Source organism: Coregonus lavaretus (assembly GCF_964263955.1).
Source record: "Coregonus lavaretus genome assembly, chromosome: 39".
NCBI classification, from domain to species: domain Eukaryota; kingdom Metazoa; phylum Chordata; class Actinopteri; order Salmoniformes; family Salmonidae; genus Coregonus; species Coregonus lavaretus.
In genome coordinates, this window is record NC_140026.1 from 21,288,347 (window position 1) to 21,575,795 (window position 287,449).

At 43.8% G+C, this 287,449-nt stretch overlaps 13 protein-coding genes, 1 long non-coding RNA gene and 1 pseudogene across 27 annotated transcripts in view; 9 read left to right on the forward strand and 6 right to left on the reverse strand.

The window, feature by feature from the left end:
* Positions 1-11,450: 11,450 nt before the first annotated feature.
* Positions 11,451-25,338, reverse strand: LOC311113118 (PHD finger protein 23B-like). Its single transcript, XM_084156266.1, has 5 exons — positions 24,758-25,338; positions 23,601-23,632; positions 23,367-23,459; positions 14,033-14,660; positions 11,451-13,476 (listed from the first exon to the last, which is right to left on the reverse strand). The coding sequence occupies exons 1-5, from the start codon at positions 24,783-24,785 to the stop codon at positions 13,283-13,285; spliced, it is 975 nt and encodes a 324-aa protein (XP_084012392.1). The 5' UTR covers positions 24,786-25,338; the 3' UTR covers positions 11,451-13,282.
* Positions 25,339-46,976: 21,638 nt separating this feature from the next.
* On the forward strand, positions 46,977-54,705 carry LOC311112994 (elongator complex protein 5-like; annotated as a pseudogene). The gene is made up of 4 exons: positions 46,977-47,035; positions 53,883-54,070; positions 54,235-54,507; positions 54,599-54,705. The product of its transcript is annotated as an elongator complex protein 5-like (transcript).
* A 912-nt stretch (positions 54,706-55,617) lies between these two features.
* On the forward strand, positions 55,618-67,847 carry LOC311113212 (CTD nuclear envelope phosphatase 1A-like). Its single transcript, XM_084156408.1, has 8 exons — positions 55,618-56,411; positions 59,502-59,568; positions 61,709-61,827; positions 65,312-65,383; positions 65,533-65,649; positions 65,801-65,912; positions 66,393-66,477; positions 66,587-67,847. The coding sequence occupies exons 1-8, from the start codon at positions 56,307-56,309 to the stop codon at positions 66,645-66,647; spliced, it is 738 nt and encodes a 245-aa protein (XP_084012534.1). The 5' UTR covers positions 55,618-56,306; the 3' UTR covers positions 66,648-67,847.
* Positions 67,848-69,222: 1,375 nt separating this feature from the next.
* LOC311113099 (gamma-aminobutyric acid receptor-associated protein-like) lies at positions 69,223-72,237 on the forward strand. The gene is made up of 4 exons (XM_084156231.1): positions 69,223-69,684; positions 71,019-71,097; positions 71,189-71,307; positions 71,456-72,237. Exons 1-4 carry the CDS (start codon positions 69,595-69,597, stop codon positions 71,534-71,536), a joined length of 369 nt encoding a protein of 122 aa, XP_084012357.1. The 5' UTR covers positions 69,223-69,594; the 3' UTR covers positions 71,537-72,237.
* Positions 72,238-74,067: 1,830 nt separating this feature from the next.
* Positions 74,068-81,106, forward strand: LOC311113130 (G protein pathway suppressor 2-like). 2 transcript variants are annotated; one of them, XM_084156283.1, is made up of 10 exons: positions 74,068-74,156; positions 74,529-74,646; positions 74,791-74,900; positions 74,993-75,105; positions 75,525-75,604; positions 75,810-75,889; positions 76,198-76,402; positions 79,875-80,035; positions 80,194-80,289; positions 80,681-81,106. In XM_084156283.1, the coding sequence occupies exons 2-10, from the start codon at positions 74,553-74,555 to the stop codon at positions 80,771-80,773; spliced, it is 1,032 nt and encodes a 343-aa protein (XP_084012409.1). In that variant the 5' UTR covers positions 74,068-74,156; positions 74,529-74,552; the 3' UTR covers positions 80,774-81,106. The 2 variants fall into 2 exon arrangements, with proteins under 2 accessions (XP_084012409.1, XP_084012410.1); XM_084156284.1 differs by having other exon boundaries at positions 76,228-76,402; positions 80,681-81,105.
* LOC311113131 (eukaryotic translation initiation factor 5A-1-like) lies at positions 81,104-93,341 on the reverse strand. Of its 2 annotated transcripts, none has more exons than XM_084156285.1 (6): positions 93,115-93,341; positions 90,965-91,134; positions 90,701-90,805; positions 89,539-89,670; positions 88,012-88,084; positions 81,104-82,698 (listed from the first exon to the last, which is right to left on the reverse strand). In XM_084156285.1, exons 2-5 carry the CDS (start codon positions 91,130-91,132, stop codon positions 88,022-88,024), a joined length of 468 nt encoding a protein of 155 aa, XP_084012411.1. In that variant the 5' UTR covers positions 91,133-91,134; positions 93,115-93,341; the 3' UTR covers positions 81,104-82,698; positions 88,012-88,021. The 2 variants fall into 2 exon arrangements, with proteins under 2 accessions (XP_084012411.1, XP_084012412.1); XM_084156286.1 differs by lacking the exon at positions 81,104-82,698 and adding an exon at positions 87,787-87,870 and having other exon boundaries at positions 93,115-93,201.
* A 1,518-nt stretch (positions 93,342-94,859) lies between these two features.
* Positions 94,860-99,809, forward strand: LOC311113162 (uncharacterized protein). 8 transcript variants are annotated; one of them, XM_084156338.1, is made up of 10 exons: positions 94,860-95,048; positions 96,276-96,339; positions 96,528-96,561; positions 96,683-96,772; positions 97,093-97,326; positions 97,712-97,794; positions 97,997-98,204; positions 98,308-98,463; positions 98,648-98,723; positions 99,227-99,809. In XM_084156338.1, the coding sequence occupies exons 1-9, from the start codon at positions 94,970-94,972 to the stop codon at positions 98,681-98,683; spliced, it is 984 nt and encodes a 327-aa protein (XP_084012464.1). In that variant the 5' UTR covers positions 94,860-94,969; the 3' UTR covers positions 98,684-98,723; positions 99,227-99,809. The 8 variants fall into 8 exon arrangements, with proteins under 8 accessions (XP_084012464.1, XP_084012458.1, XP_084012461.1 ...); XM_084156332.1 differs by having other exon boundaries at positions 94,862-95,048; positions 96,683-96,784; positions 97,072-97,326; XM_084156335.1 differs by having other exon boundaries at positions 94,872-95,048; positions 97,072-97,326; positions 98,648-98,716.
* A 1,416-nt stretch (positions 99,810-101,225) lies between these two features.
* Positions 101,226-131,979, reverse strand: LOC311113211 (solute carrier family 2, facilitated glucose transporter member 4-like; the record flags this gene model as incomplete). Its single annotated transcript, XM_084156407.1, has 11 exons — positions 101,226-101,441; positions 101,661-101,864; positions 102,223-102,324; positions 103,302-103,406; positions 103,644-103,831; positions 104,038-104,200; positions 104,365-104,480; positions 104,675-104,799; positions 110,212-110,372; positions 122,172-122,267; positions 131,947-131,979. The coding sequence occupies 11 exons, from the start codon at positions 131,977-131,979 to the stop codon at positions 101,226-101,228; spliced, it is 1,509 nt and encodes a 502-aa protein (XP_084012533.1).
* A 16,842-nt stretch (positions 131,980-148,821) lies between these two features.
* On the forward strand, positions 148,822-153,271 carry LOC311112914. Of its 3 annotated transcripts, none has more exons than XR_014610935.1 (5): positions 148,822-149,032; positions 149,233-149,333; positions 149,506-149,555; positions 151,210-151,305; positions 152,223-153,271. It is a non-coding gene; the product is annotated as an uncharacterized lncRNA (long non-coding RNA). The 3 variants fall into 3 exon arrangements; XR_014610936.1 differs by having other exon boundaries at positions 148,831-149,032; positions 149,233-149,342; XR_014610937.1 differs by lacking the exons at positions 148,822-149,032; positions 149,233-149,333 and having other exon boundaries at positions 149,506-150,454.
* A 2,489-nt stretch (positions 153,272-155,760) lies between these two features.
* LOC311112743 (cellular tumor antigen p53-like) lies at positions 155,761-171,270 on the forward strand. Its single transcript, XM_084155872.1, has 11 exons — positions 155,761-155,914; positions 157,025-157,190; positions 157,912-157,978; positions 158,232-158,447; positions 162,892-163,078; positions 164,164-164,276; positions 166,041-166,150; positions 169,267-169,397; positions 169,475-169,572; positions 169,688-169,791; positions 169,968-171,270. The coding sequence occupies exons 2-11, from the start codon at positions 157,111-157,113 to the stop codon at positions 170,053-170,055; spliced, it is 1,194 nt and encodes a 397-aa protein (XP_084011998.1). The 5' UTR covers positions 155,761-155,914; positions 157,025-157,110; the 3' UTR covers positions 170,056-171,270.
* A 10,223-nt stretch (positions 171,271-181,493) lies between these two features.
* LOC311112995 (butyrophilin subfamily 3 member A1) lies at positions 181,494-193,745 on the reverse strand (the record flags this gene model as incomplete). The annotated part of the gene is made up of 8 exons (XM_084156118.1): positions 181,494-182,026; positions 182,292-182,397; positions 189,737-189,865; positions 190,141-190,275; positions 190,439-190,576; positions 191,501-191,599; positions 191,781-191,932; positions 193,739-193,745. 8 exons carry the CDS (start codon positions 193,743-193,745, stop codon positions 181,494-181,496), a joined length of 1,299 nt encoding a protein of 432 aa, XP_084012244.1.
* Positions 193,746-201,297: 7,552 nt separating this feature from the next.
* On the reverse strand, positions 201,298-215,230 carry LOC311113059 (macrophage-capping protein-like). Its single transcript, XM_084156192.1, has 9 exons — positions 214,956-215,230; positions 206,944-207,137; positions 205,532-205,686; positions 204,862-205,023; positions 204,467-204,616; positions 204,063-204,149; positions 203,697-203,829; positions 203,370-203,461; positions 201,298-203,023 (listed from the first exon to the last, which is right to left on the reverse strand). Exons 2-9 carry the CDS (start codon positions 207,134-207,136, stop codon positions 202,958-202,960), a joined length of 1,038 nt encoding a protein of 345 aa, XP_084012318.1. The 5' UTR covers position 207,137; positions 214,956-215,230; the 3' UTR covers positions 201,298-202,957.
* A 20,499-nt stretch (positions 215,231-235,729) lies between these two features.
* On the reverse strand, positions 235,730-250,682 carry polr2a (RNA polymerase II subunit A). The gene is made up of 28 exons (XM_084155915.1): positions 250,343-250,682; positions 249,360-249,492; positions 249,122-249,258; positions 248,467-248,643; positions 248,017-248,298; positions 247,677-247,838; positions 247,138-247,358; positions 246,906-247,038; positions 246,670-246,794; positions 246,118-246,328; positions 245,814-246,023; positions 245,330-245,498; positions 245,054-245,148; positions 244,672-244,875; positions 244,189-244,411; positions 243,580-243,763; positions 242,754-242,925; positions 241,724-241,829; positions 240,711-240,916; positions 240,189-240,452; positions 239,660-239,867; positions 239,341-239,546; positions 238,950-239,132; positions 238,305-238,508; positions 237,796-237,982; positions 237,333-237,446; positions 237,080-237,229; positions 235,730-236,981 (listed from the first exon to the last, which is right to left on the reverse strand). Exons 1-28 carry the CDS (start codon positions 250,427-250,429, stop codon positions 235,822-235,824), a joined length of 5,913 nt encoding a protein of 1,970 aa, XP_084012041.1. The 5' UTR covers positions 250,430-250,682; the 3' UTR covers positions 235,730-235,821.
* A 4,259-nt stretch (positions 250,683-254,941) lies between these two features.
* Positions 254,942-277,723, forward strand: LOC311113195 (uncharacterized protein). The gene is given in 4 exon segments (XM_084156392.1): positions 254,942-255,152; positions 258,066-258,187; positions 268,676-268,893; positions 268,896-277,723. Coding segments are annotated over 2 exon segments (5,697 nt in total). The 5' UTR covers positions 254,942-255,152; positions 258,066-258,187; positions 268,676-268,691; the 3' UTR covers positions 274,391-277,723.
* A 5,074-nt stretch (positions 277,724-282,797) lies between these two features.
* The window catches only part of shbg (sex hormone-binding globulin), a 6,354-nt gene continuing 1,702 nt past the window's right edge, over positions 282,798-287,449 (forward strand). The window contains exons 1-5 of one of the 2 annotated variants that reach the window (XM_084156394.1): positions 282,798-283,061; positions 283,655-283,752; positions 285,897-286,086; positions 286,411-286,572; positions 286,800-286,959. In XM_084156394.1, coding sequence (XP_084012520.1) covers positions 282,963-283,061; positions 283,655-283,752; positions 285,897-286,086; positions 286,411-286,572; positions 286,800-286,959 — 709 coding nt within the window. In that variant the 5' untranslated portion in view covers positions 282,798-282,962. Of the gene's footprint in view, positions 283,062-283,651; positions 283,753-285,896; positions 286,087-286,410; positions 286,573-286,799; positions 286,960-287,449 lie in introns of both variants that reach the window. The other variant, XM_084156393.1, reaches the window with a different exon arrangement.

A 287,449-nucleotide genomic window follows, 5' to 3' on the forward strand; every position in this document is an offset into this window, starting at 1 on the left:
ATGATAATTACACAGGTGCACCTTGAAAATGTGAAGTTTTGTCACACAACACTATGCCACAGATGTCAAACATTTTGAGGGAGCGTGCAATTGGCATGCTGACTGCAGGAATGTCTACCAGAGCTGTTGCCAGATAATGTTATGTTAATTTCTCTACTATAAGCCGCCTCCAATGTCATTTTAGAGAATTTGGCAGTACGTCCAACCGGCCTCACAACCGCAGACCACGTGTAACCACGCCAGCCCAGAACCTCCACATCTGGCTTTTTCACCTGCGGGATGGTCTGAGACGAGTCACCCGGACAGCTGATAAAACTGGGTTTGCACAACTGAAGAATTTCTGCACAAACTATCAGAAACCGTCTCAGGGAAGCTCATCTGCATGCTCGTCGTCCTCATCAGGGTCTTGACCTGACTACATTTTGGCATCGTAACCGACTTTAGTGGGCAAATTCTCACTTTCGATGGCCACTTTAGCATGCTGGAGAAGTGTGCTCTTCACGGATGAATCCCGGTTTCAACACTACCAGGCAGATGGCAGACAGCATGTATGGCGTCATGTGGGCGAGTGGTTTGCTGATGTCAACGTTGTTTGACAGTGCCCCATAGTGGCGGTGGGGTTATGGTATGGGCAGGCTTAAGCTACGGACAACAAACACAAATGCATTTGATCGATGGCAATTTAAATGCACAGAGATACCGTGACGAGATCCTGAGGCCCATTGTCGTGCCATTCATCCGCCGCCATCACCTCATGTTTCAGCATGATAATGCACAGCCAATGTCGCAAAGATCTGTACACAATTCCTAGAAGCTGAATATGTGCCCGCTCTTGCATGGCCTGCATACTCACCAGACATGTCACCCATTGAGTATGTTTGGAATACTCTGGATCGATGTGTACGTCAGCGTGTTCCAGTTCCCGACAATATCCAGCAACTTCGCACAGCCATTGAAGTGGAGTGGGACAACATTCCACAAGCCACAATCAGCAGCCTGATCAACTCTATGCAAAGGAGATGTGTCACGCTGCATGGGGCAAATGGTGGTCACACCAGATACTGACTGCACAGGGGGTTGGTGGTTCCTTAATTGGGAAGAACGGGCTTGTGTTAATGGCTGGAGCAGGATAAGTGTAATGGTATAAAATACATCAAACACATGTGTTTGATGCCATTCCATTGCTCTGATCCGGCCATTATTACAGATACCTTTTTTTAAGGTATCTGTGACCAACAGATGCATATCTGTATTCCCAGTCATGTGAAATCCATAGATTAGGGCCTCATTTATTTATTTAAATTGACTGATTTCCTTACATGAACTGTAACTCAGTAAAATCTATGAAAGTGTTGCATGTTGCATCTTTCTTCAGTGTAGTATCCTATAGTAGAGATACTACAGGTGTATAGGGCTCGCGAGTGGCGCAGTGGTCTAAGGCACTGCGTCTCAGTGCTTGAGGCGTCACTACAGACCTCCTGGTTCGATTCCAAGCTGTATCACAACCGGCTGGGATTGGGAGTCCGATAGGGTGGTGCACAATTGGCCCAGCGTCATCTGGGTTTGGCCAGTGTAGGCTGTCATTGTAAATAAGAATTTGTTCTTAACTTACTTGCCTAGTTAAATAAATATAGGAAAACACAAGAGCCTACAGTTGTTTAGAGTATTGTATCATATAAAGATGTATTTTCTAATTTTTTTCCTCTGTGAAATACTGTAGAAGATAAGATATAATAATGGACAGTGCATTCTGAAAGTATTCAGACCCCTTCCCTTTTTCCACATTTTGTTACGTTACAGCCTTATTTTAAAATGGATTAAAAAAAAAAAAATCTAAATAATATATGTGAGAAATTTGTTTTGATTTAGAATGGACCATTATCATGCACCTGTCTCGAAACAGGGGCAGTGGAAAAAAATACATGTAATCTATGCACTTAAATAGCAAATGGAGGACGCTTTTCCAGTGGTTCTATTTCATGCCAGCCAGGTAGGCTATACTCCTTTTGTAAAGATAAGCAAAGTGCTTAATATTAGGAAAGTTGAGAAATAAATATAGTAGGCCTGGCCTATAGAAAGCTGATGGGATCCTCCTCTTTTTAGTAGAGGCCATCACTCAGTTTTCTCGGAAATTGCATATCCTATAAAAAGGTTGAGCAACATGAGCTCTCATTAAGTGTTTTATTTTTTATAATTATTATGTTTAACTTTTTTACCCCTTTTTTCTCCACAATTTCGTGAAATCCAATTGGTAGTTACAGTCTTGTCCCATCGCTGCAACTCCCGTTCGGACTCGGGAGAGGCGAAGGTCGAGAGCCATGCGTCCTCCGAAACACGACCATGCCAAGCCGCACTGCTTCTTGACACACTGCTCACTTAACCCGGAAGCTAGCCACACCAATGTGTCGGAGGAAACACCGTACAACTGGCGACCGTGTCAGCGTGCATGCGCCCAGCCTGCCACAGGAGGCCCTAGAGTGCGATGGGACAATGACATCCCGGCCAGCCAAACCCTCCCCTAACCCGGATGACGCTGGGCCAATTGTGCGTCGCCTCATGGGTCTCCCGGTCGCGGCCGGCTGTGACACAGCCCGGGATCGAACCCAGATCTGTAGTGACGCCTCAAGCACTGCAGTGCCTTAGAGCCTTATTTTAAAATGGATTAAAAAAAAAAAATCTAAATAATATATGTGAGAAATTTGTTTTGATTTAGAATGGACCATTATCATGCACCTGTCTCGAAACAGGGGCAGTGGAAAAAAATACATGTAATCTATGCACTTAAATAGCAAATGGAGGACGCTTTTCCAGTGGTTCTATTTCATGCCAGCCAGGTAGGCTATACTCCTTTTGTAAAGATAAGCAAAGTGCTTAATATTAGGAAAGTTGAGAAATAAATATAGTAGGCCTGGCCTATAGAAAGCTGATGGGATCCTCCTCTTTTTAGTAGAGGCCATCACTCAGTTTTCTCGGAAATTGCATATCCTATAAAAAGGTTGAGCAACATGAGCTCTCATTAAGTGTTTTATTTTTTATAATTATTATGTTTTACTTTTTTACCCCTTTTTTCTCCACAATTTCGTGAAATCCAATTGGTAGTTACAGTCTTGTCCCATCGCTGCAACTCCCGTTCGGACTCGGGAGAGGCGAAGGTCGAGAGCCATGCGTCCTCCGAAACACGACCATGCCAAGCCGCACTGCTTCTTGACACACTGCTCACTTAACCCGGAAGCTAGCCACACCAATGTGTCGGAGGAAACACCGTACAACTGGCGACCGTGTCAGCGTGCATGCGCCCAGCCTGCCACAGGAGGCCCTAGAGTGCGATGGGACAATGACATCCCGGCCAGCCAAACCCTCCCCTAACCCGGATGACGCTGGGCCAATTGTGCGTCGCCTCATGGGTCTCCCGGTCGCGGCCGGCTGTGACACAGCCCGGGATCGAACCCAGATCTGTAGTGACGCCTCAAGCACTGCAGTGCCTTAGACCACTGCGCCACTCAGGAGGCCTCTAATGAAGTGTTTGATTAGATTTTCGATCACATTTGCATTGAGGTCAGAGTAATTAGAGGGACAATAGAGTGATAAGTACCAGGCATTTAGCAAGTTTGGTAGGCTACTAATGACCATCAGCAGCATCAGAGCTTGGAGAAGCCTAGTTACCATGACTAAACGGTCACGTGGAATTTGACTGCCGTCATGACTCGTGACCGCAGGTGTGTCGGTAATACGGTCACCGCAACAGCCCTAGACTCACATCTGGAGGAAACCTGGCACCATCCCTATGGTGAAGCATGGTGGTGGCAGCATCATGCTGTGGGGATGTTTTTCAGCGGCAGGGACTGGGAGACTAGTCAGGATCGAGGGAAAATTCTAAAAACCAGTTTTTGCTTTGTCATTATGGGGTATTGTGTGTAGATTGATGAGGGGGAAAAAACTATTTAATCCATTTCAAAATAAGGCTGTAACGTAACAAAATGTGGATAAAGTCAAGGGGTTTGAATATTTTCAGAATCCACTGTAGATAAGGTTGCCTTTATGATATCAAGAAAACAGGACATCTTTACCAATCTTATCTCCATAGGAACAAACGGATGAAAGCCAGTCTGAACCAAGCACATTGGGGTTGGTTCTCCCATTCTTCTCTGCAGATCCTCTCAAGCTCTGTCAGTTTGGATCGGGAGCATCGCTGCACAGCTATTTTCAGGTTTATCCAGAGATGTTCGATTGGTTTCAAGTCCGGGCTCTGGTTTCAACCCCAATGTGCAGTTTTAACCCCAGTTTCTACCCCACTGATTATGCCCTTATCATTAACAAATCTTTCTTCCTTAGTCCAGAGGAAGGTGGAGGGTGAGGGATGGTGGTGGTAGGGTGGTGTGTGTGTGTATGCATGTATGTGCAATTATCAAAAGTCCTGAACCGCCTAAAACATGACTGCCCAACCCTGTTCCTGGAGAGCTACCGTCCTGTAGGTTTTTGCTCCAACCCTAATCTAGCACACATGATTCTAATAATTAGCAGGTTGATAAGATGAATCAGGTTAGTAACACCTGGGGTTGGAGCGAAAACCTACAGGAGGGTAGCTCTCCAGGAACAGGGTTGGGCAAAAGCTTTGACCCCAAGTCCAGCCATGGAGAGGCTGAGCATGAGACATATGAGATACAGTTGTCACATCTGAAGTCCCATAGTCTCCAACACACACACCCTTAGCCTAACCCCCCTGCATCCTACTCCAATATAAACCCACCCCAATCCCATTCCTACAAATACCCTAAACACCAGCAGTTGGCAGAGGAGAAGTCAGGATCCAACAATCAAGAGGAACTACAGAATTTGTCAATTATCTTCACAGAAAGGATACGTCTTAAGGTGAGTACACCTTTGGTTGCCCTCTTTACATGTGTGTTTTTCACTAGTATGTTTTTGGATGATATCAGAATTTGAGCTATTTCAGTATTGTCACGGATACAGCCGAGGCTGCCCCTCCTCCTTGCTCGGCGTTCGTCGTCACCGGAGTACTAGCTGCCACCGATCAATGTTTCTGTGTCACACTAGTCCTGTCTTTATTATTCACACCTTTTACTCATTAGGCTTATTGGTTTCCCTATATTACCTCTGTTTTCACTCCTGGGTTTGTGCATGATTGTTCGTCGTTACGTCGTCTGTTGAGCTGTTGTTGTGCTCTTCCCCGCGTGGAGGGTTTGATATGGTTTACTTTGTGTTTAGTAAAGCCATACTTTTCTCAGTTCTGTGTCCTGTGCCTGATTCCGTTTCACCACTTCACCCAGACGCTGACAGAATCACGCACCAACTATGGAGTCTGCAGGCACGTCCGATCCCAGCGCCTCGGTGGAGGAACACATCCAACAGCACTCGACCATTCTGCAGAGACTAGGTTCGGCTATGGATCGAGTGATCAACACCATGGATCGATGCGAGAGAGTCTCCTGTCTGTCGGGCAGAGCGCTGGAATGGGACAACGCGGAGTGGGGTGGAATAGACGCTGAGTCCGTTCGTTATGAGGATTTTACCTGCCGTTTCCGGGCAGTATTCGATCATCCGCCAGAGGGGAGAGTGGCAGCCAGTGCAGGATGGAATGAGAGGGCCCTGATTGACCACTACCGATGCAGTCTACGGGAGGACGTTCATAGGGAGCTGGCCTGCAGGGACACTAATCTTAACCCGGACTAGCTGGTAGATTTATCGATCCGGCTGGATAACCTGTTGGCCACCCGCGGACGTCCAGATAAGGGTCCGTCCAGTCCATCCCCCAGCACTTCTGACTCCACACCTATGGAGCTTGGAGGTGCTGAGGTGGAGAGAATGAGCAAGTGGGTGGTCTCCTGCACTAACTGTGGCCGCAGAGGACACACTGCGGGCCGGTGCAGGAGAGGACCCTCATGGAACCGAGGCAGCAGGCAGGGTTCTGGTGGACCATCCCAAGTGAGTAGGCACCCAACTCACCCAGAGCTCCCTGTTGCTCACATGATGGTAAATGTTATTTTCCCTGAGTTTTCCACACATTCCCAGCATAGGGCGCTCGTAGATTCCGGCGCAGCTGGGAATTTCTTGGATAGGCTGGTTGCGCATAGATTAGGGATTCCTATATTGCCTTTAGATGTGCCCTTCCCCATATGTGCCCTAGATAGTCGCCCTTTAGGGTCGGGTATGGTTAGGGAGGTCACAGTTCCACTCCGGATGGAGACACAGGGGGGTCATGAGGAGAGAATTAGTCTCTTCCTTATTGATTCTCCTGCATTTCCCGTGGTGCTGGGGCTTCCCTGGCTAACCACCCATGACCCCAGTATTTCGTGGCAACAGAGGGCTCTTAAGGGATGGTCACCTCAGTGCTCGGGAAGGTGTCTAGGGGTTTCCGTAGGGGCAACCACGGTGGAGAGTCCAAACCATGTCTTCACAATGCATATTCACTCCGAATATGCCGATTTGGCTCTCGCCTTCTGTAAAAGAAAGGCGACTCCATTACCACCCCATCGACGAGGGGATTGTGCGATAGAACTCCGTGAGGGCGCTGCACTTCCCAGGAGTCACGTGTATCCTCTGTCACAGGAGGAGACGGTGGCTATGGAGACATATGTCACCGAATCTCTGGGACAGGGATACATTTGGCCCTCCACTTCCCCTGCCTCCTCGAGTTTCTTTTTTGTGAAGAAGAAGGATGGAGGTTTACGCCCGTGCATTGACTATCGAGGTCTAAATCAGATAACCGTAAAACACAGCTATCCTCTTCCTCTCTTAGCTAGTATGACAGAGTCATTGCACGGGGCGTGCTTCTTCACAAAATTGGATCTCAGGAGCGCGTACAATCTGATCCGTATCCGGGAGGGGGATGAGTGGAAGACGGCATTTAGTACCACCTCTGGTCACTATGAGTACCTCGTCATGCCGTACAGTTTGATGAATGCTCCCTCAGTCTTTCAATCCTTTGTCGATGAGATTTTCAGGGATCTGCACGGACAGGGTGTAGTGGTGTATATAGATGATATTCTCATCTACTCCGCTACACGCGATGAGCATGTGTCCCTGGTGCGCAAGGTGCTTGGTAGACTGTTGGAGCATGACTTCTACGTTAAGGCTGAGAAATGTATGTTCTTCAAACAGTCCATCTCTTTCTTAGGATACCGCTTGTCAGAGTCAGGGGTTGAGATGGAGTGTGACCGCATTTCAGCCATGCGTAATTGGCCGACTCCTACCACGGTAAAAGAGGTGCAGCGATTTTTGGGTTTTGCCAACTACTACCAGAGATTTATCCGGGGCTTTGGCCAGGTAGCAGCTCCCATCACCTCTTTGCTAAAGGGCGGAACGGTGCGCCTGCAGTGGTCAGCTGAGGCGAACAGGGCTTTTGGTCAGCTGAAGGCGCTGTTCACCTCGGCTCCCGTGCTGGCTCATCCGGATCCTTCCTTGCAATTCACAGTCGAGGTGGACGCGTCTGAGGCTGGGATGGGAGCTGTACTGTCTCAGCGCTCGGGTACGCCTCCCAAACTCCGCCCCTGTGCATTCTTTTCGAAGAAGCTCAGCACGGCGGAGCAAAACTATGACGTGGGGGATCGGGAGCTGTTAGCTGTTGTGAAAGCTCTTAAGGTGTGGAGACATTGGCTTGAGGAGGCTAAACACCCTTTTCTCATTTTGACTGACCACCGCAATCTGGAGTACATACGGGCAACGAGGAGACTGAATCCTCGTCAGGCAAGGTGGGCCATGTTTTTCACGCGTTTTGTGTTCACCCTATCATATAGACCAGGTTCCCAGAATGCTAAGGCAGATGCTCTATCCCGACTGTATGACTCAGAGGAGCGGACCAGGGAGCCCACTCCCATACTTCTGGCTTCTTGTCTGGTGGCCCCGGTGGTGTGGGAGGTTAACGTGGACATCGAGCGGGCGTTACGCACGGAGCCCACTCCCTCCCAGTGTCCAGTGGGTCGTGTGTACGTTCCGTCTGAGGTTCGCGATCGTTTGATCTATTGGGCTCACACGTCACCCTCTTCTGGCCATCCTGGCATCGGTCAGACAGTGCGCTGTCTTAGTGGGAAGTACTGGTGGCCTACCTTAGCTCAGGACGTGAGGGTTTATGTTTCTTCCTGTTCGGTGTGCACCCAGTGCAAGGCACCTAGACACCTGCCCAGAGGTAAATTACAACCTCTCCCCGTTCCACAACGGCCGTGGTCACACCTATCGGTGGACTTTGTTACAGATCTTCCTCCGTCACAAGGTAACACCACGATCCTGGTCGTTGTGGATCGGTTTTCTAAGTCCTGTCGTCTCATTCCTTTGCCCGGTCTCCCTACTGCCCTACAGACCGCAGAGGCCCTGTTTACACACGTCTTCCGGCACTACAGGGTACCTGAGGATATAGCGTCTGATCGGGGTCCCCAGTTTACATCGAGGGTCTGGAAGGCATTTATGGACCATCTCGGTCAGCCTGACCTCAGGGTTTCACCCCGAGAGTAATGGGCAGGTGGAGAGAGTAAACCAAGATGTGGGTAGGTTTCTGAGGTCGTATTGCCAGGACCGGCAGGGGGATTGGTCAGTTTACATCCCCTGGGCAGAGATGGCACAAAATTCCCTCCGCCACTCCTCCACTGACCTGTCTCCCTTTCAGTGTGTACTAGGTTACCAGCCGGTCCTGGCACCGTGGCATCAGAGCCAGATCGAGGCACCTGCGGTGGATGAATGGTTTCGGCGCTCGGAGGAGACATGGAACGCTGCCCATGTACGCCTGCAAAGGGCTATTAGGAGACAGAAGGCGAGTGCCGACTGCCACCGCAGTGAGGCTCCGGTGTATGCACCGGGGGACCGGGTCTGGCTCTCGAACCGAAACCTGCCCCTTCGCCTGCCCTGCCGGAAGCTGGGTCGGCGGTTTGTGGGGCCCTTTAAAGTCCTGAGGAGGTTGAACAAGGTTTGTTATAGGTTACAGCTTCCCCCTGATTACCGTATTAACCCCTCGTTCCATGTGTCTCTCCTCAGGCCGGTGGTAGCTGGTCCGCTCCAGGAGTCTGAGGTGCTGGAGGTTCCTCCGCCCCCATTGGACATTGAGGGGGCACCGGCGTACTCGGTCCGTTCCATCCTAGATTCGAGGCGTTGGGTTAGAGGCCTGCAGTATCTCGTGGAGTGGGAGGGGTACGGTCCAGAGGAACGGAGCTGGGTTCCCAGGAGGGACATCCTCGATCCCTCCTTGTTAAGGGAGTTCCATCGCCATCCGACTCGCCCTGCTCCGCGTCCTCCTGGCCATCTCCGAGGCCGGTGTCGACGCACGGCTGGAGCCGCGTGTCGGGGGGGGGGGGGGGGGCTACTGTCACGGATACAGCCGAGGCTGCCCCTCCTCCTTGCTCGGGCAGGCTTCGGCGTTCGTCGTCACCGGAGTACTAGCTGCCACCGATCAATGTTTCTGTGTCACACTAGTCCTGTCTTTATTATTCACACCTGTTACTCATTAGGCTTATTGGTTTCCCTATATTACCTCTGTTTTCCCTCCTGGGTTTGTGCGTGATTGTTCGTCGTTACGTCATCTGTTGAGCTGTTGTTTTGCTCTTCCCTGCGTGGAGGGTGTGATATGGTTTACTTTGTGTTTAGTAAAGCCATACTTTTCTCAGTTCTGTGTCCTGCGCCTGATTCCGTTTCACCCAGACGCTGACAAGTATATTTTGATTGTGTTACTTGTTCAGCAACTCATCAAGTCAACAATAGAATGAAACTCATCCTCTATAAGAAGTTGATCAATGGCTAAATATAATATTTCCTGTCTGCCATACAGACGCTTTAGTCAAGGTGTGCATTACCTGTCCTGGAGCTTTACCTGATGCTGGGAGACTTGTCTGCTTTCCTGCTGCCTGACAGGCTGAGACAGAAAAGGGTAAGAAACACACTCATTACGCACACTCTGTGGCTTTTCTTAGAAAAAGTTTGAACATGGATAGTGGCAGCCAAAATCCTTCAGACACTGCATCTTGGAACTATCTTGGTGCCGTTCTTATACTGCTTTCATGGATGTTTGCCATTTGTTTGTGTGGGACTGTGCATCTACTTTAATGAAGATAAATGATTTCAAATAAATATACACTGAGTGTAAAAAAACATTAGGACCACCTTTTGGCCTCAGAACATCCTCAATTCGTCGGGGCATGGACTCTACAAGGTGTTGAAAGCATTCCACAGGGATGCTGGCCCATGTCGACTCCAATGCTTCCCACAGTTGTGTCAAGTTGGCTGGATGTCCTTTGGGTGGTGGACCATTCTTGATACACACGGGAAACTGTTGAGTAGGAAAAACCCAGCAGCGTTGCAGTTCTTGACACACTCAAACCGGTTCGCCTAGCACCTACTACCATACCCCGTTCAAAGGCACTTAAACCTTACCCATTCATCCTGTGAATGGCACACATAAACAATCCATGTCTCAGTTGTGACAATGCTTAAAAACCCTTCATTTACACTGATTGTAGTGGATTGTTCCTAATGTTTTGTACACTCAGTGTAGATCAATAATATTATATGAACTGTATTGTTATTGCATGCTGTATGATTGAACATGTCCTCCCTCTGTCTCCTCAGGATGTGAATTGGCTGGACCAAAAGTTCTTCCCACACCTGTCTGAGCTCTCTGACCTCACCTACCTTTCCCCACTGGGAGACAACCCGGGATTGGGAAGACCGCCATCCCAAGTCTGCCATCTTTCTCGCCCCTCTGTAACACATCCCTAACCCCATGGAACATATCTCCGTCCATCATCACAACCACCACCGCCCCAAACCCAAGGACAAGAGGTGAGACAATCGAGGAGTGGGCGATGATGTAACATTGTGACAAGGAGTAGCCACTGATGTAAGTGTAACAGCCTTGCAGTGCTGTGAAATGTGCATCACTTTAACTACCAAACAAGTCCAGTCTGAATTATTTAATATCCTGTCATTCCAGGAGGAAGGCAACAATTCCTCTCGATTCTATTGGAAGCGCCTTTATGTCCAACCAGCAGAGCGGAAAGGTGAGAGTACAGAACAGGGAGGGGGAGGACTGACCATCCTTTACTGGTGAACTGATTTATAGATGTGTATCTATTTGTGTTGCAGGATGAACCAGAAGACTACTGGGAATATTTAACTGAATGAAGAAGCAACACTAACTGGTTCCAACTCCTTCAACCTCATCCAATGCTAACTTTACTGTCCAAATCAGAATTCAATGTAAAGGTTAGTTGGTTGTTTTGTAAAGATGAATTCCCACAAACATGTTTGACGGCATATGTTCATATTTCTATTTAAGATGCTGTACTAGTGTACTAACCTGCTTAGATGTTAGGGACTGATCACCCTCTAGTGGTTGTGTAAGTATGTACAATGACAAACATCCTGTGTGCCTAACTTAAATATAATGCATTCCTTATAATATATTTACCTACTTCACAAACATTGAAAGAACAGTAGACAACACAGGTGCTCCCCAAAAAAGAAGACGTTTTAATTTTTCAAGCTACAGTTAAAGAAAAACAATACCAGATGCCGAAAATATAACATTTGCTTGGCTTTTTTTCCTCTCTTTTCACTTTCACATATGTACAGTTATCGAAGAACATGGTATTTACAGAGAATCAAAGGGAAGGGTGGTGGCAAGAGTGCATTTGCTTTTTGGGGACTAAACATGACTCTTCCACCAACAAAAAAAGCAAGGTAAAACCAACCAACATAAAAGGACCTGCCACGACTCTGGTGATATCAACTTATTTTTCTGTACAATACAAACAGTCAACTTCGTTTCACGAATGAGAATCATGAGGGGGCGGGATTTGTATGTTATTCTCTGATTCGGAAGCAAATCTCAACTAGCGTTTTCAGAAAAGTTTTAAACCCCCAAAAAAGAATGATAATACAAAGTATATTTTACAACCATTCATGCAAAAAGATGTTCAAGCCACTTCTACAAGGTGAAGCAACTCTCCAACTTTTTCCGTCACGACAGTTAACAACAATTACATCATTCTCCCAAACCAGAAGTCTCTCGATAATGAAAAACAAAACGCACACAAAATGTGAATAAAAACGAAAAACCACGGAACAAGAATTGTAGAGGAATTTGAAGTCTGTCGCCGTGTCAAACCGCAACCAACAGGTAGTCATAGGATTCCATTGTCATGCGGAGGAAACTCAAAGTGATCAAGTGGTGATGTAGCAAATGTTGACCCACTCCTCAAAGTTTATACAGCATCAGTTGACAAAAAATAAAAAAAGGGCGAATAAAGCAAAAAATATTTAATGGTTATGGGCTGCATCAAAAAACTTTACAGCACATCCCTTAGTTTAAAAGTTACAGGCTATTAGCAATTGGCAAAACTGTAAAGGAATTAACTTTCCAATGAAAAATAACGACAAATGTGTGTTTGGTTTGGGCTCAACTTTTTTTTTTTTTTTAAGTGCACTGTTGTAGCTCAATAGTCTGTGCATATTTCAGATTTGGTCTAGTATTTGTTTGAATCAGAAAACATCCAATGAGCGAGATCTCAGTGGCTTAACACTGTGGTAAGCGGGTACTGAGTGTAATAGACAGAAACTAATTAACAAATCCCAAATCAAAAGCTTACATGAGAAATTTCAACATAACAAAAAATCTCAACACGAGAGACGCCCTCTTAGACCTAAAAAGAGAAACTTACGGACAAAAATAAACATGAGTATCCGTTTTCTTTTCAGATAATGAAAAGGGTTGTGCCTGTGCCATGGTGTGGCAGTCGCATTGAACACTGGTTACAGAGGGTCTGACAAATGTTGATGTACCATTATAAAATACAAGCTTTTTTCTTTGAACGTTGACAGACGGAAAAGCAGCCCATCAATGTCCTAAATAAATAATTCTCTATACCTTGTCATGCACCTTATGCTATGACCTTATTAATAGGAAAGCCAGGAGATGGATATCTGTATGGTTGCCTTAACATTTCAATAAAAAAAGTAAGCCAGTCTCAATTTAGTAAGACTACGGAGCAAGAGTGTCTATTTGTATGTTACAGATAATAAAGAGATCTCGTCCCAATATCTTCCTGTTTTAGTACAGTTTTCACAGAGGCAGAACGTGACAAAGAACCTACATGAATAAGTGAGGATGGTGATTGTCAAAAAAGAAAACCTAGAAAACGAACGATACAGTTGCCGTCCAGGTGAGGGTTAACAATCAGCTGTAGGCATTGCAGAAAAGAACTTGGTTGTAGTAGTACACAGAAAAAAGGGTAGATTGAAAAGGGATATAGGAGGGATACAGTCCCTCCCACCCCCTCTCTCTTTAGGGGTCTTTCTTTTGCCCAGACCGTCGAGTGTCCCTGCACTTGTGGCAGTAAAATATGTCAGGGACGTTGGACTTCTTGATCTTGGCGCATGACAGATGGACCCACACTCCGCACTGGTTGCACTCGATCATGGGTCTCCCCGCAAATGGCTTGCCGCAGTAACAGGTGATCAAGTCCCAAGAGTCGTCACCTGTGCGGTGAAGGAGGGAGAAGAGAGAGGTAAGAGGGGGCATCTCATAGTGGGACAAGCAGGGATGGGTTCAGTGGGCACCTTACAGGGGCAAAGGTTTTCAAAAAGAAGAGGCTCTTCAACTGTTTGTTTTGTTTGCGGAGGTTTTATTTATATGGCCCCCTAATTACTTGGTGTTTACTAAGGAACTACATGGAAACACCAGAATTACATAATTATTACCCATTAATTATTCCCCAGTGACTCGTAACGAATGCAATAAAGTACCTATTGTTACCAAGCAGATTCAAATTAAATACCACATTTTCCCTTATTTATGCCCAAGGAAAGCAAACCTGCTATGAGCCTCTGGTTTAGACCTCAGGGAACAGGTCAGTGCACTAATATCGATCCATTGTAAGCCAAGCAGCAAAGCATATTACCAGGAAACAGCAGCCGTACACTTAGAAAAGCTGAAGTGATGCAACTTTTATTTGTGGAAATAACAGGGCACCCACATTTACAGCAAAAAAAATTGCTTTCTTGTCCACAGTGTGGTCAGTATGAAATCGCTTACCTGACTCCACCATGATGTCCTCGTCGGCTATCCATGTCTCGCCTTCACTCGAACTCATCTCTGCCTCACGGTTGGACACCATTCCTGCCTGCATCTTGGCCAGCCCCTGCATTCCTGGGGAGGAGACACTGTGCCCTGTCAGGTCCTCTCGGACCGAGCGCTCCCCGGGGTGGGCGTGACCGGTCTCAGAGTCTGTCTCGCTTTGAGTGGCCGAGCTCTTAAGCTTCTTGAGGGCTTTGGGCTGCTTGGGGTTTTTGCTGCGCTTGATGCGGGCCCTCTTCTCACCGCCACTGCTCCCGCTGTCGGCCGCACCGACAATAGCGGAACCCATCGACAACTTTTTGAGCTTTTTGTCCTTCTTGCGCTCTGCCTTGCTGGCAGTCTGGCTGTCGTACAAAGAGTCTTTCAGACGCATCTTGTCCAGCAGGGAGCTGTCCGAGTGCATGCGGCGCATGCTCTTGCCCTTGTTGGCGCGGGCCTTGTGGACAAACGTGTGGATGGTGTGCAGGTCATTGCCGCCGTCTCCCCAGCTGGCCCCCAAAGAGCTGCCGCCACCTCCACCGCCACTTTCCCCCGATGCCCCTGAGCTGTGTGGGGAGCTGGAGGACGCTGGCGACCACGGACCTTCCTACACAGCCACAGGTGTAGAGAAAGAACAATGAGGAAAAAAACGTATAGGACAATCAATACTTGATGCATAGGGTCGTAAATGTCATTTAAACCCCTAGAGTTGATTGATGCACCGGTGCGTCAATCTATGTTACGTAAAAAAAAGATGTCTGTTTAAGCTAGAGTTTTTTTTGCATGGGATTAGTCTCAATCCACCGCATCTGCCAGTGTCACACTTCTGCATCTGCGGTGAAAGGTGGCAGAGCTAGAGCTGTGTTCGTCAGACCATGAGAGATCCCAAAAATCGGTCATCTCACATAAACGTCTGTAGCGTTATTACTATTAATCTATGGAAAGGGGAGACTCTCACGAACACGATGGTGTTCTCCGTTTTGCTCTACGACCCCCACAAGTGTCAGGAGACTTGTCTGAAGTCGGTACCATCAATGTGTAAACTTCTGTTGAATGTGTTTTCAATGTGTTTCGATGGGCTTTAGCAGTAAAGGCCAAAATCTATATTTTATAGTTAAAGGGGTCCTAATATTCAAAATCAAATTGCTAAATGATCCATAGTATGACCATCTTAAAACAATTCCATATGTCAGTTTAGCACCCCCCTTCCCCCAACATCTTACTCTGAAGAATAAAGAATGTACCTTCAGAAAGTATTCACACCCCTTGACTTTTTCCACATTTTGTTGTGTTACAGCCTGAATTTAAAATGGATTAAATTGAGATTTTTTGGTCACTGGCCTACACACAACAACCCATAATGCCAAAGTGTAATTATGTTATTGGAATTTTTTTTACAAATTAATTTAAAATGAAAATCTGAAACGCCATGAGTCAATAAGTATTTTAACCCCTTTGTTTTGGCAAGCCTAAATAAGTTCAGGAGTAAACATTTGCTTAACAAGTCACAAGTTGTTTAACATCATTTTTTAATGACTACCTCATCTCTGTACCCCACATATACAATTATCTGTAAGGTCCCTCAGTCGAGCAGTGAATTTCAAAATGGATTAAACTACGAGACGAGGGCCTCGCAAAGGTAGATGGGTTAAAAAATACAAATAAAAAAGCTGACATTGAATATCCCTTTGAGCATGGTGACGTTATTAATTACAGTTTGGATGGTGTATCAATACACCCAGTCCCTACAAAGATACAGGCGTCCTTCCTAACTCAGTTGCCTGAGAGGAAAGAAACCGCTCAGGAATTTTACCATAAGGCCAATGGTGACTTTAAAACAGCGACATAGTTTAATGGCTGCCAAGAGTGTGCAAAGCTGTCAAGGCAAAGGGTGGCTATTTGAAGAATCTCAAATATAAAATATATTTTGATTTGTTTAACACTTTTTTGGTTACTTCATGATTCCATACAGTGGGGAGAACAAGTATTTGATACACTGCCGATTTTGCAGGTTTTCCTACTTACAAAGCATGTAGAGGTCTGTAATTTTTATCATAGGTACACTTCAACTGTGCGAGACGGAATCTAAAACAAAAATCCAGAAAATCACATTGTATGATTTTTAAGTAATTAATTTGCATTTTATTGCATGACATAAGTATTTGATACATCAGAAAAGCAGAACTTAATATTTGGTACAGAAACCTTTGTTTGCAATTACAGAGATCATACGTTTCCTGTAGGTCTTGACCAGGTTTGCACACGCTGCAGCAGGGATTTTGGCCCACTCCTCCATACAGACCTTCTCCAGATCCTTCAGGTTTCGGGGCTGTCGCTGGGCAATACGGACTTTCAGCTCCCTCCAAAGATGTTCTATTGGGTACAGGTCTGGAGACTGGCTAGGCCACTCCAGGACCTTGAAATGCTTCTTACGGAGCCACTCCTTAGTTGCCCTGGCTGTGTGTTTCGGGTCGTTGTCATGCTGGAAGACCCAGCCACGACCCATCTTCAATGCTCTTACTGATGGAAGGAGGTTGTTGGCCAAGATCTCGCGATACATGGCCCCATCCATCCTCCCCTCAATACGCTGCAGTCGTCTTGTCCCCTTTGCAGAAAAGCATCCCCAAAGAATTTTGTTTCCACCTCCATGCTTCACGGTTGGGATGGTGTTCTTGGGGATGTACTCATCCTTCTTCCTCCAAACACGGCGAGTGGAGTTTAGACCAAAAAGCTCATCAGACCACATGACCTTCTCCCATTCCTCCTCTGGATCATCCAGATGGTCATTGGCAAACTTCAGACGGGCCTGGACATGCGCTGGCTTGAGCAGGGGGACCTTTTTATTTTTTTTATTTTTTGGGGGGGGTGGGGTAAGGGGGGGTTAGAATGATTACTTTATCCTATCCCAGGTGTTCCTTAAAGAGGTGGAGTTTCAAATGTCTCCGGAAGGTGGTGAGTGACTCCGCTGTCCTGGCGTCGTGAGGGAGCTTGTTCCACCATTGGGGTGCCAGAGCAGCGAACAGTTTTGACTGGGCTGAGCGGGAACTGTGCTTCAGCAGAGGTAGGGGAGCCAGCAGGCCAGAGGTGGATGAACGCAATGCCCTCGTTTGGGTGTAGGGACTGATCAGAGCCTGAAGGTACGGAGGTGCCGTTCCCCGCACAGCTCCGTAGGCAAGCACCATGGTCTTGTAGCAGATGCGAGCCTCAACTGGAAGCCAGTGTAGTGTGCGGAGGAGCGGGGTGACGTGAGAGAACTTGGGAAGGTTGAACACCAGACGGGATGCGGCATTCTGGATGAGTTGTAGGGGTTTAATGGCACAGGCAGGGAGCCCAGCCAACAGCGAGTTGCAGTAATCCAGACGGGAGATGACAAGTGCCTGGATTAGGACCTGTGCCGCTTCCTGTGTAAGGCAGGGTCGTACTCTCCGAATGTTGTAGAGCATGAACCTACAGGATCGGGTCACCGCCTTGATGTTAGCGGAGAACGACAGGGTGTTGTCCAGGGTCACGCCAAGGCTCTTCGCACTCTGGGAGGAGGACACAACGGAGTTGTCAACCGTGATGGCGAGATCATGGAACGGGCAGTCCTTCCCCGGGAGGAAGAGCAGCTCCGTCTTGCCAAGGTTCAGCTTGAGGTGGTGATCCGTCATCCATACTGATATGTCTGCCAGACATGCAGAGATGCGATTCGCCACCTGGTTATCAGAAGGGGGAAAGGAGAAGATTAGTTGTGTGTCGTCTGCGTAGCAATGATAGGAGAGGCCATGTGAGGATATGACAGAGCCAAGTGACTTGGTGTATAGCGAGAATAGGAGAGGGCCTAGAACTGAGCCCTGGGGGACACCAGTGGTGAGAGCACGTGGTGCGGAGACAGCTTCTCGCCACGCCACTTGGTAGGAACGACCGGTCAGGTAGGACGCAATCCAAGAGTGAGCCGGGCCGGAGATGCCCAGCTCGGAGAGGGTGGTGAGGAGGATCTGATGGTTCACAGTATCAAAGGCAGCTGACAGGTCTAGAAGGACAAGAGCAGAGGAGAGAGTTAGCTTTAGCAGTGCGGAGAGCCTCCGTGACACAGAGAAGAGCAGTCTCAGTTGAATGACCAGTCTTGAAACCTGACTGGTTTGGATCAAGAACGTCATTCTGAGAGAGATAGCAAGAGAGTTGGCTAAAGACGGCACGCTCAATAGTTTGAGAGAAAAGAAAGAAGGGATACTGGTCTGTAGTTGTTGACATCAGAGGGATCGAGTGTTGGTTTTTTGAGAAGGGGTGCAACTCTCGCTCTCTTGAAGACGGAAGGGACATAGCCAGCGGTCAAGGATGAGTTGATCAGCGAGGTGAGGTAAGGGAGGAGGTCACCGGAGATGGTCTGGAGAAGAGAGGGGGGGATAGGGTCAAGCGGGCAGGTTGTTGGGCGGCCGGCCGTCACAAGTCGCAAGATTTTATCTGGAGAGAGAGGGGAGAAAGAAGTCAAAGCATAGGGTAGGGCAGTGTGAGCAGGACCAGAAGTGTCATTTGACTTAACAAACGAGGATCGGATGTCGTCAACCTTCTTTTCAAAATGGTTGACGAAGTCATCCACAGAGAGGGAGGAGGGGGAGGAGGATTCAGCAGGGAGGAGAAGGTGGCAAAGAGCTTCCTAGGGTTAGAGGCAGATGCTTGGAATTTAGAGTGGTAGAAAGTGGCCTTAGCAGCAGAAACAGATGAAGAAAATGTAGAGAGGAGGGAGTGAAAAGATGCCAGGTCCACAGGGAGTCCGCTCGGCTGCCCGGAGCCCTGTTCTGTGAGCTCGCAATGAGTCATCAAGCCACAGAGCTGGAGGGGAGGACCGAGCCGGCCGGGAGGATAGGGGACATAGAGTCAAAGGATGCAGAAAGGGAGGAGAGGAGGGTTGAGGAGGCAGAATCAGGAGATTGGAGGGAGAAGGATTGAGCAGACGGAAGAGATGATAGGATGGAAGAGGAGAGAGTAGCGGGAGAGAGAGAGCGAAGGTTGCGACGGTGCATTACCATCTGAGTAGGGGCAGAGTGAGTAGTGTTGGAGGAAAGCGAGAGAGAAAAGGATACAAAGTAGTGGTCGGAGACATGGAGGGGAGTTGCAGTGAGATTAGTAGAAGAACAGCATCTAGTAAAGATGAGGTCAAGCGTATTGCCTGCCTTGTGAGTAGGGGGGGATGGTGAGAGGGTGAGGTCAAAAGAGGAGAGGAGTGGAAAGAAGGAGGCAGAGAGAAATGAGTCAAGGGTAGACGTAGGGAGGTTGAAGTCCCCCAGAACTGTGAGGGGTGAGCCATCCTCAGGAAAGGAACTTATCAAGGCGTCAAGCTCATTGATGAACTCTCCAAGGGAACCTGGAGGGCGATAGATGACAAGGATATTAAGCTTAAATGGGCTAGTGACTGTGATGGAATTCAAATGAGGAGATAGACAGATGGGTCAGGGGAAAAATAGAGAATGTCCATTTGGGAGAGATGAGGATTCCTGTGCCACCACCCCGCTGACCAGATGCTCTCGGGGTATGCGAGAACACATGGTCAGACGAGGAGAGAGCAGTAGGAGTAGCAGTGTTTTCAGTGGTAATCCATGTTTCCGTCAGCGCCAAGAAGTCGAGGGACTGGAGGGTAGCATAGGCTGAGATGAACTCTGCCTTGTTGGCAGCAGAACGGCAGTTCCAGAGGCTGCCTGAGACCTGGAAGTCCACGTGGGTGGTGCGTGCAGGGACCACCAGGTTAGAGAGGCAGCAGCCACGCGGTGTGAGGCGTTTGTATAGCCTGTGCTGAGAGGAGAGAACAGGGATAGGCAGAGGCATAGTTGACAGGCTGCAGAAAATGGCTACAATAATGCAAAGGAGATCGGAATGAAATGAACTAAACATCTGGGAAAGGAGAGAGCGGGACCTCCCTCACCACAACACCCAAATATAACTCTCCCAACTTCCACCTCAGAAACTATAATTGTTGTAAACTACAGCGGTTCAATGTTTTCTAGGAATAGACTAACTTAGTTTATTCAGCTAGCTAACTAGGTACAGTATTCTTCCGTGAAAATCGTCCAGGGCACCTAGTCATAAGACGCCACAGTCAGCTAGCATGCCGGACTCCAACAACATGGTTTAGCACCAATACTCGGCCACAACAAACCACCAGTGTGTCAACACACCAAGCAGATCGTTCGTGTCCGTGTCTAACGTTGTGTGTTAGTCCCGACAGCTTGAGCGAGTCCGTCGTCAACTTATTCAGCCAGTTAGTTAGCTAGAATAGTTAGCATACTAGCTATCCATTGCTTTCAGACAAAGAAGAAACCCCTCCTTTCACGGCACGAACACACAGAGAGAGCAAAACTAACGTTAACTAGTCACCCATGTCCCGAATTCCTTGAACGACTCTAGCTACCAATATGTAAAAATAAAACACAAATGTAGGTTATGTATTTCTGGACTGATCCTTCACCTTCCTCATGATCATTGATGCCCAACGAGGTGAGATCTTGCATGGAGCCCCAGACCGAGGGTGATTGACCGTCATCTTGAACTTCTTCCATTTTCTAATAATTGCGCCAACAGTTGTTGTCTTCTCACCAAGCTGCTTGCCTATTGTCCTGTAGCCCATCCCAGCCTTGTGCAGGGCTACAATTGTATCCTTTATGTCCTTCCACAGCTCTCTGGTCTTGGCCATTGTGGAGAGGTTGGAGTCTGTTTGATTGAGTGTATGGACAGGTGTCTTTTATACAGGTAACGAGTTCAAACAGGTGCAGTTAATACAGGTAATGAGTGGAGAACAGGAGGGCTTCTTAAAGAAAAACTAACAGGTCTGTGAGAGCTGGAATTCTTACTGGTTGGTAGGTGATCAAATACTTATGTCATGCAATAAAATGCAAATTAATTACTTAAAAATCATACAATGTGATTTTCTGGATTTTTTAGATTCCGTCTCTCACAGTTGAAGTGTACCTATGATAAAAAGTACAGACCTCTACATGCTTTGTAAGTAGGAAAACCTGCAAAATCGGCAATGTATCAAATACTTGTTCTCCCCACTGTATGTGTTATTTCATAGTTTTGATGTCTTCACTATTATTCTACAATGTAGAAAATAGTAAAAATAAAGAAAAACCCTTGAATGAGTAGGTGTGTCCAAACTTTTGACTGGTACTGTATGTAAATTAGACATTTCTGACTTACATTTTCAATACATTTGCAAACATTTCTAAAAACATGCATTCACTGTCATTATGGGGTATTGTGTGTAGATGGTTGAGATTTGTTTAATTTAATCAATTTTGAATTCAGGCTGTAACAACAAAATGTGGAATAAGTTAAGGGGTATGAATACTTTGAAGTTCTCATCTAACCAACCATGTATTAGGTTATTCCAAGTTTCCGTGTGGCCTTTGAATAGTTAGTTTAAAACAGCGCTACACACCAAATGTTTGCCCCGTTCTATTGATTTCAGCGCGATAGATGGAAGTGATTAACAAAAAGTGTTGCATTACACTTACCGCGTTGGCGACCCACTTGAATAAAAATGCAACACTTTAAAATGTAGCTAGCGGTCTTCTACAAATTGTCCTCTAACCAGTGATTCCACTAGGTTTTTTTAGCAGTTTTAGTTTTAACAGAATTGATTTCAACGTGATAATCAATGAGTGATTGACAAAACAGTGTTGCTTTTCTCTTTCGGTTTTGGTGACCCTTGTATCAAAATGCAACATTCCAAAATGTAGTTGACTGTTCTGCAGGTGGTCAGTTACGTAAAAATTTTTGTTTCCATGTGGTTTTTGAGTAGTGGTAGTTTCAACAATGCATATCCCCCCCCTCCTAATCGATGAGTGATTTATTGCCACTTGTCAAAACAGGGTTTTTGGTGCATGTGCAGTTTACAAGGTGTTTGTTTAAAAAAAACAAGTGATATGTTGTTGCACATTTACATTTAAGTCATTTAGCAGACGCTCTTATCCAGAGCGACTTACAGTTAGCACATACATTATTTTATCGAACCCACAACCCTGGCGTTGCAAACGCCATGCTCTACCAACTGAGCTACATCCCCTGCCGGCAATTCCCTCCCCTACCCTGGACGACGCTGGGCCAATTGTGCGCCGCCCCATGGGTCTCCTGGTCGCGGCCGGCTACGACAGAGCCGTAGACAGTACATTTTATGTTTAGGTTTTCATTACATCAAACTGTTACTGCATATTGGTTATTGATTTGGACACAGTACATTTTATATTTAGGTTTTCATTACATCAAACTGTTACTGCATATTGGTTATTGATTTGGACACTTAAACTGTATTTTGACATTGGGCTATTTATCAATATGCATTGTCAACAGGAAGCAGCGACAGCATCATTTTCAACGTATGTTTTAGGAATATAAATGGAACTTTCAACATTAATTTCCAATGGTATTGTACTTAAATCAGGTAAAAACTGCTGAATGAGTCCAAAAATGTGCTGATATACCATAAAAAACACCAAAACAGGTTTGCCCATGCTACTCTATAGCCCCGTTTTTATTGGCACTTTGAAGTCAACCCGGGTTGGGCTTGCCTTGGTGGGCTAGCTCGAATTGAGTTTCCACTGCCTCCAGAAATGAGAAATGTCATATTCCTAGGTAGCCAATATGTGACTGTGCAGCTGGCTTCACTAATGTTGCTAGCTAGCAAGATGTTGAAGAATTTAATTCACCCTCACCATGCTGTAACTTAGGTTACCCCATACTCCTGCCAGTGCCAGCCAGACTCAGAGCCATGTATTTAGCTTTCTAACGTTTGCTAGCATAACAGGCTAGCTAGCTATATTCTTACTTTGTTTGCCATGGCATTGGCTATTAGCTAGCTAACCAAGCAAACCGGACGACAGGTTTGATAGCTAGCTTTCAATAAGACCTGGCCAGTTAAAATTCCTGCTAACTCACGTTAGCTAGCTTGTTTCCACTGATTGGCTAGCCAATGTTAGGTATCTAGCATTCGAGGGCTGACTGTTGTCGTAAAAGTTTATTGTGTAGTGCAAAAGTGAATGAAGGATCCAGCTATGGTGGTAATTCGTGTCATGTCTGACTACTGCAGTACTGCTTGTCCATATGCTAGCTAACAGCAACAAGCTCAGACGAACTAGCTAAACGTGGTGTCAGCATCCACCAGTGATCAGCTGGTGGTTGCATAGTAATGGCGTCACCAGCCCGAATTCTAATCGAGCTGGCACCAGTTGTGAAACTGGGCTGTTCTGGCCCGGGTTTCTCTCGAGCCAGCTTGAATTTGGCCCTAATTTTAAGTGCCAGTCGAAACGGGCTTATGTCATTGTGTGCCTAGTTAACCTACCTCTTTAGGATTGGGGATATAGCCTGCATATGCCAAGACAAAGTTGCAGAACTTGTTAAAGTCTTCGACGGTCCTCTTTCTCCTCTCTGGAGGCTAAAGAGATAAAACAAACAAACACATTAATGAGATCCACACATAGATGAACCAAGCTAATTACTCACACAGACAACACAAAAAAGAGTGAACAGGTTTAGGGTGAGGTGAAATTGAACATCACACCGGAAGTCTACTTACCAGAGTCTCCGTTTTGCACTTCAATAACGAATCTGTGTAGGAAAAAACAATTACTATACTAGCTATAATCTGTTTAAAATTTCTACACAAAGTCATTTGGATAAAAAAATTAAACATTACTGCAAAGTACAATTGTCAGGTTATAATAACCTCATTCTCTCCACTGTGTCTATTTGTGTTCGGCCTAGCGATGTATCGAGAGAATATGAAGAATATAGGAATAACTAGTTAACGTTAGCTTGCTAATGCAATGAAAAACTGAACCAGGCAAAGGTGCTGCAATGCCAGTCGTTATGGATAACGTACTGCCTGTATAGATGTTAGCTAGTTGTCTTAAACGAGTGAATGCCTGCCCTGCTCGCCAGTAACGCCGTTAGTCAGCCTTGTCTTTATATGTTCACAACGGGTCAATAACTGTTAACTGGGGATGCAAAGACAAAGTTAAGACTGGTGCTTGGTGGTGAAAATGTTGAGTTGTAACTAGCTGTCTGGCTACAGTATGTTAGATAACGTTAGCGAACAAACTTGAACCATGCCATCCATGCATTGTGAGCCAGCGTTAGCAGCTCACCGCCCGGCTGGGCTGGCGTGAGGAGCCGGCTCAACCCCGAATTTTGAACTTGGCTAGCAACAGCTAGCTAAGTAGTTAGCTTACTAACGTTAACTTACTAGTTACTGTAGCAATCTAACTAACAAACAAACACTGGTAGTTAGCTGTTGAATGCAGGTTAGTTGACTGGCAAAGCAACCGTCATTATGCCCCATTTTGTTAGAACTAATGTTAGGCTTGCTAGCTAGTTACCGTTAGCTTGCCAGCGGTTATTTTACATTAGCCACATCAATGGCATGGTTAACAAGCAAACGTTAGCTAGCTACGCTATCTAGCTAGTTGTCGTTACTGCATAAAATCGCAAAGTTTATCACTCTGCAAGCTAATTTGCGTTGTCGACTGTTTGATGCAGATTAAGTCAATCTAGCTAGCTGCCAGTTGATGTTAGTTAACCATAGCGAAGTATTAGCTAACGTTAGCCAACTAACATTGCGAATGAACAACCAACAGTTGCTTTACTGTGGGAGGCTTAAACAAAACCGACAATGTCCGCTATCTAGAAAGCAACTCTAGATCAATTTACTATGTGAACTGACACTTAACGTACCTTGGTGTTCAGACATTATTTCAAGCATTGTCGCCTCAGCAACAAGGCCCGTTGTGGTGGTAGCTACCAGGCAGGTAGCGAGCAGCGGCAGTGCTTTACTCCCGGCTTGACTGTAAACTGTCTGTGTGTGGGACACCCAGCCGAGAACGGAGGAGTCAACAACTCTTCGACGACAAGCGACTTTCCTTGACTTTTTGGATTGTGGTCCCCAGTTCTGGATAGTTTATCCGGCTAGGTACGAGCTAGCCAACAAAAATTGCAAAAATAATTCCTTATTAGCCCGTTACCTAGCTAACAAGAACCAAGGTTAGCTAGCTAACGTTACTAGCTAGCTAATTTCTTCGTCACAGCAGCTATATTGCATAAATAATCCTGGCAATCAAACTCGTTTTTTAAACTATCGAGCTAAGCCACCGTTGAAAAACTGCAGCAGGTGAATCCATTGTAAAGGACAAAAGCATTCAGGTAACACATTTCTTAGATGAAGTTTAAGTTTTTCCATAACACGAGCAAAATCGACGATACTTGTGACTAGAATATGTCTACTTGGTGTCGTCCCTTGCGCGCCTCACTCCAGCCAGGCATCTTCTTCTCTGGTATAATGGCGTTTGCAACAATTGGATGTGCATTCCGCCACCTACTGTGCAGGTGGATAACAAAGACTCCAAAATGAAATTATGCGGGGTAAAAATATTCATACAAACCATCAAAAAGAGAGTTAAACTAGGCTAAATCAACATGCTTTTCAGTTAAAATCCAAAATTCGAATCAGGTCCCTACACAGGCTCAGAAGGATCCTGTGAGGGTGGGACATTTTCTGACGACAGTATAGTGCTTCTGCCGTGAAGTCTTGGAGCCCCAAAAACGTTTCGGCTGCAGATACAATGATGTACAGTACAAATAATAACTCTGGCTATAAATGCTACAAAATTCACCTTCACAGTGAGTGTATCCAGATCTCTTGATTGACGTAAAAACATTTGCAACTGGTTGTGGTGCATCCACCACCATATCTTCTTCAGCACAATGGCCTCTTGCCCCTTTGTCTCTCTTCACCGCCACCACATAGGAGATCTGCTGTACAACCCAGATCCTTGACACCTTGACCTCTTTCACCCTAAAAGGGCACTCAAGGAAGTCCGGAGTACGATCCCCACCACAGTTGCAACATTTTCCCTTCACAGATTTTTCAATAACATACTTGTCCCGTCTGCCAACAATTGACACGTGGCCACTGTAGGGGTTTGGACACAAATGCTCTCTCCGCATACCTCACATATCCAAGCTTCACATGCGCAGGTACAGTCTCCTCAAACAAGAATAATATCCATAGGCTTTTCTCCTTCTTTCCATTTACAATATGGGTCAGGCGATGTGCACTGACCACTCCTGGGATTTTCTGAATAAGGTAGGCCTACTCGTCATCTACAGTACCAGTCAAAAGTTTGGACACACCTACTTATTCAAGGATTTTTATTTATTTTTACTATTTTTTACATTGTAGAATAATAGTGAAGACATCAAAACTATGAAATAACATATATGGAACCATGTATTAACCAAAAAGCGTTCAACAAATCAAAATATATTTTATATTTTAGATTCTTCAAATAGCCACCCTTTGTCTTGATGACAGCTTTGCACACTCTTGGCATTCTCTCAACCAGCTTCACCTGGAATGCTATTCCAACAGTCTTGAAGGAGTTCCCACATATGCTAAGCACTTGTTGGCTGCTTTTCCTTCACTCTGCCGTCCGACTCATCCCAAACCATCTCAATTGGGTTGAGGTCGGGGGATTGTGGAGGCCAGGTCATCTGATGCAGCACTCCATCACTCTCCTTCTTGGTAAAATAGCCCTTACACAGCCTGGAGGTGTGTTGGCTACCACTAAGCCCAAACCAGATGGGATGGTGTATCGCTGCAGAATGCTGTGGTAGCCATGCTGGTTAAGTGTGCCTTGAATTCTAAATAAATCACAGACAGTGTCACCAGCAAAGCACCCCCACACCATAACACCTCCTCCTCCATGCTTTACGGTGGGATCTACACATGCGGAGATCATCCGTTCACCCACACCGCATCTCACAAAGACACAGCGGTTGGAACCAAAAATCGCCCATTTGGACTCCAGACCAAAGGACACATTTCGTGTGTCTTGGCCCATTTCGTGTGTCCTTTAGTAGTGGTTTCTTTGCAGCAATTCGACCATGAAGGCCTGATTCACACAGTCCCCTCTGAACAGTTGATGTTGAGATGTGTTTATTACTTGAACTCTGTAAAGCATTTATTTGGGCTGCAATTTCTGAGGCTGGTAACTCTAATGAACTTATCCTCTGCAGCAGAGGTAACTCTGGGTCTTCGTTTCCTGTGGTGGTCCTCTTGGGAGCCAGTTTCATCATAGCGCTTGATGGTTCTTGCGACTGCACTTGAAGAAATTTTCAAAGTTCTTGAAAATGTTCCGTATTAACTGACCTTCATGTCTTAAAGTAATGATTCTTGCCATAATATGGACTTGGTCTTTTACCAAATAGGGCTATATTCTGTATACCCCCCCTACCTTGTCACAAAACAACTGATTGGCTCAAACGCATTAAGAAGGAAATAAATTATACAAATTAACTTCTAAGAAGGCACACCTGTTAATTGAAATGGATTCAGGTGACTACCTCATGAAGCTGGTTGAGAGAATGCCAAGAGTGTGCAAAGCTGTCATCAAGGCAAAGGGTGGCTATTTGAAGAATCTCAAATATAAAATATATTTTGATTTGTTGAACACTTTTTTCGTTACTACATGATTCCATATGTGTTATTTCATAGTTTTGATGTCTTCACTATTATTCTACAATGTAAAACATTTCAAAAAGAAAGAAAAACCCTTGAATGAGTAGGTGTATCCAAACTTTTTACTGGTACTGTATATCTAACGAGACTCCAGATATAACTCTTTTAGCAGGTACCCTGCTCTGAATATCAATGAAGGTCAGTTCCGACGTGGGGAATTTTGCCAGATCCAGTGCACGCTTCTTCTGTTCTTCATTTACACAATTAACCAAAACAAGGCCGCTTCTAGTCACCTTGATTTAATCCACCTTTCCCATTGCTCTCTTCACAGTCCTCAACAGTAAAAAAGGATCTCCCAAATGAACCTCCTTGTCCAAAAAACATTGGGTTACGGATGTAACCTTGGTTCTCTGAGTAGAGTAACGGGTCGCCAAACAACCTATGGGAACTCCTTCCCCTTCACGCGATGTGATTGAGATGTTTAATATCAAAGATGTTTACAATCACGCCACACCTTTACTGTACCCACGTGACCTGTCACTATATATAAAAGGTGGTGTGTTGTGACAATGTCTATTACTTCACTTGAACCCCAAAGAGGTGGAGGAACGACATGAAAGCTTGGCGACCCGTTACTCTACTCAGAGAACCAAAGTTACATCCATAACCCAACGTTCTCTTTTGTTTTTGTAACGGGTGGGAGAGGCTGTGGGAGAGGATGTACCAAAGATGTTGTTCGGACAACAAATTGGGATAACTCACCAGACGTACTTGTATGCAACAGAATATAATTACCCAACATGGTAACACAGATTTTCAACTGTGGTATACAACCGTATACACAAGCAAGCTGAAAGCTAGAACGTACAACATGAGGCTTCAATTGGGTGCAACAGCACCAAGAGTGGAAGGCCTCTGTATAGAACATCCATCTCACTGATGGTTGATAAGTAAGTATGTACAAGGTTCACAGTATGCTCACTTATCTGGGTTGAGAGAGCATGCCGTGTCCAGAACCACAGACCCCACTGATGGTGTGGACATAACATTAAGTCTGTAGAACCTTATCAAAGTCATGGGTGTTGCCCAACTTGCAGCAACACAGATACAGTCCAGGGAGGCCCCTCTGAACAGGGCCCATGAAGTGGCCATACCCCTGGTGGAATGTGCTACCACGTGGTCTGGTGTTGGTCTACCTGCTGCAGCGTATGATTTTGACACTGCATTGGTAATCCAATGTGCCAGTCTCTGCTTCAAGACCTTTGATGTTTACACTCCCCATAACACACACAAAGCTGTTCTGTTTGACGAACAGTTCTTGTTGCAGCAAGATAGGCACTCAACGCCCTAACCGGTCAAAGTGTATGCAACTCACGACTCTCCTGTGAGCAGTGGGGAGGCGGGTGAAATGTCCCTATGATTAAGGGCTGGTTAGCATGTGGTGATGAAAGCACCTTAGGTAAGAATGCTGGATTTGGCTGAAGCACTGCCTTAAATCAATTTTCTGCTAGTCTTGCTCTTCATTGTAATCAGACGGCTGAAATAAATACTATGCATGCCAGCTCTTGGCTAAGAGTCGAGGAGAGACTGACTGCATCACTTCTTCTTTTTATAAGAAATATTAATGTGTTGAAAATCCCAAATTGTTTGCATAGTCAACTTTAACACAGCTCTGACACACACACTTACCCCACCAGACATAACCACCAGGGGTCTTTTCACAGTCCCCAAATCCAGAACAAATTCATGAAAGTGTTCAGTATTATATAGAGCCATCATAGCATGGAATACAGTGTTGCCAACGATTTCCCAACCAGGTCTAACTGTAGATAGTTCTTTCATGGTCTCAGCATCATAGTTTGCGGAGTGGCGTGCCTGCAGCTCCTTTTGATAGAAGGCCAGTATTGCTGCTGAATTGCTACGCCTAGCGGCTGAAGAGGTGCTGTCATATGTCCTGCGTAGGAAGCAATCAGATACCCTGCATCGTTTGTTAGGCAGCTCTTGGTCTGAACTGTGACGGAGAAAAGCAGGTAGAACAAGCAAAGCAAATTATTTGTCCATACGGGGGAAATGGCCAAAACCATCTTCATCTGCACCATGAACTGTAGCTAAGCAAGTGCATATGCTTGGCATGGCGGGGGTTCTGTCATTTGGTGTGCTCCAAGTGCATTGGAGCTCACGCATGAAGTCTGAATGACGGGATGGGTGTCTCAGTCTTTGAAGAATTGAATTCATCAAACTTGGATGTTGATGCCATGGCAGTAGGTGCATTCTCCACATTGAGGTTTCTGCTTGCCCTCTCAAAGATTTCAGACAAGGATATTTTCTGGTCGACCGTCACTGGGACTGGACGATGCTAGAGCTGTGGTACACAGCATCATAATCATCATCAGAGTGCTCATAGTCTGTGTCATAAGAATGGGAGGCTCTTGTGGACAATAAGTCAGTGTCAACTGATTCAACAACCACGCTCCGTTCAGAGGTAGGGGTAGGGTTTGGTACTGGCGGGGGAAGCCTGGCCAGGATGTGCTCGAGGGCAGACTCAATAGTTGCCATACAACTGTCCAGTGACTTAATCTCCTTGCGCATCTCAGTGCGTCACAATTTATTACCAGTCAAGGATTTATTATCACGAGGGGAGTGAGACGCGTCATTAGACCTGGAGCGTTTAGAATGATCATTGATCAGTGAGGCAGACACATCTTATGAGAATGTGTCTGCCTCACAAGTCGAGATTTCAATGCTCTCGGTTTGAATTTCTGACAGTAAGTGCAAGTGCTACTACCCTGTGTAGTTGCTTGAGCATGTTCAGCTCCCAAGCAAAGAACGCAAAGTTTGTGATCATCCGAGGCTGGGAGTTGTTTTTCACACTTGACATGGGTGGAATGACATCCTGTGTACAGCACTGAATCAGTGTGCAAAGAACGAGATGTGTGTTCCAAGAAAAAGGTAACAAAAAATTGCATCTCGGTGTTTCAAATCAAATCCAATTTTATTTGCCACATGCACCGAATACAACAGGTGTAGACATTTGTTACGTGAATTATTTAACAAACTATTTCAGTGTCTCTGTGCGTCTCCCAAAAGGTTGTAAGTCTTTTGGATTTAAGAAACGGACAGAGTCCCGGTCTGCATAGTCAGAGATGTTTATTCATTGAGAATTCTGCCATCACAATTTCAGAGTCCATCTTTTATACTCACACGTCATACAAAAATCCCTCCCCTCTTTAGGCAGGCTGTAGTTTTCCACTTTATAATTGCTCTCCTGACCATCAGTTCACACACACACTTTCTTATCATAGCCTACTCCCTGCATTCCTCAGTTATCGCCGTTCTCACAATATTCTGCACCATGTGTCATACTCCTTAAAAAGCCTAACAGTTTCTCTCCTCCCTAAATTGGGAGGCCTCTTTATCTTGGTTTCTCAGTTGTCTGTAGACAGTTCTCCTTGTCCTTTGTTGTCTGGTCTAACTCTTACTCACATTGCTAAATATAGCTCAATGTCATAGTCTTTACTGGTCCTACACTCACACATTCTAACACATTTCACACAGTTTCAGGGTGTAATAATTAGTCATTAATAATTATTCTATCAATCCACCCTTTGACTAGAAATTACACACATACTCACAAAATATATGTTGTTATAGAAATGAATCACACACATTGAAGCATATAAGTTGATTTGCATATAAAAACATAAAAATTTGTCTCATTCAATACATGTTCGTCAGGGTTACCCCATGATTAAAAGCATAACGCTACTCTTTAGCAATGGTACCTAACCTGTTTACCCACTATCTGGAAACAACAGTCTAAGCCTATAGTGAAGAACATTTGCTTCATCACATCCTGCAACATCAGTTAACTAGTACATCATACTTAAAACAAGACTTTAATCCACAAAAGATCATTACAATAACTTTTAAACTAGAGATTTATAGTTCTAGGAAAACATCCAGTCTCAAACTATCTGAATCGTCGTCGTCCTCCACCAAGCCTGGTGGGTCATATTCTTCATTCCTTAGGTCGGAGTCCGGGATTGGGCCGTATCTCACCATCTGTTGGGAAACTGCATTCTCCAACGCCTTGCTCACCAACCCTCGGACACAGGGAATAAGACAACATCCACAAAGAACAAGCATACCCATAGACGCGATTGCCGCGCCTAAAATAGTTACAACAATAGTTTTCCATTTACCAAACATGTTATCAAATCAACCAGTCATTGATGTATTCACCCCCCAGTTCTCAGCCCATTGTTTACTTAATGCAGTGAGACCTGCCAGTGCTCTAGTTACTGTACCATCTGGGGCTGTATTGTTGGGGATAAACATACAACAATGACCTCCCACCATCTTGTAAATCCGCCCTTCTCTGCTAAAAGTATTTTGAGAACCAAACTATTCTGCAGGTCATGAGTGAGGTGGCGGATAGTTGGCCTGAGATTCTCTTCACTGCATCCCTTGTCTAATTAACAAACATTTGCAGATCTAATTAATCCAGTCAACATTTTTATCAATTGTAACCCACCAGTAAAACCTTCTCCAATTTTATCTGTGATTCGCATTACTTTGGTGTCTATAACATTGATAATCTCCGGGGTTCATGGTGAATTGGGGTGCCTTAGTATTATCCTTTTTAAGAGTGGTTATTTTAATATCAGAACAATTAGATGAGGTTTGGTTTGATCCCAGATCTATCACACAAGAGAACATGTTCTGAGGCATAGGTGCAGTTACAAGGGTTGGCCTACCTGTTGAACAGGCATAACAATTAGTTTGACCCAACGCCCTAGCTGTGTAGTTCATCCACCTTACCCAGAAGTTCTCATTTGAAATTCCTTCTACTTCTCCTTGGTTCATTTCCTGCAAGAGGAAATATTCTACCCTTGGTGGTTTAGTGCTATTTAGGATTCCTTCTGAGGGCCTTCCAAGGGGTATTAGACTATTTGTTGATACCTCTGGTGATAACATTGGATCTACCTGCTGATCTGTCTCGGAGGTGGAAGATTAATTTCTCTCCTGAAAAATGAACCTCAAACATATATCTTCCCCGAAATCATCAACACAGGCCCAATAGTTCCTTGCTATGTCATCTTGCATAATTGACTTTACCGTTATCACCAGTTCCGTTTTTGTTTAATTCCCCATCGGTGTACTGCGTCCATTCCATTCTCATAGTATGTTCCCCAGGTATGTTTAAACACCCTTGCCCAAGGACATGAGCGTTCCCCAGTGCAAATGTATTTACCATACCTTCTAGGACCTAACTTTCTTGTACACGCCCCCTTCTTAGCAAAGCCTCTAAAACCTCCTATCTCTTCATGTGTCACGATGTCGGTGTATGCGGTAGACTGAAGTCAGGCGCAGGACACAGAACTCAAGGGAAAAACGTAACTTTACTAAAGCTCGTAAAGAAACAAGAAGCCTCCACGCAGGGAGGAATAAATCCACTCACCAATGACATACGAGTACAAGCAACAAACACGCACAGAACACAATGGGAGCCACAGGGTTAAATAGGGGCGGAGTAATCACAAGATGGGCAACAGGTGTGAAACAATCTGACACAACAGGTAGAACATAGAAACATAGAACATAGATCGGCAGCAGCTAGTACTCCGGTGACGACGAACGCCGAAACCTGCTCGAGCAAGGAGGAGGGGCAGCCTCGGCAGAATCCGTGACATCATGGGAGAAGTCAAATGGTATCTTGAATCCCCCATCTTGTGGTAAACTGACTTTAACTATTAAAATAATCATTGCCCCAATAGTCTTTCTTGGTTTCAGTATTTCTACGAGATCGAATCAGTGCATCATTTCCCTGTTTAGGTTGACCTGGATTAATCCATAATATGGTTAACATGATGATGCAGCTCAGAGTCCCCCAAAATCCCCAAAACCGCCATCCCAATCCTGTCCTTGACCCACCTGCCTGGTACTTCCCCATACCCACACCTCTATAAACACCCCACAGTGATGAAAGGTCGGGGTAGGGTTTCTTCGTTAACAGAGTTTACCCCGAACCCTAGTGGTTCAGTTCTTCTCTTTAACTCTGTGTGTGTTCAACGGTGTTGGTATGTGGGCCTACCTTTTTGCAGTGGGTAACGTGGACCCAAGTGGCTCTCTCAGCTATTCTTATAGCGAAGGCAGTTACCAATAGGACTTGGTATGGTCCCTCCCAGCGTGACTGCTTTCAATCCTTTTTCCTCAACGATTGGATCCACACCCAGTCTCCAGGTTATATACTATGAATCACCTTCTCCTTTAATTCTCCTGTAGGACACAAATTCTTAGACATACGGGTATGGTTAACGAACAATTTTCTCATGTGTTCTGCTAGTGTATTCTCTAGTTCTATGTCTGCCTGTTCTGGTCCTGCCAACTGTGGCATTATGTAAGGTCTTCCAAACACTTAAAAAAAAAAAATATATATATATATATTAGTAATTCGTTATACCATAGGCCACAAAGTGTTTCCTAACCTGCTCTACCATCCATCCCTCCCGTTGACACATGGCTCTGCCCGTGTGTCAATATTGCAGCATATCTAAACAGTAATTTCGGGAGAATTGGTAAGCTGTCTTTGACCCATATTCCTTCCTTATTTACTGCGCCTTGCTTCACCCATCTGTGAACTTCCTTAATTGGGGCCCTACTGTAGCTCTCTATAAGTAGATCTCTATCTATCGAAACTTCCTCTTTTGACAGCTGACTGGGACCAGAAAAGTGTTTTAACCCTGCTGACAACATTTGATAATACCTCAACTTACATCTGTCCCATAAAAGTAATCCAAGATTAGTGCAATTGACTAGCAACATGTATCCCTCATTCAGGGAAAGCTCTCTCTCTCTCTTCTGTTATTTTATGGTTCGAATCATATATATTATTACCGAATTATACATTTCTTCACACTTTTCACAGTACTATAAATTACCCTCAACTTGGTAAAATAAACTATCTTAAAGTCCTCCTCTCATGCCTTTAGAATTTACCAGTGTGGATGATCAATTAACACCAGAAAGTCAAAACAGAGTTCAGAGGCCATTGAAATCATTCAACGAACTGTTCCATCCCATAGTATACTAAACATTACCATCATCCTAAATATTTCATAAATTTTACTTATCCCAAGTGTTCATTGAGTCCTCATGACATTTATTCTCATAAGAAATCATATATACCCTAAACTCAGTCAAAACAGAAAAACTCAATAAAATTCACTGTGTGTGCTCCTTTAAGACTTCACCTTTGACCTGTTGAAAACCCCCTAAAATTGAAATAACAACCCTTCATAAACATCATACTAGGTGTGTTGTTTTTTATTTGAAAAACCCAATTGAAAAACAACAACCAAAAATAGCCAGGCCCGACTTAATTTGGTAGCTCACTTTTACGACCTAAATACTGCCTAACTTCACTAAACTGCTCCCCCTATCCCTGGGCAACATTCCAATGAGATAAGCGAATCTCTTTCTCCTGGAAGATAAATTATTCTTTTTGTTAACCTTCAATTACCATCAGTAATCTAAAGATGGTAAGTACACACAAAACATGATACAGATATCCCCAGTCCTAACTCATCAATAATCGTTTGTATCAATCTAATTCCTCATAACTAATCCATAAAACCACTCAAAATTCCTTGAGTATACAATGATTATGTTTAATTGATTACCCTTCAGATCATATCCTCTTTAAATCTCACAATGATTATTGAACCCCTAAATCTGCTCCATGGGATCTCATCTCAAATGATCCATTATCAATTATTTGATCAACACCATAGGAAAATCTGTCTCCCCTTCTATTGTTCCTGTCGCCCCTGTAAATGTCATATTTCATTCATTAGCCAATACAATCCCATACTCCGTGTAAGTAAGACATTATATTTTATCCCAGGCATCCCCTTAACATAATGCTATAGGAGACTTCCATCAATCCTGGAAGACATTATATAATACCACGTTTCATTAAGTTCACTACACCTTCTAATATAAACCTATAACCCCTTTCTATTAATTTAATCATCGCAACCTGTTGCATTGATGTTTTTAAAATATAAACCTATTGTTTAATAAATCCACTGTTTGCATTAAACACATCTCTCAGTCTCTCTAGGTATTGACTAATAGTCTCACAGTCTCCCTGCTTACACTCGTGGACTTTGGAGAAGTCGGCATGTCTGTGACAATATTCTCTCAGATTATCACAGAGTTGTGCCAATTTATCTCCATAAGCCCCTCCTTCTGCCCACTCTAGAACCGGCGCATTCCCATCTCCGGGAACCCAGTTTCCTCTCACTGCCGCCCAGTCCTTTAACACTATCTGTCTGACTGCCCTCTCTAGTTCCCCTGTATTCAGCTTAAAGCTGGCGGTCAGCGCTTCCATATCTCTTCTGAACTGGTGTACCCCCGTCTTAGGGTGGGGTATCCCTTCCACTGCTCTCACTACATCTCTCTGCTTTGTTTACTAAATCCTGGCATTAGTAAATTCTATCCACACACCACCAAAAACGAATAACATATTTGCATACACATAACTAGAAAGCATGAATTTAATGCCATTCTTGCTTAAACAATGCAATTCAACATTTCTCATCACCCAATTTCTGTTACTTTTTTCACACAGGAAACCCTGTAGAATCTCTATCCTCTATTGCTGACTTTCCATCTAACATTACTTTTCAACATTTCTCAAATCTAATTACCTCTGTTATCAACTAAAATTATAGCCACCTCTTATGAAACCCCCAATCTGTCATTGTTTAGAATACAGCAGATATAGGTAACTGTCCTTTCTAAGTAGGCTACAAATAACACCAAACACATGCCGTAGTTGACCAGCATATATTGAATTTATCTCCATAGTATTAATATCCAATGTAGGGATTGACGTTCCTTAATGGAAACTCTAAATTGGCTTTGTACAATATTATATTAATTATGTCTCACCCATGACGTATGTCTACGTTTGGGTGAGCAAGTTAATATATAATTATTATTCCAATTATTATTTTATGAAGTCTCTAGCCTCTCATTCAACACAAATCCCCATCATCAAATATACTCCCAGCAGAACGGAAAAAAACACAAAAAACAGACTGTGATTTCCAGGACACTGCCCCTTTGTTTCTGGCCTCACTATCTCCCAGAGAGTTGGCACTCCCTTAAGGTCTCTCTTACTCCTCTTTTTCTCTCCCAATCTGCGCTTGGTAAACTGCATACTTTTTAAACCTCAATCAGTGTTGCTGTGCCGTTCTCCACCCTATCAAAGTATTTTTAATGGTCCTGCTTATCTCTGGTCTCATTCCACTGAGGAACGCTATATTTTTAATTGGTGATGGTAGGGCGTATCATTCCCCTGTCTCTGGTCTGGCTCGGGTATGCCACTGTTTGCGTTAAACACATCTTTAACCCTCTCTAAGTACTGGCTGACAGTCTCACTATTGTCACACCCTGGCTCGGGGACTCATTATGTTGAGCCAGGGTGTGTTCATTCTATGTTTTCCGTTTCTTTGGTGGGTGTTCTAGGTTGTCTATTTTCTATGTTTGCCGGTGTGACTCCCAATCAGAGGCAACGAGTGTCAGCTGTCGGCTGGTTGTCTCTGATTGGGAGCCATATTTAATCTGTCTGTTTTTCTTTCGGGTTGTGGGATTTTGTTTGTGTGTGTTCGTGTTGTACCATAGACGTCACGCATTCGTTGTTTATTTGTTTTGGTTCGTGTGATCATTTAAATAAATAGAATATGTTTGCTTGCAACGCTGCGCCTTGGTCTACTCAATCCTACGACGAGCGTGACAGAAAATCCCACCTAAACCAGACCAAGCAGCGTGAAGAGGAGAGAGGAAGGACCTTGGATCAGGGGAGTAGGAGTTTCGGCTGGGCCACGCTAAGTGAAGAGGAGAGAGGCTGGTCTATGAAGCAATGGATCGAGAGTCTGGCGAGAGCAAGGGAGGCCTGGTCCACGGGGAGGAGAGAACCCCAGAACATTTTTAGGGGGGGGCTCACGACGTGGACGACGGGGCAGCAGGAGGCCGCGATGGAGCGGTCCAGCGGGTGTGAAGAGGAGGCCGCCAGGTTAAGGGGGCCACTGGTCACAGAGGAGAGGGAAAGTGTGGAGGCACGGCGAGAGGTACTGGGGTGTGTTACCAGTCCGGTCCGGCCCGTTCCTGATCCCTGCGTAGGGCCAGTGGTGTGTGTCCCCAGTACGGTCCGGCCTGTTCCTGTTCCTCGCATCGAGCCTGTGGTGCGTGTCGTCAGCCCGGCCTGTTCCTGCTACCCGCATCGAGTCTGTGGTGCGCGTCGCCAGCCCGGCCCGGCCTGTTCCTTCTCCCCGCACCAAGTCTGTGGTGCGTCTCGTCAGCCCTGTCCGGCTCGTTCCTGCTCCCCGCACCAAACCTGTGGTGCGCGTCGCCAGCCCGGCCCGGCCCGTTCCTGCTCTCCGCACCAAGTCTGTGGTGTGCGTCGTCAGTCCGGCACGGCCCGTGCCTGTTCCCCGCACCAGGTCAGGGGTGCGCTTCGACGGCCCGGCTCGGCCCGCTCCTGCTTCCCACACCAAGCCAGTGGTGTGCCTCATCAGTCCGGCACGGCCCGTGCCTGTTCCCCGCACCAGGTCGGGAGTGTGCTTCGACGGCCCGGCTCGGCCCGCTCCTGCTCCCCACACCAAGCCAGTGGTGTGCGTCGTCAGTCCGGCACGGCCCGTGCCTGTTCCACCGGTGGCTGGTCCGGCACCGGTCAGAGGCTTCACGTCGGAGCTAGAGCAATCCGCTCCACCAGTGTTCAGTCCAGCTCCGGCCAGCAGGGCCAGACCGGACCAGGGGTACTTTGGGGGGTTCGAGAAGGAGTGGGGGTCAAGCCCGGAGCCGGAGCCGCCGCCGAGGAGGAATGCCCACCCAGCCCTCCCCTGTTTTTGCTCTTATTTAGGCGCGGTCGCAGTCCGCGCCTTTAGGGGGGGGTACTGTCACACCCTGGCTCGGGGACTCATTATGTTGAGCCAGGGTGTGTTCATTCTATGTTTTCCGTTTCTTTGGTGGGTGTTCTAGGTTGTCTATTTTCTATGTTTGCCGGTGTGACTCCCAATCAGAGGCAACGAGTGTCAGCTGTCGGCTGGTTGTCTCTGATTGGGAGCCATATTTAATCTGTCTGTTTTTCTTTCGGGTTGTGGGATTTTGTTCGTGTGTGTTCGTGTTGTACCATAGACGTCACGCATTCGTTGTTTATTTGTTTTGGTTCGTGTGATCATTTAAATAAATAGAATATGTTCACTCGCAACGCTGCGCCTTGGTCTCCCTCATTAGACGATCGTGACAACCAGGGGCGGTGTGTTCAATAGGGCGATATGGGCGACGCACTGCCAAACGGGAAAAGGAAGGGATTTTTTTTCTAATCAATTATATCACGGCAACAGTAGTTATCAGTGTTCTAATCTGATCTGACTGCCACTAAATGTCAAATCAGGCTAAAGTCGTGCTTCAAATGGCCCCGCCCGTTTTTGGGGCGATTTCAGTCATGTTGAAAATCGCCCAGAAGTCTGTCATAGACTCCCATGTAAAATCTATTTTTTTCAAATTTCGAAGCTTTCAATACAATCTCTATGGGTGTCTGTGGGCTTGCACTTACGCGCTTTCGTCATACGTGACGTAACCATGAACGTAACTAAGAAAATAGCGGCTAGCAGCGTCTCTGTTGCGACCTGCAGTGTGGCGTTATCTTATGTTTTTAATTTGTACACTTAGTGGCGTTATTTTATGTTTTTAATTTGTACACTTAGTTTACAAACATTCTGCCAACCATGGATTTCCAGTGGTGGGTTTTGGACTGATCTTGTTGATCGTGTACATACCCGCTACGAACGGACTAAATAATGAAAACGCTGCTGGCAGCGGAATCCAATACAGCTGGGAGACTTGGCTGGATGACAGAGTCCCGGACAGAGAAGTGGAGCCGGCCGGCTTCACCCTGGTCAGAGCGGACCGCGATCTGACACAGTCACAGGGAAAATCGATCCTGGTAAGAGAGCGACTCTGTACCCCCGACATTGAACTGCTTTCTGTGTCACTGCGACCTTACTATCTGCCCCGTGAGTTCCCCCAATTGTTTGTTACCGTTGTGTACTGTTGATAATCACAAGTTTACTGGAGAACTGAGACCAAGTAGAGACTTTGGACAGGGTGGATATGGTATAATAAAGGCAGTTTATTCAGAGGTAAAGATATCTGGAATCGCGTGCACGGACTCGTTCGTCAAACTCTTAGGGAGCTATCTGAAGAGAGCCCCGAAAACATTGTGTGCAGACATTTTATACAATAAATGATGTAGGTTGAATCTAGTAGTTCTGATCTTCTGATTGGTCCTGATGAGTTGGGCGAGGTCCCCTCCACTGTTGCATTGGCTCTGAGTCGGGTTCTCTGTCTTCAAATGTTCAGCCTAAAGAGAGGGGATTTTTGTGTGTGTGTGTGTGTGTGTGTTTAACAGTGATGATGTGTGTGTGTGTGTGTGTTATCAGTGATGATGTGTGTGTGTGTGTGTGTGTGTGTGTCCTCAGAGCAAGAACTCGTGAGTTGGAAGAACTGAGAGACCTATGGTGTGGGTGTTGTCCTTGGCCACCTGCTGACAAGGCTGACAAGATAGGACTCTTTTGTCCATTGTTATAGGATAGGAACAGCATTGATTGAAAACAAACGCCCAACACAAAATGGGTCATGCACAAGATTTTAGTCAGACCAAGCTATAACATTATATATTTACTACGACAGTACATTCAACCAAAAGCTAATATAACAAAGGCATCAGAGATTATTTATAATCTGTCACAGAAACTGGAATCCATCTCCCCAGATCAGTCAATAAATGCTTCTGGTATTGACTTATATGCTGCCCCTGTCTTCATGTTGTTGCTGGACATATCTTTTTTTAAATGTGTGTAGGTCACCTAAATCATCAGAAAAATTGCCCCTCCTGAGAATTTTTTCAGGAGCCGCCACTGGTGACAACTATCCTCTTGTTTACACTCATGTACTTTAGAGAAGTCTGCATGACGATGGTAATGTTCTCTGAGGCTATTACACAATTCAGTTATTTTCCCAACATACTCTCCGTGATCAGCCCATGGCAAAAGTGCCCTCTGGGCATCCCCTGAAACCCGCTGCCCTCTAATGGCAGCCCAAACCTTACTATTCCTGTTTTGGGGTACGTCATTCCTTCTACCGCTCTGGCCACGTCCTCTGTGTTCATGGCCTGTCTGCTAAATGGCATATTATTATTATTATTACTGTATACATCTAAGGTTGCTGGGGCCCCTTCATTCCCTGCCAATAGATTAGGTAAGGCTATCAGTGGGTACTGGCCCCCTCCTACTCTCTCATCTCCTGACTCATACTGACTCTCTCCTGAGCTTAGCTCTGAATCCTCCTGTTCCTCTCTTTTCTGTTTCTTTAGATCATTACCACAATTTACATGCATTTGTTTAATCATGGACTCTAGTTTAATTACTCTCTTTTCTGTTTAATTTAGATCAGTACCACAATTTACATGCATTTGTTTAATCATGGATTCCAGTTTAATTACATCAAGTCGCCCAGTAAAGCAAAAACATTTTTCTCCAATTAGGTCCATAATACACATTTCGTTTGTCTCCAATTTCCATGTATTTCTCGTCCCCAGTAAATTCTGGGACCTCTTGTGAGGATTTGCCTCCCATGGTTGGTACTGTTAAAAATCCCTTAGCCACCTCTTCTATATAACAAGTTTTTCAAAACAGTTTCACACCACACCTGGAATCACCCCTTCCTGTATAGGTACAACAGGTTGACTAGTCCCCCAGAATGATCTCCTACTCTACGGAGGAATTTATCCCCACAATGTAATCTTGATAATTCCTGACAGTCCCATACAACAGGTGACTAGTCCCCCAGAATTATCTCCTACTCTACGGAGGAATTTATCCCCACAATGTAATCTTGATAATTCCTGACAGTCCCATACAACAGGAATGGGTTCTCCCTCTCCTGGTGATCTTAACCGTCTAAATTTACTCAATTATATCCTCTCATTTACTTTTTGCATTTGTTTAACCCGGATTATTTGTTGACTGTTCTATAATCTCTTACAGGTTACATCCCTTAGGTGTAGTTTTAATAGTTCCTTCTATTTCAACACCAGGTAGTGTCTTTTGGTAATGGCCTATTACCATGAATCGTTACGGACCCACCAACATTTCACTTAAAATGGCTACGCATTGATCAATTTGCTACTTTTCAATATTTTAGCAAGTTCTCAAATCAATTTCACCAAGTAATGAATAAAGACTACTGACCTTATCCTTGCAGCCGAGATTCAATGTAGGTTTGGATTCCGTCACCGTCTCTATCATTAATCAGGTGTCCTCTGGTCTGTCTTAACCCTTAATGTCAAAGGGCAGGACTTTCTATTTGCGAATGTATCATTCACCCGTCAACGGTTTTCAGAGTTACCTGGAATGACAGAGGCAGGTATTGGATTCCGGCTCAGAAGAACCAAGCTGTTACGTGAATTATTTAACAAACTATTTCAGTGTCTCTGTGCGTCTCCCAAAAGGTTGTAAGTCTTTTGGATTTAAGAAACGGACAGAGTCCCGGTCTGCATAGTCAGAGATGTTTATTCATTGAGAATTCTGCCATCACAATTTCAGAGTCCATCTTTTATACTCACACGTCATACAAAAATCCCTCCCCTCTTTAGGCAGGCTGTAGTTTTCCACTTTATAATTGCTCTCCTGACCATCAGTTCACACACACACTTTCTTATCATAGCCTACTCCCTGCATTCCTCAGTTATCGCCGTTCTCACAATAGTCTGCATCATGTTTCATACTCCTTAAAAAGCCTAACAGTTTCTCTCCTCCCTAAATTGGGAGGCCTCTTTATCTTGGTTTCTCAGTTGTCTGTAGACAGTTCTCCTTGTCCTTTGTTGTCTGGTCTAACTCTTACTCACATTTCTAAATAGTAGCTCAATGTCATAGTCTTCACTGGTCCTACACTCACACATTCTAACACATTTCACACAGTTTCAGGGTGTAATAATTAGTCATTAATAATTATTCCATCAACGTTACAGTTAAATGCTTACTTACAAGCCCTTAACCAACAATGCAAATAGCCCGGGTAGCCATGATTAGCTGTTCAGGATTCTTATGGCTTGGGGGTAGAAGCTGTTAAGAAGCCTTTTGGACCTAGACTTGGCGCTCCCGTACCGCTTGCCGTGCAGTAGCAGAGAGAACAGTCTATGACTAGGGTGGCTGGAGTCTTTGATAATTTTTAGGGCCTTCCTCTGACACCGTCTTGTATAGAGGTCCTGGATGGCAGGAAGCTTGGCCCCAGTGATGTAATGGGCCGTACGCACTACCCTCTGTAGTGCCTTGCGGTCAGAGGCCGAGCAGTTGCCATACCAGGCGGTGATGCAACCAGTCAGGATGCTCTCGATTGTGCAGCTGTAGAACCTTTTGAGGATCTGAGGACCCATGCCAAATCTTTTCAGTCTCCTGAGGGGGAATAGGCTTTGCCGTGCCCTCTTCACGACTGTCTTGGTGTGTTTGAACCATGATCATTTTTTGGTGATGTGGACACCAAGGAACTTGAAGCTCTCAACCTGTTCCACTACAGCCCTGTCGATGAGAATGGGGGCATGCTCAGTCCTCTTTTTTTTCCTGTAGTCCACAATCATCTCCTTTGTCTTGATCACGTTGAGGGAGATGTTGTTATCCTGGCACCACACGGCCAGGTCTCTGACCTCCTCCCTATAGGCTGTCTCATCGTTGTCGGTGATCAGGCCTACCACTGTTGTGTCGTTGGCAAACTTAATGATGGTGTTGGAGTCGTGCCTGGCCATGCAGTCATGGGTGAACAGGGAGTACAGGAGGGGACTGAGCACGCACCCCTGAGGGGCCCCCGTGTTGAGGATCAGCGTGGCAGATGTGTTGTTACCTACCCTTACCACCTGGGGGCAGCCAGTCAGGAAGTCCAGGATCCAGTTGCAAAGGGAGGTGTTTAGTCCCAGGGTCCTTAGCTTAGTGAAGAGCTTTGAGGGCACTATGGTGTTGAACGCTGAGCTGTAGTCAATGAATAGCATTCTCACGTAGGTGTTCCTCTTGTCCAGGTGGGAAAGGGCAGTGTGGAGTGCAATAGAGATTGCATCATCTGTGGATCTGTTGGGGCGGTATGCAAATTGGAGTGGGTCTAGGGTTTCTGGGATAATGGTGTTGATGTGAGCCTTGACCAGCCTTTCAAAGCACTTCATGGCTACAGACGTGAGCGCTACGGGTCGGTAGTCATTAAGACAGGTTATCTTAGTATTCTTGGGCACAGGAACTATGGTGGTCTGCTTGAAACATGTTGGTATTACAGACTCAGTCAGGGACATGTTGAAAATGTCAGAAAAGACACTTGCCAGTTGGTCAGAGCATGTTCGGAGTACACGTCCTGGTAATCCGTCTGGCCCTGCTGCCTTGTGAATGTTGACCTGCTTAAAAGTCTTACTCACATCGGCTACAGAGAGCGTGATCACATAGTCATCCGGAACAACTGATGCTCTCATGCATGCATAAGTGTTGCTTGCCTCGAAGCGAGCATAGAAGTGATTTAGCTCGTCTGGTAGGCTTGTGTCACTGGGCAGCTCGCGGCTCTGCTTCCCTTTGTAGTCTGTAATAGTTTTCAAGCCCTGCCACATCCGACGAGCGTCAGAGCCGGTGTAGTATGGTTCAATCTTAGTCCTGTATTGACTCTGTGCCTGTTTGATGGTTCGTCGGAGGGCATAGCGGGATTTCTTATAAGCGTCCGGGTTAGAGTCCCACTCCTTGAAAGCGGCAGCTCTACCCTTTAGCTCAGTGCGGATGTTGCCTGTAATCCATGTCTTCTGGTTGGGCTATGTACACTACCATTCAAAAGTTTGGGGTCACTTAGAAATGTCCTTGTTTTCAAAAGAAAATAAAAAAAGTGTCCATTAAAATAACATCAAATTGATCAGAAATACAGTGTAGACATTGTTAATGTTGTAAATGGCTATTGTAGCTGGAAACTGCTGATTTTTAATGGAATATCTACATAGGCGTACAGAGGCCCATTATCAGCAACCATCAGTCCTGTGTTCCAATGGCACGTTATGTTTGCTAATCCAAGTTTATAATTTTAAATGGCTAATTTATCATTAGAAAACCCTTTTGCAATTGTGTTAGCACAGCTGAAAACTGTTGTGCTGATTAAAGAAGCAATAAAACTGGCCTTCTTGAGACTAGTTGAGTATCTGGAGCATCAGCAATTGTGGGTTCGATTACAGGCTCAAAATGGCCAGAAACAAATAACTTTCTTCTGAAAATCATCAGTCTATTCTTGTTCTGAGAAATGAAGGCTATTCCATGCGAGAAATTGGCAAGAAACTGAAGATCTCGTACAACATTATGTACTACTCCCTTCACAGAACAGCGCAAACGGGCTCTAACCAGAATAGAAAGAGGAGTGGGAGGCCCCGGTGCACAACTGAGCAAGAGGACAAATAAATTAGAGTGTCTAGTTTGAGAAACAGACGCCTCACAAGTCCTCAACTGGCAGCTTCATTAAATAGTACCCGCAAAACACCAGTCTCAACGTCAACAGTGAAGAAGCGACTCTGGGATGCTGACCTTCTAGGCAGAGTTGCAAAGAAAAAGCCATATCTTAGACTGCCCATCTTAATCTTTTCCTTTTATTGGCCAGTCTGAGAAATTGCTTTTTCTCTGCAACTCTGCCTAGAAGGTCAGCATCCCGGAGTCACCTCTTCACTGTTGATGTTGAGACTGGTGTTCTGCAGGTACTATTTAATGAAGCTGCCAGGAAAATTTCTATGTGACCCCAAACTTTTGAACTGTAGTGTACGTACGGTCACTGTGGGGACGACGTCATCGATGCACTTATTGATGAAGCCAGTGACTGATGTGGTGTACTCCTCAATGCTATCGGAAGAATCCCGGAACATATTCCAGTCTGTGCTAGCAAAACAGTCCTGTAGCTTAGCATCTGCGTCATCTGACCACTTCCTTATTAACCGAGTCACTGGTGCTTCCTGCTTTAGTTTTTGCTTATAAGCAGGAATCAGGAGGATAGAGTTATGGTCAAATTTGCCAAATGGAGGGCGAGGGAGAGCTTTGTATGTGTCTCTGTGTGTGGAGTAAAGGTGGTCTAGAGTTTATTCCCCTCTGGTTGCATATTTAACATGCTGGTAGAAATGAGGTAGAACGGATTTAAGTTTCCCTGCATTAAAGTCCACAGCCACTAGGAGCGCTGCCTCTGGATGGGCGTTTTCCTGTTTACTAATGGCCTTATACAGCTCATTGAGTGCAATCTTAGTGCCAGCATCAGTTTGTGGTGGTAAATAGACAGCTATGAAAAATATAGATGAAAACTCTCTTGGTAAATAGTGTGGTCTTCAGCTTATCATGAGATACTCTACCTCGGGCAAGCAAAACCTTAAGACTTCCTTAGTATTAGATTTTATGCACCAGCTGTTGTTTACAAATATACACAGACTGTCACCCCTTGTCTTACCGGAGTCAGACGTTCTATCCTGCTGATGTAGCGCATATCCTGCCAGCTGTATGTTATCCATGTCGTCGTTCAGCCACGACTCGGTGAAACATAATATATTACAGTTTTTAATGTCCCGTTGGTAGGATAACCTTAATCTTAGGTCATCCAATTTATTTTCAAATGATTGAACATTGGCTAATAGGATTGATGGAAGAGGCAGTTTACTCGCTCGCCGTCGGATCCGTACAAGGCACCCCGACCTACGTCCACGATACCTCTGTCTCTTTCTAATGCAAATGACGGGGATTTGGGCCTTGTCGGGTGTCTGTAGGATATCCTTCGCGTCCGACTCGTTGAAGAAAAAATATTTGTCCAATACGAGGTGAGTAATTGCTGTCCTGATATCCAGAAGCTATTTTTGGTCATAAGAGACGGTGGCAGAAACATTATGTACAGAATAAATGACAAATTACGAAAAAACACACATAAAAGTACAATTGGTTAGAGGACTGCAAAACGGCAGCCATCTTCTCCCAGTTGCCCTCACCATAGCGGGAAACCCCAGCTTCCACCCACTCCTTGGGGGTCCACATCCTCTTCTTTCCAGGTTTACTCTTCCTAGTGCTGCTGCTATCTTCAAAGGCATCTTTATGAGGAGAGTCTGATAAAGATTCCTCATCACTCCACATTTCCCTTGCAACATTGCCCTTCTGGTGGGTGGAGTTAGGATGCACACCCCCATGAGGAGCAGGTTCCAGGCTCACCCAGCTGCAGGCACCCGCTCTTGGGAGGCAGTGGATTTCTGCCCCGCTCACCTGGCTGTTGGGATCCATAGCTAGCCTGGCCACTGTGCTCCACCTGCCCCTCCTCTGTGGGGCTGTCTCCGGATGGAGGACCATGTCTGCCCCTCAGGCCACATCTGCTGGGGAGGCTTCCATGGGGCTGCTGCCTGAAAGGTGCAGGGGGGACCTCTGAGGCCGCAACTTCTGCATTCTCCTGTTGCACTTCTCTCGCCAACTCCTCCTCTAACAGGCAAAGGTAATCTGCTGGTCAATCTGACCAGTGTACACGGCAATCAGCTGGGTGAGTTTAAACTGAACATCAGGGGGGTCACTGGCAGAAAGAGGGAGCACAGCAGATTACACTTGGTCTACATGCATGCACATTGTAGTGTAGCCCAATGACCTGTCAAGAATGGTATGAGTGTCTACCTTGGTTTGGGTGTGGATGCTTTCTGCTATGGAACAAGGAGCATTGCTGGCACAATGTGCTCCTTTGGTTGAGGCTGTGAGGGGGAATCTTGCACCACGTCCTGTTTGAATTGTCTTGCAGACAGTTGTTGATACAAGCACACACAAACAGTGTGATTGGAGACACAGCACTCTCAATGATCCGTGAACCGTACATGATACAGACAACACCTTGTCATTATACTCCTAATAGTGTGCTCTAAAATATAGAGTATAGCTACATTCTGATATAAAATTGTACAGATTAATTTATTCAACATTAAAACGATTAATATGAATATCTCAAAAGTACCCTTTATGATTTTGTTGATTTTTAGACATATTGTTTTAAACAAATGTCCAGAGTATGCTCTGGGTAGTCACAGAATAACAGGCTTTATTCCGCAAATACAGAGTTATGCAGAATTGCGTCAAAACCACTTCAGTGCGCAAAACAGGCACACTGGAAAATACAAGGCATACAGGGAAATATCCCGGCGATACACAATACACGGAGCTCCACTGAGCTTCACTATCCTCCACAATAAACAATCACACACAAAGACAAGGGGGAAGAGGGAACACTTATACAGGTACTGATGAGGGGATATGAACCAGGTGTGTGTAATAAACAAGACAAAAATAAATGGAATGATGAGATGAGGAGCGGCAGTGGCTAGAAGACCGGTGATGACGAACACCAAAGCCTGCCCGAACAAGGAGAGGAGGCAGTCTCGGAGGAAGTCGTGACAGTACAGGAGGGCTGTGATTGGTTAATGACCTATAATGTCAATTTCTATAGACGGGTTGGCTGACAACGTCCCCCCCACCCCTGTACGCGCAGCTCCAGCAGCACGCCAACACCGGCCTCGGGGACGACCAGGAGGACGCAGAGCAGGGCGAGCCAGATGGCGACTGTGGAAATCCCGCAACAGGGAGGGATCGAGGATATCCCTCACCAGGACCCAGCACTGCTCCTCCGGACCGTACCCCTCCCACCTCACGAGGTACTGAAGGCCTCCAACCCGACGCCTCGAATCCAGGATGAAATGGACAGAGTACGCTGGGGCCCCATCGATGTCCAGAGGGGGCGGAGGGACCTCCCGCACCTCAGACTCCTGGAGTGGACCAACCACCACTGGCCTGAGGAGAGACACATGGAACGAGGGGTTAATGCGGTAATCTGGATGGAGTAGTAACCTATAAGTAACCTCGTTTATTCTCCTCAGGACTTTGAACGGCCCCACAAACCACGGGCTCAGCTTCCGGCAGGGCAGGTGGAGGGGCAGATTCCGGGTCGAGAGCCAGACCCGATCACCCGGTACAAAGACCGGGGCCTCACTGCGGTGGCGGTCAGCGTTGGCCTTCTGGTGACGCACGGCACGTTGGAGGTGGACGTGAGCACCGTGGCTCTGATGCCATGGTGCCAGAACCGGCTGATAACCTAAAACACATTGAAATTGCGTTAGGTTAGTGGAGGAGTGGCGGAGAGAGTTCTGGGCATATTCTGCCCATGGCAAGAACACCGAACACTCCCCGGCCGGTCCTGGCAGTGGGACCGCAGGAACCTACCCACATCCTGATTCACCCGTTCCACCTGCCCATTAGACTCGGGTCAGGCTGACCGAGACCCCCAGACGTTCCATGAACGACTAAAAGACCCTGGATGTGAACTGGGGACCCCGGTCAGACACTATGTCCTCTGGCACCCCGTAGTGCCGGAAGACGTGTGTAAACAGGGCCTCCGCATTCTGCAGGGCCGTGGGGAGACCGGGCAGAGGAAGGAGGCGGCAGGCTTTGGAAAAGCGGTCCACAACGAACAGGATAGTGGTGTTACCTTGAGAGAGGGGAAGCTCAGTTAGGAAGTCAATACACAAGTGGGACCATGGCCATTGTGGAACTGGTAAGGGCTGTAACTTACCCGCTGGGAGGTGCCTAGGTGCCTTACTCTGGGCGCACACCGAGCAGGAGGAGACATACACCCTCACGTCCTTAGCCAAGGTAGGCCACCAGTACTTTCCGGTCAGGCAGCGCACTGTACGACCGATACCTGGGTGACCAGAGGAGGGGGATGTGTGTGCCCAATAGATCAGACGATCACGGATAAGAGCAGGCATGTACTGCAGCCCAGCTGGACACTGAGGTGGAGATGGATCTGTGCGTAACGCCGCTCTATATCCGCGTCCATCGCCCATACTACCGGCGCCACAATGCAGAAGGCCGGGAGTATGGGGGTGTTGTCTATGGGCCTCTCCTCTGGGTCGTACAGCCGTGACAGTGCGTCTGCCTTCACATTCTTCATACCTGGGATGTAAGATAGGGTAAAATCAAACCGGGTGAAGAATAGGGCCAAGCTGGCCTGGCGAGGGTTCAGCCTCCTCGCTGCCCGGATTTACTCCAGGTTACGGTGGTCCATCCAGACGAGGAAAGGGTGTTTCGCCCCTTCAAGACAGTGCCTCCACACGGTCAGGGCTTGGACAACAGCCACAGCTCCCGATCACCAACGTCGTGGTTCTGCTCCGCTGGGCTGAGCTTCTTTGAGAAGAAAGCACAGGGGCGGAGCTTGGGTGGCGTGCCCGAGCGTTGCGATAGGACAGCGCCTATTCCTACCTTGTACGCATCCACCTCCACTACGAACGGTAGTGATGGATCGGGATGGGCTAGTACCGGGGCTGAGGTGAACAGAACCCTCAGGTTACTGACGGCCCTGTAAGCCTCAGCAGACCAGCGGAGCCGGGACAGCCCACCCTTCAACAGTGATGTGATGGGAGCTGCGACCTTGCCAAAGCCCCGGATAAACCTCCGATACTAGTTGGCAAAGCCAATAAAGCGCTGCACCTCCTTAACCGTGGTTGGATTCGGCCAATTACGCACGGCTGAAATGCGATCTCCCTCCATCTCCACACCTGAGGTGGTAATGCGGTGTCTGAGGAAAGAGACAGACTGTTGGAAAAACAGACACTTTTCTGCCTTGGCATAAAGGTCATGTTCCAACAGTCGGGCCAGCACTTTGCGAACCAGGGACACATGCTTGGCGCGCGTAGCGGAATACACCAGAATGTCATTGATATAGACCACTACACCGTGACCAAGCATGTCCCAAAACACCTCGTTCACAAAGGACTGGAAGACGGATGGAGCATTCATCAAACCTTAAGGCATCACCAGGTAATCGTAATGCCCCGTGGTTGTGCTGAATGCTGTCTACCACTCGCCCCCCTATCGGATACGCACCAGGTTGTACGCACTCAGGAGATCTAATTTTGTGAAGAAGCGCGCCCCATGCACGGGCAGGCCCCTTCCAGGACGTCCTCTAGAAGCCAGCAGCTTGTCCAACCGGATGGCCATGTCCACCAATTGATCGAAAGACAACGTGGTGTCCCGGCAGGCTAGCTCCCTTCGGACGTCCTCTCGTAGACGGCACTGGAAGTGGTCGATGAGGGCCCGCTCATTCCACCCGGACCCAGCCGCTAGAGTACGAAACTCCGGGGCGAAGTCCTGCGGTCCTCGTCCCCTGCCTCAGGTGGACCAGCCGCTCGTACGCCTCTCTACCTTCGGGCGGGTGATCGAAGACGGCCCGAAAGAGGTGAGCGAACTCCCCATAGTTGTCCAACGTGGCTCCTCCTTCACTCCAGACCGCATTGGCCCACTCCAGGACTTTCCCCGAGAGACAGGAGACGAGGGCGGACACCTTCTCCCGCTCCGGTGGAGCCGGGCTGATGGTCGAAAAGTATAATTCCATTTGTCAGAGGAATCCCTGGCAAATGGCAGCTGTCCCGTCAAAATCCTGTGGTCGAGATATGTGAATCCCTCTGGGTGGTGGGGTGTGGGTGGCTGGATCCGGTCACTCAGCTGGTCACACACAAAGACAAGGGGGCAGAGGGAACACTTATACAGGTACTGATCTAGGGATATGAACATTTACATTTACATTACATTTTAGTCATTTAGCAGACGCTCTTATCCAGAGCGACTTACAGTTAGTGATTACATAAAAAAATTTATACTGGCCCCCCGTGGGAATCAAACCCACAACCCTGGCGTTGCAAACGCCATACTCTATCAACTGAGCTACAGCCCTGCCGGCCATTCCCTCCCCTACCCTGGACGACGCTGGGCCAATTGTGCGCCGCCCATGAATGAATGAACCAGGTGTGTGTAATAAACAAGACAAAAACAAATGGAATGATGAGATAAGGAGCGGCAGTGGCTAGAAGGCCAGTGACGACGAACGCCGAAGCCTGCCCGAAAAAGGAGAGGAGGCAGCCTCTGAGGAAGTCGTGACACTACAGGAGGGCTGTGATTGGTTCATGACCTATAATGTCAATTTCTATAGACGGGTTGGCTGACAACGTCACGAAAATGGGGATCGGAAGTGTCCGGTGCGAGAGAGGCAGGTTGAAGTGGCCAGAGTCAGAGTAGTGCAGAGGGTGTTGTATGCGGAGGCAGTGAAGAAAGTGGAGGAGGATGGGTAAAGGGTGAGGTTCCTGAGAGGATCCCAGTGAGTAGTAGATTTGTGCCAGCACAGAGGGATAGGGCAATGAGTGAGTTATGCTTCAGTAAGGTTGGCTTCTTAGCATTCATAGCAATGGTTATCAATTGTACCGCAGGAATGGAACGTAAATCACAGAGAATAGATGTTGTGGTGGCAGCTGCAGAGAAGTATTTGGTTATACGCACCCCCTGAAAAATCAGAATAAAAAATAAAAAATATTAATAAAAATATATGTATTTTTGGATTTAAAACTAATATTTCACAAAAGTAGGGCACTGAGCCTTTACTAGTATTAGCAGACCTATATAGACATATGTAGCGTAGGCAAACACATTTTTTCAGCATTTCTGCTTTGGCAAAAAAAGTAGTTGCCCATAACTTTGCACCTTTTGATGTAAATGTTTGAGGACAGGGTTTGGTTCTTTCTGGATTCCAGAATGACAATCACAGAGATAGTGACAGGGCAACAACTCTTACAATTCCAACAAATGAATCCTGCGATATTAATGATTGATCAAATAACCTGGGGAAAAAACACTTTTTGTGCAGTATTAATTTACCATCCTTACAAACCACTTAATGTAAATGTAGGTTTGTACCTGTAGACTTTCCATCACCATGTAGAAAAACAATGCACAACACAGTAATTGAGTACATTGAGACATCAAGTGGTTTGTGATGATGTGCTGAGATGATGTGGCTCAGTTGGTAGAGCATGGTGCTTGCAATGCTAGGGTTGTGGGTTCGATTCCCACAGTGGAACAGTATGAAAATGTATGTACTTACTACTGTAAGTTGCTCTGGATAACAGCACCTACTGAAAAGGAATGAATAGACCATTTCAGTTTTCACATTGAAATAAGTTGCAAAGTATTTTAAAAAACTGGAAAACATATACCAAGCAAGTACTTTTACATTCCACAAGTATTATCAGATTAACAGTTTTGTACAGATGATTATCAGACTCAAGTTACAAATTCTGGTAAACACTAAAATACATTTAGTTTAAATTGTTTCACAAAAGTAGTGCATCACTACTTCCCGTGGAAATGGGTATAGGAGATAGGTGGCAGTGTAGGTGGCAGATGCAGAGAAGTACCTGGGTGTACGGGATTTTACTGAAGAAGAGTTAATGGTGTGATGATTTTTATTTGTATTAAATAGTGGTATATAGATATAGGGTTATATATATAGATATAGGCAATTGTTTCCTTTTGGGAAGAGGAATAATTAAGATAATTGAATGTAGGTAGGCCGTGACTGGCTTCACATTTTAGTACAGTAGGTGGCGGTGTATGCACCTTTAAATTGGATGCGATCCACCAACCCAATCCCAATCCCCGGAGTGGCCGGTTAGGGTAAATGAGTATGAAGTGGCAAGGGTCACGGCTATACAGGAGGTCTCCTACACCGAGGCACGTAAAATAGTTGAAGGCACGAGGGGAGCTGAAGATATGGCGTTGGGTGCTCCGCAGTCTGTGCAGATTCAGAGTGTTGTTCAACAGTTGAGGGAAACTGATACGCTGATTGTGAAGATAGTGGATTTTGTGGTGTTTATCGCGCATGGGATTCATTGTACTGCACAACTAACAAAAAGTCCAAGAGACTGGACATAATAGTATCTGCGGCTGTAAGGTTTCTGGGTCTCCAGGACTTCACTGCCGAAACATCGTAAAGAATACTGTCCAAAGATGCTCTTCCTTCTCAGGCCCCAGAGCCTGTAGGGATGGGAGTTGGCAGCTGAATCTGAATAAAGGAGTACATTGCGTTTTGTTGTTGTTTATTTTTATTTTGTTATTTATTTGGGCTGATATAGAGCCAGGGCAGTTGTCGTGGCATTTCTTTGCGAACAGACATAGTATCAAAGAAGAAGACCCCGTACAGTAGGTGGCGGCAATACACCAATAGGTGTAGGCTGCCATAAAACTTTAAAGAAGAAGAACGTCACGAAAACGATGTAAGGCAGAAGGCAGTGTGGTGTTATGATTCTGGACCACTGACGTACCACGCTCCTACGCAGTCCGAGCTATAAAACTGCAAAAAAAAAATTGCCCCATGGCTAAATGAATACAATTGTAGAAAGTTAGCTGTTTTGAGGGGAAACTCACAATTTCCTGTCCATCAGTTCACCCTAGAGGACATCAGCACTCTTCTCAAACAAACACCTCAGGCCAAAGCAGTGACACTCGTCATTGACTCTCTCTCATGGATTTTGTGGCATCACGACCCTGCTGTCATATGCCAGAGACTTTAGACTCTCAAGAAAGGTTTGTCATGGTATTTATAATCAGTGTCTTTCTAGTCTCCAGCACTCACCCAAGTTTTGGTTCTGGGTTGCCACGATTGATATCTTTTATGTCATGTTGTGAAATTGTCATTTGAAGTCAGTGAATTTGTGAGAATTCAGTTGTCTTTCTTCCCTTATCATTAGGGGGAGCTGTGAGAGCAGTAGTTGGCCTGCTGCACTCCGACCTGCATCAGCGAGGCACTGTGGGAAGCATACGACACATGACTAGCTCAGTTATCACCGTGGCCCCAGTGACCAGAGGACTGGGAGCTAAACTGTCTTAGCCATTTTATGCAGATAGTGTTGTGTGTCTGTTACCAGGAGGAGATCTTCAGCATCAATTAGGACCTGACAGTTACAATACAGAGCAAACTCAGTCATCCTGGACACACACAGATGAATACAGACGAATCTGAGCTAGCACACTTGTATTATTCCTGACATGCACAATATGAGAAGGAATAAGCCAACACTAATGGTGTTGTATGATTCTCTCATCTTTCCCCAGGCAGATCCAACAGCCAACCTGACCTTTAACCTCCGCCTGTCCGATACAGAGTGAGAGAGGCCAAAGAAAAACTGGCGTTTCCATTTGTCTTCAGTAAAGAGAAGTGAGATTAGCCATGAAAAGCAGTGTCCTGCCCCTTACAGTTAATGCCACTTCAGACATTTACATGCCGGAAGCCATAATAATAGCCTGGGTTCCTGCCTGAGATATTTATTTTACTTTCTCAGAGGAGATTTAAATGAAAGTCTAACAGAATACCAGGCTTACCGAATGCTAGTTTTTGCAGTGGAGGAATGTGGTTAAGGTGGTTTCCGTGTAAGTAGACAAGAGATATACTGCTTTTTACAGCAATCAATTCAGGAATATTTCAGCAGAAGACTGATTGATGCAGAGAACAGATGCCTACAGTAGACCTATGACAGGTATCTGTTTAAATCTAGCTTCAAATAAAGGGTACTGTTTTCAGGTTGTCTGTGTTATGTATATTTTTCTGACTAGAAAATGTTATTCTGTTGCAATATACCATTTTGTAATGAAAATCCCTATACTAGCACATTTGGAGTGCCTCAAACTGACACCTTTTTGTACAGTATGCTTGCACTTGTGTAGTTTCTACCACTAACCACTGGAGTGTGAGCTTGAGTCTGTTCTGGCCCCTAGTGTTTTACTCATCTCGAGTCAGACCCAACTCACCTTAATACAAGCCACATGAAATCACATAGACTTATGAATAAACATAAAATAGTTTATTGTAGAGTTTGTTGCTATTTTTATGCCATAAAGGAGCAACTGAATTCCCAAAAACCTTCAAGATCATTGCCAGGAAATAGTCAGTAATGACTATACATTATTACAATTTAAACAGCTTGATTTGACTTTGCATCATATTTCACCACTTCAATGTTTGTTCAGGGTAATAAAACAAATGTATTAGCTTTAGAAATTGGGGAAAACCCACACACCTACCAAATAAAATAGACAGGTTTGACAATTCTGTGCACCTACTCGCACGGGGACGTGCTGCGCGCAACCGTAAGGTTCGAATCGGGTTGAGAAGACTTCTCCCCGCGGAAGTGACGGCGATGGCGGCTCGCAGTTCGATTCCGGATTTGCTGTGAACTGCAAGCAGTTTTCATGGCGACTGTTTGACTTTTGTTAGTTTTCAACCATTCTTTTTTCTTCAAATACCACGGATAAAAGAAGCGTATTAATTACTGTTTTCAAATTGCGAAGGCCGAAAGTTTTTAGTTATTTTTCTCCAGGGTTCAAGGTGGTCACCCTACCGAGCTAGCTGCTAGCTTAGCTTGTCACCGAGAAGAGCTGCGTGGTATATTCTGACTGTAGCTAGCTAGTCGGTAGCCCACTGTCACTGACCAGATTGCCTTTGGATAGAATACGTCTTGCAATAGTCTACTTTTGTTTTAACTCTTGTTTTTATAGTGAAATTATTCTGCTAAACAATGTCAATCCATTCCAATCTATGAGAGTTGTGCAGCAAGCGTGCAGAGGCACTCACACGTTTGCTCGATCTAGTCTTGGTAATTTGGACGCGTTTGGTTCGTTTTTGAGAGGTTGTAGCGAAAGGGTCGGATTCCGATTAGACTATTTGGACCCTCGGCCGAACCACATTGGGCAACTTAGCTGAGCGGGTTGACTTGTAGTCCCTTCGACCTCTTGTTCCTGTGTGGGTCCTCGTGTGGTCGCCGACATGCTGAAGACCCGCCAGTGTCTACTTGGCATCCGCACTTTCCTAGGTGTAACGTCCAGAATATGGGGCTTCATTTTGTACATTCTCAGGAAGCACCTACGCACGGTGAGTATATCTTTTTGAAAACTAGCTAAACCAACTGCTCTTGTTTGTTCGCACATTTGTTTGCATTGTCTGGGGTGGGTCGTGTGTGTGTGTGTGTCTGGGACAGACATGACATTCAAATGTATTGGTTACTGCTGTGATGGCCCTGTCACAAACTCAAACAAAATCAACCTCCAATCAGAAGCAATCATCTCACAAAGTGTACAAACATGCTTCCACTTCCCAATGGCCACCCTTATCAGAGCCATAGATAAGAATGACCCTTGGTGGAAATTCTTGACACGGAATGTGCTTCAGGTGGGGCTGTAGGATTCCATTGAAATAAACAGACAAAACCTTTTGCAATGGACTCACACAAATCCTTTTGATTCTGACATTTGTAAATCAAATGCCTCCGCTCACATGTTTCTGGGTTACTTTTGTAGCCCCCTACTGTAGTGTGATGTGAGTGTTAGGATGACAAAGGAAGGCTCTTGTTGGACTGGGAAGTTTTGCATGCCATTGATATATGGACAGGACCCACAAGACTCTGGTCACGTTTACTGGTTCGCTGATGCCCCTATTATAAACTTGACCTTTGAGGTGTCAAAGTAATGCACACAGTCAGGTTGGATGGGACATATGGTTTGTTTATTGTTATATACTCTGTCTGTGGTCTGTAAACTTGATCCCACATTATCAAAAGATTTTGTTTCTAACTTTGATTCACAGCAACAGAGAGAGAGGGGGGGCTGGTATTACATCTAAGCATGTTGTAGTTTAGTCAAGCTCAAGTGTTTATCACTTGTACTGTATTACCTAACAGTGATACATCTTCACTCAGGGCCTAGTCAGTGGGATGCAGACAGTGTTTGGAACATTTCAAGTCAATACTGTATATGAATAAAATCATAATTTGTTTCACAATGTAGCAACCTATTTCTTCCTGAACAATTGGTAATGTTGTGAGCCCAGAATATACTGGAAAAAGACTGCCTAGGCTTGGAATTCCGAGTTTGGGAAATCTCTGGAGTATATTACAGGTGCACTGGAGGTTTTCCCACTCCCAGCTACCAATGTGATGATGTAAACAGAGCCTAGGTGTCTAGCTAAACCAGGTTGCCCATTCATACAATAGAGACCCTGGTATGCTGTAACTATATAGGCTAGCCCTTCGCTCTCAGACCCTGTTCCTTGAGAGCTACCCTTCGGTAGGATTTCGCTCCAACCCCAGTTTTAACTAACCCGATACAGCTTATCAACAAGTTTATCAACCAAACACATGCACACATAGACACACAAATTTTTTGTTGTTGTTGTATTGTTTTTATTTTTTTATTGTTTGTATCTTGTATTTAACATTTGTGACTGTCCTTGTCTATCAGTGTTTTGTTACTTGTCATGTTTTGTAGGCCCCCGGAAGAGAAGCTGATGCTTCTGGAAAAGCTAATGGGGATCCATATAAATTTATAAGCTAATTATTAGAATTGGGTGCGCTAAATTAGGGTTACAGTGAAAACCTACAGGACGGTAGCTCTCCAGGAACAGGGTTGGAGAGCCCTGGCCTAGACTATGTATAGACACAAATTACCAAAATGACTTGTTGCTTCATACACCTGTCATCACTACAATTGGATTATGGAGTATAAACACATGCATATGCTACCAGTCCTTAATCTGATGTGTGCTAGACATATGATAAGCCAGTTGCATCATAATCTTGAAGACAGACAACACTATGACATAAATGCATCTTCAAGAGGAGTGGAGGGCTGGAGAGGGTTTCTGGGAGGGTTATATCCAGACAACACCCTAGGGCAGTGGTATTTAAACTTTTCAGCAGGGACCCCATTTTTTTGGGCTACCCCAAATCTAATGAGACAATGTTAAAATCTGTAAATTTAGATTTTCACATCAACAAATAATCTTCAGTTCATTACATTTTCATCTCTGAGAACCAATAATACATTTACTCAATAAAATTGTATTAAAGAAATCAAATAAAAAAATCTCAATAACGTTTGTATGTTGGCCCATAAAATAACCTGTACTCTTAATTTTTGGTTCCACCAAAAAAGATCAAATGCAATTCCCCCATGACCCCGACTTTGAATACCACTGCCCTAGGGGGTACAGAAAGTGCTGTGGGTTCCCCCATGGCTTCCACCAGCTGTTCATGAACAGGCTAAACCTAGGCCCGGCAAGCCATGCCAAGCGCCACAGGGCATGGAACAGGGACCTGGCAGGGGGGGTCGTCTAAGGGTTTCGGACAAAACAACCTGGCAGCCGCCGACAGTCTCCCTTTTCACTTGGCCCCCTATTCCAGTGACACTGACGGACAGCTGGGGGGGCTAAATATAGCTCTTATGGAGAACAGGGCCCTAGGGCCAGAGAGGCAGAAAACTGTCCACTCTGTCGATGGGGGGAAAAAAGTAGGGAACCAAGAGTGAATGGAGTGGGGAAAATCGGTGCGTCTCAATCTAGGTCGCAGTTGTAAATGAGAACTTGTTCTCAACTGGCTTACCTGGTTAAGTAAAGGTGAAATAAAATAAATAATGTGGCTCCCTCTACTCGGATCCTTACCAACAGGTCTGTCTGTCATGTGCCCTGACAGGTGTAAGCAAATTCCCAGTAGGCATCCACTGTACTAATTAGTGCTGACACCTAAATGAAGCAGAGGAACGCACTGTAAACTTTTGAAATGCACCCAAGGATAGCAGTAGTCGTGGAGGCCTAGGTCTAGTCTGACCCTGCGCTTTCGTTTGTGGTCATGGGAATAATGTTGCCAAGGCTACGTAGAGACATAGGCCTACATTTTCCAAGACCACACTTTTTCCTCAATTAGGCTTTCCCAGGTAGGGAGCAGACAATGGAATAACGAGTGTTTTAATAAATCGGCTTGTAATAAATGTATCATGAAGCTTGGATTTTTTTTTATTTCATTACAATTTTATTTTTGTGCCAAGACAGAAGTAACTAAACTTTGCCCACTGTTCTGCCTTCAAATTCTTGCAATTTATGCTCACAAATGTACTAGTGTCTGTTAATGACTCTGTCTTTGGCTGAGTTTAACAAGTATGTTTAATCTTTCTATCTCTCTTTCTGTTTCAGGTAATCCAGTACCAGACGGTGCGGTATGACACTTTACCGCTGTCCCCCATCTCCAGAAACAGACTCAGTGAGTACTGCTGACCCTCTGTCATCTTTTCTGACCCTCTCTGCCATTCCTCGATCCCAGGAAACCGTACTTTGCCCAGTAGATCATTATCTATAAACCATAGAAATAGAATGGTATAAACACACTGACATGACCTCATAATGCCTCTGCCCAATGCCATAACTTCCTCAACTGTCATTCTAGTTTCAGCTGGTCTACTGTATCTACACATCAATTGCCAGAGAGTCCAGTTGTCTTTATTTAGTAAACCGTCCTTGTTCAGTAATGTCTTTAGACCGGCCTTCAAAGAAAGAGCTTTGTGTTACTTTTTCAGTTCTTCTTTTTTGTTTTATTGATAACAATGATAAAGACAAACGGCGAAAAAATATGATCACAAACACACAGACAAAATGAAATTAAATAGCAACAGATACAATCTGTACAAAGCAGCTAGTACAGCAAAGTGGTGGGCATATAATTGTATACATCTTCAAAGACAACATACTTTATGTGCATGAAACACAGGTGCTCGCTGGGACCTAGGAGTTCCGACTACTACTGTTTAAGAGCTTGTCTCAATAAAGGACAACGGGGGACCATACTTTCACAAATGTGAATCCGCCGTTCTGTAAATCCATTGTTAAAGGAGCAATATGCAGAAATCGCTCCACCGTTTCCTGGTTGCTAAAATTAGAATAGTTAGCCTAATTTCAATTTGTGACAAAACAAGCAATTGTAGAGAATCATTATACCATCTAAAACACTGTGAAATATATTTTCAGTAACCCAAAATATAGTATGTTCTTCTGTTGGAAACTGGTTTACAAAACCGAAAGTAAAAGACGCAAAAACTAAACTTAAGAACAGGAAGCCTAGAAATAGCGGACATAGAATAGATCTACCGCTTCTTAGACTTGCTTTCAATGAGGACAGATCTATAACTCACATTTCTATGTGAATTTTGTCAAGTCGCCCAAAAAGTTACCGTATTTTCCGCACTATAAGGCGCACCGGATTATAAGGCGCACCTTCAATGAATGGCCTATTTTAGAACTGTTTTCATATATAGGGCGCACCGGATTATAAGGCGCATAGAATAGAAGATACTGCAGTCAAACGTTTGACTGGGGTTGCGTTATGCATCCACTAGATGGAGCTGTGCTAAAGGGAATGTCAACAAAACAGTCAGATAAAGTCAAACTTTATTAAGCGTTCTGACAAATTTTGGGGTCTTTATACACACACAAGTGGTGTGGGACTGTGAGTAAGCACAGTACCGGTGTTTACTGACTACGGTAGCCGTAATGCTGCAAGCGGTGCGGCTTTGTAGTTTACCAGTCGTACTGAAACATTTCATTATTATTAAATTGTTTTTATTGGTTTTTCATACTGAAACATTTTGACAGAGCGCCTTGAGCGCCGTGTACAACCAGTATGGATCAACCAATTAACCAATTGATCCATATATAAGGCGCTCCGGATTATAAGGCGCACTGTAGTTTTTTGAGAAAATTAAAGGCTTTTAAGTGCGCCTTATAGTGCGGAAAATACGGTACATATTGCAGCTTTAATTTCAGTTCTTCTAAGGCTGAAGAGTATGAACGCAACCCCAGTCTCTTCAAAGGGCTTTTCCATAGCACAGACCTGCTCTACTATCTCTTATCACATAAATTGATACCTTTTGTTGAAGTATGTGTGGGCGCTTCAAACAGCTAGCTTAGTGCAAAACAAGTATGTGAATGCATTGTCGCAATCAAACCTTTTTGTCACTTGTGTAAGATGGTAAAATCATCGGTATTACTGACCATCTGTCATGTTCTTTATGGTGTTATAGGTTAGATATAGCAAGGTGTGTATTAAGTAAGCCTTGTCCGAGCCAGAGGGGCCCATATGCTTGTTCCCTATCTCCTGTTTCTGTACCGTGAGGCATCTTGATGTATAAGTACACCTCCTGGAAAGGATGCTAGACTGTCGCAAGGCCTTACCCCGAATCCATCTCCTTATTGTTGAGTGCCAAGCAGAGAGGCATCCGGTCCCATTTTTTTAGTCTTTGGTATGACTCGACCAGGAGCGAACCCCACACTAGCCACAAGGCCACTGTTGGTGAGGTGTGTATATTGAACAGGTAATAAGCAGGTGTATGTGTTTGTTTGGTCTTCAGATGCAGTGAAGAGGAAGATTCTGGTGCTGGATCTAGATGAGACGCTGATCCACTCTCACCACGACGGGGTCCTCAGACCCACAGTGAGACCCGGCACACCACCAGACTTCATCCTCAAGGTAAACACACACAAGCACACATAGTGAATTTGGGGGGTAATCATATCAGGACTTGAACCTACGACCCTCTGGTCCAGAGACAAGCATGCTACACATTAGGGATTTAACGATTCACCGATGTGCATTGGTACCCGGTTCACATTTTTAAGATGTGAGTGCATCGGTCCACGGGACCCCAAATGTAGCATGCATCGGTCAGAAAATCGATTCAAATGTTACGAATCATCGGCTCACTAACAGGTTTTGCTCATATTACTTTTTTCGACCTTCCGAAAATACCTACTCTTTTGTGACAACTGATGCGTCCTCTCCTTCAGCGTCGAACTAGGCATGTAAGTACGTTGACAGTTATTGATCTACAAATCATTTTGTATGCCGAACAACCCCTTGGCAATGTCAGTAGCCTAGTCAAACTGTGCTCTGTGCAGCTTTGCGCACTGACCAAAGGCCTATTCCTGATATTAAGCTTTATTAGTTGAGTGACAATGTAATTTGCTAGGTTATTGTTATCAAATGCACTGTTGAAAATTGTGTTTTAGTGGAATAAAAGTAAGCTACCGGACACAAATCTAATCTGGCTATATGCTACCTGCCGATCGGGGTTTAGCCTATGGTAGATTTTAATTTGATTGTTCAGGTTCACCATCAGCAATAGTTTTGGTAGTTTTGCGTTAAACAATCACCTCCCTGACCAAGGCCCTTCTCCCCCGATTGCTCAGTTTGACTGGGCAGCCAGCTCTAGGAAGAGTCTTGGTGCTTCCAAATGTCTTCCATTTAAAGAATGATGGAGGCCACTGTATTCTTGGACCTTCAATGCTGCAGACATGTTTTGGTACCCTATCCCAGATCAGTGCCTCGACACAATCCTTCTCGGAGCGCTACGGACAATTCCTTCGACCTCATGGCTTGGTTTTTGCGCTTACATTCACTGTCAACTGTGGGACCTTATATAGACAGGTGTGTGCCTTTCCAAATCCTGTCCTATCAATTGAATTTACCACAGGTGGACTCCAATCAAGTTGTAGAAACATCTCAAGGATGATCAATGGAAACAGGATCCACCTGAGCTCCATTTCAAGTCTCATAGCAAAGGGTCTGAATACTTATGTAAATAAGATATTTCTGTTTTTGCTTTGTCATTATGGGGTATTTTGTGTGGATAGAATATTTTTATTGATTTAATCTATTTTAGAATTAGGCTGTAACTTAACAAAATGTGGAAAAGGGGAAGGGGTCTGGGGGGGGCATACATTGTGGGGTGGTAGATGCCCAGTCTCACACCTGCTTATTACCTGTTCAATATACACAACTCAAATCATTTTGCATGCCGAACAACCCCAGGCAATATCAGTAGCCTAGTCAAACTGCGCTGTATGCCCAGTCTCCCTTATGGCTCAGCTCATTTACATTTTAGCAGACGCTCTTATCCAGAGCGACTTACAGTTAGTGAGTGCATACATTATTTTATTTTTCAAACCCGGCCCCCCGTGGGAATCGAACCCACAACCCTGGCGTTGCAAACGCCATGCTCTACCAACTCATGAGCTCCATCAACAGCAGATTTTAATTAAGAATGGAAAATGAATGTGTTTATGCAACAAATGTTAGTGTATCGCATTGAACAATTCCTCTAATCAAACCGAATCGCTTCAAACTAAAACGTATCCAGTGTTTCCTCTGGAAAAATTGTAGTAGTTGGGGGAAAAGGTCGCGGGGGACCCAGATAATTTTTGTAGGAGGACTGAGAAGCTCAGTTCTGCTCACTTTTTAAAAGGACATTCTACTCCTAAATGAATAAAACAATGTATTATGCTGACACCATCTAAAATATAATTTCCACCTCCAGAAATTAGCCCAATAACATATTGGTACAATTATTTGTTAAAAGTATTTTAACATATTGGACCATGCATATAGCCTATGTCGGCTTATTGATTACTAATTTTGTTTGCAGAGGAATAGTAAATGTGGACTGTTCTATGGTCCATATTATCAGGTATGCTATTAGCAATAAGCATTATCACCTGTAGCCCAAATGATGCAGCATAGTGGCTATAAATAAATGGCTGAAACATTGGCTTGCATATCTGCATTTACCCTATTTGGCTAATCATTAGCCAGATCCCAAATGTGCTCTTTTACCTAGTTAGTATCATATTCTCTTTAACTCTACCCACATGTACATATTACCTCAATCACCTCGACCCACTGGTGCCCCTGCATATTGACTCTGTACCGGTACTCCCTGTATATAGTCTCCCGAGTGGCGCAGTGGTCTAAGGCACTGAATCGCAGTGCTAGCTGTGCCACTAGAGATCCTGGTTTGAGTCCAGGCTCTGTCGTAGCCGGCCGCGACCAGAAGACCCATGGGGTGGCGCACAATTGGCCCAGCGTCGTCCAGGGTAGGGAATGGCCGGCAGGGATGTAGCTCAGTTGGTAGAGCATGGCGTTTGCAACGCCAGGGTTGTGGGTTCGATTCCCACGGGGGGCCAGTATGAAAAATATAAAAAAGAATGTATGCACTCACTAACTGTAATTCGCTCTGGATAAGAGCCTCGGCTAAATGACTAAAATGTAAAAATGTAAATGTATATAGCCTCCCTACTGTTATTTTATTTTACTGCTGCTCTTTATTTTTTTGAAAATTTTTTTTACTTATCTATTTTTTACTTAACACTTATTTTTCTAAAAACTGCATTGTTGATTAAGGGCTTGTAAGTAAGCATTTCACTGTAAGTCTACACCTGTTGTATTCGGCGCATGTGGCAAATAAAATGTGATTTGATTCATTTTGTTTCCTAAAAAAACTTGCATAAAAGCAGTGAATATAATGTTGGCCTACCTGTTAGGGTAACTTGGGGTAACCCACCACCCAGGGTAACATGCCCCCTGCCTTTACTTCTCACAAAACACTTAATGTCACATTTTCTTTCCCCCAACACTTTCCCTGGTTGCCACTACTCTTGCGCAACCAAAAATGTAATCTGTCTCATCACAACTTAAGTCACTCCAAAAAAAAAGGATTTTGAGGTAGGTTTGGCGTGTTACTCTACAATTGACCAGTGTAGCCCCACTCTCCCATATGCACTCACAGCAAATTGCAGCGCATAGTGCTGTTTTCCCAGCTATTGCAAGAATTGTTGTGCATTGACTGCTTGTCAGCATGCATGTTTCCCTCCCTATGGCACTCGTAACTTGAATGTACTTTGAGAGGAATATTTATCTTGCATAGAACCCACAACAACAAGCCGACTAGGTAAATACATAAACTATTCTACTATGGGGTTGTCTGATTTTTCTATTGATTACTCATTTTGTTTGCAGAGGAAAAGTAAATGTGGACTGTTCTAGCATCTTCATGTTCCTTATTGTGGCAGCCCACACCTAAATTACTGCAGCGAAAACACTTATCGTTCATGTATCATATTGGAGCCCATGCATCTAGATACGTATCGCATCTGTTTCCCCTCTCTCTCTCTCGCAGGTAGTCATTGACAAGCACCCTGTCAGATTCTTTGTACATAAAAGGCCGCACGTTGACTTCTTTTTAGAAGTGGTAAGTAAAAGTTTTGTTCTTGTGAACTCTTGAGTTCTATTTTGTACGTCATTGTCAACAATGCTCTGCTCTGTTTGATCAGTTCTTTGACTGTAAATGATGGCGTGAGCCTAACATAGCCCCTGCTGTGTGTGACCCCCTCTCTCCAGGTCAGTCAGTGGTATGAGCTGGTAGTGTTCACGGCCAGTATGGAGATCTACGGCTCGGCAGTGGCAGACAAGCTAGACAACAATAGGAACATCCTGAAACGCAGATACTACAGACAGGTATCACTCTCCCCTCTCATATGAACACAACTGATTTTATGTCCATCCACATCTTTGTGAAAACAGTATACAGTATTAGTGACCTAATTTCCTTTCTCTCATGTATTTGCGATCTGCTTACGTCTTCCATGTCTTCTCCCTGTGTCGGCAGCATTGTACGTTGGATCTAGGTAGTTATATTAAAGACCTGTCTGTCGTACACAAAGACCTGTCTAGTATCGTCATCCTGGACAACTCGCCTGGAGCTTACCGGAGTCATCCAGGTGAGGCTATGCACATATGCATTCACACAGAGACACACGTTCACACAACACAGATGTATGCATACATTGTGATGAGATATGTTTATGTATATCATTCTAGGTGATATCCGTCTAGGTGAGCTTGTAGTGATTGTTTTAAATGTCAAGATGTTGTCAAACCAGTTGCTGTCAGCTTGGTGGGTGTGAGTGGAAGGTTGCCAAGCAGCTCTTGCATGTTTTAAGCGAACAAACCACACCAATTCAAACATTGCCATTTTCTATAGAAACCGTGATTAGCCTTGTGACAGGCTAGTGAGAATCAGGGTAAGTTGGCAGCTACCAAGGAGCAACCACCCGTACCCTATTAATACAAGGAATGTTTTGTAGATTTTTCCACAGCATATCATTTTGTACTCGCCTGATTTTACACAACAATTATTAGGTTTCACAACTCTCCTACTATCCTTCTTTTGGTTTTGAATCTCTGTATTTGCCTTCCAGACAATGCAATACCTATCAAGTCTTGGTTCAGTGACCCTAGTGACACAGCACTCCTTAACCTGCTGCCTATGCTAGATGCACTTAGGTGAGTATTTCAGGTATTCAGATGGATGGATGAGGATCCTGCACTGTAGCAGTGTTTTTCAATTACCTGGTAGCATGAGAAATGCATAACCCTTACAACTCTCTGCTAGGTTCACCGCTGACATCCGGTCCGTCCTCAGTCGAAACCTCCACCAGCACCGGCTCTGGTGATTGGCTAATTCTGCGGGGAGGGTCTCGCTGATTGGCTCTTTTTAAACCCCTTCCCCCTGCCTGCTCCCATCGCTCCTCCGTTCCCACGCAGTTGACCTTTCACCCCTCTCAAAAAAGGACAGAGGAGAGAAGGGTCACAGCAGAACATCAAACAAGGAATGAAAGGAGCGAGATTTGGAGAGCCAGCAAATGACTGGGGAGGGGGAAGCCAGCTTTTTTCTTTTTCTTTATTTGTATGATTTTTGAAAAAACAAAATGGAGTCTCTCTGCCTTACAGTTCCTAATACTGACTCCGTGTAAGTACACATGGGGCTGAGTTTTTTGTACATGAGTTGGGAGAATGCTCACGTTCGTTCGTCATGCTAAACTTTTGACTATACAAAAATAATAGGGACAGCAAGGCAATGAACAAGACATGTTTCCATCCTGTCATTAGTCTGGACTCTGCACCTCTAACGACAGGCAACAGCCTGTCATTGTACTCTTTCTCAACTTGGTACTGGACTTTACTTCTGTTAAGATGGCCAAGAGTAACTGGACGACAGGAGAAGATGGAGGATGATTAGGTTTGAATGGGGGTATTGGGGGAATATAGGCCCTGTCAATCAATCAGGGTAATTCATGTTTCAGGGGTACCAATAATTGAGTTATGACAGGTAATTTTACGCAATGAAGATTTGCTACATAACACACCTCTAGATGAATTATAAAACAGTCAGATTTAAAAAATAAAATGACCGTTGGTTAGACATGATCATTTATCTCAAACTCATTCCTCCAAAACCCCTTGTAGGATACAATGAGATGTAAAGATGGACTGAAGAAGTCATGAAAGAAAATAATGGTTCAAAAAAAGACTTATTTGGATGACGGAACCTCTTTCAATTTCTCATCTTTCAGTTACCATGATGTATAGAATGACCTGGACATCTCCATTATTGAACATCTTATGCATCATCATTTAAATTTGAGATTTGCACTTAATTTCTGGATTTTTACTTTTTGTTGTTTTTTTATTTGAAGGAGAATGAGCAGCCCTTTCGATTTTTACCTGTTCCCCTGACCGTATTGGTTCCATTTTCTGCTCCTGTCTTTTCAATGCCATTTGAACAATTTCAGTCTTGTCAAGACTGCTTCTTTTTGGCTCAGTCCCCAGGTCTGTGTTACTAATAAAACACTTGTCAGTATTGACAACTTTTACCTGGCTCTCCTTTGTAACTTCAAACAGAATCAAGGTGCTCTCAAAAAGCATCACAGTTGTGGTGTGTTTTGTCTGTGTGTATTTTGTGGGAATGTATGACATATAAAATGATCAGGAAAGGGGCACCAGGGGACCAGTTTTAAATTGAGGCTGAGAAATGTCAAATGTACATTGCATTTTTGTTATAGGACCACTAATAATGGTGATATTCTGTTTTTCAATAAGATCCACTGCCAAATCTTCTGACACTTGGCTGCCCTCAAGTGGTAAGATGAGTAACTGCATCATCTCCATTCTTCATCGTTGTCACCGCTGCTTGACAAGGGGGCTACCTGTTGACATAGCAGGGCAGGTATATTCATATCCAGCCAGGCTACCACACTGGTTCCCATGCTATCTTTTAATCAGAGACTGATTTGAACCTTAGTAACCAGTCAGGGAGTGAACTCTCTAGCCGATCCATGACATAGGCTAATCAATTAACTGCCAGGGAGAAAAGAACCAGCAGTGCTGGGAGCCTGGAATTTGTGATGTAGGGCGTATTAAGTACAGGTAACTTTTTAAAAAACTGGTCATAAACAGCTCATATTGGATTATGGAACCGGTATACCCTTTATATATATCTTACCTTTTCAAATGCTTTGACTATACTACTTGTAAGGATATTGTGACCATGGACACTTCATGGCCCCGTGTAGCGCAGTTGGTAGAGCATGGCGCTTGCAACGCCAGGGTTGTGGGTTCGGTTCCCACGAGGGGCCAGTATGAAAAAAACAAATGTATGCACTCACTAACTGTAAGTCGCTCTGGATAAGAGTGTCTGCTAAATTACTAAAATGTAAATATCAGCAGCAGCCACCTCAGCTGACCTATGACTCACAAGCATGTGACCACTTCTGCAACTGCCCACTCAAACTGATACCCACCTTGAAGCTGAAGTGTGATTAGACACAATGGTAGCATAGGGAGGAAATATTACAGCCCCACAACTATTATTTCCAGCTCTGCACTATTTCCACATTAATAATTAAATCCAGCCATCGATTTAGTAGTCTCTGTTGAATTTGCTGCTGGCTACACTCAACAACACGCCACGGAAACTGCAGTGATGGGTCATATGACAACTGCCTCATCACAACCGGTTGGTCAAAATAAAGTAGTTCCGTTGGAAATACGGTTTTTATAACAAATATTTAGCAACAACTATTAAAACAAAATGACTGCTCATTTGTTAAAGAATCCTTACAGTTCGATTAATTGCTGAATATGACTAAATATTTAATTCGGCGTTCAAACTTCCACAATGCATTTCAATGAGGCCGCGCGACTGATGCGGCGTTCAAAACAACTGGGAACTCGGAAATCTCTGACTTCGGACTTCAGTGTGTTCAAGACAACTGGGAACAGGAAAATCAGTAGGTCCGACTCTGTAAAATCGTTTTGAACTCCGGCTTCTTTCTAGCGCTTCGACTTTCCAACATAAATATCACTGACGTCATGATTTGACATCGTTTTTTTCAGAGTTCCCAGTTGTCTTGAAAGCACCATGAGTTTAGCCTAAACTCTTTGCGAATTCGATTTACAGACCTCTCTTTCGCGTCATATGTTGTTATTGTATCCTTCCGCTGCAGTCGTACTAGGAAAGAATCCGAGCAAAACAGCTGTCTTGACCCGTGTGCCATCGAATTGTTACTTGAGGAATCCCGGTCGGATATCTCAGATCCACACCCTGTCATTCGTTTGACAATGAAGTTCCAATACAAAGAGGAGCATCCATTTGAGAAGAGACGGTCCGAGGGCGAGAAAATAAGGAAGAAGTATCCGGACAGGGTGCCTGTAAGTAGCTAGCTAGGCTAACATAGCCTAACTGTGTTTTTCTACTCAATAGGGAAGCATTTGGATATAAAAAATAGTATTGAGATTAGTCATCCCAATTAGATAACGGTAACGTGATACCTGCTCAAGCCAGGTCATGTTTGGTTTTGGTGAATTTTCATCACGACGCCAAAGCAGGGCAGCTGTATTAGTTTACTAGCTAGCTATCGCGTTAGCTTTTGTATTTGGGTTGGCAACAACAAATGGCTTCTTATGGGCCTACCTTGTTCGTCGCAGTTTAGTAGACCAGTCATAATTCTATTCAACATTGAATGGGATTTAATTTTTTACTAGCAAGCAATCTGTCAACATGTTTGATGTTAATCCATTGAGACAGACACAGTATTTAATAAGACATAGGTAACTAGTTTAACATCCTTATAAAACAATCGGAGATAGTAGCTAACTAACAACCAAGTTTATGTGAAACATTTACAGCTTAAGGGTGTTCCAAGTAGTTTGTGTTGAAAGAAGTGTACCCTAAATAGCCTAGAGCTGGTGTCAATAAGCAGTCCTTCGCATTTGGCCCCTCTGTAGGTAGATTGTTTACAGTCTACACCGTGTCCTCTCGTTCTGAAGCCCCCCCCCCCCCCTTTACTTGTTAGAATGTTTAGGGCAGAAATGTCATTAGATTCCTCACTTCATTCTCAAGGATTGCGTAAGTACGATTTGTTCTGTCAACAAACTTGATGTTGTTCAGAACTTTGTTCTGATAATCCTCCCAGAACGAAATATATTTTCCTCATTTGTAAGGCCTAACTATCCAAATTAAAGATGGTGTAAACGATCTGTAAAAATACTTGGTGCAGGTTTTATGCACTGGCCTTAGAGCACAGGGAAGTATTCTTTCTCTGTGAGATTTGGTTTCATTTCAATTCCCCACTCAAGAATTCTGTCCTGTAGGTACTTGCTACTGGGCAGTGTAGAAAAACCAACTTGTCCACTAGACATCAGCTTGACATAGCAGTGTAATCAAAATGGAGAAGTAAGAAATGAGCCCAAGCCAATGGACCATGGTTTCTGAAAATCACCTCGCACCGTGAGGTATTGCAGGTCTCAAATAAAGTGAATTTTCTCAGATCCCCTTTAATTGAAATGTGAAACAAAGAAGCTTGAATAGTGCAAGCGTACGTGACCAAGTTAATGTACCAGTGAATACGATTATGAATGTAAGAGTTATTCATGTAAAAAAGTAAGGCAATTTTTTTTACACTGTCAACAAACTTCACATTGTTGGATACATAGCCACACAATATTTAGGCCTATACTGAATGCTTTTCTTCTTTTTATTTCAGGTAATTGTGGAAAAAGCCCCCAAAGCAAGGATAGGAGATTTGGACAAGAAGAAATACCTTGTGCCCTCCGACCTCACAGGTAACTTGAACTGTTATAACAGTGCCACCCATGTATCACAAACGCATACCATTCTTTTCAGAACTGTAATAGTTAAATTCCTCTACTACAGTGGGCCAGTTCTACTTCCTCATCCGAAAACGAATCCACCTGCGGGCCGAGGACGCCCTATTCTTCTTTGTAAACAACGTCATTCCCCCCACCTCAGCCACAATGGGCCTGCTATACCAAGTATTATATATTTTTTTACACTCCCCTCTCTCTCACTTTTCTGCTGCTTGTTCCTATGGGGATTGGGATGCAATTCAGGGAAGCCTCCCCCTCCCTCTGTTTTGTCAACTCATACCAACACCTCTTTATCTCTCTCGCTCTCTTTCAGGAGCACCATGAAGAGGACTTTTTCCTCTACATTGCCTACAGTGATGAGAGTGTCTATGGAGACAACCAAACAGAAATCTGAACCTCCTCCTTTCCTCATCCAAGTCCTCTTCCCCAAACCTCACCCTATATCTATTGGAATGCTATATCCAGCTCAGCAGCCTAGAGTTCCCAGAGCAAAGACGTCACTCCCCCTCGTGTTATCCCTCCGTTTTTACAGCTTTAGTACTATTCCTACAGTGTGAATTTTATTTGCCTCCAGGTCTTCGAGATAGGGATTTCGGTTGAATGGTCCTGTAAGTCAGTTTTTGTAGTGCTTTGATCATGCTGAAACAGATAGAGAAGAGATGCCATTTTGAAATTACTGATAAAATTAGGCCATGTTACCAGTTATTCTAAAGATACGGGGAAAAGAAAAGAGGTAGCCTTTGGATCTACCGTGATAGGTTAAATTCTGCTCCATTTGGCAATTAAAAAATGTGATGTGTTTTATTAATGTAGTAGTGCTGGTAAGATACTTTAAAGACTTAGTGTATTTGACATCTGACTGGAGTAGAATAGAATTCAAACTGAACAATCATCCTCCCTCTGCTTTCAGTGGTTAAAAAAATATTATTTTGATTGATTTGTTATTATTGTACCTACTTTTTTGATTTCTGAAAGGTATTGTAAAGCTAATTTTTTTATGTTTTCTTTTTTAAAAGTTGGAACTCGTTATACAGCTGCGTTACTGGCATTCTCTCCACTCATGATCATACATGATAAAATGTGATAAAAACCCAACTCTGTTTCCTGTCTTATCTTAACTGTCTGTCTTTTGCCTTAATTTTCCTGCATATTTTTACTGTATGTGAACATATGGAAATGTTTTCCGCAACCATAGTCTTGAGAGAATACACAATGAGTGGAGAAAACATACATTTCTATCTTTATTCAGGCTATTCTTCCGTTCACACCTGAGCTTTCAAATTATTATTAGCTTTCAAACTGGAATCCTTTTGATCGCTACATTGACCACACCACAGACTGCACTCACTGTGGAGACAACCAATCCCACCATCACATAGCTCAGTGTGAGCTGTAGGGAGGAAAAAGACAAGAGGTTGCGTTCCCCTGCTCAGATGTTACATGCATCAACCAATGATTGCGTACCATGTCATCGACTGACAGATTGCTATAACATATGTGGTTAGCTGATATGTAAAATACCTGTTCAGGAGTTGTAAGATCTGGCAGGCGTCAGGAACACCTGGGCAGAGGAATGTGCCCAGAAATTAGCATGCATATTGCTATTCAGCCTAGATGGAGTTCTGAGGAGGTAGTTTCCTCACCGTTACTGTCAGATTGGTTTAGTTTGGGGTCAGTCAGGACATGGCCCCTGTGATAACCACTGCAGTCTGCCTGGTCCACTCCTGAAAGGTGGCTGGAGAGCCTCCTGAGGGAAAGGAAATGATGCATTATCAAAGGAAATGGTACTATGAACAACACATACACATGATTCAAATAAAGCACTTTAAAGGGTTATTCACCATAAGTCTAAATCACCTATAAATAAAATGTTATTTGTCACATGCGCCGAATACAACAGGTGTAAACTTTACAGTGAAATGCTTACTTACGAGCCCTTTCCCAACAATGCAGAAATAAAAAGTAAGACATTTGCTAGAAAATAATGAGGACTGGGGTAAAGTCATTTTCTCAGATGAATCCCCTTCCCGATTGTTTGGGGCATCCGGAAAAAAGCTTGTCCGGAGAAGACAAGGTGAGCGCTACCATCAGTCCTGTGTCATGCCAACCGTAAAGCATCCTGAGACCATTTATGTGTGGGGTTGCTTCTCAGCCAAGGGAGTGGGCTCACTCACAATTTTGCCTAAGAACACAGCCATGAATAAAGAATGGTACCAACACATCCTCAGAGAGCAACTTCTCCCAACCATCCAAGAACAGTTTGGTGACGAACAATGCATTTTCCAGCATGATGGAGCACCTTGCCATAAGGCAAAAGTGATAACTAAGTGGCACGGGGAACAAAACATCGACATTTTGGGTCCATGGCCAGGAAACTCCCCAGACCTTAATCCCATTGAGAACTTGTGGTCAATCCTCAAGAGGCGGGTGGACAAACAAAAACCCACAAATTCTGACAAACTCCAAGCATTGATTATGCAACAATGGGCTGCCATCAGTCAGGATGTGGCCCAGAAGTTAATTGACAGCATGCCAGGGCGGATTGCAGAGGTCTTGAAAAAGAAGGGTCAACGCTGCAAATATTGACTGTTTGCATAAACTTAATGTAATTGTCAATATAAGCCTTTGACACTTATGGAATGCTTGTAATTATACTTCAGTATACCATAGTAACATCTGACAAAAATATCTTAAAACACTGAAGCAGCAAACTTTGTGAAGACCAATACTTGTGTCAATCTCAAAACTTTTGACCACGACTGTACAGCACTAGTCAACCCGCCGCCTAATCCTGCATAATGAGCGGGCCGGCTGTGAACTTCAGTCATTCCAAATAATATCCTCTGTTCAAGGTCTGGGCCGCGTGCTGAATAGAAACCACAACTCCCACGGTTCCCCTGAAGTCAAAACAGGAAGCTCCCTTTCACACCGGAAGTGTATTGGTTCGGGTTCACCATTATTTAATTTTAAAAAATTCATAACAGACAAAAAGTCCGCGTTTTTCACAAAAAACGGTAATTTCCCGCTTTATAATCCTGCTAAACAACCAAACTAACCAAACTCCAAGCGGAGATGAACGTTTTCATATTGAAAGACTCATAAAGCAACGGAAGTTGGTTTACAATTTAACGCCTACTTGCCCTTCTTCATCGAGCTAGCAATGCTAGCTACCTACTAGCATAGCCAGATGAAATGCAACTTTAGCTAGCTGGTGGTGAATTTATGCAATTAACTATGGCTATGATTATGCATTTCTATTATCAACAAAGTAAATGTTTGAAGAAACAAAAGTGTCAGTTCCTAGCTGGTAATTATTGTCACCGTTTGTTATTGTTGCATGTAGCTAGCTACTATTCAACATATTTTCTCCATTCTGCTGCATTCAGCTGGCCCCTCCACTGCCTGTCACCATGCCTGCTCTGCTGGACAGACCGAAGCTGTCCAACGCTATGGCCAGAGCCCTCCACAAACACATAATGAGAGAAAGGGAGCGTAAAAGACAAGGTGAGATATCACAAGGCATGGCTTGACTACAGCATTCCTCATCAACCGTAACTGGAAGCCTGATTTGGTTCTACAATTATCTAGTTGGAATTGGTGCACATTAATCGTCGTTCTCAAGGTGATCTCTTTTCTTCCTAATCTCAGAGGAGGAAGAAGTGGACAAGATGATGGAGCAGAAGATGAAAGAGGAAGAAGAGAGAAAGAGAACAAAAGAGATAGAGGAGAGGATGTCCTTGGAGGAGACCAAAGAACAGGTCAGAGAGTCATGCCAACATACAAACAGATGGAGATCAATCAGATAAATAACTTGATCACCTTAACCCTCTCTCCCTCTTCCTCCTCACAGGTGATGAAGATGGGGGAGAAACTGCAGGGACTTCAGGAGGAGAAGCATCAGCTCTTCCTCCAGCTGAAGAAGGTCCTGCACGAGGAGGAGAAGAGACGCAGGAAGGAGCAGAGGTGAGAGGAAAGGAGCCTCAATGACTCCTCGGGTGCATCTCAATAGTCTAAGTGGCTTCCTCTCCTTGTCTTCTTTCCTTAATATTTACAGATATGGAAACAGTTTAGGTGAAAGCAGTTTGGATGCCTGGATGTGTCTAGAAATGTGCTTTCACCGGTCAAGCTTCCTTAACGTACAATGTCCTTTTTTTTTTTTTAAGGCACATTAAATCCCATATATTACTATTGTTGTTATTATTATAGCGTTAGTGTAGGTGTAGAAAAGGAGTCAAGGTCAAGGATCCACTTTAGATTATTGAAATGCAACCCTCCCAGTTTGGATTTGGTATGTGATTGTAGTAAGGCCATAGATATCAGGATTTGCTGATTTTTTTAAATTCTCCTGTCAGATATCTCACCTGTTTTTACCTCCCCTGCAGTGACATCACAACACTGACGTCCGCCAGCTACCAGCCCAGTCTAACCATGCACACAGGACAGCATCTCCTTAACATTCAAGGTAAGGCTACACCTGTTCATAAGTACAATCTCCTTATCAATTACATAATAATCATCATAATATGGTCATCTACCAGACCTTTTGATTTTCAATATATGTGGCACATTGTTTCTCTCCACAAATGTCTTCAGTGACTTCACTGACACCTGTCACTTCACTATACTCCTCCCTCATCCCTTTTTTTGTTCTCTCTTCCCTCTGTCAGGCAGTCCAGTCAGTCACAACAGGGCCGGGGGTCTGATGTCGGAGCGCAGTAAGCAGTTGTTTCCAACACCGGTCATCCCGGTGAGTGGCAACTGTCGGGCCCTCTGCATGTGTAATACCTTATCTAACCACTGGAGATCTTTCTATGAAGCACACTTTTCATTTACATTTACGTCATTTAGCAGACGCTCTTATCCAGAGCGACTTACAAATTGTGTCTGAGCAGAAATATGGTCAATAAAGGGAGTTCCAGACATCACTATTCGGCCCAAGCTGGAATCAAATCCTTAACTCTGTAGTTCCAAACACCACGCCCCAACCCACTGAGCCATAGAAAATGTAAATGATGCCAACAGACGCATAACCCATGCTCTGTGTGATTTGCTTAGAGTGACCGTTTCACTCTCCTCGCTCCACAGGGCCGTCACTACCAGAACCAGGCTGGGTTCAGTGCGGGCCCGGCGGAGCACGGACAGTTTGGGGGCAGTCAGTCGGTCCACGAGAGCTACGGCGTGGCCCAGACACAACACCCCTCCACCTACGCCCCCGGCCCCTCTGTACCTGTCAGCTTCGCCAGCAGCTCCCAGATCAGAGGTAGGATGTGTGTTGAGTGCGCCAAAGTGAATATAGTTTTCTATTTCTATTAGTGTGAGATTTTTATTTGAAATTCAGTTTAGTTTCATTTCATTTTCAGACCTGATTTGCTAGTTTTTATTTAGTTTTAGTTGTATAAAATATTTAGTTTTTATTTTAGTGTTATGGAGAAGGCATATTATTGGGAGGCTAGGAGCCATTTGTGTTGAATAGTTTGTACAAATATTGCCACTGGGGGGTTGTAATACTTAAGGTGATGGGTCAGGTCATAGGTTAGGTTTGAATTATAAAGTCAATCTCGATGTGACTTGGTTTTAAAAGGAATAGCACTGTGATTGGTGCAAAAAATATGGTGGCAATATTTTAGATTTCGGAGTCAAATATAATAATTTCAGTATAGTTTTTCAAATGGGTTTGTTAATTTATTTATTTCAGTTTACTAAATAGTTTTTTCATGATTAGATTTAGTTTACTATAATAACCTTGGTTTACTGTTTCCTTAAACTATTAATGTCCATAACAGCCATTTTTAAATGCCCTTAGGTAGGGGAGAGTGGGATAGGTTCAGCCATTTTTTACATTCGTCATCACTCCGTCATGGGAAATATAGTATTCTTTCTAACAAAGATATCTATACTGAACAAAAATATAAATGCAACAATTTCAAAGATTTTACTGAGTTACAGTTCATATGAGGAAATCAGCCAAATTGGAATAAATTCATTAGGCCCTAATTTATGGATTTCACATGACTGGGAATACAGATATGCAGCTGTTCGTCACAGATACCTTTAAAAAAATGTGGCCTCACAATGGGCCTCAGGATCTCGTCACAGTATTTTTTTGCATTCAAATTGCCATTGATAAAATGCAATTGTGTTCGTTGTCTGTAGCTTATGCCTGCCCATACCATAACCCCACCGCCACCATGGGGCACTCTGTTCACAACGATTACATCAGCAAACCGCTCGCCCACACAACGCCATACACAACGCCATACACATGGTCTGCGGTTGTGAGGCCGGTTTGATATAGTGCCAAATTCTCTAAAACGACGTTGGAGGCAGCTTATGGTAGAGAAATTAACATTCAATTCTCTGGCAACAAATCTGGTGGACATTCCTACAGTCAGCATGCCAATTGCACACTCCCTCAAAACTTGAGACATCTGTGGCATAGTGTTGTGTGACAAAGCCGAACATTTTAGAGTGGCCTTTTATTGTCCCCAGCACAAGGTGCACCTGTGTAATGCTCACTAACAGGGATGTAAACAAATTTGTGCACAACATTTGAGAGAAATACGCTTTTTGTGCATATGGAAAATGTCTAGGATATTTTATTTCAGCTCATGAAACATGGGACCAACACTTTACATGTGTTTCATATTTTTGTTCAGTATACATGTATTTCAGGATGTTGTGTATTTCAGGATGTTGTGTATCCCTGGAAATAATCAGAATTCATGTAAACATTACAGTTTTGTAAACATAGCTTTAAGTCGCTCTGGATAAGAGCGTCTGCTAAATGACTAAAATGTAAATAGCTTGTCCAAAATAAGTGGTCTCTTGGCTCAACTTACCCCGGGTATGGGGTAAATTGAATCGTAGGACAGGGTAAGTTAAGCCACCTACACATTTCTGTACTGAATGAAATATTACAACTACCTTTTTAAAACCATGTCTATCTTTATATACAGTGTAGTACAGTGCATTCAGAAAGTATTCATACCTCTTGACTTATTCCACATTTTGTTGTGTTACAGCCTGAATTCAAAATGTATAAAAAACATGTTTAGAAATATGTTATTTACATAAGTATTCGCACCCCTGTGTCAATACTTTGTAGAAGCACGTTTGGCAATGATTACAGCTGTGAGTCATTCTGGGTAAGTCTCTAAGAGCTTTCCCCACATGGATTGTGCAATATTTTCCCATTATTCTTTTCAAAATTCTTCAAGCGCTGTCAAATTGGTTGCTAGACAATCATTTTCAGGTCTTGCCATAGATTTTCAAGTAGATTTAAGTCAAAACTGTAGCTCGGCAACTCAGGAACATCCACGGTCTTCTTGGTAAGCAACTCCAGTGTAGATTTGGCCTTGTGTTTTAGGTTATTGTCCTGCTGAAAGGTGAATTAATCTCCCAGTGTCTGGTGGAAAGTAGACTGAACCAGGTTTTCCTCTAGGATTTTGCCTGTGCTTAGCTCCATTCTGTTTCTTTTTTATCCTGAAAAACTCCACAGTCCTTAATGATTACAAGCATAGCCATAACATGATGCAGCTACCACTATGCTTGAAATTATGGAGAGTGGTAATTAGTAATGTGTTGTATTTTCAGGACTAAAAGGGTATTGCTTTGCCACTTTTTTTTTGCAGTATTACTTTAGTGCCTTGATGCAAACAGGATGCATGTTTTGGAGTATTTGTATTCTGTACAGGATTCCTTCTTTTCACGCTGTCAATTAGGTTAGTATTTTGGAGTAACTACAATGTTGTTGATCCATCCTCAGTTTTCTCCTATCACAGCCATTAAACTCTGTTTTAGTCACCATTGGCCTCATAATGAAATCCCTGAGAGTTTTCCTTCCTCTTCGGCAACTGAGTTAGGAAGGATGCCTGTATCTTTGTAGTGACTAGGTGTATTGATACACCATCCAAAGTGTAATTAATAACTTTACCATTCTCAAAGGGATATTCAATGTCTACTTTTAATTTTATTTTTACCAATCTACCAATAGGTGCCCTTCTTTGCGAGGCATTGGAAAACCTCCCTGGTCTTTGTGGTTGAATCAGTGTTTGAAATTCACTGCTCGACTGAGGGACCTTAAAGAGATAATTGTTTGTGTGGGGTACAGAGATGAGGTAGACATTAAAAAATAATGTTAAACATTATTATTGCACACAGTGAGTCCATGCAGCTTGTTATGTGACTTAAGCACATTTTTACTCCTGAACATATTTAGGCTTGCCATAACAAAGGGGTTGAATACTTATTAACTCAAGACATTTCAGCTTTTCATTTGTAATTCATTAGTTTAAAACAATTCTGAAAACATAATTCCTCTTTGACATTACGGGGTTTTGTGTGTAGGCCAGTTACAAAAAAATCTCAATTTAAGCTATAACACAGCAAAATATGGAAAAAGTAAATGGTTGTGAATACTTGCTGAAGGCACTGTATATGTTTTTAAACAATTTAATTCTGAAATGTATTTTTTTTTTAATACATATGCTGTCCATTTGAATTATTTTTTCAAATGTTCTCAATCATAACTTTGACACTGGAGGTATGAAAGATAATGACAATCTTAAAATGTCAATGTGGCCTGTCTCGACACTTGTACTAACTATGTTGACACAATTTCATGAGTTTACACCAAACAGAATTTGTTCTGTGGCACATTGATATTGTACTAAATATAGTAAAGGATGTGAATGGGTTAATACCCAATCGGATTGTTTCTGTCTCCTGTCTAGGTGTGTCTGCATTCCAGGCAATGCAGTACCTCCCTCATCAGCAGCCAGGCTATGCTGTTCACAGCCACTTCACCTCCCAGCCTGGATTCATCCCTGGTGCTGGAATACCCCTTCAGAAGCAGTTGGAACATGCCAACCAACAGTCTGGCTTCACTGACGCGGTAAGACCACTGCTCAGACAGATAGGGGGAAGACTTAGTTGTGAATATGTTTGAATGTTTAAGTGCTTAGTGCACAAATGTAAATTCAAATCTGAGTTGTCCATTATACTCACTCTTACCTCTTGTCCTTTCCCTAAATTCCTCTTGTGTTCTTCCAGGGTGCTCTGAGACCCATGCACCCCCAAGCCCTCCATGCGTCCGCTGCTGGCCCACTCCCCACCCCCTCCATGGCTGTCCAGATCCCCACTCCCAAGGTACACCTCATACCCCCTCCCTATCCCACATCATACTGTTACTGCCCACTGTTGATCCATCACCCCCATCAGAAATATGAGTGCCTCTGAAAGAGGTTGTGAAAAAGTTGGTTATTGCTTTACGCATGCTCTATATTGAAGCATAGATTGAAAAGTGATTGTATTTTTGTTTTCTTGCACAATTTGTCCAAGCTCTCATAGCCAAAGCCAGAGGAAAACCAGTGTGAATCTTGAGTATGAAATAATCTTAACAGTGAACGCAAACATCTTTGTGTCAACTGTAATATTCAATTTCAATTATTACTTGGTCATTTGAAATATGCATGGTTTAGCTTCAAGTTCTTAACACTGTTGCTTGATAACATTTCATTGGCGTTGTTCCGTCCACCAGGCCCCTTTCCAGAGCTCTCTCCAAGCGGCTCCCCGCCACGCTTTCCTCCCCCACGCCCAGAGCGGACAGAGGTTCTATCACCACAGCAAGTAACCGTGGTTACCTGCCCAAACTACCTTTACCAGGAGTTCTTATCGTTGAGATTTCAAAGGCTTCTAGAAGACTGGAATTATGGGACAGTAAACTTGGTTTTTGATGGTTGATTGTAAAGCCCAAACCTACAGGCTTGACTTTGTAGTAATATTTATTGTATCGTTTATTTTGTTAGTGCTGTATTACTTTAGTTTTAGTGGCCTAGATGTTCTAGGAAACTATTTTCTCCACTGTGAATAGTATAGTGTTATACTTTCTCCATTTTATTGTGTGTTTGGATGTATTACCTCAAACTATGTCCTCAAAATAAATAAAAAGCACACACCATTTCTAACAATTTGTGTCGTCTTTAATTTGTTTGGGGGCGGGAGACATTCTGCACAGTTTGGACTTCTTTGTGAATACAATCAAGCAAAAACCAAATGCCATAACTTTTTCTCATGAGTTTGTACAAAGTAATAATGGGTCAAATACTTGGTGCTTCTCTCTATAGGTGACCCAGTGTGTCGACAAGCTAGCTACCTGCTCTGTTGGCAGCCTCTGTCGAAAGGTCTTTGCCCAGGCGTTGAGGGTAATGGAAGATAAGGGGCCGATTTGCGCAAAGAAAGGACTTAGTCTTGTGCGCGGTCTCGATCAGATATCTGAAAGACTGAACTGAAACACTGGAATTGGCGTGCGAGTTTAGTTTCTTCTAAATGCTACTGTGTGACACTTGTTCAACTCCTACTCCGAAAGAACTGGGCCCAGATTCACAAAACACTTCTTACGCAAAAACTTAAGAGTAAGAGCAATTCCTCAACAATATCTTAAGATTTAATGATTTTCCTACAAATGTTTGTTGCTAGGCAACCAATTTAGCTATCTAGCTAGCAATGGCAATCATGTTAGCATATTTCCTACTGAGATTACTGTTCTAAAACATGTTCTTGGGTTTAAAATAATCAATACTAAAACTTTCAGATGAAGTTTGTGTGAATGTGCAATTCCTTTCATGAGCTTATTCTCTCACTGCCCTGAGTTTAAGACAAGGGTTTAACTATCTTGGAATTAGGAACAAGTCCAAAAACGTTATTTTCAAGAATCTAATTTCTTAACTTTTTGCTTAAGGAGAAACATAAGAAATAGCGCATTAACATTTCCAATAACCTTTTTGAGGAATAGCAACTGTGCTTAACTTCCATCATAAGTCTATAGTTAAGGAAAAAATGGTAGTTAAGAAGAAATTTCTTAAAGTTTTGTTAATCTGGGCCCTGATCCTGGCATGTAAATCATGACACTTTTTTTAACAGACAGATTTAGGTGATATATGTTACACAAAATATTGAACAAGACTGTGGAGTCTCATTCAGAAGGGCGTATCGCTTGGAAAATCAGATAGAAATGTAACGTATAGAGCTGACACAATCTCCATGTTATAGAACTGGCACCATTTTCAATTATGTATGTTATATTTCTATTGTAACATACCGAGCACAGTGCTACCGCTGAATGAGCTCCTAAACAGAACAGCATCACTCATAAATCTAGAGTTGAAGAAGCCCTTGATGAATCGGGAGAATTTACAAAACAGACGTGACATTTTCATCACCTCTCCCTTGACTAGTTACAGTAGCTACTTACGCCCTGCCTTCACAGGCGGCAATTTGTTTGTGAGAAAACACATCTTTCTCCATTCTACCTTCTCTCTCAGTTTCATCTGTACAGGTGCTGACCTGTATGCTGTGTGTGTGTGTGGGGAGAATGTTTCGACCGTTTGCCATTTCCAATTATTAATTGAATTGAGTTCCTAATTTAACCCAGAGAAGGGCGAGAAAGTACAGAGGGAGGGATAGAGATCACGAAAAAAAAGAAATAGAAAGTAGGAGAATAGCATTGACGTGGCCTTATTCCGTCCCTTTTCCAGGTCCAGTGCATCTTGTTAACCCCTGAAAGAGAGTGGGGAGGACAAGGAAAGTACAGGGGTAGGATAGGTAGAAAAGGGGAAAAAGGAGAGGGAAGATGAAGTGATTGAGGAAGAGACATGTAGGGATAGGAAGGAGAGACAGGAAGAAAGAAAAAAAGCGGACAGTATAATTTAGTGTGCATCAATACAAAACAGTTCACAAGTGCTTTGAGGTATAGACAGTACAAACTCTGAACATTCGACAAATACAAAGATCCTTTCACACACCATCAATATACAGTAACCCACTGCACATTTAACAACCTTGAACTCATATAGTGCACATTTCATATACAGTGAGTTCCAAAACTATTGGGACAGTGACACATTTGTTGTTGTTTCGACTCTGTACTCCAGCACTTTGGATTTGAATTGATATAATTACTATGAGGTTAAAGTTTAGACTGTCAGCTTTTATTTGAGGGTATTTTCATCCATATTGGGTGAACCGTTTAGAAATTACAGCACTTTCTGTACATAGTCCCCCAATTTTAGTATTGGGACAAAATGTGTTTTACAGTAGTCAAAAGTTTAGTATTTGGTCCCATATTCCTAGCATGCAATGATTAATTACATCAAGCTTGTGACTACAAACTTGTTGGATGCATTTGCTGTTTGTTTTGGTTGTATTTCAGATTATTTTGTGCTCAATAGAAATTAATGGTAAATAATGTATTGTGTCACTTTTATTGTAACTAAGAAAATAATGTTTCTAAACACTTCTACATTAATGTGGATGCTACCATGATTACGGATAATCCTGAATGAATCGTGAATAATGATGAGTGAGAAAGTTAGAGGCATAAAAATGCTAATCCCCTCCCCTGTTATTGTAATGGTGTGAGGTTAGCATGTATTGGGGGTATGATATTTGTGCATCTAACTTTCTCACTCATCATTATGCATTCAACAAGTATGTAGAGTCACAAGCTTGATGTAATCATTGTGCGCTAAGAATATGGAACCAAATACTAAACTTTTGACTACTTTAATACACATAAGTGAATTTGTCCCAATACCTTTGATCCCCTCAAATGGAGGGGGGGACTATACACAACAAGTGCTGTAATTTCTAAACGGTTCACCCGATATCAATGAAAATACCCTCCAATTAAAGATGACAGTCTGCACTTTAACCTCATTGTCATTGTTTCATTTCAGAGCCAAAACAACCAAAAATGTGTCACTGTCCCAATACTTTTGGAGTTCACTGTAAATACACCATTACACTCACACAAATACACCAAGCATGGGAATCTATATAAAAACAACTCTTTATACAAGATATATATACATGTGCTCGTACATAAATACTGTACATAAATAACATATGTAAGCAAGCAATAAGTGCATAAGGGGTAGGCAAGTCCATTCCTGTAACAGAACGGTACCTTTCATAGATTTAATTCGGAAGGTATTCAGACCCTTGACTTTTTCCACATTTTGTTACGTTATAGCCTTATTCTAAAATTGTTTAAATTGTTTTCCCCCCCTCAATCTACACACAATACCCCATAATGACAAAGCAAAAACAGGTTTTTAGACATTTTAGCAAATGTATAAATAAATAAAAATGAAATACCTTATTTACATAAGTATTCAGACCATTTGCTATGAGACTCAAAATTGATCTCAGGTGCATCCTGTTTCCATTGATCATCCTTGAGATGTTTCTACAACTTGATTGGAGTCCACCTGTGGTAAATTCTATTGATTGGACATGATTTGGAAAGGCACACATCTGTCTATATAAAGTCCCACAGTTGACAGTGCATGTCAGAGCAACAACCAAGCCACGAGGTCGAAGGAATTGTCCGTAGAGCTCCGAGACAGGATTGTGTCGAGGCACAGATCTGGGGAAGGGTACTAAAACATGTCTGCAGCATTGAAGGTCCCCATGAACACAGTGGCCTCCATCATTCTTAATGGAAGAAGTGTGGAACCAACAAGACTCTTCCTAGAGCTGGCCGCCCGGCCAAACTGAGCAATCGGGGGAGAAGGTCCTTGGTCAGGGAGGTGACCAAGAACCTGACGGTCACTCAGAAAGAGCTCCAGAGTTTCTCTGTGGAGATGGGAGAACCTTCCAGAGAGACAACTATCTCTGCAGCACTCCACCAATCAGGACTTTATGGTAGAGTGGCCAGATGGAAGCCACTCCTCAGTAAAAGGTACATGACAGCCCGCTTGGAGTTTGCCAAAAGGCACCTAAAGGACTCTCAGACCATGAGAAACAAGATTTTCTGGTCTGATGAAACTCTTTGGCCTGAATACCAAGCGTGACGTCTGGATGAAACCTGGCACCATCCCTACGGTGAAGCATGGTGGTGGCAGCATCATGCTGTGGGGATGTTTTTCAGCGGCAGGGACTGAGAGACTAGTCAGGGTCGAGGGAAAGATGAACGGAGCAAAGTACAGAGAGATCCTTGATGAAAACCTGCTCCGGAGCGCTCAGGACCTCAGAATGGGGCGAAGGTTAACCTTCCAACAGGACAACGACCGTAAGCACACAGCCAAGACAACGCAGGAGTGGCTTCGGGACAAGTCTCTGAATGTCCTTGAGTGGCCCAGCCAGAGCCTGGCCTTGAACCCGATCGAACATCTCTGGAGAGACCTGAAAATAGCTGTGCAGCGACGCTCCCAATCCACCTGACAGAGCTTGAGAGGATCTGCAGAGAAGAATGGGAGAAACTCCCCAAATACAGGTGTGCCAAGCTTGTAGCGTCATTACTAAGAAGACTTGAGGCCGTAATCGCTGCCAAAGGTGCGTCAACAAAGTAAATGTGACATTTCAGTTTTATAAAATAAAAAAAATGCAACAATTTCTAAAAACCTGTTTTTGCTTTGTCATTATGGGGTACTGTGTAGATTGATGAGGGGAGAAAACAATTTAATCAATTTCAGAATAAGGCTGTAACGTAACAAAATGTGGAAAAAGTCAAGGGGTCTGAATACTTTCCGAATGCACTGTACATGGAAAAACAAGACATCCCCAGTATATTGTACAGTACTCTTAAACAATTCCCTTGTTTCAACATATTTTTCAAAACAGACATATACTGTAGTCCCAATGAAGACTACAACCAGGTAAACCAACACTAACATTTCAAACACAGGAGGCTGCTGATGGGAGGACAGTTCATAATAATGGCACATGGTCCATGTGTTCGATGGCATTCCATTCGCTCCGTTCCAGCCATTATTATGTATTTGATACCATTCCACTCATTCCTCTCCAGCCTTTACCACGAGCCCGTCCTCCACCAATTAAGATGCCACCAACCTCCTGTGATTTAAAACAAAGTAAATAAGTAGCCTGGGCACCAGCCAAAGTGTTTCAGTACGTCCTTAGGCAAAGTAAAACATGTACCGTGAGGGAAAAAAGTATTTGATCCCCTGCTGATTTTGTAAGTTTGCCCACTGACAAAGAAATGATCAGTCTATAATTTTAATAGTAGGTTTATTTGAACAGTGAGAGACAGAATAACAACAAAAAAATCCAGAAAAACGCATGTCAAAAATGTTATAAATTGATTTGCATTTTAATGAGGGAAATAAGTATTTGACCCCTCTGCAAAACATGACTTAGTACTTGGTGGCAAAACCCTTGTTGGCAATCACAGAGGTCAGACGTTTCTTGTAGTTGGCCACCAGGTTTGCACACATCTCAGGAGGGATTTTGTCCCACTCCTCTTTGCAGATCTTCTCCAAGTCATTAAGGTTTTGAGGCTGACATTTGGCAACTCGAACCTTCAGCTCCCTCCACAGATTTTCTATGGGATTAAGGTCTGGAGACTGGCTAGGCCACTCCAGGACCTTAATGTGCCTCTTCTTGAGCCACTCCTTTGTTGCCTTGGGTCATTGTCATGCTGGAATACCCATCCACGACCCATTTTCAATGCCCTGGCTGAGGGAAGGAGGTTCTCAACCAAGATTTGACGGTACATGGCCCCGTCCATCGTCCCTTTGATGCGGTGAAGTTGTCCTGTCCCCTTAGCAGAAAAACACCCCCAAAGCATAATGTTTCCACCTCCATGTTTGACGGTGGGGATGGTGTTCTTGGGGTCATAGGCAGCATTCCTCCTCCTCCAAACAAGGCGAGTTGAGTTGATGCCAAAGAGCTCGATTTTGGTCTCATCTGACCACAACACTTTCACCCAGTTCTCCTCTGAATCATTCAGATGTTCATTGACAAACTTCAGAAGGGCCTGTATATGTGCTTTCTTGAGCAGGGGGACCTTGCGGGCACTGCAGGATTTCAGTCCTTCACGGCGTAGTGTGTTACCAATTGTTTTCTTGGTGACTATGGTCCCAGCTGCCTTGAGATCATTGACAAGATCCTCCTGTGTAGTTCTGGGCTGATTCCTCACCGTTCTCATGATCATTGCAACTCCACGAGGTGAGATCTTGCATGGAGACCCAGGCCGAGGGAGATTGACAGTTATTTTGTGTTTCTTCCATTTGCGAATAATCGCACCAACTGTTGTCACCTTCTCACCAAGCTGCTTGGCGATGGTCTTGTAGCCCATTCCAGCCTTGTGTAGGTCTACAATCTTGTCCCTGACATCCTTGGAGAGCTCTTTGGTCTTGGCCATGGTGGAGAGTTTGGAATCTGATTGATTGATTGCTTCTGTGGACAGGTGTCTTTTATACAGGTAACAAGCTGAGATTAGGAGCACTCCCTTTAAGAGTGTGCTCCTAATCTCAGCTCGTTACCTATATAAAAGACACCTGGGAGCCAGAAATCTTTCTGATTGAGAGGGGGTCAAATACTTATTTCCCTCATTAAAATGCAAATCAATTTATAACATTTTTGACATGCGTTTTTCTGGATTTTGTTGTTGTTATTCTGTCTCTCACTGTTCAAATAAACCTACTATTAAAATTATAGACTGATCATTTCTTTGTCTGTGGGCAAACGTACAAAATCAGCAGGGGATCAAATACTTTTTTCCCTCACTGTACCTAACCTTGGCTGATAAAAAAACATACAAATAAATAAGATACATTTAAAAAGACCTTGATCAACATTAACCATAACTCCTGTTGTGCCAACATCTCCGTAGTTCAAGGTCTTGAATTGAGATGTTCTCCAAAAAGCAGTCTTGGAGTTGCCTTCCCCTTGGTCCATAGACATACAGTTTTATGTACGTATAACCTGGCAATGCACGTGCATGTTAAAAAGTGTCGTGTGGCATTACACACACACATACCTCACATTTCCAGACACTTTTGTCACAGATAGTGTGTATGTGGTGAAAGATAGGTCGGTTGGGATACAGAAAGCTTCTGCATTTACCTGCAGTGTCTTATTTAGCCATGGCCTTGATGGCAACTGCAGCCTCCTCATTCATCGCAGACAGAACAGTGATCTGGGAAACAAACAAAAATGAATTTATTTTAATTATAAGAACAACTTTACTGGTGTAGTGGAAGTAAACTTGGTGTGGCTATCTTAGGCTGTGACATCATCCCTTTCCCTGAGACTTCAAGTAATTGTTCCCCCAAACCAGTGGAGGCTGCTGAGGGGAGGATGGCTCATAATAATGGCTGGAACAGAGCAAATGGAATGGCATGTTTTTGATACCATTCCACCTATTCCGCTCCAGCCATTACCATGAGCCCGTCCTCCCCAATTAAGGTGCCACCAACCTCTTGCGCCCCAAACCATAACACTTTGCAGTGCTGCTGAGAGCATGGTATCAATTCCCCGTAGGGATTGGTATGTGCTCCATACAGTCTTACTCCCAAATTCCATGTATCCCTAGTCCTGCCAGTCTTCATTGATAAGTGAGGGTATTTGTGTGCTCTGCTTGGCCAGTGCGTGCTCTGCTAGTTTTAACTGTTTGTGACAGGAACATTCAATTCCCGGAAGTACTGTAAGTATACGGGTTCAATGTGACTATAGCAGCTATAATACATATGGAATCAGTGGTGGAAAAAGTACTCAACTGTCATACTTTAGTAAAAGTAAAGATACCTTAATGGAAAATGACTGAAGTAAAAGTGAAAGTCACCCAGTAAAATACTACTTTAGTAAAAGTCTTAAAGTATTTGGTTTTAAATATACTTAAGTATCAAAAGTAAATGTAATTTCTCAAATATACTTAAGTATCAAAAGTAAAAGTTTAAAATATATATATATATATATATATATATATATATATATATATATATTTCAAATTCCTTATATTAAGCAAACCAGAAGACACAATTTTTCGTGTTTTTAAATTTACGGATAGCCAGGGACACTCAAACACTAATTTACAAACGAAGCATTTGTGTTTAGTGAGTCCGCCAGATCAGAGGCAGTAGAGATGACCAGGGATGTTCTCTTGATAAGTGTGTGAATTGGACCATTTTCCTGTCCTACTAAGCATTCAAAATGTAACAAGTACTTTTGGGTGTCAAGGAAAATGTGTGGAGTAAAAAGTACATTATTCAATTTAGGAATGTAGGAAAATAAAAGTTGTCAAAAATATAAATAGTAAAGTAAAGTACGGAGCGCCCCCAAAAATACTTAAGTAGTACTTTAAAGTATTTTTACTTAAGTACTTTACCCCATTGTATGGAATTTCCACCAAACACACACTGGGTAAATGGATCAGAAGAGGAGAGGAAAACAGGAATCAGATATGTCTACACAACTGCTTATGTAGAGGAGGTATAAAGGACTGAATAAGGATGATAAAATCTCTGGAAATAAGGAAAAGTGCTACTCCCATGCAACACTGTGTCTTACAAAACCGTAACGCTTAATAGCAACGTAGGCAATATCTTGTCAAGGGAGAATCATAGAAGAAGAAGAATGAGGGACACCACTGACCAGAATCTCCTCTCCAGCGTCGTACTTGGTTTCGATCTCTTTGCCCATGTCTCCCTCTGGCATCTTCAGGTCCTCTCTCACTTCACCGCTGTCCTGGAGCAGAGACAGGTAACCATCCGTGATCCCAATCAACTGCAGGGGGGAGGGAGGGAAAGGAGGATGACAGAGACAATGTGTGAAAAAGGATCTCTTTTAGTTTCTGCCCCTTTTGTGATTGCCCTGTCAATCAATCAATCAATTAGAGCTCCTGTGTGCCCTCCAATCAACTGACTGTCACGTCCACCCACAGTGCCAGTCTCCCGCCCGAAAGAGGGTAAAAATGAACACAGGAGAAAAAACAGCTACCTACTTGAGGTTCCCTATCTGGCTCTAAGGATCATGAAAAAGTTTGGAACTTGTGCTGGTGTAGGTTAAAGGCATTCCATCCCAGAGTTTTACTAGACACACCACTGTGATATAATTACCTCCACCTACAAACTCCACTATGTGTTCCTCTACCCTCATTTACTTTTCCTCATGGCTTAAACAGCACTGGATTGGTACAGGAAAAATGCTGATGTCTCCACAGCCTGTTAATAGGCTAAAGCAGAGTTCCACAACTGGCGGCTCACAGGCCGAATATGGCCCGTGGGTGCTTTTATTTTGCCCCCCAAGTTTTCAGAGCAAAAACATTTAAAAACATGCCATTTCGAATTTTCATTGTTGGACATAAAAGACTGTAAAAACACCAGGAAATCAGCTCCAATTGAATTACATTTTTGGAAATCTGTTCATAAGTATTCCCACGCAGGCAAGTTGCAGTCTACAAATGATTGGTATTTACGTTCCGGCCCCCCGACCATCCGCTCAAGAAAGAAGTTGATGATCCCTGGGTTATACGGAGGTTCCACCATCCTGCTGACACCTAGTCAATCCTCACTGATCTTCCAGTGTGAATCAACAAGGGCAGAGGCAGGGGATTGAGTCAGGGAATTAGAAATAGGGAATCAGAATGCACAAGGGACATCTATTACCAGTGACGTGGCCATTCAGTTAAAGAGTGAGTGTTACCTAATTGGCCATCTCACTCAAACCGGCAATACCTCTTTCTCTCTACTTCTCCCTCTCTCCCTCCGTCCTTTCTGTCCTCCTCACTTCTTTGGCCATTCCCATGTCCTCTCACCTGGTAGTCTAGTCTCTTGATGTTGGGTACGTCCATGTTGTGGGTGGAGGGACAGATATCCTCATACTTCTTTCCGTTGAAGATGTCAATACCAACCATGTGGACCTGCCCATAAAGAAAAGAAAACAAACAATTCAGGGAGTTGTAGACACAACACATACAGACTCAGAGACAAGGGCAAGATAGTGTGATGTCAGCCTCTTTCATGTCCGCACACCAGCCATGGCTATAAAAATGGTTACAGTCAGATTGGGCACCACTGACCTTAGCGTGGCCGTGTTTGCCGGTCTTGGACGTGGACATCTCCACGATTTTGCAGGGTCGTCCCTTCAGCACCACGAAGCCGTTCTTGCGCAGGGCCGAGCACTGCTGGGGGAAGGTGGCGGATGCCCCAGCATCACCTGTCTGGAAGACAACGTCTGCGTCTGCCATACCTGCTTCCGAGGCCATGATGTCACAGGGGGGAGGGGGAATATGGAAAGAGGTTAAAAAAAAAGAAGGAAAAAGATTGCCTTTCGTGACATAACACTCGCACTTGACTTTTCCCTCCCCCTACTAGCACTGACTTTGCTGATAGCTACTTTATTGAGGAAAAATGTTCTTACTATGACTGACATATGTGGTTGTCTTAAGATGAATGCACTAACTGTAAGTCTGGATAAGAGCGTCTGTTAAATGACTGAATGTAAATGTAAAATGTTAACGAGGAAAAAGAACTGGTTAATGACACTGCTGGTAATGACATCACTGGTAATGACACCACTCAGATACTGAGGAGTCCTGGGGTTGGGGAGGGGGATTCAGGGCAGAGGCCAATTACTCCAAGTGGCCTCCTTACCTCTAACTCCATTCTAATTGGTTATGGCTTATTGTTGATACATTTTACAATAGATGTTTAAAAGGTATTGCTAAAGAATAAATACAAAGGGAGTGTACTCCTGCAAACCTCCTATTTCTAGGAATAAACACATTATTAAGCAATAGAAAAATTATGGCATACTGCACTTGGTATGATGTTACACTATTTTCAATAATAATTGTAAATGTGTCCAAACTTCAGTGGAGTACTTGCATATTTTACTTAATAACTTTAAGAAATGCAACATTATTAATTGAATACAAAATGAATAAAGAGCTGGTTCACTGACATTAGGAGAGAGAAAAAGAGAATACCGAGCCAAATAAAGTAACGAGATATGGCACCTGTTAACTGGACCAGTCAGCCATAGCCTACTCACCATGACCAAAAGGATATAACAGTTTTCTCAATAATGTATAGGCTTTATCTATGTTACCTTTGTGGAATTGACACAAAAATAGGAACATTTTCAAATAATGGACTATGGAAACAAGTCTATTATTTGCTGAGTATGTGTGTGACTATATCGCGGCGGAGGAGTGCACGCGATTCAAGGAAAGGCCCCATGTCTAGCCAAAAGCAGTGCACGCATGCGTCAGCCTTGGTTATAATGTCAAGAATATTATAACGGTCAACTTGCTGTTAGAATAATGGCAAAGATATATGTGCAAAGTTATCTCCATTCAACAGAAAGAGCTACAAAAGTATTGCATCATATAGCATATTCCAATGAATCTACTGTGATTTAATTCGGTCTGCAGCCATAGCCTAGGCCTTCTGGTAAACGACACTGATTATACTGGTAGAGCCTTAACCACGGCGCTTGACACACACAAGGCCAATTTGAGACTATCGGTTGCACGTAAACACACATTAATAATAAGGATATGTTAATTTAACATATTAGTAACAGACAAACTGTCCCTGCCACATTTCTATAACACGCGTGTCTTCTCCGCAGTGTTGGAGCCGAGTGCGGCCTAGTGAGCACAAAACGTGTACAGGCTTTCAGTGACGGCGTCGCTGCATGCATGCGCACTGCTAGGGGGCTGAGGCCCACTAACTAATATGGGGTCTCCGCTCCGGTCGAGAGGCAAGTGCAACATTGTTGCATTAGCGCGTGGCCACATTGTTACATGAACCACATATGGAGAAATCTTGGTTTTGATACACTGAATAGGCTACGTTGCACGTTGCTGATAGGAATATAGGCTACTAGCGTAAAATGACTAAGCTAATGCGCATGATAAGGCTACGGCGAGCATAGCGGTAGGTTGAGTTTCGGTCCAAGTTATTTTGGTCAATTTCTATGTGTAAAATCGTCCCACCGAAGATATGGATGACATTATACATTTGGTGGGCTGATAGGTAACGGAAACTTTATCAGTGAGCATTGAGCAAGGGCCAATTTAACAGCCTATTGTTTTATTGGTAGGCTCTCATCTCATAATGCTCACAAGTGACCAGCTATGAGGAGACATGTGCATAAGCAATGTTATTCTCACGCAAAATCACACCCGTTATATTCACGTTATGATAAGTAGGCTTAACTTACCCGGTGAACTAACGTTTCCACAATTTGGTTACTCTGTTCGCTTTACACAACTGTCAAACCGTCCCCCTTTTTATGTCTTCCTTTTTCTCTCTTCTTCTACGGTTGTCTGGTTGGTGTCTACCGCCGCGATGCCTCTGTCTGTCGTACCTTATCTCCTAAATCAGCACTCTTCTTCTCTCATTCCCGTCGCTTCCACTATCCTCCCTATTTTGTCCTGCGGCTCGGTCGAAATCGTTCTCGTTGGGGGGTGGCGTTTGGGGGTGGGGTGTGTGGGTGGGTGGGGGGGGGGGGGGGGGGGGCACACGCTTGGGTCAGCCGCCAGCTTAAAAAGAGTGGGAACCTTAAACCCACACTGTCCGTAGCCTAGCACTCTCCACCTTTCGCTCACTCCCTCACCCAGCCTTTCCAAATACCCATGAAATGAACCTAGGCAAAAATTGTGGTCAGTGCGCAGGCGTGGTCACCCTCAATTCTCAGATTCTAGAACAGGGAGGGGGGCGCAATCACCGGAACATTGTGAGACATCGAATGGAACCTCTCATTCACTATGCATGGGGCCCCTCTCATTCATTCTAAGGACCGTTATTTTGGGATTAAGAATATGGGCGCTTTTACGCAGCACGTAAGGACACTCGGATATAATGACCGAAGCATCAATAGAAATTGAACTCTTATCCTTCACCATATTTCACTTTCAAGGGAATATTAGGCGTAAGAATTAAAAAAAAAAACATTTTTTAAAGTGGATTGTGCTTTTAGGGGGTTCTGGTTTTAATGCTCAACACATGTTGCGGATGTAGGCCTAATAACAGCGTCTCATTATTGGCAAAAGTATTTTCTCTCTCTTTGTAATAGGCTACCCATGGTGGTATTGCCCCCATGGTGGTATTGACATGGTGGCAGGCAGTCAAAGTCAGTGCCCAGTGATTGGCAGTTCGCGGAGCCGTTGGTTTAAATTTAGCCCAGTGAAACATGAATCAGATGACCTATGTGTGGAGGGCCAGATGGGAGCTGAGATAAAATGGAGGGATGGGGAGGGTTGGGAGACTGGGAGGCATGCGAGTCAGGGCATGGGTCGGAGGAAAGACTGAGGACGGGGGCCGGGGCCTTTTTATCAACGTGTCAGCTGGGGTGTTTGTGCTGATGGATTTGGTGCAGGACCAACCATGTGTCTAATTTATCACTGATGGCGGCACGAGCTGAAATACCGCAACAGAGAGACAGGTGCACACAGGGGAGTGGGCCTGTAGTAGGTAATGTAGCAACAGACGAGACAAGCAGGATATGGGGGCTATTTAGCCTTATTGACTGACCAAGTAGGCATTAGGCTAGCCGACTTTGTACATTATAGTTGCATTTAAACAAATCTAAGCCATTTACTCACAGGAGAGGGTAACACCTGGTAGACCTAGTAACCCATTATGATAGACCAACACACCTGAATTACACTTTTGACAATGGCATGTTTCTTAGGCTATTGACTATTTCAGAATAATTTATTAATCATATAGGCTATGCCCTCTGGTCCACACAGTCACGAGAGGCTGCATGCGTAACACCTCATTCAGGTTATCACCGGTCTAGTCTCATTACAATCTGGGTGCTCCGCTCTGCGCGCTATCACCTGTCCTGCTCTACCTGCTTTAATTTTAAACCTGTCTTTTTTGTGGCCTACGCCCTTCCAAATTCCTTCCGTGCTGAGCTAATGAGGCTCCTGGATTGGCTACTATGAAACCAATGAGGGCGCGGTTAACGTCGTAGAGCCCGGTAGGTTGCCGGGATAAAAAGTTTGCGGTGGCGGCCAGAGCAAAGTTTGGAGAGGGGGACATTATTGTGAACGTGTATCCGTGAGAGTATGACCGACGCAGAAGCGCAGAGCGCCCCACCGTCGGCTCCGGTGGAAGAACAGCCACAGCCAGATAGAAAAATTATAGGTAGGAAAAGTATAATTACTAGTGGCAAAAATATCTTGCTTGACAAATGTTTTAAGAACTTGTGAGTTATAAGTTTGTGGATTTACCCTTGCGTCATGGCCACGCACTAAAGGCAGAAACCTGGATGTGCCTCAAATCAATAGGCTACTTAAACTATGTCAGTAGGGCTACAGATTGGGTAGTTGGAAAGTGCGTATGTTTCAGTGACTCGTTGGTTTTGTAGCTCTTGGATGTTAATCTATGGCAGTAGTGCACATTGTACACCCAGGTCAAGTTGTGCTGATCCTAAGCAGTTTTTGGAGTTTCGTTTCGAGTTCCACATGCCTCATGTTTTACGCACGGACTTGGATGAATATCATTTTATTAAATACCTGCTCCATTATAAGACTGACATCAATGCTGATACAAATATATGGTTCAACAAGCGCATATATTTTCATTTGGAGACAAAGTAGGACATACGTTTGCGCAACTGACCCCACGTGGGTTTGTGCGGTTGGTAATGTGCCGGCCTGTTTAGACGCACACGGTTTTTATCAGCTTTAATTATTCAAACCGACATTTTGAGTTGTTGAGTATGAACGTGGTTGAATGTAGGCTAATGGTGTCACAATATGACCCTAATTTCACCTCATCAGATGTCACGTGTTCAAAGGGGGAGGGAGTTTGTTCACAGGTGTACGTCATCTTGATCAAAGATTGACGTCTGATTTCCCCTTGAGACAGTCCTTTAGATCAAAATGATCACTTGTCAATTATTGATTGCCACGTTAACTGGGCTTTCATTAAATGTTCAGTGAGCATTGGTGCAAATTATTTGTTAAGTTTCTGTTGAACATTCCAATTGAGGTGCCAATTGCCTTTGATTTTGGGTACATCAACAAAGATACTAGGTATGTTAATGTATGCAGTTATTCATGAACACTCCACAATGTTAAAACGGTAACGACAAAACTATTCACAGGAAGCACAACTTGTCCCTCTTGACATAGTACGTTTCTAGTCAAGTATTGTGATTGGCACAATCACAGCATATCCTGTAGCCTAGCTTGAACCGTTTTGGTGGATAAAAGTTGAGATAAGGGAGAAATGTACTAGGGAATATAATAGACGTTCCCTTTCAAGACCTCAAACGCAGCTTCACATTAATTGATTCTTTCTTTTGACTTGAGGGTTTGATTTGAGTTTGATGTTTGTGGTACAGTATTTATCAAACTCTTGTTGCAGCCACCGCAGTCCAAGGCACCGTGAAATGGTTCAACGTGCGCAATGGATATGGCTTTATCAACAGGTACCCTGTTATGTGCTAGAATGTGGTTTTGTGTAATGTGGCTGACCGATGTGAAATTAAACAGTACACTCATGGGCATTTAATTTGACACAATACATGTGCTCAGTAGTACAGGTATCTGACACATTAACATGGATATGGTTTGATCATTTTGGATTTGTCATAATTTATCATTGTTTTCTTCTCAGAAATGACACCAAAGAGGATGTCTTTGTTCATCAGGTAAACCCAGCAAGATTAAGTCATACCACTGGGTTGCATTCATTAGTGCACAGTATGTTTTCTTCTGTTTGGTGCCTAGTGAATACAACCCTGTATCACATCATCCAATCCATCTGTTTAGACTGCCATCAAGAAGAACAACCCCAGGAAGTTCCTTCGCAGTGTTGGGGATGGGGAGGTGGTAGAGTTTGACGTGGTCGAGGCCGCCAAGGTAGGCAAACCTGTAAGGACGATCTTTTTTACATTTCACCCTCTATTATTAACAAGCCTAATGGATAGTACAGCCCAAAATCAAACTTTGAAATACCTCTTTGTGCTTTTGACTTAGTCCTACCCCAATTTCAGTTTCATGCCATAAATTGTGTAGCTGCTGCTTTAGGCGTTTGGATACATTTAAAATTAATGGGAAATATTATATTTTTGTAGTGAACTATCTCTTTAATTTGAATGTCACTCAAACTGTTTGAATTGCACATCATTGTTCATTGTTTTAAATATCTCTCCTACAAGCTCTCTCTCTCCCTCTCTCAGGGCTCGGAGGCAGCCAACGTGACAGGGCCCGGCGGCGTTCCCGTCAAAGGCAGTCGCTACGCGCCCAACAAACGCCGCTTCCGCCGCCGCTTGTCCCCTCGCAGCCCCAGGCCAGGTGACGAGAAGGGCGACGGCACCTCAGGCCCCACCTCAGAGGGAGGAAGGGAGCACGATGGAGAACGGCCTGCACCGCGACGGCGCAGGCCCCGCCGACCCAGACAGGAAGGGCAAGAGGTGAGAAGTAGATGGATAAAAAGCTGCATCCCCACAGTTTAAAGTCCCTTCCCCTCCATGTCGACTTATTTGAAGAGGAAAAATAGACCAACTGAAAGTAATATGGTGAATGGAATTTACTGCCACTACTTCCAGGAAATTGCTTCCTCCTGTCCAGTTCCTAAGTGAATGTCCCCACCCTACCCTTACCCTCCCCATAATTCTTACCTTAACCTTTTTAAAATGTAAACTTCAATGGGGCGAAGTCAGTTGGGACGTCCCAAGGGTCCCGTTTTAGACTTTTCCGTTCCTAAATGTCTGCAAATGGAGGAAATTGGACCTCCACCTGTGCATATCAGTTGTGTAATCCATTTTCCCTCATGAAGTGTTGTACGTCTCTCCCCAGGGCGAGGCAGGGGAACAGGAGGGAGGAGCAGAAGGTGACCAGCAGAGGCCTCCACCGCGCAGGTTTAGGCCCCAGTACCGCAGGTGAGACCCATGACATGGCATTTTTATGTGTATGCTTTTATGTATTTTGGGATGTTCACATGTCAACAGATTTTAGCAGTTTGTGGATTACTTTTTAGCCCATAGGCTAGTATTCCAAGAGTTCATGATGGAATAGATTTGGCCTATTTGGCTGTAAATTTCACTTGCAGTGTATTTGTCCCATGCCATCTAACCTTCTCAGGCCATTCCGTCCTCGACCACCTCCCGGGGAGATTCAGGCGGGTGCTGCCCCCTCAGAGGGCCAGGCAGCAGACGGGCAGGAGGTGGTGAAGGAGGCCCAGGAGGGCCAGCAGACAAACGGGGAGCAGGCCAACGAAGACGGCCAGAAGCCCAGCCGACAGTTCAGCCGCCGCAGGCAGAGGAACTCCGAGTCTAACTCTGTCTCTAAAGTGAGCAGCTCAGTGCTTCCTATGTAATGTCGCTTTTGCCCCTGTACAAAATAATACAATGACAATATTACATTGCTGAGTTTCCCCTCTGTTCATATCTTAGGATGGGGTAGAGAAGCCCGACAAGCCAGATAAGCCAGCCTCGGAGCCTAGCACGCCCCCTCAGACCTCCAAGCCAGCTGACCTCAAGGCCTCCCCCAAGGCCTCTCCTAAAGGCTCACCCAAAATGTCCCCCAAAACCGCTCCCAAATCACCAGAGGTAAGAGGCACCCCAAAGTCTCTTCAATACTCCCTCTTGCTTTTACTAACTGTTGTAACTGGTCTTAACTTGGCGACCGTTTTACTGTAGTCTTACTGTAGGTATTCATGTATGTAGGAAATATTTTAATATTGACTCTTAGTTATGTTCCAACTAAGTAAAAAAAAAAATCTTAATTTTTCAGGCACCTGCCACAACAGTTCCCGTGGCCACAGAATGACACCCATGATGGGACCGTATAACGTGACCCCAGGCAAGAGGTGGGACCTCACTATAAACTGGCGCAGCCTTTGAGGGGTGGGGTGGAGGAGGGTGGAGGGTTGTGCTTCTTGCATTACTACTACAAAATTGCGACGTCGGCATCTCGTAGCTGATGTCACTAGTATGTGACCGCTTAGTTACTTTTTCAACGTATGGGTTTTCAGAGGAAAACAGTCTTCTGAAGGATGGTCAGCACCTGTGGTCCCAGTGGGTAACCTGGTGTTAAAGATGCTTTTCCTAATGACTAATTTTGGGACATTCTGGCATTCAATGAAAGCCCACCTATATTGCAGGCATAATTTGGTTGCCAATTGAAGGCTCAAACCCTGTGGGACCCACTGCCTGTTGTCAGGTTGGAAGTTTTAAGTCTTGGCATTAATTGTTCTATTATTTTAAGCGTTAATGTCTGTTGTTTCTCCCCCTTGTCCTCTCTGTCGGTCTTTTCCCCCTGTCTCTTTTCACCTGCCCGTCTGTCTCTCTCCCCCTGTCGCTCTCTCTTTAGGTCCTAGAGAGGGTTAGCTGGGGGACCGAGCCCATCTCACCACCCCCACCACTGTGTGCTCTACACCCCCCTCCCCCCGCAACCCACCTTACCCGACCCCCTTCCCCCACTCCCGACTTGTCTTGTCTAGCTAGACACTGCATATGGGGGGGGGGGGGGGGGTAGGATGGGAGGGAGTTGCGTGTCTATTCAGAAATGTGAAAATACACCTACTAGAGAAAAAAAGTATAAAAACCTGCTTGGATGCCCAGTTATTCCATAATTCCCCAGCTAGTTTACTTTAATTGACTGAGAATGGGCACGAGCAGTAGAGGACCCAGCCGCTATTTAAGTTCGATAATGAGGGGAAAACGAAGCATGTGTGTGAGGGTAGTGGTTCAGGAGTTGCGATGAGAACCTTGCCACCCCCCTAGTTTCTAAAACATGCTGCAGCCCACACCCTATTTGGAAAATCAAGGCCGGGGGCTGGTTTAAAAAAAGCATTTTTGTTATACTTATTTTTGTATGCGCTTTTCTTTTGGAGGGGATTATGTGCAATTTCAGTATCTAAAATGTTGATTAAAAATGTTTGCAGAAACTACAATGCAGTCATGTCTTTAATGTCCATGATACACACTCCTTGAAATGTAAAATATGTCTGACTTGAATCCTATTTTAGTGGGAAAAAACCATAGTATAAGTGATTGAATTTCTTCAATTCAAACTCCAGCAGAATCTGAAACTGGTGCCTCAGACACATTTGATATAATCTATAACATTAAATTGCAGTATATTTGATATAGCTTATTTGTATGCAATTTGACCAATTTCTGGGGATGGTAACTAAAATGATTCGCTGAAATGTTGGGGCATCAACATGCTCATGTTTGAAATGAGGACATTTGTCACACAAACCACGGCAGAATACTTCATCAGTATTCACACTTTATATAAATTACAGATCCTCTTTGTACAATTGTTCAATACAAATCTTCAAAGACAACCAGTACAGAATGGACAGCAAACTGCATACATGCGTAGTAGTTCAGGGACAGATTCCTGATGCAGTAGCAATCAAACCAAGGCCTGTTGCCATATCAACTAATATTGCTCACTACCCCATATAAAAAAAAAAAAAAAAAAACAGACCTACTCCTATTGGCGTGGGTAAAGTTTGAGTATTTGTAGACCCTTGTCACATTTCGTTTTTTTCAATCAAACCAGCACACTATATACATTAAGTCTAAATACATGATTTGCTCTCGTTAAAAGTAACATCACTGTAGGCTGTGCAATGAGTCATGTTAAAGCTGTCCACCATCTTGTGAAATTAAATTTAGGGACACTTCCAAAGGGGAAGTGGGTTGCTAGCGGTGGACTGGTTAACCCGTACTTCACTCAATGCCACACACCATAGCTTTGCTCACTGTAAAAATGTACATGGGTTTTTACACTGGCTGTTTTCCTATTGTAACCAGCTTCTATCCATCTCTGAAAACCGCTGACATTTTTGTATAAAGTGCAGGAATACCTCCAAGTCTCTTTCTCTCCATAGAACAACTGTGCACATTCTCACTGAAGCAAATCGCCACCCCATCAGCATAAGTACACCCGGGGTGGGGGGGGTTAATGCCTCAAGGTTCAGAAACCTTATTCTTGTTCCTGATCATCCCCTCTATATGCTCTGGTAATAAAAATCTCCCACCTCACTCACCCTCCACCCTTTCTGGGGTATGTTCAATTGGTGCAATGCTTTGTAATGTTGCACAACCTTTTCCTCGAGCAACCCCTGTTCCTGCCAACATCTCTCCCTCAAGCTCCATTTCCCAACTGCAGCCGGGCCCGGTTCCAAATCCATTCCACCTCCCTATCCCTTGACCCACACCCCCACTCTCCTTCCTCGATATGCCTAGACACAACCCCAGTACCCATTTGTAGCTCTCCTCCGAGCATCCCTGCCTACCCAAGAGTTTGTCTGGCCTCCTCAGCCTGCCCTCCCCAGTTCCCCCATGGGACCCCCTTAGTCAAGGCTCCCCCCCCCCAGGTAGTCCAGCTCTGTGCTCGGCTTGCTCAGCTCCATGTCCAGGTCCATCATGGCGGGCGGGTGCTGGCTGAAGGAGGCGGAGATCTGGTCGAACGTCTTGCCCCGTGTCTCCGGCACCCGGAAGAAGGTGAAGATGAGGAAGAAGAGAAGGAGCGCGGCGAAGATGAGGAAGACATACGGCCCACAAAGCTCCTGTGGAGCGGGAGGAAGGAGAGAGATAGAGGGGGAGAGAAAGGGAGGCGTATATTCATTAGTGTATCATTGAGAAGATATTTACTCATCAGTCCATGTCTGTCAGACACCATCCAATCCAGAGTAGGTCAGCTTCACCTATCATTAAAACCAATACTAAAGTCCCAAATGAAGGTTCCTGGTAAAAAAAAGAACCAAAACCACAAAGTGACCACTTACAGCGAGATACTGGAAGCCAAAGCCGATAATGAAGTTGGCTGTCCAGTTGGAGAATCCGGCCACAGCCATCGCAGCGGGCCTGGGGCCCTGGGAGAAGAGCTCAGCCACAAAGAACCAGGGGATGGGGCCAGGGCCCACCTCGAAGAAGGCCACGAAGCCAAAGATGGCCAGCATGCTGATGTAGCTCATCCAGGGAACGCTGTCCTGCCAACGGAAAGGCGGTGATGGTTCAGCCAGAGGTACATGAATAGAAATAGCCATTCCACCCATTTTGGCCTCATTATAATATAATATAATATGCCATTTAGCAGACGCTTTTATCCAAAGCGACATACAGTCGTGCGTGCATACATTTTTGTGTATGGGTGGTCCCGGGGATCGAACCCACTACATTGGCGTTACAAGCGCCGTGCTCTACCAGCTGAGCTACATCATTGACTTGAATGGGGCGCCCCTTCTAGTATTTTATTTCTATGGGTACATGATTCCAGTCAACCAAGGTCGAAGTTATGATCATATGTGAATGGGCTAATGAGTTCATTGGTATTCATATGGGACTGACCAATAAGGCCAGAGCTATCGTCATGACAATGGCACAGCCACACATTCCGGACAGCCCCAGCATGTGTAGCGTCCGGCGGCCCGTCCTCTCCACCAGGAACAGCTGTTGATTGGACGAGAGCAGGGTGACAAACAGATCAGTAACATCAGGCCTGGATCATGCTCACTCATTTCTAATTGAGACAACACTTTGCAGATGATTCTGACTGATTTTTTCCAACTGCCGTTTGTCTCAAACCTCTCCCCGGGGTCCCCCAGCCATTCCATGTTTTTGTATCTATTCCAGAGCTTGCACACCTGATTCAATTTGTTAACTCATCACCCAGCCCTTGAATAGGTCAATAAGATGAGCTAGTTCAGGGCTACAACAAAATTGTGAAATGTCTGGGGGTCCCCGAGGACAGGTTTACGAACCACTGGCCTAAGGCATTCTCCAGTCTGGTTTGGTCATAGATAAAGACTATTGTAAGTGGGAGCTTTCTCTACAGAATGCAAACACAAAAGTGAAGCTGATAACTTAAAGAGGTCTTTTCATTTTAAAATCAAAGCTCAACCCTCAACCCAGCCAACACAATCAATAACATTAAAAAAACAAATCTTGCCTTTTTGGATGAAGGCAGAAAGACTAAAGGCTCTATTCAATCTGAAGCGTTACAGATTGTGCAATATACATTTGAAGATAATTTCCGATTGAGACGACATATGCAGCGTTTACCGTGAATGCAGTCTCCGCTAACGTGGGAACATTGCCTTTAAATTTCAATGACGTTGTAACGGTGAACTTCCGCGATACAGATTGAATAGAGGTGCACAAGACACATACAGGGAAGGGTTAGGGTGAAGGTGTTCTGGTAGATGATTAATTGGTAGATTAAGTTGGGAGTTTCTCCCGTTCTTTCTGTATTGGCTCAGGAAGGCCAAGTTTGAAACGTTGGTCCACCAGACTCTGCGCATGTGGGCGAAGTGTGTGGCAACAAGATTAAGGTTGGGTCGACCCACTACGTTATCTTGTTTGTTCAGTGATAAAGGTGTAGAGTTAACAGTAATGGAGGTGCCTAGAAACAAGGCCTGCTTGTGTACCGAGACCACGGTGAAGGCACAGTTGACCACGCCGGCTCCTATAGTGGCGTAGACGGGGCTCTGGACCCCTGCCTTCTGGAAGATACTGGTGGAGTAGTAGAAGATCTGGAGAGGAGATAGAGGACGGTTGGTCATGGAATGGGGTCAAGCTTGAAGCAATACAGATGTGACTAATGCCAACCCTTATTGTAATATGATCCCAATGTAATTGTATTTCTTTGTCATTCTGTCATTGTTTGATGAAATCTAAGGACTCCAGATATAGAATGTATTTGAAAATACTCATCATCAGGTGATACACACACACCTACTGCACTCCCCTCCCCACCCTCTAGTACTCACAGCGTTGACCCCAGAGAGCTGTTGTGAGAGCTGCAGTAGGATGGCGATGATGATGGGCTGCCGGTACATGGGGGAGCGGAAGAGCTCTGCGATGGACACCTTCCTCTCCATGTCCATCCTCCTCTTCTCCTCCTTCATCTCCGCCAGCATATCCCCCACCTCCTGCCTCCCGGTCAGCCTCCTCAAGCCTGGCAAAGAGTGGGAATGAGAATCACGCTGAGCGGAGAACTTCAGATGGGTTTCAGTGTGTGTTTGTAATTCAAACCCTGCCCCTGATCTACTTGTAGTCCTCTCCAATCAATCATGAAGAAAAAGAGGCAAGGAAAGGAGATAAGGGAGGAAAGGAGGCCACTAGAAAGTGTTGGGACGTGGCAGGTCGTGACGTGATCCTCACCGCTCTTGGCGTGGTGCTCCTGGCAGCGGATGATGTAGAGAAAGCGGGGGCTCTCAGGGCAGAAGGGCAGCAGCACCATCTGTAGGACAGTGGGCAGAATGGTCACACCCACCAGCACTGGCCACAACTCCTCGCTGCCCAGCAAAGACTCCAGGCCCAGGACCTAGGGATGAGGGGGGAAAGAAAGGGGGAAAGGGAGAAAGGAAAGAGAAGAGAAGAGAATAGCGAGATGAAGATAGGAGAGAGTGAATGAGAGAGAAAACTTGAATGCAGGTTCAAGATTCTCTGTCATGTTGTTAAATACATTGTGCAAGCTCAGCTCTGTACCTGTGCTATGAGAATCCCTGTAACAATAGCCAACTGGTGGAGCGTGCCCAATGCCCCTCGCAGACTGGTAGGGGCTATCTCACCCACATACATGGGCACTAGCCCCGATGCCAACCCTGAGGGAAAGAAAATTAGGCTAAGGTTCAGAAACTGGTATGCCAAGGTCTGGAAACAAAAATGAGCAGCGATAGTGATTTCTATTAACTATTTCACCGGTTATTGGAATTTCAGTACTATTCATAGAAAATAATATAGGCTATCTACTACACCACTGAAAAGTACCATTTAAATCTACAGGATGAGTGCTCACCACAGAATGCACCTATGAAGAAGCGTCCCAGGATCATCATCTCAAAGGACTGGCTGATCTTGGCCATGCCCATCAAACCTCCTCCGATGAAGGCAAACAAGTTGTTTATGAGCATGGCTTTCCTCCTGACAGAGTACAAAGGAATAAATACGTTTTAATATTATTAGTAGTCATAGTTTACAGAAACCCTTTATAATTGTGGTAATAGGCTTTTGACAGTTCCACTATGTGTCCTCTAGATGGCAGACTTACACCACAAAACAGACACTGTTACAACGTGTCATAAGGAAAATGTTTTGGTTACAAAAGGAACAGCTATTTTTAATCCTTAAAAGTCACCCGTGCGTCAATCTAAGTAACATAATAAAAAATCCGTCAATTTAAGCTAGAGATATCTGATTTTTTTGCATGGACTGCGTCTCAATCCCCATCATCTGCCCATGTCGATCTTCCACGTCTGTGGTGGAAAGTGGCTGTCAAACTATGATGAGACATCCCGAAAATCGGTCATCTCACGAAGGGTTTTGCATACAAACTAATATGAGACTCTCACGAACACGATAGTGAACCATGTTGGATTTAACTGACTGACACTATCTACAGGGAACCATGTTGGATCTAACTGACAGACACTACATATAGGGACCCATGTTGGATCTAACTGACTGACACCATCTATAGGGAACCATGTTGGATCTGGAAGAGGAGAGGGATACCCTGATTATACAGTATATCGGTCCGGGTCTGTGAATTAGGTATCAACCATTCAGAATGATGTTTTATGGCCCACCATGCTTTTAATAGCATCATCTGAGATGGAATTTCAGGTTCAAGTTTTGAAGGGTTAAGGTTATGAGGGTAAAGGTAAAAGTGCCAACATTGAATATTCATATGGCTATGTATATAGATGCAGGTGGATTTGTACTGAGTGTCTGTAAATGAGAACATCCATCTATCATGTGAACATGGGAATGTACATAACATGTGTATGTGTTGCAGTGCTAACAAGCATGCATTTTGTGGGTATGTCATTGTGTGTAGGTCTAAGTGTGTCCAAACTAGCCCAGCAAGTAAGCATGAGATATGCATGGGAAAAGTTTAAACTGTATCCTTGGGATCAAATCAAATCACATTTTATTTGTCACATTCTCCGAATACAACAGGTGTAGACCTTACCGTGAAATGCTTACATTACGAGCCCTTAACCAACAATGCAGTTCAAGAAAGAGTTAAGAAAATATTTACTAAATAAACTAAGGTAAAAAATAATAAAAAGTAACACAATAAAATAACAATAACGAGGCTATATACAGGGGTTACCGGTACCGAGTCAATGTGCAGGGGTACAGGTTAGTCGAGGTAATTTGTACATGTACAGTTGAAGTCGGAAGTTTACATACACCTTAGCCAAATACATTTAAACTCAGTTTTTCACAATTCCTGATATTTAATCCTAGTAAAAATTCCCTGTCTTAGGTCAGTTAGGATCACCACTTTATTTTAAGACTGTGAAATGTCAGAATAATAGTAGAGAGAATGATTTATTTCAGCTTCTATTTCTTTCATCACATTCCCAGTGGGTCAGAAGTTGACATACACTCAATTAGTATTTGGTAGCATTTCCTTTAAATTGTTTAACTTGGGTCAAACGTTTCGGGTAGCCTTCCACAAGATTCTCACAATAAGTTGGGTGAATTTTGGCCCATTCCTCCGGACAGAGCTGGTGTAACTGAGTCAGGTTTGTAGGCCTCCTTGCTCGCACACGCTTTTTCAGTTCTGCCCACACATTTTCTATAGGATTGAGGTCAGGGCTTTGTGATGGCCACTCCAATACTTTGACTTTGTTGTCCTTAAGCCATTTTGGAAGTATGCTTGGGGTCATTGTCCATTTGGAAGACCCATTTGCAACCAAGCTTTAACTTCCTGACTGATTTCTTGAGATGTTGCTTCAATATATCCACATAATTTTCCTTCCTCATGATGTCATCTATTTTGTGAAGTGCACCAGTCCCTCCTGCAGCAAAGCACCCACACAGCATGATGCTGCCACCCCCGTGCTTCACGGTTGGGATGGTGTTCTTCGGCTTGCAAGCAACCCCCTTTTTCCTCCAAACCCTCCAAACATAACAATGGTCATTATGGCCAAACAGTTCTATTTTTGTTTCATCAGACCAGAGGACATTTCTCCAAAAAGTAAGATCTTTGTCCCCATGTGCAGTTGCAAACCGTAGTCTGGCTTTTTTATTGCGGTTTTGGAGCAGTGGCTTCTTCCTTGCTGAGCGGCCTTTCAGGTTATGTCGATATAGGACTCGTTTTACTGTGGATATAGATTATTTTGTACCTGTTTCCTCCAGCATCTTCACAAGGTCCTGTGCTGTTGTTCTGGGATTGATTTGCACTTTTCGCACCAAAGTACGTTCTTCTCTAGGAGACAGAATGTGTCTCCTTCCTGAGCGGTATGACGGCTGCGTGGTCCCATGGTGTTTATACTTGCGTACTATTGTTTGTACAGATGAACGTGGTACCTTCAGGCGTTTGGAAATTGCTCCCAAGGATGAACCAGACTTCTGGAGGTCTACCATTTTTTTTTCTGATGTCTTGGCTGATTTATTTTGATCTTCCCATGATGTCAAGCAAAGAGGCACTGTGTTTGAAGGTAGGCCTTGAAATACATCCACAGGTACACCTCCAATTGACTCAAATGATGTCAATTAGCCTATCAGAAGCTTCTAAAGCCATGACATCATTTTCTGGAATTTCCCAAGCTGTTTAAAGGCACAGTCAAGTTAGTGTATGTAAACTTCTGACCCACTGGAATTGTGATACAGTGAAATATAAGTGAAATAATCTGTCTGTAAACAATTGTTGGAAAAATGACTTGTGTCATGCACAAAGTAGATGTCCTAACCGACTTGCCAAAACTATAGTTTGTTAACAAGACATTTGTGGAGTGGTTGAAAAAGGAGTTTTAATGACTCCAACCTAAGTGTATGTAAACTTCCGACTTCAACTGTACACGTTTTGCTTTTATGTTGACTAAACACACCCTATATGGGTACTCAACACTGCAAGGTCATCATGTCACAGCAACACAGACAGACACACCTCCGACACAAACTCAACCAGGTGTAGGATTCAGAAGCTGTTAAGGACCCTTTTGGTCCTAGACTTGGCTCTCCGGTACCGCTTGCCGTGCGGTAGCAGAGAGAACAGTCTATGACTTGGGTGACTGGAGTCTTTGACAATTTTTTGGGCCTTCCTCTGACACCACCTAGTATATAGGTCCTGGATGGCAGGAAGCTTGGCCCCAGTGATGTACTGGGCCGTACGCACTACCCTCTGTAGCGCCTTACGGTCAGATGCCGAGCAGTTGCCATACCAGGCGGTGATGCAACCGGTCAGGATGCTCTCGATGGTGCAGCTGTAGAACTTTTTGAGGATCTGGGGACCCATGCCAAATCTTTTCAGTCTCCTGTGGAGAAAAGGTGTTGTTGTGCCCTCTTCACGACTGTCTTGGTGTGTTTGGACCATGATAGATTGTTGGTGATGTGGACACCAAGGAACTTGAAACTCTCGACCTGCTCCACTACAGCCCCGTCTATGTTAACGGGGGCCTGTTCAGCCCGCCTTTTCCTGTAATCCACGATCAGCTCCTTTGTCTTGCTCACATTGAGGGAGAGGTTGTTGTCCTGGCACCACACTGCCAGGTCTCTGACCTCCTCCCTATAGACTCATCGTTGTCGGTGATCAGGCCTACCACTGTTGTGTCGTGAGCAAACTTAATGATTGTCGTGAGCAAACTTAATGATGGTGTTGGAGTCGTGTTTGGCCACGCAGTCGTGGGTGAACAGGGAGTACAGGAGGGGACTAACCACGCACCCCTGAGGGGCCCCAGTGTTGAGGATCAGCGTGGCAGATGTGTTGTTGCCTACCCTTACCACCTGGGGTCGGCCCGTCAGGAATCCAGGATCCAATTGCAGAGGGAGGTGTTTAGTCCCAGGGTCCTTAGCTTAGTGATGAGCTTCGTGGGCACTATGGTGTTGAACGCTGAGCTGTAGTCAATGCGGGATGTCCCAACTCTGACGTCACCCCATTGAAGTTGACATTTAAAACGGTTAAGGTAAGGGTTAGGGTAGGGGTTAGGGTTTATGGTATGGATGTCCCAAGGATTCCGGATTGCACTAACCGATATGCATGCCTACATCTATGCTTATGTATATACTGTGTGTGTGCTAGGGTGACCACATGTCCCGGATTGTGCGGGACAGTCCCGCATTTTGACCCTTTGTCCCGCAACCAAACAATCATGTCCCGCATTTCATCAACAAATTCAAACACCACCAATTTAGAAAAAAAAATGGTTGATTTGTCCCGTATTTAAATCAAACATTCCAACCTGTCTCTTGTAGTCACGTTGCGCTTATGAAAAGATAGGCCTATATATCATAAGGATGTGGTAGCCTAAGCTTAATGGTGATGTTAAACACTTCTCCAATCGTTGTTGAGATCTGATATTCTGCGCAGCGCAAAACGAGACGTAGGCCAACGTCATATAGGCCTATCGTCAACCAATATTTCTCAAATCCTTTCGGACAAAATTCTGGCTAAACTTCGAGAGGACAGTTAGGCCTCCTAACTACTTACAAAAGGCGTGCTTCTGATGAAGACCTACAGAAGTAAGTAAATAGCCATATTAGACTGAAAGATATAAGGTAATTTCGTCAAACGTGTGAGGCTCTTCATGCCCATTAGTTGCTCATTTAACATATTTGTTGTTACTTTATTCAATCTCAGCCTAACTGTTTTACATTCCCTGAGTCCAACCAAAAAGGTTTTCCATTACCAAATATTCCCAGATTTTCATAAAACAGCCACACATGTGGGTCCTGTGTATCTCAGTTGGTAGAGCATGGCGCTTGCAACGCCAGTGTTGTGGGTTCGATTCCCACGGGGGGCCAGTATGAAAAAAAGTGCATGCACTCACTAACTGTAAATCGCTCTGGATAAGAGCGTCTGCTAAATGACTAAAATGTAAAATGTCTCTTGTTTCTGCATCACCAAATTTTGTGCAAGGGAAAATAGTTGGCTATTCTTCAATTGCTTGTTCGGTGCTGCGGACTGCAGGGGTGTAGCAAATATTTATATCTGTGGGTGTAGTGCTGCCAGAGCACACCGGAGCATTGCTCCGCCACTTCTCACAATGGTGCTCGTTTAGTAAAGTTAGATAAAAGCTGAATTAATTAACTCAACAGCGCGCACCGCTTGGCAGAATGTGCTTTGACTGAAACAAAATACAGGAAGGCTATGTAGTTAAGACCATCTGCTCTAATTTGCTCACGAAACAGTAATTAAAGAAGATCTAAATGCATATGCAAATGCTACCAAATGTTTTTATTCATGTAGGCTACACTGTCCAGCGAATCATCCTGTTGTCCCACATTTGGGTGTTTTAAATATGGTCACCCTAGTGTGTGCATGCATACATATGCGTGTCTGTGCGTCCGCTCTCGCATGTGTGAGCGTATCATCTCCCCTACCTGCCCAGCCACTCTGAGATGACGCCCACACAGAAGGAAGAGATCATGCCTCCTATAGAGAAGATGGCTACCGACAGGGACCACAGTGTAGTGAGTGTACCGGTGGGAATGGGCTCTCCATACCGGTGCACCCATGTAGCATTGTAGTCCGCCTCAATGATCTGGAAAGGCAGGAGAAGAGAGATGATATGAGACCATGACAAGACAATGATGAGAGATTTTTCCTTAGTTATAGCAGGAAGACTGTAGCCTGCTCCCAGATCTGTTTGTGCTGTCCCAGCATGACAGTGATCATAGGAGTTGGTAAGACAGCACAAACAGATCTGGGACCAGGCCAGGAAGACAACAATGTCAAAATTGCTTTATGAGCTTTGTTCAAATTGGTTCAGCTAGTTGGAGTGTTGTGCATCCTTCCAACACCAGAGTTCTTGGTTTGATTCCCGCATGGCATGGGCCACATATACTGAATCTAGCTAGATAAGTGTATACAAAAGTGTTACTTCCTTGAGATAAATGCTTTGGCAATGGAACAGAGAGAGATGTGCTTTGTGTGAATACTATGACAAACTGTTCTGTGAAGGCCGGGTATAACCACCACTCAAAACTCTGTGCTTCTTGCCAATATGGTCTATAAAAATGGCTAACTTCCCAATCATTAATCCCTTACCTAGAATTTAACACAAATAGATTGTCTTTCAATGGATTGTCTTTCAATGGATTGACTTTCACAGAGTAGCACAGTTGAGTCAAGAGGTTATTTTGGGCCTGAAGGTTTCACATGGTTAATAGATGGCACAGGGTTCAAGGTTTTGGCTCATGTGTAAAGAGGGTCAAGGGACCAAGACTCATGACCATAGAGTACATACCAGCGGGGGCACATCGGTTGTAAGGCCCCTCTCGTAACACAACTCACCTGACTGACTCCAAGTCTGTTCCTCTGTCTGACTCACTCCCTGTCTGTATCTAAATACAGATACTATCAGATTCCTAAGTATCTGCCTGAATATACACTGAACAAAAATATAAACGCAACATGTAAAGTGTTGGTCCCATGTTTCATGAGCTGAAGTAAAAGATCCCAGAAATGTTCCATACGCACAAAAAGCTTATTTCTCTCAAAACGCACAAATTTGTTTACATCCCTGTTAGTGAGCATTTCTCCATTGCCAAGATAATCCATCCACCTGACAGGTGTGGCATATCAAGACGCTGATTAAATGTATGCACGCATGACTGTAAGTCGCTTTGGATAAAAGCATCTGCTAAATGGCATATTAATTAATTAATTATTAAACAGCATGATCATTACACAGGTGCACCTTGTGCTGGGGACAGTAAAGGCCACTCTAAAATGTGCCGTTTTTTCACACAACACAATGCCACAGATGTCTCAAGTTTTGAGGGAGCGTGTAATAGATGCTGACTGCAGGAATAGCCACCAGAGCTGTTGCCAGAGAATTTATTGTTCATTTCTCTACCATAAGCCGCAGTACTTCGAACCGGCCTCACAACTGCAGACCATGTGTATTGCGTTGTGTGCTGATGTCAATGTTGTGAACAGAGTGCCCCATGGTGGTGGTGGGGTTATGGTATGGGCAGGCAGGCAGGCATAAGCTATGGACAACGAACACAATTGCATTTTTATCAATGGCAATTTGAATGCACAGAAATACCGTGATGAGATCCTGAGGCGCATTGTGAGGACCATTATTTCTAATGTATCTTTGACCAACAGATGCATATTTGTATTCCCAGTCATGTGAAATCCTTAGATTAGGGCCTAATGGATTTATTTCAATTTACAGATTTCCTCATTGAACTGTAACTCAGCAAAATCTTTGAAATGGTTGCATGTTGCGTTTATATTTTTGTTCAGTATAGATTTGTTAACTTGTCAGATGAGGAGTTGAATGATACTGCTGTCTACCCAAAATGCAATATATGCAGCATGAAACTGATTCTACATTTGATATCATATGCTGTTGATATATGTACCTATGTTATGTATAATAGCTGATATACAGTACCCAGCTAGCACATAACGTTCTGAGAACCATATGTTTCTTAGAGATTGGTGAGAGTGTGGTTGTCCTATGGTTATTTTGCAAACAACCATCCCACAATTTTCTGGGAATGGTGCAGGATAATTGCTTGCCTTTGGAACATTCTCAGCACATTTAAAAAACATTATTTTATTGATATTTCATTACTTCAACAGAACATTTGATTAAAAGTTCAAACATGGTTACATTTCATTTCAATTTTGGTAACGTTCTAGGAACTTTCTCCAACTGGTTTGATATTGGGAATGTTGTCAAATTGTTCCAAGAATGTTAAGAAACAAAAATTTTCTGTGGAAATGTTAGTACTTCAGCATAACGTTTCCTACAGGTTTCCTCATGTTTCTATTTAAAGTCATGTTCTCAAATTGTTCTGAGAACATTAAGACAATAAAAACCACAAGAACACTTTAGTAACGTTCAGAGAACGCTCTAAGAATGGTATTTAAAAACATACATTCCATTCTCAGCATCAACAAAACTCTCTCTATCCTCCATCTTGTTAAGTGTGTTCAGGTGTGTTGGCCATGCTCAATAATTGGCCACCCCTGATCTTAATGAGTGCTTGTTTCCTTTGAAATGGTCTCTGTTTTAATATACTAAAATGAACAGTTTTTAATGCCTAAAAAACATGGCATGCTAGCCCCATCGTGGTAGCATGGGTACCAGTCTCTTTAGCTAATCCACTTACTGTACTCCATGTCATGAGCCAAAGAGACTGGCCTTTCTGCTATCTTCAAATATGAACATTCTATCATTAATGAGATCAAGGAGAACAGAGGATTTGATCCTGATTCGATCTCCCTCACATCTATCCTCCAATCACAACGATTATGCAAATATTGAAACTCTATCACTTTTTTTCTCCACAGAACACATTGGTATCTGGTTGCTAAGCAACCATTTTTTGTTTGTTGCTAGCTCAAGTCTAAATTCTCAAAGTAAATACATACTGCAATTCCAACCACAACATTTCTTAGTTTTGATTTTAGGCCTCAAAATACAACATTTTACATTTACATTTTAGTCATTTAGCAGACGCTCTTAACCAGAGCGACTTACAGGAGCAGACAACTTGCCTAGCTAACAGCCGAATGTTTGTTTTTGACTTTCTTATAAATTCTAATTCTATTTTCCAGGCTCCACATGTTGTAATGGAAAATTTTATTTCCAACAACCAATGAGCAAGTCCGGCGTAAATCCAGCATATATTGAACATTTTAGATTGCCAAAAGGCCAGTCTCTTTGGCAATGACAAGGAGTGGAATGTTAGCTAAAGACACTGGTACTCAGACTACCATCCTGGTGGCTCAGTGGACTAATTCCATGGATAGACAACATTAGATTACATTTACATTTACATTTAAGTCATTTAGCAGACGCTCTTATCCAGAGTGACTTACAAATTGGATTATAGGTTCAAATTGCACTTATACTGTGCCACAATAAAAAAGAAATGTGTTTGCATGATTAATGCCTAAGGAAATACATTTCCATGTGTCCTATCTGTGCTTGGAGTTCAAAAAAGCTAACCCAAAATAAGCTAGCAGTGTTATTAAAAGTCTTATTGAAACATTCAATGATTATTTATTTTTTTACTCCAAATAACCTAGAATTTCGTTCTCAGATCGTTAATAAAACCTCATAGGAAAACTTTCAAGGAACCAGAGTAAAACATTCTCAGAACCTCCCTGTTACCTAAAAATAAATGTTCCCAGAACAGGATACATTTTCACTTCTGTTCTCAGAACGTTTAAAAAAACATTCAGTTTAACCGGTCAGGAAACAACCAATGTGAAACCAAAAACATACGTTCTCACAACTTCCAAGAAACCAAATGTGTTAGCTGGGTATGTTCCAATATATTTTATGTATGATAGCTGACATATGTTCCAATGTATTTGATGTATGTTATCTGATGTATGTTCCAATATATTTGATGAATGATTGCTGATGTATGTTCCAATATATTTGATGTATGCTAGCTGATATATGTTCAAATATATTTGATGTATGTTAGCTGATATATGATCTGCTATATTTTATGTATTAATAATCAGCCGATATATGTTCTGATATATGCCACTGCCACATCAGAACCCCATGACCACCCAACCACGACTAACACTTTTTTATGAGAAGGGGGCTTTACGATAGTGAATCTAAGAGATTGTCTAGATTGCAGCTAGAGCATCTAACTATATATTGTTCAGGGAGGCTGTACGTGCTCTATGGTGTGTTTCTCTCTGAACGCGACACCACCCACCCGTCTGTGTCACAGCGTGAACCCTCAACAAACCTTTTGAGTGTCGCCCTAAAAAAATCCCAAAATAGCCCCTCTTTCCCATGACACCAGAATCGCTGCCTTAAACCCCTCTGCCTCCGATTTCACCCTTGGCTGTGAAGGATATATAAGATGTGGGGGGATGAAGTGTAGGAATGGGGGTAGATAGATGTGTGAACTGTGCAGGCTTGCGGGTGGGTGAGGAGGGCGAGGTGAAGGGTGAGGTTGGGGGGTATTATTTGGCAAAGCTGTGTGGCTCGTGTTTACATTTGTACATTTTTGTCATTTAGCAGACGCTCTTATCCAGAGCGACTTACAGTTAGTGAGTGCATACATTTATTTTTATTTTTTTCATACTGTTGACATTACTCCCCTGGCCACTCTCTCTTCTGCTCTTTCCCTCTCTTGCCTCCAATCTATTTCTTCCTCCCTCTCTCTTTATCCATCTCCTATTCTGTAATAGTACATCCTCACAGTCTCTCGATCTCCCTCTCTCTTCTATATTCCTACATGTCTTATTTCTTCTATCCCCCCAATTTCATTTAGTTTGAATCCTTAATTGTTTGCACTGACATTAATGTGTTGTTTCTAAAACATATAGACTGTACTTCATTGTGAAAGGGACAAACCTGGTCCTTTGAAAAAAAAAGACAATAGCCTGTTTTAGGAAAGGTCATAATAATAATAATACTTTATTCAACTTTTATAGTGCTATTCATTACATAAAGAATCTCAAAGCGCTTTAAAGCAACACAAAAAAGACAAGCAATTTAGAAATCAACAACAATTCATGAGATGGTAGGTCATGAGAGGGTTGGAAAGTTCATGGCTTGAGTGACCATTGGGAGGGAGGTGGTGAAAGGGGATGATCAATCAAAAAAATTGTATATTCAGCTGCTAGACGAACTTAGAAATCTTAAACATTTTAGCTGACATGGGCTAATTGACTGACTATCGGTGAAAGGGGATTCCTAGTCAGTTGCACAACTAAATGCATTCAACCGAAATGTGTCTTCTGCATTTAACCCAACCCCTCTGAATTAGTGGAGACATTTTTTATATTTTAGAAAAATGTTGTGCAATTCTACACATTTTTCCATGGGGTGTAGAGGAAATGCTGTAGTTTTAAAGCAAGTTTGCTGCAATTCAGATGGCATTCACCACCAGGCTCAAGGCCATTTACAGTGGTGCTCTCATTGAAAACAATGACATCCGGTTTGCCGTCTACCTCGTACCATCTAAACGCAGAATAATCCAAGAGTAGCCTTGTAATTTAGTCCTCATCACCGCACACCTCAACCGTCTTGCTTTCAGGCTTCTCGCCATCCTCAACCTTCGGATACATGGCCGGCATTTGAATCAAAACAATTGCCAGCTAGCCAGCTGACATTAGCAAGCTACCCAAACAAACAAATGACTTGCAAGCTTCAGTCTTGAAACTCTGTGGTGGATTCTGATGACATTAGTTATATTAATTAAAAAGCTTGGAGGGAAAAAATGTCATAAAAATGTATTAATTATACAAATATTTACGAAATGTACAGAAGCTATCTGCCCAGGGCTGGCGCTAGAACGAATCTTCTTCTTTGGTTGGCGGATCGCATCCACTTATTAGGTGCATACACCGCCACCTACTGTACTGGAGTGTTTGGCCAGTCACGGCCTACCTACATTAAATTCTCTTCATTAGTCCTGTTCCTCTAAGAAAGTGAAATATAGCCCTAGACACCACCACCTACACTCATTAAAAACCCACTACCCCATTCCAATACTTTGACCCTATCTGCTCCTGCACCATGCCAACAGCGTGGGAAGATGGGACACCATCCCTCAACACACCCTGTAACTGTTCTGAAGTAAAATCTCGTAAACCCAAATGCATATCTGCAGCTGCCGCCACAACATCTGTTTTCTGTGATTTACATTCCATTTCTGTGGTACAGTTGATAACCATTGCTATGAACGGCTAAGAAGCCAACCTTACTGAAGCATAAATCACTCATTGCCCTATCCCTCTGTGCTGGCACAAACTACTACTCAATGGAATCCTCTCAGGATCCTCACCCTTGACCCATCTTCCTCCACTTTCTTCACTGCCTCCGCATACGACACCTTCTGCACTACTCTGACTCTGGCCACTTCAACCTGCCTCTCTCGCACCGGACACTTCCGATCCCCAGCAACATGGTCACCCCTACAGTTAACACACACAACTTTATCCACCGAAACTACACAATCATCTGTCCCTTGCCCTCCTGCACACTTCCCACATCTTGGAATCTCCTTCCTACACACTGACATGACCATCAACGTTGCACCTGAAACAACACAGTGGATTTGGCACAAAAGCACTAACAGGATAACTGATATATCCTAACATAACTTTAATTAATCAGTTGGATGGGCAATTGATTTCTATAGGCGGGGAGTTTTTTTTCACGGGACCTCCTGTTGTAGCAAACCGCTCACCCACAGGATGCCATACACGCTGTCTGCAATCTGCCCGGTACAGTTGAAACCGGAATTCACTTCTCCAGCGTGCCACTGGCCATCGAAAGTGAGTATTTGCCCACTGAAGTCAGTTACGACGCCAAACTGCAGTCAGGTCAAGACCCTGGTGAGGACAACCCCACAGTTTCATCAGCTGTCCGGGTGGCTGGTCTCAGACGATCCCGCAGATGAAGAAGCCGGATGTGGAGGTCCTGGGCTGGCGTGGTTACACGTGGTCTGCAGTTGTGAGGCCGGTTGGACGTACTGCCAAATTCTCTAAAACGACATTGGACGCAGCTTATGGTAAAGAAATGAACATTCAATTATCTGGCAACAGCTCTGGTGGACATTCCTGCAGTCAGCATGCCAATTGCATTCTCCCTCAAAACTTGAGAGATCTGTGGCATTGTGTTGTGTGACAAAACTGCACATTTTAGAGTGGCCTTTTATTGTCCCCAGCACAAAGTGCACCTGTGTAATGATCATGCTGTTTAATCAGCTTCTTGATATGCCACACCTGTCAGGAGGATGTACAGTGCCTTGCAAAAGTATTCATCCCCCTTGGCGTTTTTCCTATTTTGTTGCATTACAACCTGTAATTTAAATTGATTTTTATTTGGATTTCATGCAATGGACACATACAAAATAGTCCAAATTGGTGAAGTGAAAATAAATAAATAACTTGTCTAAAAAAATTCTAAAAAATTAATAACGGAAAAGTGGTGTGTGCATATGTATTCACCCCCTTTGCTATGAAGCCCCTAAATAAGATCTGGTGCAACCAATTACCTTCATAAGCCACATAATTAGTTAAATAAAGTCCACCTGTGTGCAATCTAAGTGTCACATGATCTGTCACATGATCTCAGTATATATACACCTGTTCTGAAAGGCCCCAGAGTCTGCAACACCACTAAGCAAGGGGCACCACCAAGCAAGCGGCACCATGAAGACCAAGGAGCTCTCCAAACAGGTCAGGGAGAAAGTTGTGGAGAAGTACAGATCAGGGTTGGGTTATAAAAAAATATCAGAAACATCCCAAGGTGCACCATTAAATCCATGCACGCTCAAGTTTTCTGTTTTTTTGTCTTATTTCTTGTTTGTTTCACAATAACAAATATTTTGCATCTTCAGTGGTAGGCATGTTGTGTACATCAAATGATACAACCCCCCAAATTCCAGGTTGTAAGGCAACAAAATAGGACAAATGCCAAGGGGGGTGAATAATTTTGCAAGCCACTGTATTATCTTGGCAAAGGAGAAATGCTCACTAACAGGGATGTAAACAAATTTGTGCCTACATTTTTTGAAAAATATGCTTTTCGTGCATATGGAACATTTCTGGGATATTTTATTTCAGCTCATGAAACATGGGACCAACACTTTACATGTTGCGTTTATATTTTTGTTCAGTGTAATTCTTAAGTGGCTGAAACCAGAGATCTGTATATAATGACGAGATGCTCAGGTCTCCGTCCTAACAATACGAGTCGTTGTCCCAAACGCACCTTAGGCAGTGATTACAGCCTCGAGTCTTCTTGGGTATGACGCTACAAGCTTGGCACACCTGTATTTGGGGCGTTTCTCCCATTCTTCTCTGCAGCTCCTCTCAAGCTCTGTCAGGTTGGATGGGGAGCGTCGCTACACAGCTGTTTTCAGGTCTCTCCAAAGATGTTCGATCGGGTTCAAGTCTGGGCTCTGGCTGGGCCAATCAAAGACATTCAGTGACTTGTCTCGAAGCCACTCCTGCGTTGTCTTGGGTTTGTGCTTAGGGTCATTGTGCTGTTGGAAGGTGAACCTTCAGCCTAGTCTGAGGTCCTGAGCGCTTTGGAGCAGGTTTTCATCAAGGATCTCTCTGTACTTTGCTCCGTTCATCTTTCCCTCGATCCTGACTAGTCTCCCAGTCCCTGCCGCTGAAAAACATCCCCACAGCACCACCATGCTTCACCGTAGGGATGGTGCCAGGTTTCATCCAGAAGTGACGCTTGGCATTCAGGCCAAAGAGTTCAAGCTTGGTTTCATAAGACCAGAGAATCTTGTTTCTCATGGTCTGAGAGTCCTTTAGGTGCCTTTTGGCAAACGCCTAGCGGGCTGTCGTGCCATTTACTGAGGAGTGGCTTCAGTCTGGCCACTCTACCATAAAGGCCTGATTGGTGGAGTGCTGCAGAGATGTTTGTCCTTCTGGAAGGTTCTCCCATCTCCACAGAGGAACTCTGGAGCTCTGTCAGTGTGACCATCGGGTTTTTGGTCACCTCCCTGACCAAGGCCCTTCTCCCCCGATTGCTCAGTTTGGCCGGGCGTCCAGCTCTAGGAAGAGTCTTGGTGGTTCCAAACTTCTTCCATTTAAGAATGATGGAGGCCACTGTGTTCATGGGGACCTTCAATGCTGCAGACATTTTTTGGTACCCTTTCCCAGATCTGTGCCTCGACACAATCCTGTCTCGGAGCTCTACGGACAATTCCTTCGACCTCATGGCTTGGTTTTTGCTCTGACATGCACTGTCAACTGTGGGATCTTAATAGACAGGTGTGTGTGCCTTTCCAAATCATGTCCATCCAATTGAATTTACCACAGGTGGACTCCAATCAAGTTGTAGAAACATCAAGAATGATCAATGGAGACAGGATGCGCCTGAGCTCAAGTTTGAGTTTCTTAGCAAAGGATATGAATACTTACATAAATAAGGTATTTCAGTTTTTAAAAAAAAATACATTTCTAAAAACATGTTTTCGCTTTCTCATTATCGGGTATTGTGTGTAGAGTGATGATTGAAAAAACAAAACAATTTTAGAATAAGGCTGTAACGTAACAAAATGTGGAAAAAGGAAAGGGGTCTGAATACTTTCCGAATGCACTGTTTGTAGACCATGTATCTGATGCTGTCTGGCCAGAAAAAGTATGACATGCCAAACTCCTTTTTCTCCAGACAGCATCAGATACATGGTCTACACATACTGAGACAGAGGGGCGCTGTTTCGCTCGCTCTGATTCTTTATCTGAGATTGATGCTTCTTTCTGTCGGCGAGGGTCTCGGTCAAATAAATGAACAATATTTCAATATTTTGACCTCATGGCGCCATGGCAACAGTAGGCATGTTTTAGTCATCCTAAAGGTATTAATTCCCAGATCAGCTCTTAAATGCCTTCTCTATGTGATAACTCACTTAGAGTGCACAGAGAGCTGTTCTCAGACCAGGCACTGCCCTTTATCAGATGAAACAATGAGACCAGGCTTAGCAGGGTGGAATTCAGGGGACATCTGTGTAAATGTCAACTCACTTTATTCCTTCACGTGCCCCTCTCAGACTCTACATCGCTAAAATCCTTCAAATACTTAAAACCTGCCACAGGTATATTTACAGCCATCAGCATGTTCAACTAAACGTGAGATGGAACATTGAAATGTTGTTGAGACGCTTAACCTTCTCACCTGGTTTTGAAATGTGTAACAATTAGGTCAGCTATTGGTTGAGGGCCATGGTTCTGGCTCATTCATTTAAAGTAACTAGCTACATTTCAGGTAACATTACTCAGCTAGCACATTTGGTTAGTTGGAAGTTGAGTAACGTATGTTTTTTGGTTTCACATTGGTTGTGGTAACGAAGCCATATGTTTCCTGACCGGTAAAATTGAACATTTTTTAAACGTTCTGAGAACAGAAATTAACATTTAGCCTGTTCTGGGAACATTTATTTTTAGGTTGCAGGGAGGATCTGAAAACGTTTTACTCTGGTTCCTTAAGTCTTCCTGTGAGGTTTTATTAACGCTCTGAGAATGGAAATGATAAGCTATTTGGAGGTTTTTGAATAACTTCCTTAACTTTCACTGAATGTTTCAATAAGACCTGTAATAACATTGCTAGCTTATTTTGGGTTAACCATTTTGAACTCCAAGCACAGACAGGACACATGGAAATGTATTTCCTTAGGCATTAAATCATGCAAACACATTTCTTTTTTACTGTGACATGGCATCAATGAGATTCAAATTTATAATCTTCTGTTCTCTAGCCATAGAATTAGTCCACTGCGCCACCAGGATGGACCTAGCATAGCATGTTTTTGTACACATACAAAGCTGTTCATTTTAGTCTATTAAAACAGAGACCATTTCATAGGAAACAAGCACTCATTAAGATCAGGTTTTGCCAATTAGTGGGTGTGGCCAACACACCTGAACACACTTAACAAGATAGAGGACAACAAGAGTTTTGTTGATGCTGAGAACGGAATGTATATGATTTTAAATAACATTCTTAGAACGTTCTCTCAACGTTACTGAAGTTTTCTTGTGGTTTTGATTGAACATATTCTTATTGTTCTTGGAACAATTTGAGAACATGACATTAAATAGAACCATGAGGAAACCTGTAGGAAACGCTATTCTGAAGTACTGAAATTCTCACAGAAGAATGTTGTTTCTTAACGTTCTTGGAACAATTTGAGAACATGACTTTAAATAGAACTATGAGGAAACTTGTAGGAAACATTATGCTGAAGTACTGAAATTCCCACAGAAGAACGTTGTTTCTTAACGTTCTCTGAACTATTTGAGAACATTCCCAATGTCAAACCAGTTGGAGAACATTTCTAGAACATTACCAAAATTGAAATTAAATATAACCATGTTTGAACTTTTAGGAAACATTCTGTTAAAGTAATGAAATACCAAAAAAGTAAGTTTTTTTTGTTAAGTTCCTTAAATGTGCTGAGAATGTTCCAAAGCCAAGCGACTATCATGCACCATTCCCAGAAAGTTGAAGGAAGGTTGTATTCAAAAACACCATAGGACAACCAAGCTCTAAGAAATATATGGTTCTCAGAACATTATGTTCTAGCTGGGTAGTTCATGCAGGAGCCACAGACTCCAGTAGAAAGAGCTTAGCCAACTGTCTTCCATGTTGACACCAAACATATCCCCTGACAACATTCTAATTGGGATTCTATTAGAATTGAATGGTCTTGAATGTACTGTAACTTTTGGTGTCAAAGTGGGCCTGAGTTTGCCAGAATCTGTATATCTATGGCACTGGTTAAAGGGAAAACTAGTATGGTGCTGGAGATAATAAATATGAGGATAAAAAGTGGTGGAATTCCCCTTTAATGCAATTGCAAGTTGGTCTTACCTTCTGAGGTGCATTGATGACGCCAATATTGTATCCAAACTGAAAGGAGCCCAATACAGCAGTGAACACTGAGAGAGCAAGGGTTCCAGTCACTGTCTGTAGTGGACACACACAAGAGGAAGACAACACCTCTGTTATCATGGTGAAATTGTGTGGTTGTTTGCAGAGCCATATATTTAGATTTAAATATATGTCTCTGGTTGTTCGTAAAGAGAAACAAGAACTGTGGGATTGTGCCCATTAGAGAGGGATATAGAGAGGATGGACAACCTAGAAAGGCATGGTTTGTTGCAAAAACAAACTAATGTCATGTCCATATACACAAACAATGACGAAACTCCTGTTGTAAGATGACCATGGTGTGTAGACTTTTAATAAGCTTCTATATTTTGGGACTCTCCTGTCTTAGCAAAGGCCACGACTACACGCAAACACACACAAAGACCCCTAACCCCCCCAGACACACACGCAACAGCCTCTCTAATATCCACTATTTATAACTGTGATACTAATGAGAAAGGATCTTTCTAGCTGTGTCCAGGACTTAACTGTGATACTAATGAGAAAGGATCTTTCTAGCTGTGTCCAGGCAAAGCTCCCTGCCATCCAGGACCTCTATACCAGGCGGTGTCAGAGGAAGGCGCTCAAAATTGTCAAAGACTCCAGCCACCCTAGTCATAGACTGTTCTCTCTGCTGCCGCACGGCAAGCGGTACCGGAGTGCCAAGTCTAGGTCCAAAAGACTTCTCAACAGCTTCTACCCCCAAGCCATAAGACTCCTGAACAGCTAATCATGGCTACCCAGACTATTTGCACTGCCCCCCCACCCCATCCTTTTTACGCTGCTGCTACTCTGTTAAGTACTTATGCATAGTCACTTTAACTCTACCCACATGTACATATTACCTCAACTACCTCAACTAGCCGGTGCCCCCGCACATTGACTCTGCAACGGTACCCCCCTGTATATATAGCCTCCCTACTGTCACTTTATTTTACTGTATATATAGCCTCCCTACTGTCACTTTATTTTACTTCTGCTCTTTTTTTCTCAACACTTTGTTTTGTTGTTGTTTTATTCTTACTTTTTTTGTTTAAAATAAATGCACTGTTGGTTAAGGGCTGTAAGTAAGCATTTCACTGTAATGTCTGCACCTGTTGTATTCGGCGCATGTGACCAATAAAATTTGATTTGATTTGATTTGATACTAATGAGAAAGGATCTTTCTAGCTGTGTCCAGGACTTAACTGTGTATCGTGTGATTGGGTGACTGGATGCTGAGTTCCATCCTAGTTCCCGTCTAGGTTGAAGATGACAATATACATATATACAGTGGGGGAAAAAAGTATTTAGTCAGCCACCAATTGTGCAAGTTCTCCCACTTAAAAAGATGAGAGAGGCCTGTAATTTTCATCATAGGTACACGTCAACTATGACAGACAAATTGAGAAGAAAAAAATCCAGAAAATCACATTGTAGGATTTTTAATGAATTTATTTGCAAATTATGGTGGAAAATAAGTATTTGGTCACCTACAAACAAGCAAGATTTCTGGCTCTCACAGACCTGTAACTTCTTCTTTAAGAGGCTCCTCTGTCCTCCACTCGTTACCTGTATTAATGGCACCTGTTTGAACTTGTTATCAGTATAAAAGACACCTGTCCACAACCTCAAACAGTCACACTCCAAACTCCACTATGGCCAAGACCAAAGAGCTGTCAAAGGACACCAGAAACAAAATTGTAGACCTGCACTAGGCTGGGAAGACTGAATCTGCAATAGGTAAGCAGCTTGGTTTGAAGAAATCAACTGTGGGAGCAATTATTAGGAAATGGAAGACATACAAGACCACTGATAATCTCCCTCGATCTGGGGCTCCACGCAAGATCTCACCCTGTGGGGTCAAAATGATCACAAGAACGGTGAGCAAAAATCCCAGAACCACACGGGGGGACCTAGTGAATGACCTGCAGAGAGCTGGGACCAAAGTAACAAAGCCTACCATCAGTAACACACTACGCCGCCAGGGACTCAAATCCTGCAGTGCCAGACGTGTCCCCTTGCTTAAGCCAGTACATGTACATGGTCTAAGGCACTGCATCGCAGTGCTAGCTGTGCCACTAGAGATCCTGGTTCGAATCCAGGCTCTGTCGTAGCCGGCCGCAACCGGGAGACCCATGGGGCGGCGCACAATTGGCCCAGCGTCGTCCAGGGTAGGGGAGGGAATGGCCGGCAGGGGATGTAGCTCAGTTGGTAGAGCATGGCGTTTGCAACGCCAGGGTTGTGGGTTCGATAAAATAATGTATGTGCTAACTGTAAGTCGCTCTGGATAAGAGCGTCTGCTAAATGACTAAAATGTAAATGTAAATGTAAAAAAATGTCCAGGCCCGTCTGAAGTTTGCTAGAGTGCATTTGGATGATCCAGAAGAGGATTGGGAGAATGTCATATGGTCAGATGAAACCAAAATAGAACTTTTTGGTAAAAACTCAACTCGTCGTGTTTGGAGGACAAAGAATGCTGAGTTGCATCCAAAGAACACCATACCTACTGTGAAGCATGGGGGTGGAAACATCATGCTTTGGGGCTGTTTTTCTGCAAAGGGACCAGGACGACTGATCCGTGTAAAGGAAAGAATGAATGGGGCCATGTATCGTGAGATTTTGAGTGAAAACCTCCTTCCATCAGCAAGGGCATTGAAGATGAAACGTGGCTGGGTCTTTCAGCATGACAATGATCCCAAACACACCGCCCGGGCAACGAAGGAGTGGCTTCGTAAGAAGCATTTCAAGGTCCTGGAGTGGCCTAGCCAGTCTCCAGATCTCAACCCCATAGAAAATCTTTGGAGGGAGTTGAAAGTCTGTGTTGCCCAGCGATAGCCCCAAAACATCACTGCTCTAGAGCAGAACTGCATGGAGGAATGGGCCAAAATACCAGCAACAGTGTGTGAAAACCTTGTGAAGACTTACAGAAAACGTTTGACCTGTGTCATTGCCAACAACGTGTATATACCAAAGTATTGAGAAACTTTTGTTATTGACCAAATACTTATTTTCCACCATAATTTGCAAATAAATTCATTAAAAATCCTACAATGTGATTTTCTGGATGTTTTTTCCTCATTTTGTCTGTCATAGTTGATGTGTACCTATGATGGAAATTACAGGCCTCTCTCATCTTTTTAAGTGGGAGAACTTGCACAATTGGTGGCTGACTAAATACTTTTTTCCCCCACTGTATACTATATATATATATATATATATATATATATATATATATATATATATATATATATATATATATATATATATATATATATATATAGTATATTTTCGTTTTAACTTCCCATCAGCCCACAGGCACCTGTTGCCATGGTGACTGACAGCTAGGGGTTCTGGGAGAGACTGACCAGGCTTTTCTACTGCTTACATCTGTTTACCTTCAATACAGGACTGGCTCCAGCAGCCTTCACAACATACCACTGAGTTCACAATAGTTAAACATGGGCTGTAATGCACCGTTACTTAATTCTTATCCAATAATAACTAGATAGGGTTGACAGTTTTCTTCTCCAAATTTTTTATCAATATGTTATGTTATTAATAAAAACATATACATGGTGTTCACTGTTATGTTTTATTTAAACTATACAAGACTGTGCAAAGCATTTCCCCTCGGAGGACATAATTATATTCTACAATATTCTATTCTATGCTATTCTGAAACATGGTATAATGGTTCATTAATAAATATCCCAATGTGTGTGCATATTACATAAGAATCCTACACCTGGTTGAGTTTGTGTCGGAGGTGTGTCTGTCTGTGTTGCTGTGACATGATGACCTTGCAGTGTTGAGTACCCATATAGGGTGTGTTTAGTCAACATAAAAGCAAAACAGTTGAAGTCGGAAGTTTACATACACTTAGGTTGGAGTCATTAAAACTCATTTTTCAACCACTCCACAAATGTCTTGTTAACAAACTATAGTTTTGGCAAGTCGGTTAGGACATCTACTTTGTGCATGACACAAGTCATTTTTCCAACAATTGTTTACAGACAGATTATTTCACTTATAATTCACTGTATCACAATTCCAGTGGGTCAGAAGTTTACATACACTAACTTGACTGTGCCTTTAAACAGCTTGGAAAATTCCAGAAAATGATGTAATGGCTTTAGAAGCTTCTGATAGGCTAATTGACATCATTTGAGTCAATTGGAGGTGTACCTATGGATGTATTTCAAGGCCTAACTTCAAACTCTGTGCCTCTTTGCTTGACATCATGGGAAAATCCAAAGAAATCAGCCAAGACCTCAGAAAAGAAATTGTAGACCTCCACAAGTCTGGTTCATCCTTGGGAGCAATTTCCAAACGCCTGAAGGTACCATGTTCATCTGTACAAACAATAGTATGCAAGTATAAACACCATGGGACCACGCAGCCGTCATACCGCTCAGGAAGGAGACGCGTTCTGTCTCCTAGAGATTAACATACTTTGGTGCGAAAAGTGCAAATCAATCCCAGAACAACAGCACAGGACCTTGTGAAGATGCTGGAGGAAACAGGTACAAAAGTATCTATATCCACAGTAAAACGAGTCCTATATCGACATAAAGCCACTGCCAGACTACGGTTTGCAACTGCACATGTCCTCTGGTCTGATGAAACAAAAATATAACTGTTTGGCCATAATGACCATCATTATGTTTGGAGGAAAAAGGGGGTGCCTTGCAAGCCGAAGAACACCATCCCAACAGTGAAGCACGGGGGTGGCAGCATCATGCTGTGGGGGTGCTTTGCTGCAGGAGGGACTGGTGCACTTCACAAAATAGATGGCATCATGAGGAAGGAAAATTATGTGGATATATTGAAGCAACATCTCAAGACATCAGTCAGGAAGTTAAAGCTTGGTCGCAAATGGGTCTTCCAATGACCCCAAGCATACTTCCAAAGTTGTGGCAAAATGGCTTAAGGACAACAAAGTCAAGGTATTGGCGTGGCCATCACAAAGCCCTGACCTCAATCCTATAGAAAATTTGTGGGCAGAACTGAAAAAGCGTGTGCGAGCAAGGAGGCCTACAAACCTGATTCGGTTACATCAGCTCTGTCAGGAGGAATGGGCCAAAATTCACCAACTTATTGTGGGAAGCTTGTGGAAAGCTACCCAAAACGTTTGACCCAAGTTAAACAATTTAAAGGCAATGCTACCAAATACTAATTGAGTGTATGTAAACTTCTGACCCACTGGGAATGTGATGAAAGAAATAAAAGCTTAAATAAATCATTCGCTCTACTATTATTCTGACATTTAACATTCTTAAAATAAAGTTGTGATCCTAACTGACCTAAGACAGGGAAGTTTTACTAGGATTAAATGTCAGGAATTGTGAAAAACTGAGTTTAAATGTATTTGGCTAAGGTGTATGTAAACTTCCGACTTCAACTCTATGTGAGTGTGCCCAGTGGTGTAAAGTAACTAAGTAAAAATACTTAAGTACTATTTAAGTAGTTTTTTGATGTATCTGTACTTTACTTTACTTCTTATATTTTTGACAACTTTTACTTTTACTCCACTACATTCCTAAAGAAAATATGTACTTTTTACTCCAATATATTTTCCCTGACACCCTAAAGTACTTGTTACATTTCAAATGCTTAGCAGGACAGGAAAATGGTACAATTCACACACTTATCAAGAGAGAAAATGTGGTCATCCCTACTGCCTCTGATCTGGCGGACTCTCACAACACAAATGCTTAGTTTGTAAATTATGTCTGAGTGTTGGAGTGTGGCCCTGCCTATCCGTAAATAAAATAAAACAAGGAAATTATGCCGTCTAGTTTGCTTAATATAAGGAATTTGAAATGATTCATACTTAAGTATGTTTTAGCAATTCCATTTACTTTTGATACTTAAGTACATTTAAAACCAAATACTTTTAGACTTTTACTCAAGTAGTATTTTACTGGGTAACTTTTGATTTTTACTTGAGTCATTTTCTATTAAGGTATCTTTACTTTTACTCAAGTATGACAATTGGGTACTTTTTCCGCAACTGTGTGTGTTTGTGTGTTTGTGTTTGTGTGTGTGTGTTAAAAAGGCCCTTACAGACCATGATTGACCTGCCAACGAACCAATCGCTTCTCCCGTGTGTCCTCTAATTACCTTGCTGGTGCCCGCATACTGGGCGTGGCTAATCTGATAAAGCGAGGGAAATGGACACATGGGAGCAAAGCTAGCAATAGGTCAGACGGAAAAAAGATGGTGGAAGTTTCTGAATCTAATGGTGGTAGAATCAAGAGGAATTAGAATATTGTCCAAAAGAATGGAAAATGAAGCACAGTAGAGTACAGCGATGAGAATGTCACTTCGTATCTTGTAGGAGTACGGTTTGTAAATGAGGAGCAGCTGATCTAATTACCTATCTTGAGGAATCCATTTGAGATATCCAAACTGGTGGAGAGAGTGCTGGGTAGAAGGCTGTGAGGATCATGAGAGGCGGGCTGGTTTGGATTTGTTGTGCTTCTGAGGATCAGAAGAAACGTGTGTTGCGTCTCACCCGATGTGATAAGTTTGAAGTGTCGTGTGTGTCTCTTAGGAACAGGGCACCCCTCAAGGGGGTTATATCTGGAGTCTGGTGGGAAGTAGATGTTGAAGAGTTAAAAATATTCCTGGAGTGATTGATGCACGCCGGATGAATCGTGTGGTGAATAAAGAAAAAGTGAAGTCTATCTGTTCTTTTGTTTTTTGATATGGAGTCTCTCCCTACTCAAGTGCAGTTAGGGTATATTAACTACAGAGTCAGAGCATTTATCCCAAGAACTATGCAGTGTGATCATTGTAAAGCTTTTGGTCATGTTTCAAGTGTTTGCAGAAGGGAGAAGCCGAGATGTCCAAGTTGTGGAAAATATCATTATGTGTTACAAAAGTGATGGAAATGTGACATGTTGCAATTGTGGTGGGAAGCATGAAGCCACGTCATTCGAATGCCCCACAAGGGTGAAAGAGAATGAGGTGGCCAAAGTCAGGGCTATCCAGAGCATATCATATGCAGCAGCTGTTAAAAGGGTTGAGGGTTTGAATGGGGCACTTGAAGAGTCCATGGTGGTGGATAGGCCTTCACTGCAGGCTGCAGGGGTTGCCTTTCGCCAGCAGGATCCTGACATATTAAAAGTTAAGAAGGTGGACATTGTGGCCTTTATAGCTATGGTAAAAATGGCACTGCCAAGGTGGAGAGAAGGTCCAGGAAGATATTAATCATTGTGGAAGCGATGGAGCGGTTCCTGGGGCTGAAAGATTTCTCGGCGAAGGAGTTACATGGAATATTGTCACAAGCCGTACCACCCTTTCAGGCCCTAGAGCCTGAGAAGGGAGATATTGAGAATTGAAAGAAGGAAGAAGGGGGAGTTTTGTTTTGTCAATGTACTATTTTTATTTGGTGGATTAAGGTTGTTTCCCTATCACGTATGGACTTTCTTTTTACCTTGTTTTGGTTTCAACCTGTCCAGTTGATGGCGGCAATACACCTTTTTGGGTTGTAGTCCACCATAAAACCCACAGAAGAAGAAGGAAAGCTAGCAATAAATAAGTGTTTGCTGTGTAAAATAATGTAAGTAGCCATATTTGAGAGTTGATAGTAAAGTCTGTTTGCAGGGATTGATGTTTGGACTCATTTATGTGCCTTTGTTTGCTAGGCTATTCATTTGTTAGCATGAACTGCTTAGCCTGCTAAATGTTTGTTAGCATGACCTGCCTAGCCTGCTAAATGTTTGTTAACATGACCTGCGTAGCCTGACCTGCCTAGCCTACTAAATGTTTGTTAGCGTGACCAGCCTAGCCTGCTAAATGTTTGTTAGCATGACCTGCCTACCCTGCTAAATGTTTGTAACCCACCGCAAATCATAATGATATGACTACATGGGGGCTGTTCAGTCTCATGCCTTTGTCTCACATTTAGGCCCTTATTGTGCAGATTTAGTGCATATTTTACTGGTATAATTGTATGCTACAATGACAGTGCCTTTCCCACATGTCGGTCATTTCCAGGCCCAGTGCTTGATCCTAGTCTTATAGCATACCTGGCTAATGCTAGTTTGAGGCCCTACCTGGGCCTGCTTACTATTTAACCATAATGTTTATTATGTGATTCAGGCACTGCAATATTATGCATGTTTTATCTTTATAGTGTGCAATTGAGAACATTATTTAGTTTAACTTGTGTGATACAGTAGTGTGCAATTATTTATATATGCCTAATTTCCTTGTGTTGAACTTTTCATGGTTAATTTAGATGTCCATTTCCCTATCCTCCTAGAAACCACACACCCTGTTGTAGAAGTACCAAAGTGAAATGGAGTGCCACACAGGTGACAATAAAACCGCTTTGTCCACACCTTTTGGCTCTGTTGCCTGACATCCCTGTGGCGCTTCACACATCCCTGAATCTAGTGTTTAGTAGAGGTCATCCAGACCCTTTCCGTTTTTTGTGTGTGATCGAGAGACCCACATTGTACAAAAAAAAGAACCTAAGTGTCACACTACATTTCACTTCACAGAATGGGCTTTACAACATTTCAACTGTAGCCTACATATGTAGAACATATTGGGAAAGAAAAATGGGCTGATGTTAAGTCATTGTCTTCAATTCTCCGAAGGGCATTTTCTTGATGTTCATCTTTTCTATTTTGACACCAACTATGACCAGGAAGAAAAATACAAAGATGCTGCAGTTATCTGATTCATATTATTTTTGAATATATGTACTAGTTTAATAGTGTTGTTTTTAGTATGATCTGTGGTATGGAACACGAACTGGGTGACCTACCAACCCATGTTAATCTCATCCCTGACCTGTAAGGAGGTCTCTGCTGGTCAAGGTCACTATAGGACAAATAAGGGCTCACATGTCCAAAATAAGGGTTGACATTATGTTTTGATGATCTTCCTGAAAGTAGAATGTTAGAGGGTTAGGCCAACTTTTAGAATGTGATATTCTAATTTGAGACATTCAGTTACATAGCATTATTTAAATATTCCCCATGTAATATTTATGGGGAGCTAACATGGCTGCTATAGAATGTTGTAGTGTCATTTAAATGCTCATAATGGAGAAACCGCATTGGCCCAACTCTACATTGCTCTGTAATAGCAGTTCTCTGTATGACTAGCAATTGTTATAATTATTGTAATAGCACAACGTCATTTAATTTCATTCGGGAAAGAAATACACAATTTAATATTTAATATTTCACTGGCAAACAGTTGCTATGTCTGTGTTTTGATCATATCACATCAACATTCCACAGCTGCAAAGTGGTAATAGGCTAGTCGCCATTTGCTCAGATGACATCAATTTTTCAAAGGCGTTCATATGAACCAGTCATTTCGTCAGATGTGGAAGAGACATCCCTCACCTGAGATAAGAAAGTGAAAGGAGGATGAGAACGAATAGATATATAAAGAGGCTACTTTTAGCTGGGTGGATATCAATTAGCCTATGGTAAAAGTTCATAATGGATCTCTAAAACGTGGATTATAAAATGTAAACAATTTATGTATTGAATTGATTTTTATACTTTTATAGAAACACGTTTTAAACAACAAAATATTAATTTTCAATCATACATGCAGAGACATGGGCTAGGCTACTGAAAATCGGTGTCAATAGGCTATAACCTGTGCGTAAATTCTACTCCATGCATCATAGGCTACTCATTGTTAGTGCGCATGAAAACATTTCATATCTTCTTATAAAAACGAGTAATGTTGACAATACCTCCCCTCCAAGTTGCTGAAACCCAGGCGGCATGCCTTTGACCGCGCGAGACACCAATTACAGTCCGTGACAGTTGTTCCGCTCCCGCACTCCCAAGTGGACACCACGTGAAAAACCTCACTTGGAATATGGACAATAAGCCTGGCACTTGTATTAAATGTTGACCGGTAAAGTCAAATCCAAGACAAGAACGGAAACACAAGCGAAATGCGACGAAATTGCAATAGTTCTAAAGTTTTAACTCGGCGTGTCCTCGCTTTGAAGTTTGTGGTGCGTCGGGGATCACCTTGGATAGAATGCATTGGCGCACATCTCCTGCTATTTTCTAAATGAGAGAGGGAGGGTGTGACGGGAAGGAGTTTCAGCCGTCCCCTACTCTTGGAGGCCTGTCACAGAGGTCGTCTTTTGCGGCGAGATGAAAGCAGAAAGCTGTCTTGACCTTATTCACCATTGGCTGAAGTTAAGAGGAGTGTTATCTGTACACAGAACGGCCACTGTTACTCCTAGGTTTGCACTGTGGCCCTTTCAGATTCCATAAGTGTCCTTAAACATTGGACATATGTAAGCATGTGAAAAAGGACCAATCGTGATGGATCATGCAATTGTTAAAAGCACTATAAAAAGTGCAATAAGCTAGTTGGTCTACTTTTTAAGTATTCCCTAACTCTTCTTCAACCTTATCATGTGACTTTTTGCACCACCAAAAATAATGGTTACAATTGGATGACATGCAATTGAAGAGGATATTTAATTTTATTGATTAGACTGATATCTGGCTACAGTGGCTGAAAAATGTCAATCTATAGAAAGGAACTGCCCAGATTTGTAGGCCATTGCTCTGCAGGGAATGACCTGCAAAGGCTGAACGCCTGTACCTTTGGAGATATCATGGAACTCAAGCCAATGTCCACCACCACCAATCTGGACCTATGACTCAACACTTCTTCTGGACAGCCTGGGGCTTGTCTGCATTGCACTGGCTCCCATTGTCTGTCTTTTCTGCGGTCATAAATTCCTTTGCTATTTTAGAACACATGCCAAAGGGATCATGCTCGCCACCAGTACACTGCAGCTAGCTCACCCCATCCACTACAAACCCTCCCCTATTCCACAAAAAAAAAAATATTCCCAAGGCAACAGGTGGGCCCTAAATTCGGAACATACCACTTGGGTCGGTGACTTAGGAGTAGCCGGGGAATTGGGGACAGCAAGCAGGTGTGGATTAGGAGGTGTGTCTCAGTAGGGGTGGTGAGGGGCAATGTAGGACCTGCCAAAAACACAATGGAAAAATGTCTGGTCTAGATCTCTCAATCCAACTTGCTCTCTCCCTCACCCCCTGTGAACACATCCCCATCTCATGCCACTCTCCCTTCCTCCCCTCCTCACCCCTCCCCTCCCTCCATTCATCCCTCCTTCTCTCCCTTTATCTACTCTGATCTAAGGCACAGATTGAGAAAGAGGGGCTGAACCTGACACCACCTTCCAAAGCCAGGGCCCCAGGCCAGTGAGTCATGTGTATGACCCACACTAAATGAGGAAGAAACTCTATACCAGGAGAACAGTGGCTTAAGGCCTCCAAAGCACCAGATCACACAGCATGGGGCTATAGGCAGGGACAGACACACCAATATATAATACACAGTGATCCCTGTTAAAACCAGCTGAACTAGCCCAAACAAAGAGAAAGTTGTGAGTGTCGAAAATATATACAATAGTTTTTTTTAATTTTTTATTTTTTATTACATTTTAGTCATTTTAGCAGACGCTCTTATCCAGAGTGACTTACAGTTAGTGAGTGCATACATTTTCATACATATAGGGGGAGTATGCAGACACATACACACATCAGTGCAAAATGTGTAAATCGGGAGGTGCCGGAAACAAAAAGTGAGCGTGAGAGGGGGGTGACCTGGGGCGCTCTGAGGTACAGGAAAATCACCTTCATTCTAAAGCATTGTATGCATTACATCGCATTTGCGTAGTGGTCTAGACTAGAGCAGTAGAGTAGATGCGCTTGCATACATTTTTTTGGGCCTTTTATGAACGCATTTCATGCAATTCTATGTAATTTTACATGACTGGAGACTTTAGCAGAATATTTTTTAATACCGCACAAATTATTTAAATGTCAGGCTATTTTGACACTGACAAACTGAGAATGTGAGATCATTAAAAACGACCTCGTCTTGAATCCATCAATAGCCTAGGCCTAGGTGTGTGGCTGAAACACACATATTGTACAATATGAGGAGGAAATTATAGTCCTAAAATTAATCAATGACTAACCCAATGGTGCACAGCTCACTCACCGGCGATGGCCGATGTGCTCGTGCCAAAAGCCTATCTCTCTCGGTTTAGTTTGTAAAAAGAATGCTGTTCACTCAATAGGCCTAATTGGAAGTTGATAAAATATTTTCGTAACCTACAGAGAAGTCTTTCTGTTTCAGCAGGAGCCATTTGCTTTCCAACCTGTGCTATCCCATGATTGTTTTTGAAATATTGCGAAAGGCCTGTTTTGGCTGTATGCTGTTCACTGACAGATTTGCCACATGGTCCAGACTGTAGGCCAGGGTTCTTCAATTCTGGTCCTGGAGGGCCGAAACATTTCTGTTTTTTATTTCTACCTGGTAGTTAATTGCACTCACCTGGTGTCCCAGGTCTGAATTAGCCCCTGATTAGAAGGAGAGGATGAAAAACAGAAGTGTTTCGGCCCTCCAGGACCGGAATTGAAGAACCCTGCTGTAGGCAATGCCTTGTGATTGGGCTACACACAATCCAAGCTATGCTATAAAAAAAAAAGCTATTGATCCTCGGTGGCTAAATTACAGTGGGGGAAAAAAGTATTTAGTCAGCCACCAATTGTGCAAGTTTTCCCACTTAAAAAGATGAGAGAGGCCTGTAATTTTCATCATAGGTACACGTCAACTATGACAGACAAATTGAGAGAAAAAAAATCAAGAAAATCACATTGTAGGATTTGTAATGAATTTATTTGCAAATTATGGTGGAAAATAAGTATTTGGTCACCTACAAACAAGCAAGATTTCTGGCTCTCACAGACCTGTAACTTATTCTTTAAGAGGCTCCTCTGTCCTCCACTCGTTACCTGTATTAATGGCACCTGTTTGAACTTGTTATCAGTATAAAATACACCTGTCCACAACCTCAAACAGTCACACTCCAAACTCCACTATGACCAAGACCAAAGAGCTGTCAAAGGACACCAGAAACAAAATTGTAGACCTGCACCAGGCTGGGAAGACTGAATCTGCAATAGGTAAGCAGCTTGGTTTGAATAAATCAACTGTGGGAGCAATTATTAGGAAATGGAAGACATACAAGACCACTGATAATCTCCCTCGATATGGGGCTCCACGCAAGATCTCACCCGTGGGGTCAAAATGATCACAAGAACAGTGAGTATACATCCCAGAACCACACGGGGGGACCTAGTGAATGACCTGCAGAGAGCTGGGACCAAAGTAACAAAGCCTACCATCAGTAACACACTACGCCGCCAGGGACTCAAATCCTGCAGTGCCAGACGTGTCCCCATGCTTAAGCCAGTACATGTCCAGGCCCGTCTGAAGTTTGCTAGAGTGCATTTGGATGATCCAGAAGAAGATTGGGAGAATGTCATATGGTCAGATTAAACCAAAATAGAATTTTTTGGTAAAAACTCAACTCGTCGTGTTTGGAGGACAAAGAATGCTGAGTTGCATCCAAAGAACACCATACCTACTGTGAAGCATGGGGGTGGAAACATCATGCTTTGGGGCTGTTTTTCTGCAAAGGGACCAGGACGACTGATCCGTGTACAGGAAAGAATGAATGCGGCCATGTATCGTGAGATTTTGAGTGAAAACCTCCTTCCAGCAGCAAGGGCATTGAAGATGAAACGTGGCTGGGTCTTTCAGCATGACAATGATCCCAAACACACCGCCCGGGCAACGAAGGAGTGGCTTCGTAAGAAGCATTTCAAGGTCCTGGAGTGGCCTAGCCAGTCTCCAGATCTCAACCCCATAGAAAATCTTTGGAGGGAGTTGAAAGTCCGTGTTGCCCAGCGACAGCCCCAAAACATCACTGCTCTAGAGGAGATCTGCATGGAGGAATGGGCCAAAATACCAGCAACAGTGTGTGAAAACCTTGTGAAGACTTACATAAAACGTTTGACCTGTGTCATTGCCAACAAAGGGTATATAACAAAGTATTGTGAAACTTTTGTTATTGACCAAATACTTATTTTCCACCATAATTTGCAAATAAATTCATTAAAAATCCTACAATGTGATTTTCTGGGAAAAAAATTCTTCTCATTTTGTCTGTCATAGTTGACGTGTACCTATGATGAAAATTACAGGCCTCTCATCTTTTTAAGTGGGAGAACTTGCACAATTGGTGGCTGACTAAATACTTTTTTCCCCACTGTATAGGCCTATTCCTGGTGTAGTATTCTGAATTATTTAATTTATTTCTGAACATATGGCAGTAATTCTATAACTTTGGCAAATGTATTTCAATTTATCAGGGGTGCTGCAGCACCACCAGCACCCTTCCCATGGTTATGATTCTATAAGAAATAAAAGATGAAGTACAACTCTGGAGAGATGGTAGTTGCAGGCTCATGTCTATCAGAGCAGAGAGAGGGAAAGAGATAATAGAAAGTGATTCTGGTTCTGAGAGAGATACAGGCACGCTTCTCTCTCGCACCACATCAACTGCCACAAGTTGGTCTCTAGGCTACAATGTTGCGCAAATCATAAACCCGGGCTGGCCCAAGCCCAATCAATTCTTAGAATATCAGGCGGGGGCTGAAAACCTACGTTTTCACATTAGGCTACGTTTTTTTAGGGGGCAGGAGAATTACAGAGGCGGCCACTCAAATTAACTATGATCGCTTTTGTTCAAATGTTCCCATTGCAAACAGTGAAAATTATGTTTCATGCCACGAGAGGTACCGGATCCAGGCAAATAAACTACCGGTCAAAAGTTTTAGAACATCTACACATTCAAGGGTTTCTATTGATTTTGTACTATTTTCAACATTGTAGAATAATAGTGAAGACATCAAAACTATGAAAGAACACATATGGAATCATGTAGTAATCAAAAAAGTGTTAAACAAATCTAAATATATTTTATATTTGAGAATCTTCAAATAGCCACCCTTTGCCTTGATGACAGCTTTGCACACTCTTGGCATTCTCTCAACCAGCTTCACCTGGAATGTTTTTCCAACAGTCTTGAAGGAGTTCCCACATATGCTGAGCACTTGTTGGCTGCTTTTCCTTCACTCTGTCATCCGACTCATCCTAAACCATCTCAATTGGGTTGAAGTCGGGGGATTGTGGAGGCCAGGTCATCTGATGCAACACTCCATCAAACCAAATCAAATGTTATTTGTCACATGCGCCGAATACAACAGGTGTATTCTGGGTATCAATTTGATTAGATGTTCAGGAGTCTTATGGCTTGGGGGTAGAAGCTGTTTAGAAGCCTCTTGGACCTAGACTTGGTGCTCTGGTACCGCATGCCGTGCGGTAGCAGAGACAACAGTCTATGACTAGGCTGGCTGGAGTATTTGACAATTTTTAGGGCCTTCCTCTGACACCGCCTGGTATAGAGGTCCTGGATGGCAGGAAGCTTGGCCCCAGTGATGTACTGGGCCGTACGCACTACCATCTGTAGTGCCTTGCGGTCGGAGGCCGAGCAGTTGCCATACCAGGCAGTGATGCAACCAGTCAGGATGCTCTCGATGGTGCATTTTGAGGATCTGAGGACCCATGCCAAATCTTTTCAGTCTCCTTAGGGGGTTTTGTCGTGCTCTCTTCACGACTGTCTTGGTGTGCTTGGACCATGTTAGTTTGTTGGTGATGTGGACACCAAGGAACTTGAAGCTCTCAACCTGCTCCACTACAGCCCCGTCGATGAGAATGGGGCCGTGCTCGGTCCACTTCCTTTTCCTGTAGTCCACAATCATCTCCTTTGTCTTGATCACGTTGAGGGAGAGGTTGTTGTCCTGGCACCAGACGGCCAGGTCTCTGACCTCCTCCCTATAGGCTGTCTCGTCGTTGTTGGTGATCAGGCCTACCACTGTTGTGTCATCGGCAAACTTAATGATGGTGTTGGAGTTGTGCCTGGCCATGCAGTCATGAGTGAACAGGGAGTACAGGAGGGGACTGAACATGCACCCCAGAGGGGCCCCCGTGTTGAGGATCAGCGTGGCGGATGTGTTGTTACCTACCCTTACCACCTGGGGGCGGCCCGTCAGGAAGTCCAGGCTCCAGTTGTAGAGGGAGGTGTTTAGTCCCAGGGTCCTTAGCTTAGTGATGAGCTTTGAGGGCACTATGGTGTTGAACACTGAACTGTAGTCAATGAATAGCATTCTCACATACGTGTTCCTTTTGTCCAGGTGTGAAAGGGCAGTGTGGAGCACAATAGAGATTGCATCATCTGTGGATCTGTTGGGGCGGTATGCAAATTGGAGTGGGTCTAGGGTTCTGGGATAATGGTGTTGATGTGAGCCATGACCAGCCTTTCAAAGCACTTCATGGCTACAGACGTGAGTGCTACGGGTCGGTAGTCATTTTGGCAGGTTACCTTAGTGTTCTTGGGCACAGGGACTATGGTGGTCTGCTTGAAACATGTTGGTATTACAGACTCAGACAGGGAGAGGTTGAAAATGTCAGTGAAGACACTTGCCAGTTGGTCAGCGCATGCTCATAGAATGTTGACCTGTTTAAAGGTCTTACTCACATCGGCTATGGAGAGCGTGATCACACAGTCGTCCGGAACAGCTGATGCTCTCTTGCATGTTTCAGTGTTACTTGCCTCGAAGCGATCATAGAAGTAATTTAGCTCATCTGGTAGGCTCGTGCACTGGGCAGCTCGCGGCTGTGCTTCCCTTTGTAGTCTGTAATAGTTTGCAAGCCCTGCCACGTCCGACGAGCGTCGGAGCTGGTGTAGTATGATTCGATCTTAGTCTGGTATTGACGCTTTGCCTGTTTGATGGTTAGTCGGAGGGCATATCGTGATTTCTTATAAGCTTCCGGGTCAGAATCCCGCTCCTTGAAAACGACAGCTCTACCCTTTAGCTCAGTGCGGATGTTGCCTGTAATCCATGGCTTCTGGTTGGGGTATGTACAGTCACTGTGGGGACGATGTCATCGATGCACTTATTGATGAAGCCAGTGACTGATGTGGTGTACTCCTCAATGGCATCGGAAGAATCCCGGAACATATTCCAGTCTGTGCTAGCAAAACAGTCCTGTAGCTTAGCATCTGCTTCATCTGACCACTTTTTTATTGACCGAGTCACTGGTGCTTCCTGCTATAGTTTTTGCTTGTAAGCAGGAATCAGGAGTATAGAATGATGGTCAGATTTGCCAAATGGAGGGCGAGGGAGCACTTTGTACACGTCTCTGTGTGTGGAGTAAAGGTGGTCTAGAGTTTTTTTCCCTCTGGTTGCACATTTAGAAAATGAGGTAAACGGCCACTAGGAGCGCCACCTCTGGATGAGTGTTTTCCTGTTTGCTTATGGCCATATACAGCTCATTCAGTGCGGTCTTAGTGCCAGCATCGGTTTGTGGTGGTAAATAGACAGCTATGAAGAATATAGATGAAAACTCTCTTGGTAGATAGTGTGGTCTACAGCTTATCATGAGAAACTCTACCTCAGGCGAGCAAAACCTCGAGACTTCCTTAGATATCGTGCACCAGCTGTTGTTTTCAAATATACATAGACCGCCAGCCATTGTCTTACCAGAGGCTGCTGTTCTATCCTGATGATACAGTGTATAACACGCCAGCTGTATGTTTTTCATGTCATCGCTCAGCCACGACTCGGTGAAACATAAGATATTACAGTTTTTAATGTCCCGTTGGTAGGATATAAACGTGCTTGTAGTTCGTCCACTTTATTATCAAGTGATTGTACATTGGCCAATAGTACCGATGGCAAAGGCAGATTAGCCACTCGTCGCCGGCTCCTTACCAGGCACCCCGATCTCCTTCCGCGATATCTTTGTCTCTTTCTACTGCGAATTACGGGGATGAGGGCCCTGTTGGGTGTCTGGAGCAAATCCCTCTCGTCCGACTCATTAAAGAACAATTATTTGTCCAGTTCAAGGTGAGTAATCGCTGTTCTGATGTCCAGAAGCTCTTTTCGATCATAAGAGACAGTAGCAGCAACATTATGTACAAAATAAGTTACAAACAATGCGAAAAACAAACAAAATATCACGGTTGGTTAAGAACCCATAAAATGGCAGCCGTCCCCTCCGGCGCCATTATACACACTCTGTAGGCACACTCTCTTCTTGGTAAAATAGCCCTTACACAGCCTGGAGGTTTGTTGGGTCATTGTCCTGTTGAAAAACAAATGATAGTCCCACTAAGCCTAAACCAGATGGGATGGTGTATTGCTGCAGAATGCTGTGGGAGCCATGCTGGTTAAGTGTGCCTTGAATTCTAAATAAATCACAGACAGTGTCAACAGCAAAGCACCCCCACACCATAACACCTCCTCCTCCATGCTTTACGGTGGGAAATGCACATGTTGAGATCATCCGTTCACCCACACCGCGTCTCACAAAGACACGGCAGTTGGAACCAAAAATCTCAAATTTGGACTCATCAGACCAAAGGGCACATTTCCACTGGTCTAATGTCCATTGCTCGTGTTTCTTGGCCCAAGCAAGTCTCTTCTTCTTATTGGCGTCCTTTAGTAGTGGTTTCTGTGCAGCAATTCGACCATGAAGGCCTGATTCACACAGTCTCCTCTGAACAGTTGATGTTGAGATGTGTCTGTTACTTGAACTCTGTGAAGCATTTATTTGGGCTGCAATTTCTGAGGCTGGTAACGCTAATGAACTTATCCTCTGCAGCAGAGGTAACTCTGGGTCTTCCATTCCTGTGGCGGTCCTCATGAGAGCTAGTTTCATCATATAGCTTGATGGTTTTTGTGACTGCACTTGAAGAATCTTTCAAAGTTCTTGAAATTGTCCGTATTGACTGACCTTCATGTCTTAAAGTAATGCTGGACTGTCGTTTCTCTTTGCATATTTGAGCTGTTCTTGCCATAATATGGACTTGGTCTTTTACCAAATAGGGCTATCTTCTGTATAGCCCCCCTACCTTGTCACAACACAATTGATTGGCTCAAACGCATTAAGAAGGAATGAAAGTCCACAAATTAACTTTTAAGAAGGCACACCTGGTAATTGAAATGCATTCCAGGTGACTACCTCATGAAGCTGGTTGAGAGAATGCCAAGAGTGTGCAAAGCTGTCATCAAAGCAAAGGGTGGTTATTTGAAGAATCTCAAATATAAAATATATTTTGATTTGTTTAACACTTTTTTGGTTACTGCATGATTCCATATGTGTTATTTCATAGTTTTGATGTCTTCACTATTATTCTACAATGTAGAAAATAGTAAAAAATAAAGAAAAACACTTGAATGAGTAGGTGTTCTAAAACATTGGACCGGTAGTGTAGGTTCCGGAACTAAACAGTCCAAAACTGAGAGGTGCCGGATCCTGTTCCGGCAGGATCCGTTTCAAATTAAGCACTGACACATATACAATTTGTGGGTTGTCACTGCACATATCCGTTGTGTTGTCCCAAAACTGGAAGTGCCACCAATCAGAGAGCGTTATCTGAGGTTAGGTTGCACTGCCACACCGACACACATAAACCATGTGACTGACTCACCATCAGTCAACCAGGTGATCTGCTGTGAGTCAGGTGATGTAAATACCATTCCTCAGTAATGACTCCCACTGTGTGTGTGTGTGTGTGGGTGTATTAGCAAAGGGGGGCTGCCAAAGTGCTAGTTCATAATCATGCTACAGTAATGTGATGTGTGTGACAGAAAACAGGTGTTGCATTATAGCCTCTCATGCATTCGACAAGTCTCAAGACTTTGAAAGCAATGGTGTCTAAATGGAAGACTCTGGTTATAGGTAGTTAGACTTGCGTAGTCAACTACCTTAAGACCTGTAGCCCTTAGAGAAGTCATTGAGCAAACACACTTCTTCCTCTATCGTGCCATAAAGGCCTAGACCCCTTAGCAGAGACATGGTAGGTTAAAGCTGACAATTGGGGAGAAAATACTAGTGTGAAGACTAACCTGAATCGCTAAATCAGTTACTAACAATGGAATATTTGGTAGCACTTTATAATAACTCCATTATATGTTCTACTATGCTAAAATATGGAATTGTTTTAAGATGATCATATAGTACCATGGATCATTTAGCTATTTGATTTGGAATTTTAGGACCCCTGTAGGTATAAAAAATATATATACAGTACCAGTCAAAAGTTTGGACAAACCTACTCATTCAAGGGTTTTTCTTTATTTTTACTATTTTCTACATTGTAGAATAATAGTGAAGACATCAAAACTATGACATAACACATATGGAATCATGTAGTAACCAAAAAAGTGTTTAGGGAAGGCCCTTTCCTGTTTCAGCACGACAATGCCCCCGTGCACAAAGCGAGATCCATACAGAAATGGTTTGTCGAGATCGGTGTGGAAGAACTTGACTGGCCTGCATGGAGCCGTGACCTTAACCCCATCAAACACCTTTGGGATGAATTGGAACTACGGCTAATTTACAGTCACGTCAAAAAGTGCATCCAGAATAACAGCAAAGTAGCTGCATTTGCATTTGTTTAAGGTGTTTTCTAGTGACATTTATTTGGAGACATCCATAACAATGAGCTAATGAGGTGCGATTTTGCCCGGCATAGAAAATGTGCTCACTCGTCAGGACACTGTTGTTCAGAGGAGCTAGCCAACAACACAGCTAACACAATCACTTCAAACTGAAGCTGGAAAGACTGCAAACTAGCTGCACTTAGTTTAGTTTTATATATCCATAAAAATGATGCCAGCAAAGAGAAACGACAGTCCATCATTACTTTAAGACATGAAGGTCAGTCAATCTGGAAAATGTCAAGAACTTTGAAAGTTTCTTCAAGTTCAGTCACAAAAATAATCAAGGGCTATGATGAAACTGGCTCTCATGAGGACCACAGGAAAGGAAGACCCAGAGATACCTCTGCTGCAGAGGATAAGTTCATTAGAGTTACCAGCCTCAGAAATTGCAGCCCAAATAAATGCTTCACAGAGTTCAAGTAACAGACACATCTCAACATCAACTGTTCAGAGGAGACTGCGTGAATCAGGCCTTCATGGTCGAATTGCTGCAAAGAAACCACTACTAAAGGACACCAATAATAAGAAGAGACTTTTGGTTCCAATCGCTGTGTCTTTGTGAGACGCAAAATAGGTGAACGGATGATTTCCGCATGTGTGGTTCCCACCGTGAAGCATGGAGGTGTGATTGTGTGGGGGTGCTTTGCTGGTGACACTGTTGGTGAATTATTTAGAATTCAAAGAACACTTAACCAGCATGGCTACCACAGCATTCTACAGCTATACGCCATCCCATCTGGTTTGGGCTTAGTGGGACTATCTTTTTTTTTTTCAACAGGACAATGACCCAACACACCTCCAGGCTGTGTAAGGGCTATTTGACCAAGAAGGAGAGTGATGGAGTGCTGCATCAGATGACCTGGCCTCCACAATCACCCGAACTCAACCCAATTGAGATGGTTTGTGATGAGTTGGACCGCAGAGTCAAGGAAAAGCAGCCAACAAGCGCTCAGCATATGTGGGAACTCCTTCAAGACTGTTGGAAAAGCTTTCCTGGTGAAGCTGGTTGAGAGAATGCCAAGAGTGTGCAAAGCTGTCATCAAAGCAAAGGGTGGCTACTTTGAAGAATCTCAAACATAACATATATTTAGATTTGTTTAACACTTTTTTGGTTACTACATGATTCCATATGTGTTATTTCATAGTTTTGATGTCTTCACTACTATTCTACAATGTAGAAAATAGCAAAAATATATAGAACCCTTGAATGAGTAGATGTGTCCAAACTTTTGACTGGTGAAAAAATTAGGGGTTCAACTAGGGTTCTTCTAAGATCCTCAAAGTTCCTTGAAGAACCTTAGCCCCCAAAAGGTTATTCCAAGAACCCTGTAGGAGGTGGGGTACATCGAGGAACCGCTTTAGTTCTTGGGGCTTCTTTCAGGAATCTAACAGCCCAACTGAAATATTTTGATTTGAATTTAAGATGACAGTAGGTGCATGCACTTAACTGAAAGATCTCAATTTAATGTTTCTCCCTTTATGATCTAAATTGATATTGTTTTATGATACTGTACCTTCTATCTTTTCATATTGGTGCAAATGAATGTGTTATTTGACTTTTCTCCCCAATTTTGTGATATCCAATTACGATCTTGTCTCATCGCTGCAACTCCCCAACGGGCTCGGGAGAAGCGAAGGTTGAGTCATGCGTCCTCCGAAACATGACCTGCCAAACCGCGCTTCTTAACACCCGCCCCACCCGAAAGCCAGCCGCACCAATGTGTCAGAGGGAACACCGTCCAACTGACAACCGAAGTCAGCCTGCAAGTGCCCGGCCCGCCACAAAGGGTTGCTAGAGCGCGATGAACCAAGTAAAGGCCCCCCCGGCCAAACCCCGCCCTATGGGCCTCCCGGTCACGGCCGGTTGTGACACAGCCTGGGATCGAACCCCGGTCTGTAGTGATGCCTCAAGCACTGTGATGCAGTGCCTTAGACCGCTGCACCACTCGGGAGGCCCTTTCTTTTTTTGTTAAACAGAAAATGGATGCAATTCAATGGATATGAATCAACAAAGAGTTAAGAATATGTTAAAGGCAATAGCTGCATTGGGCGCAGATAAATGACTGAACTGCTCACTTATTTGTGTGTGTTTGTGTCTGCAGGTATAGTGATGAGGAGGCACACAAAGGTATGTACAATTGGTATTGGTTTGTCTCTTAATGTTATGCAGATCACATGTATCATCTACAATTAAAAATCATCTACATCTACAATTAAGATCCCAGAGTCCTCAACATTATGGACCAGGTATATGTAGGAACACGTTGTCAAAACTGACGTTTTTTTCATTCACATAATTGTTTCCCACATACAGTATGAATACTGTCGTATGCACGTTTTGTTAATCATCTGTATATATTTTTTTTGTATTCAGACTTCACCCTCCCTACATCTCTGAATATATTTTCATTCACATATTTTTTTCCACAAAAAACAACATACGAATACTGTCGCGTGCCCGTTTTGTTAATTATCTGTATATTTTGTTTTTTTGTATTCAGACATCACCCTCCCTACACCTCTGAATATAACAGGAAACCTGTTCGATCACCATGCACTGCAAAATCATTCTGTCTACGGATAGCCTACAGAGGACATCAACATCAACACGCTAGAGGATTTAGCCTACCTATTGGACTTGGGCCTGGGAGTGTATCTCATATTTAGATTTTTTTATTCTGCTTTGCTACTAAAATCATAATTAACACCGACAACTAAAAGATTGTTATTGTTTTTTTAAATTGCTATTTAAAAAAGGAACCCCAAAAGGTTATTTGTGGAACAATTAGTGGGGGTTCTTCGAAGAACTCAGGGGCGCAACTTTCACTGGGGACGGGGAGGGACATACATTCTGAAATTGCATGTTTGTCCCCCCCTCAGTTTTATAATTAGAAAGTGATACAAGATAGGCGAAGGTGTGCTTTAGGACCATGCGGACGCCTCCGAGCGGTCAGGTAGGCTGTTTGGAGTGTTCATCTGACTGGATTTAGGACACCACAGAGCAGGCTGACAGGCTGTGCAAAGGCAAAGATTTTGATCATATTTCATTGTAGGCGTTGCGCTCTTTCACCAATTTGTAAAAGGAACAGAAACTGGCTACTCTAGTTGACTGATGTAGCTGGCAATGTAACTGCTGTTTAACTTAACAGAAAAAAAACGAAAGTAGTATTTATTCACAGTGCTGAGCTAGTATTTTAACTGACATGTAACATTAGCTAATGTTTCATCCCCTCTGGACTGAGGTGAATGAGGTGAATGAATAAGCTACGCTAGTGAGTAGCTACCACAGCTAGGTCAGCTCTAGCCTCTAGTTATCTGGCAGATAATAATAATAGCCACCTCATATCGCTATCTACCAGCAGTTGTTTGTATGGACATGTTTTGTAGCCTTTGTTTTGTCATGTTTCAGAAGTAAATGAACTTGGCAAGCTTTCGCCAGTTGATGTACTGTTAGAGAGAGAGAGAGCTGTCCAAAAGTTGGCTTACATTAGCTATTATTTTTGCCTCAATCAAACTAGACCTGAATCAAAAGATGAAACCATCGGCCAAACGATTGAAGGTTGATATTCTGACGTTTTTTTAGTGCAACGTGAGTTGTATTAGTCAGTATGTCAATGTAACGTTATTGATCTGTCAGTTTCCCTAGCTAATTCCCTACTTTTCACAGACACAGCAATAAACAGATCTAAAGTTACAGGCGTCACTGTCATAGTGCACAGTAGAGGTCTGCGGGACTGATTTCTTCATCCCGCTCCCGCCCGCATACGCTGGCATTCTGTCCGACTCCAACACGTTACAGCAAGAACTCGTCCCAAACCCAACCGCAGTCCCGCAATGTTATTTTAGGCGTATGTGACGCAGCTCACTTGCCAGCAATTTTGCGCCCTATTGGCAATATCAAATGCGCAAAAATAACTTAAGAAAATTTTTAAATTACCTGATATTCTCACATGGTCCTTATATTACTGGGCTATATCAGCCAATTTGCTCGGCCCGTGTAGCTCAGTTGGTAGAGCTTGCAACGCCAGGGTTGTGGGTTCGTTTCCCACGGGGGGCCAGTATGAAAATGTATGCAATCACTAACTGTAAGTTGCTCTGGGTAAGAGCGTCTGCTAAAATGACTCAAATGTAAAATGTAATGCTAGATGTAGTTTGAAGAAAGCAGAATTGGAGAGACTTGCACTTTCTCTTGAGCTATTTGTATAGCCTACCTTTTAGGAGTGGGAAGCTTTTCAGACGGAGAAATATGGGTGATCAATATTTAGGCCTATTTCTAGGCAATGTAGTAAACTATAGCCTAATCATTTAATTGAGACCACACGCGCAGCTGATCTCGCAGGTATGGCTACTGAATTTGAGGCATCAAGAATTATGACAGCGACACTTGCTACGTTTTGCATAGTCCTATAGGATATAGCCTACCTTTTAGGAGGACGATTTGCAGGCAGAGACAAATAAATGGGTAATCCATACTTATTGAAAATGAAAAGATTCAAAGCTCGCTCACCATAGTAGCCTAACCTATGTGTGCGTCGTGCATTTTCCTTTTCAATCATGTGGTCCTCTGTAGCTCAATTGGTAGAGCATGGCGCTTGTAACGCCAGGGTAGTGGGTTCGATCCCCGGGACCACCCATACGTAAAAATGTATGCGCACATGATTGTAAGTCGCTTTGGATAAAAGCGTCTGCTAAATGGCATATTATTATGATTGCGCTTCGACTCACGTTGGTTGAGCGCCCTCCACTTATTTTCATTATATCAATATTTATTTACAGACACTGTAGTAAACTAAAGTCTAATCATATTTTAGTTAATTTCATATTCAAGTTAACTGCCACGTGATTCTCCGCAATTCAGTCCCAGCAGCAGCCGGACAAGTGGAAAGAGACGATAGATATGGGTACTCTTTCATTCCAACAGCCATTAGGCTGTATAATAGTCTGTTGGTCCCTCGAGTATACAGCATATTGCACTTTCACTTAAATTGTGTAGCTATAGCACTTTGAATGAATTATTTTGTGTAGTTTCTGTGTTTTCATGTTTTATGTACTGTCTTTTTAAGCACATGACCAAATGAATTTCCCCCTGGTGGGATAATAAAGTTGATCTGAATCTGAAGTTGAAGCAGAGAATTCTGAGTGTGTGAATAATGCGAAAAATATGTGCTTTTAATACAATCGGTAGGCTAACGCATACAAAGCAGAAAGAGGACCGTTTTAAAATAATCTGTGGGAAAACACAAATATTTTCATCATAAAGTAGTCTGTCTGACCGCCCGCTCCCGGCTGCAGCATGACAAATGCCGACCGCGACGCAATTATCTCTGTCGGGATCCGCAGGTCCCGCAGTCATCCCGGGGAACTGCAGCCCTCTAGTGCAGTCAGTACACACCACTATGCTCATCATGTTTTAGCAGGATCAGATTGTGACAGGGGTCCCAGCAGGGTCAGACAGCCAGGGAAGACCCGTCTACGGAGGTCAGGTGAATTTTGCAGTATATTTAGTGAATGATACAAAGTTCCATCTTGAATTGATGGGTAGACCCACTGTAGCTACAGAACAGCACCTTAAGCTTAAAGCTATTGATGATGATGAATGGATACAGATATGTTAGAATGCCCAGTCATGTTCATATAATCTCAGACATAAATTACTGCAGTTTAAGACCATCCATAGAACGTACTATATGCCAGTGAAACTGAATATCATGCACTCAGAAATTATATTATTCTGCTGGAGGTGAAAATCACAAAAGGGGACCTATGTTGTGGTCTTTTGAAGGCTGGCTGAATTCTGGCAAAGAGTATGTTCTTTTATCTCAGAATGTCTACAGATTCTCTCTTCTCCCTGTTTTTGTTTGCTTGGAAATGTTGATACTGGAGACTGTTATCAGAAGACTCTGTGTAACCTACACTGTATTCCCAAACAGTTGTACTAGCTCATAAGTAATAAGGTCATAACAGTCAAATGTCGTTATGCAGTTGACCAAACTATAAAGTTTTGAGCTCTGTTGAGATTTATGCCACTTTAATTGAAGAGGGCTCAATATTTTATAGGTAATTTGTGTGGAACGCTCAAAAAGTTTAGGTAGTGTCATGACGTTATCGACGTCATGACGTTCTGGTGGGTGGGTCATCTCTCTCTCAGGAAAGCTGAGTCAGCCATCTTGAATTTAGCCGAGATGCGGGGATGTTTTGGCCGCCCGTGTGGATGTGGAACACAGTTTAATTTGTTTTAATTTGTTTGCAATGCGCACTTTTATGCTGCCCGCTTGAAACCACCACCACCTCCGTTTTTATCATTAGTCTTATTGCCCTCGTTTTCTTAAGCGCCATCTTATCATCACCTCTGATTTGGTAAGTAACTCTGTTTTTTTTTTTTTTCAATTGAATTTCGATAGTCTTAAATGTGGAACTGGGAATACATTTGTACAATGTGCACAGTGAATATTCGTTGTAAATAGTGTAAAAATCCAAGTAATTGTAACTTTAGAAGTTGTTAAATATGTGATAAATACGTTACGTTACTTCATCTTACAACGGTATAACGTTATCAGCAGGTTTCCTGGATGAACTACATTTCCCATAATGCATGTTTGCCCGGGATATTGACGGTGGAGCAAGGTCCATGAGTTTTCGCTGTTCGCCGGTAATGCAAGTGCGTACTGTGAGTATCCTTATTTCAATAAGTGTCTGCCTTACACAGTAAATATTTTACGTTATCGAGCTGTGTGTACGTGTGTGCTAGCGTGAAACGAACAATGCTAAACAACATAATGTGAGTGTGTTATCATGATGCTAACCAGGCCTGTGTTTGTATTTCTTCCTAGGCTCAAGTGTGTGGTTGTGAGATCATCTCGAAATCCTTTTAACAGTTCAGGTAGGATGTATTATGAAATAGTGTTACTAATGTAATACATTCCTAAAACCAAGTATAGAGTGTATTTGTTATAATTCATTGGTATTAGATTTAAAAGGTGATCGAATAGCTCCTGATTTGTAATGTCATTAATGCATTTCTTTTGAAGCAATGTTTTAAATTTTTTTTACAAGTGAATAGGTTGGTTTACTTTTAAGTTTAAATTTCCCACGTATCTCGTTAAAGTTTTGACCAATGAGCTAACTTGTTAAGTTGTGGCCAATGGGAGAGTGGACTGGTTGCCGGGAAAGAAAAGGGAGGGAAAAGTTGAAAGAAGGGAGAGGAGAGACGTTAGTGGGGTTGGTGAAGGAAAAACGACCAAAGGAAACGATAAAGAGAGAACAAAACCATACCTACAGAGTTTTTTTTAAGGGAAATCCTGATTTTATTTCTATAAGAGAGTGTTTATTATTTAGTTAAGAAAGACCAAGTGGAGACTGAAGCTGCCGTCGCATTGTGGAGACATTCGACATCCTAGAGCAGGGGTGTCAAACTCATTCCATGGAGGGCCTAGTGTCTGCAGGTTTTTGGTTTTTCCTTTCAATTAAGCCCTAGACAACCAGGTGTGGGGAGTTCCTTACTAATTAGTGACCTTAATTCATCAATCAAGGACAAGGGAGGAGCGAAAACCAGCAGCCACTCGGCCCTCCGTGGAATGAGTTTGACACATGTGTCCTAGAGGTTAGCCTAGCATCGTGCAAGACTCGGAGAGAATTGCTTGTGACGATCAGTTCGGGTTTCCAACGGATGTCTGTTTCTGCTACGGAGTACTGGCTGCATTGATAGCTGTGTTCGCGGTGGATCTTGTGAGGACACCTGCACGGAACTACTATATTTTGCTGAGGCATTATCTACAAGTAGTGAGTAACTACAAATGTGGGGTGGACTTCGGGACTTTATGTATGTCGTCATTTTTTTTATGAGCTCCAACGCGCGCCCAGGGTTTAAGCAAGCTTGCAAATAATTTGGACATGGGGTTGTGGAAAAATCATTGGGGTTTATAATTTGTATTTCTTTTGATGTGATACATTGAACATTTGATTAATATAGATATTGAACCTTATGTCTGTTGTATTGGTGGAGTCATTTACTGTTTCAGTTTCATTTAATGCATGGGAAAGCATATCCTTATAACAATAACCAAGTCTATAATCATTCTATCTGAAGTTAATACCCTATTTGTCATTCACCCTAGCAAGTTTACAATAGGGATTCTTATTGGAGATGTCCTTCTCACCTAATATCCCATGCTGTTCAGATATTCTAAATAAGGTAATATCGTGAGAGTCAAATTCGAGCCTGGTGAGAGGGTTACACTAATAATTGGTTTTATTTTATGTGTTTCCACAGTCATTCTTTTGCTATTTCTCTAAATGTTTTTATCTCAACTGTGGGGTCAACAGTTGATCACTTGAACCCTTTATTAATACTTTGTTAAATACAAAGAACAACAACAGAAATAGCAGATCTATAAGCACACAACTTTGATGCTTTGCTTGTTAATAACTAACTTGCTTATCTTTTAACATTTTCATTTTTACTATAATTAGTGTACAATGAATGTTTTTGATATTTGTGTAATTATTATTGTAATGGATATTTTTTGTCCATGTAGGAACAACGTGATGTAAATATGAGACGGGCCCTCGTCCTTCGTGCACTTCCTGTGTACCTGCGTGAAGATGCCTCCAAGTTTTTCAGGACCTGTAATGTAAGTGTACTGGCCTCACTATCAATCCCTTTGCTTAGCTATTCAGTCAGCTTAAACATGACATCACTCAAAGAACTATAGGAGAACCAGAGGGGCATTCCAGAAAGCAGGTTATGTGAAAACCATCAGTATAGCCAATTGTATTTTTTCCAACAACGTAATTTCAAAGTCCGTGTTTCTAGTTTGTCGCCGCATTGAGTATGAGATAAAATGTTTTTATATTTCATTTTCAGCCGATTTTAAATAAAACAAAATAGCCTAAAATAAAACATTGAACAACATTCAACCACTTCCTTAAAGGCTAATATAAAATAAAGTGATGTTAAATTCAAAATGAAAAGACGACTGCATCTGAAACTCTGTCAGTGATTTATATAACAGCCGCAGCCAGAAAATGTCTGCTTCCTGTTTTCTCCCGTTGCCATGGTGAATAACCGTATCGGAGCTCCATTGATGATGGCTTTTTACTAGTCGTCAGGCACAAGCTCAACTCCGAGTTAACGTACTCTGAGTCAACTTACCTAACTCAGATCAGCTGTTCTGTAACTGAAAACTCAGTTTCACTTCACAGGGTAAGTCAACTCTGAGTTCAGGGTTAGGCTCAGTTTGTTGAACCTCCTTTCTGGAATAGCCCCCAGAACCTGTTTATGAAGTTTCCTTGAGTTGTTATTCTGCAAACTGACATGTAGAAATTACATAAATGAAAAGGTAAGTATAAAGAATTCCACTAAACAAAAAGTATGCTTACAGGTAGGTGTGAAACTAACATAAAATAATAAGCATGTGTAAAGAAAATAGTTTAAACATGTAGCTTAGCTGCAGTCTAAGTGCAAAGTGACCGTAATGTCTAGACATCATTAGCATGATTTGTATCCTTGAGGGGCTGAACTCATTTTTGTATTATTTGTGTTTTATAGTCAGCAGATGGTCCAGACCTCACTGACACTCCGGTGGCTCTCCTGACAGTTGTCACTGATGATACTACTGATGCGGCCCTCTTCAGCCCTGAGAGCATCTGTATTGTCGTGGAAGATGAAATACTTGTGAGTGGTCCCACAAACCTGGCTGACTCATTTATCCTGCTCTTTGGGTATGTCTATGCACTAGACCTACAGTACCCAAAGAATCTCGAGCTTACATTCACATTTATCCAAAAAGTTGTGATGTGTCTTGAGGACAACAAACCACTGAAAGGGCGTTTACTGACACTGAAGAATGATTTGTTCAATGAGTGAATCACTCAGAATGGACTATTTGTTGAGCTGAGTATTGAGGATGTTTTTTGTTTTTTTCCCCTCTTTACAAATGTAATAATTTGCCTCTTCTACCTCATGTTTAATATGTTACACTGTTTGCCTCTACTACCTCAGATTTAATACATTGATTGTTAATAGATAAATATCACAACATTGACGTATTGCCAAGCCCAAGTTTTTGCACTGTAGTTGTGGGAAACGACTGTTGAATTCATGCACTATACATGTTTAATGTTGTGTGACCTAATGCTTACCTTGATGTTGCCAGTTGAAGTACGGCACAGTAGAAACCAGTACTTTTATTTGAATGTTTTATTTTAAAAAAGTTAGTTGCAGCCTTCAAGGTACAGTAAGTGCCAAAACGTTTTAAATGGCTCCACATTCTAATAGTTGTTATTGCTGTTGAGGATGGATTATAATTAGAATCTTATTGAATTTTAACATGAAGCCTTTGTGAGTTTTTATCATAATGTTTTCTGAATAATGTGATATGGAGACCGAAAATACTGAATCTACCCTCTGTAGCAATGACCACTATCAGAATATGGAACTATTAACACTTAATGTACTTTAAAACACATTTTGTTTTTATGGAGTCATTTCCTTTTTTGTTTTAATTTATGACAAGCACTTTGTTTTGACTGAGCTCCTTTTGATTCGTGCCTTTTTAAAAGCACATTGTGTTGAATAAAAAAAAAGTTAAATTGTCACTGTGGTGTCACTTTCATGTTTTCTAACATTATTCGCTGATTATAATTGTGTAATGGACCGACATCAGTATTTCAGTTTAGAATTAATTTTGATTGCATGTCCCACATTATGAGTTGAAGAATATTGAAAATTGAGTGTATTTCACACATTATATGAGTTGAAGAATATTTAATATTTTGAGTGTATTTCCCACATTTATGAGTTGAAGAATATTGAAAGTTTTGAGTGTATTTCCCACATTATATGAGTTGAAAAATATTGAAAATTTTGAGTGTATTTCCCACATTATATGAGTTGAAAAATATTGAAAATTTTGAGTGTATTTCCCACATTATATGAGTTGAAAAATATTGAAAATTTTAAGTGAATTAATCCATAATTATAAGTTGAGGAATATCAATATTTATAATATAACATTGAGATAATTTAAGGCAACTGTAAATATAATTTTTATTTTATGTAAACTTAAAACATTTAAAAACATCACTAAAATATTTTTGTGTAATCTGTTACAAAATAATTTTTGAGTTATGTGAACTTATTAGGGTTTACAGTGTAGCATTTATAGTGGCTAATAAATGCATTGCTATTAATTGGAAGTTTGGTTATCCTCCCACAATGTATGGAAGAAATGTCAAGTTATGTACAGTATCACTAGATTTGTTTTAAGATTAAGGGTGTACTGTGCAACTTTCATATGCCTTATATGGAATACTGTACGACAAAAGGAGTCTGTGTGTTAATGTTTAGGTGTATGTGTGTTTTCATTCAACTTTTGTTTTCCAAACATAAAAAAAAAGATGGGAAGGAAGTTGTGTTGGGGAGAGATTTGAGTTATTGACTAGACCGGTGGGGGTCGGGCGTGTAAGCCCTCGGGTTGGCTGGGCAGTCTGGCTGAAATTTGATATAGAGGATGTCTTAAAGACAGTCAGAAGTTGTCTTTGTACTTTATTTGTAAGAGTTGTTCATTTGTTAAGCTATTGGTTAAAGGTGCAACACAATATTGATTATTTAATTATCATGGATCTAGTTCAGTCTTATCAATCACTTAAACATATTTAATAATCTCTTTCCTAGCTTGATGACTGTGGGCATTTTTGCATACTTTTTGTTCTAAATAGAGACGGCTAGAAGGGCCATGGGTCATATTAGATTGTGTAGAAATGCAGGAAATTAGCTTTAGATGCCCCCAAAAATGGGAGGGCCCCCAGACCCGCTGCCAAGTTATGTCCCCCTCTGCAAATAGCACTGCTGGGGGATTTAAAAAGTTATAGCCAATCGATCAATAATATAATAATACTCTTAGCAAATATGTTTATTTTTAATTTACAATTTACAAACGTTTTGTAAAATCACAGCACAGTTGAAAAATATATATATATGGCAAAACTGGATGCTGTTCAGAGATAGATGGGAGGGGTTGAGTGGAGCTGAAGGATGGGACTAAAAACAAACAAAAGATAACTATTGTAACATATACTGTGTCTGTAAAATGTATATATTATGTATAAGCTGGAAGTAGAAGCCTAAGTGTTGTTGTCCATGAGTTTACTCCAATTAGGGGAGGGATGGTAGGGTTAGGGGAAAATAATAAAGGAAAATATATTTAAAAAAAAAATATATATATATATATATATATATATATATTTACAAAAATATATATGGAGGATTGGAAATGATGCAGACAATTACATTGATGGAAGCCACAATCTATCTGCAATATTAAAGCTGATCTACCCCCTAAAAATATATATATATTATGTCCCCCACACTTCTAAAACCAAAGTTGCGCCCCTGTAGAACTTATAGGGGTTCCCCCACAGTTTAATTTTGAAGAACACCTAGCAGGGGTATTCAACTCTTACCTTAGGAGGTCCGGAGCCTGCTGGTTTTCTGTTCTACCTGATAATTAATTGCACACACCTGGTGTCCCAGGTCTAAATCAGTCCCTGATTAGAGGGGAACAATGAAAAAATGCAGTGGAACTAGCTTTGAGGTCCAGAGATGAGTTTGAGGGCCCTAAAGGATCCTTTTATTTTTAGAGTGAGTTGAAAATGGGATGGAAACCCATTTAACTTGTCTTTTTTATCCAGTACATGGGAATGTAATAACCGCAAAATGTATTTTTATGTGCGCTTTGTCATCACTCATAGCCCTTTATCTGCAACAAGTCCATTTGATGGAAACATCCTGGTGAGAAAATGCGCATATTGTTTTTAATGCAGATTTTAGAATATTCGCATGAAAATCTGAAGCCAATTGGATGGAAACCTAGCTAGTGACAATTTATTTTGCCTCCTTCCTGCATTCAGTCAGTATAATTTCAGCACTATCATCAAAGACAGTACAGTATGGTTTAGAAACTCTGCGCTATCATGATGTAAATGTATCCAGTTATGATTTTATTTGGAACATTTCATAAAAAAACAAACACCTCGATGGGCGCGCCTCTGATTGGAGGCTTGTGAACTCCACATAGCCCCTCCTCCAGTCTGGTTTTCTGGAAATCCCCGGAACGCACGCTTTTCACTGGAAAACAATATTTTGCTTTCTAGCTGCTACAGAGTTGCTGTTTCTTCGACATTTTTGCATTGACAGAGAACCAAGGTGCTGCAAGAAAATATTAATCACAGGGAGGCGAGGTATACATCCATATTGACATTATTTAAGACAGCGTAGGATATTATTTTTTAGTCAATAAAAGTTTGTGGCGGTCGTCGATCGGAGATTCCAACGCAGCCAGCCAAGCTCTTACAGCTGAGCTAGCTAGGTAACGTTAGCGTTAAGTTGAGCTAGTTGAAGTTTGTGCATCTTGTATAAATAAATATGTAACTACTACATATTGTAGGTAGTTATTATATGACATGGGATTTCGATGATTGATGATCACGAGTCGCTTACTTTTTCGACTGTTTTGAGTGGCTACTGTACCTAACTAACGTTAGCTAATTTAGGACATGCTAGACCGGCACTGACTTGTACAATATTTTATTTAACGCGTTAGTCCCACGTAAAATATTTAAGACGACTAGGTAGCAAGCTGTTTATTCACTCAGAAGGAACTTTTAATTCAGAATTGAATGTAATTCGTTCAGTAACTAACTTGCTAGATGATGCAATGTTGTAATAATATCGAACTTTAGCGAGCTAACGTTAGCTATACAACGTCAAATTTGTTTTTGAAACCCCAACTAGTCAACATTTGTAACGCCAACACGAGTAGGGTAGTTTGTTAAATATGCAAAACTGTCCTTCAACTTTTCGAGTTAGTTATAGATTTTAGATTAAGTATTTATTGATAAAACGTAGGGTAGTTACCTAGGCACTTGATCAACAAAGATTAGCCCAATACCGTGACACCAGTTCTCACCTAGCTAACTATTAGCCTACACAACTCTTACTGAAATACTGTATCTTATAATTGCCAACCGAGTCAAAGTCATTACCAGAGCAGTCTGTACTTTGACCCAATTCTTGTCTTTATGAACCAGAACCCTCCCGCTGCTTTCTTCTCCACATCTTCTGGGCTGCATTCCAGCGGCACATGTCCCCTTCTGCTTTCATTTCAAAGCCACCGGTCCCCCTTTCACCACACTTTCCCACCTGTCACCACACTTTCCCACCTGTCACCCCTTCACCACACTTTCCACAGGTACCCCCTTCACCACACTTTCCCACCGGTCCCCCATAGCTACAACAACTAGTAATGATTTTGTTTAACTAATCACATGGGTGTTCTCTCTCTCTCCTAGATCGGATCGCCTTTCTTCATCTCCTGCCTTGTGTCCCTGTGTCGAGTCCTCTCCTCCTCCCATCGGTCCAGTGAGCAGTTGAGAGAATGAATGGATACAGGATGGAAGAGCAGGAGTTGAGCTTCACCATGAGCCAGGGGTCCTTCCAGCAGCTTTGGGAGACCAAGTAAGTTTTGAACAACCTTTAGGACCCACAGATCTGGGGAAGGGTACCAAAACATTTATGCAGCATTGAAGGTCCACAAGAACGCAGTGGCCTCCATCATTCTGAAATGGAAGAACCACAAAGACTCTTCCTAGAGCTGGCCGCCCGGCCAAACTGAGCAATCGGGGGAGAAGGTCCTTGGTCAGGGAGGTGACAAAGAACCTGATGGTCACTCTGACAGAGTTCCTCTGTGGAGATGGGAGAACCTTGCAGAAGGACAACCATCTCTGCAGCAAGCCACCAATCAGGCCAGACGGAAGCCTCTCCTCAGTAAAAGGCACATGACAGCCCGCTTGGAGTTTGCCAAAAGGCACCTAAAGGACTCTGACCATGAGAAACAAGATTCTCTGGTCTAATGAAACCAACATTGAACTCTTTGGCCTGAATGCCAAGCGTCATGTCTGGAGGAAACCTGGCACAATCTGCATGGTGGTGGCAGCATCATGCTGTGGGGATGTTTTTCAGCGGCAGGGACTGGGAGACTAGTCAGGATCGAGGGAAAAATGAACAGACTTACATAATTATGTTTAGGCCTACCAATGTAGCTACTTCTAGACTTAAGACTGGACAGAGATGGTTGTGTGTGAGTGGCAGCCTAGAGACTTTGTATAATGTATTACAGCACCTCTTCTACATTTAGGTAATAATTAGTTGCACTGTGATTTGTATCTCCTTTCTTTAGCATGACTACTCGGGGGCCCAATATTCCACCGTTGGTGACTGAAAACTGGTCTGACCTGGATGTCTCGGTAAGTTTGTTTGTCTACATCCTGAATCTTTTTATGATACCACACCTTTTAGAATGGGCTAGATGGTTTCTCCCCCTTTTTAGTAGTGCATTGATTGTTTGACTTTTACTAGAATTTTTTGGTTGTGCTTTTGTCGGACAATTTGATATCCAAACATGGTTAGCCTGGACACTCCTCTTTTTCAGTGTTCAGACAGAAATCCAAAAAAGTAACTGATAACTTAATAAATGGCATGCGTTTACCTCCCTTACAGCTCCCTCCCGTCCTTCCCGAGGCCACCTTCCACGAGAACTTTGACGAGGGGCTGTTTGAGCTGCCGGAGCCCCTTGCCGTGGAGCCCTCGGTGTCGCCCCTGGACAGTGTGCCTCCCCCTACCTCCACCGTCCCCTCCAACATCGACTACCCGGGGGAGCACGGCTTCGAGCTGCGCTTCCACAAGTCTGGCACCGCCAAGTCGGTCACCTCGACCGTGAGTGTCATGCATAGTCACTGCACATGCCTAAATATGCTGGTGTTAAAAGCACTAATAGTCTATGCTACTTGTAAGCCATAAGCAAAGTCTTGAGCTGTCGAAAGGGACTACTAGTAGGCCTTACTGAGGTATTGGAGCCACATTTCACTTCCCCCAAGTCATGCTTTTTAGAATGACTCTTTTAAAATGTTGCTGTTGATCTCCTGTAACCCACATAAAGCATAAGAGAATGTGTTTTCAATGTAATCTTCTTTTGACCCTCAATATGAACAGGAACTGTTTCCTGTTACAGCTAAGTCTTAACCCTTTACACTCGTACCCATATGGGTTGAAAATGGCAGATTTGGGCGTTTAATAAGCACCTAAAATGGAATGCAGTGGCTGTACAGTAACGGCGCTGTATGGGTTTTGACTGACAGACGTTCTGAACTTGAGCGCTGCATGCGACGACATTGCCCTCATCCCTCCCGCTAATTGGGCAACTTTAGCACATTTTTTGTTGTCTGATTGAGGGAAATGCTGTAAATGAAGGGGACTCTTATGTATTTTGAAAGATGACGTTGAGGATTATAATGAATACCCCTTTGATGTCATACATGCAAGCAAAACACCTGCGAGTCCAAATGTGCACTTCACATTTGTGTCATAAAACTCAAGTCATATACAGTGTCAACATTGTTTGATATAGTTACAAGATGACATGGTGCCACGTTTTCCAGGAATATTTTAATCATGTTACTGAATGTATCCAGAGTATTTTCAGATTTGTTTTAATCAACTAATGTGGTGAAAAGTACAGTAAATGTAAAATTAACAGTGTAATGTTTGGATTCAGTCTTGTTGGGTGAGTTGTTTTGTCCTCAACTTTGGTCTAATAATTTTCACAATCTCCAAACTGTTCCCTTTCAATTGCTACCATGCTTATGCATTTCATGGGCCTCTGTAGCTCAATTGGTTGAGCATGGCGCTTGTAACGCCAGGGTAGTGGGTTCGATCCCCGGGACCACCCATACGTAAAAATGTATGCACACATGACTAAGTCGCTTTGGATAAAAGCGTCTGCTAAATGGCATATTATTATATTTCTTCTGTAAGAAACATTTCAATGTAGCCCTATCCATATAGAGCAGTTCCCACGAGTGTAAAGGGTTAAACAGCACTGCAATAGGAATGAGACACGACCTACCATGCTGTCCCACCCTTTGAGAAGCCCAGTCTAACTGTACATTCACTGTGTGTATATGTATGTGTGTGTATATATATATATATATATATATATATATATATATATATATATATATATATATATATATATATATATATATATATATATATATATATATACACATACATACATACATACACAGTGGGGAGAACAAGTATTTGATACACTGCCGATTTTGCAGGTTTTCCTACTTACAAAGCATGTAGAGGTCTGTCATTTTTATCATAGGTACACTTCAACTGTGAGAGACGGAATCTACAACAAAAATCCAGAAAATCACATTGTATGATTTTTAAGTAATTAATTTGCATTTTATTGCATGACATAAGTATTTGATACATCAGAAAAGCAGAACTTAATATTTGGTACAGAAACCTTTGTTTGCAATTACAGAGATCATACGTTTCCTGTAGGTCTTGGCCAGGTTTGCACACACTGCAGCAGGGATTTTGGCCCACTCCTCCATACAGACCTTCTCCAGATCCTTCAGGTTTCGGGGCTGTCGCTGGGCAATACAGACTTTCAGCTCCCTCCAAAGATTTTCCATTGGGTTCAGGTCTGGAGACTGGCTAGGCCACTCCAGGACCTTGAGATGCCTCTTACGGAGCCACTCCTTAGTTGCCCTGGCTGTGTGTTTCGGGTCGTTGTCATGCTGGAAGACCCAACCACGACCCATCTTCAATGCGCTTACTGAGGGAAGGAGGTTGTTGGCCAAGATCTCGCGATACAAGGCCCCATACATCCTCCCCTCAATATGGTGCAGTCGTCCTGTCCCCTTTGCAGAAAAGCATCCCCAAAGAATGATGTTTCCACCTCCATGCTTCACGGTTTGGATGGTGTTCTTGGGGTTGTACTCATCTTTCTTCATCCTCCAAACAAGGCGAGTGGAGTTTAGACCTAAAAGCTCTATTTTTACCTCATCAGACCACATGACCTTCTCCCATTCCTCCTCTGGATAATCCAGATGGTCATTAGCAAACTTCAGACGGGCCTGGACATGCGCTGGCTTGAGCAGGGGGACCTTGTGTGCGCTGCAGGATTTTAATCCATGACGGCGTAGTGTGTTACTAATGGTTTTCTTTGAGACTGTGGTCCCAGCTCTCTTCAGGTCATTGACCAGGTCCTGCCGTGTAGTTCTGGGCTGATCCCTCACCTTCCTCATGATCATTGATGCCCCACGAGGTGAGATCTTGCATGGAGCCCCAGACCGAGGGTGATTGACCGTCATCTTGAACTTCTTCCATTTTCTAATAATTACGCCAACAGTTGTTGCCTTCTCACCAAGCTGCTTGCCTATTGTCCTGTAACCCATCCCAGCCTTGTGCAGGTCTACAATTTTATCCCTGATGTCCTTACACAGCTCTCTGGTCTTGGCCATTGTGGAGAGGTTGGAGTCTGTTTGATTGAGTGTGTGGACAGGTGTCTTTTATACAGGTAACGAGTTCAAACAGGTGCAGTTAATACAGGTAATGGGTGGAGAACAGGAGGGCTTCTTAAAGAAAAACGAACAGGTCTGTGAGAGCCGGAATTCTTACTGGTTGGTAGGTGATCAAATACTTATGTCATGGAATAAAATGCAAATTAATTACTTAAAAATCATACAATGTGATTTTCTGGATTTTTGTTTTAGTTTCCGTCTCTCACAGTTGAAGTGTACCTATGATAAAAACTACAGACCTCTACATGCTTTGTGAGTAGGAAAACCTGCAAAATAGGCAGTGTATCAAATACTTGTTCTCCCCACTGTATATATATATATATATATATATATATATATATATATATATATATATATATATATATATATATATTACTCACTCATCTTTCAATTTGATGAACATAACTTTAGAATGACTTAAATGTTTTATGCTGCATTTTCTCCTGGATGAAACAATACTTTTTTATGAATAGATTTATCAGAATGATAATTAATAGTAAGATTGTGTAAAACCTGTTTAATCTATGGTCTCATTTCAATCAATTACAGTAAATTGTGGTTACCTTACCTCAGACGCAAGGTTTTGGCGAAAGTATTTGGTTTCCACGGCGACTCACATGCCAGCGTGCTATGATATGTCTATCAGACTTGTTTTTAGGTGCGCTGCCCTCAAATGAACGCCCCCTGCAACTCATTCATTGGAACCATAGACTTAGATGGACATCGCATCATTGTATCTGTCCCATTATGGCGTCTGAGGGCACAGACAGCGCCATTGAGGCCATCTCCATTTTAAAGTAGTACATTTTCTTCTACTACTTCTAGTTGGCAAACAAACTGAAAGAGTGCACACTGCCACCTAGAGTGTGTTTATTAGGACAGGTATAAAGCCATGGTTGGTGATTTTACTGCCATCTACACTTATGGAATGTTTCCTCAAGTATAATTCAGTGGCTGATCCCTCCTGGTGACCTGGATGGAATGATGTGATCCTTCCTTAACCCATAGGACAGGGGTCATCAACTAGATTGAGCTGCGGGCAGTTTTTTTCTTTTTCTACAAAAATTTCTTGAGCGAATGGTCGGGGGGCTGTAACATATTTACAAATTAATTTGTTGACTGAAAATTGACTGCAAGAAGCCCAAAGTGGATAATATTTTACTTAAACATAATAATTTCAAACCTTGCTTACATTTGTATACGATCACGTGTCTCTTATGCGTGGGAATATTGTTTTTTGCTCGGAACTTAGGTGGTCAAATACAACCATTTGGCCGCGGGCTGCAAGTTGGGGAACCCTGCCATAGGAAGTCCCACCCAGTTGACTATTAAAATGGTGAAAGTCCTCAATGGTGCTGCCCATGCTAAAATGGGCGTTTGGGCAATAGTCTTCTATCTCTATGATTGGAACTGAGGAGTTGCAGGCTGGTTGCAGTAAAGCATGGGTCTGACATGACTGGGCATGTTTCACACAAGGGCTCCAGCATGGAAAGGGTTAAAACGCAGCTGTTTCGGTCCAAAATTATAGTTAAAAGGGTATTTATAATTTCTTTAGAATATAACTGTAAAACAATATTTTGTTCTTATTAATTCCTATGGGTGTTTTTCCCACTTTGCTTTTGTATTTGTTGTATGAACTTTGATAGTGACATGCTGCCTGAGAAGTAATTGAGCAAGTACCTATTTTTTTTCATAAATTCAATTCACATCTTTATTCTTTCACAAAGGGAAATTCCTCATGGACAAATACTGATTGCTCACTTTTCCTCCCTCCCCAGTATTCTGTGCAGCTGATCAAGCTGTACTGCCAGCGGGCTAAGACCTGCCCGGTGGAGGTGCTGATGGCCAAGGAGCCCCCGCTAGGAGCCATCCTCCGTGCCACAGCCATCTACAAGAAGTCAGAGCACATGTCCGAAGTGGTCAGCCGCTGCCCCCATCACCAGAGCACCTCAGACAACAATGAAGGTGTGTGTTTTTAGTCTTGAGGTAAAAATTCAAAAGTGAGGTAGATAATTGGTCATTTGCCCATGTTGAGAGTTAAGCAGGCTGATACAATTTCTCACTAGGTTCATTAGGTTGTAAAGAATGAACATGCAGAATTCTGGGGGAATCTGGTGGAGTGACCTGATTTGTCTTAACTGTATGATTAAGCTTATTTTGGCCAAACAGATTGTGAACCCAAATGTGTAACTGATTCTAGGGTGAGGACAATACATTCATTGAAAGATAATTTGGGTTAGGTGTAGGGGCAGATTTGGGCTATGTCATCTTGTTTTCAGGAAATTGTATTAGCAGTTTAATTAATTTGGTCTTTCACAATAGCTAATGTAAGTAATTAGAACAATTCCCAACCCCTACAATGATGGATGTTCATTTGATTTTTGTTGAATGTGGGATAATTTGTAAAAAATCAAATGTCATATGAACATATTCAAACCCCCAGTATTTAGGAAACGTAGATCAGGGTTGGCCAACCATCTTGATGAGCTACCGGTAGGTCCTATTTTAAAGGAATAGTCCACCCAAACGAATTACATATTTACATGTTTGTTTCTTATAGAAAAGGAAAGACTGCAATCCATCCTATGGTTAGCCACTGCCACCGACTGGTAATATTAGCATTTCTAACCGAAAACCAATGTACTTCAATGTCCCCCAGCATGCCCAAATAATCTCAAAGTAACTTCAAACCAAACTGTCGAATTTTGAGTGTGTATTCAACTTTAAAATAATCCTGAATGCACCAGACCTGTGATTAATTTTTTTTATAAATATTCCACCCTGGTCATGTGAAAATATGTAGAATTGCAGGAAATTAGCTTTAAAACGGAATCTTCCTGTGGGAGGTCCCCTCAGACACCTTGACACCCCAGCCTGGGTTGGCGCCAATGACATTCACAGGAGGAAATCTCACTGCAAACTGTCTTCTAAAGTTGTCAGCCCTACAAGGCATAATTTCCCCCTCATGTAAAAGATGGTCCCTGGAAGTTCTGAGAGGAGTCTCTCTCCCCCCCCCCCTCACTTCCTGTCTACTTCCTGTTTCCTGTCAGGTGTGGCCCACCGCAGTCACCTGATCAGGGTGGAGGGGAGCCAGCGGGCTCAGTACCTGGAGGACAGCAACACCAAGCGTCAGAGCGTGCTGCTGCCCTACGAGCCTCCTCAGGTATACCCCCCTTCCTCTGGTCTCCTGTATTCGTTTTATTATGAAATCATCATTTTATTTGCCACTTTGCTTGACACTTTCACCTGTCTATAATGCATTGAAAATGTGCATGTACACTACTGTTCAAAAGTTTGGGGTCACTTAGAAATGTCCTTGTTTTCCATGAAAACATACATGAAATGAGTTTGAATAGGAAATATAGCAAAATGCATAGGAAATGTAGTCCTTGACAAGGTTAGAAATAATGTTTTTTTTAATAGAAATACTAATTGTGTCCTTCAAACTTTAGCTTTTGTCAAAGAATCCTCCATTTGCAGCAATTACAGCCTTGCAGACCTTTGGCATTCTAGTTGTCAATTTGTTGAGGTAATCTGAAGAGATTTCACCCCATGCTTCCTGAAGCACCTCCCACAAGTTGGATTGGCTTGATGGGCACTTCTTACGTACCATACGGTCAAGCTGCTCCCACAACAGCTCAATAGGGTTGAGATCCGGTGACTGTGCTGGCCACTCCATTATAGACATAATACCAGCTGACTGCTTCTTCCCTAAATAGTTATTGCACAGTTTGGAGCTGTGCTTTGGGTCATTGTCCTGTTGTAGGAGGAAATTGGCTCCAATCAAGCGCTGTCCACAGGGTATGGCGTTGCAAAATGGAATGATGGCCTTCCTTCTTCAAGATACCTTTTATACTGTACAAATCTTCCACTTTACCACCACCAAAGCACCCCCAGACCATCACATTGCCTCCACCATGCTTGACAGATGGCATCAAGCACTCCTCCAGCATCTTTTCATTTGGTCTGCGTCTCACAAATGTTCTTCTTTGTGATCCGAACACCTCAAACTTCGATTCATCTGTCCATAACACTTTTTTCCAATCTTCCTCTGTCCAGTGTCTGTGTTCTTTTGCCCATCTTTTCTTTTTATTGTCCAGTCTGAGATATGGCTTTTTCTTTGCAACTCTGCCTAGAAGGTCAGCATCCCGGAGTCGCCTCTTCACTGTTGACGTTGAGACTGGTGTTTTTCGGGTACTATTTAATTAAGCTGCCAGTTGAGGGACCTGTGAGGCGTCTGTTTTTCAAACTAGACACTTAATGTATTTGTCCTCTTGCTCAGTTGTGCCCCGGGGCCTCCCACTCCTCTTTCTATTCTGGTTAGAGCCAGTTTGCACTGTTCTGTGAAGGGAGTAGTACGCAGCGTTGTACGAGATCTTCAGTTTCTTGGCAATTTTTCGCATGGAATAGCCTTCATTTCTCAGAACAAGAATAGACTGACGAGTTTCAGAAGAAAGTTATTTGTTTCTGGCCATTTTGAGCCTGTAATCGAACCCACAATTGCTGATGCTCCAGATACTCAACTAGTCTCAAGAAAGCCAGTTTTATTGCTTCTTTAATCAGCACAACAGTTTTCAGCTGTGCTAACATAATTGCAAAAGGGTTTTCTAATGATCAATTAGCCTTTTAAAATGATAAACTTGGATTAGCAAACACAACGTGCCATTGGAACACAAGAATGATGGTTGCTGATAATGAGCCTCTGTACGCCTATGTAGATATTCCATTAAAAATCAGCCGTTTCCAGCTACAATAGCCATTTACAACATTAACAATGTCTACACTGTATTTCTGATCAATTTGATGTTATTTTAATGGACAAAAAAATTGCTTTTCTTCCAAAACAAGGACATTTTGTAAGTGACCCCAAACTTTTGAACGGTAGTGTATGTTTAAGTGAATCTTCACTTTGTATGTGTTTGTATAGCTGGGCTCCGAGGCAACTACTGTTCTCCTGAACTTCATGTGCAACTCCAGTTGCATGGGTGGTATGAACCGACGGCCCATTCTCACCATCCTGACCCTGGAGACCCAGGAGTAAGTCTCTCTCCTTTTCCCTTCTCATTGTGTTTGTTCATACTGGAAAATATTTTTCTGAGTCTCGTCCTTATTTGTGTGCGTATATACACTACCAGTCAAAAGTTTGGACACCTACTCATTCAAGGGTTTTTCTTTTATTTCTACAATTTTTTACATGGTAGAATAGTGACGACATCAAAACTATGAAATAACACATATTGAATCATGTAGTAACCAAAATGTTATATTTGAGATTCTTCAAATAGCCACCCTTTGCCTTGATGACAGCTTTGCACACTCTTAGTATTCTCTCAACCAGCTTCATGAGGTAGTCACCTGGAATGCATTTCAATTATCAGCTGTGCCTTAAGTTAATTTGTGGAATTTCTTTCCTTCTTAATGCATTTGAGCCAATCAGTTGTTGTGACAAGGTAGGGGGGGGGTATACAGAAGATAGCCTTATTTGGTAAAAGACCAAGTCCATATTATGACAAGAACAGCTGAAATAAGCAAAGAGAAATGACAGTCCATCATTACTTTAAGACATGAAGGTCAGTCAATACCGAACGTTTTCTTCAAGTGCAGTCGCAAAAACCATCAAGCGCTATGATGAAACTGGCTCTCATGAGGACCACCACAGGAATGGAAGACCCAGAGTTACCTCTGCTGCAGAGGATAAGTTCACTAGTTACCAGCCTCAGAAATTGCAGCCCAAATAAATGCTTCAGAGTTCAAGTAACAGACACATCTCAGCATCAACTGTTCAGAGGGGACTGTGTGAATCAGGCCTTCATGGTTGAATTGCTGCAAAGAAACTACTACTAAAGGACACCAATAATAAGATGAGACCTGCTTGGGCCAACAAACACAAGCAATGGACATTAGACCGGTGGAAATGTGTGCTTTGGTCTGGAGTCCAAATTTGAGATTTTTGGTTCTAACCGCTGTGTCTTTGTGAGACGTGGTGTGGGTGAACGGATGATCTCCACATCTGTAGTTCCCACCATGAAGCATGGAGGAGTTGTGATGGTGTGGGGGTGCTTTGCTGGTGACACTGTCTGTGATTTTATTTAGAATTCAAGGCACACTTAACCAGCATGGCTATCACAGCATTCTGCAGCGATACGCTATTCCATCTGATTTGGGCTTAGTGGGACTATAATTTGTTTTTCAACAGTACAATGACCCAACACCCCTCCAGGCTGTGTAAGGGCTATTTTACCAAGAAGGAGATTGATGGAGTGCTGCATCAGATGTCCTGGCCTCCACAGTCCCCCGACCTCAACCCAATTGAGATGAGTCGGAAAAGCAGCCAACAAGTGCTCAGCATATGTGGGAACTCCTTCAAGAGTGTTGGAAAAGCATTCCAGGTGAAACTGGTTGAGAGAATGCCAAGAGTGTGCAAAGCTGTCATCAAGGCAAAGGGTGGCTATTTGAAGAATCTCAAATATAAAATATAAACTCAGCAAAAAAAGAAACGTCCCTTTTTCAGGACCTGGTCTTTCAAAGATAATTCATAAAAATCCAAATAACTTCACAGATCTTAATTGTAAAGGGTTTAAACACTGTTTCCCATGCTTGTTCAATGAACCATAAACAATTAATGAACATGCACCTGTGGAACGGTCGTTAAGACACTAACAGCTTACAGACGGTAGGCAATTAAGGTCACAGTTATGAAAACTTAGGACACTAAAGAGGCCTTTCTACTGACTCTGAAAAACACCAAAAGAAAGATGCCCAGGGTCCCTGCTCATCTGCGTGAACGTGCCTTAGGCATGCTGCAAAGAGGCATGAGGACTGCAGATGTGGCCAGGGCAATAAATTGCAATGTCCGTACTGTGAGATGCCTAAGACAGCGCTACAGGGAGACAAGACGGACAGCTGATCATCCTCGCAGTGGCAGACCACTTGTAACAACACCTGCACAGGATCGGTACATCCGAACATCACACATGCGGGACAGGTACAGGATGGCAACAACAACTGCCCGAGTTACACCAGGAATGCACAATCCCCCCATCAGTGCTCAGACTGTCCGCAATAGGCTGAGAGAGGCTGGACTGAGGGCTTGTAGGCCTGTTAGGCAGGTCCTCAGCAGACATCACCGGCAACAACCTCTCCTATGGGCACAAACCCACCATCGCTGGACCAGACAGGACTGGCAAAAAGTGCTCTTCACTGATGAGTCACGGTTTTGTCTCACCAGGGGTGATGTTTGGATTCGCGTTTATCGTCGAAGGAAAGAGCGTTACACCGAGGCCTGTGCTCTGGAGCGGGATCGATTTGGAGGTGGAGTGTCCGTCATGATCTGGGGGCGGTGTGTCACAGCATCATCGGACACCTCCTCCCTCATGTGGTACCCTTCCTGCAGGCTCATCCTGACATGACCCTCCAGCATGACAATACCACCAGCCATACTGCTCGTTCTGTGTGTGATTTCCTGCAAGACAGGAATGTCAGTGTTCTGTCATGGCCAGCGAAGAGCCCGGATCTCAATCCCATTGAGCATGTCTGGGACTTTTTGGATCGGAGGGTGAGGGCTAGGGCCATTCCCCCTAGAAATGTCTGGGAACTTGCAGGTTCCTTGGTGGAAGAGTGGGGTAACATCTCACAGCAAGAACTGGCAAATCTGGTGCAGTCCATGAGGAGGAGATGCACTGCAGTACTTAATGCAGCTGGTGGCCAGATCCTGACTGTTACTTTTTGATTTTGACCCCCCCTCAATTTCTGTTAGTCACATGCCTATGGAACTTGTTCAGTTTGTCTCAGTTGTTGAGTCTTGTTTATGTTCATACAAATATTTACACATGCTGAAAATAAACGCAGTTGACAGTGAGAGGACATTTATTTTGATTTGTTTAACACTTTTTGGGTTACTACATGATTCCGTATGTGTTATTTCATAGTTTTGATGTCTTCACTATTATTCTACAATGTAGAAAATAGTAAAAATAAAGAAAAACCCTTGAATGAGAAGGTGTTCTAAAACTTTTGACTGGTACTGTATGTCAAGCATTCGCTTTTCTGTGGGGGTAAAAGTTTGAGTTCGCTTTACATCTGCGATAATGTGTTTGGGTCCCCTTGAGTTTGTTCCCCCTAACTCTCACTATTCTCCACTCCTCTCTGTCTAGAGGTCAGGTTTTGGGTCGCCGTTGTTTTGAAGTCCGAGTCTGTGCCTGCCCTGGCCGGGACCGCAAGACCGAGGAAGAGAACGCAAACAAAGCTCGAAACGGGACCAAGAACACCAACGGCACCAAGAGAAGTAAGACTGGGGCCACGTCCCAACACTATTAACACTGTCTCCTATGTCTTTGTTGACGTTGTCTCCTCTCCCGTCAGAGTCCCAACAGGCCCTGCCGCCTCCGGGAACCAGTAAGAAGATCAAGAGCGGCTCTAGCACTGAGGATGAAGACAAGGACAATGTATTCTTGTTGCAGGTGGGGGAATCTCACACACGCAGGCCAACAGACACTTTTTGGAGGGAGAATTTGTGTATCTCTACTTCATGGTTGTGACAAGGTGCCCATTTAAAATTCCCTCCCTTTCGCTCAGGTTTGTGGAAGACAGCGCTATGAGTGGCTCAAGAAGATCAATGATAGTCTGGAGCTGATGGACCACGTTCCTCCCGCTGAGCAGGAGAAATACAAGAAGAAAGGGTAAGCTACCAACGGCAGACAATTGATGACGAAATTCTCCCTAAAATGCACCTGTCCCACTTATGTGCATTACTCCCTCATTTCCCCCCACATCTATCACCTTTAACATACTTTTTGTCCTCTCAATTCTAAAATAGTCTCATATTCGGTGTTTGTCCTGTATTTGTCTTTCTCAGTTCCCCAAAGAGCCTCAAGCAGGATGCATTGGCCCCAAAGAGCGGAAAGAGGATGGTTACAAAGGAAGAGAGGAGCGACTCTGACTAAGGCCAGGACACCTCAGCCCTTCCTCTGCTGTCTATTCCAGACCAACATTAAATTGTGACTGCAAAGTAAATGCCCAATACCAAACCCTAGGCCCTACATGTAGGCACTTCTTACAAGTCTGAAAGGATAGGTGTTAGCAAGATGGTAATAGCTCCACCTAGGCCATACTCAACAGGCGGACCGCGGTCCGGACCCAGTCTATGGTCAATATGGACCTCGGGTCGCCCCCCCCCCCCACACACACACACGGCAAAATGTGTAGAATTGCAGGAAATGAACTTTAAAACTACAAAAAAATTTCTCCGCCCCATCGCAAAATGTGTGGAATTGCAGGAAGTTAACTTTAAAACTACAACATCTTCTCTCTGCCAACGAGGGGTGTGAATAGTTTGGGGTTACATGGGTTGCAAGGTGGGGGTTTGTTACTACACTGATCAATGACAATATCCATCCGGACCTTTGCCAACTAGGAAATGTATGTTACCGGACCTTCTCATAGTACATATTTCAGATGCCAGTCACTTTCGGTACAACACAGTGTGTAAATGTAGGGCCTAGGGTTTGGTTTGGAATTATGTAAATAACCTAAGACCCCCCCCCCCCACTGTCTTAACCATCTGGTGGGAATTCATCCTCACCTGCCCCCCCAAACAGCACTTTAGGTTGTGCTTTTATGATTTGGACCAATTAAAACTAGTAGTCATATCTTGACCTGCCTAGCCACGATACTTTGTTACCAGTTAATTGGCCAGTTGCCTGTTAGTATTTTTGATACCTGCTAAACATAACCACTGCCTTCATTCTTCCCCCTGAAACCTTGACTTGACCCCCTGTTAATCATGGTCCTATTGAGGCATTGCTCTTTCTTTTTTCCTTATTTTTGTACTGCTGATCTAGAAACTATTTTTGTAAGTTGTTTTAGGAGCTGTTAAAATATTCTTTATCTTCTCAGAATGTTTTTTCATTGTTTTTTGTTTTATTTTATTGTACTAATTCCAGTTTTTTAAAATCCAATGTCTCCTATGCAGAGTTCTCATACTGTGCTTATGATATACTTGATTTAGCACATGTATATTGCTTTACTTTATTGTTCTCTGATGGAAACTCTTTTTGCTGATGTCATTCTGTGCTGAGACATGATGCTCTATTTTGTTTAGGGGGAAAAGTAAACATTTCAGGGAACTTCTTAAAATCTAATAAAAGCAATTTCTTATAGTACTGTAATCCTCAGTCTTTTCTCAATACCAGCTGTCTTTTGTGTTATGATTTTTTTTTTATTCAACGTCCCTGTGGATGGACAAGGTGACATGGGTGACCAGAAAGACCCATTTACCCTTTATATCTCAGAACCAGAACCAAATCTTGCTTGTCCTGGCCAGCTACTCTATTAGTTAAGTCTCTGTCACAAGACAATTTTCACACGATCATATGGACCCGAACTGTGCTGGGCCCAAATATTCCTTTTCACATTGCTTCCATCATGGTTCCAGCAACTAGGGTGGCTGTGTAACCAGGCCAGCGCAGTAGGGCTTGATCACAAAGACACATTTCAAGCATCATTAGTACTGATGTAAACTAGCTTTGCATTTGGATGTACTGTACCTGACCCTTGTCCATTCCATGTATCTACTGCTGTGTATACACATCAGCCAAGCATACATTGCATGTCTGGAGGAATAATGCAAAACTAAGTATCTGTCTTGCATCCATGAAACTAATACATCTTTGTACTTCCATTTTATTTGCTTGTGGGAGCTATTTTGATCCTATAGACATGTTCTCTGTAGCTCAGCTGGTAGAGCACGGCGCTTATAACGCCAAGGTAGTGGGTTCGATCCCCGGGACCACCCATACACAAAAAAAATGTATGCACGCATGACTGTAAGTCGCTTTGGATAAAAGCGTCTGCTAAATGGCTTATTATTATTATTATTATTCTTAAATGGGAGGGATATACACTCAGTGGCCACACCCGCCATCCCCCTTTTTCCAATCCTCAATTGTCCAGTGTTGATCGCGTGCCCACTGGAGCCATTTCTTGGTTTTAGCTGACAGTAGTGGAACCTGGTGTGGTCGTCTACTACAATAGCCGGTCCTTGACAAGGTCCGACAAGTTGTGCGTTCCGAGATGCCGTTCTGCACACCAGTGTTGAACTGCGCTGTTATTTGCCTGTTTGTGGCCCGCCTGTTAGCTTGCACGATGCTTGACATTCTCCTTCGACCTCACATCAACGAGCTGTTTTCGCCCACAGGACTGCCGCTGTGTAAATGTTTTTTGTTTGTCGCACCATTCTCGACTAAACCCTAGACACTCGTGCGTGAAAAGCCCAGGAGGCCGGCCGTTTCTGAGATACTAGAACCGGCGCACCAGGCACCGACGATTATACCACGCTCAAAGTCGCTTAGGTCACTCGTTTAGCCCATTTTAACGTTCAATCGAACACTGAATGCCTGTCTGCCTGCTTTATTTAGCAAGCCACGGCTATGTGACTCACTGTCTGTAGGAGCGTACGATTTTTGTGATGGGGTGGTGTACCTAATAAACTGGCAACCGAGTGTAGTTTTCACCGGTATTCTGATATTTGATAGATTTAATCAGTATCACAAATCCTATCAGTTTATGTTGGATACATTTTGTGGATTTCAACAGCTATTTGTCTGATTAAATGTATTCAAGTGTGAATATCCAAATAGGTACCCAGAACGAAGAAATCTGAATCCCACCATTTGAAGAATGTTACCAATTGTTTTCTTGGTGACTATGGTCCCAGCTGCCTTGAGATCATTGACAAGATCCTCCCGTATAGTTCTGGGCTGATTCCTCACCGTTCTCATAATCATTGCAACTCCACGAGGTGAGATCTTGCATGGAGCCCCAGGCCGAGGGAGATTGACAGTTATTTTGTGTTTCTTCCATTTGCGAATAATCGCACCAACTGTTGTCACCTTCTCACCAAGCTGCTTGGCGATGGTCTTGTAGCCCATTCCAGCCTTGTGTAGGTCTACAATCTTATCCCTGACATCCTTGGAGAGCTCTTTGGTCTTGGCCATGGTGGAGAGTTTGGAATCTGATTGATTGATTGCTTCTGTGGACAGGTGTCTTTTATACAGGTAACAAACTGAGATTAGGAGCACTCCCTTTAACAGTGTGCTCCTAATCTCAGCTCTTTACCTGTATAAAAGACACCTGGGAGCCAGAAATCTTTCTGATTGAGATGGGGTCAAATACTAATTTCCCTAATTAAAATGCAAATCAAATTATAATATCTTTGACGTGCGTTTTTCTGGATTTTTTTGTTGTTATTCTGTCTCACTGTTCAAATAAACCTACCATTAAAATTATAGACTGATTATGTCTTTGTCAGTGGGCAAACGTACAACATCAGCAGGGGATCAAATACTTTTTTCCCTCACTGTACATTTAAACTCAGTTTTTCACAATTCCTGACATTTAATCCTAGTAAAAATTCCCTGTCTTAGGCCAGTTAGGATCACCACTTTATTTTAAGAATGTGAAATGTCAGAATAATAGTAGAGAGAATTATTTATTTCAGCTTTTATTTCTTTCATCACATTCCCAGTGGGTCAGAAGTTTACATACACTCAATTAGTATTTGGTGGCATTACCTTTAAATTGTTTAACTTGGGTCAAACGTTTCGGGTAGCCTTCCACAAGCTTCCCACAATAAATTGGGTGAATTTTGGCCCATTCCTCCTGACAGAGTTGGTGTAACTGAGTCAGGTTTGTAGGCCTCCTTGCTCGCACACACTTTTTCAGCTCTGCCCACACATTTTCTATAGGATTGAGGTCAGGGCTTTGTGATGGCCACTCCAATAACTTGACTTTGTTGTCCTTAAGCCATTTTGCCACAACTTTGGAAGTATGCTTGGGGTCATTGTCAATTTGGAAGACCCATTTGCAACCAAGCTTTAACTTCCTGACTGATGTCTTGAGATGTTGCTTCAATATATCCACATAATTTTTCTTCCTCATGATACCATATATTTTGTGAAGTGCACCAGTCCCTCCTGCAGCAAAGCACCTCCACAGCATGATGCTGCCACCCCCGTGCTTCACGGTTGGGATGGTGTTCTTCGGCTTGCAAGGCACCCCCTTTTTCCTCCAAACGTAACAATGGTCATTATGGCCAAACAGTTATATTTTTTGTTTCATCAGACCAGAGGACATTTCTCCAAAAAGTACGATCTTTGTCCCCATGTGCAGTTGCAAACCATAGTCTGGCTTTTTTAAGGTGGTTTTGGAGCAGTGGCTTCTTCCTTGCTGAGCGGCCTTTCATCCCCAGCACCCTAGCCGAGCTGGGAGCCCTGGTCAAGGGCATGGCTAAGGACCAGCACCGGCAGGAGCAGGCCCTCCACAACCTCCGCAAGGCCTGGGAGGACAAGGAGCGGCAGCTGGAGGAGGAGGTGGTGAGGTGGAGGGAGAGGAAGGATGAAGGAGGGTAAGTTGCTAGCTGGCAAAGGACCGTGGCAAATCTCTCTATGTGATTATTCTCTGTTTGTTCTCACGCCTAATTTCTCTCATTTTCTACCTCCCCTCTCTCCTTTTCTCTTCTCCCTCTCCTCCCCCTCCTATCCCCCCACTTAGAGGCAGTGGGAGTGTGAGCGCCAGGCCCTAAGAGCGGGCCACAAGGCCAGGGTGTGGGCCTAGGAGGAGAAGCTACCCTGCGCGACGTGGTGGACAAGTACAAACGCCCCACCTCCTCTTTCAGGCCTCCCTCCACCACCTTCACTCAACCCCCACCTCAACTCCACCCACCTCAGTATCCGCTCCTTGGTCTCTGGGCCCTGCAACTGGCTGAGGTTCTATACAGTGTTTGGATCCTATGGCCGCTTCAAAGCTCTACTCTGGTTAAAAACTGGGGCTTATGTTGTTTGGTTTTTCCTGGTTTGTTGAGGAATAAGGATGTCTGCTTTGTGTGTGTGTCTGTTTCTATGTGTCTGCGTGTGTCTCGGTATTTCTGTTTCCTCTGACTTTGTGTGTTGTGTTGACTATGCCCTTTTGGGTTCCGACAACGGGGTGAGAGGACAGAGCTGTTTGACGGAAGAGAGGGAGAGGAGGACACAGCTGGGGACGATGGTGGAGGAGAGGAAGATGAAATGAAAGAGGAAGAGACTGGGTGACAGCTTGGCTAAAGAACAACATACTCAGGTAATTCAATCTAACTGAATATACACTGAGTATACCAAACATTAGGAACACCTTCCTAATGTTGAGTTGCACCACCTTTTGCCCTCAGAACAGCCTCAATTTGTCAGAGCATGGACTCTACAAGGTGTCGAAAGTGTTTCACAGGGATGCTGGCCCATGTTGACTGGATGTAATTTGGGTGGTGGACCATTCTTAAAACACACGGGAAACTGATGAACGTGAAAAACCCAGCAGCGTTGCAGTTCTTGACACACCGGTGCGCCTGGCACCTACTACCATACCTTGTTCAAAGGCACTTAAATCTTTTGTCTTGTCCATTCACCCTCAGAATGGCACACATACACAATCCATGTCTGAATTGTCTCAAGGCTTAAAAATCCTTCTTTAACCTGTCTCCTCCCCTTCATCTACACTGTTTGAAGTGGATTTAACAAGTGACATCAATAAGGGATCATAGCTTTCACCTTGATTCACCTCGTCAGTCTATGTCATGGAAAGAGCAGATGTTCTTAATGTTTTGTACACTCAGTGTATATGTCCTATATAATAAATGTTATTAGCCTTTATATCAGTCATATATTCATCCTTTAATGAGGCATTGAGTTGTAGTGAATCACATTGCTGATAGTCAACCTGTTGTGTGCCTGCTGCAGCACAAAACTGTCACTAGGTGTCACCCTATTTATTTACCTAGATTCACTTATCAAGGATGGCAAAAACTGTTCATTGTGGTAGGAGTCAATCCAGTTTTCCATTCAGGAATCGTAAAGTCCATATAGAAAACAATGGGTAATTTTCAATGCATGAAGAGAATTTCAGTTCACCTCCTGAATTGCCTGAATTGAAAACTGAATTGACCCCATCCTGATTGTTACATCAATTGAGCACCTTTTGACACCGCGTTTCCCTCTCTCGTTTTCCATCCAGGACCCTCCCCTCATCATCCAGGCCGATGCCTCCCTCTTCCCCAGCGACCTGGACAACAAGGCCGTCACGGCAGAGCAGGTGCACTGGAAGTACCTGGGGGGCCAGCGGAGGAATATCCCCCTCCCCGCCCCCGCTTGGTGCTGACACGCATCTGCCTGGGCCTCCTCCTCCACGTCCTGGCCTTCCGCTTCAGGGTGTCAGAGTCCACCGTGTCCCGCGTCTGGAGCACCTGGATGGAGCTGCTGCAGAGACGTATGAGACAGGGAGAGTGGAGAAAAGAGAGTATGTGGAGGGGAGGGTAACCTCTTGGTGGAAGGAGGGTGGCATAGAGAGGTAGAGGCATGGAGAGAGTGGGAGACAGAGTAAGACTAAAAATAAATAAAAATAGAATCAAAGAAAGTTTGAATGAAACCTAGGTAACGTCAGATAACATGCAGTACTTGCTCCATAGCATGACCGTGACTCTTATCAGTAGATAATCAGATAGATAATCAATAGAATGTCAGTAGAATCAGAAGATAATGCTGGTTGTAGGTTGTATTTTGTAGTCCAACAAAACAAAGCCATTGTTTTGACTACTCAGGATCTCAGACTTAACAAACCATGTGATTGTTAGAGTGTCTGTAGGTTGGTTTCCATACCTACAAGGTCAATACCTTTTACAAGTTGTAAGGTTCATCATGACTTTCCCTATAAAGTGAAATATACAGCTCAACTTATCTCCAGAGGTATGCCACTGTATCTGGGCAGTGGTTCTAAAGGAAATATAGCTTATTTCCTAGAACATGTGTAACAGTGGGTTTAGCTTAGATAGGGAATAGATTTTGTTACCAGTGCACATGTACCTTTACGTTGGCCTGGATGCCAGTCTGTTGCTACTGTATCCTATTTGGCATGATAATGGTTTGGCTAAGCAGACACTGCATCAAATAAACCCCTTTTACCCAATAAAAATGATCCATCAAAACAATATTTTTTTTGTAATGTGGATATTAATGATGAATCCTGTACTGAGATAAATTGGATGATTTATGTGACTATTTGCTGGTCTTTGCAGGTAGACAGTTCTGCCAAAGATACCGACTGGGTTTTCAATTAGCTATTATGTTGGTCACGGTTCTTCTTGTCTAGGCACTTCTATTGGCTCTAGCCTTTCTCAGTGAGTATTCAGACAATTTATCCATGTACATTTTACATAGCCTACACTACAACCTGTATATACACTTTTAATATGACTTCCCTATCTGTCATTTCCTTCACTTTTTGTCATGCATCAATAAATACAACTACAACAAAAACATTTAGTCCAGTTGCTACCACAGTGCCTAAATCAAAAAGCATTGTTTAGATGTTAAACTCTTATAATAACACAATTTCGTCTTGTAATTTGTGAGTATTTCTAATATTCCCTCATTAGTTCTAAAAGCTACGACACTCGGAATAGAGCCAATGGAGCGACTGCATCAGTGCCAAGTGGACCTCCACAGTGCTTCACATTGTCACTCAAGGTGCTTATCACGATCACTGACCCATTTTATCTCCACGATGACTCTTCATGAGTAGGTCTTTTCAATTGTGAGATAACACTCATTCTATACTTTACAGGCCCACTCCACCCTAAACAAACAGATTCACAAGCACACAATCTATTTCAGATTAGTAATTAGGCTATTATGATCTATTGACTCTTAAAGTCAAAGTACATTGTCAACATAGGCGTAGTAGCCAACAGGTTTTGATGACTGCGACCTGTTGGTTCTTCTTTTAAAATAAAATAATATGCCACTTAGCAGACGCTTTTATCCAAAGCGACTTAGAGTCATGCGTGCATACATTTTTGTGTATGGGTGGTCCCGGGGATCGAACCCACTACCCTGGTGTTACAAGCGCCGTGCTCTACCAGCTGAGCTACAACCTATAACTCTTTCAATCCTAAACCAACATGATTCTATGTGGCATCCTATACTTTAGCTATCTTGTCCCTGCCCTGTCTGCCTCACATACCATCCTCTCCCCCTATTGTGTAGACTCCAGATGCAGGCTGTGTCCAGAGCGGTGTGGTGAGGGCGCAGCTACTTCTTCTCTGTGGGCCTGGAGGAGAACAGGAAGTGGAGGGAGAGCTCCGAGTTCTGTCAGCAGCGCAACGCTAGCCTGGCTGCCATAGAGGAGCGCACTGAGATGGTATGAAGAAGGAGAGGGAGGGATACAAAAAGAGAGCGTTTGTGTGAGAGAGCGAACAATGTAACATAGATTAAGGTAGATATCTTTGTGATAACTCAATCTGAGGAGAGGAGAGTGAGGAAGAATAAGATGAGCGAACAGGGTTGTTGACAGATAAATCTAGTTGGTACCAATAAGGGAGATGGTGACTAGTGATAGTGTTGGTACCTTGACCATAATGAGCCATGTCCCACAGGATTTTATCCAGGGGCTGATGAGGATGTTTCCACAGCTACCCTTTCTGTGGGTGGGGCTGACAGACACTCAGGAGGAGGGACAGTGGGGTTGGTGGGATGGTAGAGCCGTCCAGCATTAAGCCCCGTGAGTTGATTCCCTCATTTTGTTTTAAGCCAAATGTATTTATAATGTGTGAAATGTCCTGATCATTAATATTTGTCGGTCTCAAGGCCTCTGTTACTCTTTAGGCAGTTTCTTTCACAGTGTTTGACTATGAGGCCTATATGTTGCAGGGAGGTGGGGAAGCAGTCTGTCTGTGACTGTCTCATCTTTATGTGATAGGATTGAGGTTGAGTGGGACTCGGAGCACAGGGACTGTGCAGACCTGAGGGGGGACGGGAGTCTGTTTGCTGTGGACTGTGAGGCCTATGGACCCTGGGTGTGTGAGAGAGAGGCCTAAGGTACCAAATAACCCCAGTACCTGTCCACTTGTGTGAAACCCATTCAAGATCATCAATCACTTCTAAGGACTTCACAATGAATGAATAGAAACATGTTGTACTCCAATCCCTTGTAGATATTGTAGGGTTGTATTATTGAATGCATACCAGTATTAGGTTTTTGACCTCTCCTGTACATGTTATCTCTTTCAATTATGTGTCACATCTTGTGTTTAACGCTCTTCCTGTTCAGCATTTGTTTATTGGTTTCCATAGTGTTGTTTTCAATGTTTGTTATTTCTCATGAGCCTCGAGGGGTGGGTGATCACACCATCATTGCCATGGGTGGGGTTATACAGTGAGCACATATACAACATCATAGAGATGTTTATGTGCAGTATTCTAAGCAACCACACGTACGCTATACGGAACTCTCACTTAGAGTTCACATATGCAAAGTAGTACACATAGAACATGTAATGTGACCTTCATATGCACCTAGACAATTATATAAAGTGTTATTTTTGTAAAATGCAGAACTGTCAAGAAATGTGTGGTTCTTTCACAATCAGAGTTGTAGCACGTTGAAGAGGCTGGCTCTTATTGAGGAAGAATAATTATTAATCATGAGGTTATGATGTCAATGTAACTCAATTAAATTATTTTCCCTCTTACAAGCAATTAAATGCTGCTAATTTGATCATTTTCAAGTAGATTTAAGTCAAAACTGTAACTCGGTCACTCAAGAACATTCACTGTCTACTTGGTAAGCAACTCCAGTGAAGATTTGACCTTGTGTTTTAGGTTATTGTCCTGCTAAAAGGTTAATTAATCTCCCAGTGTCTGGTGGAAAGCAGACTGAACCATGTTTTCCTCTAGGATTCTGCCTGTGCTTAGCTCCATTCCATTTCTTTTTTATCCTGAAAAACTTCACAGTCCTTAATGATTACTAGTATACCCATAACATGATGCAGCCACCACTATGCTTGAAGATATGGAGAGTGGTACTCAGTGATGTGCTGTATTGGATTTCCCCAAACATAACACTTTGTATTCAGGACAAAAAGTTAATTGCTTTGCCAATTTTCTTTTGCAGTATTGCTTTAGTGCCTTGTTGCAAACAGAATGCATGTTTTGAAATATTTTTATTCTGTACAGGCTTCCTTCTTTTTACTCTGTCAATTAAGTTACTATTATGGAGAAACTACAATGTTGTTGATCCATCCTCAGTTTTCGCCTATCACAGCAATTAAACTCTGTAACTATTTTAAAATAATCATTGGCCTCATGGTGCAATCCCTGAGCGGTTTCCTTCCTCTCCGGTAACTGAGATAGGAAGGACGCCTGTATCTTTGTAGTGACTGGGTGTATTGATACACCGTCCAAAGTGTAATTAATAACTTCACCATGCTCAAAGGGATATTCAGTGTCTGCTTTTTTTACCCTTCTTTGCTAGCCATTGGAAAATCTCCCTGGTCTTTGTGGTTGAATCTGTTTAAAATTCACTGCTCGACTGAGGGACCTTAAAGATAATTGTATGTGTGGGGTACAGAGATGAGGTAGTCATTCAAAAATCATGTTAAACACTATTATTGCACACAGAGTGAGTCCATGCTACTTATTATGTGACTTGTTAAAGCAAAGTTTTACTCCTGAACTTATTTAGGCTTTACATAACAAAGGGGTTGAATACTTATTGACTCAAGACATTTCAGATTTTCATTTTTAATTAATTTGTAAAAATGTCAAAAAAACATAATTCCACTTTGACATTATGGGATATTGTGTGTAGGCCAGTGACAACAAATCTCTATTTAATCCATTTTACATTCAGGGTGTAACACAACAACATTTGGGAAAAGTCAAGGGGTGTGAATACTTTCTGAAGGCACTGTATACAGATTATGAAATTGCATAAATATATAAAGACATAAGATATAGATACTGAATATAGGTAAATAGATACACTGCAATATATAGATATACTGTAGGTAGATTTAAAATAACTAGTTTTCCTCAGTATACATTTCCCGTCTTCCATTTAACTAGCTGTTTCAGTATCATAATGCAATTCCTATACAGTATTTGGATACATTCTTTTTAAGCGTATTCAAACTTGGGGCTTTTCAAACATTTGTTTAAATCTAGGTTGTCCAATTCATTTTTATTTTTTTTAGGGTGTGAAGTTGCCTTCTTCCCATCCAGCTCTTAAGATTTATAAGGGTCCAAGTGTCTAGACCAAGTGTCTAGGCCGACTGTTGTCGAAACAGGGAAAGCCCAAGCTCAACCCAAGTCTTTGCGGGTCAAAATGTCAACTGCTCAAACTCTTCTCCAATGTTTTTCTCTTATTCTTGGTACTTCATTGATAAATTCATCTTATTGATTAACCAGATATACCTGGTTTTCCAAGTCCAAATAAGCCAGTGATTGAAAGGCAAAGGAAAACCAGGTCTGCAGTCAGCTTATGTTGGAGAGAACCTCCGAACCAAAGACCCATGATGTCTTCAAAATTTAGAGACCGTGTGTGGCGAGATGACGGTGATGAGTGTGCGCCCGTCCAGCGGGGCAAACACTGGGTACAGCTTCTCTTTGAAGGTGCCCGTGAATGTATAGATGTGCGACTTGGTCTCTGCGTTGTAGAAGGAGATCTGTCCTTCCTCGTAGTCTAGATAGATCCCCAACCGGCGGGCCACCAGACCCAGGGGCAGGGGCGTCTCAGGCTTGGTACAGGCGTAGAACTGGTGCGTGCTGCGCCACAGGGTCCAGTAGCCCGTCTGGGGGCTAATAGGGAAGCGGCCGTGGCGTTTGGCGCTCGCCGTGGTCAGGCCGACCCGCCAGTAGCCGTTGTTGGCTATGTCGACTTCCCAGTAGTGCCGTCCGGAGGCGTATCCCTCCCAGCCCAGCACACCAGGCCAGGTGTCGAAGCGCTGGGGACTGAAGGGCAGATTGGACTCGGAGATGCCCTCCTGGACCTTCCGGTGGTCATCTGAGAGCTGGAGCCACAGGTGGTTGGTCATGGGGTCAAAGGTCACATCGGCTACAGGGAGGAGGGGGAGAGAGTTGGTAACTTTCTGAAATGTGCTACACATGTTGTACTTTCTCCATTTTAAATAACATTCTGTCATCCATTTTCCACTCTTCTTAATTTCTATGCTAGTAGTACCAATATTTTGTTGTAGTTTAAAGTTTGGTCAAAATGTATGAAAATGCTTTAAATGTATTCTTTTTTTCTGTGCTTCTTTTCTTTTCTTTTTTATTAACAGTTCAAATTAAAACATGTGTCCAAATAGAAGGATAGTTACCTGATGCACTGATCATCCAGTTCCACACTGAGTTAGGGATGTATGTTGGAGTGCCTGCCTTCCAGGTGCGCTGCTTTGCTGACAGCCACAGCTGAGGAATGCCACCCTGAAAATAGAAACACAGAGAGTTTATGAACATAGGTAAAGAATTGTCTTTAATAGTTTCATTTCCATCTTATTACTGTGAGCTGAAATGGTATAAATCTAATTATAAACTGTGTGGTTTGAGCACTTAATGCTGATTGGTTGACAGCCGTGGTATATCAGACCGTATACCACAGGTATGACAAAACATTTATTTGTACTGCTCTAATTACGTTGGTAACCAGTTTATAATAGCAATAAGGTACCTCGGAGGTTTGTGGTATATGGCCAATATACCATGGCTAAGGGCTGTATCCAGGCACTCCGCATTGCATCGTGCTTAAAAACAGCCCTTAGCCGTGGTATATTGGCCATATACCACACCTCCTTGTGCCTTATTGCTTAAGTGACACAAACTAGGTCAGCACATTCAAGCACATACATGTTCTTCTCAACCAATACCCACAGGCAGATAACACCTATAAAATACAGGTTATGCTGATACATACAGTAAGTGTATGATGTAAATGACATGCTAGATTGGCAATGTTCTGTACATGATGTTTTATTGCACTATATCATATGACCTGGGGCCTTATCACAACGAGGTAAAGGTACAGCGGACGTGAAGTTTAGACAAGACAACGGTCAATCATTCACTGTACTCTAGGTGGGATGAGACAGGTAGGTTTGGGAGGACTGTCTTGTGATGTTCATTTGTAATGTTTTGTACTGCAATATTCCACCATTATTAGTAACTATTGAATTGAAATATAGGCATTGATATGGTGGTTTAACTACCGTAGAATTACATTTTTAAAAATACCTTTTTGCTGTAACTAAAGTTAATCCTTCTAATTTCTATACCATATGTGAACAAATACAGTGGGGAAAAAAAGTATTTAGTCAGCCACCAATTGTGCAAGTTCTCCCACTTAAAAAGATGAGGCCTGTAATTTTCATCATAGGTACACGTCAACTATGACAGACGAAATTAGAAAAGAAAATCCAGAAAAATCACATTGTAGGATTTTTAATGAATTTATTTGCAAATGATGATGGAAAATAAGTATTTTGTCAATAACAAAAGTTTCTCAATACTTTGTTATATACCCTTTGTTGGCAATGACACAGGTCAAACGTTTTCTGTAAGTCTTCACAAGGTTTTCACACACTGTTGCTGGTATTTTGGCCCATTCCTCCATGCAGATCTCCTCTAGAGCAGTGATGTTTTGGGGCTGTCGCTGGGCAACACAGACTTTCAACTCCCTCCAAAGATTTTCTATGGGGTTGAGATCTGGAGACTGGCTAGGCCACTGCAGGACCTTGAAATGCTTCATACGAAGCCACTCCTTCGTTGCCCGGGCGGTGTGTTTGGGATCATTGTCATGCTGAAAGACCCAGCCACGTTTCATCTTCAATGCCCTTGCTGATGGAAGGAGGTTTTCACTCAAAATCTCACGATACATGGCCCCATTCATTCTTTCCTTTACACGGATCAGTCGTCCTGGTCCCTTTGCAGAAAAACAGCCCCAAAGCATGATGTTTCCACCCCCATGCTTCACAGTAGGTATGGTGTTCTTTGGATGCAACTCAGCATTCTTTGTCCTCCAAACACGACAAGTTGAGTTTTTACCAAAAAGTTCTATTTTGGTTTCATCTGACCATATGACATTCTCCCAATCCTCTTCTGGATCATCCAAATGCACTCTAGCAAACTTCAGACAGGCCTGAACATGTACTGGCTTAAGCAGGGGGACACGTCTGGCACTGCAGGATTTGAGTCCCTGGCGGCGTAGTGTGTTACTGATGGTAGGCTTTGTTACTTTGGTCCCAGCTCTCTGCAGGTCATTCACTAGGTCCCCCCGTGTGGTTCTGGGATTTTTGCTCACCGTTCTTGTGATCATTTTGACCCCACGGGGTGAGATCTTGCGTGGAGCCCCAGATCGAGGGAGATTATCAGTGGTCTTGTATGTCTTCCATTTCCTAATAATTGCTCCCACAGTTGATTTCTTCAAACAAAGCTGCTGACCTATTGCAGATTCAGTCTTCCCAGCCTGGTGCAGGTCTACAATTTTGTTTCTGGTGTCCTTTGACAGCTCTTTGGTCTTGGCCATAGTGGAGTTTGGAGTGTGACTGTTTGAGGTTGTGGACAGGTGTCTTTCATACTGATAACAAGTTCAAACAGGTGCCATTAATACAGGTAACGAGTGGAGGACAGAGGAGCCTCTTAAAGAAGAAGTTACAGGTCTGTGAGAGCCAGAAATCTTGCTTGTTTGTAGGTGACCAAATACTTATTTTCCACCATAATTTGCAAATAAATCCATTAAAAATCCTACAATGTGATTTTCTGGATTTTTTTCTCTCTCAATTTGTCTGTCATAGTTGACGTGTACCTATGATGAAAATTACAGGCCTCTCTCATCTTTTTAAGTGGGAGAACTTGCATAATTGGTGGCTGACTAAAAACTTTTTTTTACCCACTGTAAGTAGTACCTTGAGCAAATATTGACATGGAAAAACTTGATTATGATTGATTGAGTCCTAGATTTACTGTGGACCAGGGGTATGTACAGTAAGTAATAAGTCATATGTGTCACGCTTCCACCATAAACCTTGTCATTATTTGTGCACCTCCAACACTATTTACAGCATTCTTTGTGTAGCAGTGTATCACTGGTTATGCAAGCTGCTTTCATAACACCATAGGTAGATACAGTTGAAGTCGGAAGTTTATGTACACCTTAGCCAAGTACATTTAAACTCAGTTTTTTACAATTCCTGACATTTAATCCTAGTAAACATTCCCTGTCTTAGGTCAGTTAGGATCACCACTTTATTTTAAGAATATGAAATGTCAGAATAATTGTAGAGAGAATTATTTATTTCAGCTTTTATTTCTTTCATCACATTCCCAGTGGGTCAGAAGTTTACATACACTCAATTAGTATTTGGTAGCATTGCCTTTAAATTGTTTAACTTGGGTCAAATGTTTCAGGTAGCCTTCCACAAGCTTCCCACAATAAGCTGGGTGAATTTTGGCCAATTCCTCCTGACAGAGCTGGTGAAACTGAGTCAGGTTTGTAGGACTCCTTGCTCGCATACGCTTTTTCAGTTCTGCCCACAAATGTTCTATAGGATTGAGGTCAGGGCTTTGTGATGGCCACTCCAATACCTTGACTTTGTTGTCCTTAAGCCATTTTGCCACAACTTTGGAAGTATGCTTGGGGTCATTGTCCATTTGGAAGACCCATTTGCAACCAAGCTTTAACTTCCTGACTGATGTCTTGAGATGTTGCTTCAATATATCCACATAATTTTCCTTCCTCATGATGCCATCTATTTTGTGAAGTGCACCAGTCCCTCCTGCAGCAAAGCACCCCCACAGCATGATGCTGCCACCCCCGTTCTTCACAGTTGGGATGGTGTTCTTCGGCTTGCAAGCAACCCCCTTTTTCCTCCAAACATAACGATGGTCATTATGGCCAGACAGTTCTATTTTTGTTTCATCAGACCAGAGGACATTTCTCCAAAAAGTAAGATCTTTGTCCCCATGTGCAGTTGCAAACCGTAGTCTGGCTTTTTTATGGCGGTTTTGGAACAGTGGCTTCTTCCTTGCTGAGCGACCTTTCAGGTTATGTCGATATAGGACTCGTTTTACTGTGGCTATAGATACTTTTTTCCTACAGTATCTTCACAAGGTCCTTTGCTGTTGTTCTGGGATTGATTTGCACTTTTCGCACCAAAGTACGTTCATCTCTAGGAGACAGAATGCGTCTCCTTCCTGAGCGGTATGACGGCTGCGTGGTCCCATGGTGTTTATACTTGAGTACTATTGTTTGTACAGATGAACGTGGTACCTTAAGGCGTTTGGAAATTGCTCCCAAGGATGAACCAGATTTGTGGAGGTCTACAATTGTGTTTTCTGAAGTCTTGGCTGATTTCTTTTGATTTTCCCATGATGTCAAGCAAAGAGGCACTGAGTTTGAAGGTAGGCCTTGAAATACATTCACAGTTGCACCTACAATTGACTCAAATTATGTCAATGAGCCTATCAGAAGCTTTTAAAGCCATGACATCATTTTCTGGAATTTTCCAAGCTGTTTAAAGGCACAGTCAACTTAGTGTATGTAAACTTTTGACCCACTGGAAGAGTGATACAGTGAATTATAAGTGAAATAATCTGTCTGTAAACAATTGTTGGAAAAATGACTTGTGTCATGCACAAAGTAGATGTCCTAACCGACTTGCCAAAACTATAGTTTGTTAACAAGAAATTTGTGGAGTGGTTGAAAAAATTAGTTTTAATGACTCCAACCTAAGTGTATGTAAACTTCCGACTTCAACTGTATATACAGTGCCTTCAGAAAGTATTCACACCCCTTTACTTTTTCCACATTTTGTTGTGTTACAGCCTGCATTTAAAATGGATTTGATTTTTTTGTCACTGGCCTACACAAAATACCCGATAATGTAAAAAATGAATTTTACAAATTAATTAAAAGTGAAAAGCTGAAATGTCTTGAGTCAATAAGTATTCAACCCCTTTGTTATGGCAAGCCTAAATAAGTTCAGGAGTACAAATTTGCTTAATAAGTCACATAATACATTCCATGGACTGTGTGTGCAATAATAGTTTTTAACATGAGTTTTTATTGACTACCTCATCTCTGTACCCCGCACAATTATCTGTAAGGTCCCTCAGTCGAGCAGGGAATTTCAAACACAGATTCAACCACAAAGACCAGGGAGATTTTCCACTGCCTCGCAAAGAAGGGCACCTAATTCGTAGATGGGTAAAAAAAAAGCAGACATTGAATCCCCCCTTGAGCATGGTGAAGTTATTAATTACACTTTGGATGGTGTATCAATACACCTAGTCACTACAAAGATACAGGCGTCCTTCCTAACTTAGTTGCCGGAGAGAAAGAAAACCACTCAGGGATTTCCCCATGAGGCCAATGGTGACTTTAAAACAATTACAGAGTTGAATGGCTGTGATAGGAGAAAACTGAGGATGGATCAACAATATTGTAGTTACGCCACAATACTAACCTAATTGGTAGAGGGAAAAGAAGGAAGCCTGTACAGAATACAAATATTCCAAAACATGCATCTTGTTTGCAATAAGGCAAACTTCAGAAAATGTGGCAAAGATATTAACTTTATGCCCTGAATACAAAGCATTATGTTTGGGGCAAATCCAACAAAACACATCACTGAGTACCACTCTTCATATTTTCAAGCATGGTGGTGGCTGCATCATGTTATGGGTATGCTTGTCATCGGCAAGGAATAGGGAGTTTTTTAGGATAAAAAATAAAAATAAAGCTAAGCACAAGCAAAATCCTAAAGGAAAACCTGGTTCAGTCTGCTTTCCAACAGACACTGGGAGACAAATTCACCTTTCAGCACAACAATAACTTAAAACACAAGGACAACTTTACTTACACTACCGTTCAAAAGTTTGGGGTCAATTAGAAATGTCCTTGTTTTCGAAAAAAATCAAATTTTTTGTCCATTAAAATAACATCAAATTGATCAGAAATACAGTTTAGACATTGTTAATGTTGTAAATGGCTATTGTAGCTGGAAACTGCTGATTATTTATGGATTATCTACATAGGCCTACAGCAACCATCAGTCCTGTGTTCCAATGGCACATTGTGTTTGCTAATCCAAGTTTATCATTTTAAATGGCTAGTTGATCATTAGAAAACCCTTTGGAAATTATTTTAGCACAGCTGAAAACTGTTGTGCTGATTAAAGAAGCAATACAACTGGCCTTCTTGAGACTAGTTGAGTATCTGGAGCAGCAGCAATTGTGGGTTCGATTACAGGCTCAAAATGGCCAGAAACAAAGAACTTTCTTCTGAAACTCGTCAGTCTATTCTTGTTCTGAGAAATGAAGGCTATTCCATGCGAGAAATTGCCAAGAAACTGAAGATCTCGTACAACGCTGTGTACTACTCCCTTCACAGAACAGCGCAAACTGGCTCTAACCAGAATAGAAAGAGGAGTGGGAGGCCCCGGTGCACAACTGAGCAAGAGGACAAATACATTAGAGTGTCTAGTTTGAGAAACAGATGCCTCACAGGTCCTCAACTGGCAGCTTCATTAAGTAGTACCCGCAAAACACCAGTCTCAACGTCAACAGTGAAGAGGCAGCTCCGGGATGCTGACCTTCTTGGCAGAGTTGCGAAGAAAAAGCCATATCTCAGACTGGCCAATTAAAAGAAAAGATTAAGATGGACAAAAGAACACAGCCACTGGACTTTTTCTTTGCAACTCTGCCTAGGTCAGCATCCCGGAGTCGCCTCTTCACTGTTGACATTGAGACTGGTGTTTTGCGTGTACTAGTCTCAAGAAGGCCAGTTTGATTGCTTCTTTAATCAGCACAACAGTTTTCAGCTGTGCTAACATAATTGCAAAAGGGTTTTCTAATGATCAATTAGCCTTTTAAAATGATAAACTTGGATTAGCAAACACAACGTGCCATTGGAACACAAGAATGATGGTTGCTGATAATGAGCCTCTGTACGCCTATGTAGATATTCCATAAAAAATCAGCCATTTCCAGCTACAATAGCCATTTACAACATTAACAATGTCTACACTGTATTTCTGATCAATTTGATGTTATTTTAAATGGACAGCAAAATTGCTTTTCTTTCGAAAACAAGGACATTTCTAAGTGACCCCAAACGTTTGAACGGTAGTGTATATCGGCTTAAAAATCTATGGCAAGACTTGAAAATGGCTGTCTAGAAATGATCAACAACCAATTTGAATTAAAACAATTACAATGTGCAAATATTGTACAATCCGGGTGTGCAAAGCTATTAGAGATGTACCCAGAAAGACTCAGCTGTAATCGCTGCTAACAGTTCTTCTAACATGTATTGACTCAGGGGGTTGAATACTTATGTAATCAAAATATATTAGTGTTTTTTTTCTTCATAATTATTTATTTGACGTTAGAGTATTTTGTGTAGATCATTGACAAAAAAATGACAATTAAATCCATTTTAATCCCACTTTTGTAACACAACAAAATGTGGAAAACGTCAAGGGGTGTGAATACTTTCTGAAGGCACTGTATGCCTATTTGAGCATGTAGCCTATATAATTGTATAGCTGATTCTCAATCTACGTTTAAGAGGGAACATTGCTAATTACAATGGATTCAGGCAAGTGTACGACTTCAGAAAAGAAGACGTTGTACATAACATTCTGAGTTATGTTTTATGAGAGGAGCCCTATTAAACTAGTTCTCTAACTTAGTGTTGACCACTTTTTTCCTCCATTTTTGGGGAGGTGTGTGTGTTTTTGTGTTTGCTTGTGTGTGTGTGTCGTCTCACCTTGCAGTCCTCCTTGAGCAGTGACCAAGTAATGAACTCCAGTAAGGGCAGGAGGTTGATCAGTCTCTTCTTCCTCAGACCCAGCAGACGCAGAACATTGCCTAGCTCATTGCTCTGCACCCCACAACTCTATGTAGACAGACAGCCAGACAAACGTTAATACCAAGTCATCTCTATGAGTCTCCTATCACACTTTTCGACCTTTTAGCCCCTATGCTAAATGGTCTCTATTTGGTAGCAAATTTGCAGATAGCAGTTAACCAAGGCTGTTTGAATGCTAGGTTATACAAATTTCCAACAGTTTGGAACACAGTATTTCCCCCATTTCCATCCTCGGTAGTGTCCCTTTGTGTCTCATATACATTTGTATCCTTGACTTTGACCCCTCACCCCTGACCTATCACCTCTGAGGCACTCTGCAGCTCCTTGGCCCATTCCATGATCCTCTGCTGCATTTCCTCATTGGGGTCCTCTCCATCCTTGTTTTCGTCTTCCTCCTCCTCACATCTCTCCTGCACCCAGGGGCTAGACTTCGCCAGCTGAGGAGGCACAGTGGAATACAGTTGAATGTTTTCAGTCAAATTCAATGTAATATATTAATGAATAATTATGAATCAATTGACTTAAAATGCCTAGATATGATACTTCAAGCGAACGTTTGATAGAATACACACAAAAAAGTAAGTATTCGTTTTTTCTCACCTTGTCGACGCTGTTTAGCTCATTGGCCCACAGCAGAATGAGTTTCCTGCTCTCTTCCAGACTGCGTTCTGTTTTGGGGTCTTTCAGTTCCACAGGGGTCTCTCCTTTACTGGTGCCCTTCCCCGCATCACTGCCACTCTGCAACAAGACAACACAGCAACCAGGTCAATATAATACTGTACGTTCTCAATAGTGTGTATAGCCATCTCATCTCAATCATCTTAATGTCAAAGCAATTTTGTAGAAATCCTGTGGTCTCCATTGACAAAGTACAGCTTGGGATTTTGTGTGTAATATAACTTGATTCACACCAAAAAAACAGCAAAAAGGCGAAAACAACTAGGCATCGGTTGCAAAACTAGATCAAATAAATTCAAAATGGGATCAAATACATTCAAAATGGGATGATTGAGTGTTTTTCGTTTACGTAACCCTGTTCCTGCCTGGGAGGCCAGAGGCGAGGTCAGCACTCCCCACCAGAGGCCAGGTCAGCACTCCCCACCAGAGGCCAGGTCAGCACTCCTCACCAGAGGCCAGGTCAGCACTCTCCACCCCACCCTACCGCCAACTCCACCTGGCCCCCCTTGTATTACAATTTTTTAGGAAAACATATATTTTTTGGAGAAAACAATTAACTTTCTGCATTTCAACATTGCAGTTTTATAATGCTATTCTACACATTTTGTCATGAGGCGAAGAGAAAAATGTTGCTGTTTTAAAATGAATTTCCTGCAATTCTACACTTTTTGCCATGGGTCAGAGAGAAAAAGGTACTGTTTTATAGCTCATCTCATGCTTTTGTTCACATTTTGCCATGAGGCTGAGAGAAAAGTTAGACAGATTTTGATCTGGGAGGCCCGCGACCCCCCCCCCCCCCCCCACACACACACACACAAAATAATACCATCACTAATACTATCATACTAACATTGGAAATACATTTGCACCCCTGAACTTTCTCAGTTACTGCTTTTGTTCCCTCCTCCCTTGTTCTTTCTATAGATGTATGTCTTCCCCCCCCCCCTCTCCTCTCTCTCTCTCCCTCTCAGGGTCCTACTGTACCTTGCAGACTTGGGCCACCTGCTCCTTCCAGTGGTTGATGAAGCGGACACACTCCTGCAGACTGCGCAGGTTCTTCATGCCATTCTGACGAGGGTGTTGCTACAAGAGACGTACACACACAGACAGCATGAACAGGTAGGCAGGCAAATGTAGAAAAAGAGTACAAAGGAACAGATACAGGTAGAAGAGTAGACAATTTAACTGAAAGAGTTTTGGATGGACTGGATGCTGATGTGATGCTGTGAGTGGATTGAGGTGTGTGTGCACGTGTGTAGCCTACCGATGAGCGTTGTGTGGAGGGGGCGCTGCTCTTGCAGGGGCTGGTAGGGGCTGAGCTGTGGGCCTGGAGTTCCTCATCAGGAAGGTTCCAACGCACCGCCCCGATGGATTGACTCTGGGTAGAGCGCTCCAACTTCAGCTGGGAGTTATGCTCTGGAGGTGAAATAGTGATAAAATGAGATTAGAGTGGATGAGGGGTGGGGGGCACAGATACATTTGAGTCACATTTAACTAAGCGTATACATTTAACTTTACGTCAGATTTAATTAAATCAAATGAGTTATTGCTTAAAGGCCCAGTGCAGTCAAAAATGAGATTGTCCTGTGTTTTATATATATTTTCACACAAGGAGGTTGGAAATTGGGAAAATTATGATAATGCCCTTTTAGTGTAAGAGCTGTTTGAAAAGACCGCCTGAAAATTCAGGCTGTTGTGGTGGGATGGACATCACCAGGCCGTAAATTAGTTAATAGACCAATAAGAAAGAGAGCTAGTTTTAACGGCTAGTTTCAGTTTTCTCCTCCCCACTCAGACCACTTCCAGATAGTCCTAGCAAAATTATTGCTTGAGAAATTGCTCTTTGTTAACCCACTGGACACAGAAGTCAATTCAATGTCTATTCCATGCTGGTTCAACATAATTTCGTTGAAATGACGTGGGGAAAACGTTGATTCAACCAGTGTGTGCCCAGTTGGAAGAAGCTGTTTATTTTTTGGACCATTTTAATGGAAAACAAATCACAGTAATTGTTACCAGAAATGATTTGATATTGAGATAAAAACGGCTGCATTGGACCTTTAAAAGGTAAACAATAATAAAATTGTAACTATTTGCTCTATTGTGCATTGTTACTTATTATGAAGCGGACAAGTCATAAGTCAAATGTTTCAATGGTAGCACACCGGCAGTACAATACAGTGGATAGATGGTAGTAGATAACAGTAGTGTTCTAAAATTGATTGATCAACGCTTGTATTTGATGATTTGATGAAACTATTGGACGATTGTGATCTGATTAGATAAAGATTTAATACCAGTTTGGAATCAATTAATTATCCATATTAGAACAATAGATAATTATCCATGTAGTCACATTTAATATAATGTCATGCAATTCAAAATACAGCAGTTCTAAACAAAGGTTACATGATTATTAGTCAACGAAAAAGGTCACAATATTATATTAGTGATATATCATTTATGTAATGTATATACAATACTGCAGGGATCATCAACTACACTGAACAAAATATAAATGCAAAATGTAAAGTGTTGGTCCCATGTTTCATGAGCTGAAATAAAAGATCCCAGAACATTTCCATATGCACAAAAACACATTTCTCTCAAATTGTATGGACAAATGTGTTTATATCCCTGTTAGTGAGCATTTCTCCTTTGCCAAGATAATCCATCCCCCTGACAGGTGTGGCATATCAAGAAGCTGATTAAACAGCATGATCATTACACAGGTGCACTCTAAAATGTGCAGTTTTGATACACAACACAGTGCCACAGATGTCTCAAGTTTTGAGGGAGCGCGTAATTGGTATGCTGACTGCAGGAATGTCCACTAGAGCTGTTGCCAGAGAATTTAATGTTGATTTCTCTACCATAAGCCACCTCCAATGTCATTTTAGAGAATTTGACAGTATGTCCAACCGGCCTCACAACCGTGAGCGGTTTGCTGATGTCAACTTTGTGAACAGAGTGCCCCATGGTGGCGATGGGGTTATGTAGGGCAGGCATAAGCTACTGAGAACTAACACAATTGCATTTTACCGATGGCAATTGATGCACAGAGATACCGTGATGAGATCGTGAGGCCCATTGTCGTGCCATTCATCCACCACCATCACCTCATGTTTCAGCATGATAATCCACAGCCCCATGTCGCAAGGATCTGTACACAATTCCTGGAAGCTGAAAATGTCCCAGTTCTTCCATGGCCTCCACACTCACCGGACATGTTGCCCATTGAGCATGTTTGGGATGTTCTGAATCGACGTGTACGACAGCATGTTCCAGTTCCCACCAATATCCAGCAACTTCGCCCACAGCCATTGCAGAGAAGTGGGATAACATTCCACAGGCCACAATCAACAGCCTGATCAACTCTATGTGAAGATGTGTCGCAGTACATGAGGCAAATGGTGGTCACACCGGATACTGACTGGTTTTCTGATCCACGCCCCTACCTTTATTTTAAGGTATATGTGACCAACAGATGCATATCTGTATTCCCAGTTATATGAAATCCATAGATTATGGTTTTATTTATTTATTTAAATTGACCGATTTCCTTATATGAACTGTAACTCAGTAAAATCTTTGAAACTGTTGCGTGTTGCATTTATATTTTTGTTGAGCGGAAGGTCAGGGGGCCAGAACATAATTACAAATCATTTGTAGATTGCAAATTGACCGCAAGAAGCCCAAACAGATAGAATATTTCACTAAAACATAATAATTTCAAACCTTGCTTACATTTGTATACGATCACATATATACAGTGCCTTCGGAAAGTATTCAGTCCCATTGACTTTTTCCACATTTTGTTACGTTACAACCTTAATCTAAAATGGATTAAATAAATAAAAATATCCTCAGCAATCTGCACACAATACTGCATAATGACAACATTTCTGGAGAGACCTGAAAATAGCTGTGCATTAACGCTCCTCATCCAACCTGACAGAGCTTGAGAGGATCTGCAGAGAAGAATGGGAGAAACTCCCCAAATACAGGTGTGCCAAGCTTGTAGCGTCATACCAAAGAAGACTTGAGGCTGTAATCGCTGCAAAAGGTGCTTCAACAAAGTACTGAGTAAAGGGTCTGAATACTTATGTCAATGTGATATCAGTTATTTTTTTAATTATAAATTAGCAAAAAAAATGTATAACCTGTTTTTGCTTTGTCATTATGGGGTATTGTGTGTAGATTGATTAGGGGAAAAAACAATTTAATAAATTTTAGAATAAGGCTGTAACCTAACAAAATGTGGAAAAAGTCAAGGGTTCTGAATACTTTCCGAAGGCACTGTATATCTGTATAAGATAATAATGTATAACATATCTAATATTATGATATGTACATATAATATTGTCAGTAGGGAAAAATACTTACTAGACACCTTCAGAATGCTCTTCATCTCGAAATGTTCCATCCTTAGTCCTGTATGGATATAGGTAGACTCCTTACAAAATATTCCATATGACAATTGAGGCCATGAGGCCATTGATGATTTTACTCTGCATCCACATGTTGAATTTGACAAAATTGCATAACCTAATTAAAAACTGAAAGTCCACTAGCAAGCTTTGAATATACAGTACATTGGTATGAAATATCTATACAAAATCTAAATGCAGATCTAAAACCAATGCCAGATGCCATTGTTGAAGCTATGAAAAGTACTTCAATAGATAGGGAAAAATTATCCTACATATAATCTACATCATAATGAAAACTATAGCAATTGATTTATCAATACATTAGATGAATTTCAGATAAAAATAAAAACAAAATTCTACCCTGTGTGTAGGTTGGGCTGGTGCACAGTCTTGGTGGTGGTGGTGGTGGTGGTAAGACTGGACAGCAAACCCTGCTCATCTACCGTTTTTTTTGTTACATGCTGAGGTGGTTTGATCTTTGGACCTTTTATGGTCCTTGGCAAAGCGAGAAGGAGGCGGATCTTTCTGCAAGTATAATCAGTCTACCTTCCCAGAAATCCATTTTGGCTTTACCATAAGGAGAGTGCGTGAGATTCTAGTCTAGTGATAAGGAGTCACGAAGGTCACATATTGATTACAAAAAGTGACAGGGAATTACCATCTTTGGCTGCGTTTACACAGGCAGCCCAATTCTGATCTTTTTTCCACTAATTGGTCTTTTGACCAATCAGATCAGCTCTGAAAATGGGTGAAAGTAGATGTAATTTCTTACCATATGGGACACCCAAGCTCGAGCACATATTTTTTTTTTATAGCCAAGGTGTGGAGGCTGCTGAGGGGAGGACGGCTCATAATAATGGCTGGAACAGAGCAAATGGAATGGCATCAAACACATGGAAACCATGTGTTGGATACCATTCCACTGACTCCGCTCCATCCTTTACCACGAGCCCACCCTCCCCAATTAAGGTGCCACCAACCTCCTGTGGTGTAATCATAGAATTATGCAGGCCTATACAATCCCTATTAATTTCATATATGATCTCCGTGGGTGTAGTAGCCTCAGCCTAGTAAAGACTTGTCATATCACTTTCATCATGCAATACCTTTTAATGTGGTATAAACCCAACCAGTCATGATGTTTTCATCTGATTGTCAAACAATCATTTCAAAAAGTTGCTCCTGTAGGCTACCCGCGCACATTCATCCTCTCACAAAATAATTCCAGCATCCAAACCCCAACAGTGCACTGTGCACCCGCAATTTGATGAATGGAAAGAGACATCGGTTACAAAACACCTACGTGTATTGTAATGACATTCTGCGATTGTCATTAGGCTTACACTTGTAGCCTGAATTTATGCGTCCACTGTTTTCTGTGCGCGTCTCGGTCGTGTCCGCTTGGTATCGGCAACTAATCTCCCCGCCTTGGCAAAATGTAAGTGTTCTGGTCGAACCACTATGCAATTTGGAGCATATACCACCACCTGGTTTCAAGTCAATTTGTTAATTTTTCATGCAGCTGACATGCAGCAATGTTAAATAATGGTGTAATTGGCATTTTGTGTTAATTGTGATAGGCTCACGTTTTAAGGTACTGGGCGTACCCCCACTATTTATTTTGCCGGGACTTGTTTGTACCAGACCATACCTGCTTACTTTCACCTGTCTGAAAAATATCTGATGTACAAAGATCTGATGTGATTGGTCAAAAAACATTAGAATTGGGCTGAATGCAGGGCCGGTCCTGGCCATTCTGCTGCACTAGGCGAGACAAAATAATTGTCTGGACCGGACCAAAAACCATGGTCCGTGGAAATCAAGTCCGGACAGATTTGGCTGTGAAGAGACTGAATAATTTGATCATTTGGTTTGGTACTGTCCATATGTAGCTTGTTTTTGGTCGCAGGTTCAGGAATTGCTGAAGAATTGCAACATTTACCTGGCGCTAACTCTGTGTCACGACTCCCCTCCTTGTTCGGGCAGGCTTCAGCGTTCGTTGTCACCGCTCTTACTAGCCACTGCCCCCCCCCCCAATTATCATCATCACATTTGTCTTGTCTTGTCAATCACACACACCTGGTTTTATCCCCTCATTAGTCCGTGTATAAGTGTTCCCTCTGCCCTCTTGTCCTTGTGGGTGATTGTTTTATTGTGAGAGTAGTGTAGCTCGGTGGAGCTACTCGTACCATTTTGTTGCCAGGGTAGATTTTCCCCTGTGCCTATGTATTATTGGATTCTACCGTTACAGTGTATTTGCCAGGGATGATAGTTTCCCCTGTGCCTGTTTAGTTTGTTGCTATTCCAGCGCATTTGTGTGTAAAGACGGAATAAACTCTGTATTCGGTGATTACCCTCCTGCGCCTGACTCCTTCCATCACCCTCATCACACTCTGCAAATAGCATTGCTGGGTGATTTGAAAAGTCATAGTCAATCAATCAATAATATAGTAATACTTTTAGCTAAACCTTTTAGCTTTAATTTACAATCTGTAGAAACTATGAGAATAGAAAGGTTCAGAACTTTTGTGAAACAGCACAGTTGAAAAATACATAGCAAATAGAAATAAAAACTGGATGGTGTTCAGAGATGGATGGCAGGGGTTGAGTGGAGCTGAAGGGTGGGACTAAAAACAACAAGATAACTAATGTAAAATATACTGTGTCCGAAAAATGTTTATAGGTTCAGAACTTTTGTGAAACAGCACAGTAAAAAATATATGGCAAATAGAAATCAAAACTGGATAGGTCTTCAGAGATCAATGAGTGGGGTTTGATGGGATCAAAAACAAACAAAAAGAGAACTATTGTAAAATACACAGTGTCCGTAAAATTTATATAGTATGTAGAAGCTGGAAGTAGAAGCCTAAGCGTTGTTTTCCATTAGTTTACTCCAATTAGGGGAGGGGTGGTAGGGTTACAGGAAAATAATAAAGGAAAATATCTAAAGATATATATACTGTATATACAAAAAAGACATATGGGGGATTGGAAATTATGCCGACAATTACATTGATGGAAGCCACAATCTATCTGCAATATTAAAGCTGATCTACCCCCTAAAAGACATCCAAAAGGCGTAGGTGTCGGTCCGTGCTTACTGAGGTATAGCCTACACTGTCGCCTGGAAATCTGTCCTTTGGTCTGGAGTCCAAATTGGAGATTTTTGGTTCCAACCACCGTGGCTTTGTGAGACGCGGTGTGGGTGAACGGATGATCTCCGCATGTGTATTTCCCACCGTAAAGCATGGAGAAGGAGGTGTTATGTTGTGGTGGTGCTTTGCTGGTGACACTGTCTGTGATTTATTTAGAATTCAAGGCAGACTCAACCAACATGGCTACCACATCATTCTGCAGTGATACACCATCCCATCTGGTTTGGGCTTAGTGGGACTATCGTTTGTTTTTCAACAGGACTATGACTCAACACACCTCCAGGCTGTGTAAGGGCTATTTTACCAAGAAGGAGAGTGATGGAATGCTGCATCAGATGACCTGGCCTCCACAATCCCCCGACCTCAACCCAATTGAGATGGTTTGGGATGTGTCGGACCACAGAGTGAAGGAAAAGCAGCCAACAAGTGCTCAGCATATGTGGGAACTCCTTCAAGACTGTTGGAAAAGCATTCCAGGTGAAGCTGGATGAGAGAATGCCAAGAGTGTGCAAAGCTGTCATCAAGGCAAAGGGTGGCTATTTGAAGAATCTCAAACTGAAAATATATTTTGATTTATTTAACACTTTTTTGGTTACTACATGATTATATATGTGTTATTTCATAGTGTTGATGTCTTGACTATTATTCTACAATGTAGAAAATAATAAAAAGTAAATAAAAACCCTGGAATGAGTAGGTGTTTCCAAACTGGACTGGTGCTGTATATATATAATTATTTTATTTGTTTTTTTGTTCCCTGTTTTGCATGTTATTTTGACATTATTACGTGTCACATCAGTTTTCAAACAATGAAAAAATATATATATTTCAGTTAATAAAGCTGCATACAAACATGGTCTCTTTTATGCTTTCTTGAGTAAGGCAGCTCCAAAATGCAGGTGTTTCAGCCTAGCTCAGTGCATTCTGTGGTGGTGGGGCAGCCAGCGGAAAATACGGAGCGTAGGGGTTGGTCATGTTCTCTAGTTGCACCGTGATTGGCTCAGTGTTCTGTCACTCATGGGGACACTATGTCACTGCAAAATCTACGGGGAGAGCTCGAAAATTCAAGCCCCTTGGGAGTTATCATAGAGTTACTTTAGATGTGCCCATCCAAGAAGCCTCAAGGTCATTGTCCACAGATAAAATTACATCAAAGTACATCATCTCTACCGGATTGGACTGATCATGTCAACATCATACTTTCAAAATCTTAGCTAGCAAGCTAGACAAGCAGTCATCATCATGAATCAAGTCGACAATCTACTGGCAAATCCTTTTCAATCCTTGTCATATGAAGAGAAATTATAGATAAAACGTATCGGTGCTCATCGGCCATTGGACATAAACAGAACACAACAAGTTGGAAATCACAAATTCAACAATGAGTGGTTTGGAAGGAATCAGTGGCTAACTGCAAGCGTTATTCAGTGGAGTGGGTGTTTGGTCCAAGTCTGGGTTTAAGGGTCTCTTTTCCTAGATTAAAAGGATAAACATTCAACACCATGGGCCAGAAAAGGTTGAATACATTGGCCATGCTGTCAATCCAGCATGACTTCTGCCGCTTTCAAAACAACTGGAAACTCGGAACTGGGAAATCTCAGACTTCAGTGAGTTCAAGACAACTGGGAACTTGGAAAAAAACGAGCTCCGACTGGGAAAATACGCTTTGAATGGTCATCCAACTCGGAATTCCAAGTCAGGAACTCGGGCCTCTTTCTAGAGCTCCGACCTAAAGATCACTGACATCATGATTCGATCTTGTTTTTTTTCTTCGAGTTCCCAGTTGTCTTGAAAGCACCATACATCCAGAGAATGCCAGACTTTGATTATAAAGTTTGATGACAAAATTTGCCCACAAGAAGGACCGCCGCGGCACCTTCCTGTTCAAGTGAGCACAGCACAACAAAGTCAAAAAACGTCTAGTATGCTGCTGCATAAATGATGTAATATGCCAGGGAGATATGTATAATGTAGCTAAGAAAGTAATACTAAGTGTATGTTGTGTAGTAAGCTGTTAGTAGCCCATGTGCCTCACCCTAATATTTTGGTCCCTTTCCCCCTCATAACTTAGCCTACTGTTCTGACTTGGTGGTGCACATGTAGCCTATAGCTTGTTTTAGAGAAATGTAATCATCAAATATTGTAAGAGCTTTCACTGTCTGCTTATATGCCACCTGAACCACCCATGTTCTGAATTCTGTCGCTGTACATTTCAAAAGTGCTGAACAAATAGATATATTGTCTACGTCCGTCCTAGCTCGCTCATTAATGTTTTAATCGAAGTTACGGACTGCCTCTTATCCGCTCGTCGTCCCCTTATGCCATAGTTTGTACATATCAATTGTCAGTATAATCCACATTTGTTTAAGCAAGTCAGCCATAACAGCTATGTTTTTTTAGGCCCTAACAGTTTGTGGGCACCATTATAGTACAATTAATGTATTGTTTAGTGTTGTGTTGTGTAGTGGCTTTGCTGGCATGCATCTCAAATAAATTGTGGGAGTTTGCCGCACCAAGATTTACATGCTAAAATCGCCACTGCTGTTAATGTTACGTTATCATGGCTATCTCTCTCCTTCTGAATAAACTACCATAAATCTGCCTGGTTGGCTAACCCAATCTGAACTTTGTTGCTGCCAAATAATTTCCCTACTGTTACTAAGACAAAAGGCAATGGCGATCATAAATTTGATAGATATGAATGCAGAGGTGAGAGTTTGCATGGTTCTTTGCGTCATGCATCATCCTGACCAATCATGATCACACCTGAATTACTTACTGATCGTTGGAACTGGGAATTAGTGTCTAATAGTTGGTTTGCCAGGTGAAATGTCGCAATGAATGGCCCAGAAAGGCCTTTCCACACTGTACGTCGGATTCAGTCTTTTACGATAATTACATGTCACACTGTGTGATGTTACCAAATTAAACTCTTGAGATCAACATGGGCAGATTGTACAATTTGCTTCAATTTGGTCGTCACATTCTGCGATTGGCTTGGGAGGCTACGTCAGCTGACATAGGCGGCTACATCAACTGCGGCGGTGCATTTGATCTGCACATGTGCCAGCACCAGCAGCGCAAGCCTCCTCTATGCTTATGTACAAGTTAAGTGAATTTGGAAAAACTGAAAGTATGCATCTTACAAACGTTATATGTCAGAATCAAATAGGCTTCCCCAAAATAACATGGTCGCTGTGGTAGAACATTTATTTTGATTGCCGATTTTGTGCATTTATCAAAATCCCATCAGGTAGCCTGATTTGAGTGTTATGTAAACAAGATTATTAGGAAATTGTTCTTCTTGCAAAGCATTTAAATGTTTAAATCAAACTATTTTAATAATCTGACTATTCACAACAATCGTATTATTGTGTGCATACTCAGTGCCGGAGGTGTTCCTATTGGTCAGTCACCGGGATAGGCTCGTAACACCAGCCACACAACATGATAAAGGCTAGAAATGTCTGACACTGCCAGAACTTTGTTGTTGCCTATGACTACACGTAGTGGTACTTGATCGTCAGACCTAGACCCTGTCACGCTGAACGAGTCAAGACGTCCGACAATTGTTTACGAGCTAAGAATTTGCCCATGACGTGAAAATGTTGTTTGGGGACAGCAAAATCGTACAGTCGATGCGGGCCTTAAAGACCCATAATAGTGTGTGTGTGTGTGTGTGTGTGTGTGTGCGTGTGCGTGTGCGTGTGCGTGCATGTATTGGAAGGGGGTCCTTTTACAGTTTTGAGTGTTGATCACTCACACGTCAATGGAATTTAGCCTAATAATCTCTAGGTTGCAACAGAAACCAACGGTCACCTCCACTTCGGGACAGACAATCAGTCCCCAGTCAAAGACAATAGTCATTAGCTAGATACAAAATGTAAGAACATAAACATAGGCTATCTTTGACGACCCCAACAGTAGCTCCTGGAGGTTAACGTTTATGGAAGGTTACGTAAATAAACTCTGTTGACTCTACTGGTTAATTCCCTCAGGTGTAGGTGGGGTTAACCCGTTAAGTGTTTATCCAGGGAATGACGGAAAAAGTGAAACAACCAAGCAACTTCTCACCATGCAGGTGAAAGGTTAAAATTGACACTGATTATTCCAGTGAGGAAAACTAACAGGGGAGAATAGACACAGGTAATAAAAACTTTGTCACTCAATGACCGTGTCCCAAATGACACCCTATTCCCTATATAGTGCACTACTTTTTACCCTATGGGCCATGATCAAAAGTAGTGCACTATATAGGGAATAGGGTGCCATTTGGAACGCATACAATGTCATATGTGAGAGTTGACAAAGCCACACTGTAAGTATTTTTTCAGTTTCCATTTATTTTCATAATCTGTAGACTACTACAGGTATTATTTGAATATGTCCCTGTAATTCTTAATCAAATGTAAAAAAAAACAACAACAAAAAAAGACGAAGCAAACAAATTCACCTTATAGACTTTGTGGAATGTCACCTTGGCTTTAAATAAGGCCATTAACAGAGCCCAGTAAGATCAGTGAGAACATGTCTTCCTTCCCAGTCAGAACCAGTGGTAGTGACTTAGGGTTCCATTTGGTGTGACATCATTATAAATGCTCTTATTATTTTGAGTTAATCTGACCTAAGCATGACTAAACAGTTGTTGTCTATGAGTACAGTACCTTACAAATATATACATATAAGTAAACACATATAAAAAAAAAAGATATGTTCTTGAATTTGAGATGCGTTCACTTCTGATGAGAAGACTTCTAGACATTGATTGAGACTTTTATATTCCAGGTTGTTATTTCATTATATTTTAGGAGTGCAACAGTTAATTGAGACCCCTTTCTGAAAACCCTTGTAGTTTAGTTCCAGTTCTTGAAGAACTGCTTGAAGACGATCGTCTCCCTCCCCTGTGGTAGTATCTCCACCTGTAAGACCATGCAGAGATTTGACTACCTGGTCATGACTGTTTATCTAGTGCATCATATACACATAAACAACCCTACTATATACACACAAAGCATTTATGACACTGGGTTCATGACCTGGTGGTTACATAACACACTGCGCAGTGCATTGTTACAATGGAGGAAGACTTACATGTAATTCGATTTGACTTACTGGACTTAAATGTGCAAATTCTACTGTTTTCAGGTATAATAAAATCATGACGCTATCACTTGCTGATGTTATGCTGCTGGGTAGACTTAATGGCTGGACAATGAGGAAATAATGTCTGGGTTTTTGTCGTTTGTGAGATCATGCTTGACTCACCTGCGTTTTCATCCTGGGGTAGTTCATCTGTTGGATGAAGTCATCTGCCATTTTCAAGGCCTCCCTCTTCTCCTCTGCATTGGCTCCCATACCTGTCAATCATAACAAGTGGGATAATGTCTCACCATGTCTCACCTCAGTCTAACCCATAGAGGTCTCAGTAAGGTCTCGCCATGATAATGTCAATTCACTTTATTTAATACAAACCCTGATTAAATTCGTTTTGAATTAGACATTGGATATCTAGTTGGATATCACAAAAATTATTAGAGGAATACATTTCATGGAGCAGAAATATGTTAGTCGAGGTTCACATGTTTTCCTCACCTTTCCAGACAAAGATCTTTCCATTGGCCCCGTTGTCTAGAATAAAGCAGTCGTCACGCACCAGAAGGTCCTTGGCAAATGGGCTTTTTTCAGAGACATTGGTCAGCTTCATCTTACCTGTCGCATCGGACACCTGTGGAGGATAACAACACCGGCCATGACTTTTAGTTCATTTGTGAACTAGTTCACCTTGTTTGCTCTTGGAAAAAAAGAGCCCCAAAGTATAGCTAGCTGTGCTGTGCAGTCTACATTCCAAAATACCTCAAATGGGGTGAGCTATCCATTTACAATAGTACTGTTGTAATGCAATAGAACATTTCTTGAGATACACCACTGTTTATTAATAGAATTGTAATGTCCAGCTACCTTGTAAAGGGAAGCGGAGTTGGAGATGTCTGCTTGACTGTCCTCTTCTGGAGTGCTCTCTGCCAGCTCTAGCATTGGTCCCAGCACCTGTCAATCACATGGCAGAGTGGAACATGGATTGTGGTGAGGTTTATGAAACATTTATTTTAAGTTAGATCCTCAACATCATGTCAGCAACCTCAGTCTACAAAACAAAGTGTTTGTGAGTGGACTAGTCAGTGAAAGAATGGAACAAATTGTAACTTGTCTGACTAACTATCGACCCATTACCTTCCTATACCTCAATATCAAAGTCTATAATAATAGTATAAATATGCTTAGACATTACAGGATTGACAAGTCTCTAGGTCTGTGACTTAGTTTTCTATTGCTTTGGGAGAAAAGGACTATGTCGGCCATTTTACCTTGAGCATCTCCGGCGACTCCTCTCCCTCACTGATGTCAACGATGCGTGCTTTACCGTGCCGCTCAGTGTCGCGGATCAGGCTAGCGATCTCACGCGACTTCTGCTTCTCAAACATGTTGGCCTGCGAGCCGATCCATGAAAATATGGTCTAAAGACATAAACAGACATGTGGATCTGAAGTGGAAAAGATATGATTTGATAGTAGGCCTACTTTATTGATCACTAAATGAGCGGATATTTGACATTTGGATTTGGCAAGGCAACAATGTAATGTTCTCCCCATCCTTACTCTCACCTCTCCCCCTCCCCCTCCCTGTCACCTCTCCCCCTCTTCCCTGCCCCTTCTCTCCCCTTTTACCTCTCTCCCTCTCTCTCCCTCTACCTCTCTCTCACCTCTCCTAGGTCCAGGATGAAGCAGTCTCCCTTGTTGAAGCTCTGCCAGCTCAGCTCCACCTCCTTGGCACGGATGTTGCGCTTCCCTTTGATCTGGTACAGCCTGTGGACTGGCCCTGACCCACCTTGGGGCCGCCTGAAACCTGACTCCACACCACCCTCCTACACGTGTGTGTGTGCGTGTGAGTGTGTGCGCGTACGTATGTGTGTGTTTTTGAGAGAGAGTGAGTGACAGAGGAAAATAAAGAAGGAAAGAGAAAGGTAACAATCTGAAAATGATGTTTATGTTCGCTTTTTCTTATCTGTATCTAACAGGAAGTCTCTGGGTTTTACCAGCTATCGCTTCAACGGGAGAGATATGGAATGATATGGCAAGAAATCAGCAGCATATGATGAAATTATGCAAAGTGATGCTTTTTGCATTTACTGGCAATATAGGACTAAAGCCTAACACGTTAGGATACACATGCATTACTCATAGTGGGCCCAAATCTAATGTGGGAAACACATGGATTACAAAGTTCCAGATGCAGTAAATCACACATTGATGTCCATGGGAAACACAAAAGTTTGCACATAAAATCCCATACGAGTGCATTTATCAAGTTAAGATTGGGCCTTGAGTTGTCAGTAAACATGAACTAGGAGTATCCTCCCTCCTCCTGCCCACCTTGTAGCTGACCCCCCTGTGGAAGAGATTCATGAACTCTGGGGCCTCGTAGCCCTGGACCTGGCGATGCTGGATGGGGTCACCACCCAGGAAGTTGTCCAGCTGGGTAGCCAGCATGGCACATGCCACCTGCTCGTCACGAGATGACTTCTCACCTGGGGGGAAGAGAGAGAGGGGGGGGGGGGGGGGGGGGGGGGGGTTTGTGAAGGGAAAGAGTAAAAAAAAAAAGAGAATGGTCAGGAGGTAAAGGGAGAGAGAGAGAGGTGGGGTGAAATGGGGGGGGGGGGGGGGGGGTTGCATAGACTAAACGAGTGAGTGAGCGTCAGGTAAATAAAGACAAAATAGGGGTCAGGGTCATGCAAGAGGTGGAGGGAGGGGTCATGTAAGAGATGGAGGGAGGGGTCATGTAAGAGGTGGAGGGAGGGGTCGTGTAAGAGGTGGAGGGAGGGGTCATGTAAGAGGTGGAGGGAGGGGTCACGGACGAGGGGAGGAGGTGCTTTTGGAGAGGAGCCATCTTCCATGCAATGACAATCGGCTTAGTGTCACCTAAGCACCGGATACATGCTGGAAACAACAGCCACATTTGAGTACTGTAACAGCCCTACTGCATTTTTAATGAGCACACACACACAGAACCAAGCCCTTCCCAGCCCTTTTCCCTGGGGAGCTCTTCTCCTCTTTTATTCCCCCCATCCCTCTTCTCTCATCATCCTTCCATCCGTCAGTCTTAGTCTCCGTCCTCACATAATCAGTCGTTGGGTCAGCGTCGTGGCGTGTGTGTCATCACTATTAGCATAAGGGTTATTAGCTTGTCAACCGCAGGGAGGTTAATTAGGTGTGTACACAATGGGTTGGCTAGTAGTTTGGATATACAGAGCAGTACTGGATACAAGCTTACGAGACCCCATTCATGGAAGATAATAGAGGGCTCTTATGCCAAGACTGAGGCATCCTTTTCCATCCATGCCCTGAGATGACCGCAACTCACCCATTCCATAACAGTTAGTTGAGTAGCACACTCAAATTCTCCTACACCTGTTTCTATTGAAGCTCTGGCAAATATCAGTATGGATCAAAACATGGTCTTGTACTTCAATAAAGGGTAAGTGTTGGAGTGTTTTATTACATACTTCTGCAGGTTTTCATGCCCAGTACCTTATTAGTGGGGCCTCATGAGTTTCTCATGAACATGTGACTTGACCAGGAAAATCTCCAGGACCTCTCGGAGTAGGAGTGTTGATCTAGTATCAGTTTAGCCTTTTAGATCATAATGGATAAGACAGGGGAACCTGATCTTAGATCAGCACTCCTACTCTGACACGCTATGTGAATACAGGCCCTGGTCAGTAAAAACTCTGGACCCTACTTATTTGACGTTTACTGTAACACGCATCCATTTTCCATAACCTCACCTATCCACATGTGCAGGTCTGCCCCCTGGTCCCCCCTGTGCTCCAGCACCAGGTAGGAGTCTCCGTTGAAGAAGGCCCCCACCTCGGCCGGATCCAGCAGCACCGCCTTCATCTTCTCCACCCGCCACACCTTCAGCCCTGGCTCCCGTGTCTCTGGTCCAAACTGGCCCGGCGCTGCTTGGCAGGGGAACATTCTGCATTGGGAAGAAGGGGAGGAGAGAGTGGGTCAGTGGATGCAATGGTGGCAGAGGATGGATGGATGGTAGGATGTAGGATTATGGGGGGGAGGGCGGCTGCCTGGAAAGGGAGCATTCTGCACTGGGAAGAGGGAGCGGTTCAGGGGAGTTGAGGGTGGAGGATAAATTAATGGTAGAGTTGGGGAGGGGTGAGTTGGAAGAGAAAGGGTTTAAGTGGAGTCTGTTGTATTTTCTAGGGTGTGGGAAGGGGTATATTTCTTTGCTATGAAATGAAACAAATAGAGATGGGGAGTTGTTTCCGCTGGAGGTGGCAGAAGCAGTCAACTAAGGGAAATCGCTTTCACTTGGCAAGAACACCGATTTCCATATTGGAAAGCAGACAGAGAATAGAGCGCAGCAGTGGAGGATAGGTGACAACTCATATAGCCATAGCATGATAACAATCACTATTTCTGCCGGAAGACAGAAAACAGAGAGACAGGTGGAAATGAGTAGAAGAGAACATGCAAAATGAGGGGTCAAGTTGCTTGATGAAGAACATAGGGGTAGATGGGTTACATCATTGTTGTGTAATACGACAACATTGCAGGCAAACCGACCCATACAACACTAGTGGTTGTACAAAAGAGGGTGTGCCTACAGGACAAGTTGTATCACATCTCAAATGCTGAACTAAATATCTCTCCCTCTCTCTTGCTCTGTCTCACTTTCTCTTCTCTGTCTCTCTCTACCCACAGTTGCCAAAGCTAGAACATACACAGCTTTATCGATTCATAGTACCTCTGCCAATGTCATTTCCCTGTAGCAATCCGATTCAGTAAGTGATAGAGTCATATTCCAGGGTAAATGAATGTTGGATGTTATGCAGACTACAGTCGTGGTCAAAAGTTTTGAGAATGACACAAGAATTGGTCTGCACAAAGTTCGCTGCTTCAGTGTTATGACATATTTTTGTCAGATGTTACTATGGTATACTGAAGTATAATTACAAGCATTCCATAAGTGTCAAAGGCTTTTATTGACAATTACATTAAGTTTATGGAAAGAGTCAATATTTGCAGTGTTGACCCTTCTTTTTCAAGACCTCCGCAATCCGCCCTGGCATGCTGTCAATTCACTTCTGGGCCACATCCTGACAGATGGCAGCCCATTCTTGCATAATCAATGCTTGGAGTTTGTCAGAATTTGTGGGTTTTTGTTTGTCCACCCGCCTCTTGAGGATCGACCACAAGTTCTCAATGGGATTAAGGTCTGGGGAGTTTCCTGGACATGGACCCAAAATGTCGATGTTTTGTTCGCCGAGCCACTTAGTTATCACTTTTGCCTTATGGCAAGGTGCTCCATCATGCTGGAAAAGGCATTGGTCATCACCAAACTGTTCTTGGATGGTTGGGAGAAGTTGCTCTCGGAGGATGTGTTGGTACCATTCTTTATTCATGGCTGTGTTCTTAGGCAAAATTGTGAGCGAGCCCACTCCCTTGGCTGAGAAGCAACCCCTCACATGAATGGTCTCAGGATGCTTTACTGTTGGCATGACACAGGACTGATGGTAGCGCTCACCTTGTCTTCTCCGGACAAGGTGTTTTCCGGATGCCCCAAACAATCGGAAAGGGGATTCATCAGAGAAAACGACTTTACCCCAGTCCTCAGCAGTCCAATCCCTGTACCTTTTGCAGAATATCAGTCTGTCCCTGATGTTTTTCCTGGAGAGAAGTGGCTTCCTCGCTGCCCTTCTTGACACCAGGCCATCCTCCAAAAGTCTTCGCCTCACTGTGCGTGCAGATGCACTCACATCTGCCTGCTGCCATTCCTGAGCAAGCTCTGCAATGGTGGTGCCCCGATCCCGCAGCTGAATCAACTTTAAGAGACGGTCCTGGCGCTTGCTGGACTTTCTTGGGCGCCCTGACGCCTTCTTCACAACAATTGAACCTCTCTCCTTGAAGTTCTTGATGATCCGATAAATGGTTGATTTAGGTGCAATCTTACTAGCAGCAATATCCTTGCCTGTGAAGCCCTTTTTGTGCAAAGCAATGATGACAGCATGTGTTTCCTTGCAGGTAACCATGGTTAACAGAGGAATAACAATGATTTCAATCACCACCCTCCTTTTAAAGCTTCCAGTCTGTTATTCTAACTGAATCAGCATGACAGAGTGATCTCCAGCCTTGTCCTCGTCAACACTCTCACCTGTGTTAACGAGAGAATCACTGACATGATGGCAGCTGGTCCTTTTGTGGCAGGGCTGAAATGTAGTGGACATGTTTTTTTGGGATTAAGTTCATTTTCTTGGCAAAGAGGGACTTTGCAATTAATTGCAATTCATCTGATCACTCTTCATGACATTCTGGAGTATATGCAAATTGCCATCATCAAAACTGAGGCAGCAGACTTTGTGAAAATTAGTATTTGTGTCATTCTCAAAACGTTTGACCACGACTGTACACTCAAGTCACCTGTCCTTAGACAGTTGTTCTGACTACACTAAACGTGGCCAGTGTCCTTTGGCAGACATTTGTTTGTGTGTAAAATGGAAGGCAGGTGGAATATCATGGGAGACCGGTAGTGTTGATGTTTATTGATTAGAACCTATTCACCCTGAAACAGAGCACTATGTTGATTGTTTTGTATGGTCTGTCCTCATTCAATGGGATGTCCTGTCATTTGTCTTAAATGGGCTGCTTCACTGTCAATCCAGCAACATTACACCTAAAACCAATAAATAAAATGGGTACATTGAGGGAAAAAAGTATTTGATCCCCTGCTGATTTTGTACGTTTGCCCACTGACAAAGAAATGATCAGTCTATAGTTTTAATGGTAGGTTTATTTGAATAGTGAGAGACAGAATAACAACAAAAAAATTCAGAAAAACGCATGTCAAAAATGTTATAAATTGATTTGCATTTTAATGAGGGAAATAAGTATTTGACCCCCTCTCAATCAGAAAGATTTCTGGCTCCCAGGTGTCTTTTATACAGGTAACGAGCTGAGATTAGGAGCACACTCTTAAAGGGAGTGTTCCTAATTTCAGCTTGTTAACTGTATAAAAGACACCTGTCCACAGAAGCAATCAATCAATCAGATTCCAAACTCTCCACAATGGCCAAGACCAAAGAGCTCTCCAAGGATGTCAGGGATAAGATTGTAGACCTACACAAGGCTGGACTGGGCTACAAGACCATCGCCAAGCAGCTTTGTGAGAAGGTGACAACAGTTGGTGCGATTATTCGCAAATGGAAGAAACACAAAATAACTGTCAATCTCCCTCGGCCTGGGGCTCCATGCAAGATCTCACCTCGTGGAGTTGCAATGATCATGAGAACGGTGAGGAATCAGCCCAGAACTACACGGGAGGATCTTGTCAATGATCTCAAGGCAGCTGGGACCATAGCCACCAAGAAAACAATTGGTAACACACTACGCCGTGAAGGACTGAAATCCTGCAGCGCCCGCAAGTTCCCCCTGCTCAAGAAAGCACATATACAGGGCCGTCTGAAGTTTGCCAATGAACATCTGAATGATTCAGAGGAGAACTGGGTGAAAGTGTTGTGGTCAGATGAGACCAAAATCGAGCTCTTTGGCATCAACTCAACTCGCCGTGTTTGGAGGAGGAGGAATGATGCCTATGACCCCAAGAACACCATCCCCACCGTCAAACATGGAGGTGGAAACATTATGCTTTGGGGGTGTTTTTCTGCTAAGGGGACAGGACAACTTCACTGCATCAAAGGGACGATGGACAGGGCCATGTACTGTCAAATCTTGGGTGAGAACCTCCTTCCCTCAGCCAGGGCATTGAAAATGGGTCGTGGATGGGTATTCCAGCATGACAATGACCCAAAACACACGGCGACAAAGGAGTGGTTCATGAAGAAGCACATTAAGGTCCTGGAGCGGCCTAGCCAGTCTAACCAGCCTAACCAGCCTTAATCCCATAGAAAATCTGTGGAGGGAGCTGAAGGTTTGAGTTGCCAAACGTCAGCCTCGAAACCTCAATGACTTGGAGAAGATCTGCAAAGAGGAGTGGAACAAAATCCCTCCTGAGATGTGTGCAAACCTGGTGGCCAACTACAAGAAACGTCTGACCTCTGTGATTGCCAACAAGGGTTTTGCCACCAAGTACTAAGTCATGTTTTGCAGAGGGGTCAAATACTTATTTCCCTCATTAAAATGCAAATCAATTTATAACATTTTTGACATGCGTTTTTCTGGATTTTGTTGTTGTTATTCTGTCTCTCACTGTTCAAATAAACCTACCATTAAAATTATAGACTGATCATGTCTTTGTCAGTGGGCAAACGTACAAAATCAAATACTTTTTTCCCCTCACTGTATATGGGTAATAAGCAGGTTTGGTGGTGTATTATAGCTGTAGTATGTTACAGTAACACTACTCACCAAAGGGTTCACCCAACTCTCACAGAACATGTGTAGATGCACTATAATTACACTGTAGGCTACCTACCAGTAGGTAACCCTAACCCTACCAGTAGGTAACTACCATGTGAAGTGGGAGCCAGACTGTCAAAGACTTGTCATGGTTTCCACTCTGTATTTCTAATATTAGTATGAAGGAAAATGGCCTGGGTATTGGGTAACCTTGAAAGAAGCCAGTCCTAAATGGCAATGAAAACGTTTAGGAAAAATATGTCCCAAAGAAACGAAAAATGAAAAACACGTGTTCATAAAAAGCAAAAAAACAATGTTGATTTTACTAAAACTGTAAAAACTCTTGATATGGCAATGAGTTTACATTTCTCAGTTATACAGGCGCCACTGAAAAACCCAGTACTGATAAAGTGTGATTGAATTGGGTTGGCACGATGATTGCCCATTGTAAAAGGTTACATGACGATGAGAGGTCATGGATAGAGTCAGTAGCTTCAAGCGCTCATAAATGTCATGAGTCTGCAACCTTTTGAAGTAAAAGCTCCACCCATGAGACAAAGAATATGGCTGTTTGATCGGCATCTATGGAAACTGCCACTATGACTCACTCCCTCCCTCCACAACCACACAGAGCTCACCATGGTTAACAATCGACTGAGTGTTCTTACTGAGAGAGAAAAATAAAGAGTGGTGCAAACAAGCTAAGTACTTGCTGGTCGCTATCCTTGATTAGTCTTTAGATAAAATACATATACACTGATATGGCAACAGCAGTCTTTCGCTCTTTCATAACAGTGTTTGAGTGTTAGTGAGCTATAAAGCAGAAGAGATACACAACACAGGAAGCCTAAACCCAGCTAAAGAATCAGCTAAACCCTTTCCTGATGCTACTAGGGCTGAATCACTTAATACTGTTGAGACTTTGTGCCACAAACACAAAACAATACCTTCAGTACCAATACTAAAACATGTGAACCTGAATCAATCACTTTCTCTACATCACAGGTAATGATTTAGGTATAAGGAAGTGCAGGCAAGGAAGTTCATGCACGTCCCTGCTGAAAACAGCAGCATAGACCAGCATAGGCTGGTGCACTGCTGTGTTTTTGCTGGTGCCTTGGCTGTGTTTTTGCTGGTGACTAGCAAAACCATCATCAAAGTGCTTCATTATTTAAGACAGTACATTACATATATCATAAGGCCTTATTTTGAGGGCCTAGTTTTTCCCTAATACAGTGGCCACATCCAGCCTGCAAGTCACATTATGCTGGCTTGCAAAGTTATGTTTAATTCCTATTGGAATCCAGCCAGAGTGGGGGTATCCAACAATTGTAACTTTTATTCACCCACAAGCTGCATTTTGAATGACTGCCAGGGTTAGAAAGTTAAATAAATGACATGACCTAAACCATCTAAACTGGCACAACCATTTCAGTAACGGGTGCAATACATGTGATTAGTTTAGAAACATTTATGTTATGTATCTTTGTGTAGCATACGATTAATTAAATAATCAATCAATGTACATGCAAAAACACAACAAACTAAAAAATATATTGAAATAGAGCATGCTGGGAAATGTAAAAATGATGGGCATGGTGTTGCCATACCAGCTTGACCATTCTGGACCAGCATGGACCAGCTTGAAATTTAGGCTGGTCTATGCTTTTTTCAGCAGGGATAGCAGGATCCCAGTGAGGAGGATATAGGCTAAACTCTCATGCTATCTAGCAGCAAGGTTATTAGGCCCTTGTAAAAACAGAACTGCCATGTTAAATCCAGTTAGCAAAGCAGATACAAACTAATCCAGAGAATCAACAAAACAAAACAAGCTACTAAAAGTAACCTGTCAGAAAAAGAGTGATGGGTAAAAAGAGAGAGAGTACATATTTGAACACAAATGCTAGCCTAGGTAGGACACTTGCTGCCAAATGGCCACCACCAACCACCACTGCAGGCGGGCGGCGGTAGGCGTTTAGGTTACAATGCTTAGACAGCGTCGTGAAGAGGACGTAAAGATGAGAGGAAAAAGCCCCCGTCCACTTAACTGCATGATCCCCTCGGCCAGCTCCGGCACCGCACCCGACTCCAGCTCCATTCTGCCTGATGGCCGCTTGAGTGTGTGTGACTGTGTGTGTGAGTGGACTGAGGGGGCCTGGGTGAGGAGGAGTGCGTTGGTGCTCCTCACCTGGTTAGCTTATATGGGGAAGGTAACGTGAGCCTGGGGAGTGATCTGAGCGGCCGTGGCGAGGGCGCTCTGTGGGGGAAGAGTCGGGTTCCTGACAAACGCTAAACACCACGGTGATAATGGTGACTGCTGGGCCTGCCTACTGTGGCCCTCCTCCCCTCTCTCTCCCTCCACTGCCTCCCCCTACTGCTTCCTCCATCTCCCCTCTCAACTGCCTAGACACTTTCCATGGGCCAGGGGAGGAAGGAGGGAGGGAAAGACGAAGGGAGAGAGAAGGGATGTGTCCTAACACTGACAGGTCCTGAAACTGACAGATCCTGAAACTGACAGATAGCTAACTCTGATGCGACAGGTAATTTGCACACTGCCCCTGACCATAAACAAATTATCACCCTCCTTTCCTCATCTTTTGTCTCTCATGAGCATTGATTGGAATGAACTGGACAAGACAGGACAATTGGTCTCCATTGCATCTCCCATTCAGTCTCTTCCAGCCACATCAGTGATCAAGGAAAGGAAACAAGGGTACAAGGAAAGAAGGCAATATAAGAGAACTGGGACGTAGCCCAAGAGACAGGGAAACTAGGCCTTTGGCCCTAAGCTGGGGGTCAGAGAAAGGATTCTGGGGTCAGTGAGCCAATCAGATCATTCATGCGCTTTTAATCAGAGGGAGAAATATGAGATGGGACAATATACAGGCAGACAGTGGGAGGGAGGGAGATATGAGAGCAATATGCCACTTGACTGTGTGTGTGTGTGTGTGTGTGTGTGTGTGTGTGTGTGTGTGTGTGTGTGTGTGTGTGTGTGTGTGTGTGTGTGTGTGTGTGTGTGTGTGTGTGTGTGTGTGTGTGTGTGTGTGTGTGTGTAGGTGATAAAGGACTACGTGCAGAGCAGAGTCCATAAACAATCTCTAAACAGCGAGAGAGAGAAATAGGGAGGAGAATAAAGAGATCGCTAACAATTTTATGATTGATAGAGATATCGGGAGGGGAAGGAGAGTTAGAGGGAGGGATGGAAATAGGGAGGCAAGCGAAGTGTGACTCGTTTTATTGTTCCGTCTCAGATTCCTCAGCTAATTTGAGGAAAAAATGCAAGATGGAGAGATAAAAAAAGGAGTGCCTAGGAAAATATGTCCCTGCTAGGCATCCCAGTTTAGGAAAAATTGGGGAGAAAAGGAAGACACTGAAAAGAAGGGAAATGTGAAAAAAGTAGTTAAAAGTTATTTCGTAGAGCACTTACCTTGCAACTTTAGGTGAGGAGATTATGAATCAGGACACGTCGGTGCAGAAAGAGAGAGAGAGGAAATGCACTTGTGCAAAGAAAACACGTCCATATACACACACACTCTCACACACTCTTCCTGTCTCTGTCTCATGCAGTCATAGCCCAGCCCCCTGGTTTACAGAAAAAAAATGTAACTGCAGAAAAAGGAGAAAAAAAAGTAAAGAGAGAGAAACTAGGGAAACAGACAGACAGTGAGCGTAGGGCTAAACAAAGTATACATAAGTTGTGTGAGAGTGTGAGGGTGCGGCATGAGTGAGACAACATTTGCATAAAAGTTGTGAATGATTTTGTGGCATGAGTATGGTTGACCTGAGTAGTTTGTTTATCTTAATGATACACTATTCAACCATAGGAACCATAGGAATTAGACATCACTTTGCAAGCCAACATAATGTGACTGTTTTAGGGAAAACTAGGCCCTCAAAATAAGGCCTTATGATATATGTAAATAATGAAGCACTTTGATGATGGTTTTGCTGGTCACCATCAAAAACAAAGTGAAGGCACCAGCAAAAACACAGTGAAGGCACCAGCAAAAACACAGCAGGACACCAGCAAAATCACAGCAGGGAACCAGCAAAATCACAGCAGGGCAACCACATCATAGCAACATAACCAAACCAACCAGTATTACTCATCTATGGTCTCTCCCATAGACACACCTTGTGTGGGGATCACTCACCTGGCTGACTGCCCAACCAGACCATTGTATAATGACATGGCCTTCCACACAGTGACATCAGCCTGGAAATGATTAGTTCTCTACAGGGCGCTAATTATGACCCTTGGGGATTCCCTACGTATAGAGTTGGCTCGACCAATGTAAATATTTCTTGAAACTCATGTTTCTACTTCTTATTTGGGGAACTGATTGTCAGGAGTAGTGTCCAGCAAACCCCATCATTTGAATCTTCTTCCCCAAAGTATGTTTTCTTGTAGTCAGTCTGGACAATGGTGTCTCGTCTTTAATGGCCATTTCAGAATACCCATACCGGTGTCCTAAATTGTTGGCCGTTTGAGTATGCGAAAAAATTTCAAAAATCGAGTATAGGCCAGCTTTAAATGCCTGGATGTCATACTCTTTTCGGCTTTGACAACAGCTGATGAATTAGATTTGGGTATGCACTCCCGAAATCAACGAATAGCGGGAAACAACGCAGTCACGCATTACACATTCTCAGTATTGTCAAAGTTGCGTCAATTCAAATCTGGTATTAGGAACAAAAGAGGTCAACACGACTTCTAAGATATACTAGTTATTTTAATTAATGCAAAAACCTTCAATGGTAAATATGATGTTTCGTATATACGGGCTCTTTGAAATACCTCGCAGGGCACTTCAGAGAACTAATCCATTGTTCTAGGTTCTTGCTCAAATACTCTGACAGAGAGAGTTTCCCACCTCTCTGCTGGCCAATTAGAGTAGAGACTTGAGCGTGGTTTAGACTTACTCAGCCTATCCGTTGGCGCACAGGCTAGTCCCCCGCCTCTTAGCGCATCCCTGTTTCCAGGCATACGTTCATCATAACAACCTGTCATAGTGAGAAGAGCCAGCTCCCTTAGACACCATTCCTACGTCCAAGGATGGTTCACAGATCACAAAGAACCAGTATTGTCTAGCATTTGGAGACACAAATCCTTATCTCATTTTACCCCCTAAAACAGCTCTTCACATCAATCACAGCCTGCCAGGTGACACAACCTACATTAGCCCAGTCAAGAATGCATTCTTTCTAAGTTAGTCATCCCATCAATTATGAAAATAATAAATCCCCAATAATCCCCCTTTTCACACCTACTAGGGTGTGATTAAAAAAATAAGAAAACACAGGGTGTCATTCATTATAATACAATACAAACAAAAAGAATCACACTTTTATTAACAGGCCATAATGATCCTAAAAAATAAAAACCCTCAGTCCATCTACACCCAACTTGCAAATAGTTACCAGTCATCAAAGAACATCAAACCATAAAACACAGGATTAATAGAACACAAAACATAGGTCCTCTGTAGCTCAGCTGGTAGAGCACGGCGCTTGTAACGCCAAGGTAGTGGGTTCGATCCCCGGGACCACCCATACACAAAAATGTATGCACGCATGACTGTAAGTCGCTTTGGATAAAAGCGTCTGCTAAATGGCTTATTATTATTAAAACATAAAACACAAACAGAGAAGTACATTTTGACTCCCTTTTGACACCCTCTAGGGAGTGATTCCAAAAATGTGAAAGGGAAAATTTAAGATTCCCTCTGTTGACACCATTTATGGTGTCACTCCAAATAACAGTTTGAACAGAATATAAACAACCCTGAGTATAACAGGATATGGAAATTAAATCACATCAAAAAAATTTAATAAACGAAAAATAATAATTTTAACCCTCTATTTCTCCCCTACACCTAACATGTACTGAGTTGGCTACCAGCCACCCAGGAATCCTTTACCTTCACCTCAGGAGGAATAAACAATCACAGTGGTTAGTAAAAACACAAGGTAATAAATGAGCAAGAACTGAAAATAAATGCGTGTATATATTTTACTAGGCAAACCATGGATCATCCAACTTGGTCTCAGAGTCAGTGGCAGAGTCACCCGCAACATCCTGGGCCGGCAACAACGGTATCACTCCTGACACCCGCACCACTCCTACCACTGACTTCCTGAGACAGGGAATGATACAAGCAGCACAACACATCAACAATAAAAACACAATTACTAGGGTCAGAAATCCAGTAACCACCATAGAAGAATACTTACCGAACCAGTCACTTAACCAGGAGAACAGCCCACCACTCCCCACTCCAGCCATGCTCTTCATTTCTGCTGACAACTTATCCAGGCCAACTAGGGCCTTTGTGATGCTCCCGTCCGGGCTAGTATTGTTAGGAATAAACGTACAGCATTGTTCCCCAAACATCTTACACACACCCCCTTGGTTAGCAAGCAACATGTCAAGTGCTAGTCTATTTTGCCTAGCCACCCTAGAGGTGGCCTCTAGTTGTTCCGACATTCCAGTCAGGGCAGTGCGTGTGTAGTTAACAAATCGCTGTTGGTTATAATAGATGTAATTTATCCAAGATCGCTGTTTAGCAGCATCTATGGCAGGTCCTATGATTGGCAACAAATGCCACAACCCATCATTCCTGTTGAGTGCCTGGAACTGTAATGGTACTCCCACAGGCACCCCCAACAGGTTAGAGTGGATCTCCTCTCCTGCTGACCATGGGGCACTACGTCTCCCCCGCCTCATTCTCTCTCTGTCTGGGGCTAGCTGGGCGATGCCCAAAAGTTGGTCTGAGGAAACATCAATAATGGTCAGAGGTACAATCAAACTGGCTAATGCACCCGTGCCCTGCCAGTCCCCCTTTAGAATCGGTGTTAGTTTTCTATTTGGTCCACAGATCCACCACACATCAGCCACCCCATTTGTCTGGGTTTTACCCTCTACTGGCCAAGTGCTGTTCATAGTTACATTCACAGCACAGTCCCCTGGTGGTAGCCTACCATAGTTAACACCCTTACCTGTTCCAGTAATGCAACTGTAATTACCTCCATAAGCCTGAACTCCCGCAGGTGCCTTTTGTGGGGGAACCTCAGGGAAAATCAAACTTAGGGATTTGCACAGGGTGGTGATTGGCAGTGAATGGTAGAACTCATCCAATATGCACTGCCATCCTTCTCCTAAAGCGAATGGGTGGGTTGCCAACCCAGGTCTTGCATGCCCACAGATAACACAATTCTGCCTGACCAGTGTCCTAGCCGTATACCTCATGTATGCCAACCACATATTTTCTTTCCCTTCATAACCAGTTTCTGTCCCCAATTGGTCGCTGTCCGTTATATCCCTAACATGAATCACCCGAACGGGGTTTGGTACCTTAGTGGATTGAAGCTGAGTTGGTCCTGGAGTGGTGATGTGGTTCAACTGGGTCTGTCTCTCCCCAGCTGCAGGTTTGGGTGTGACCACGATGGTGAACACACCCATGGTGTCTGGTCCGGATCGTACTGCTGCTAAGGTGTACACACCTGCGTCTGTAAGTTTAATGTCTTGGATGGTTAGTAGGATTTCATCGCCTTTACATGCACCCCCTTTTGACCCCTGCACACCCCTTATCATTGAAAACCTAGCTGCTTTAGAAGCATCTCCTAATACATATGGATAGCCTCTACGCCATTCCCAGAAGGTGCCAACATTTGTAATCATAAAATCCCAATATGGACACCACTTTCCCTCACACAGATAAGTACCTCTCTTTAACACATGGGGATACATTTTGTTACAGTTTTCCTTCTGGTTCCAATTGCAACCAGTGTCCCCAATTCCACTAGCCCTATTCCTCCATGACCAGATCTTACATGGTTCTAGGGACATCACTTGAGATTCCCCTTCCTGTAAGGTAATGACTATATTATGATACTGACTGGATGTCACTGTTCCCCATAGGGCCAGCCCCGCTAGTAACCATAACATCCTCCCCGTCTGCAGCCAAGTCCTGTTGTACTTGATCTAGAGTTCTTCCTGGAACTATATCTTTGGCACAATGTGTTCTGTGGTACCACACGTCCTTCTTACTCGTGTTTACCCTCAGCGAGTGACTTGATACCTCTTTCACCTGAAAAGGCCCTTCCCACCTTGGCTCCATCCACTTCCTGGAATGCACCTTCACTCTCACCCAATCTCCCACCAGGATGTCTCTGTTCTCGTCCGTGGTTTCAACAGCAGGAGTGCGCACTTCCACCACCTGTTTAGACAATCTTTCAACAAGAGAAATTAGTGCCCGCATGTAGTCTGTATATCTGATTTTTGCAATATCTAGCCTAGGCATACTAAGACTGTCTGCTGGTGGCCCTGGCATTCTGCGTCCTGTCATAAGCTCATGTGGAGTCAAGTGGGTATCAGACCCAGGTGAATTTCTCATTGACATTAGAGCAAGGGGTAGGGCATCTACCCATTTCAGTTTAGTTCCGGCCATGATTTTGGCCATTTTTCGTTTCAGCGATTGGTTAGCTCTTTCTACGAGTCCCTGCGATTGGGGGTGGTATACTGACCCAAACTTGTGGGTGATTCCTAGGGCCTGCTCTACCTCCCTTAGGTGTTTATTCTTGAAATGGGTACCGTTGTCGGAACGGACCATTCGCGGGACCCCGAACCTTGGAATGAGGTCTCGCCTCAGCCACTTAATCACGGCCTTTGCGTCTTCTCTTGCTGTGGGGATGGCTTCCACCCATCTGGTGAATCTGTCCACCATTACTAACAGGTACCTTTTTCCTTCCACTTTGTTGTCCTGTCCCATGTCCGTGAAATCTATGCAAATGTCTTGAAATGGTGCATCAGGTATTGGGAAGCTGCCTATCACTGCTCCAAGTGACACTTTGTTGTTGTATTGTTTGCACACTTCACAGCTCTCTGATGTCTCTCTTGCCATGTCCAACATGTGTGGATGCCACCATGCTTTCTCAACTGATTTTGCGACACTTTTCCATCCTCCATGAGCCTTCTCATGCTCCTCCCTTAAGATTGATCTGAGGAGTTTTGCAGGTCCCACTGTTTTTCCTGTGTGAGATCTCCAAATCCCATGATGGTCTTGCCTTGCTCCCTGTCTGCTCCATACGTTCTGTTCGTAGGCGCCTGCTGCATCTTGCAACTGTCTTACTGTGTCTGTCGTCAACTCCTCCTGTCCTTGAGTGGCTCGTTGCACCATCTGCTGGGCATTGTATCCTCCTGCATCTTTTGCTGCTTGATCAGCCCGATCATTTCCTTCACGCACTCTGGAGCTTTCTCTGCTGTGACCTTTGCACTTCATTATTGCCACTCGTTTGGGAAGCTGGATTGCATCAATTAACTTCTGTACTTCAATCTTATGTTTGATGGGCTCATTTGAGCTGGTCACAAATCCTCTCCTCATCCACTGTGGTCCATCAATGTGTGCAATCCCATGTGCATAGGCAGAGTCTGTGTAGATGTCCACATTCTTTCCTTCACTTAGTTGTAGAGCTCTCCTCAACGCCCTAAGTTCAGCTAGCTGTGCTGAAGCTTCATTGGGACCAAGTTTCTCTGCTTCCATTATTTCATGTCCTCCTTCTGTGTCTTGTTTCACCACTGCATAGGCAGCAGTGTTTCCTTCCTTTGGGTCCTTTGACCTGTAGCAGCATCCATCAGTGAACAGGGTGATTTTGTTCCCCTCCAAGGGTGAGTTTTGCAGGTCCATTCGGACTTTGATCTGTTTGGCTGCTCTATCCTCACAGACATGTGGTTCTCCAAGACCCATACCATCGGTCATATTGGTTGCTGTTGTCACATATGTAATGTGCTTTGCAGTGATGGCCTTTGTTATGCTGGATTTTCTTTTACTGGACAGTGTGAAAAGTTTGGAGCCTATAAAAGCGGTCACCCCATGATTTGTATTGATTTCAAGTGGATGTCTCATCACAATGTGGGCTGTTTTACCTATAGCTTTTGCAATGGCAGCCATGTGTCTGGCACAGTCAGTCTGTCCTGTTTCAATGTTGTCCAGTTTCGCGCTATAGTAGTGTAACACTCTTCTTTCCCCCTTTTGTTTCTGATACAGGATGGAATGTACATAACAAATCCTGCTCAGAAACATCCAAACAGAATGGCGTGGTGTAATCGGGTAAGGACAGTGCTTCAGCCTGTGCCAGCGTCTGTTTGAGTTGGATTAAAGCTGCCTCTGCTTCCGGAGTCCACTTAAGGACTGCTGTGAGGTTTCTGTTTCCTGCTTCTCTCAAGATTTCCCACAGTGGTTCCACTTTAAGGCAGTATTCTGGCACGTGCGTTCTGCTATATCCAGTAAGGCCAAGAAATGACAAAAGGTGTTGTACAGTAGTAGGTTTGGGATGTTCCAAGATGGAGGTCCTCTGAGCCACAGACACAGCTTGTCCCTTCCCTGATAGCACTCTTCCCAGGAACTGGACACTTCTCCGACAGCACTGCACTTTCTCTTTCTTTACCTTGTATCCCTTTTTGGCCACTAACAGGAGAAGGGACTTGGTGGCCTGCAAACAAGACTCAGCAGTGGGTGCTGCCAACAGAAGATCATCAACGTATTGTAGTAGTGTCACCCCCTCAGGTAATGTTAGTTCTTCCAAGTGGCTCTTCGGGATAGCGTTGAAGATTCCCGGGGAATCACGGTAGCCTTGTGGAAGTCGGGAATACGTAAATTGCTGCCCTCTATAGGTAAATGCAAAAAGTGGCTGGGACTCTGGATGTAATGGGATGCAGAAAAATGCATTGGCGAGATCCACAACTGTAAACCAATCTTGGGTGGGTGAAATGTTCTGTAAGGCCAGATATGGGTCTGGTACAGGTCGAACATCTGGTACAGTTACTTCGTTGATTGGTCTGAAGTCCTGCACCATCCTCCATTTCCCAGTGTCACCTTTCTTCACTGGAAGGATGGGTGTATTCCACACAGAACATGTTGGATATATAACCAGTCCTTTTTGGAGTCCTAATATCGTAGGCTCAATTCCCCTCGTCTTCTCTTCACTGAGAGGGTATTGAGATTTGTGAACTGGGATAGTGAGTTCACTTTCTTCTCAAATGGAGACAACCACTGGTTCTACATCAACCAGCCCCACATCGTCAGCACTTGTTGTCCACAGTTCCTCTGGTAGTTGATTGAAAATGTTAGGAGTATCCGGATGATCAGTCATCTCCCTGCCATGGTAACGTGACCTCCTCACAACCTCTGGTTTTGACACATCATCCACATTGAGTTTAATTCTCCATACTTGATTTCCCTCAAGGAATGCGCTTTCCACGTTGTAACAAGAGCTTTGTTCCACCGTAGGCAACTTGCTGCCTTTACCGCTGGTCCCAGAGATCTTGCCTCATATCCAAATCCCACGAGAAGGGTAACATGCGGCACAGAATCACTAGGAAGAGCAAACCATTTGTCTGTGAGTACCACGTCTCCATCCATGACCATGCAGCTGGTAGCCACTCCTTCTTTGAGTATGTACATATAATTGCTGGTCACAATCGGGCGCCTATCGTCCATTTCCTCCTCCCAGGCTTCATCATATGCTTCATCCAAGTCCCTAGTATAGTTCATTGTCATGTGCGGAGGGTCCTCAGGTGGATAGTATGCATTTAAGGTCTGTATCCAGGCCTTCCATAGTTGGAACTCTCTGCATACTCGGGGAGCATCAGGGTCAGTATCCATGAGCTTCAGCCAGTAAACATATGCTTCCTCCTCATCTTCCTCGTTTAGGTGTGTTCCCACATATAGCATGTGAGGGGGGTCGGAGAGTTTTTTCATGATTACTGGCATGAGATCATCTATAGGCGTGATGGATGCATGTAGACCCTCCTGGTTACAATAGATACTACATCCCAGTTTGGAATGCAGGTCCCTCCCCATGAGCCCCATTGAGCATTCCGGGTTGTATAGAAACTGATGGGTAACCTGTTGGTCATCCCATACAACCTCCAATGGAACTGTGTATGGCTTTCTCATAATAGCCCCAGAAACCCCAGAGAAAGCTTGTGTTTTGGTAGTGAGTTGATATGTTGCTTGTACAGAAGACCATGTACATCCTGTATCAATCAGCATATTATGTTGTCTTCCTCCAATCAAACATGTCACTATCGGCTCTGAACCTGGTGGGAAAGTGTAAATGTTGGTGGTGGGATCCTTATGGGTTTCTGGGCAGCTTCATTGGTAATTGTGTTCATCACCCAGCCATGACATGCTGGGCAGGAAGGCAGCGTTAGGCACTGCTGGGTCTTGTTTTCGGTTCTGCTGTTGTGGTGGTTGGTGCTGCTGGACTGGCATTCCTCCTCCTTGCCAGTTTCCCCATCCTTGCTGGTATCTCGGTGCTTGTCTTCTGGACTGTCCCATGTAACCCCTCCCTCTTTGTTGTCCCTGTCTTGGGAGATAACGGTGTCTTGCCAGGTGGCCATGCATCCCACAGTTAAAACACCCTTGGTCAGCGTATCTAGGGGTGTATCCCTGTTGTCGTGGTGGTATATAGGGTTGCTGGTATGCGGGTGCACCATATCCAGGAGGACCAGAAGGTGCCATCATTCCCGTCATTGCCTGTATTACAGCAGTAACTGCGGCAGTAGTATCATTTCCAGGTGCAGGAGTGGTAGGATTAGATGTTGGGGTACTGGTTACCACCATTTGTTTTCCCGGCTTGTCCTCTGTCAGTTGCTTCTTCAGAACCTTTTTCTGAAGTTGTTTGAGTTCATCCTCTTCCTTTCGCTTACCCTCTCTCCATCGTTCCACATGGTGTTGTGCTATCTCGGTAAATTCCGGAATTGATTTTGCGGTGATTGCCACAACTTTTTCACATTCAGCTCGAGCCTGATCCGGGAGTCCCCCCAGGCAGTTTGTCAGGAAGAGGTGTTTCATGGTGTCTTTTCCTGGTTCTTCATTCCACGCTTGCCTCCAGAAGCACTTAGCTCTCGTCATGTATGCTGGTATTGTTTCATCGTCATTCAATGTCAGAGTTCTCATCAGTTCGGGTCTGGCCTGGGTAGGATACTTCCTCCTTATGACATCCCATACGTCACTGCGGTGGGGGTCAAATCTTGTAGCCGACCCCACTTGCCCTCTCAGTCCCCCAGAGGTCATTATCTCTCTGCATTCCTGGTCTCCCATACACCTGTTCATTACAGTAACCATATCACCTATGGTGAGTTCATCCGCTGCTGTGAGACTCTCAAAAGACTTCACCCATCTGTGTCCAGATTCTTCAGGTTGGGGGAGACTGTCCACCAGGGTCTGTATGTCTCTGTGGGACCATGGCTTGTAAACTGAGGCCCCCCCTGGGGTCTCCCTCAACGGGTACTGCCCCCCTTTGTGTCCTTCTCTGGACTGGGCCCTGGCTCGGGTATGGTATGTGGGTCCATCATTGTTGTCCCATATGTCTCCATCAAAAGCTCCACATATGAGTTTTTGTTGTTTCCCTCTTTCCTCCTCACTCTCTTCCCCGTCTCTGAGGTCAATACAGTGTCCCCTTACTGGTGAGCGTTCACTTTCACTTCCGTTTTTGTTCGCTTTGAGCTCCATTTTTAACTTGTGCAATTGTGCTTCCTGGTGTCGTACTTCCTCTTTTATCATCTTCAACTCTTCCAGTCGTTCTTCATCTCTCTGTCTCTCAAGTCTCTCCCTCCTTTCCCCTTCTTCAGCATCCTTGTTTCGTTGCCACTCCCCCTGGGCTAGACCACCCCTTACGTTTCCTCCAGTTAGGCTCATTCTCTCTTCCTTCTCACTCTCACCGTCACCGTCAACACTCCCTCCTCCTTCTGTTCCGCATCTGTTCCCCGTCTCTCCCTCAATTCTACTCAGTTCAAACACTCCTTTTTCTAGCGCTCTTGCAGCTTTTAAAAGTACATCCACTTCTCCCCTTCTGTCAGTCATATCGCTCTTTCTGACCCACATTCCTTCTTCCCCCTCATCTGTCCTTTGTTGATAGTGGACTTTTCCCGCTATATCCAGAACCGGAGCCATTGTTTTTGGGTGGTCGTCATATGGTGGTGGCGCTGTTGGTAAGGGTGGATATAAACGGGTCCTTTCCTTTTGTCCTGTTTTCTCCGCACACAGTTTCTTCAATTTTCCAAGCATTGCTAGGCCAATCCTCTCCTTTAGCTTTGCTTTCTCCATTACGTCTTTAATTTTGCCACTGCGGGGCTCTCCTTCATTTTTCCAATCGCCTTCTGCTTTCTGGGTTTTCCGTTTCAACGTCTCCAGTATTCTCCCTGGTTCGCCTTCTACAGGCACTCCATCGGGGGACAGTATACAACCATCGTCTATCCATTCCCTATAGAGTTTCTCTCCTCGCCTGCTCCATTCCTTTCCATCTTTTCCTCCGTTTGTTTCAAGTGTGGATTTTAGAGCCTTCAATATTCTTTCCGCTTCTCCGCTGGTAGTCATGTTTTTTTTTCGTTTTAATTTGTAATATTCGTCCGTTATTTAGTTATTTAAAGTACATCTATCTATTATTCCCACCTAATTAGTTAAACTCGGCGCCAGGTTATTTCAGCCTTAATTATTTGAAAGCAGTATTCTTACAGTGACACACATCAAATGGTAAATTGAACGAATAAACCCAAGTGTTTCAATTATTTAACCAATGGTTGTTATATCAAATCAAACGCCACACATCAAATGGTAAATTGAACGAATAAACCCAAGTGTTTCAATTATTTAACCAATGGTTGATACATCAAATCAAGCGCCACACCATATCACTTCAATTTACTTATTTAAAACCAGTATTATGCTATGTCAAACATCAAATGTTATATTTCAAATATATCAGTTCAAACGTTTTAGTTCAGTCACACTCATTCATCACTTTTCATTTCATGTTTTCGATTGTCACTGACGGGTTATATGGTTTGAGTAACCACAAATCCAACATTTATTCCCAAATTATACCGTTTGGACAGCCACAAACGTCTTTTGATTCCCAATTTGTTTTCTATCAAGGTATACAGGTTTATCATTCACACTCTCATGCATACGACAACACTCGCACTGTCTAACTTTTTATAGTACCTCCTATGGGTGTCTTTTGTTAACGTTTGCACAATTTAAACCTTATTTCCTAATTGTAATTCTCATTATTTACTGATTTAAAATATTATTTGTATTCACAGCCAAAAATGGTACACAGTTAAACGTAGTATACAGTTATCACACAGCAAAAATAGTACACAGTTATCGCACTCACTCACAATACACAGTCATAATCCTATCACACAGTCAAATATGTCACACAGTCATAAATGACACACTTATATTCCACACACAATCTATTTGGGCACACAGCCGCGTCTATTTTATTCAAAACACTGTGCTGAACCTAGCCGCAACCCTTAGTTACGGACCTTGCCAGTCAACAGTATTATCTAAAATGTACCGAACCCAGCCATATCCTTAAAGTTATGGACCTTGCCGGTGTAATTCTTCTAACCTAGCCGTACTGTCGTAGTTACGAACCTTGCCGATAGCAATTACTTAAATCAATTATTCCCTATATCTCCGAACCTTAGCCGTATTGTCGCAATTACGGACCTTGCCGGTAGATGTCAGTATTGTCTCCTGAACCTAGCCGTCTCCCAGTTACGGACCTTGCCAGTAGAATCAATACTCTCTGGTACCATGGTTTAACATCACATTTCACCAAAGGTTTATTTGTCACAATTTTGTGCTTATCTACTCATAATAGTTTCATAATTTAGTTCACTTACATCAGACAGTTGTTTCACAAAATTAATTTGAATAAAGCCAATTTGCAGATCTTTAGTTATTTAACAATAGGTATCTGCTTACCTTCTTTAAGTTGTCCGGACTTTTTGTGAAACACAGTCCAATGAAAGAGATTACCAATGGGCCGGACAGTACCCAGCGAAGTCCCTTCTACCAGATCACGTCGGAAGTCACCAATTGTCAAAGTTGCGTCAATTCAAATCTGGTATTAGGAACAAAAGAGGTCAACACGACTTCTAAGATATACTAGTTATTTTAATTAATGCAAAAACCTTCAATGGTAAATATGATGTTTCGTATATACGGGCTCTTTGAAATACCTCGCAGGGCACTTCAGAGAACTAATCCATTGTTCTAGGTTCTTGCTCAAATACTCTGACAGAGAGAGTTTCCCACCTCTCTGCTGGCCAATTAGAGTAGAGACTTGAGCGTGGTTTAGACTTACTCAGCCTATCCGTTGGCGCACAGGCTAGTCCCCCGCCTCTTAGCGCATCCCTGTTTCCAGGCATACGTTCATCATAACAACCTGTCATAGTGAGAAGAGCCAGCTCCCTTAGACACCATTCCTACGTCCAAGGATGGTTCACAGATCACAAAGAACCAGTATTGTCTAGCATTTGGAGACACAAATCCTTATCTCATTTTACCCCCTAAAACAGCTCTTCACATCAATCACAGCCTGCCAGGTGACACAACCTACATTAGCCCAGTCAAGAATGCATTCTTTCTAAGTTAGTCATCCCATCAATTATGAAAATAATAAATCCCCAATAGTATACTAAAAGAGAATGTTAATAGTATGCAACATTTCGAAAATCGAGTATGGTTTAAATGCCAGGATGTTATAGGGCTACTAATTTCGGCTCTTCTACTACTATTCTACTAGAATTCGATGCACACTTTTCCACAATGCATTGGAAGAGGAGAGCTGCGAGTGATAGGCCCTAGTTCTTTTCAAGTAGCCAAACAACAAAACTAGGCTACTTAATTGGGAAGATATCCGAAGCTTATTCGGTGTTCAACTGTGTGCTAAGTAGTTTTTGTTCTCCTTTAAATGATGACGAGTAGACCTTTTCCATCGTAGGCTACATCTTTGAAAAAAATAAGGCTTTATTAATTTTTTTACGCAAAGTGGATTTCTGTTTTCTCACAGAAAAGTGTTTCTTGTTCTCTTGGACTTCGTCTGAGATTTTTAACCAAATACTAAACCATCTTTTGATTTCAGAATGTGTCCGCACTGGGGACTCCAGCCTGGGATCATAGACTAGACATAACATAGTAAACGTCAATCCGGGACACTCAAATAAGTATGTTATGTTATGTTTGGGGACTCGGGATGTGGCTGCGTTATTTATGTCATATGACATATCAGGCCTTTTGATTTGAACATATGGATTGTTTTAGTTTTGTAGGCTAACTATTTAATTATTTAAAGATGCACTATGCAGAAATCACTCTGCCATTTCCTGGTTGCTCAACTTCTAATAGTTTGCCTAATTTATATTGTAGATAATTATTGTACCATCTAAACCGCTGTCAAATATCTTTCCCATAACCAAAAATACTGTATTTTCAGCTGTTTGAAGCTGGTGTACAAAACGAAAGTGAAAGACACAAAAATGAAACTTAAGAACTGAAAGCATAGAAATAGCACATATAGGACAGATATACAGCTTCTTAGACTTGCTTTCAATGAGAATGACAGATCTATAACACACATTTATATGTGAATTTGGTCTGGTCTTGCAAAAAATACATATTGCAGCATTCAGAACAGGAAGCATAGAAATACCACACATAGAACAGATCTACTGCTTCTTAGACTTGCTTTCAATGAGAATGACAGATCTATACTGAACCAAAATATAAACGCAACATGCAACAATTTCTAAGATTTTACTGAGTTACAGTTCATATAAGAAAATCAGTCAATTCAAATAAATAAAGTAGGCCCTAATCTATGGACTTCACATGACTGGGCAGGGGTGCCCCCCTACCCTCCTCAGACGATCCCGCATGTGAAGAAGCCGGATGTGGAGGTCCTGGGCTGGCGTGGTTACACGCGGTCTACGGTTGTGAGGCCGGTTGGACTTACTGCCAAATTCTCTAAAACGATGTTGGAGGCAGCTTATGGTAGAGAAATGAACATTCAATTCTCTGGCAACAGCTCTTGTGGACATTCCTGCAGTCAGCATGCCAATTGCATGCTCCCTCAAAACTTGAGACATCTGTGGCATTGTGTTGTATGACAAAACTGCACACAAGTGGCCTTTTATTGTCCCTAACACAAGGTGCACCTGTAAAATGATCTTGCTGTTTAATCAGCTTCTTGATATGCCACACCTGTCAGGTGGATGGATTATCTTGGGAAAGGAGAAATGCTCCCTTACAAGGATGTAAACAAATTTGTGCACAAAAATGGAGAGAAATACGTTTTTTTGTGTGTATGGAATATTTTTATTTTACAAAGGGGTGGGGGGGGGGGGGGGGGGTCAATGTAAATAGTCTGGGTGGCCATTTGATTAATTCTTCAGCAGTCTTATGGCTTGGGGGTAGAAGCTGTTAAGGATCCTTTTGGACCTAGACTTGGCGCTCCGGTACCGTTTGCCATACGGTAGCAGAGAGAACAGTCTATGACTTGGGTGACTGGAGTCTTTGACAATTTTTTGGGCCTTCCTTTGACACCGCCTAGTATATAGGTCCTGGATGGCAGGAAGCGTGGCCCCAGTGATGTATTGGGCTGTACGCATTACCCTCTGTAGCGCCTTACGTTCAGATGCGGAGCAGTTGCCATACCAGGCGGTGATGCAAACGGTCAGGATGCGCTCGATGGTGCAGCTGTATAACTTTTTGAGGATCTGGGGACCCATGCCAAATCTTTTCATTCTCCTGGGGGGGAAAAGGCGTTGTCGTGCTCTCTTCACGACTTTCTTGGTGTGTTTGGACCATGATAGTTTTTTGGTGATGTGGACACCAAGGAACTTGAAACTCACAACCCGCTCCACTACAGCCCCGTAGTCCACGATTATCTCCTTTGTCTTGCTCACGTTGAGGGAGAAGTTGTTGTTCTGGCACCACACTGCCAGGTCTCTGACCTCCTCCCTATAGGCTGTCTCATCATTGTCGGTGATCAGGCCTACCACCATTGTGTCATCAGCAAACTTAATGATGGTGATGGAGTCGTGCTTGAACAGGAAGTACATGAGGGGACTAAGCATGCACCCCTGAGGGACCCCCTTGTTGAGGATCAGTGTGGCAAATGTGTTGTTGCCTACCCTTACCACCTGGGGGCGGCCCATCAGGAAGTCCAGGATCCAGTTGCAGAGGGAGGTGTTTAGTCCCAGGGTCCTTAGCTTAGTGATGAGCTTTGTGGGCACTATGGTGTTGTACACTGAGCTGTAGTCAATGAACAGCATTCTCACATAGGTGTTCCTTTTGTCCAGGTGGGAAAGGGCAGTGTGGGGTGCGATTGAGATTGCATCATCTGTGGATCTGTTGGGGCGGTATGCAAATTGGAGTGGGTCTAGGGTTTCCGGGATGATGGTATTGATGTGAGTCATGACCAGCCTTTCAAAGCACTTCATGGCTACCGACGTGAGTGCTACAGGGCGGTAGTCATTTAGGCAGGTTACCTTCGCTTTCTTGGGCACAGGGACTGTGGTGGTCTGTTTGAAACATGTAGGTATTACAGACTCGGTCAGGGAGAGGTTGAAAATGTCAGTGAAGACACTTGCCAGTTGGTCCGCGCATGCTCTGAGTACACGTCCTGGTAATCCATCTGGCCCCGCGGCCTTGTGAATGTTGACCTATTTAAAGATCTTGCTCACATCGGTTACGGAGAGTGTGATCACACAGTCGTCCGGACCAGCTGGTGCTCTCATGCATGCTACAGTGTTGCTTGTCTTGAAGCGAGGATAAAAGGCATTTAGCCCGTCTGGTAGGCTCGCGTCACTGGGCAGCTCGTGGCTGGGTTTCCCTTTGTAGTCTGTAATAGTTTGCAAGCCCTGCCATGTCCGACGAGCGTCAGAGCCGGTGTAGTAGGAATCAATCTTAGTCCTGTATTGACGCTTTGCCTGTTTGATGGTTCGTCTGAGGGCATAGCGGGATTTCTTATAAGCGTCCGGATTAGTGTCCCGCTCTTTGAAAGCGGCAGCTCTAGCCTTTAGCTCAGTGCGGATGTTGCCTGTAATCCATGGGTTCTGGTTGGGATATGTATGTACGGTCACTGTGGGGACGACGTCGTCGATGCACTTATTGATGAAGCTGGTGACTGAGGTGGTGTACTCCTCAATGCCATTGGATGAATCCCGGAACATATTCCAGTCTGTGCTAGCAAAACAGTCCTGTAGTGTAGCATCCGCGTCATCTGACCACTTCTGTATTGAGCGAGTCACTGGTACTTCCTGCTATAGTTTTTGCTTGTAAGCAGGAATCAGGAGGATAGAATTATGGTCAGATTTCAGAAATGGAGGGCGAGGGAGAACTTTGTATGCGTCTCTGTGTGTGGAGTAAATGTGGTCTAGAGTTTTTTCCTCTGGTTGCACGTGACATGCTAGTAGAAATTAGGTAAAACGGATTTAAGTTTGCCTGCATTAAAGTCCTCAGCCACTAGGAGCGCCGCTTCTGGATGAACATTTTCTTGTTTGCTTATGGCCTTATACATTTTACATTTACATTTTTGTCATTTAGCAGACGCTCTTATCCAGAGCGACTTACAGTTAGTGAGTGCATACAAGCTCGTTGAGTGCGGTCTTAGTGCCAGCATCGGTTTGTGGTGGTAAATAGAGGCTATATAACTCCATTCCTATTCTATTCAGAGTAGAGAAATTTATCAAATTGGAAATAATCTGTTTTCAGGCTGGTTAATGCAATGCATGTCTGTTGAATTTGGAAAAATCCACCCGCGCTTGGAACTAGGCCCTAACGACATCTGCAGCAGTGGTGACAGCTGACTCTGTCACTAAACCACAGTGGGGATGTGTAAGGAAATGAAGCCTGTTCTGCTGTCATGCAGGTTTGTTTACTACCAGATGTGATTAATATTATTCCAGTAGTCAAGATAATCACAATAGTGATAGCAACTAATTGCCCTTACAGGGATGGAGAACGTTTTATTGTATAGTAATATGGGGGCTATTGATCAGTTTGTCAAGGTAAAGCCTCATATCTAGAATCTGTTTACCCTCACCCAAATCCTTGTTTTACCCATTAGGATGGAATACGTCATCATATATATCCACTTATATGAAGGGATTCATTCATTCAGTTTATTGGTAGGTGACAGCAACTCATACAAACAAGACACAACCTGTAGTAAAACTTTTATTATTTTTTTCTCAAGTCAAAAAAACAAAGATACAGAGAATTAGATATTGGATTGATTTCTATACAGAGGCAATTAATTTCATAATTTAAACATTCCTATTCCCAAGACACCCTGCCCAGTCTTTCCACCAACTCAAGAAAACCCTGTCTCTCTTTTGACACACACGGGAGTCCTGGTGTGTTGAATTGACTGGACCACACAGGTAAATCAATGGGATATGATGGTAGGGGACAAAGTCACCATGTCATGAGGCGATGACGGAACAGACCAACTGCATGGATTTCAACAGTGTATTGCCAACACCTGTATTCGATGCAGGTGGTCCAGTCAATTCAAAATCACTTCTGTTGAAACACATTTGGTATACAGGACAAATCATACCAAACACGTTCCTGACCACAAACCAGATAAAAATCCAGACAAATTGGATTTCCACAGGGATAGAATTCCATTCCCTTGGGAATCCCAGTTCTTTACAGTACTCCCTCCCAGAGATTCCCAATCACAGGTATGTACACTGGTAGAAAAAGGACAAAACACTGATTTCAAAAACGATCAGGATCCCTTGTGGATGAAGAGTGGGGGGGAGGGAGGAGACCCAGCTAGTCCAATCAAAAGTGGGGGATACTTGTCAACTCCTGTCGTATTGCTTAGATGGAACTCGAGAGGAAAAATTACCTGTGTTCCATAGTCAAACAGGCACAAGAATCAAACTCATCACCTTCATCAATCAAACTAGGCCTAGTAAAGTGTAAGAGCACCCGGAAGTAAATGTAAAGTGTGTCTATGCCTGGTGGTTTTCATAAACAGTCACACTAATGTAGTGGGTAGAGGGCTGTAGAGGCCAAAAGTGCTCTGAAATGTCTGGTCTCCTTTGATAAAATCACTGAACTGAAACTGAGGCTTTGAGAGATGGTTTGTCAACCCAAACGAGGGCTTACGTCGCCCTCCAGTGTCCAAGAGTGTAACTGAAAAACACCAAACTGAATATCAACCCGTCTGTCAATCTGAATTTTGCATTTTCTGCCTGAACCATAGTAGAGCCACTTAGCGGTAACAAATTTACAGAAGGCTATGAAGCCTCACAAATAGACTGCATGCAACATTTTCCTTTTTACAACTTAAAGCGGCAATCAGCAGTTGAAACGATAAAGCAAAATCCCCACCACCGTTTCGGTAAAAAGCTGGGGGATGGAGCTGGAGAAATGTAACCACTCAAATTCAAAGACAGCTATGGATGCACGGACTGACTACTCATGACATCAAAATTAGTTCTAATCATGTTAAGGCTATAGTGTTTGTTTACATTTACTTTGTTTACAAACATTGGAGTAAAAATGTTTTATATTTTGGGTTCTGATCGGGTACGACAGTTGAACTTAGCTAACGCGGCATTTATTTATAAGTTATATTCTTCAAGAATCAATGAATTTATATATCAAAAAAATCGAGGTAGCAACTGCTGATTTCCCCTTTAATGAGAATGCGGTGGACATCTTGGCCCAAATTCGAGACGGAATGGCAGAAACTGAACAAAGCGATTGGGAAACAGAATGGAAATGAGACATAAGGGGGGAAACTAAACTTACTCCCCTCCGTCCCCTGCCCCTTCATCCAAAGTACCCGAAAACAGAACCTCTTTGCAAACAGCTCTTACAAAGTCACCAGAAGCAACAAAAAACAGGAAATAGTACAACAAAACAATTGAATCTGAATTTCTCCATTCTTATGCACACAGAAGAATAGTAGTATTTTTCCCTCTTAAATAAATTTTATGAGCGAGTCCAAAGTAAAGTAGAGAACTCATTTACATTTGCTAATTAGAATTATGGAACAAGTATTATTTTAAGGTGGGAGTGATTTCAAATAAGAGATCTTCAACCTAAAACAATGATTAAAATGCATTAACAGGTTGCTACTTATTCATAAACAATGACAAAAGCAGCAACGCCGACCAACTAGTATCCCTCATCCACCTATAAACACTCCGTTCTCTTCTAAAACCAAACAATGACAATTGTCAGATAATATTATTATTAAGTCTTTCATAAACCCAATTTTTTCCCAGTGTTTTAGGAAAGTGGTTTGCTGGGAAAATAATCTGGTTTTTGCTGTTGTACACAACTCTCATCTAATGGTGAAGGGTACAGGGATGCTGGTGGGTGTTTTGACATCTTTCAGGCTCGTCTTTGGGGGGAGGGTAAAGGGGAGAAGGTAAAGGGTTTATTTGGAACGTCGAGGAGAGGTGACAAAAATGTCAACATCTCCACGGAAATGTTACAAGCGTCTCTCTCTCAGCACCCATGACCCTCTCCTGTCCTAGACGGTCTTAATTTGCAGCCCTGTACTAAGTGCTGCAAGGAATACAACTATTCATTTTCACCTGCAGTGTTCAGGCAACCCGTTCCACTACTACTTGAATTCCACTGTTCTGAACTGCAGATTAGTAATAATGTTTAAATTCTGTTAAATCCAATTCCAGTCAACTCATCTCCTCTGGCCTGTCTTCTGATATATCAAAAACATCAGCTCAACATTTTCTTCCAACCAAAGCTGGCAGCAACAACTTTACATTTAGAAAAAATCTACTAAAGATAATGTACGTTTTAGTAAAACTCTACTCCTCTGGTTTCTTTCTTTTTGGGGGGAAGCTTAAATGCTTTTTAAGGAGATAAATACAATCCACTGGTAGCTTTTCAAAGGCTTTTGGCAATACTCAAGTACAACTACACATCCAACTGAATTTCAGAGAGAACGACTGGGTGCAGGGAAACGGGGGGGGGGGGGGGGGGGGGGGGGGGGGGTGAAAAGAGGGACGTTTATGTCAATGTGTTAACCACATCTCCCTCCTCTGCTTTCCTCTAGGTTCTTATAACTCAGCTTCAACAGCCGCATGAACATTAAAAACCAAAATAAAATGTGTAGTTCAAAAAGGCAGCCTTTTCCCCTTGCTAAACAGTTCAAGTCTATCAAATACATAGTAGTAAATATTTTAGGCAGCCCCCCCCCCCCCCCCCCCCCCCGAGTTGAACGAGGCTGGGGTACAGTGGTCCGAAGGAGGGCCCCCAAAATAAAAATAAATCACAAGTGGGACCCCCAGGGTTCTTTCTTTGTCATGACTCTCCAGCCCAAACCACTGACACCACCAGCAGTGGGGCTATCCTTCAGTATTACAGCCCCAGTTCAGGGGCTTCGAGTAGGGCAGGGAGAGGTTCCTTAGCCCCCTGCTCTTCCTCCTGGATCCCTCAGTTGTTCTCCTCGTCACTGTCATCTGGGCTGATGGCCGGGCTGGTGAGGGTGAAGCTGGGTGAGGGGTTGCTGTAGCCAGGAGACAGGGGGCTGTAGGTGGACCCTTTGGGGCTAGTGGGCGAGTAGGTGGGGGAGGTGGGAGAGTATTTGGGTGAGGTTGGGGAATAGGTTGGGGAGGTGGGGGAGTACTTGGGGCTGGTGGGGGTGTAGGTGGGTGAGGTGGGTGAGTAGGTGGGCGAGGTGGGGCTGTATTTAGGGGTCGTCGGGGAGTAAGTTGGGGAGGTGGGTGAGTATTTGGGAGAGGTCGGGGAGTACTTGGGCGAGGTGGGGGAGTATTTGGGGGAGGTGGGGGTGTACTCTGGAGAGCTGGGGGAGTAAGAGGGGGACGTAGGTGTGTATTTGGGTGAGGTGGGTGAGTAGGAAGGAGAGCTGGGGCTGTAGGAGGGAGAGCTGGGGGTGTAGGTGGGCGACTGGGGGGTGAAGCGTGGGCTGGAGGGAGAGTAGGATGGAGAAGTGGGAGAGTAAGAGGGGGAGGTGGGGGAGTAGTTGGGGCTGGTGGGGGTGTAGTTCGGGGAGGTGGGGGAGTAGGAGGGGGAGGTAGGGGAGTAGGAGGGGGAGGTGGGGGAGTAACTGGGTGAGGTTGGGGTGTAGTTGGGTGAAGAGGGGCTGTAGCTTGGAGAGGTGGGGGAGTAAGAGGGGGAGGTAGGGGAATAGGAAGGGGAAGTGGGGGAGTAAGAGGGTGAGGTGGGGGAGTAGGAGGGGGAAGTGGGGGAGTAAGAGGGTGAGGTGGGGGAGTAGCTAGGCGAGGTGGGGCTGTAGCTTGGAGACGTGGGGCTGTAGCTGGGGGAGGTAGGGGAGTAGGAGGGAGAAGTGGGGGAGTAAGAGGGTGAGGTGGGGGAGTAAGATGGGGAGGTAGGGGAGTAACTGGGGGATGTAGGGGAGTATGAGGGGGAGGTTGGGGAGTAGCTGGGGGAGGTGGGTGAATAGGAGGGTGAGGTGGGGCTGTAGTTGGGGCTGGTGGGGGAGTAAGAGGGGGACGTTGGGGAGTAGGAGGGTGACGTTGGGGAGTAGCCCGGGCTTTGGGGGGTGTATCCCCCAGGAGAGCGGGGCTCGTAGGCCGGGGAGGTGGGGGAGTAGTTAGGAGACATGGCACCTCCTGGAAAAATAAACAAGAAATTAATTAATTCCATGTAAAAAAGGTCCTGTGTCAGTTGATATTTCAAACCAAACTGGGTGTTTTGTATGGTGACTAACCTGGAGAGGGGATATAGGGGCTTGCTGGTCCAGGGGACCCAGGAGATCCAGGGGTAGGGGACCAGGCCGGGGAGTAGCCCGGAGAGAAGCCACTGGCGTCGGACGCTGCGCTGGGAGAGAAGCCTGCAGCTCCAGGGGTCATCCCGCTGCCTGGAGGTCAGAGCATGAGTTAATGGAACAGTACAGTAGAAGGTGGTATGGACTACACTGTACTACCAGGATATTGTCAAAGTCAACCCAGGTTGGGGCTTACCGATGCTGGGGGACCAGGCACCGTAAGCGGGGGTGGCTCCAGTGTTCCAGGGGGTCATGGCTGGGGACATGCCACTCATGGGGCTGGGCGCAGAGCCAAAGAACATTCCGGTGGCTGAGAAGAGGAAATAGAGAAAATATGCACATTTCACAATCAATCCTTATAGAGATTCTTTACCGACATCTCATTATCTAAAAGTCTGGATACTTTGTGTATATATTTTGCTTTGAATGTAGGCTTTTTCCAACATAGTTATACTCAGAACTGGAATGAAATGTTTACGTTGTTTAATCAAATCATAGATAAATTGGTCTATACCAGTCCATTTCTGCCTTCATGTCCGTCTGAATTCAAATACTGGAGTTGATATGGTGATGGGAACAGCCACATTGTGTGAACAATTACATTTAAAGTCACACTGTGCGGACAATAAAGTTTTGCCATTCTAGTCCCGTCTACTCACGTCCAGCCACGCTAATGCCTGGGATGTTGGTGGGGATCTCCATGCCATATTTGCACTTCTCAGCATCCAGCAGCAGGTCGAAACAGCCCGTCCCACAGGGGGCCAGCTGGCCCAGCATGATGTTCTCAGACACACCCTTCATGGGGTCACTCTCCCCGTGGGAAGACGCCTCCATCAGCACATCCACCTGGGATAGGGATGATGTTGACGGTGAGTCTACAGGGTGCTGACTAATCTACACTATACGTTTAATTTCATTGTTTATACTGACTAGTTTCATTGAGATAAAATCGCTTTGTCATGTGTTGGTCTAGTCAAGGTTGGTAACTAGAACACTCCTATGAAGTTCTCAAAGGAAGTCGTTTTATGGATACTGTAGCTAGCGGAAGAGTTGCTGACGACTATACTCAAGAGCCCACTGACAACTGTTCTAAAAATGGTAAGTATGACATACTAACACGATGCTGGACCATCACCCCCTTCCCTCTGTCCCCTGGCGTAACACTCACCGTCTCCTCAAAGGAGCACTTCATGAGGGGTCCCGTGTCCTGTCTGTTGATGCCGTGACGCGTGATGGCCATCAGGTGACCGCGGCACGTCATGGTGTCGCAAAGCAACGACAAGTGGCGGTAGTTGACGTAGGAACCGTCAAAGGAGATGACGTGGTTCAACTCCCTCTCCAGAGCCTTGCGCACAGCCTCGATACCCAGTACCTAGAAGGCAGGAGAGGAGGGGGGACTGGAATGAGTAATGGATATCCCCCAAAATACTGACATGTTTTGGCTATGCTATGATTCATGTACTATTCAGGTTTAGCAGTAAAGTAGAGCTGAATAGGTTTAACAATGTCGAGTTAGGATTCCTTGTTTAACTCCCAAAGAGTGCTTTTGTGAATATGAACTTGAAAGTATAGCCAAAATTGTAAAGAACATTTAAACTGGTCCCTTACTACAGACAATACAAATCAGAAATCATATAAAGATCACTGTCATAACTGTCGGTAACTACCATTGCTATCTAAACTATTGTAGCTAGCTATTGTAACTATCACAACTATCGTAGCTATCTGTAACCATCGTCTCTATCGTTACTATTACCTCTATTTGTTACTATCATAACTTGCGTCGCTATCCAACTATGGTATCTAACCATACCGTGAAGATCTCTACGATGTCGTTGGAGGTGGTCCTGACGGGGTCCACGTCCTTCTCACTGAGGACCCTCATAAGTCCCACGCCGTCTGTCTCCAGGATCCACTCCTGCAGGGCCTTGAACTCGCCCTCCTCTGTAATGATGATCTTTTTCTTGTTGTCTGTCTGGGGCAAGTGCATGTACACCTAGGGGGAGGAGACAGGGGAAGTACTATAGATCAATAGCTGATGGGTTAATGATCTGGATAGGTTTCTGCCATGTTGTTTAGGTCAATCAGTTTGTATGAGATCGGTGAGCATAGAGGAAAGGAAGACTATTGGGTGCGGAGATGAAAAATGGTGCCACAGTGCAGTTTAAAGGAATAAGTGTTTGTTTCTGTGACCCCTCCGTTACCTTGCTGATCTGCTCGATGCCCTGCAGTGTCATGTCCGTCAGCATGTTGGACTCGATGCACCTCAGGAACACGTCGTCGTCCATCTTGTCCACCACCTCCTCGTCCTCGTGGAACTTGTTCTCGTCGCTGTTCATGATGCGGATTCGCAGAACCAGCTTCTCTGCATTGTCGTCATTGAAGATACAGTTCAGGTCGTCTCCGAAACCTTCAGGGAGAGAGGTTGCATTTAGCAATAGGGTGTGTGTGGGTCCTTTTTACTGGAATGCTTTATTATATATCCAAATAAAGTATTGGAAGTGTGCGTGTGTGCATTCCCACCTGCATTGATCTTCTCAGCGATCTGCTCCATGGTCAGCTTGCGGTCAGTCATGTGCTTGCGGTCAAGCTCAATGCGGAGCAGCCAGGGTGAGATGCGGGTCACGTCGAAGTCGGGCATCTCATAGTAGACATTGACCCACTCCTGGTCCTCCGTCACCACCGTACTCTGGGGGTTAGGGTCGTAGTAGATGGCCGTGTTGGCCGTCACCTGGAAGGAGGGAGGGAGAGAGGATGGTTGGTTAATGATTGTAAAATCAGTATGCAAAGATAAGGAACAACCTATGAAATCAGATATTGTAATAACTTAATTTATTAATAACATTTAACAATTTATTAAAGTAAAACAACGCTTTAGAACTAATGTTGGTCTGACTGGTGTGATACACCACTGATGAAGTACTGCCTTCAAGAATAATATGCCCTCTTGTGGGTTTCTGAATAATGTTATTAACTGTGGAAACCGTCACATAGCCCGTCTATGCCAACCACATGTTTAGCCCACCCATATCACATATTCTCCACTGTTCACCTTTCTGAGGGTGGTGTGCTCCAGGCGACAGAGGATATCCTTGGCCCTCTCGGCGTCGCGGGCCGCCTGGCCAAGCAGGAACACAGTGAGGGACGGGGTCTTGGGCCTCTTGGAGATGTTGATCAGCTCCTTGAGACGCGGCACGCCCAGGGTGACGTTCTTGGCCGACACGCCGGCGTAGTGGAAGGTGTTCAGGGTCATCTGGGTGGCGGGCTCTCCCAGCGACTGGGCAGCTAACGCCCCAACCATCTCACCCGGGTGGGCCTAGAGGAGGCAGAGGATGAAGTGTTCAGATTAAATGATTATGACGGAATTAGATCAGTGTAATGAAAGAAAACAGAGAAGCCGAGCATGAATTCTTTCCTAAGTTTTTATGCTGTAAAAAAGATCCTAGTTTTCTACACTGTCCCTGTATATCTAATCCCATCTCTTTCGTTCATAGCAACCAGTTTAGGTGTTGACCCTCAATCTCCCCCTTTCAACCTCTCCCAGCACACTGTGTGTGTGAGAGACTCGACTCACGATGGACTGGTTGAACTTGGACTCAATCTCCCCCAGGAGCCAGTCGTAGGCCTCGGTGCTCAGTCTGAACTCGTCTGTCATGCGCCGGGAGCTCAACGTGGAGCGCAGGTGGATGTTGAAGAGCAGCGTGGCGTTCTGCTGGGCCTGTCTGCTCAGTTGGTCCTCGCCGTTCACAATCACCAACTTCTTACTCAGCTCCTGGACACCTGTGGCGTGGAGACAAGAGAAGGGAGAAGTTTTAGAATGTCATACGGGTCATTTTATATCTTACTTAGCCTGGCTAGTGGTCCAGATAAAATTGCTTATCGAGAGATTTCGTTTTTGTACCAAGATTGCAGAAATATCAACGCAATTTACTTGGTTACTGAACAAAGTGTTGCAAATTCTTGCTTTTAGCATCTAGAGATGGATGCGTTTTACACCAAAAAGTTAGTCGTGGGAACAACAAAATTAATCAGGCAACTTTTTACTGTAGCATATCAAGTGCTATGGTATTCAAATACAACCCACCTTTGTCGTCATGACAACAAATGTCTCAATGTTACAAACCGAGGAACGTAAGGCACAATACGGTACTCCATGTGATCCTGTACAGTGCAAGGGATCCCTCCATCCATCTCTCTAAGCACTCTGGGCTCTTCATATAGTGTTAGGAGCACAGCCGCACCCGAGAAGCTTTATATGGCCGTCAGTAAGCAAAGCAGCTATGGGGCAGGCCAGACAGCGCTTCACATCTATAATCCCACAGCCAGGCATTTGTCCACACGATTTGTGAATCATTCCGATAAATGACATGGTTGACAATGGGTGTGATCAACTTTCAACTACCAATGTCACTTCATGTGGTGGTGTGATTGCTCAAAGGCTTATTTGAAATCGGCCTCAAGGAGTGGCCATTGAAAATGGATGGTATCAACCTTTTAAAACGTGAGACTACATGGCACATCTTTAGGGGTTTCTTCAAATATGGGTCTATGGTGGCTGCAAAGTGTACGAGTGTGGTAGATACCTACCCTCTACGACTCGTAGGGGGTTGAGGTCTGTGGGGGTGCGGGGGTTGATTCTGAAGATCTTCTGGGCATTCCAGATCATCCTGGCCAGGTTGCAGGGCAGCACCACCTAGTGGGAAACAGGGACATAACGCCTTTAGTGTTAGATATCCCTATCGCATTGGTCTGAATCAGTGGGATATACTAGCAGTGGTGACATGTGGAAGGAAGTGTGTGAGAGTTCCTGGGAGTACATGGAAGTGAATGAAAGAGGATGGATGCATGTGTATGTGCGTGGAGATGTATATGTGTGGAGAATCTGGAGATGTATGCTAGTGTGTACACATATGCTAGTGCAGGGGTCTCCAACCTTCTCTAGCGTTATACCTACTTTTATCAAATTAACCATGTCGCAAGCTAATCATTTTTCTATTGCTTTCAAATAGGCGCATTCTTCTCTACCCTGCAACTCTTCCCCGGGTCCTTGGTGTACAAGAGATGTGTTCTGTCAATATAGCTGGTAAAATAATGGTTTTATAAACAGCTATATATAGTTGTTCCATGTCAAAGAGTTCCATGTCAATGCTTAAAGGCCCAGTGCAGTCACATTTGTTTTATATATATTTCCACACCATGAGGTTGGAATAATACTGTGAATGATGATAATACCCTTTAAGTACAAGAGCTCTTTGAAAAGACAGCCTGAAATGTTAGCCTGCCTGGTGACATCACCAGATGGTAAATTAGTTAGACCAATAAGAAAGAGTTCCAAACCGCTCTGCCAATAACAGCTAGTTTTCCCCTACCCACTCAGACCACTCCCAGCAAAATTCTTGCTTGAGAAATTGCTCTTGCTAAAAAGCCATTTGTTTCTTTTTGACCATTTTGATTTAAAATCAATCACAGTACTGTACTTTGTTGTTACCCAGAAATTATTTGATATGGAGAATAACGCCTGCATTGTGCCTTTAAATCACATCAGAAGACCATTTCTTAGTAGCTTGCGATCTACCTGTTGGAGATCCCTGTGCTAGTGTGTGTCTCCCCCCTTCACCTTGCTGTCCCCAGTGGGGAAGATGGCCCTCAGAATCTCCCTGTCCTCCTTCATCTTCTCATACTCCCTCTCCAGGGCGCTCTGCACCTGGGCGTTGGTCATCACATCCTTCACCACGTCCTCCTGCAGGGTGCGCCTCAGAGCCCGCTCGTTGGTGCAGTCAAACCTGAACCTAGTGGCCAAGGGAGGAGGATTAGGGAAGGACAAGATTAGACAGACAGAGAGTTAAGCCAGTTGACCGTGGAGCGTGGACAGTGAGCTGCTGTATTGAACGCCTTCATATAGACGTGACTAGACAGAGAGTTTAACGTTAGCATCTGGGTGATTAATAAGATGGTGGGTCGTGGATAGGTGAAGTCTATGATATCCAATATTGTCACACTGTCAACCAATAGGAGAGGAAAGCTTGTACTAGTTGTTTTTTTTAAACGTAGTCAATCAATCATCGAATGACTAAGAGAGCACAAGCCTGGTCTCAGATCTGTTTTTCCTGTATAGCCAACTCCTATGGTCGTTGGCATGACAATAACCACCATAGGAGTTGGCAAGACAGCTCAAACGAATCTAGTACCCTTATCCCACACCCAAAACTCTAGCCATCATTGTACCTCCCCGCCCCTTCCTCTCTCTCTCATTTTACATTACATTTGAGTCATTTAGCAGACGCTCTTATCCAGAGCGACTTACAGTTAGTGAGTGCATATATTTTCATACCGGACCCCCGTGGGAATCGAACCCACAACCCTGGCGTTGCAAACGCCATGCTCTACCAACTGAGCTACACAGGATCTCCACTCCCCTCAACCCACTTCCCTTCACCACTCACTTCTTCTCGAAGGCCTTGTTGGAGGGTTTGAGCGTGGCCATGTTCTGGAACTCCACAGACTCCCCGGCCAGGCCGTCCTCTCCGTAGCGAAGCTGCACCACCTGGTTGATGGAGTTACGCACCGTGGCGTCATACTTCACCATCACAGACTCCATGGACTTGATCAGACGACGCTGGATGTAACCTGAAGGACATCAGATAAGGACTGAGGTTAGAAGAGTATTTAAACCTGTGAAAAATCCATCTACTTACCGAACTATCTATGAGTCTCCTCTCCCTAATCGTGCAGGGGTCGTAACAGTCACCCCTTCCTCCCTCTCATCTCCCTACATTAAAAAGTGCTTCTAACCAGCTTAAACCCTGACCTCTACTCCTTGCCTCTCCCCCCTTCAATCACCAGTCTCTATCCCCAACATCTTCCTCCTCTTCCCCCCTCTTTCTATACTCTTATTTTAAATGTATGCAGTCCTTGAGCTGTTCTTGTCTATTAATGTTCTGTATTATGTCCTGTTTTATGTTGTGTGGACCCCAGGAAGAGTAGCTGCTGCTTTTGCAATAGCTAATGGTGATCTTTAATTAAATAAACTCTTACTTCTCCCCTTCACTCACCAGTCTCGGCGGTCTTCACAGCCGTGTCGATAAGCCCCTCCCTGCCTCCCATGGCGTGGAAGAAGAACTCTGTGGGCGTGAGGCCGGCCAGGTATGAGTTCTCCACGAAGCCTCTGCTCTCGGGGCCGTAGTCATCCTTGATGAAGTGGGGGAGCGTGCGGTGCTTGAAGCCGAACGGGATACGCTTACCCTCCACGTTCTGCTGCCCCACCACCGCAATAACCTGAGGGCCAGAGAGAGGGAGAGACAGATGGTAGAGAAGGAAAAAGTGTGTGAAGTTAAGGGGTGTAAATCGAAGCCCGTTGTCTACTGTCATCCCTAGAGGAACACTGTGTGCCATTTAAAAAATCCATCGATGTCTGAAACTATCCTGGGCCGTGTTCAGTAGGGCACACCGTAGTGTAGCGTTTTAAAACAAAAATGAGCGTTTCTTATTGCATGAGAGCAGGTCGTTTGTATATTTTTTAGGACCCCTGGTCGTACCTGAGAGATGTTAATCTTGGAGCCTTTGGAGCCGGCCACCACCATGGACTTGAAGTTGTTGTACTCAGACAGGGACTTCTGGGCAGAGGAACCCGTTTTGTCACGGGCGTCGTTTAGGATGCGATTCACCTGGTTCTCAAAGGTCTGCCTCAGCGTGTTACCAGGGGTGGGCTCCAACTCGTTGTTGTGGGCCTTCTCAATGACCTGGAGAGGATTACAGGAAGAAAATGAAGGGAGTTCGAGACAGAGGGTCTTAGAAATGGCTCACATCTTTTATTCCAGTCTACATTCTTTCAAAAGGAATTGCCAGAGGACGTCCCCATCATGAATACAAGAGGATTTATTGACAAGGAATATTTTAGAGAGAAGGGAAGGGACTTACCTCTATTACATCCTGTTTGGCCTTCTTGATGGTGTTCTGGATGTCCAGGTACGTCTTTGCGTCAGCAATGGAGTCACCAATACCGATAGAAGCACCTACAGAGAGAAAATATGAATATTAAGAAAAACTGGTAATATTGACTAAAATATCTGCATTTAGAGGAATTTAACCCCTAACCCCAAAATAGAACAGATTAACTTCAAGCGGATTTCAAAGGAGTTGCCATTCTACCCACTGATGCCCTCTTCCCAGGGCCCACTCAGTCCAGGTCCTTACCCTCAATGAGCAGCCAGTTGTTGACCACCGTCTGGATGTTGGAGTAGAAGAGGCGGGTGACGTCATGGCCCATCTCCAGGAAACAGATGTGGACCAGGGAGCCAGCAGAGGTACCCAGTGACTTCTTACACAGGATGCCCATGATCAGCTCCCCGTTCTCCACTATCACCTGGGGAAACACAGACACATGACATTATATAATAGTATTTTACGCACATTGGGTTAGTATCCATTCATGGTTCTGCGTTAGGAGGTGTGGTTAGCGTTCTGGGACAAAATGGCCACCTTTTTTTTTTTTTTTTTTTTTACACGTGTGGTAAAGTGCTAGCATTCTAAGATGGGAACATATAGAAAAACCATGTAACTAAAGAATGTACACAATAAAAGCCTGTATTCTGCACACACTATCACTACAACATTTGTTAAACAAATCCTCCTTGTCACATGAGCATCTCAGTGTGTTTCTCCAGTTTAGTGTTTTTACCTTGGTGTCCCCGGGAGAGATGTGTTTGTAGGGCCCACTGTCCTCCTCGTCTGGGTGGGTGCTGTGTGTTCGGATGGCGTTGATGTGGCCCGGGATGATAAGGCTGAAGATCTGCTTGCCCGTCCAGAGCGGCCGGGGCTTCAGGATGGCTGGCTGGGGCACCTTGCCGTCCCACGTAGACAGGAACATCAGGAGGTTCATCACATCGCCCTGGGGGACAGATCATGTTACAGAATAAGTGGAGGAAAGACGTGTGTGTATGTTTTTGGGGCTGATCTATCCCTTTAAACATTCCCCTCCTTACCCTCTCTAGGAAGACGTCCCTTTTGGTGAACTTGCGCACGGCGGTGAGGGTGTCTTGCACGATGCCCATGACGGGCCTGTTGGACTGGGGGGTGACGATCATACGAGGCACCATGGCCAGCTCCTGGATCTCAGCTCTCGTTTCCAGGGACTGGGGGAGATGCAGGTTCATCTCATCCCCGTCAAAGTCAGCATTGTACGGAGTGGTTACACTGTGGAAAAGGGGGAGGGGGGCAGAGTGGTTAATGTCACCATCCTGGATCTGTTTTTATGTTATATGTTCAATGGTGTGCAATGTGTTCTGTGTTAGCATTTGCTTTCATTTTGAAACAATTGAAGTTGAGAAAATCATCCGATACTATAGGAGCACTAATCCCAATCCTGAAATTATATTCGCTCAACAATAGGTTCTATATCAATGTTCTTCCCAACATTCTTGTCAGTGTTTATGCCAACAAACAATAACTACTCAGGTATCATGTCTGTTTGTGGTCTGAAACTGGGCCAGTCTGACAGAGACTCGAAGGGAAAATTCAAGACTTGATAGTTGTACCTGAGGTTCATTCGGAAGGTGGACCAGGGCAGGATTCGAACTCTGTGCCCCATCATAGACATTTTATGTAACGTGGGCTGTCTGTTGAAGATGATGATGTCACCGTCGCACATATGTCTTTCCACCTGAGGGGGACAAAAATTAGTTCATAAAAGTGACATTGCATTACATCAAGTCCAAGTCACTCCGTAAACATTCCACAATAAATGAGAACCATCTTGTCTTTTGAGGGTCACCTTGTAGCCGATCTGGAGGTGAAGGTCACTTGGTTTGGGGTGGAACCGCAGGTCGATTCTGTCCCCGTTGTCTCTGATGATATATTTGGCTCCTGGATACTGGCTGTTGCCTCTGCGCACCAGCTCCTGTAACCTGACGACATATAGGACTGTCAATATTATAACCAATACACAATTACACACAATTATGTCAGTTTAAACAGTAAACAATTGGTTAGTTTCTCTGCCGTACCTGTCAATGTTAAACGGTGTGACGATTTCTGGGAAAGTCATGTTGGCGGCGATGGAGCGCGGGACGCCCACTTGGTCGATCTGGAGGTTGGGGTCGGGGGTGATGACGGTTCTGGCGGAGAAGTCCACACGTTTCCCCATCAAGTTACCTCGGACTCGCCCTTCCTTCCCCTTCAGACGCTGTTTTAAGGATTTGAGCGGGCGGCCCGATTTTTGCATTGCCTGGGAGTTAAGAGAAAGTTCAGTTATCAGCACAAACATATTCAGAACAGAGCTGATGATCCTTCACAACTATCAGTAATCATTGAAAATGAAATAAACCCAGATATTATGGGTTGAATAGTTGTCGGTCTTATCAGTCTAACAAAAGAGCACTTTTAAAGCATCTAATAGTATGTGTATTATTTAGTCTTCAATCTTCAATTCAAACAAAGAAAAACAGTAAATCTCTATAGTAACAATACACATTGGCAAGGGTAAGAAGTACAGTAATGTTGTGCCAATTGGTGCCCTCTCATGTGTCCTTGCTGCAGTGCGTACCCTGGGCAGGCCTGGCAGCTCGTTGTCCACCATGGTGGCCACGTGGAACTGCAGCAGCTTCACGTCCTCAGCGATGACATGGGCCGCCGCGCCGCTCTGCTCGTTCCGCCGCAGCTGGTTGTTGATCTTGACGATGTCGGCCAGCTTGTGTGTCAAGTCATCCTGGGTGACAGGAAAAAAGGACATGACGTGGTTAAACGACGATGGTAAAACTTAAACAAGTTAAACAATCTCAACAATTTCAAGGCAAAATGACAGTCTTGCACTTGAAAGTCACCAAACCCCTTCAATTCCTGACATTTCAGTAAAAAATCTCTAACAGTTAGTCATTCCTCCTCACCTGGTTACGGGCGGAGCCCTGCATGACGACGGCAGGCCGGACAGCCAGCGGCGGCACGGGTAGTACCGTGACAATCATCCACTCAGGCCGGGAGAACTTGGGATCCAGGCCCAGGATTACGTCCTCCTCGTCCGAGATGCGTTTGAAGATCTCATAGACGCGCTCGGGGCTCAGCAGGATCTTCTTCTCCTGTGAGTCCTCGTTCACGTGCTTCCACTCAGCGTACAGCTCCAGGCCCGACCGGCGGATACGCGGCTGGTAGCGCCCGCAGCCACCATGGCCCTGGGAGAGTGAGGGGGAGAGTGTGTGTGTGTTACAAGAGGACCATGAGGAAACAAAATCAGAAAGATGTTACTATGTGAGATGAGAGCACACAAAGACAAAAATATGCGTTAAGTATTGATGGCCTACGAATGACATGACGTTGACAAGAGTCCCCGGTGACAGTACCTTTTCCTTAGTGATGTCCTCACTGTCGTGCTCCTGCTGCTCCACTCCAAACTTGTTGTCCATCTCCTCTCCGCCCTCGCAGATGTTCTTGCCTTTACACAGGTCGTACACGTGGGTCAGACGCTTTCTGGGCTGCCCCTTGGACTTCTGCAGGATGTCTTTGATCTTTGGGTTATTCTAGAAGGAAGGAGACACCAGGGCCATTCTTGAACGTTGCAGATAGAAATACCACAAATAGAGCCGACGTGATTCCTTATTCTACATGTCAGAGCTGCATGTTCGTTCTATATAGCATATTTCTATCTGAACATTCCAAAACGTTGCATCCTGCTGAACGCGCCCCATCACATCAACAAGTCATTGGAATATGTGTAATGTAATTCCATGTAAGGACTAACATGTAATCATTAGTATGCCTTGATCCATAATTCTTATACTCATCAAATGAAAATCAATTAGATATATCAGGAGTTTATGCAGTGTTAGATATTCTATGTGTATACAGTGCAGCGTGGAAGTTGAGGTATAGTTTTTTTGTATTGAGTGTGCCATGTTGTGAGCATCACAAGTATTGAATCCGGGAGCGGATTGGTACATGTTACATATAGGTTGTGTAGTGGTAGTGTAAGGAAGGAAGGAATGGAGGGTTACTGACTGTGTCGACCAGCAGCTTGGAGCAGGAGTAGCAGACACACCGGAGGACCTTCATGATCTTGTTGACGAAGCCCACATGGAACACCGGCTTGGCCAGCTCTATGTGGCCGAAGTGGCCCGGGCATTCTGTCATGTTACCTGAACAGCAAAAATAACAAAAAAAAATTTAACCAACATTCAAGCACAGTAGTGGTGACCCAACCACAAAATTACAACGATGTCCTGGTAACTTCCTGTACCTGCACATGTTTGACACCTTCCGGATCGTTCGATGACCCCTTGTCTGGGGTCCATCAGCCCACCGAGTTTGGGACGCCCTCCTTCTGTGGTCTCGGGGTACTTGATTCCCCCTTCCGTGACCGACATCCGTTTCTAGAGGGAGAACCATAGTCAACATCAAATCCAGTTCCAAAATATGAATAGCCTAAGTAAATACACATAGAACAGTGAAGCAGTCACATTGGAAAATGGCTTACATACCTCGAAACTATTTCAAAACAAATAACCCCTGAAAAATCAGTAATTGAATCAAGCGACGATGACCGTACCTACAACTCAATAAGAACACAGTGGTACACTTTGATCAAAGTTGCATTTCTAAACCAGTATTGGTACCCTGACAAATCAATTTTGAGGTCCAACCAAATGGATGAAAATAAATTGAGGTGAGCAAATTGACTAGAGGATTATGTAAACAACGTATTATATTGCCAAGAAAGATCCCTTTATTCTAAAACTAATAAAACATAACGTAAAGAAAACATGCATAGCTTTGACTTTAATGGCGTTGCCTTTTATTATGATATACCACATATAGATTACAAGTGGGAACATTAGTGTTTGTGTGTGTAACTTGCTGGGAACAGAACAAAATTGTAAAGTTCAGTAAAAGTAGCTAAAATGGTATTTGTTTACATGTATTTTCAAAATAAAAGGGAGTTTGATTCATGATATATATGGTTTAGCTCAGATGGAAAATACTGTGTGCTGAAAAAGTTTGTCGAACTTCCTACAACATGCTGTTGCTAGCTAGCTAGCTAGCTAGCTCAAGCTCCAACATGGCTTAGCTAGTTAACGTTAGCTAGGCTAGCTGTAAGCTACTTCCTTTGTAGCACATCCATTGTCATCAATGATATATTCTAGGTATAGTCATGTACAGATAAGATCAATGTGAGAACGTTCAGAAAGTAAACGAATCCCCCCACCCCAAAGCAAAACCTACAAGCTCATCTGGGCTGATGATGCCGAATTGCACTCTCTTGATGAGGCGCAATGGGCATGCGCTGTCGCCGGAGGGCGGTCCGTGCATCCTGTCTATTCAAAGAGACGCGTCCTCCCTCGGCACACTGCTTTTGTAAGAAGGAATAGCTTTAAATTGTCACCAGGACTCTGGCCAGACCGCCAACGGTGACCGGAATGTCTCCGAAGGCGATATCCTGAAGACCCACGTTGTTTACTGCCTTAGGAGTCTATTTATTTACGCTTTACTCCTATCCACTATGACTACCAGCTGTCCCCCTTGCTTCTCCTGATCTACACTCCAGCGCGCTCTAAGCGCATCTGAGCTCGAAAACAGCCAACGCGTGTTTATATAGACTGGAGACTTTGGTACAGGTTGACACACTCAACGAAGCAGGGGCTGAACAGTCAGGAGGCGGGTTATGGATCTGTGTAGTAAAACGTTAATTGGCTACACAAGATCACAACATGAATAATACATTTGATAAGACGCATGACCAATGGAAGCGTACGTTTTCTTCTTTAACCAATTGAAACATAAGGCGGGCACTAAATTGGCTGACATGCTCACCATTGGTCAGATCAGAGCAGAGGCGGGGCTACAATCTATATTTGGTTGTAGTGCTGTTAATATTCAATAAGATACAGTGTGGTTGGTCAATTATAACATTAATATACATTAGTACATAGAGATTGGCCAATGGCCATAGAGATATGATGGCGTTGGGATAACTTTCGTTAAACCCGCCTTATTCCCGATCTTTGCCGAACTGCACCGATCCGTAATTTTTCACTCTAAGCAAAACTAAAAAAAAATCTGTCTTGTCTCGTTCGTCTCGCTCTGGATCAGCTACGACTCTGGAAAAAGAAGCTTGAGCATGAGGCCTACCTCGACCTTTCGTAAATCAAAGGCATATTTAACTAGTTTGTTCTTTGTTTTGTATTTAAAAGCAGTTTATTGTAGTTAGTTTTCGACCTGCTTTAAGAATATGTCGAAATTACTGTTGTTTTATGACAACATTTTGGTTTTTACGGGACTATGCAAGAGTCCTCGGTCTCAAGTGGGACCCATACCTGCGCGATCAGTGTTATTTTCAGTACTTCAACTGGGAAAGTCTGGCAAAAGCCTGCGGTGTTAAATTACAATAGCCGTGAAAGACTTTACCATAATTCAAACGGGAAAGATTGAAATACACGTTTTTAGAGCAAACGTCGTTATAATTTGTAATGTAAATAGATTATTTTTCTGAAATAGGGACAAGATTGGAAGGCCACGTTTAACGCAGTGACACAGCCTGGCTTTGCCTTTGGCGGTAAGAAGTGTCTTAACTACCTAGCTAACAAAAGTCAATGTAAAATTCCAAATTATAGTTATGAATTAGTTACACTAACTAGTAAACGAGACTCTTTGGTTGGTGATAAGTATTCATGTTTTATTATCATCAAGTTAGATAATAGCCTAAGAAGACTTAGTAGGTAACGGTGGCTTGTTAGAGATGCGGCCAGTTAGCAGCTAGTACCCCTTTGTGGGAGCTAGCTAGCGAGCTAACCACTGTGAAACTCACCAGTTAGCTACGGTAACTAATTTATAATGATGGTAAATTAGCAACTTGTTTTAGATAACATTATTTTTGCGCATATTTCGTTGTTTAAATGTCACCGTGGCCAATATAGAAGCAGCTTATAGCTAATTAGTGTTTAATATTTTGTTTAGTTGGCAAACAAAAATGGCCACCGTGAGACCGGGTCGCTAACTAGCTAGCCAACCTCAAACAGTAGGTACCATGTTGTACATTGTTATAAATTGGCTTGTAAATTCATAGGAAATACAGGGTGGAATTTAATGTTCGTTTTGATAATGTTGTTAACTACCTGATTTAAAGTTATTTATCCACATGTTGCGTAATCTTGTTGGCTGGCTAGCTAACCGAGTTGTAGACATGCCATGGTCAAACCACTATGGACACGGTTGTTTGTCTGGCACTGTCAGAGCAGCTAACAACTCATGACATTTTCTGGTCGTTGATATCAATATATGTACAAATATTTGATAGGGTACTTGACTATTTACACTAATATTTGTTTCCCTTTCTGTATTGCTTGCTAGTAACAGTTAGCGAATTGCTAACTTTGTACATTCTTTGAAACCTCGTCTCAACATGGCGGTGTTGTGACTAGTGCTTTTGCTTCTTGTTGGCAAGAAAAATGGAGTCTTGCTAGGTACCAGCTAACTTGAAAGTTCGCGTTCACCAGAATGTATTGAGCATGCCTTTAAAAGTGTGGAAGATCAATTGTATAACGTTTGATTGCTTCATGTTGGCTAGTCAGGTAATGTCTAAATTGAGTTTAATCAAGTAAAGTGCTAGCTAGGTAGCGATGTTTTTCTCAGTCTGTTTCCACAGTGCATATAGTTAGCTGCTTGTAACCCTGTCTTGTCAACAAGCTTACAGGCCAAATTTGTCCTAGTTGATGTTGGAAAAGTTAGGCTATACTTCAATTATAAGTTTCAGACTAATCAAGAAGTAGCCTACTTCACAAGGCACCAGAGGTGTTTTCACCATAGCCTGTTACACAATATGATAATCTTGTTAGCTCTGGAGTTGGACCAACGACTGCTACTGTAGACATTGTTCATACAACTTTAGCTACAGCACATTTCCCCAATGCCAAGAGGTCTTTAACAAAAAATTCACGAAGTTTATACCTTAAAGCGCCTAAATATATTTTAGAATGGTCTGCCTTTGCTTTAACCCATTTTTGGTGTTCTTGCTTGAATATGTAGCCTAATTTGCCTTACGTGGATGCAGGAAGGTTTTTAGACAATATAAAGTATGTTTAACAGGGAAGTACTACAGATATGATAACATCGCGCTACCCTTGTTTATTTAAACAGCATGTCAATAAATCAATCAGTTTGCATTACCGATTTGCAAATTATTTTCTAAGTGCCTAGGCTCTTCTGTATTAACTGCAGCTCCTTAAGTGTTAATGGTGGTTGCAAATGTACCCCTCATATTTATTGTTTAGATGAAATGAACTGATTGTAGCTATTTTCTTATTTAAAGTAATAAAGAAATTGAAGTTACTTCTTGACTCTGTTTATATATTTGGGAACTGAATGGTTTTTGACTGTTGCCAGCATGAACATGCCTTCTTTGGCAGACACAAGCCATGACACAGAGGAACACAGTTATCAAGTTCACACCAGGAAGCTGTTGTAGATCAGCTGTATCCTTATGTTGCTTTTGATTTTTTCTATGTCGACCTCATATTAGAGATTCCTGTTGGCCATATCATTATTGTGATCTGTTTATTTAGCTAGAGATGTTACAAGTCAATGTTTGTTTAACAAAGGTTTCTACACGGTGCTGTCATACAAATGCACCATTATCAGCCTTTTGGCTCCCCCTTGTGGTCTACAATGCAAATGGCATGCTTTTTTTGCTCAACACTTTAAATGCAGAAATGTCCCCTACCTACTCTCAGCTCCCTCTACTGGCAACAAGAGAAGTAACATGGTGGGAAATGGCAGCAATAACAGCTGTACGCCAGCAGTTTAGCAGAATATGTATCATGCAATGCCTAGTTTGCCCACGTTCAAAACCGTTTACCTGGTCAAAATTCTGTACATTAATGTTGATTCACCAGTACCATACCTCTTGAATGGAGGTCATAAAGCATTTCTGTGTCAATTGGTTGTCATCAGATATAGGCCTGTCTTAGTTCAAATTTGATGTTTAGCCATATAGGAGGGCCCACACCAATCTACCATGTGAAGACTGATCTGTGAGTATGGGCGATAACATGTTTAATACCTCTCTCTTCACACTTGTTATTTGTGTGTATGTAACACTTTACATTTGAGTGGGGCATAGTGTTCTCAGTGTGATGGGTGATGTACATGATCTTACCTGTTTTTGTCCTTGTGAGTTTTTGTTTTATATTCCTGTAAGTGGAGAAAGTGCCCTTAACCAGAGGGAGCTCTCGGTTGGTGATGTCAGTGTTTGGCTGGCAGTGCGTGTTTGTGTGAGCAAGCGACAGAGTTGCAGGTCTCCCTAGGATTTTTTGACAAGGTGGTTCTGCTGAGTATGGCCGAGGGAGCCCCGGAGGACTTAGATTTTTGTGTTTTTTAACTCCTGTAACTGCCATTTCTTGCAATCGAGATCAAAAAAGATTGCCTTATAGGATAACAACGTTTTAAACTGTTTTTTTTATTTTTCATAGTGGCATAGCCAGTCCACAAGGTGGCGCAACGCCTCTTACATTCTTTGGGGAGAACCCTGGAGCTGGGCGTGTCCTCCATATCACAGTAAGAGCAAACGTATGCTTGATCCGAAAATGTGGTCGGAGGCACCGTATGGATGGTGTGACGCAATTGCGAATCCTCTGGAGGCACGCAGAGTCAAAATTGAGCTCTGTACCGCATCGCTGTGCGCTTCTCAAATTTTGTGACAATGCGGAGGGCTCTGTATAGCAACGCATTGACATGATTGGTTGACGGTAGGTGAAGGCGGGAGGTCCTGTATAAACACAAACTCACTTCCTTGACAACTTCCTTTACAACAGCTCAACAAAAAAAACAGCTCGGCGAAGCGCAAGAAGTATAAATGCCCTGACTTCTGCAGAGGCCATATCACGGTAAATGCTGCACGGCCAATGTAGACGTCAGAATGACCATGCAGCACCTTTAATGAGGGAGGGAGAAGAGAGACAACAAGGGAGGGAGAGTTACTCCATTTTGACACAGAGATTTTGGACCCCTATTTAAACAACCTTCCTGTCTGCGACGGAAGGTAAGAGACATAGGAAATAGTGGGGAGATGTGCTAGATGGGGAGATGTGCTAGATTATGTGGCTTTTCTCACTGCCTTTACCACTGATGTCCCAGCTACAAATGCACCTGTAGTGCAGGTTTATAATTAGAGGACCTGGTTTGCTATGTGTCTTTATTCTTGTCAGTCACACTTTAAAGGTACGCATAAAGCATCCCGCCTAACCACAAATTATATGACATGCCTTGGGTATACCATGTTAAGGTTGTTCCATCAGGTCATTGACTAAAATATAGATAAACAAATAAAATGTCAGTCCTGTTGCATGTGCCTGATTTCTCAGCCAGGTTTTCCGTCAGTAGGCCGACTGACCGGGTCACAACATGGGACTGAGGTTTTTAAATCAAGCGTGAATTCCCTCCATTCACAACAAGCTACTGTGGAAATCACTTCTGAAGGCGCCATGTGGAAAACCAGTATCTGCAATGATTCAATTGTAATTACATGACCCCAAAAATTCAGCCCACTCGGATGATATCAGTAACGTTACCTAACAGACCAAGTGGTCAAGCATAAATGTTTAGCTTCCAACTAAATAAAAAAATACCCTAAAGTTTCAGTTTATATACACTGGCCCTGCTGTTAAGTAATAAAATGTATCATGACGTTGGCTAAGAGGCACGCTCTCGCTCGTTTAAAAGAGATCAGCGGAACAAGTGAGTACTTTTCTTGAAAGGCATTCCAGAAGGAGCGCAGGGAATGTCCTGTTCCCTTTACTGTTTGTTTTGATGATGTCGCCAAGTGGCTCCATCTTTTAATGCGTCCCTCATTATCATCCATCTATCCCTCCAGATCCAACCTTTCTGTCTCATGTGGGCATAGTTTTCTAGGGATGTTTGTGTCCTTTGGCAAACATGCGAGTAATCCTAAAACGCTTCGATATTTAAGGGTCCAAGTCAGATAGAACTTCTAGAGGACGCACAGAGAGCTTTTGGAGGAGATTCACACACGTGATCTACCTTTGTGTGAAGGCTTTTGGAGCCTCTTCCTCTCCCAGAACTATCTGAGGTGCTAAATTAATTGCACTTGATCCCACCTCCCGTCGCAATCGGCTTAGTGTTAATCTGGGCTCCGCTCGGCGCCGGCCAAGTCTGGCCCCAGCAGCACCACCGAGTCCTACTATTCCCCCCCAGAGGACTGCCCCTGGCTCCGGCCATCTCTCCCTCTCTCGGGTCTGTCTATCCTTCACGCCCTGCCCTTTCCCTAATTCTCTTTACCTCCCTTTTTTTGCTGCCTCACTCCTTCACCTCCGCCCCTCTCCCTAATTCTCTCGTCCTCTCTCTCTCTCCCCCTTACCTCCTCCATTCACCCCAATTCTCCCCCTCTCCCTCTCTTCTCTGCACCCCCTCTTATACTGAGCTGTAGAGACTTCCACATGCTGGCCACCCGGCTCTCCCCTTGCCCCACCACTGTTCTCTTTTAGTTTCTTTGCTCTGCCTCTGTAGTGTTTTCCCTGGCACGGTGCCGAAGCCTCTGACCATCTGCCTCTCTTTCTTTCTCACTTTTCCTTTATCGCTCCCTTTCTTTTCCCACTCTCCCGATGTCAACGGTATTATCCTAGTGCTTTTGTCCTTTTTTTTTATCACCGGGGAATGATTTGATTTTGTCTCACCTCGCTCTCCCCCTCACCCTCCGTGTTCCTCCCTCCCTCACACACTCCCTCATTATTTTTGCTGTTCTTTACGGCCATTCTCTCTCTCTCTCTCTCTCCCCCATAGCTCTCTTGCTCTCCCGAAGATTCAAATTGAGGTGTGCATGCTACTTAAAGAGACATGGCGGAAGAGCAGGGATGTTGACACCACTCTAAAAAACTATGCCATCTTAGGAAGTATCATACACCCGGAGTGCAGCGCTACCGGCACGCCTGCCACACAGTCAACATATAGCCACTTCCTCCTCACCACTGAACACCAGTAAAACAACTCTCTCAGAGAATTATGCCCCCCACCTCCTCCCTCACCACTAACCCTCCTCCCAGCTCTCTTGAACCTACACAACAGGCTAGTCACCCCTTCACCAAATTCTCTCCTCTCTCACTCTCTCTCATGTACACTCTCTTTCTCCCTACTTCCCCCTCCCTCCCTCTCTCTTTGCCAGTACGGCATGCCTGAGTAGCTGCCTGGAGATGAAGAAGCTAATTAATTTGATTTAGCCGTTCTTTCCCTGGCAGTGGAAAAACCAACCCCCCTTCTCCCCCCCCTCCTCCCCAACAACACCACCACCCCAAACCGTATCAGGCACCCCTCCCAGATGATTTTCCACCCATCTTATCCAGTCTCTTTTGGCGGTGTTTCCTTTCCTTTTCCCTTGAAGCGAGCGTGCGTGCATTTTAGGTTTGCTTTCGGTTGCATATTAAACCATTTCACTGTCCTCTTGTAGCCTCCTTTCGGTTCAGTTCTAATTTTCCAGTTTTCACTGGCGCAGGTTGTGTGACTCAAAACTAGCTGTGTTGGCGCAGACACAAGGCCTGCTCAGCGCTCACACAAGCTTGCTGGCTCTGGCCATATTCATTCACCATGGGGATATGAATCACTTAGTAGCCATTTAGTGCTGAAACCCCATTTCCGTCATCTGATATTCTAATGTATCCACCCGCCACAGTCATCCGCTGTGACACGCTGCATGTTCGATCATGCTGCTGGTTTGGGGCATCTGCCGAGCGTACGCAGTTAATCATGTGACAGACATAATGTACGCAGTAAATCGTGCATTTGTGCTAGAGTATGTATTTGTGTGTGTGTTTAATAGTTCCAATATGTGTCTGCATGTGTGTGCACAAGAGTATGTCTGCAAGGTAGCTTGTATGCGATTCTGCATGTGTGTGGATGTGCAAGTATAGCAATTGATTTTCTAATAACGTTTTCCTGTCTGCAGGCCAGGGCGAATGGCTGCCCTCCTGACCCCTTCGTGGGGCGATTCCACTTCCTGTTCCCCTTTAAGACGACCCCTGACCTTTAAACCTGAGCTCAACTTCTCTGGACTTCCCACTTCAGCAGGTCAGTCTCTCTAGTGTTTGTTTTGGTTCTTGTCCTTCTCTAGGCTTCAGTGATGTTGAATTAAAGGCTGCTAGTTAAATTATTGTAAATGCAGTAGCAGCAGCTTAGGTATCAGTGTCTGGACCAGTATCGGTTGTTGTGGTTTCAAGCAGGACTCCGATGAGACCGAATTCTATTTAATACATTGTCAAGCGCTGATGAATGAATGAGGCCCGCTCACTGTTGAAATCAATTACACCGTTGAAAGTATTCAATAGTTTTCAGGTCCATATCTTTCAGTCTTACTGTCAAACTCAATAACCATTAACAATTCAGAGAAAATATATTTTTGTTGTGTTTATAGATTGCAAACCAAAACACCCAACATTTATTTGTTCTTACACTGTGTTTTCAATACATTTACTTTCAAGACGTTTGTCAATTGTTTCTAAAACTATACTTTTCCCTATTAACGGTTAATGGTTTTACATTGAAACTCGTTCGAAACTATTTGACCGAAAGTAGCACTCCATAATGGCTTGGATTTTCCGGCAAGATGGCTTCCTTGGCGCTTCCATCTTTGTGCATTCAGATGTGTGTGTCGCTTGGTAGCACAGCATGAAAAGCTATGATCACGTTTGGGCAAACGCCCATGAATAGAGACGGCTGGACGACGGGACTCCCTCTGAATACAGAGTTGGGGGCTGGCCGCCGCTGCCACAGGACAATGCACACATGTGTGGGACTGGTTGGCCACACTCCGGTTACGTGAGCACACACCCTCACTATTATGACCGCCAACGGCCGATATTAACCCCCCCCCCCCCAACTCTCATACACATACATACGCTTTATGTGCCACATACACATGTTCCCTGTCACAATCACACTCACACTCTGTCCCCCACACACACACACTCTCTCTCTTTCTCTCTCTCTCTCCATTGGTGAAAAAGTGCATTGGAGGGGAGAAAAAAAGCAACAAAGTTCCTGCAGAGCCGGAGAGGTCACAGCAACAACACCCAATCCCAGCTCCGTTCCCATGGAGACAAGTGTGCTAGTATACAATGAGAGGTGGAGGGGAGGTAGTGGCGGCAAGTGGGGTTGCGGCTGTGTGTGTCAGCAGTGTAAGAGGATGAGGAAGTAGGATATGTGCGATAGCTGTAAAGTTCTGAACATTCTTCTGTCTTTTTTGGCACACATTCTTCTGTCTCTCTCTCTCCTGCCCCTCTCTCTTTCTACTGACCCCCCCCCCTGTTGAGAAGCAGAGCAGTCTGGGGTAGTTAGTTAGAGATGTGGGGTATGTGGAATGCCATTGATTGTTGTCTCGTGTGGAATTGAAAGAAGTTAGTCAGGGCCAAGATGGCGGTGGTGTCCCGTCTAACAAGTAACGTTTCCAGAACATATGATTCCCACCATTTTTGACTGGTTCCCATTTGGTTGTGGGATAACGTTTGTCAAACCAGGGGTGTATTCAATGTGTCTTGTAATGGAATCCATTTACCGTTTAAGAACCAAATGGAAGCAAACAGAGCAAACGTAATGAAACGGGGAGGGACCTATCTGAATGTGTCCAATAGGAGCTTGTTTTTGTTGCAGAACGTTTTTCCATTTGGAGTAAACGGTTTCTGTTGCAAAATGTTTTGCAACAGAATAGGCGTAATGAATACACCCCTGGTTTGATTCACTAATGCACACTGTAGCAAAACATTTGCAATGGAAATGAGAGGTTCTTGTTGGACTTCAGAAAGTATCCCAAAGTGGGATTAAAATTAATTGAATTGTCATTTTATGTCAACGATCTACACAAAATACTCTGTAATGCCAAAGTGGAAGATAAATTCTAACATTTGTAAAAAATAAAATAAAAGTATGAAAAATAAAACACTAATATATATTGATTAGATAAGTATTCAACCCCCTGAGTGAATACATGTTAGAATCACCTTTGGCAGCGATTACAGCTGTCAGTCTTTCTGGGTAAGTCTCTAAGAGCTTTCCGCACCTGGATGTGCAACAATTGGTTGTTGATCATTGCTAGACAACCATTTTCAGGTCTTGCCATAGATTTTCAAGCAGATTTAAGTCAAAACTGTTACTCGGCCTCAGAAACATTCACTGTCTTCTTGGTAAGCAACTACAGTGAAATTTGGCCTTGTGTTTTAGGTTATTGTCCTGCTGAAAGGTGAATTCATCTCCCAGTGTCTGGTGGAAAGCAGACAACCAAGTTTTTCTTTTGGATTTTGCCTGTGCAAATCCATTCTGTTTCTTTATTATCCTGAAAAACTCCCCAGTCCTTAACGATTACTAGCATACCCATAACGTTATGCAGCCACCACTATGCTTGAAAATATGGAGAGTGGTACTCAATAATGTGTTGTATTGGATTTGCCCCAAATATAACACTTTGTTTTCAGGACAGAAAGTTAATTGCTTTGCCACATTTTTTGAAGTATTACTTTATTGCCTTGTTGTAAACACGATGCGTGTTTTGGAATATTTGTATTCTATACAGGCTTCCTTCTTTTCACTCTATCAATTAGGTTAGTATTGTGGTGTAATTACAATGCTGTTGTTGTTCCATCCTCAGTTTTCTCCTATCAAAGCCATTCAACTCTGTAACTATTTTATAGTCACCATTGGCCTCATGGTTTCCTTCCTCTCCGGCAACTGAGTTAGGAAGGACGCCTGTATCTTTGTAGTAACTGGGTGTATTGATACACCATCCAAAGTGTAATTAATAACTTCACCATGCTCAAAGGGATATTACATTTCGGCTTTTTTTTTTACCCATCTACCAATAGGTGCCCTCCTTTGCGAGGCATTGGAAAACCTCCCTGGTTTTTGTGGTTGAATCTGTGTTTGAAATTCACTGCTCGACTGAGGGACCTTACAGATAATTGTATGTGTGGAGTACAGAGATGCGGTAGTCATTCAAAAATCATGTTAAAAACTATTATTGCACTTATGTGACTTGTTAAGCAAAAATGTACTCCTGAACTTATTTAGGCTTTCCATAACAAAGGGGTTGAATGCTTTATTTTTTTAATATTTTTTTTTGTCATTTAGCAGACGCTCTTATCCAGAGCGACTTAGTTTTAGTGAGTGCATACATTATTTATTTATTATTATTATTATTATATATTTTTTTATACTGGCCCCCGTGGGAAACGAACCCACAACCCTGGCGTTGCAAACGCCATGCTCTACCAACTGAGCAACATCCCTGCCGGCCATTCCCTCCCCTACCCTGGCGACGCTGGGCCAATTGTGCGACAGAGCCTGGATTCAAACCAGGATCTCTAGGATCTCTAGCCTTAGACCACTGCGCCACTCGGGAGACATCCAAGACATTTCAGCTTTGCATGTTTTATTAATATAAAAATTAAAAGCATAATTCCATGGGCCTCTTTAGCTCAGTTGGTAGAGCATGATGCTTGCAACACCAAGATAGTGGGTTCGATTTCCGGGACCACCCATACTTAAAAAAATGACTGCAAGCATGACTATAAGTCGCTTTGGATAAAAGCATCTGCTAAATGGCAAATATTATTTGATATACACTACCGTTCAAAAGTTTGGGGTCACTTAGAAATGTCCTTGTTTTCCATGAAAACATACATTAAATGAGTTTGAATAGGAAATATAGCAAAATGAATAGGAAATGTAGTCATTGACAAGGTTAGAAATAATGATTTTTAATAGAAATAATAATTGTGTCCTTCAAACTTTGCTTTCGTCAAAGAATCCTCCATTTGCAGCAATTACAGCCTTGTAGACCTTTGGCATTCTAGTTGTCAATTTGTTGAGGTAATCTGAAGAGATTTCACCCTATGCTTCCTGAAGCACCTCCCACAAGTTGGATTGGCTTAATGGGCACTTCTTACGTACCATACGGTCAAGCTGCTCCCACAACAGCTCAATAGGGTTGAGATCCGGTGACTGTGCTGGCCACTCCATTATAGTTCTTGCATAGTTTGGAGCTGTGCTTTGGGTCATTGTCCTGTTGTAGGAGGAAATTGGCTCCAATCAAGCGCCGTCCACAGGGTATGGCATGGCGTTGAAAAATGGATTGATAGCCTTCCTTCTTCAAGATCCCTTTTACCCTGTACGAATCTCCCACTTTACCTGTTTTGATGTATGCTGTTTCCCACAAGTCTTTGTCCATAACAGTAAACTTCTGCTCTGGTTGATTAAATCAATTTTCTCAGTCAGTGGTATTTCCCTTCATTCCAGCTATAGTGTTTTCAGACCCCTTGACTTTTTCTACATTTTGTTACGTTACAGCCTTATTCTAAAATTGATTGAATTGTTTTTTTCCCCTCATCAATCTACACACAATACCCCATAATTAGCCTTCATTTCTCAGAACAAGAATAGACTGACGAGTTTCAGAAGAAAATTATTTGTTTCTGGCCATTTTGAGCCTGTAATCGAACCCACAATTGCTGATGCTCCAGATACTCAACTAGTCTCAAGAAGGCCAGTTTAATTGCTTCTTTAATCAGCACAACAGTTTTCAGATGTGCTAACATAATCGCAAAAGGGTTTTCTAATGATCAATTAGCCTTTTAAAATGATAAACTTGGATTAGCAAACACAACGTGCAATTGGAACACAGGACTGATGGTTGCTGATAATGGGCCTCTGTACGCCTATGTAGATATTCCATAAAAAATCAGCCGTTTCCAGCTACAATAGCCATTTACAACATTAACAATGTATTTCTGATCAATTTGATGTTATTTTAATGGACAAAATGTTTTGTAAGACATTTGTAAGTGACCCCAAACTTTTGAACGGTAGTGTATATTATCATTCCGCATTATGAGGTATTGTGTGTAGGCCAGTGCCCCCAAAAATCTAAATTAAACCATTTTAAAATTCAGGATGTAACACAACGAAATGTGTAAATACTTTCTGAAGGAACTGTAGTCCCTCCCCGCTTCGGTCTGTTTTCTTCCGTTTGGTTCCTAGTGAATGCGACCCTGATGTTTTGAAGATGTTCTGACAACGCCAAGGGAAGATGTTATCTTTTTGACATAAACAAACACGGAAAGGCCACACAGGTTTCTGTTGGCTGTCAATCAATCAATCAATCAATCAATCGTACAGCAGATAAGGGTAGAGTTGGCCTTAGGGTCACACACACACGCTCTCGCAGTGAACCCGAAACACACACCTGACTTGTCGTCATCGCTCGCTCCCCATAAACTTGAACCCTTTTAACAGAGGCAATAAAAACGAAAGCAGTGTGTCCCTGCCCTAATCTCGCTCACTTTCTCCCTCACTTCCTCCCTCTTTCTCTCACTCTCTTTAATCTCTGCTTCTTTCTTTCTTCAGTTAAGTGAGCTTCCATCGGCCATCCGACTATTGTCTGTACAGTCTCCCCCCCCCCGCCTCTCTTTCTCTCTCTCTATCCTAGTGCCCAGGGTTTTTTTTGTTGTTGGCATTGGTCCTGTTTGTTTTCAGCCATTTTGGGGACTGGCAGTGCTCGTAACTAACTGCTTAAATGGCGTCGTCTGCCTTGCTCTCCCTCTCTCTCTCCCTATCTCGCCAGGCTTTGTGTATATAAAGTAGTGTGTGTGTGCGTGTTTGTGTGTGTGTGTGCACACTTGTGTGTGTGGCTGGAGAACAACACTTCCAAATAAAAAGAGGATTGGATTCAGAGGGGGTGGGGAGAAGGTAGAGAAAGAATAGAAGAGATTGGGGGGGGTGAAAAAATTCACTTGCTGAAAAAAAAAAGGCAAAAACACTGAGAATCATGTGTCAGAGGCAAAACTGAAGTGAGAGAGCGAGTGGAGCAGGCGAGAGAGAGCGAGAGAGAGAGAGAGGGCGAGGGAGAGAGGGAGCGAGCCAGAGTGCGAGAGTCGCTCCTGCCCTCTGTCTTTACACACTGCTGCCTGTGTGTGCGCCGTCTCTCACAGACACACGCACTCACGCGGACGCACACACAGAGGCGCGCTCACACAGACTGAGGGAGAGAGAGCCGAGAGAGCGAGCAAGAGAGAGAGGGGAGAGGGAGAACACATCACAGCAGAGATGCAGCAGGAGGTTTTCCGAGGTACGTTGTCTTGTTGTGTGCTTGCCTAGCAGTGAGAGGCTGACATGTTTCTCTCTCTTTCTTCTGCTTGTTTTTCTCAGTCACTCCATCGCCGGGGTTGTTGTTGTTTTGTGTGTCAGGAGAAATTGAAGATGTTATTAAGTGTGTGTAAGTGTGGGTGTGTGCCTGTGCACTGTGTGTGGCTGTACTGTGTGTGGCACCAATAAGAGGCCTCGTCTCCCTCATCCTCCCCTGTCTCGCTGGCGCACCACGCAGTTCTTTTTCAGGAGCGATGACTCGTACAGGGATTGTGATGAAACTTCTAATTTCTCGGCGTCTTTCACATCTGCGTGAATCAGTTGAGATCAAAGGGTCTAGCTAGAGCTCGTCTGATCAAGGCGAAAGACATTGACATGACATGGTCTTTGTATTTTAGGGAAATCCTTTTCTCACTGTGACCGGTCGGACGATCTTCCTCCATGAACTTAACTCCCAAAAGGACACAGAGAGTTGGGGAATAACTTGAACGTACATGTCCCTGATATATAATCTAGCGCCGAGATTACGCTGTTCTCGTCTCTCCTGTTCCGTAGTTCTTTGGTGTGTCATAATATCCTCCTTATGCCAGGTTGTTATTTTGGAAGCGGAAGGCGGTTCTTGCTAAACTGTGGAGGGCATTTTGACATCACAGCCCTATTGCTGTTTCCCTAACTAACTAACCCTCCTTTATAAAAAAAAAAAGAAAAAAAAAAAGGTCCATCTGCCAAATATTTCCACATTGGTCACCATGTCTGCCATGCCAAGCCTCTGCTTTCATTGTATGGGAAATATGACCCATAATACCACAAGTCTTTAGGGGTCATGAGTTATAGGAGCCTTGTTGCTTCGAACCAGTGGCAGTTGTTGATTTCCAGGTAGGAGGTTTTCTGTCTGACTTGTTATTTGTATACTGGCTAGACTCTATGCCAATGGTATCCACTGGAAGACTTGACTAACCTGGCAATGCTATTTTTACGTGCAATTTCCAATTAAGCCATTCCAATTGTCCAATTTTGAAATAGAGATTTCAGCGTGCAACGTTTCACATAAATCTCTCATTGATATGAATGATTTACGCAGAAGCGTGGATCTATAAAGTCAGGATTTGGCCCTTTGCTGGGTGATGCACTCTAGTCGAACGGTGTTGTACGGTGTTGCACGGTGTTGCACTGTGGTGTTGTAGCAACAGTGCCACGGCCACAGCAGCAGCCCTCTGAGGACGTTGGAGCAGCGTTCCATGTTATCAGAGTTGTGGCCTCATTCATGTGGCCTCATGCTATCAATGCTGATTTAGTGTCTAGTAGCTGCTTACATCTCCTAAACGCCAACAATCCTGAGCCTTTATGCTGTACATGACTAACAGGCCTACATTGTGTGTGTACGCAGTGTCTTAAGAGGGACTGTGTGCAAAATTGAACATTATTTGGGGGAAATTACCTCAAAAAGGTCAGTGGTGTAGTGTTTCTACTCTTTCGACTCAAGGTACTTTTTTTGGGCCTTCTCCTTAATGCTTCCCATGATTCTATTACAGGAATGATGTGCCGGGTTGGGAGCTAACAGACCATGGAGAGTGTGGTGTTTTAACCTGGGCCAGGTTAGCTGGTGCGTGGAGTGGCATGCGAAATCGTAGAGATACCACAGTTTACACTGAGTGATGGGGGGGGGGGGGGCATGTTGACACGCTGAGCAGGATCTGAAAGACAAGGAAACCATGAAATCTGGACAAGGGAGTGATGTGTTTGAAGTTACGCTTCCCACCCCTCCACCCTCCTCTCTCCACCCTCCACTCCTCTGAACCACTCTCCGACCCATACCAACCTCCTCTTCTCTGAACCACTCTCCGACCCATACCAACCTCCTCTTCTCTGAACCACTCTCCGACCCATACCAAGCTCCTCTTCTCCCCCTCCTTCTATTCCCTCTGCCCCATCTGGCTGGCTCCACCAGTTCAGTCTCTCCTGTCTATCTCCAACAACAGCCCCCTTTTCACAGCCCAGCTGGTGCTCCCCTAGCTGGCCGTTCCACACTAGGGAGAGCCCAACCGACACCTTCCTATGTCCACAACCCCACTCCACTCGCTCATGGTGCGTAACGGGCAAACTAACTCCCACTCCAGCGTGAACCCCCCCCCCCCCCCACACACACACACACACACATTTCCCCCTCGCGTGCTAGCTGAAACCCACCCACCAGTCTCTTGCAGTAACTCATCTATGGCTTGGCTCAACACACGAAGGAGATAGGATCGGAGCCATTGCATACTAACTGAATAGGACTCAGGGTACTTTAATAGTAACATGGTCACTGTGACCCCAGAGTGTGGCATTGATGGTTTTCTTCTCTCACCAACTTCCGGTCGCTGACGTGATTCTGCCGAATGTTCTTCTACGTATCTTAGTGAGTCATTTGTCCCACACCAACTGTACCTGCACTTTCTGTTCAGTTTTTTCTGTATTAGTTCTTTCGCAGCACGGCGAGCGCAAATAGATACAATCCTTCAGCGAACATGTTTGGTTGTGCGGAACACCATGCTTTAGAAGGGCACGTTATTTTTAGGGGGCGAGGCTGGGTCCTTGGCACTCTGAGGGTCAGATGCTTGCTTGCGTGTGTGGGGGGGGGGGGGGGGGCGTGTACGCCTGTGTGTGTGTTTGTGGTGCCTGTGTGTGCAAAGCCCCCCTGTCACGCATGGCCAGTTTGTTGTTCAGGGCCCTGTTTGTGGCGATGCAGTTGTGTGCGTCACAGTGAGATGGAGAGGGAGAGCGAGGGGGCGGCAGACGCATTTTCCCTTCACGGCACACCAGATGAAATCGTGACATCTTTAGTCCTCATGCCGTTTCACGCTGTGTTCGCATACGAGTAGCTGGTGCCTAATATCAGGGGTTTCCCGCATGACAATACTTTATCAGAGCACACTGCACAGTAAACATATCCACGTATATCTAAAGAACACACATCTACTTTAGCTATGTGCACACTTCCTGCTAATCCGCATAGTCACCGTGTTTGTCTGTGTATCTGGGTAAATAAAGAGCAAGGGTGTCTAGTGGTGTAGTTGTGCGTCTTTACCTGTGTCTGTGTGTTTCATTGTGTATCATTTGACCCGATTTTAGTGTGTGCGTGGTGTGTCCCTTTCCTGATTTTTTTTAATCCACTTAATTCAAAGCTCTGCTTATTCTGTCCTGTAATTCAGTTCATTCCACCTATACAAACTCTCTGTGGCAGGGTGCTCCTCTACTTCACCCCATTGTTTTGCATGTGTTTTTATAAGCAAGGCCATCCGTGAGATCAGTAGTTTTGTTTTTGTGGCAGTGTGTGTGCTTGCCGGTGCCTGTATGTATGGTTGCGTGCATTTGTGCCCGTGGGGGTGTGTCTGTGTTTGTCTGCCTGTGCTCTGTCTGTACGCCTGTGCTGTGTGTATGTGTGTTTCTGTTTCCAGCCTGGCCCTTTCTCTCTCCCCCTCTCTCTCTCCCTCCTCTTCCCTCTGCAATAACAGTGCTGACCTAGTTCCTGCCTGTTCAGGGCTGCCTGTGGAATTTTACAGAGGCCTGCCTGCCTTGCTGCTTGAAAACGCAGGCAGAAAAGCATGACTGAGGATTTTTCTTCTTGTCGCACCATTAGGCCTCAACAGCCATCTTCCCCAATCTGCAGAGTCCATAGAATGGCCTGTGCTAAATATGGAATAACAAAAAAAATGCTTATTGAGAACTGAATATGAATAGATAGCAGGCAAGTGGATCTGCCGTAATCGGCGTTGAAATTAGAATGGAAATGGGAAGCGCCCCGTCGACCGTTGCTCGTCTCCTCGAGCTTAGCTGCGACAGAACCGGATGCAGTGGGCAGAAAAACACCCCTCCTCCACAACCCACCCCCCACCCTCCCTGGCTCCCACTTTCCCTCCCTTCACAAATAATGGTTAGAGTCATGGCCGTCAAATTCTGACCACTGCCAGGAATGGGCCAGCAGGCTGTGATGGGAATCACCCCCCTTTTCCCCCACCAAAGGGGACTTATTTTAAGTTAGCAGGGCTATGAGATGCAAGTCAACACTCTATTCCCGGGGGAATCTTGATTAAATCTGAAAGCCTTCCAATTAGGCAACGGGAATGTTGTGGTACAGCCGAGATGGATACTTGGAATGCCTTTCCCGTCTCTGCGTGCTGAAATCTACACCAGCATTGCAACATAGTCCTCCCTCTTTCTCCCTTTCCCTCCTCTCGCCATTCCTTTTTAGATCAGTTGACGTTTTGTTGCGTTTCTTATGCTACTTCTAATATTTTCTTAGCATGGCAGAATATTTTAAGGATAATCTAGTTTTTCTGGAATTATACATTCAAATGTAGCATTTATCTACAGCGTTTTACAAAAAATGCCTGCAGGGATCCATTCTAGCTGTAACACTCATCCGTTCTATCTCTTGTCATTTCTCAGGTTTTGTGGGCTGGTCATGGTGCCTCAGCCGGAGGTGTGCGACCCTCTCCACGCGAGCCTCTTCCTGCTGCGCATGAACAAGCAGCGCCTGGCTGCCGGGCCCGCCCTCTTCTGTGACGTCAACCTCATCGCCACCAGCGACGCCAAGTTCACCGCCTGCAGCCAGTACTTCCGCCAGCTGCTGCTGTCGGCGTCTTCCCCACTGCCTTCGGGTCCTGTATTCGACACCCGCCATCAACCCCCTCTTCTGGGGGGGTTGAGCGAGTCCTGGAGCTGCCTTACCTCCAATCCAGAGTGCTGTCCAACCTGCTCGACTTCATCTACACCTCCCGCGTCCCCCGCCAGGGCTACAAGGTGAAAAGGCGTCTATCAGAGGCGGGCCTCAGCCTCTGGGTGCCCTTCTTGACCCACCTGGTTGAGGAAGAGGAGGAACCAGGGGAGATGAAGGGTAAAAGCAGGCAGGGCCGAGGAGGGGAGGCGATGATGGAGGGGCTGATGGAGGACGGGGCAGACAGCCCAGAGAACGCTAAGATCACCCTCAGTTTCCCCCTCAGCGCCGCCCTGCCTGCTGCCCTCACCGTTCACAACCACCACCCGTCCTCGGCCACATCCTCCCCCCGCTGCCGACACTCCTCCAAGGGGTCCAATGAGGAGTCGCCGTGGAAACTGGCCATCGCCGCCACCACGGACAAACGGCGGCCGTTTAAACAGCCCCGACATGACAGTTCTCCATCCTCTTCCTCCGCCTCCTCCTCCCATTCCTCTTCTTCCTCTCCCATGGATCTTACTGCACTGGTCAAAAAGGACACCAAATCCCCCCTGCCTCTTTTCAAAGCCAGTCTGGACTCCCAGTTCCACAGGTTCCCCCCCAGGTCCTCCAATGGGCCTATAGGGGGTTACCCAGGGGAAGGTCACAGACTGACCAATGGCACAGCCTCCCCCTCAGAGACTGCACAGATCCTGTTCAACCTGAGCGCCGTGGCCTATCAGGGCCAGGGGAGGCGGGACACAGAGAAAAAGGAGAAAACAGGAAAACAAGGAGGGAAGGTGGGCAGCCCACAAGTTGGACCAAACCTACACATGCCCACCCTCCACCTTCTTCCTCCTTCTCTTCCTCACCCCTCTGAGTCTTTCATCCCTCCCCCTCTTACTCCTCACTCCTCCTCCACCCCCCCAGATGGCCCCAAGCCGGAGCTGATATGTGGGGTGTGCCACCGCCTCTTCAGCTCCGCGTCCTCGCTCACGGCCCACATGCGGCTGCACCGTGGCGGCCGTGCCCTCAGCTGCCAGCACTGTGGCAAAGCCTTCATCCACAACAAGAGACTACAGTCCCACGAGGCCTCTTGCAGGCACGCTCTGAGCCCGGCCATCCCCTCTAGCCTCCCCCTTCTCCCCATCCAGCCAAAAGAGGAACCACTGGAGGAGGGGGAAGTTAGGGTGGAGGGAGGACAGATTCTGGGGGCAGGTGAGGAAGATATGAAGACTGGCAAAGGGAAGAAAGGGCGAGGTCTACTGGTTCGACACGAAGGCGACGTGTCAGAGCTGGTGGGGGACGAGGACCACTTCGTCAAGGTGGTAGATGGCCACGTTATCTACTTCTGCTCCGTGTGTGAGCGCTCCTACATGACCCTGTCCAGCCTCAAGCGTCACTCCAATGTGCACTCGTGGCGCCGCAAGTACCCCTGCCACTTCTGCGACAAGGTGTTCGCCTTGGCCGAGTACCGCACCAAGCATGAGGTTTGGCACACGGGCGAGCGCCGCTACCAGTGCATCTTCTGCTGGGAAGCCTTCGCCACCTACTACAACCTGAAGACCCACCAGAAGGCTTTCCACGGCGTCAGCCCTGGCCTCATCTCCAGCGAGAAGACAGCCAACGGCGGCTACAAGCAAAAGGTCAACGCTCTCAAGTTCTACCGCCTGCTCCCAATGCGTTCCCAGAAGAGGCCCTACAAGACCTACAGTGACTCCCTGGCCAGGGGCCTGCTGCTGCCCCCTTCTGACCCCTCTTCCGTCCCTCTGTCCCTGGACTGCAGCCTGGACACCGGTGACCTTCACAGCCTCATCAGTGGCTCTCTACCCAAGGGTGTGAAGCCTGACCCTGAAGAGTTCCCTGCCGGCTTCCCCCTCACAGTGGGCCTAGAGCAGGGAGAGATCCCCACACTGCCCCCTACCCTAACAGGCATGGCCCTAGGGAGAGTAGCTGACAGAGAGGCAGCATCAGAGTCAGAGAAGGTAGGTAGCCATGGCAGCAGCTCCAAGGTAACGGTTGGAAACAGAGTCAAAGCTCCGAAGGTCAGCGGTAGCCCAGAGTTGGGTTTGTCCTCTGTGATCACGTACGGCCACCCCAAGCCCTCCGTCATAGTGCATGGCACAGCAGTGTCATCCGTCATTGTCCATAGCAACCAGGTCACCTCCGGGGGTGGGAAAAGCCCCCTGAGCAGTCCCTCCCCTGAACCTAGCAACAGCCAGACACTCCCCAAGGCCAGTGCAAAGCCTGTTAAAAAGCATAGGGAAAGTATGGAGAGCCATAGGAAGAGAGCTAAATTAGTGGACAGATCAGACACCACAGAGGAGTCCGAGAGGAGATCTGAGACAGGTAGGTCCCATCATAAGTCCTGCAAGAGTGACAGCTCCTCAGCCAAACAGTCGTCCACTGGGTCAGAGGGTAAAGGGGCCGGGCCGCTGTGCCAGATCACGGTGCGGATAGGCGAGGAGGCCATGGTCAAGCGCAGCATCTCCGAGACGGACCTCAAGAGGGACAGGAGCCCCCCTCCTTCCAAAGCAAAAAAGACAGACTCCTCCCCACAGGACACCAAGGAACCTCGCCACTCACACCACCACCATCATCACCACAAACACCGCTCCCATCGCAGCTCTAGCATCGGAGCTGAGGGGGAGAGAGTAGAAGATGGGGAGAGAGAGAAAGGGGAGAGCAGGAAGAAAAGTCCCATCGACCCGGGCAAGGTCAGAGAGTACTACTTACGCCAGGAGGTGCGCAAGCAAGGGGAGAGTGAAGACGATGAGGACAACCTCTGGAGGCCTTACTACTCCTACAAACCCAAGAGGAAGGCCACGCACGTCCACAAAGCAAAGAACTGGCAGCGCAAACTGCACTACAAACGCTCCCTCCGGCTTATGATGAGGGCCGAGGGACTCATGGACCATGTAAATAAGGAGGCAGAGGAGGAGGATGGAAAGATGGACAAGGATGAGGTGGAGCAGGAGGGGGAGGGGGAGGTGAAAGGTCACATGGAACAAGAGAAGGGAGAGGTACCTGAATCCCTCAGTACTTCCCCTATACCTTCAAAAGACAAAGAAGTGGTGGAAGAAATCCGGGAGGCCCACCTTAAGCCCACTAATCCTCCCCTGGCTTCTCCCCAACCCCCTCTGGCTACCTCATTCTCCCCTATGGACACAAAACGCCGGCCCTGGTCCAATGGGAGTGCGTCAGAGTGCGATACGTGCGGCCGCTGGTTCTCCAGCTCCAGGAAGCGGGATAAACACGAGCTCAGCCACCTGCTGGAGTTTGTGTGCCTCCTTTGTAGGGCCCCTTTCCCTTCCAGGGACCAGCTGGAGGATCACCAGAGAACCCGTCACCCCAAAGCCCCCGACCCGCTGTCCGTGCCACCCCGAGCGGGACCTCAGTCCCAAAATGAGGGCACGGAGAGGGAAACTGAGCTGGCAGAAGTAGACAGGGCGAGAGAGAGGCTTATACTAGGGAAGGGAAGTCCAAGTCGCCTAAGCAGGAGGTCGTTGGCAAGACACACCTGTCCGCAGTGCCATAAGGTATGCAAGACATCCTCCGCGCTAAACCGCCACGTGAGGCGCCACGAGTTAAGCAGCTCCCCAGAGAGAGAAAGGGAGGCGACGCAGCCAGAGCCAAAAGCTGCAGCAGAGACTTCAGTTAGCACTGTTAGCAAAGACCTAGACACCATGAGTGGCCATGTTCCCATTGTTCAGTCTGTCCCAGTTATCAGCTACCCTATCCCAGAGCCACAGCATAGTAGCGAGGGCATAGAGGCACAGCAGTGCGCAAGCCAGCCTAGCAAAGTGAAAGCAGAGCACCATATTCCAACACTGTGCAGCAGCCCTGAACTCAATGTACTCACAACTCCTGTTCCTGACAGAGAGCCCAGTCCACAGATTATTCAGCCCCCTCCAGAGATCCCCATGGCCGTTATCCCCACTTCCAACAGGCCCACACCCTCTCCCTCCTCCTTCTCCCCCTCCTCCTCCTGCTCCTCGGCCCTCCAGGGTGTGCTGGTCATGAGCAGTGGAGCTGAATGTCTGGAATACCGGACCCCCAGGAAGAGGAGTCTGGATGGGCAGAGCCACAGGAGGACCAGCCCTGCACCTGTCACGGGACCACCCACTGCTTCTCCAAATATTCACCTGACCTCGCAGATGAGAATCAACCACACTGCGGCTCCTCCGTCCGTTGCTATGACAACAGTGCCCCTCCGAGGGGTCTGTGGCGTGAAGCAGGAGGGGGATATTGCGGATAAAGGACTGAGGCAGGGATGTGGGATGGGCCGCCTCCATCATGCTGGTTTTAAGGACTCACCAGTGGCCCAAGATCTCAGGGTCCCGCCGTTGTCCAGGAGCCCCAGTCCTAAGCAAGCACAAGACCTGACCATGTCCTCAATCCTAGCCAGGGAGAGGGAGGTGGAGAAGGAAAGGCAGAGAGAATGGGAGAGGGAGATGAAGAGAGAGCTGGAACGGGATATGGAGAGAGAGCTGGAAAGGGGGAGGCAGAGAGAAAAGGAAAGGGATATGGACAGAGAGCTAGAAAGGAGGAAACAGAGGGAGAGGAATATGGACAGAGTGCTGGAAATGGAGAGGCAGAGAGAAAGGGAGATGGAGAGGGCTCAGCAGACTAGGGGGGCATCTCACCCCCCACAGGAGCAGCTCAGAGACATGGAGGTGCTCCTCCTGGTACCCAAAGAGGAGCCGATTAGTCCCGCACCGTCCCCTATACACACACCCATTCAAACCACTATTAACAGCCCCCCCTTTCAGAGGCGGCCCTCCAAGTCCCCTTGCCACTCCCCCACTGCCATGGACCTGCTGATGCAGGCCAACCGCCAAGTTTCCCAGTCCATGTGTGGCACACGGGGCCCCGAGAGGCTTCAGTTGCCCACTGGATCGGTTGGTGGCAGTGACCGCCCCTCGGCCCACGCCCTACTGCTCCCACGGGCCCCCCCACCGTCCGAGGCAGAGCCCCAGGACCACTCCCCAGTGCCATCCAGAGACCCTCACAGAGGTGATGTCACTGCCAGGGGATACCCCATGCAGGACTACCCCCTGCCCCTCATTGTCCAGGGTGGCTACCGCTCTGGCAAGAAGCAGGAGGACAACCTGCTCATGTCCTACCCGACCGGGCCTCTTGCCTTCGGGCCATTGGGGAAGATGATGCCTACCGGGGACCTAGCCAAACTGCCCTTCTACCCCGACCCGTACCACCTGCTCTATGGGCCGCAGCTGCTGGCCTACCCCTACAACCTGGCCTCCCTGCCCATGGCTCTGAACATGATGGCCCCTGGGGACGACAAGGTGGAGCCGCTGCCCTTCCTCCCCGCCCTCTTCAACTACGCTGCTGCAGCTGGTCCCTACACTGGCATGGTGCCACACCACCTAGTGGCCAACCCCAGCCTCTACAACAGCGGTGGCGGCAGCAGCAAAAAACAGAGGGACAGCAGCAACGGCAAGCCGTAGAAGGTGTAAAGAGAAAAGACAATTGAGGAATATTTCAAAGTGGACGACCAGGCCTGTGGTGAAGAAGGGGTGGAATTATCTCCTTTGGTTACAGAGTACACTTGCACAGTCCCCTGCCTCTCTTTTGTAAAGTAGCGATCAGAGCCTAAGCGTTGAATCAGCAGACAGGATGATGGGAGGAGGATGAGTGAAGGAAGGTGGAGGAAAGAAAGGACAGATTCATCATTACAGACAGATATCCCCCTCTCCTTTCCTCTGGCTTCTGTTCTCATGACTTTCTGTAGTACTAGTTCTACACTAGAGCTTGATTAATTGTCATCTCCGACTCGTTATGATAATATCTATAATATAATAATAACAGCTAACAGGGTGTGAAAATGTTGTTTCAGTCTGCTTCCCTTTATAGTGACTGCATAATAATGATCATAAATACACCTCTCTAGGGGACGCTTTTTAAGGAAGGAAAGGGATCAGCCTAAAAGGACATCAAAGGAGTGTGTGGTGTGTGATTGCTTATGTAAACTTTTGCTCCAAGTATCTGTGAGAGTTGTATGTGAGCATGTACATGCACAGTATGTAGGAAATAATTTGTTGTGCACGCTGGGGTTGGCTTCTGTTTGTTTGGTATGTGTGTGAGTGGCTGTATGGCTGCAGTCTGCCATCTGAGTGCTGATCATTCCATGGGGTTCTGAGGTGTTAGCAGCATTCCAACACTAGATGGACTAGCCCTTATAGGTCAGTGCATAGTTCAGTAGAAGGAATTCCTCTATTTCCAGTTCACAAAGTAGCAATGCTAGCTAACCTTATGGATGGAGTAGAATCTGTACTTGAGACAATGACAGATCTTGTGGGCTTATGTTACTGTAGTGGCCATAGTGGCCAGATGAGTCTGATTAGGGGTTCATGTTAGCTTTTACCTTGTGCAAAACCGCTGCAAAAAGTTCCTATAAAAACGGGAGGAAAGACTTGACAAGTCTTGTGGATGATTTGTAAATGTACTGTAGCTGTAGCTGACCACGTAGGTTAGTATAGACCACGCACTTCCAGTTCTTGTACTCATCTCATTTCTTCCAAGGATTGAAAATAATAAAATAAGAATCAGTCAATCTTTTAATCTTCGGTGTCCTTTTTCCTCCCCCTGATGCCTCCTGGTGTCCAACTGGTTGAAGAGAGGGGGAGTGTAGAAGGGAAAACATAGAGAGATGGAATCAGGGTAGGACAATTCCTGTGATATCCGGAAAGAGCCAGCGAGGGAGATTAAAAGAGAAACACAGAGGCCAGGCGCACCTAGGTCAGTACCCTTGACGGAGCTTCCTAGTCAAATCAAAACGACGCCTCCCCTCTTACTGAAAGTCTGTAGAAAAGGACTACGAAAATCGAGTCGGATGACGCCACAGTGAGGCCCGCTTGTGTAAAACAGCTTTTCGTGTTCCAATAGCTCCTCTCCTCCCTTCTTCTGCGCTCTGGGGTAGAGAAGAGAGGGGTGACGTCATCGGCCCCTCAGAGCTGGTGTTGTAGGGCCGGGTTTAGCAGCATCCATTGTGCGGCTCTGAGTTTCCCAGATGTCGTGTGGGACTTTTTCTGTTATGTCTTTCTCTGTACGTTTTTGTGTTACGTTACATTGTTTGTTTTGTGTTACTTTTATATCCCTTTTTGCTAGCTAGACAGAAGTGGCTTCTGCAAATAAAAGGGGTTTTGAGTACACTTATGAATATGAATGTAATTTTAGTCGAGGTTAAGTGCAAAATGCATTAAAGTTAGATGGATTTCAGTTTGTCTGACTTGAAAAATAACGTGTAAAGAGCCGTTATGAAGTCTGGTATGCATATATACAGTAGTCCTAGGAACTTGGGTTCTGTATCCACAAAAGCATGAGCAACACTCGCTTCCTAACAGTTTATATAATCCTCGGTATCCAAAATCTCTCACGTTTTCCTCCCCGTGACTTTTTGTGTCTTTTTCCTTCCTCATCCTCTGTCATTTCCCCCCCACTATCTCAGCTCCCCATCTCTGTTTTGTCTTGGTTTGTATTTGTTCTGGAGTATAATCCCCTAGAAAAGAGCAGCTGCCACGTTTATTTCTCACAATCAGTATGGGAGCTGTCCAATTATCCCCCTTCCTCCCCAAACACACACACACTTTACACAGCCTCTTTGGAGTGTGTATGGGTGTGTAATGACACCGCTGCACTGTTGGTTTCGGGCGGGAGGACGAAAACACAGCGTGACCAACTGCAGGGGCTCATGGCCTCGACTTGGTTGTGGTTACAAGCCTTTTGTGTGTATTTCTGTGTGTGTGTGTCTCTATGCGTGTGTCTGTATGTATCACAGGAGGTTGGTGGCACCTTAATTGGGGAGGACAATGGCTGGAGCAGAATGAGCGGAACGTTATCAAATACATCAAGCACATAGGTTCCATGTGTTTGATGCCATTCCAATAGCTCCTTTCCAGCCATTATTATGAGCCGTCCTCCCCTCAGCAGCCTCCACTGGTATGTATGTCTGTGTGAAAAAGGAAAACCAAAACAAATCTGCCTCTTAGCAGCATATCCCTCGAGGTATATGGACAGCCTGTTTTTTAAAGTATTTTTCAGTGGTGTCGTTCCAGAGCACCCCCCCGTCCCTACCCAGCTGTAAAGACTCTCCATACTGTACCCATCTAGGCCATTTCACTAGATAGACATGTTTGTGTTTCGTAAAAAACATTTCTTATAACATATTCTTGCCATCATGGTGATCAATCACTGCCCAAACGCCTGCAAATAGACATAAAGAGTGAATTCTGGTGATGATATACACATATTTACAGTATGTTTAGTAAGTTCAAATTAATTGTGCCTCCGCTTCCATATATTTAAACGTAGCTGTATTCAAATGGTTTGGATCTTCCAGATTCCAGACAAGGTGCCTTTTTATGGCATAAGAAATGGAAATGATACATGGGTGAATTTATCAAAATGGCAAATAGCTGGGAGAAAAATGATGTGGCTTAATGTGCTATGAAGCTGGTCATAGTTCTAGGGGTGTGGCTAAACTGTTTGGTATTGTTTATGTTTAGGTAAATACTGTGCCATAGTTTAAAATGTAGAGTCCACAAATACATTATTGTTTTCTTTCTTCTTCAAATATATGAAACGTGTTAATGTTGCCTGATAACTTTGTCTCTGGATTTGATACAAAGGCTTGTAGCCACAGCTGTTTCTTTAACTCTTTCCTCTTGTTCACCTCTTTCCCTCTCTTTCTCCTCGCTACAATCAAACAAATAAAGTATTAACCTGATGACCCAACAGAAAGTCTCATGTCTGATTTCAGTATCTGCTCTGAGATAAAACAATATGCGCTATTATTTTTCTAATAATTGTATAACTTGTTCCTAAAAAAAATAATAAAAAAGATCCACAAGGTGGTTGGTTATACATGTTTGTTGAAGCAATGTATATTACATAACAAAGCTGTTACACTTGTAAGGGGTGGGGGGGGGGGGGTTTGTTGATTTATGCATAATAAATGCACAGTGGTGGAAAAGGTACCTAATTGTCATACTTGAGTAAAAGTAAAGATACCTTAATAGAAAATGACTCAAGTAAAACTGCAAGTCACCCAGTAAAATTCTACTTGAGTAAAAGACAAAGCATTTGGTTTTAAATATACTTAAGTATCAAAAGTAAATGTAATTGCAAAAATATACTTAAGTATCAGAAGTAAAAGTACAAGTATAAATCATTTAAAATTGCTTATATTAAGCAAACCAGAGGGCACAATTTTCATGTTTTTTTAAATGTACGGATAGTCAGGGGCACACTACAACATACAGACTTCACTTACAAACGAAGCATTTATGTTTAGTGAGTCCTCCAGATCAGAGGCAGTAGGGATGACCAGGGATGTTCTCTTGATACAGTTGAAGTCGGAAGTTTACATACGCTTAGGTTGGAGTCATTAAAACTCGTTTTTCAACCACTCCACAAATGTCTTGTTGACAAACTATAGTTTTGGCAAGTCGGTTATGACATCTACTTTGTGCATGACACAAGTAATTTTTCCAACAATTGTTTACAGACAGATTATTTCACTTATAATTCAATGTATCACAATTCTAGTGGGTCAGAAGTTTACATACACTAAGTTGACTGTGCCTTTAAACAGCTTGGAAAATTCCAGAAAATGATGTTATGGCTTTAGAAGCTTCTGATAGGCTAATTGACATCATTTGAGTCAATTGCAGGTGTACCTGTGGATGTATTTCAAGGCCTACCTTCAAACTCAGTGCCTCTTTGCTTGACATCATGGGAAAATCAAAATAAATCAGCCAAGACCTCAGAAAAAGATGTGTAGACCTCCACAAGTCTGGTTCATCCTTGGGAGCAATTTCCAAATGCCTGAAGGTACCACGTTCATCTGTACAAACAATAGTACGCAAGTATAAACACCATGGGACCATGCAGCCATCATACCGCTCAGGAAGGAGACGCGTTCTGTCTCCTAGAGATGAACGTACTTTGGTGCGAAAATTGCAAATCAATCCCAGAACAACAGCAAAGGATCTTGTGAAGATGCTGGAGGAAACAGGTACAAAAGTATCTATATCCACAGTAAAACAAGTCTTATATTGACATAACCTGAAAGGCCGCTCAGCAAGGAAGAAGCCACTGCTCCAAAACCGCCATAAAAAAGCCAGACTACGGTTTGCAACTGCACAAAGATCGTACTTTTTGGAGAAATGTCCTCTGGTCTGATGAAACAAAAATATAACTGTTTGGCCATAATGACCATCGTTATGTTTGGAGGAAAAAGGGGGTGCTTGCAAGCCGAAGAACACCATCCCAAACATGAAGCACAGGGGTGGCATCATCATGCTGTGGGGGTGCTTTGCTGCAGGAGGGACTGGTGCACTTCACAAAATAGATGGCATCACGAGGAAGGAAAATTATGTGGATATATTGAAGCAACATCTCAAGAAATCAGTCAGGAAGTTAAAGCTTGGTCGCAAATGGGTCTTCCAAATGGACAATGACCCCAAGCATACTTCCAAAGTTGAAGCAAAATGGCTTAAGGACAACAAAGTTAAGGTATTGGAGTGGCCATCACAAAGCCCTGACCTCAATCCTATAGAAAATTTGTGGGCAGAACTGAAAAAGCGTGTGCGAGCAAGGAGGCCTACAAACCTGACTCAGTTACACCAGCTCTGTCAGGGGGAATGGGCCAAAATTCACCCAACTTATTGTGGGAAGCTTGTGGAAGTCTACCCAAAACGTTTGACCCAAGTTAAACAATTTAAAGGCAATGCTACCAAATACTAATTGAGTGTATGTAAACTTCTGACCCACTGGGAATGTGATGAAATAAATAAAAGCTGAAATAAATCATTCTCTCTACTATTATTCTGACATTTCACATTCTTCAAATAAAGTGGTGATCCTAACTGACCTAAGACAGGGAATTTTTACTAGGATTAAATGTCAGGAATTGTGAAAAACTGAGTTTAAATGTATTTGGCTAAGGTGTATGTAAACTTCCGACTTCAACTGGAAGTGTGTGAATTGGACCATTTTCCTGTCCTGCTAAGAGTACTTTTGGGTATCAGGGAAAATGTATGGAGAAAAAAGTAAATTATTTTCTTTAGGAATGTAGTGAAGTAAAAGTTGTCAAAAATATAAATAGTAAAGTACAGATACCCCCCAAAAGTACTTTAAAGTATCTTTACTTAAGTACTTTACACCACTGCATATGCATGACTTTCTCCCCCTACAAGCTCATCATAATTATGCATAGTTTTTGACTAGAGGGAGATATTGGGTTAAATCCGGGAAAGGAAAAGGTTACTAGGAGGTGGTTAGTAAAAGGTTTTGCTTGAGGTCAGAAGTGAATTTCAAAACCAATGTCTATTTCCGAGAACGTTTTCTTGTTTGAAACCTCTCTCACAATTTATACTCAGTGGCACAAGAAGGAATGCTACATATTCTATCCCTGTAGCGTAAAACACTTGAGCTCTTCTCCAGTGAACTCTGTGGAATCCAGGTAGTCTGTCTGGTTACAGGACATAAGCTGACTGGCGCAAAATGTTAATCAGGGCATTTGACTTGCACTTCAGGAGTAGAACAGTGCTGATCTGGAAGTGGTCTCAACCGCTAACCACTAAAGAAACTTCAATCAAATGTATTCAATCAATGTTATAAAGCCCTTTTTACATCAGCAGTTGTCACAAAGTGCTATACAGATACCCAGTATAAAACCCCAAAGAGCAAGCAATGCAGATGTAGAAGCACAGTGGCTAGGAAAAACTCCCTAGAAAGGCAGGGACCTACGAAGAAACCTAGAGAGGAACCATGCTCCGAGGGGTGGCCAGTCCTCTTCTGGCCGGGTGGAGATTATAAGAGTACATGGCCATTAAGGCCAGAACGTTCTTCAAGATGTTCAAACGTTCATAGATGACCAGCAGGGTCAACAGTTCAACACCTCAGTGAATATCAGTTGGCTTTTCATAGCCTAGCATTCAGAGGTTGAGACAACAGGTCCTGGAGAGAGAGAGAGTTGAAACAGCAGGTCCTGGAGAGAGAGAGAGTTGAAACAGCAGGTCCGGGAGAGAGAGTTGAAACTGCAGGTCTGGAAGAGAGAGAGTTGAAGCAGCAGGTCCGGGAGAGAGAGAGTTGAAACAGAATTTCCGGGAGAGAGAGAGAGAGTTGAAACAGCAGGTCCAGGAGAGAGTTGAAACAGCAGGTCTGGGAGAGAGAGAGTTGAAACAGAATTTCCGGGAGAGAGAGGGTTGAAACAGCAGGTCTGGGAGAGAGAGAGTTGAAACAGCATTTCCGGGAGAGAGAGAGTTGAAACTGCTGGTCTGGGAGAGAGAGAGTTGAAACTGCAGGTCTGGGAGAGAGAGAGTTGAAGCAGCAGGTCCGGGAGAGAGAGAGTTGAAACAGAATTTCTGGGAGAGAGAGAGAGAGTTGAAACAGGTCCAGGAGAGAGTTGAAACAGCAGGTCTGGGAGAGAGAGTTGAAACAGCATTTCCGGGAGAGAGAGAGTTGAAACTGCAGGTCTGGGAGAGAGAGAGTTGAAACAGAATTTCCGGGAGAGAGAGAGAGAGTTGAAATAGCAGGTCTGGGAGAGAGAGAGAGAGTTGAAACAGCAGGTCCGGGAGAGAGAGAGAGTTGAAACTGCAGGTCCGGGAGAGAGAGTTGAAACAGCAGGTCCGGGAGAGAGAGCGAGTTGAAACAGCAGTTCCAGGAGAGAGAGAGTTGAAACAGCAGGTCTGGGAGAGAGAGAGAGTTGAAACAGCAGGTCCGAGAGAGAGCGAGAGAGTTGAAACAGCAAGGTAGCACATAAATATTCAGTTAATAACAATGTATTTTTTGCGTATTAAAGAACGTTCTCATATTTTGTGAAAACTTGGGTGGTGATGTCTGAGAAAGATGTCAGGACACAGTGTGACATAAAACCAATCAGACAAAATATTTTGACACCTTCATCCGGTGATAGCTTTCCCGTTGTTGCAGGGTGTAAGGGGGAGGGGCACTCTGTACCATTCCTAGAGGCAGAGTGCAGCCTCAGATGACCATACAGGAATGCTGCTATTCCAACACGCCAAAGCTAAGGCACACACACTTAGTCACTGCTCTCCCAGCAAATAGTCAAGGTCTCAGTTGAACTGGTAAACAACCATCAGTCGACGAAGGTCACTCACCCAGCAAACACTGCTGTCTGTTTCTCCATCGCTAGAGAGAAACAGACAGCAGTGTCTGTTTCTCTACCCACATGTAGAGATGACCTCAACTAGCCGGTGCCCCCGCACATTGACTCTGCAACGGTACCCCCCTGTATATATAGCCTCCCTACTGTCACTTTATTTTACTTCTGCTCTTTTTTTTCTCAACACTTTTTGTTGTTGTTGTTGTTTTATTTTTACTTTTTTTGTTTAAAATAAATGCACTGTTGGTTAAGGGCTGTAAGTAAGCATTTCACTGTAATGTCTGCACCTGTTGTATTCGGCGCATGTGACCAATAAAATTTGATTTGATTTGATTTGATTTGGATCACATCGGCCAGAGGGGACTTATCAGTTGCGATCTCATTATCAGTTGATAAAAATCATGCCAGGATCTCTTGTACTATATTCTCTTAATAGTCACTGTAAATCACTTTAGTCTACATATTGACAAGTTGGTCTTGGGTAGCCTATGAGCTCATCAATATTTTGTCCTGCATTCTGTTGGCTTGCTCTGTTACTGTCACTATTGCCCTCTCCCCCTCTCTTTTTATGTCTCTCACTTTCTTTGACCCCCTTGCCTGTATTTCTCCTTTTCCGCCTTGCCCTTTCTCTCACCCAAACACCCAAACAGTTTAACACAAACAAGCAACAACTGTCCTTGGAATCAATAGCCGCTGACGATGTCGACATGTTTGCCCTCTGGTCTCTGGCGGGCTCACGTAGCTCTGGCTCACTCCAAATCAGGCTTCAGAGTGTCAAAGTAGACCATTAGCGCCACCACTATTACCTTGGGGCTAGTTCAGAGTGAGTGGACCAACCGCTGTGAGGTTCTGGATACTGGTAGGCCTACTGAGAGTCAGGGCACTGAAGAATGGGCTCGTTAAAGACCATGTCAGGTGGACTGCTGCTGGGTTTATGTCTCACCTTGCTGATATGGGGAGCTGAGGGACAACGGAACGGACGCGGTAAGGTACGTCAAAATTCTCACTGCTGAAAAGGTACAGGTTTAAAATGTAAGCCAAGGTGTTTTTCTCATGATATTGATTTTCGTGGTTCATTATCATTGGATTGGCCCAAGGGAAAATATACAATATTGGTCGTAGTATTGACTTTACTGTAATCTCTCATGGAAATACTACGTAAACATCTGACCAAATTATGCAAGATTGTAGTTCTGGGTTAACTGAGATTACCTTGACTGCAACATAGAGAACTTGAATTGCGCAGTGAAAGAGAAGGGACTTTGCTCAGTAGTCTGTGGGCGGAAAATAGTATGTCAGGTCACCCTAAATCTACTCCATTGATTTGAGCTCACCCATATTTTGCTGTAGCACTCTATTAACATATTTATTACTCATTGTACAAAGGAAAAGACCATATGTTCAATTTATTTTGCCATACATTTGGCATAATGTTAAATATATGCACAGGTATAATAGTGTGGGTGTGCTGTGCATATTCCCTGCCTATAAGAAGACAGAATTGAGACTTAGGGGTGTGTATGTGAACGAATGAGCAGTATATTGAGCAAACTGTAACGTGTCATGTTTTGACACACAGAAGGAGATATCGGGCAGTGGCCCCATCAACCTTGGCCAACAACAACGAGGCACCTGGTGGCCCCTGATGCAGACCAGAGAAAACCTGACAGAGGTCAAAAGGTCTGTCTGCTTTACATGACCATGAGAAAAAAAAACAGCACTAGGTCCCATTCCAATACTTTTAACATGCACCCTTCCTTCCTTTCTTCAAGTCGAAAGACGATTGGATAGGTGTAAGCATGGTTTACATGCATACTCTACCGGTCAAAAGCTTTAGAACCCCTACTTATTCAAGAGTTTTTCTTAATTTTTTTAAATTTTCTACATTGTAGAATAATAGTGAAGACATCAGAACTATGTAGCTCAGCTGGTAGAGCACGGCGCTTGTAACGCCAATGTAGTGGGTTCGATCCCCGGGACCACCCATACACAAAAAAAAAAAATACAATTTATGCACGCATGACTGTAAGTCGCTTTGGATAAAAGCGTCTGCTAAATGGCATATTATATTATTATTATAGAACTATGAAATAACACGTATGGAATCACTTAGTAACCAAAAAAGTGTTAAACAAATCAACATCTATTTTATATTTGAGATTCTTCAAATAGCCACCCTTTGCCTTGATGACAGCTTTGCACACTCTTGGTATTCTCTCAACCAGCTTCATGAGGTGTCACCTGGAATGCATTTCAATTAACAGGTGTGCCTTCTTTAAGGTTAATTTGTGGAATTCCTTTCTTTCCTTAATGCATTTGAGCCAATCAGTTGTGTTGTGACAAGGTGGGGGGGTATACAGAAGATAGCCCTATTTGGTAAAAGACCAAGTCCATATTATGGCAAGAACAGCTCAAATAAGCAAAGAGAAACAACAGTCCATCATTACTTTAAGACATGAAGGTCAGTCAATACGGAAAATGTCAAGAACTTTAAAAGTTTCTTCAAGTGCAGTCGCAAACACCATCAAGCACTATGATGAAACTGGCTCTCATGAGGACAAGCCACAGGAATGGAAGACCCAGAGTTACCTCTGCTGCAGGGGATAAGTTCATTAGAGTTACCAGCCTCAGAAATAGGAGCCCAAATAAATGCTTCACAAGTAACAGACACATCTCAACATCAACTGTTCAGAGGAGACTGTGTGAATCAGGCCTTCATGGTCGAATTGCTGCAAAGAAACCACTACTAAAGGACACCAATAAGACGAGGAGCCTTGCTTGGGCCAAGAAACAAGAGCAATGGACATTAGACCGGTGGAAATTTGTCCTTTGGTCTGGAGTCCAAATTTGAGATTTTTGGTTCCAACCGCTGTGTCTTTGTGAGACGCGGTGTGGGTGAACGGATGATCTCAACATGTGCATTTCCCACCGTAAAGCATGGAGGAGGAGGTGTTATGGTGTGGGGGTGCTTTGCTGGTGACACTGTCTGTGATTTATTTAGAATTCAAGGCACACTTAACCAGCATGGCTACCACAGCATTCTGCAGCGATACGCCATCCCATCTGGTTTGGGCTTAGTGGGACTATCATTTGTTTTTCAACAGGACAATGACCCAACACACCTCCAGGCTGTGTAAGGGCTATTTTACCAAGAAGGAGAGTGATGGAGTGCTGCATCAGATGACCTGGCCTCCACAATCCCCCGACCTCAACCCAACTGAGATGGTTTGGGATGAGTCGGACCGCAGAGTAAAGGAAAAGCAGCCAACAAGTGCTCAGCATATGTGGGAACTCCTTCAAGACTGTTGGAAAATCGCTCCAGGTGAAGCTGGTTGAGAGAATGCCAAGAGTGTGCAAAGCTGTCATCAAGGCAAATGGTGGCTATTTGAAGAATCTCAAATATAAAATATAATTTGATTTGTTTAACACTTTTTTGGTTACTACATGATTCCATATGTGTTATTTCATAGTTTTGATGTCTTCACTATTATTCTACAAAAGAGTACAAATAAAGAAAAAACCTTGAATGAGTAGGTGTTCTAAAACTTTTGACCGGTAGTGTACATAACATCGTTTCCATAACATCAAAATGTTTGACTCCTTTCCTGCACTATAACTTCTACTTCTAGATCTCTGTGCTCTATCATACCAACCGTCCATTTTACTAACCATCCCTTTTCTAACCATCCATTTAGCTAACCATCCATTTTGGCAATGAGAAACGACCACAATATTCACTCTAAGTAACTGTCAGTCAAAGTAGCAACTAGGAAGACACATGAATGACTACTGATAGACTTCTTTCCCATGTCTTTGGTCCACAGCATCAAGTCCATGTTCCAGTTCCGGACGTTTGACCCCGAGGGGGTGGTGTTCTACGGGGACACCAGGGATGGAGAGGACTGGTTCGTCCTGGTCCTGAGGAATGGCATCCCCGAGATGCAGATCGGGAAAGCAGACATCCTCGTCAGTGTGCAAGGGGGACCCAAACTCAACGACGGCAAGTGGCATCTGGTAAGCCAGGTGACATTCGCTCTGCATTATGGGTAACCTATAGAAGCCTGGCACGCAAGGCTTGGTGGCAAATCAGGTGTGTACCAGTCATTTCTAATAGACCTGTGTGTAATGCATTATGAATGCATTTATTGAGGCTGTTATGAGGAGCAATGAGCTGTTATGAAGGGTGAAGGCCTATAGCAATGTGAAAGAAAGCACTTTAAATTCATTATACACGAGTGTATCAAATGTATTGGAGGCTTAATCACAGCTGACATGATACATTTCTATGCTGTGATATACATGCTATACTGTATTTCTGGTTCTCCATGCGTACTGTAGGTGGAAATCAGTAGCCAGGGGGATTTTGTGGTGCTGGAGGTGGACGGCCAGAAGGGGTTGGTGGTGGGACTGAAGTCCAAAGAGACCATAGAGGTTCTGACAGGCCAGATCCGCCTCGCCCTCGGGGGAATCCTGGTCAGCCTGGACAAGCTGCTCATCCCGGTATGCCGGAGCTATTTGTCTGTCGTTTGGTGTAGAGGGGAATGATTAACTGAACATTGAAATGGACTGGTCTCATTTAAAAATTGGTGTGTGTGTGTGTGAGCATGCGTGCTTGTGTCTAATTGCTAGCCTTAATGTTTGTGTGTGTGTGTCTCTGTGTGTGTGTGTAAGTGTGTGTGTGTATGAACGGTCCTTATACTGTACTTGTGTGTCTGGGTGGTCTCCAGTTCCAGCCGGAGATGGATGGATGCATCCGGGAGGGGAACTGGCTAAACCTGAGCACCCCCTGGGAGACAGAGTTGATTGGGGAGCCCTGGCCCTGCTACCAGAACATCCAGCCAGGGAGCTACTTCTCCGGAGCTGGACTGGCTGCATTCAACACCACAGGTACATTTAGGGAAACTAATGTGGGGCACACACAATAAAGACTGGTGACTCTCTAAGAACAAATTAGCTAATAAATTCAGTAGCCAACAACAAAACACTACTCGTCTAGGATCCAATCAGCATCCTTTTGTATATTTAACTGAAGTGAAGCAACTGATCCCTATTCTATCTTCTGTAATGTATTCTGTTGTATTCGGCGCATGTGGCAAATAACATGTGATTTGATAAAGACAGCCACTATATACCAAAGGAGGTCTGATGGTGTAGTGAAAAGGTTGTGAAGCCACACATAGCCTAAACTGTACTGGTTCTACCCAATTTACCTGTATATGTCCATATACAGATGTAGAATCTTAATTGGATCACCCTGTTGCAGGAGAACTTTCCTGCAATGCAGGAAATGTTACACTTGTAGTGTATTTGAGGTTTAAAAGGCTTCTGAAGTTTGTAATTTCCACTTTGAAATTTCAGGCTTGATTTTCCCTTATAA

What these genes read in the sequence shown, in the direction of transcription:
- LOC311113118 (XM_084156266.1), bottom strand. Translation starts at nt 24,785, where the DNA reads ATGCTTGAAATAATGTCTGAACACCAAG. An exon ending in AATAATGTCTGAACACCAAG is followed by an intron (nt 23,633 to 24,757) that starts GTACGTTAAGTG and finishes TTTCCTACACAG; the next exon opens with ATTCGTTATTGAAGTGCAAA. An exon ending in ATATCCCCAATCCTAAAGAG is followed by an intron (nt 14,661 to 23,366) that starts GTAGGTTAACTA and finishes GTGGCTGTGTAG; the next exon opens with GAAGGTCCGTGGTCGCCAGC.
- LOC311113212 (XM_084156408.1), top strand. Translation starts at nt 56,307, where the DNA reads ATGCTGAAGACCCGCCAGTGTCTACTTGGCATCCGCACTTTCCTAGGT. An exon ending in TTGACTTCTTTTTAGAAGTG is followed by an intron (nt 65,384 to 65,532) that starts GTAAGTAAAAGT and finishes CCCTCTCTCCAG; the next exon opens with GTCAGTCAGTGGTATGAGCT. An exon ending in CCTATGCTAGATGCACTTAG is followed by an intron (nt 66,478 to 66,586) that starts GTGAGTATTTCA and finishes ACTCTCTGCTAG; the next exon opens with GTTCACCGCTGACATCCGGT.
- LOC311113099 (XM_084156231.1), top strand. Translation starts at nt 69,595, where the DNA reads ATGAAGTTCCAATACAAAGAGGAGCATCCATTTGAGAAGAGACGGTCC. An exon ending in TGTGCCCTCCGACCTCACAG is followed by an intron (nt 71,098 to 71,188) that starts GTAACTTGAACT and finishes CCTCTACTACAG; the next exon opens with TGGGCCAGTTCTACTTCCTC. An exon ending in CAATGGGCCTGCTATACCAA is followed by an intron (nt 71,308 to 71,455) that starts GTATTATATATT and finishes GCTCTCTTTCAG; the next exon opens with GAGCACCATGAAGAGGACTT.
- LOC311113130 (XM_084156283.1), top strand. Translation starts at nt 74,553, where the DNA reads ATGCCTGCTCTGCTGGACAGACCGAAGCTGTCCAACGCTATGGCCAGA. An exon ending in TGGAGGAGACCAAAGAACAG is followed by an intron (nt 74,901 to 74,992) that starts GTCAGAGAGTCA and finishes TCCTCCTCACAG; the next exon opens with GTGATGAAGATGGGGGAGAA. An exon ending in AGACGCAGGAAGGAGCAGAG is followed by an intron (nt 75,106 to 75,524) that starts GTGAGAGGAAAG and finishes CCTCCCCTGCAG; the next exon opens with TGACATCACAACACTGACGT.
- LOC311113131 (XM_084156285.1), bottom strand. Translation starts at nt 91,132, where the DNA reads ATGGCAGACGCAGACGTTGTCTTCCAGACAGGTGATGCTGGGGCATCC. An exon ending in TCAAGAGACTAGACTACCAG is followed by an intron (nt 89,671 to 90,700) that starts GTGAGAGGACAT and finishes TCCCCCCTGCAG; the next exon opens with TTGATTGGGATCACGGATGG. An exon ending in ACGCTGGAGAGGAGATTCTG is followed by an intron (nt 88,085 to 89,538) that starts GTCAGTGGTGTC and finishes TTTGTTTCCCAG; the next exon opens with ATCACTGTTCTGTCTGCGAT.
- LOC311113162 (XM_084156332.1), top strand. Translation starts at nt 94,970, where the DNA reads ATGACCGACGCAGAAGCGCAGAGCGCCCCACCGTCGGCTCCGGTGGAA. An exon ending in AGGATGTCTTTGTTCATCAG is followed by an intron (nt 96,562 to 96,682) that starts GTAAACCCAGCA and finishes CCATCTGTTTAG; the next exon opens with ACTGCCATCAAGAAGAACAA. An exon ending in CCGCTCCCAAATCACCAGAG is followed by an intron (nt 98,464 to 98,647) that starts GTAAGAGGCACC and finishes TTAATTTTTCAG; the next exon opens with GCACCTGCCACAACAGTTCC.
- LOC311112743 (XM_084155872.1), top strand. Translation starts at nt 157,111, where the DNA reads ATGAATGGATACAGGATGGAAGAGCAGGAGTTGAGCTTCACCATGAGC. An exon ending in CCAAGTCGGTCACCTCGACC is followed by an intron (nt 158,448 to 162,891) that starts GTGAGTGTCATG and finishes CTCCCTCCCCAG; the next exon opens with TATTCTGTGCAGCTGATCAA. An exon ending in CACCTCAGACAACAATGAAG is followed by an intron (nt 163,079 to 164,163) that starts GTGTGTGTTTTT and finishes GTTTCCTGTCAG; the next exon opens with GTGTGGCCCACCGCAGTCAC.
- LOC311113059 (XM_084156192.1), bottom strand. Translation starts at nt 207,136, where the DNA reads ATGTTCCCCTGCCAAGCAGCGCCGGGCCAGTTTGGACCAGAGACACGG. An exon ending in TCATCCTGGACCTAGGAGAG is followed by an intron (nt 204,617 to 204,861) that starts GTGAGAGAGAGG and finishes TTATGTCTTTAG; the next exon opens with ACCATATTTTCATGGATCGG. An exon ending in ACTCCGCTTCCCTTTACAAG is followed by an intron (nt 203,830 to 204,062) that starts GTAGCTGGACAT and finishes TATCCTCCACAG; the next exon opens with GTGTCCGATGCGACAGGTAA.
- polr2a (XM_084155915.1), bottom strand. Translation starts at nt 250,429, where the DNA reads ATGCACGGACCGCCCTCCGGCGACAGCGCATGCCCATTGCGCCTCATC. An exon ending in CCAAACAGGATGTAATAGAG is followed by an intron (nt 244,876 to 245,053) that starts GTAAGTCCCTTC and finishes AATCCTCTCCAG; the next exon opens with GTCATTGAGAAGGCCCACAA. An exon ending in CCCCTATATCCCCTCTCCAG is followed by an intron (nt 236,982 to 237,079) that starts GTTAGTCACCAT and finishes TTATTTTTCCAG; the next exon opens with GAGGTGCCATGTCTCCTAAC.